General features: G+C 44.3%; 2 protein-coding genes across 2 annotated transcripts; one reads left to right on the top strand and one right to left on the bottom strand.

Moving 5' to 3' along the window:
- Positions 1-4,293: 4,293 nt before the first annotated feature.
- On the top strand, positions 4,294-29,222 carry RNF20 (ring finger protein 20). The gene is made up of 21 exons (XM_074994637.1): positions 4,294-4,381; positions 5,945-5,996; positions 8,416-8,576; positions 8,771-8,938; positions 9,044-9,191; positions 9,371-9,553; positions 10,427-10,545; positions 11,522-11,668; positions 11,927-12,004; positions 12,299-12,418; positions 14,493-14,672; positions 14,899-15,034; positions 18,539-18,660; positions 19,066-19,454; positions 20,292-20,409; positions 23,305-23,454; positions 24,615-24,827; positions 25,911-26,036; positions 27,109-27,249; positions 27,686-27,787; positions 28,048-29,222. Exons 3-21 carry the CDS (start codon positions 8,448-8,450, stop codon positions 28,222-28,224), a joined length of 2,946 nt encoding a protein of 981 aa, XP_074850738.1. The 5' UTR covers positions 4,294-4,381; positions 5,945-5,996; positions 8,416-8,447; the 3' UTR covers positions 28,225-29,222.
- An 8,799-nt stretch (positions 29,223-38,021) lies between these two features.
- Positions 38,022-113,953, bottom strand: GRIN3A (glutamate ionotropic receptor NMDA type subunit 3A). The gene is made up of 9 exons (XM_074994030.1): positions 113,201-113,953; positions 87,674-88,275; positions 82,205-83,252; positions 63,724-63,869; positions 61,724-61,839; positions 57,207-57,358; positions 47,498-47,662; positions 45,316-45,389; positions 38,022-38,358 (listed from the first exon to the last, which is right to left on the bottom strand). Exons 1-9 carry the CDS (start codon positions 113,951-113,953, stop codon positions 38,022-38,024), a joined length of 3,393 nt encoding a protein of 1,130 aa, XP_074850131.1.
- Between the last annotated feature and the right edge of the window lie 129,840 nt (positions 113,954-243,793).

The raw sequence follows: 243,793 nt of genomic DNA, 5'->3' as shown, positions 1-243,793 counted from the left end.
TGAGTACAATGATTACGTTTTGGTTCCTGTAGAGAACTGTTCCCCCCAGGAAATGGTAAGGTCACCTGTGGGAATTCACAGTGTGCCCAGATGTCTGCTGTCTTGTTATTTTTCGCATAGAAACCCCAGGAAAGACAATACAAAAGAAACCAATAGAAAAAAGGTTACCTCCTCCCTCCATAGTATTTAGTGATATGGCTCCAATTTTGGATATCACATTTAGATTTCCACATAGATGCTCAGATCGCCCAGTATTGGGAAGATAAAGTACTAGAACAGAACAGAGGGGCAGGACTCCAGATAAAAGTAACTAACATGGAACGCTGAGTTGAATATTCCTTGGCGTTCCTAGTAGTGTACCTTGAGAAACACTTTTTGAAGCATCAGAGCGGTAGCCGAGTTAGATAGACAAGATATTTTGGAGCATAAGCTTTTGTGGGCAAAGACCCGTTTAGTGAGATGTATCTCATGAAGCGGGTCTTTGCCCATGAAAGTTTATACTCCAAAATGTCTGTTAGTCTATACGGTGCCACAGGACTTTTTGTTGTTTTTGAAGCATGTTATTTTTGAGAGCGGAGGTGTGAGTTTCCCTTTTAACAACTCTGAGTAAGACAAAATGGTGATCACTGCCCTTACTCTTGAATGAGCACCTTAATTGGTAGAAGTTCAAGGATTTAGGGACTTTAGACATGGACAGGGCTAGAAGGCAGCTAAATGGAGGTTTTGACAATCTAAATTTTGGAGTATGGTATCTAACATGGCAGTTAGGCACCTAAATCCATTTGTGGTTTTAGCTCCAAGAGCCTAAGGCTCTCAGGGATTGTAAACCAAAGTCTGTGACACCCGAAAGTGATTTAAGAGGTTTGCGAGCTTCATTCCATGCTGCATGGCTTGCACAATCCTTGATGAGACTCTCCATTCTTACAAATTGCAGAGAAAGTAAGTGCTATTGATTTCACTGCGGTTTAGCAATTATTTAAACATAGATGAAGCTTAAAATGGATTCTAACGCATGCCACATTTCTCATTGCCCAATGAGGAAATCATTAGGATGGGTGGTGGAACAAAACTCCTGTGTTGGGACAGCTTGTTTAAATTAGGGTGAAGCCTCAGATGCTAATTTCAGATATATATTTGAATCCTAACTTCTTCAAAGTTCAGAGGATTTGGTTTGATGTGCTGTTTGTTAGCTTCCTTGCTTCAGAGGGAATAGGGAAATATTCATAAATATTAGCTAGAAATGTCTGCCTAGACAGTGCTGTGAAAATGTCTGAGTTTGCCAATTAGGGAATGTTGTGCAACTGAATTACACAAGTTAGACGCTCCCTATTTTACTGTATATAGATCCTTATGGTGTCCACATCACTGCAGTATCTCAGCACCTTCCCATAGAGCATTAGGACTTAAGAGATATAACAAACATCTAACCCATGTGGATCATTCTCTGTCTCTCATGCTCTCCACTGGAGGAGAATTGTCTGTGCAATGTAGTTTTATTTTGATTTTGGATTTTTTTTTTGTTATTTTGGATTTTGGGTGTGTATGTGTGCATTGTTTATTTTAATCTGCATGCTGTTCTATGTTTATAGTAGGGAAAGCAGGTTGAAGAACATCTCATAGTTGGAGTGGAAGGCTCGGAGATTTGTTTTGGCCTTTTGTTCCTATGGATATTAACGCAACAGCCTCAGACCCAATCCGAAGAAAGTTTTCTCCTCCACAGGAATAATCACATTTTCTCCTTAGTTGATTGCTTCAGTGGGAGCTGAGAATTCTTAGTACCAGTATCTCATGAAATGGCAGAAAGTAAGGATCAGAATGAGATTTGGGAGGCAGGAGAATAAATTGGAATTTCGCTAGCATGTAAGTATTAACATCTTTATTCTAACATAAAGTATCACATGGTCGTAAATTAAAAAAGATGTGTTGTCTTCTGAATGTAATACAAACTTTATTATAATCACATTATATTAAATAATACTACTCTCTCCTGAGAAGTGTTAGGTTTAGCTCTCTGTAAGGAAGGCATATAACTCAGATTTAAGAGGTCCAGAGAATGTCAATGAAGATGGGTTAGTGGGACTTTCACATGAGGCACTGCAAAAGCTAGGATTACTTAGCTTTGACATAAGAGAGCTAGAGAGCATCACTGAAATATTTCTGATTATGAAAGATACAGTAAAAAAACTGATGAGCCCCCTCATTCTGATATATTGTAATCTCATAATAAGGAAAAAAGGCTTGGTTCTTAGTGAAGTTAGTGGCAAAACAGTTTATATGTCATATGACCAGCCAATGGAATTTGCCAGTGTAAAGAAATCATGGAATGAAATTGTTGTCACTGGATTTTAACAAGGCTGGATAATGTTATGCCTATTAATCATACGCATCTAAAAATAAGGATAATCAAAATTCAAACTCCAGAGGCTAGGTGAGCTGTGTGAACTGGGGTTTGTCTTCTCTGAAATAATAACAAGGAGTCTTGTGGCACCTTAAACACTAACAGATTTATTTGGGCATAAGCTTTTGTGAGTATAATCCACTTTGTAAGATGCCTCAGTTGCATCTGATGAAGTGGTCTTTACGTGTGAAAGCTTGTGCCCAAATAAATCTGTTAGTCTTCAAGGTGCCACAGGATTTCTCGCTGTTTTTGCACATACAGACTAACATGGCTCCCTCTTTCAGACTTAACAAACAAGCAGTCATGTAGCATCGTAAAGACAAACAAAATAATTTATGAGGTGATGAGCTTTTGCAGGGCAGACCCACTTCTTCAGATCTGAAGATCTTATCACCTCATAAATTATTTTGTTAGTCTTTAAGGTGCTACATGGCTGCTTGTTTGTTTTGTTAGAATACAGACTAACATGGCTACCTCTCTTTTACCGTTCTCTGAGCCTTGTCTAAAATAATTGGTATAGGCCAGAAAGAGATGGGAACTAAAGGTGTGGGATATTTTTTTTTAAATAAGAACTAGTTTTCTGTGTAAAATCTTGTATCAGAATAATTGGATAATTACTTGGAGTAATGTCATCAGCACTTTCATGTTCAATTCCCTACACAAGATTGATTAATCCTTCCAACAATCATGTCTTAGTTATTAGTGCATTGCACGTTGGATGTGGGAAACTAAGGCACAGAGAGGTGAACTGAGTTGGTGACAGCAACCAAACTAGTTCAGTCTAATCTTATGTTTCTTACTGTTGCTCTCTGCTCCCTTTCTTCATGAATTGTCAACATGCAAATTGGAGTTCTGATCTGAAAGGTCACAATTCTAGATATGCAGTGCCTGCTAACCTCATCCTGGCCTATTGCTTCAGTACTGACTGAGGGAAGTCTGCCACCTCCTGAATTATATTGCACAATGCAATTTTTAAAATTAACAGTAGAATAAATGTGCTGCTATCTAATTATGTATCTACAGTCTTTCAGTTACTCCCACTCGCTCCTCACTTGCGTGTGTCTCCCTTCATCTTGGCTTGGCTGTTCTGCTACCACCAAGCTACAGGGGCCAGTGAACATGCAGGGCTATGGAACAGGAGGAACTGGAACAAGATCCTCCAAGGAAAAGAGGGGTCTAAATGCATTAGAGGACCTATGCCAGGGGGTCAAACATCAACCTGTTCTTCCTATATTCTGCTTTAGGTCCTCTCTTTTACCCCATTCTTGCCCCTCAGATCAGCCATTCCCCCCTGACAAGGGGCAGGGCTCTCACTACCATTTAAACAGAGGGCTTCTGACTTCAACCACATAGAAATCAATGAGACATGACAGCCATGGCAACTATGGGCAGTAACAGAGAGAAAGCCGTGCTAGTTTATATACTATCAAAACAAAAAAGCAGTCAAGTAGCACTTTAAAGACTAACAAAATAATTTATTAGGTGATGAGCTTTCGTGGGACAGACCCACTTCTTCAGACATAGCCATACCAGAACAGACTCAGTACTTAAGGCTATGATCTGAAGAAGTGGGTCTGTCCCACGAAAGCTCATCACCTAATAAATTATTTTGTTAGTCTTGAAAGTGCAACTTGGGCCAGAGTGACTGCCTAGCTTGGCAAGCAAAGGGTGATGACAGCCATGTTGAGAAAGGGCAGAATGGCTTCGTAGCCAATGGAAGACAATGAACGATGGCCGCCATGTTGAGAAAGGGCAGAGTGGCTTCCTAGCGTATGGAAAGCAAATGCCCGTGGCTGCCATGTTGAGTAGGGGCAGAATGGCTTCCTAGTCTATAGACGGCAAAGGGCGATGGCAGCCATGTTTATTAAGGGCACGTCCCTTTACGTGGGACGCCGGTGAGGATTGGCTGAGCTCCTGTCACTGGCCGCTTCCTGCGGGTCAGGGGTGGGAGGCCGGAGGTGAGGCCCGCTGGCCGGGCCATGGGTGAGTATCAGGGCCGGGGGTGTGTGTGCCTGGCTGAGGTAGCACTTCAGCGGCGCTAGTGTGAGGGGCGCCGCGCGGCGCCGCGCTGCGGGGAACTCCCCAGCCGGGCTGGGGGGGGCCTGGCCCTGGGTGTGGGTGTGTGTCGGGGGAGGGGCTTGGCCCCTGGACGGAGGTGCGGGGTGTTGAGGGCTCGGCACCCGAGCAGCGATTGCCTTGTGGGGGGTGGAATCCTGTCGGGGGTAGGGGGCCTTGGCTCCGGGGTGAAGGTGTGTCGAGGGAGGGGGCTTGGCCGCTGGGTGCAAGTATGAGGGGGATGAGGGTCTTGCCCCCTGAGCTGGGATTGGGACGTGTCGGGGAAGCGGGGTCTTGGCCCCGGGGTGGGGGTAAGTGGGGGGAGGGGTCTGTCGGGTGGAGGTGGGGGTTGGCCCGGGAGCGGGGGGTGTCAGATGCGGGAGTGTCCAGGGTCTTGGCCCCGGGGCGGAGGTGTGTGTGGGGAGGGGTCTGTCTGGTGGAGGTGAGCTTGGGCTAGGGGCGGGGGTGTATTGGGTGGGGGAGTTCGGTCCCAGGGTGACGGTGGGTCAGGTGGGAGAGTGTCAGGGAGAAGGAGCAGGAGGCTTGGTCCCTGGGTGAAGGTATGCGGACAGTGGAATGGCTTGGCCCCTATGCAGGGATTGTGCGGCTTGGCCCCTAGATAGAAGTATGTGGAGCTAGGGGGGAGTTAAGGGGGAGTTGGCCCCTGGGTTGGGTAGGAGAGAGGAGCAGAGGCTCAGGCTTGTGTGTGTAGGATGGACAAGTGTCAGGGGGAGGAGGGCACTTGGTCTCTGGAGTTTGTGAGTGAGTATGGGGGGTGCGGGGAAGGAGCAGGACTTGACCCTAGGTCGGGGTAGAAGCATGAATATGTAGACTGTTAGGCTATGGAAGGTCAGACTATGGTCTGTGCATGCTGGGGGGTGAGTATCACCTCTCTACCTGATCTGGGTAGGAGAGGTGAGTTGATTAGTGGGATTTGTTGGTGTGTGTGTGTGGTGATGGGATTACCCTCTGAGGGTGAGAGAGCATAGATAGATATTTTCTGGATGGTATTTTCCCTGTCAGCTGGTTGGTTCTTGTTGTTTCTTGTTAATAACACTCTCTGTGGAAAAATAATTACACAAATAACAAAAGTATGTTCTACTGAAAGAGTGAAATGTTTAAACGTGATCCTTCAATCACATTTTAGAGGGTGGGAGAGGGAGAGACTTGAAGTCTTAGCTGTTGGACCGTTCAAGGCTTTTTATAAGAATATTTGAAGGATGTTGTGGATTTGCTGTAAAAAGCCTATGTGACAGTGGTTTTAAAACCTGAAGCATTTGAAAGGGTCCCTGTCAAATTAAAATAGCATATTGCAAAATAAGTTTCCGATGACGGAAAGTCACATTTTGAATTGCTTTACTCACATCTGCATATATAGAATCTAATTTCTTAGCTGTATTAGAAATACACCTTTAAATGATTAAAATGTAAAGAAGTTTAATATCTACTTTTTTATGCTGGGTGTTTTATTTACTTTTGCTTTTTGTTCAGTTTGTAGGTAGAGAGACACCTTCAGCTCATGAATGGGCTCAGCACCAGAGAGGTCAGTGAAACTGTACCCATTTATACCATCTGACATAATGGCCCTGACAAATGACTAGTCTGTTTCATGCAGGCTCTCCTGCACTAACAAGGTGCTTCGATGTTTAGCTTAAACATGCTTCCTGGAAATCTTTTTAAATTCCAGTGAAGGAAGATATCCTGTAATAGAAAAGGTGGTCTTGAGTTTTGAAGATCATTATTTTAAATTATTTTGGGGCCCAATTAAAATGGAGTGTGTCCCTTTAAACACATTGTTAAAAAACCTGTGGCAAAATTCTTCCTAAGATGGACAAACTGTAAAACCTGCTCATAGAATCCCCTTTTAGCTCAGTAGAACCTGTCTTTACATCAAATAGCCAGCACTCTCAATCCCTGTTGACTTCATTGGGCACTGGAACTGATTATGGTGAGAGAAATTTGGTCCTCAAGAATTGTTGGTGGTACTTTCCTGATGTAACCTCACAGGCTCATCCACCAGTTCTCTTAAATATTCAACTGAGGGTCACTGCCTGTTGTTTTTTGGATCTGAATATGGTCTCTCTAGCTCAGAGATCAGGGACAGTGTAGAGAAACATCCTGCTGCTTTCTTCATGGACTGGAGGATTTCAGTCTTCATGATCATCATTCTAGTGCCTTTCACTAGCTCTCCGTTCACATGGCCCCCCTCCCATTCACTTCCTCTCCTATTCATTTGCACATCATTTAAAATATTAAAATACAGGGAAATTCTGCAGTTACACATGCTGCTTCCACCAAGTTATGGTGTTTTTGCTGCACAAATTCTCCCCTTCTTCCTTTCTCAATATGTAGGTCAAGGAATATTAATATTAGTAGTAATATCAATATGTAGATCAAAGAATATATAATGTTGTTAAAAGCAGCAGGTTTCAGTTGAATTAAAGTGCACATTCCAATACTTCTTGCCTATATTTTCCTATATATCACCTTAACTTGTTGACAGATATGAAAAGATCTGCTGCTGAGCTTTGCAGGGCACTTGGGTCCTGAGCAACACCATTTTCATCTAGCACCGTTGTAATGGAGTCAGACTTTGTGGTAGACATATGGGATATAATGAGGTGTCTTACAAACCCTTTAGTCCTGAGGCCAGTTAGAATTAAAATGTAAGAATTCTCATGGGGACCATCACCATACCAATTTCCTGCCTCATCTGAGAACCTTTTTGTATCTTTTGTAAGCCATCAGATGGTACAGTTCTGTCCCTGTACGTGTCGTCTGTTTTTATTTTTTATGATTGATCTTAAATAAAAGACATAACAATGTTCCAGTTAAAGTAAAAATGCAAAGAAACAAGTAATTTATATATTTAAATAATAAAAACATATATTTATATATGACTTAATATTTAATATATATATATATATAAATATATATATATATATATATATATATATATAAATGAGAAATTAACATTTAAATATCTATATTGCAGTAGGCCGTTCAAAATAGGAGTCCCATTATGGTAAGAACTGCACAAATGTGTAAGATACGCTCTTTGCCCAATGATCTTATAAAAGATATTCAGGTCTTGACAGTGCTCTCAGCCCCTGTTCTAAAGAACTTATAGTTAAAATAAAAAGTGAATAGTTTGTAGCTCTTGCATATCATTTTTGAGTCATAGACATGCAAGCGTTTTAAAAGTATTCTTAGACTTTTTTTTTTTTGTGTAGACAGATCAAAGTTTGATAACATTATCCACTTGCAAAGCTCTAACATACTTCTAATGTTCTAGGATATTCTGACCAGGAGCCTGACCCAAAGACCATTGGATTCAATAGGAGTTTTTCTTTACTGCACTAATAGGACTTGAGAATTTGTTCTGAACTTGTTGGAGTACAGGTTGAACCTCTCTCTAGTCTGGCAACATCCATAATCTGGCATGCTTTTAGTTAGTCGGAGCACCACGTATCAGGGATGTGGCCAAGTTTTCTGTGGTCCCATAAAGTTTGTTTACAGCCTCTACTCCTGGTCTTCAGTGTTCGGTGCTGTTATTTAGCTATAATTTAACTCTAAATGTCTTCTAAGAGCTCCGTAAGCAGTGGAAGTGTTGATAATGCTGTTAGATGATATTGACCTCCTGTGGGTCCAGTAAATTCTCTTGTATCGGCACTGGTGAGATCCAGGGGTGCTGGCCTAGAGAGGTTCAACCTTTATTCTATATCTCTTTGTGCATTGTTCTGGTATTCATAATAGTAGCCTGGCCACTGTATTATAATGTTTACTTTAAATCCTGACCTTCTAAATCCTTCAAGGGATATATTTCTGGTGTAAGCAGTCTGCTGTGTTTTTTGAATTCCTAGGATGCATAGGGCATTCAGATGCTGTGGTGATAGTCTTGTTAGGAATCTCTAAAAATGGAACTGGTTAGACATTTTTTAAAGTTCTTCTTTGTGTTTCAGAAAGAGCTGGAAATCTAGACAACTTACCCGCAATGTCTGGGGTTGGCAACAAGCGGGCGGCAGCAGAGCCTGGCCCCTCTGTGCCCCCGGAGAAAAAGGCAGGGGTTGAAGATTCAGGAACCACAGTAGAGACCATTAAATTAGGCGGAGTTTCATCGACGGTATGTATATGTGTGGCTCAGTCTCTTTGATCCCAGCCGTATCCTGCAGGTAGTACAACCAAACTCCAGCACATTGTTTTTGTTTTCATTCTCACCCAAACCCAAAGATCTTGCTCAAAGGCTCTTTTATAGAAAGGGGTAGAATAAGACTGTGCTGCACTAAGTGCCCAGATGTGACTCTCACCTCTGCACAGGAGGAGCTGGACATCCGGACACTGCAGACCAAGAACCGAAAGCTGGCGGAGATGCTGGACCAGCGGCAGGCCATTGAGGATGAGCTGCGGGAGCATATTGAAAAGTTGGAGCGGCGGCAGGCCACCGATGATGCCTCTCTGCTGATTGTCAACCGTTACTGGAGTCAGGTACATAGCATGCTCATTTGAACCGTTATGTTTTCTCTGTCGTCTTGTCTCATTCACTCTGATGTCATGCGAATTATGTATCCTCTCATTTGTCCTTTCTTCCAGTTTGATGAAAATATCCGCATCATTCTTAAGCGCTATGATCTGGAGCAAGGTCTTGGAGACCTTCTGTCTGAACGAAAAGCCCTGGTGGTACCAGAACCAGAACCGGACTCAGACAGCAATCAAGAACGTAAGGATGAGAGGGATCGAGGTGAGACCTTGTGCCATGTAGTGTGCTGTCTTTCACAGGTTGGGAAGATGGACCTAATTGGGGGTGAAGTGTTGGTGGTCAGGGCACTCTGGGAAAACGAACGATATGCGGATACTAGTGACTGCTTCTCTCACTACACGCGAACTTTTTCATCCGTTTCCTTCTCTGCTGTCTTCCAGGAGAAGGGCCTGAGCCTGCATTCTCCTTCCTGGCCACCCTGGCCAGCAGTACAAGTGAGGAGATGGAGTCTCAGCTGCAAGAGCGTGTGGAGTCCTCCCGCCGAGCGGTTGCTCAAATTGTGACCAAGTATGACAAGCTTCAGGAAAAGATGGACATGCTGTCCCATAAGTTAAATAGTGGAGGTATGATGGGCCTGTTTGACTGTGAGGGCTTAGGCTTGCAAATTCCAGCTTTCTTAACACATCGAGTCAGGGACGAGCTACTTCCTGCTATGTCAGTAGTAAGGGTCAAATTTTTCCTCTCAGATGTCAGCCTCAAAATGAAGTGATCATGTTTTTCAAATACTCAGGGCCCATCAGCTCCTATTTGAGAACAGTGGGATCTCTCTTGGCTGCTGAGCATGTTGAAAAGTCCATGGCAAAGTCCATCTGCAGATAGTTAAATTATTTGAATACTGAGAAGTGTGCCTTGGTTTTGGTGTCTAGATGGAGGGCACATCCAATGCTGACTCACTTGTTTATCCATTTGGAAATACTTAAGTCCCAGTGGAACCTTGTAACCCTGACATAATGTGCCACTACACAGAAGATGGTAGCAACATAGCAGAGGGAAGATTGAAAAGTCCATACTGAACAGTGGGGCTCATTCACTTCGTGTCAGGCTCAAATGAACTCAAGAAAAAACTCTGTAAAAGCAGCTGAGATTTGCATGTCTTTCACCTCAGAATAATAATGATCTGAAGTTCACTTAAGTCCCAGGCTCAGTTTCTTGAAAAGTCTGCAAAGCTGGTCTGTGTTTTGAGCTTGTATGTTTAGGAAAGCCCTACTCAGCTCTGTGCAACAGACAGTAAATTTGTGCTCTGCCCCTAATCTTCCTGACTGCCAATTATAGTAGCATAATAAATAAGAGCTATGGGAAGAGCAACCCTCCCCCTTTCTCTTTCCTCCTTCCTAAAGAGGTTTGTTGTGTTGTTTCGTCTTCCCTTTTGTTTGCTGATTACTGAATTGAAGATGTTCATCCATGACTCCACTTTCGTGTCCTTTTTCCCTTCTCAGATGCATCACTGGTGGACGAAGCGGTCCAGGAGTTAAATTCCTACCTTGCGCATGAAAATGGTCGGCTACAGGAACTTGCTGACCTACTGCAGGAAAAGCACCGAATCATGTCTCAAGAGGTACAAGAAAGAAAAATGGAGTCTGCCTGTGTATTTGTGCTTATTTGATCCCTGCCAGGAATACTGAGCAGTTCTGGTTTCTGTAGTATAGGAAGCATGTTATTGCCCCAGAGAGGGCAAACTGTAGAGCACCAGGGATGATTAAGTCTGAAGAATTCAAATTCTGAGCCAAGATTAAAGGAGCAGTAATTTAGCTTTGGAGAACTGTAATGCCCGTTGTACTTCTGTGAGATTCTGGAAAAGAATCGCATTGTAAAGTGCCTGGTAAACTTTAATTGGGCAATGGACTGATGCACTGAATCCAGGTGTTAAAAGAACACCTGAATTTATTGCTAGAGGGAATGTAGAACTGAGGGCATAGCTGGGGAGAGTGGGGAAAAAAGTAAGGAGGAGCGATTAAGACACTATTGAAACAGCTGTCAGGTTGGAGCTGACATGCCTTTTCTGTTCTGGTGGTTATTTGAGGTGTAAGAGCTTTCATTACAAAAAGATTTTAGTTCTCCAGGGCTATGATCTACTCGACAGTTTTTCCTTCTGAAATTTCATCTCTTGGAGTTCCAGTTCTTAACCATTTAGAAAGCAGGCTTTCTTTACACCACGTCAGCTGAACACTCAAGGGATGTGTGTAAGAAACAATTACAAATATTTAAATACCAAATTCAGCGCTCCAAGTGTAATGCATTTAGGGAGCTGCCACTTAACTCCACCAAAAACGCAAGCTTCTTGAGCTTCTTCACTTTCCATTTTTCTTTCACTGCCCTGCATTGGAATTTGCTCATCCAAAATTTTGGTAACCTAAGAGTGACAGCCTGCACCTTTTTGCAAAGTGACCCCTGAGCAAATTGTAAAAGACTAAAAGTAAAAGGGTTGAGGCAAGACTGAATGAGTGAAGTTAATGCTGAGCAATCCTGGAAGGCTGTGAATCAAACACTGCTTATTATCTTATCTGATGCTCTCCTTTCTCCCTGGACTGCAGTTCTCCAAGTTGCAGGAGAAAGTTGAGATGGCAGAGTCGCGGGTGTGTGTGCTGGAGACAATGATCGATGACCTTCAATGGGATATTGACAAGATCCGCAAGAGAGAGCAGCGGCTCAACCGACATCTTGCAGATGTGCTGGAACGGGTAATCACCAAGCCCTTTGAAAGGCGAGCTAGAGCAGTTCAGAGCTCAGCAGCACCTGTTAACCTCTTCCTAGAGAAAGAAAGTGGACTCTTATGGGAGCCTTCCTCTACCTTACTAACTTGCTGCTAATTGGAGTGGTATAATACATGTGAACTAAGCATGGAGTGACTGTCTTCTGGTTGTGGGAATGGTTTAGGGAGTAGGGTAGGGTTGAAGCACTATGTGTGTTTTGTTACAAACTCTTCATCCTCCTTGCAGGTGAATTCAAAAGGTTACAAGGTATATGGAGCTGGAAGCAGCCTCTATGGGGGTACAATCACCATCAATGCTCGCAAGGTAAAACCTGAGGCTGTGGGTGGGGCGAGGGGAAGCTTTGGTTTGTGAGAGAGTGAAAGGGATGGTTCAGTGACTACCCTGTGAGTTGAGTCCCTCCTATGCCACAAACTTCCTGTGTGGCCTCAGGCAACTTACTTAGCCCCTGCCCTGTGTGAGAGTTATGACAATAAAAACATTAAAGACAACGAGTTGCTCTGATTCTATAGTAATTAGGGCCATGTGAACTGTAGCTAGATGCAGAATGTTTTTTTCCCCAATATATTAAAAAGAAATCTTTTTGTGTTTTTCCTTCAGTTTGAGGAAATGAATGCTGAGCTGGAAGAGAACAAGGAGCTGGCTGGCAACCGCCTCAGCGAACTGGAAAAATTGCGCCAGGATCTTGAGGAGGTGACAACACAGAATGAGAAACTGAAGGTAGGAGCAAAATTCTCTGGGAGTGTGAAGGTGGATGGATTTAACTGGAGTCTCTCTCTCACGCTGTTGAATATATGTATAACTTCTTTAGTCCCTTCTGTGAAACTAGAAGTTTTGATCAATATGTATCTTTGTTTCAGGCTCATTCTCTATGCTTGGATGATATTTTACATGCAGTAGTCTGGAGTGTTAATAGGAGGCTGAGGTTTTGCTGTGACAGACATTCCTGATACAGCAACGAAGGGTCCTTTGGCACCTTATAGACTAACAGAAAAGTTTTGAGCATGAGCTTTCATGAGCACAGACTCACTTCATCAGATGCTGGTCTTGGAAATCTGCAGGGCCAGGTATAAATAAGCCAGAGCAAGGGTGGGGATAACAAGGTTAGCTCAGTCAGCAAGGGTGAGGCTTACTACCAGCAGTTGATCTGGAGGTGTGAACACCAAGGGAGGGGAAGCTGCTTCTGTATTTAGCCAGCCATTCGCAGTCTTTGTTTAAGCCTGAGCTGAGGGCGTCGAATTTGCAGATGAATTGTAGCTCAGAAATTTCTCTTTGGAGTCCAGTCCTGAAATTTCTTTGCTGTAGGATAGCTACTTTTAAGTCTGCTACTGTGTGGCCTGGGAGATTGAAGTGCTCTCCTACGGGTTTTTGTATATTGCCATTTCTGATATGTGATTTATGTGTGTTTACTCTTTTAGGTAGAGACTGTCCAGTTTGTCCGATGTATATAGCAGAGGGGCATTGCTGGCACATGATGGCATAAATTATATTGGTAGATGTGCAGCTGAATGAACCCATGATGGTGTGGCTGAAATGGTTAGGTCCTGTAACGGTGTTGCTGGCGTAGATATGTGGGCAGAGCTGGCAACGAGGTTTGTTGCATGGATGGGTCCCTGAATTAGAGTGACTGTGGTGCGGTGTATAGTTTAGTGTATAGGGAATCATAGCTATCCCTGTTTCCTGTTCTGTCCCTTTCTCCTATTCACAACATCTTCAGTGACCATCCATACTAATTACTGCCCAGGAGGGCAGGGGTTGTCTTCTCTCTCTCCCTCCCTCCCCCTCCTCCACCCCCTGCACTCATAGCTTTGTTTGTGGGGAATAAATGTAGGGTTCAGTGATCAATAACCAATCCAATTATCTGTCAGTTATCTGAAAGAGGGAGACTGTTGAATGGAATTGAGACAGGAGATAAGGGCTTAGAGTTTCCACAGTCGGTAGAAGAAATTGATTCATAAAATTGATCAATTTTGATACTATTTTTTGTTTGTTTTTCAGACTTATTTTTTATGATGTCTTCAAAATTGCTTTCTCTGCTACCCCTGTGAAATCAGTTGTTGATTTCAGTCTGGTTCTTGGTTGTCCACATGCTGACACCTTGGGTGACAGTAAGATTTGAGAAGGTCTGGAAAATGATGTTTGTCCAGGTTCAGGGACAGGCATGCTAGCTGTGTAGTGAAGGGAAGTTTATCATGCTGCTCTGTGTGGTATCATTGGGATCCAGGCTGTTACTCCAGTTTCTTTCATCAGTTCTGAACTAATACAGGTTGAACGTCTTTAATCCAGAATTCTAGTTTGGCAATATCCATAATCCAGCATGATTTTAGTTAGCCGGATGCCCACTTATCATGGTTGTGGCCCAGTTTCCCATGGTCCCATAAACTTTGTTTACAGCCATCAGTCCTGGCTCTGTGTTCAGTGCTTTTTATTTAGCTGTAATTTACCCCAAAAGTCTTCCAAGAGGCCGGTTAGCAGTGGAAGTGTTGGTAATGTGCTGGAAAATATTGATGTCCCGTGGTCTGGCAAATTATCTTGTTTGGTACCAGTCTGGTCCCGAGGGTGCCAGAAAAGAGGCTTAACCTGTATAGGTTAAAAACTCCTGCATTGGGTAGTTCACAAAACCATTACCTTGCCTTATGGAAATTCTGTTTCATCAAAGGAGTGAAGTGGATGTGGAGGAAGAATGGGCTTTGGAGTGCTGTTATTTCTCACTGTTCGGCCTCCAGTATAAGGTAACATTTCTTTCCTCTCCAATTTCCTCTTTTTCTTCTTGGGATTGTGTTTCTCTTCTCAGTTGGAGTTGCGGAGGGCAGTGGAGGAGGCTGTGAAGGAGACGCCGGAGTATCGCTGCATGCAGTCCCAGTTTTCAGTCCTGTATAATGAGAGCCTCCAGCTGAAGGCACATCTGGATGAGGCTCGCACTCTGCTTCACGGCACTCGCAGCACACACCAGCGCCAGGTGGAACTCATTGAGGTAATCGCCTCATTCCTCCATCTCCTCTGAGATCTCCTGCTCTGTGCTAGCCCTCTGACTGGCACTGGAGAGGACTGAATACTGCAGTGGCCTTTACAGTCTCTGTTGTTGTTTTTCTGGTTTTTAGGAGGGTGATAATATTCTTCCCTTCTGTAAAACAGGTTGAGGAGGAAATACGAGACATCTGGATCCTAGCACTAATCTCTGTGTCCTCTTTGCTCTCCAGCGGGACGAGGTCAGTCTGCACAAGAAGCTGCGCACAGAGGTGATCCAGCTAGAGGACACTCTGGCACAGGTCCGCAAGGAGTATGAAATGCTGAGGATAGAATTTGAACAGACACTTGCTGCCAATGAACAAGCAGGTACCAAATCTTTTCCTGTTTGTTAACTTCTGTTTCTAAACAGAGGTTGCATTTCATACAGCTAAGGTACAAAATAATGATACTAGCAATGGGCATAAGAAACAATAAGAGGAGCTGCTAAAAATACATGAGAAGTAAGAGAAAAATGAAGGAAAGTTTTTTGCTATGCTACTTAATGGGGAAAGAGAGCCAGTGAGGGGTGACACAGAGAAGGCTGAAATACGTACTTACCAGTCTTCACTTGAACTGTGACTGTTTGCTTAACATCATTAGTATTTGCAAAGTGGTAAAGATCTCAGGTCAGGATGGGCAAAAGACAAATTAAAGAATTCATAGACAGTTTAGGTCAGGGGTTCTCAAGTTTTGTTTTTGTTTTTTGTTTTGTTTTGTTTTTTACATGGACCACTTGAAAATTGCTGAGATCTTTGACAGGCCACTGAATGAGACTAGCTATTGTGAAGCGCTTTGGATAAAAGTGCTATATAAAATAATGCCTTAATAACATTCTATTGTTCTACAAGTAAAAGCACACCACTCCTGTTTTAATATTGGTATAGGTCTCTTTCCTGACACAGAGCTGAAGCAGGGAAGGAGAGCCATCTTTCCCTGGCGGTTGCAGCCCTGGAAATGGGGAAATTTGCTTTTTATGGGCTCCGCAACCCTGCACCCCTCTTACCTCCTATTTTCCTCAGCTCATGCCACTGCACCCTTCCACTAACCTCCTATTCTTCCCCATTCTCCAAAGTTACCACCTCACTGTATTTGTGACTCTTCTCTGGGGTCCAGGCACCTAAATAGTGGAACCATTAGTTGGGTGGCCCTTCACTCTTGTATGAAGCCACCCAGGTACATGCCTAAGTGGGAACTATCCATGGACCACCTGAATAGAGCTTATGAACCACTGGTGGTCCATATATCACCATATGAGAGCCTCAGTTTTGGTTGTATTTTAGCTGTATTGTAGCCAGGCTTGGTTAAATTCGCCCTTGTGTATTTAATCTGTGAACATTCAGTGTTTAAGAGCTCCTAGAGAATGGCTGAGGTCCCAGAGATGTGGAGAAGAACAAACATAGTGTCTGCCTTCAGAAAAGGGAACAAGGAACATCTGGGGAATTACAGACTAATCACCCAAACTTTGATATTGGGAAAGATGCTTAAATTATTAAACTATGTTCAAAACTGTTGGATAATGTGATAAGTAATAGACAATGTGGATTTGTTAAGAATAAATCATGCCAAACCAATCTAATTTCCTCTTTTGATAGAGTAGTGATGGCGAGGGGAGGAAAGTAGTAGATGTGATGCACATCTATAGGTGGACTTCAGTAAGGCTTTTGGTGTTTGTCTCACATGACATTCTCATAAGTGAACTAAAGAAAAATTATCTAAATGAAATTACTGTAAGGTGGGTGCACAAGTGATTGAAAGACCTCACTCAGTGTAGTTATTAGTAAGGTTACAGATGGTTTGTGAAATGGTCTTTGAATTTGTAAAAGATTGTTATAAAGAGAAACATGATCAGTTGTTCACATCTATTGAGGGTAGAACAAGAAGCAATTGACATAATTTGCAGCAAGGGAGATTCATTTTAGATATTAGGAAAAACTTTCTTAGTTAAGTAGTGGGATAGGTTACCAAGGGAGATTGTGGTATCTCTGTTTAATGGAGGCTTTAAGAACAGGTTGGTGTGATGACATGCTCAGTTCAGCCAGAATTGTGAGCCACTGTGTTATCAGTCTGCCTTACCAAGACTAAGTACCTTGCTGTTGCTACATTGTGTGTTAGTTGCAAGACGCGCTACCAAAAGCTTGTCTTCCAGTTAACAATCTGTGAAGTTCTGTTCCCCACCAGATGTCTCCCAGTAGTGTCCAGTCCCTGTCACTGGACGCTCAGAGCAGTTAAGTTCACTGCCTCCAAACAGGCAGATGGCACACATCAATATGTTAGGTTAGCTGAGGACTCACACTTCACTTTTGCACCACAATGAGCTGGTTTTCTTACTAAAACAAAAGTAAGTTTATTAACAAAGAGCAGAGATTAAAGTTATATGAAGCAAGAATAAAAGGCGTATATTGTTACAATTAAAAGACAACACGCCTTCTGGTGACTGAAACTTAATTTTAGCAAGTCATGATCTTTACCTAAGCAGTTTTCTTACATGCATCAAGTTGCATTATCCCTAAGTCTCCAGGCTCGGGGGATCCAACTTTCACAGGCTTGAAGGATGCTGTACTCCATGTCCCCTCAGTGACAGATAACTTTTTGCTCCCCTTTCATTACCCAGAGTTCATTATCTGTGATTCAAGATCCAGGAAGTCTTCCTGGGATGCAAGTTCTGTTCCCCCCCTCCCCGCCCGGTATGATTGTTACATGGTTTTCTCCCCTGTTTGTTTAGCTTGATCGCTTTATTTACCTTACATGCATTGTCCTCTGCCTGTAACCAAGTTCGTCCGACAAGTGAATACACATTTCTATGTCTAGAGCAATCTGGGTTTGTGTGATGCCTCCCAAATGCATATTTTCCATGCACCTCTTTGTACACAACCTGTACGTACATCACACAGTGATTTTTGGGATCAGCATGTCACCAGTTTACATCTGACACCTTTGAGAGATGGGGCAATGAGTGAGTCAGGCCTAATGTGGTTTACAGTATGTGGGGACCCTCTAGTACTATGCATTAAGCAGCTCCCAGACTCACAGTAATTAACACTTGTCAGGGTACTTCAGCAGATGGGGATGGACAAGATGACTTTGTGAGGCCTCCTCCAGTCTGACATCACTATGATTTCCGCAGTGTGCCTCTTTGGAGCTTTCTCTGCTTTCGTGCAATACTTGTTGGCACTGTTCTGTCTCAGGAAAATCACTCTTTAGGCACATAAAATGCGCATGCATCAAGGTATTTTCCATCTTTCTGGCTGTGGCCAGATGTTCTTATGAGGGTTTTCGGTGTGTCTGGGAATTGGTTGGCTATTGACAATGCAGAGATTGTGAAGGGAGAATATAATATAATACTTTTTTACACTATTGGAAGTTCTTTTCCTGAAAAGAGATGTTTTTAGGAAGTTGAGCTTACATAGCAGAAAACTGTAATATTTAACTCCCACCAGAAGGGGGCAAAATGTACGTTTTTATCATAGCATTGGAATAAGACCCTTCTGATGGGGTAGCACTGCCTTTCTATACTGAGATTCTCAATGGGAAGAAGAAATCAGTGAAGCAGTAATGCTGACAGAGACCTAGGATGGTGAGTTGCAAGAAGATATGATGGCGGACAGCACTAGTACAGTTGTCCAAGCCATCATGTCATGGAGCAGGGAGGCAAGTCTTTCTCTGTGACTAAGCCTGTCCCTGGAACATTTCTTTTATTTCTGGATGCCTCGTTACCAGAGAGCTATCACTACAGTGGAAGGATTTTTCCAAAGCACAACACACATACTTTGCACTCTGCAAGGGAGAGCTGAGTATGGCCTGTGGTAACTTAACTGTGTATGTTCTTTGTAGGGCCAATAAATCGGGAGATGCGTCACCTCATCAGCAGCCTCCAGAATCACAACCACCAGCTGAAGGGGGAAGTGCTGAGGTACAAGCGCAAGCTGAGGGAGGCCCAATCTGACCTGAGCAAGGTACCAGAGCTGGAGATGCTGGGAGGGAACAGGGGAAGTGGCGAGGGAGGGGAAGCTGTGCTAGAGCAGAGCATAGGCTGCATGCTTGTCTCACAGTTTGTCATTTAATTTGTCTGTGTAAATGTGTCTCTGATACCACAGGCTTTGAGAAAAGCATTGCAGTCCCAGAGCAAACTGCAGAGTGTTCCCTTGGGTGCTATGCAGCAGCCTGCTCTTGCATTCCCAGCTCCCACAGAGCAGACCTTCCTCCATGACTGTGTTCTGCTGTGCAGTAAGATTGATATTAGCATGTGTGAGAGAGCCAGGCAGCAGCAATCCCAGGAGGGTGGCAGTGAGGACTGTTCTGGCTGAGAACTTCCATTCACTTGGTTTCTTTCCCTTTGTGTTCCCACAATGCTCCCCCAGACTCGCTCCCGCAGTGGGAGTGCCCTGCTGCAGTCCCAGTCTAGCACTGAAGAGACCAAGGAGGAACCACCAGAGGTCAAACAGGAGCCTGATGATTCCTCTGCCCAGGCGTCTGTGCCCAAGGCTGCCACCGAGGATCCTGGGGAAGCCAAGGCCAAGCGGGATGAAGAGGAGAGGGAGCGCGAGAGACGGGAGAAGGAAAGGGAGCGTGAGAGGGAGAAAGAGAAGGAGAGAGAGCGGGAGAAGGAGAAGGAAAAAGAACGGGAGCGGGAGAAGCAGAAGCAGAAGGAGTCGGAGAAGGAGAGAGAGTCCACCAAGGAGAAAGGGAAGCATGAGGATGGGAGGAAGAAAGAGGCTGAAGTGATCAAGCAGCTGAAGGCTGATCTCAAGTAAGTACTGCTGAACCTCCTGCTCCTCTTTGCCAGATCATGCCCTAATCCGGCTGTCCAGGGAACATAGCTAGGAACCCTGGATTTCCAGAATTGAGACTCTTGCTCTTGCAATTAATGGTAACTCTGTTTCTTTGGGTCTCTGGTGACATGACTGTGTCCAAGGGACACATAGTGGAGGTGGTATTTAGAGCCCTCCTCCTCAATCCTCAAATCTTACTGGTTGCAGATATTTGAAGGGGGTTGGGGTTTGTGAGGTGCAGATTTCCAAAGGCCATGCTCCTCCGTGTCTTAAATCATGACCTGAGAAAGTCCATAGTTTACTACCAAAGTGCCTCTACTTCTGTCTTGCCTTCCTAGGGTATGTCTACACTTCCTGGAGGGTTGATCTTCTGGGGTTCAATTTAGCACACCTCGGGGGGACACACTAAGTCAAACCATTGGGGCTCTATAGTCAGCCCTGGTACTACTTATTGTCATGAGGAATAAAGGAGGTCTGCAGGGGAGTTTCTCTCATTGACTTCCAGCTGCATGGACAGCCGGAGAAATAGATCTAGGTATGCTGATTCCAGCTACTCAATTGTTGTACCTGGAATTGCATATCTGAGAGATTTTGCAGCCTAGTGTAGACCTGGCTCCAGTATGAGTCCACTTTAGCATGCCTCTGTATGTTTCTGCATTGTTCTTTGTAGAGTATATGGATGTCCCCAAATGTAACCCAGAAGCCTGGAGAGGAGAATGCTAAGAGAATGTTATTCTAGCTTTCTGGCAGATGGCATCACATCAGAGCGTTTCTCCCAAGTATTCAACAAGGTGGTTTTTCTTTCATGTTGCTAGGAAAGCCCAGGAGAGCCAGAAGGAAATGAAGCTTCTGTTAGACATGTACAGGTCTGCCCCAAAGGAGCAGAGAGACAAAGTGCAGCTCATGGCAGCTGAGAAGAAGGCCAAGGCTGAGGTAACAGTGTCCCATTTCTGTCCTCCTTTTTCTCTTGCCTCTCATGACCTAGTGCTGGGGTCTGCCAGCCCACAGAAGAATCATTTGGGAGCCCACGTGCAAGGGAGAAGCACTCAACTTGGGGTGCTCATAGGCACTGGACGGTGGGAGGTGGGGCAGGACACCTGGGCTTTGAAACTTGCCTTGGGACTGGAGCGCGAGCAATGTCTTGCCCTGCTGCAGGGGGAAGCCCCGAGTCTCATTCCAGGCCTATTCAAAATAAGACGGAGTCTTAATCCAGCCCACAGACTATAGGTTCCCCACCCCTGATTTTACAGCTGTTTTGGAAATTAATCACTCCAGAATGTCACTCCCCTTCTTCCCTCTGTCAGACAGGGGAAGGTTGGAATAGACTGGGAGTCCATGTGTAATTGCCAACAAGCGGACTCGAACGTGGGACCTTTGGAGTTTAGTGCTTAAGCTGCTAGTCCTGGAGCTAAAAGCCAGCTGCCTGTTGGCTAAGGATGGAGAGGAGACTCATTCTTTCTCCGTGTAAGCGGTCTAAGAGCTACTACGTGGGACAATGAGCCACATCCCTAGGTGTGCGGGTTACGTACTTCCCCTAACTGAGCAAGCATGTCCCAAGCTTGAGAGCCTCAGTTGAAATCCTGGATGAGCCCCCCCACTTGTAACTGCTGACAGGTGGACTCCAACCAGGGCTCTCTGGAGCTTAGTGCATGAGCCTCTACCCCTTACGCTAAAAGCCTGCTAGTAATTAGCTAAGGCTGTAGATGGAGACTCATTCTTTCTTTCTGTAAGTGATCTAAATGTCACTACATGGGCCACTGAACCACACCCTGAAGTGCATGGGTTACAAAGGCAGATGACTGGCTTTGGAATGGTCCTTCCTTACTGAGGTGTCTGTTTGGCTTATGGTTCATTTGGCTACGTGTTTGCAAAGGAAGGTTGCTTTCCAGCATCTTGTTGGCTTTCTGGTATGTGTTACAGTAATAGTGTTTTTTGAACAGCAAAGGGAAAAAGAAACTGTTCATAGCTCCCTGCAGGTGTAGAACTGGGAGTTGTGAGGTGAAAATTCAGCATGAATGATCGGGGAGGTTATTATTATAGCGCAGTCTGCCTGTGGAATAGTAATCTCCAAAGGAAAAAGGTACAAGCACCAGCTCTTGAGTTATTTTAAATTAAATAATGTGACAAAGATTTGTGATTTGGAAGTAAAGATAGTGTATCCAAATGACACAGCAGTGGAAATTTAGATAGGCAGAGTGTAAATGTTTGTATATGTCTTTGGCAAGGAAATTAGGAGATATACTTACATTTATTTAAAAAAAAAGTGGCAGGGAATCTTCAGTAGTGATGGTGGTCAAGAATTCAGTTTATATCTCATCCTACAGATGACATTTTTGCCTACAGATGGAATAAATGTGCTCAAAGAGTTAAAGGTGTTAACATGACCCTGTCACTTCTCAACAACACACAGTAGAAAAAAAAAAAAGGATTGGAATCTAGAGACCTCAGCCTGCCTAAGACCATGGCAAACACAGCAATTTTGTTTTAACTTTAATAGAAGATGCAGAAAAGAGAGAGCATGTGTAATTTAAAGCCTTAAGACTTTTAACATAGTGTGTTCTCTTTCCCCATAGCTAGAGAGATTTTAGAAGGAAACCCTCTATTTGGCAGTCTTTTAGATGGTATTAAACACAGCTGTAACTGTTCTTTTTGGGGAAAAGAAAAGTTTTTGAGGTGAGCTGGAGATGTTGTTAAAATTCCATCCATTTGCTAAAAGACGAACAAGTCACACAAAGGAGTGGCAAGAACAGCAATGACAGAAGATACAGCTTCTGTTTTTGGCATTGTTTTACTTCAGTCTTGATCCTGGAGAAACACAGGCACAACACACGGTCTCATCAGGTGCAAGGGGATCCAGCAGATTGGTTCTAGGACCAGGGTGTTTAGGGAATTGCTTTTAGTTGCCTCTCTGGTCACAGGCTTGCAGCAGTGTTGCAAAATGTGCAGTCTTGGCTGGCTAAGCCAGACTCTTGTGAGGTAGAAGGAAAAAGGAGAAGGGTAGAAAAAGAAAAGAAATAAGGAAAGGAAATGTGTGATAGACACAGTTTCATATCCCAGCTGGTGGTTGGGTTTTAGTCCGCAACAGTGGAGGTGGCAGTGTCATCTGCATTCCTTTCATGTACTGGTCTGGTCAGAACTTCTTTCAGAGTTGGGACAGTTCAGGCCTCGTGTTATTCCAGTAGATCCTGTTGTCCCAGGAGAGGGGAGGGGGGGTAGCCGTAATGGTGAAACTTGCTCCATCTTCTTTCATTTAATAATTGTCCCACTTTGCAAACATTTACTCCCAAAGCGTTTTTGAGGATCCCAAATGGAGGGATGGGTGCAACTGCTCATCCCCTCACTGTTTTTCCCCTAGTTTGGCCTGATTTCCAACACACCTATTTTGGACCTTAATTTCCAGTCCAAAACCTTACTTGTTTACCAGGCATGATTTTAACTCAGTCCTTGAATTAGATCAGTGGGCCTTTTTGCTTGGATTAATTTATTCTGTTTCTCTTTAGCCCCTTTTCCGACAGCATTGATTATTACAGATTAGTGTGATACCTTACAAACTCTCACTCCTCACAGAGTGGGAGTGAATTTGTGGGCCAGTTATTATAGCAGCACAGCCAGTAGTATGTTACTTCCTAATATCATGCTGGGGAACTGGACAAAATGAGCAAATGGGTCTTTTTTTTTTTTTTTTAAACTAAAGGACTTTTCCATGGTTTTAGGGAACTGTGGGGGAGGACAATTCCTAAGCAGTGTGCTCCTTGCTATTCTATTGCTTGCCTAGCGTTGGAGATCATTTCCTCTCACACAGTCTCATTCCTTTTCTCCTTGCTGTAGCTGGATGAGCTGAGGCAGAGGGTGAAAGACCTGGAGGACAAGGAGAAAAAAGAGAGTAAGAAAATGGCAGATGAGGATGCCCTGCGCAAGATCCGTGCAGTGGAGGAGCAGATTGAGTATCTGCAGAAGAAACTAGCCATGGCCAAGCAGGTGAGGGGAGCTTATGTAAATATCCTCTTGTGGGGCAAACCTTGTTAGGAAACAGCTGGAATTATTCAAGAGAGAGCACTCATACCCTGCTCCCACCACCTCCAGCAGATGATATTTCAACTCTGCTCATGACCCTTTTAAGGCAATATCATCCTGGTGGAACCTGGACAGAGTGAGGTCGGAGTAAATTTCTCAGTATACACGTTGGGCTAGAGAAATGCTGCTGAGGTGAGTAATGCATGGGGCGAGTACAGACACGGCAGGGTCAGTTTGCAGTGAGGTCAGACTGTTTCTTTTTTAAAATACACTGGATATACATCTTGTGTGGCCAGGAAAAATAATTCAAATTAATTGAAGTTGTGAATGCATAGTGGATTACTTAGTAACTGCATTAAACCCTTGTGTGAACACTGTCTTGTTCAGAATAAGATCAGCTGCATGAAGGCCACTTTAATTCGCTTTGGAATTAAGACCACATATGATACAATTCAGAAACTGCAACAATGGGAGTAGGGCATATAATACAAGTACCAAAGTCTAAGGAACGGGTATGTTGGCTGATGGGATTACTCCTGCGTTATTAAAGCAGGATTGCGTGAGAGTGAATAGAGCAAAGTACTTGGGGCATGTCCCTGTGCCATGTCAGTTCGTAGCAGAGATCTTTGAGCCCACCTTGCCTGGGTTCTTCTGTGAACTGTAAGGTAGAGTTTGTCATGGGGGGCTGAGAGGGTTTAGTGGCGTAATAATAAGCTCATGATTTTTAGATTCATTGATTCAAATTCAGCCCAAAGCTGTCACAGTCTGATGGATATTCACCAGCTCACTTCAGATTGGTCACTGTTTTGTGTCTAATTCCCAGTGGAGAGATGGCCATGTAACAGAGCCAATCTTCATCTTTCTTTGTTGTTTTTGCTAGCCCAGAGGTCAAGGACTGAATGTCCGTGGAAGCTGAACTGCCATCTTTCCCCTAGTGTAGCATCCTCCAGTTCAGTGTTGTTGCCTGTTATTTGGTCAAAGGGAAGTTGTCGGTCTCCAGGGTGTTGATCTGCATCTTTCATCAACACTAAATTTTGTTCCTTAGAAAAAAGGCAGGGGTTCTTAGCGCTTTGGTGGAGGGGAAGAGAGATTGCAATTACAGAGTGTTTCTGTTTCTGTTCTAGGAAGAAGAAGCCCTCCTTTCAGAAATGGATGTCACTGGACAAGCCTTCGAGGATATGCAAGAGCAGAACATTCGCCTTATGCAGCAGCTGCGGGAAAAGGATGATGCCAATTTCAAGTTGATGTCTGAACGCATCAAGTCAAACCAGATTCACAAATTGCTGAAGGAGGAGAAGGAAGAGCTGGCAGACCAGGTCTTGACCCTGAAGACACAGGTAACCAGAAGAGGGGTGGTGGGAGGACAAGATGGGTGATGAGGTTCCCCATTAGACCAGGGCATATTGCTACTTAGGCCTGTTTTAAATGTCTTCAGTGGTGCAGCTTCAGCTCCTGGGGTAGGTGGGAAGAAGGGCTGAGGGATCTGCGGCTGGGCTTAGGTCTGGAGCCAGAAGTGGGGCTGGAAATGGAGCTGAAGAAGCAGGTGTAGAGCCACAACTGAGAGTTGAGATGAGGCAGAGGATGGGGCCAGGCATGGACCTGGGGCTGCAGCTGGGGATGGGGCCAGGGCAGAGCTGGGAAAGGGTGAGGCTGAGCTGGAGGTGCTCTTTCCCTGACCCCCCCCAGGGGCTGGCACAGGTCTTACCATACCCTCTGGTTGTTCCTCTGTCTCCCTCCTTCTCTGTCCTTCAGGGTACACCCCACCCTTGGGGACCTCTGAGCTAATCAATCAGAGACTGTATATGTGAAGTATCTTAGAGCAGGTCTTTGCCCATAAAAGCTTATGCTCGAAAATATCTGTTAGTTTGTAAGGTGCCACAGGACTTCTTGTTGTTTTTGAAGATACAGACTAACTTGGCTACCTTTCTGATACTTATCTTAGAGGGAGTTCACATAGGTCTGGGAGAAGGAAAAGGTGAGGGATCTTTGAATCATATGAGAAAAGCTGTTCCTACATCAATGTTTTTCCCCCTCCCCCAGCCCTCTCTTGAGAGTCCAAGTAGAAATGTCCATTGCGTTTGAATGATTCCAGTAAGTGCTCTTCCAGAGGCGAGGGATAGATGTGTTTAACAATCCAGTGTAGGTATTTGATAGCTGTGTTTATGAAGGTTCACCTTGGAGCTGTGGGAAATTGTCCCCTTGGTTAACTGTATATTTTGATCTGCACTGTTTGTCCATGTGTCTGTATCCTGCAATAGAGAAGTGGTGCTGCAGAAGTGGGAGGAGAGAAGACGACAGTGATGAGGAGTTTGCCCCCAAGGGAGCAGTGACTGGGAAAGGAGAAAAAAATTCAGACACAATGCCAGCAGCACATGTTCATATGTTTCTCTCTTTCTCCTGTCCCCCTTCTCTTTTGGAAGGTGGATGCTCAGTTACAGGTTGTGCGAAAGCTGGAGGAAAAGGAACACCTGCTACAGAGCAATATTGGCACTGGAGAGAAAGAGCTCGGTCTCCGAACCCAGGCGCTGGAGATGAACAAACGCAAGGTGAGCATGAGCCCTTGGTTCACCAGGTTGAGTTTTCTTCATCTCATGGAAGCTGCTAGAACTGAATTTCTCCAGTATTCCATGTCATGATACCATTGTGGTAGGAGGCAGAGGAAAACCAAATAACATTCTAATCAAGGCACAATAGACTGATAAAGAATGCAAGGAACAGGAGCAATCAGAGTGGCTTCTTGAAAGACTGAGAAGAGAAGTGAGGATAAAAGGAAAACTGGACTGCAAATGGGGAAAAAAAGAGGAGGCAGCCAAATGAATATAATCCGGGTTTGGTCAGGCCTGCAGAGAAAAGATAAAGGTAGAAAAAAAAATCTGAGGAACGAGAGAGGTTTTAACTAATAAGTTAACGGGGCAATGAAAAGAGCAGGGCTGTTAAAGAGGAGAGAAATGAGACTGTCTGGTATTGCTGGTTCTACCCTCCTCTTTAAATGTCCTGTCAGGAAATACATTGGGAAGAATCTGAACAGCTGTTAAGTGAGGCAAATAAAAATATCTTTGTAACCAATGTTCAGCTCTTCTGGATGTGATGTCCTGTAGTATGAAGGAAATTCAGCTGGATGATTTACTGAAACACTGATTTTTTTAAAAATCATGGGCAGTTTGTGGGGTGATGGAAGAGTAGAAGAAATAAAATGGAGTTCCTGACCTTCGTAAAAGGAGAGTGTGATGGTGGTAGTGCTCTGGTTTAAGTAAGGGAACAGTTACAAAATACCTGCAAGGTATTTGGATCAGGAGCAACAAGTCCATGGAGAAATAAGGTTCTTTGAAGGGTATAAACACTGAGGAGGGGCATCAGTCCTACTCAATATATCTCACTAGAGAATTACACTAAGGAAAGTTTCGGCTGAATGTTGGGAATTTATTACCAATGAGATCTTGGGTTGTTGAGCAGGTGCTCAAGGGAAATAGTCTACATCACTTTTCTTGGATCTTCCAAAACTAGGTGGGATGGGGAGGGAATCTTAAAAGTACTGTAGGGCACAGTCTTGGTGGGCAGGGATTGGGACTGAAAGACTTTTGTAGGTGACTGTGATCCTATGCCCTTCTCCTTCAATAGGCAATGGATGCAGCCCAGCTTGCAGATGATCTCAAAGCACAGTTAGAGCTGGCTCAGAAGAAGCTGCATGACTTTCAGGATGAGATTGTGGAAAACAGTGTGACTAAAGAGAAGGACATGTTCAACTTCAAACGGGCTCAGGTATGGGCCATATACCGCAGTCCTTTGCTGTCCATCTCCAGTCAGTCTGCCTCTGCCTGCCAGAGTGAAACTCCATATCCTGCTGTCCTCTATCACACTCTGCTATCCAGGGTTTTTCAACTTCATTTGGTTTCCAGCTCCATCCATAAGACATTTGGTCCTGCCTGTGATTTTTTTTCACTTCCCCTGCCTTCTGCACCCAGCCCCTCTGGCTTGGACCCATTTTAGATCTTGATTATGGGCACCTGACATTCCGGTACAGATCGCTTTTCTAATTGTCTGGAGTGCCTTGGGAAGAGAGGAGGGGAGGGAAGGAAGCGCATCATAGGCATGTTGTACCACGCACTTTAAGGGTCCCATTGTGTATCTTTGAAGCAGAGGCTTTGTGCAGAAATAGCTGCAATAATTTTTTTGTTGGGCTCTTATCCTTCTGCAGGAGGACATCTCCAGGTTGCGTAGGAAGCTGGAGACCACAAAGAAACCTGACCTAGTGCCCAACTGTGATGAGATCTTGATGGAGGAGATCAAGGATTACAAGGCGAGAAACTTTGTCACTCTCTTCTGTTAACTTCCCTGGCCAAAGGGTTTAGTTTTCCTATCCATTCAATACGGGCCTTCTCTAGCTAAGCTCTGTCAGTACAGACCAGCTATGTGCTGGAGCAACCCCCTTCTCATGGAGCAGAAAGTAAAGTCTGGTTCCCATGATGGGTTATTTTCCAGTTGGGGCTCCTGCAATCTCTGTAAAGGTCTGTCCTGGGTAGTAGCTTAGAGACTCACTGCAGCATTTCCCTCCTGCAGGCACGCCTTACCTGTCCATGCTGCAACATGCGCAAGAAGGATGCTGTACTCACCAAGTGCTTTCACGTCTTCTGCTTTGAGTGTGTGAAGACGCGCTATGACACCCGGCAGCGCAAGTGCCCCAAGTGTAACGCTGCCTTTGGTGCCAATGACTTTCATCGGATCTACATTGGCTGAGTCTTGCCCTGGAGAGACAGAGGCACCTCGTCTGCTGACCACCCGGCTCCTTTCTCTGATTGTTTGTCACCAGCAGGGCAGTCACTGCTTCTCAACCAACCCACATCCTCTTCTAGAACCCTGGGTTAGAGAGGTGGGGAGAGGCACATTCAGGATCTCTGCTCATCTTCCCTTCTTATCTGCCTTTCCCCTTAATTTGTATGCACGCACAGGGGTCATTCCCACCAATCCCCTCCACACTGCTAAGTCGGGATTGTTGCAGTGCAGTGATAAAGCCTAAATGAACTCTCACCCCAGGGGTGATGGGAATTACCCAGGACAGAATAGAGATGAGCCTGAGGCCTTGAATTCGCACGTTAAATGGACCGTGTTTGGGTAATTTTTTCTATTAAAATTTTTTCCCTTGCTTACAACAAACCCCTTTGAAGGTGGGAAACTTGTGTCCTTCCTAGAAATGCCCCCTCTATGTGCTTGTGTGCTGCTGATTTTCTTTGTGGAGGGCGCTTGTGAGAGCGGGATAGCACACCTAGCTTCTCTTATTTTTGTAGGGCTGTTCAGTGGCAATAGCTGACCAGTTCAAGGCCCTGATTCAGGAGGGAACTTCAGCACAAGTATTTTTGACTTGAGTGGAAAGAGGTGCATGCTTCAGATTGGGCACATGGTTAAGTACCTTTCTGATTCAGGGCCAGAGTCTGCAAGGAGAGCCATAGAAAAAGCTGGAGGCAGCTGAGATGAGATGATGTCTCCTCCCCCACTCAAAGGCATGCATACACCTTAACATCAGGAAGGAGACAGAAGTATAGGAGAACCCTCAAAATAGCATTCTGTTAATCATCCGCATTTGGGCTGGATGAGGGATACTTTTCTGCCCCCTCCCACCTGGCTGGGACCTCACTAGCATTGTCCTCATTTTCCAGAAGATGATTTGTAGTGGTTACGTTGGTACAGCTTTACTAATCTTGTGCTACACAAACTCCAATAAAAACCGTGGTTCCATTTGTTTTGCTGATTTTCTTGCCTGGGAGCAATCTTAATGCTTGCTGCCGCAGGCAGATGAACTGTAAAAAGCCCTGATCCAGTCACTGAAACCACTTCTCCTTTTAAAGGTCTCTTGGCTTTCACAGCTAAAAGAGCGGTTGTTTTTCTTCTGTGGCTAGTGCCCCTTCACTCCTATCTTGTTACCCTGGAGATTCCTTCAGCAGGAATAGTTTGTTGAGCAAACCCATGTGGTAACTTTGCTGTGTTTGTCATTGATCCTCAAAGTTAGCATTCAAATCCCATGTCTTTTGGAAGTGATAGCAAGCTTCCTTAATTCACCTCATTTAATGTAGTTAGTGAGGAGATGTAAACCCCACACTGGTAGTGAAAGCTGTATGGGTGCCTGAGAGCTCAATTATCCTCTTGCTGGCACCTGGAGAGGGGTTAAATGTCATTTGTGAGGTCCACCTGGAAAGGAATTGGGTTTCTGTACAGAGATTGAGAAAGCTCAGCTGGGAGGGGCCCAGCAGAGAGGAGGCTGGGAGTTCCTGCTTTTGTTACTGGGCTGATTGAAATGAGGGGAGAGAAGTACTGGGAAAAGTTACAAGAAGAGGGGATTTAGCTCCTCTGGTGGTTTTCAAAATAGGGACAAGACTATGGGGTGGCAGCTCTGGGGTTTAGCTGTGGGGCAGAGTGTTTGGGAAGACTTGTGCAGGGCTGAAGTTCTGGCCTGGGGAGGGCAGACGTGATTTAAGTTCATATTTTTGGTTTGGGATTTGTTGGAAAATTCCAGAGAGGAATCCTACCATGCACGGCCCTGCAGGCAGCCTGAGAGGACTCTATATTCACAGTGAAGCCAGAAAAGGGCATGGCGAGGAAACCTGCAGGTGACCCAGATAGGAAGCAAGGGTCTGAGTAACCAGACTTTGCTTAATACAGGGTCCCTGCTCTGAAACCCAGAGAGAAGTCTAGCTGGGTTCTACTAGCCCACAGCAGAGGCCCCCATGGCCAGGACTGGAAGGACTGGAAAGTCAGGAGTCCTGCCAAAGACTTGGCTTGAGACTGTTGCATTTCCCTTTACCTTGGGACTTCAGTGATGCAACCAAAGGGTTGAAGCATAGGAAGAAGCAGCCTGCAGAACAGGTGCAGCTGCCAGCAAGTGATACTAGAGAAGGAACCTCCTGCACCATGGCCAGACACTGGGGGCATTCTAGTGGTGAGTGCTTTTCTACAAGCTAATAAGTATTTGGTGGCTTTAACCTTGAGAGGTGTAGGAGTTGACAGCCAGAGAATCCGTTATCCTCTGTGTGTTCATAGGCTCGTTAAATGGTTAGCTAGGGCAGTGTATTCAGCTTTTACTTCTCCATTGTATTTCAATCTTGATGTATGGATTCTTAATACACCTTTTTGTTCCTGTAAGGTTATCCATCTCAAGGCACTTGCAAACATCAAGGAATGAAATCTCCTTAATCTTCATTAGGAGGGAAGAAAAGCTTACTGAGTTTTAACAAATGGGGAAACTGAGGCATTAAAAGCCTGTGACTTGCTTAAGTTCTCTGTCTGTGGTAGCGATGAAAGAAGCTGTTGTGCTTCAAACCACAAGTGGGTTGTTCGCATTACCATTGCAGGGAGGAGATGCACTCGTGGCCCCATTGTGCTAGATGCTGTACATCAGAACAAAGAGATGGTCTGGCTCCAGGCACTTTAATTTTAAGTCCAACCACCCTTCTTTCCTTCTACCATCCTCTACCTATAAAATGCCTGGCTTTTTTGCAGAGATTTGCAGAAGAGGGGGTGTTTAGGAGTTCTGAAAGTCTCTTGTGATGCAGACACCCTGCCTGCAGTCACCAATAAAATACGGACTATCTCTGCAACAAACTTATTGTCGCAACCAGGGGAGACAGATTTGAACTGACAACGCAGAGCTGCAAAGCAACGTCCCATATCCAATCTCCTGAGCCATGTCCTCTTTTAAGACACCTATTTTGATGTTAAAAATCATTGTTCAGGAGTTGATGGGTGTACTGGCAGCTTCTGGCTTTGATGATAAAAGCAAAGCAGGTTATTTAAAACCATCAGGGTTTGTTTCACTCTAAAGGCTTGGAAACTCTTTTACTCTTTCCCTCGAGGAAACTGACATTTTCAAAGTGAGATTGAAAAAAAAATGTGCCTGTGAAGTAGAGTTCTGAGGCTGAGTTTTGAAGCAAATAAAAGTGTTTGGAATTACACTGGCGTTATGGATGGTAGTTACTGAAAAATGCCTAGTGGGGGGAGGTGGGCATAGAGCGTGGTCAGTGTTTATCCCTGTTTTTGTGGCTTCTGAGTCAATTGATGATCTTTCTAAGACACATCAATACAAAGTCAATCTGGGAACTGACCTCTGAACTGTGGTTTTATTTTATATCAACACAAACATATTTGCAGGCAGAACTTAGATATGGCATGAGATACAGTAGGTGCCTTCTCCTTGTTTGTGTTAACAGAAGTAAAGAAAGAATATATGGCCCAGAGACACAAAGGGAACATACATGTTGTTTTGGTGCAGTCTTTTTTTCAACCATCCCCCACTCCTCCTTTAACCAAGATTAAAGAACTATACTCTAGTGAGCAAGAAGGTGCTCTCTCTCTGGGAGACAAAAGGGTTTGCCCCACATCAGCTGGCAGTGCCCCAGGTCTCCCAAGTTGCAGGCCTGTGCTCTGTCCACTAGACCACACTGCCTCCTTTTAAAGGCAACTGTGTCAGTAAGTAGTGCATACACATGCTGGGAGAGGAGGAGGAGGGTGTGGTCACGACATCTGTAAAGCTTGAAAAATAGCCTTTTTTTGGTCGTAAGTTTTGAAAAATGGTTTTTAAAAGTGAGACATAATTGGCATTTTCCAACAATCTTTAATAACTGTTTAAACATTCACCCTCTTTTCTCTAGTTCCTGCCTTTTGTTAGGATCGTGCTTTCTTAGCTAGTGAAAAAATAGACCAGGGCTGTCTCCGGAACACTAATATGCAACCCCCCCATTACCACAGTGTCCAAGCACTCTTTTTAATATACTCGTGCTCTGGCCCACTATGTGAAGTAGGGCTGTTTTGCTTTGCAGGTGGGCAGCTCAGGGCCAGGCACACTAATTGACTTGCTCAAGGTCACGTGGGAAGTCGGAGTAGAGACTTGAATGTTGATCTCCTGAGTCCCACGCTAACACCTTGACCACTAGGTCATTCTGCTTCTCCTGCCGCTACCCTCTCCTTGCCAAGCTAAGCGGCTGTTTTGGTGTTGAATAATTCTGTACTGCAGCTGTCTGTCTCTGCAAAGGGTGGAGAAGAGCAGACTTAGTTCTGCAGAATCCAGCCAATGGATAGAAGGCCAATTCACAGATAAAGATTCTCTTTTTTGTTTTAAAACTGGATCCTGGAGCCAACAATTTTGCACCCAGATCTCCCTTTCCCTGTTTTTCTCTGCTGGCCTGCATGGAACATCCATTGCTAACAGCAGGAGCTGTCCATGCAGGGAGAGCAGCATATCGGCTTCCAAAGAGCTGAAAAGAGGCTTATGTTCTGCTGCTGGCACCTCCGGAAACACAAGTCTTACATGCTGAAATAAATCCTGGTTTGTGCAGACTCTGACTTTCATAGCTTCTGCACCCTGAGGCAAAGAGCTTACTGGGATTTAAAAGAAAATAATAACAAATTTCTAGCTATGAATAATAATAGCAAGAGGTAGATCCCACCTTGGATAACTTGGTATGTGCTAACATCTCTGATGCTTCAGGGCACTGTGCTGATCACCAAGCTGGAGCCCAAAGAATCCTGTTCCCAACTCCCAGAAGAAAAATATAATCATGCACAATGAGAGCTTTTAGTTAAAACCCTTTATGAAGAAACCAGTACTGTCCATTGAAAGAGGCTGGGTCCTAGGTTAAGTGCACTACTGGTCTGTACTCTGATGGCAAGCCCTCAGTTTGTGCATTTGTTAGGTAGTGCAATATGCTTAGACAAGGCTTCTCTCCATTTCTGTTGTGATCTTTTAATGAACGCACTGTGCAATGAGGAACAGTTTGATTTTTTTCAGTGGGGAGCGTTCTAGAACCAAGCTTCATGGCAGATACTGAAACTGCATGGAGTGCTCTGTAGGTCCATGTTGTATTAAGCATGTTAATGACTTACGTATTGCCACGAACCACAGACTATGTGCAACAAAAGGAGGAACAACCCCCTCAACCAATCATTTGGGGGTGATTAAAGTGAATCACTTAGGTCATAAACAACTCTAGGGAAGTACTGTCTCCTGGGGAGGCATTTGGTGTGAAAAGGCTGGAATTAAACTGAATCAAGGCCTACCTTCCGATCCAATGACTGCCAGGGCCTTCTATGCAAGGGGTGGGAGCCCAAACCCTTAGTGAGTGGTTGGAAAGACTCTGGCCTATTAAAACCCTGCAAGACAATTTCTGGCATATGCACTTTTTTTCCCTGTAATGCTTTTACCTTCAGAATAAATGTGCTTGCTCAGAAAAAGCTGTGGCACTTTGCAGGTGCTGGCAATCCACTGCTTGTAGACCTTGGAGAGAAGATAAAGCACAGTGCTGGCCTTTTAGGCAGATTGGCTTGCTGCAAGTGGTACAGGACGGAGCAGGCCAGCTTTATTACATTGATCAGGAAAGAGATGGAAGCTGGGAGCCTGGACCTTGAACTGGGTGCCCTCAAAGGACTAAAGAGAGGCAATACAGATTCAGTTAACTTAGAATTGTGATGCCTCCTAACCAGAGCTTGAATTGTCTGCTCCTTATACTTCCTTACTGCTCTGATGGATTAGAATAAAATGCTTCCAGCCTTTCATGTCTCTTTTTCCCCAAGTGCTCCTGTCTGCATTTGAAACACAGGTCCCAGCAAAGGGGTCATCATTCTGGCAGCATCTTGTCTGTGCACCCAGCAGGGCTGACATTTTGAAACCCGGGCTATGCTATGCCATGCTGTCTAGTCCTAGCTATGCTTCAGGCAGCTGTTTCTATCACTTCAGGCATCAGTCAGCTGCCTGGGATCATTGGGGCTGGGATGGAGGAAAATACCCTGAGATGAAATCCCCAGGGCAGGGGTGGCCAACCAGTTAGAGACGAAGAGCCAAACTAGCTGTGGATAGAGAGTAAAGAGCCATGTATTAGATATATATTTATCTATAGATATAGATATTGTATCTATTTATAGATAGATAAAAATATATAACTCGGCTCAATGCTGTTGCCCCCCTGCTCCCCCAGAGCCAGGCACTTCCAGCTCCCGCCTCTCTAACCCCATGCCCATTGTGCCTGGGACTCACTGGAGCCACCACCATGAGCTTCTTCTTCCAGGGGGTGGGGTCCATGCATAGAGGCAGTAAGTATTACCGGTGCATGGCTCCAAGTAGCAGCTGCATGATTCAAAGATCCGCATGGGGCTCAAGAGTTGCTCAGCCCTGTCTTACAGAGATCACTGCAGGATCAGGATCAGTGGGCCTGATTCTCTATAAATGTTTTTTTTATAAAGTACCCTTTCCAAAACAAAATTGAGTACCCCCAGACTTCTCTCACGTACCCTTTAGGGTATGTATACCACTGGTTGAAACATGTGGTCCTAAAGTAATCTGAGGTTTTGAAACAAGTGCCATTCAACCGGATTACTGTACCCTTTTCAACAGTCATTTCCTTTGCATACCACTTAGTTATATCTCACTTAAAAGCTACTTATCAAAATATCACAGTAGACTACTACTGAGAACTTGCTGACTTTCTACTATCTTATTATCAAAAAATGAATTGGCATAGAAATGTATTAACTTTTCAGCATAAGGCGTATGAAGCAACAGGAAAGTCATTGTCTGAATGAACTTTTAGATTGTAATAACTTGACTTTTTTTTAAATGTAGCTTGTTGTAAAACTAGGCAAATATCTACATGAGTTGATGTATCCCCTGGAAGATCTTGGTGTACACCCCAGGGTACTGGTACCACTGGTGGAGAAACTCTGCTCTATAGCATTGCACTTTGGGAGAAGGGCATGTGAGCGTTGCAAATGTGAATTGATGGCAGCTGACTGCACTGCAGGAAACCAAGCCTAACAAGTGTTGAATAACATCATCAGCCTCTGGCTTTACTGACTGTAGGCCCATCAACCTGGGTGCAACCTCCCAACACAGCACCTTAATCAAGGACCTTTGCCCTCCCTGTGCCTCCCAGAATATCAGTCAGTCAAAGAATGGCTTCGAAAAGCCTACTTGGATTAACAGCACTCCCAGCTATCTCCGAGACACCACTGACTTCCTGAGAAAACTGCAATACATTGATGACCTACCAGAAAACGCTATCCTAGCCACCATGGATGTAGAGGCTCTCTATACCAACATCCTACACAAAGATGGAATAAATGCTGTCCGGAACAGTATCCCTGATGATGCTGCAGCACATCTGATGGCTGAGCTCTGTAACTTTATCCTCACACACAACTATTTCAGATTTGGCGACAATATATACCTTCAAATCAGTGGCACAGCTATGGGTACCCGCATGGCCCCTCAATATGCCAATATTTTCATGGCTGACCTGGAACAGCGCTTCCTTAGCTCTCGTCCACTAACACCCCATCTCTACTTACGCTACATTGATATCTTCATCATCTGAACTCATGGGAAGGAGACTCTGGAGGAATTCCACCGGGACTTCAACAACTTTCACCCCAACATCAACCTCAGCCTGGAACAGTCCACACAGGAGATCCACTCCCTGCACACCACGGTGCTAATACACGATGGCCACATCAATACCACCCTGTACCATAAACCCACTGACCGCTACGCCTACCTTCATGCCTCCAGCTTCCATCCCAAACACACCACACGATCCATTGTCTACAGCCAAGCACTAACATATAACCACATTTGCTCCAACCCCTCCGACAGAGACAAACACCTACAGGATCTCTACCAAGCATTCTTGAAACTGCAATACCCACCTGAGGAAGTGAAAAAACGGATGAACAGAGCCAGACTTGTGCCATGAAGCCTCTTACTACAGGACAAGCCCAAGAGAGAAACCAACAGAACACCACTAGCGATCACCTACAGTCCTCAGCTAAAACCTCTACAGCACATCATCAGGGATTTACAACCCATCCTGGACAATGATCCCCCACTTTCACAGGCCTTGGGAGGCAGACCAGTCCTTTCCCACAGACAACCTGTCAACCTGAAGCAAATCCTAACCAGCAACTATACACCGCACCACAGTCACTCTAACTCAGGGCCCCAGCCATGCAACAAACCTCGTTGCCAGCTCTGCCCACATATCTACACCAGCAACACCATTACAGGACCTAACCAGATCAGCCACACCATCGTGGGTTCATTCAGCTGCACATCTACCAATATAATTTATGCCATCATGTGCCAGTAATGCCCCTCTGCTATATACATCGGACAAACTGGACAGTCTCTACGTAAAAGAATAAATGCACACAGATCAGATATCAGAAATGGCAATATACAAAAACCCGTCACTTCACTCTCCCAGGCCACACAGTAGCAGACTTAAAAGTAGCTATCCTACAGCAAAGAAATTTCAGGACCAGACTCCAAAGGGAAATTTCTGAGCTACAATTCATCTGCAAATTCGATGCCCTCAGCTCAGGCTTAAACAAAGACTGTGAATGGCTGGCTAAATACAAAAGCAGCTTCCCCTCCGTTGGTGTTCACACCTCCAGATCAACTGCTGGTTGCAAGCCTCACCCTTGTTGACTGAGCTAACCTTGTTATCCCCATCCTTGCTCTGGCTTATTTATACCTGGCTCTGCAGATTTCCAAGACCAGCATCTGATGAAGTGAGTCTGTGCTCACGAAAGCTCATGCTCAAAACTTTTCTGTTAGTCTATAAGGTGCCACAGGACCCTTCATTGCTGTTACAGATCCAGACTAACACAGCTACCCCTCCGATACTTAGATTAAGATCTCTAATTTCAGCTTACTCTGTTGTAAATAGATTGAGTGCCTGCCAGGTACGAGATGATTAGAGTCCTTCCACTTCTGGATGTGCTGTGCACAGAGTAATAATTCATTGGTTCTGGGGATGCCATGGCCTGTATTAAATAAGACATTTAAAACATTGTCTACATGGCACAGGTTGCAGTCCCAGAGGAGGAAGCATCAAGCATTGTTCCAAAGTTAATAGAAATCTCATTTAGAAAAAGATGATTTGGCTGATGTCCTATTCATTTAGCTGCTGAATGGCTTAAATGTCTCTACCTCTCCTCTCCCCAGCTGCAAAATCCAGGCAGTAATTGATTTCAGAGAGATTCCTTCTTAATAAATTCCCTTAAAATGACAGTTCTAATCCTCTCTTAGGTTAGGGTCTCCTGACTCTGCTTGGGTACTCCCCATAGAGGACTTATTTATAAATGGGCACCCAGTCCTTTGTCACTCAACAAACACCTCCCTCCCCAACAAGAGACACCAACTGCTGATGGTTTGTTTTTTTTTTTTTTTGTTTTAATTAATGCACAGAAAGGGCTAAAAAGAGGAAATTCCATGTTAGTGCCAAGTGAAGGAAACAGGAGTGGTGCGGTCTCGTGGTTCGCAGCAGTTTCAGTCTGAAGTGATCCTTTAGATGCTCATGAAGAGTGAGAGGTTCATTCTTATGAAAGAACCAGAATCCTTCTAGGAACCAGGAGTTAGTTGTCTGCCGCTGCAGTTTCTGTTCTGTGGGGTGGAGGCTTTATGAATAGCCTATTGCTCGTTTCAGTCCCTGGCCTCTTTTCTGGCATTACAAAATTGCATTGGAAATTGTACATGGGGGCTGTGGTGTGCTGGCCTAGGGCTCTGCAGTCCTGTTTGTTCTCTGATACTCCTCCAGCTCATTTTTTCGCTTCATGACTAACTGCAGCTCCTGCCTGATTGCTTGAATCTGCTTCTCTAAGTCCGTGAGCTCTTGGATCACTGAGGTCCTAGCCATATTCAGGGGGTCTGTTTTCCCATTCGTTGTCAGGGGTGCTGGAGTCTCCCCCATCAGCTGGGGCAGAGGTATTTCTTGGTGCTGTCTGAGGGGCACTTGGTTTTGCTCCTCCTCACTGCATAGATATTTCCGCCGGTGACAGTTGCCTGGCTTGGCAGTATTCCACACTGCATGCTGGCTGTTGCCCAGGTAGGACCTGCACAAAGAATCGCTCTTTAAAATGAATCAGTAACAACTGCAGAGGGGGCTTTTCATTAAGTCCTGCCCAATATCTCCGGACTGTGCAATATCCTCCATTAACTGAGCTGCATTTTGGGATTTCCCCTCCCGCATTTCAACTTATTACCCCCAAAGGCTATGTCTACACTACAGCGATCTATTGACAGAAATTACTGTCCGGAGATATCTACCGACCAAACCTCTTGAGAGGTTGTGGCCCCACATGAAAGCAGATCGCTCTGTTGACCTAGTCTATCAACAGAGAGTGGCTGGACTGCCCAGCCACGCTCTTGAAAGAATGGCTAGCCAGAAGCACAGCAGACAGGGCTGCCTGGTGACCCAGAAGCCCTGTCTGCTGACAGAGGGCCCCCCGGAGCATCCAAGTGGCTTTTTTGTCTACAGAATCTGTCGAGGAAGGCGTTCTACTTCATGGGGGAGGGCAGAAGGCTGTCAACAAAAGTACCGAGTTCTGCCAACAGTATGGCGACAGTGCATTTTTAGTGTGGACGCTCCGTGGGTTTTGTCAACAAACCGCTCTAGTGTAGACGTAGCCACTATTTTTTTACGGAAGTGCTGTGACTCCAAAAAGCTCAGGTAACCTGCCTGAATGTTAAGTAACCTGGCTGGCACAAATCGTTTTGGCAGCAGAGGAAGAACCTGAGCATACAGTATTTTATACAGAAGTTTTCACCTTCAAAAGACTTTAGAACAATTACTGACTGATCCTCCTTTGGCTGTGGTGAAGTAGGTAAATTCCATCGTGTTCCTTTTACAGATGATGAAGAGGTTCATTTGCCCAAGGCAATAGTGAATGTCAGAGCAATGACTAGATCTCAGAAAGTCCAGGTGCTCAAAGCCCTTCTGAGATCACTGAACCACATACCATGCCTCTGAGGTGAAACTGATTCCTAAGCTGCTAAATGGACAAATAAGGAATTTTTATGTATTGTGGCTCCCGCTGGCAGAGCTGGGAGAAATTTACAGTGGCCCTGCATCTTGGATGCTGTCACAGGGCATCATAAAAGATCAGACAAAGCTCATCTGCCAGACTTTCTAAGTGCCTGGAAGCCATGGTGGCACAAATACCAGAGAACTTCAGTGATTCAGTCTGGAATGTTTCCACGCTACCAAAGATGCCTGCTGTGAAACACACTGATTTGCTAAATGAAATCTGCCTGTGCACCCAAGTGACGTACCCTAACAGGAGAAATGAGAGGGTGAATCATTCTGAAACTGAAATCAAACTGAAATCCAAGATTCCTCAAATCTCCAAACATCGTGAGTTCCTTGATCCAAATCCTGATCTAGATCTGACTTTTATAGCTGGCTCCTAATTCTGATAACAGAAAGAACCAAACCTCTGTGTCTGAGCACCCCCTGGCCTTTGAGGCATTAGAAATCTGGAGCCTGTCTGCAGTTGGGTGATTCTGAGCTAACCTTTAATCTTAATAAAACAGCCGGTGAATATCTGGAACATGGAAAGAGCAGAGTACGTCACGCTGCCCTGTGACAAGATCAACACTGAGAAGGGCTAACAGGGATGGTCCTAACTTGCCAGCTTTGAAAAGGAAAACTGGCCAGGGACTGGATAGCAAATGGTGTGAAAAGTGAAAGGCATTTAATAAATTTCATTTCTTTCCTTTTGTCAGTTCATTTAAACATGCTCCTCCCAATGCTCTTAAGCTTTCCTGCCAATGCTAACCGTCCCTCCCCCCACCAGGAGGAGCCAAGAACAGGGGGAGCTGCATGTGGAGTAACTTGGAGGTGACAAACCTCAGGCTGCGAGGAATGAACAGGAAAAACCAGGCCTACAATGGTGGACGTGTCACTGATGGCAACCTGCCTCCAGTGTGCTCCCTATCCAGCCAAGAACTTTTCCCAGTGCGCTTTACTTTTACCCTCTTGCCGCAGTATCATAGAATCATAGAATACTAGGACAGGAAGGGACCTTGAGAGGTCATTGAGTCCAGGCCCCTGCCCTCATGGCAGGATTAAGCACTGTGTAGACCATCCCTGATAGATGTTTATCTAACCTGTTCTTAAATATCTCCAGAGATGGAGATTCCACAACCTCCCTAGGCAATTTATTCCAGTGTTTGACCACCCTGACAGTTAGGAACTTTTTCCTAATGTCCAACCTAAACCTCCCTTGCTGCAGTTTAAGCCCATTGCTTCTTGTCCTATCCTCAGAGGCCAAGGAGAACAAGTTTTCTCCCTCCTCCTCATGACACCCTTTCAGATGCCTGAAAACCGCTATCATGTCCCCCCTCAATCTTTTCTTTTCCAAACTAAACAAGCCCAGTTCTTTCAGCCTTCCTTCATAGGTCATGTTCTCTCGACCTTTGATCATTCTTGTTGCTCTTTTCTGGACCCTCTCTAATTTCTCCACATCTTTCTTGAAATGCGGTGCCCAGAACTGGACACAATACTCCAACTGGGGCCTAACCAGCGCAGAGTAGAGCGGAAGAATGACTTCTTGTGTCTTGCTCACAACACGCCTAGTAATGCATCCCAGAATCATGTTTGCCTTTTTTTTTTTTTTTTGGAAGGGAAGGGAAGTGGTCCTGACCCATTTCAGGCTCTAAAACACAGTGTGAAGCCATCGTTGCTGATTACACCCAGGCATAAGTGGATAGGTGACTACTGTGCACTCCACTTCAACATCCCAAAAGCAGCTGGGAGCCTTGTCCTGCATGGTAGGTGTGTTTAGGAATAGTACTCACAAGTGACTGCCTCTTGCAACCTGGCACAAAAAGAGCCTTCCCGGGGCTCACTTGCTGCTGCTGGCAATGGTGGGGAGTGTGAGGATGGGATGACAGTAGTCGCCTGTTATGAGCTCCCCCATTTAGAGCTGGAGGTTAGTGGGTGCAGTGCCAGAGTCCAGCGTATGATGTTCACAGGTCAGGGCCTACATCAATAAGAGGCACCTCTTCCAGCTCAGGGGTGGGGGAATTGAGCAGGTCAGCAGGCAGTGTTCAAAGAGCCCTTCTGAAAGCAATGGCTGAAGGACATATCCCACAACCCTCCAGGGAAATACCACCACCACAATGTGAGGTATTTCCAGCACTTCTCATCATTTCTAAGACAACAGCCTCCTGGAGGAATAAGCAAGTGTTCTCATCGAATTAATCAGGGAGCACAGCACCGCCCCTTCCAACATCAGGACTCATTACAGCTGTGCTCCAGGTTACTGGGAGACCAGGGTTCTGTCCACAGTGCAGCTGAAGCCACCATGAGCACAAGCAGTTTTCAGATGGCTTCTTGCTAGCAGGGTTTTAAATAGAGTTGACAAAAGTGCTTTTATGAAAAATAAATAAATAAATATGTCCTTTTTGTGAGTTTCTTCCCCCTTAACCATCCTGCGTGGGCATCACAGCCTTGGCTGTGGAAGAAGATGGTTAATTTGCACCAGTTGGCTTCTGCAAGCAGCTTTTGCCTCTGAATGACGTGCTGTGGAATTTATGAAGCTTCTGTGGAGTCAAACTACACTTGTTAGGGGGAGATGATGGAAGCGTGTGGCCAGCAGAGAGATACTGTGCATTTACTTACTTGTATAGACACACACTGAGGTCCCTGTGGCTAGGCCCTTTCAGAGACAGGAGACACCCCTTTTCAATTAGCCCCACCTGGGGCTTGAAAGGAGAAAATCCCAACAGAATGTGGTGATGGCTGCAGAGTAGAGGAAATGAGTGGAGACAGGCTAGTGGAGAGCACCAGGTGGGCAGAGGCCTGTGGAAAGCTGTGGGCAGGAAGACCTGGGAGGGGACTCTTGAGGAAGGAACAGAAAAGAATCCCAAGGCTTCCAGGGGGGACTGAAGAGAATCAGGAGAAGAGCAAAAGCTGAGCCTGGGGGCTGGGCAGAAGAATGCTTGAAATTAGAGGGGAGAAGGCAGCCCCAGAACAGGAGATGCTGGGCCCAGGTAGAGAAAGCTTTGTGTTTGGTTTGCATTTCCATGAAGGAATGGATTTTTTTTGTTTCTGGCTTATACGGGGGTCACATGATGTCTACAGCATATCTATCTGCCTAAGCAGCCGGAAAGGCACAAGTGGCTGGGCTGAGTCTTGGAAGCTCAAAGGCAAACCGAGTCAAGGTGGCTGCGATGGTCCGTTAATTTGTGAGGAGCAGCTCTGAGACTTTGAGTTCTGCAACTTTGTGCCTCTGTGCTAAACTGCCCAATCACAGGCTGGCTGGAGCTCTCAGGGAAGTCAGGCAACCTGGCCTGAGATGGATCAGGTAACTCTGCAGCTGGTCCTCATCAGATGGCTGGAGTCTACAGACATGCCTGAGAAAGAGTTGATTGAATTTTATAATAGATTGGGAGGTTCCTCTAGGAAGGAAAGTACAGCAGGAGACCACTCCTGTGGCAGACGCTAGAGAGTGGCTAACCCCGGGCAACAGAGGGGGACTATCGACCCATTCTGTGGGAGTGGAGGAAGGACTCCAAAGAGGAAGCCCTGAAGCTCAGTAGCTTGGCTAGGAGCTGGGCCTCCAAGGATAGAATATGGAGAGTCATTGCTGTATGAGAGAGAAGGGTAGCCCAGGAAAGGCAAAGGACATTTGTGGTCGATTTCATTTCGGGTTTGTTAGTTTGTTGCTCAAGGCCAGCCTGCCTGCATGGGAGGGTGCTGAGGGGCCAGACACAGCATATTGTGGAGGCTGACCTTCCCTCATCTCTCAGTCAACCTGTTATTTTATTCTTGGTGTCCTTTCAGTGGCCCCCAAATGTAAAAAGCCACATGCATGCATAAGCACATTGATCGTGGTCACACAGAGGCTCTCTCCAGGACACTCTTTGTGGAGATTTTGCATGTAAGGGGCAACAGCCCTATCGTGACCTCTGTCTACATCTGCACTTCTCTGCAGGAAAGCAACCTTGGCATGTCAATCTCCTTCCCTAGCACTACCACATCAAAAAGATGGTATTATGATTTCTGTCATTAGATGGTGCTGTTGCCCTAAGGCGATAGTCTATAGTACAGATAACGGTGTGAATGTAACACAGGTAGACAGACTTATGCTTGCTAGCTTTAATCTGAGCGATGAAATAGTGGCATGGGCTAGTCACATCCATATGAGCTCACTAGAGCCACTAGGCTGCTGTCCATGGCAGGGTGTATTCTGCTACATCTTCACTGCTATTGTTACTTGTGCTAACTAGATTAAATCTAGTGCACATGTGCCTGATGTTACAATCCCAGGTTAGGTCCATAGATGGCTATTAGCAAGGGGTAAGGTATGGTGCCTAGCCTTTTGTTGAAGGCGGGAGATGGATGGCAGGAGACAAATCGCTTGATCATTGTCTTTGGTTCACCTCCTCTGGGGCACCAGGCATTGGCTACTGTCGGCAGACAGGATACTGGGCTAGATAGACCTTTAGTATGACCCAGTATGGCCATTCTTACGTTCTTATGTTCTTATCTTCACTTGCAGCCTACATGTACCCATAGTCTTTCAAATTCTTCATCTTAGTGTAGGAGCAAGTGCTTAGGAAGATGTGCTGTCTATGGGTATGCAAGCTTCCATGTAGGCACAGCTTCGGCAGCCATGCAGCTGTGCAAACAGGAGGGGAATCTACTCTGAGCTGGTCCCTAGTTAGAATCAATGCCTTAGGCAGCATCGTTCCCTGTGAGCTGGGCTGAGCTGAGATTCCTGAGAGAAGTGATTGCTACTATTTGACCATTCATTTCAGGACTGGTATATATCTGTACACATAAGACTATGTGTGGCAACATAGGCTAGTGAGTGGGTCACATAAGTGGCCATCCATCTCAGTGGGCCACCACAAGATTGTCGTAACCAAGACAGTCTTGTGGGATAGGGAAGTTTGTGCTAGCAGCGCTTGCGTACCTGGAATTTGCAGAGTGTGCCAATTCCACTGGAACAGCACCTTGATTGGACGCAGAGGGAGCACATGGCTCTCGCAATGTGTGCAATCAGCCTGCAGCTCAAAGCAAGGGTACGTGAAGTAAGTGTGTGTCACTTTTGTAATATCAGTAGGAAGAAAACCAATGTGGCTGAAAACCAGTGGAATCTGGCAACCTTAAGTGAGGGCAATGGTAAACCACCTGTCTGGCGGGCCACACACAGAATCCCAATGGGCTACATGTTGCCTACCACTGATGTAAGGCAATCCCTGGTGCTCGTTCTCTACGCCAATCAAGCAAGAGCTTATAACTGGTATCTGTTACCTCCCGTGTTGGTTCAACGCTGTTAAGCGATCCTGAAGTACCTCTCTAGGCGTGAGCCTGGGCAATTTTTTTGGGACCCTGGGCTGCCCAGATGGCAGTGTCCCCCTCTCGGCTTTACCGATATAGTCCAAAGGAGAGGATAACCTCTACGTCTGGTACCAGCTCAGCTGCAGGTGTTGCTGGGTCAATGCCAGAAGTTGGCACAGAACCGCCTTAGCACTCTCCTCCGGATTTTCTGTCAGAGTTTACTCCCTTAGCCTTGCTCCTTCCCAGGATAACCCACAAGGCAGACATATCTAGATTCCTAACCATTGATTCCTTCTTAATGGGGAACCCAACCTGTAAGGTCCCAGAAACCTGTTATGGTGTGCAGGGGGAAGCACTCTTGTCATAACAGGACATTGCTAACGGAAGAAGAGGCAGTGGTATTTATGAAAGCTCACAACCAACAATAAGCAGGAGGTCTGATACTGAGTTTTAGAGGTCTGATTGCAGGGTGCATAAAATATTAGGACATGTATGTAGTTGTGTATTAAACTAATAAATATCAGCTTTCTGCTTCTTTTTGGGTATCCACAAAATTGCAGCCACTGGCAATATCCTTGACTGATAGTCCAAGTACCACTTTTCTGCTTGGTTTATCTTGATCGCTAGGAGACATTTAAATTCACAGTCAGATATCCAGTCCCAACAGATCTAGTTCCAAAATAGGCCCCTTTTAATAATAGCACATGCAACCTCTTACCTCTTTTCTACTCGTTTTGTTGTGGGCTGGTGTTTTTCCTCAGTGAATGAACTGTTTAAAGCACGATGCAACCTCTAGAAAAAGTGGAACAGGAGAAATTAAACATAAGAGAGAAGAACCCTACATATGGGGACAAACAACTGTTTTTGTGGGAGATCCACCTGAAGGTGGCGTTTTATTATGCACATACAGGGCTACAAACATAATGTCCAGCTCATAGTGATTGTCATAAAGTCTCCTATTTCTGGAGCAAGAGTAGATGATTTCCTGATGTACACTTTTTCGACTTTTTACCGCCAAGTAATGTATCTGTTAGATAAGATAAATATATTTCTCCTACTTTATTACAAACACAATGCCAAAGGAGGTGAACCCACATTTTTATACATGGATAGACAGCTTGGGAACCAACTTACTGATAAAGAGGCTATTCCTTAGAATTTGTACTTGTTTGTAGCATATTAACATTCAAACTGTCCCAAAGCTTGAGGGGTTTTGGTTCAGGCTCTTTACACAAACGAGTTGGGTTTTTTTTTTTAAACTACACATACTGAAAATCAACAACCCCCCTTTCATAGTTTAAGCATGACAACAGTTCATCTATAAATACTAATTTGGACCTTCCAATAGTGACTCTCAGTCCTAAGGCATCCAGATGAGGTCTTTGCTGAAATGCTTTCACCTGACTGGTGACCTGTAAGAAATGCTCACAGCCATTCTCCTTTTACAGCTTGTTCTGTGCTGTTGGCAAAATTCAACTTATTGCAGCGCTACGGCTCTCTCTGGACTTCTAGCAGTTCACCGTAGGCCCAAGCCTCAGTAGGTGTCAGATGAGGTAGCTCAGTTAAGGTCTCTGCTAGTGCAGTGGAGGATCTGACAGAACAGAGAGAGGCAACCTCTGTGCTCCAGCAGCAGCTTCCTTCTCTCAATTGCATGCGGCAATAGAGCCTAGGATGGCTCTGTGATCACTACTGGAATATTGTCGGCCTAGAGATGCCCTGTTCCTCTGGCATATGGAAAAATAAGATCTAAATGCTTGCTGGGAGGGGGTGGAGGGAACACTAGAACCCGGCTTGGGAATGACAGTCTCACAATGCAGCTAGCCAGAGAGGTAACTGCTCAGTGCACAAGTTATGAAACAGCTGCAATTGAGAAGCAAAAAGAAGGGGGAGGGGGTGTAGTTTTACACCAAGTACTACATAACTGAGATTTCTTTGCATCCCCTCTGATGCTTGTCTTTTTCAGTGTTAAGTAATCTTGATTTAAAACTCTGTGGAGTCCCCAGCATATTTCTAACCACCTGTGACCTTCCCTGCACTTCTTCGGTAACTTGGATGGTGACAGGACCAAATTAAACACAAACGTCACATAAAATTGTATCATTATTTAACCTCTGTGGGTAGTGGTATTGAGCAGTTTTCCTACAGTTTTCTATCCCAGTTTTAGCCAAGCATGCTGGTCAAGGGACTGTATCTCAGGCCTCTTTACACTACTAAGGGGCCATAATGTAAATAGAAATAGGGTCTCCCATTTCCAGCCCTGCTGTATATTGACCAGCATATGGGGAAGTCTGGACTTCGCTTGCCAATGCGCATCAATACATCTGTGGACCACCAAGCCCAGATGGAGGGTAATTGAAAAACTTCTGCTGTGTCATTCATAAATGTTCCCAGGCAAGTGTCTACGTCCTCCTGCAGATTGTTGGAGAGCAGGTCCCTGGTCTGCCAAATAATGCTGATGTATATATAATTGGTTCTCCTTGACATGCGGTAATAGAAGGGATGCTACAGACCACCTGCTTTGACTGGAGTCATTGGTAAAATTTGCATTGATGGCAACTTCCAGAGTTCCCTCTTACGTTTTGCATCCATGGGCAGAATAAATTTTATGTGCACCAAGGCATGTGTGGATGTGCACCACAAATAGAAACACATGCTGCCCGCTGTGGGCGCTCTGCTAATCAGCTGGCTGGCATCTGAATATCTCCTGGGCGACCCCTGAGCACTTAGCTTACAGGGGACACAGGCAACTGCAACAGGTTCAATTAAAATAGCAAAGTAATCTAGGCCGGAGTCCATACCCATTGCAACCAATGGTAATCTTTCCATTGACTCTTCCAGCTTCTACTGAACAGCTCTGGACGCACACGAGGGACTTACCAGTGAGCTTCTCGAATACGTACCTGGCTTGTATGCAGCCAGTATTTCAGCTTGGATTTCTTTTTGATGCGTGGCAGGACCAATCTGTGCACGATATGTTCCCCAATGGTGGTGAGAATGGACAAGGCAAATCCAATGCACAACATCACAAAGAGGCCGGAGAAATGCTTAATGCCCATTTGCAGAGTCTGTGCGAAATAAAAATAGGATGCCCTGTTGGTGTGTTCTTACAGACAGCATATATGTTACGTTTTCCAATGTGAAAATATCTCCGTCAGTGAGCAGGCCTTAACCAAATCCTAATGGGCATGTAATGGACTGAGGCACACTTACACAGTGCGGCCAGCTGACTCTGTGGGCCCTGGAGCAAGATGGGAGGTGAGACCTGGCTCCATGACCTTGGAGGGGGTGGGGCCAAAGTCAGAAAGGGTGGGGCTTAGGGCAGTTAACCTTTAGCGCAGCTCAGACTGCTATGCTCCCCCCTCCCTTATAGCTGCGTGGAGTGGCGCAGTAGTGGTTCTGTGACACTTCAAAGGCTGAGGGCAACTGCCCCTTCTGCCCCCATGTTGGCAGCCCTGCATCCACACCACAGCCCTTTGGAGCAGCCTGGACACTTGAATGTCCATTGCATTGTCAGAGTGCTGAAGAGGGGCCTTGGTGTAAGTGAGCATCAGGACCAGTGATGTGGTTTTTGTTTCCTCCCTGGGGAAACTAGATTCGTAGCCCACAGCAGAATACCGGTGGTAGCTGTGTTATGTTAATCTGGAACTGCCAGCACTGCTGGGCAGAACATCATCCCAGGATTGAGGACCAAGGCTGTAGTCAGCAGTGAGTCAACTGTGATTAGTGGCGTGTGTGTTTGTTTTGAGGCAATGGTAACGATTTTCCATTCATGCTGAAGTCCAAAGGAGGGGTGTAATCCAGGGCGGATTGCAAAAGAGACAGCTCATTCTGACAGCCTCTTCTCTATATGTTACTTAAGCTACATAACTATCCTCATTTCACAGCCTTGAAAGTTGAAAGCACTTAAGGAAAATGAGAACAACTTTCTCCCCACCCTGTAGTTTCAGGACTGGGTAGAACTCCTTTAAACAGTTCTTGAGCCCTCAAGTGGTGTGTACAATGTTCTAAATGATAGAAACCCAGCAAAGCATCTGTGTATGGGGAAGGGGCGGAAGAGGGCTAGGCCTTGCATATTGTATATATTTAGTATTTCTTGGCTGTGTACATACACAGCTATCTGCACCATACGGGGCCCATGGGGAGAGGAATATTGCCTCGTCTTTAATCACTGTCCCCAAACCACCAGGGCTATATCTACACTAGCCCCTTCCTCTTGGAAGAGGCATGGTAATGAGTGAGATGGGAAGATGCCATGAATATGCAGCGCCTCATTAGCATAATGGCAGCCATGTGCGATATGAAAGCTCCAGTTTTGAATTGTACGCTGCCTGGGTAGATGGTGGGCCTTTTGAAAGGACCTTCCGAAAGGACCAAAACCTATTTGGTTTTAGGAAGAAGGGGCTTTCAAAGACTGGTGGGTTCTTTTTAAAAGACCCCCATCTACACGGGTGGTGCGCTTATAAGAACCCAGTGCTTTTGAATTGTGTACAGCCACCATTGTGCTAATGAGCTGCTGCATATTCATGGAAGTGCCTCGTTAGCATCTTCCCAACTCACTCATTACCATGCCCTTTCCGAAAGGTGGGTGCTAGTGTAGACGCGGCCCAGAGGAATATTTCCAAGAATACAAATCAGCATCCATCCATTAAAAACCAATTCTTTATGGCTAGAAATAGAAGAGCTGAATGTACAGGTTAGATAACTCTGGATTTCTACTTGAGAGGTAGGACTGTGTCTCTTTCATTCCCATTCTTTTGGGGATATTCCTGGCCTGGAGTGTTAGGCCCTGTGTAGGCTGGGGTGTTTTTACACTGTAACTACATCATAGTGCAAATTTCCCTGCTCTGGACAAGTCCTTAGATTAATATTTGGATATGTTTTTAAGTCCTGGCTTGACAAGGTCCTGGCTGAGATGACTTAGTGGTGGTTGATCCTGCTTGAAGCAGGGGGCTGGACTAGATGACCTCCTGAGGTCCCTTCCAGTCCTATGATTCTACGTTCTTAGGGTGTTTTTTGGGTTACAATGAGAACTCCAAACAGTAGTAAGTGCCAAATCAATTGACATTAGTCTGGAGGAGTCTCACTGTATTTTTGTTTCAGAAGTTTAATGGTGTCTTTCCTTTTTCTGTGTTTTGAAACACAATGATACAAGGTCAGCAATGCCTCAGATAGGCAACACATCCTAGGCAATCTGGTTCTGCATGTCTGGAGTGTTTTGCAAATGCGGCACGTCATTGATACAAGAGCACATGACCAGTGCTATCCCACATTGGCAATGATCTACGCTTTGGAGTTTTCTTCCCAAAGCTACTTACTTGCTTAACGTGTTGCTGGGCAGAGTTTCTAGGCACAACCTGACTCTGCTAACGAATTAGGTGATCTACGTGATGTAACAGATAAACAATTCTTCTACAGAAAATAATGGTAATACAGGAAGGCTCATAAAATACTAAGTGATGTCTTTGGGGGCAGTTGAAAAGCTGCACACTTTCACCCCAGGCCTTTAGCATCCTGAGATGTCCTGTCTTGGCCAGGGAGAGGGTTCCAGAAGACCTTGCCATCACTACTAGCTCCAGCTGAATCCCAGATACCACCAAGGAGGAAAGGGGATTGGAATTTAACAATGACCCCAGCCCATCTCGATTAACTTTTTCCTTTTTCCCCATATTTGATGCCATCTAAGAGACCATCAAACAAGGGGCAGGACATTCCAAAAAGCCTCTTCTGCTCCAGGGAAAAGGAATATGCTTCTTTTTCATGGTCTTATGTGAAGTGGCGTAGGTGTCCGTGGCCATCTAGGAGGTGGTGTAGCAGACAGTAGGCAGGAGAGATCCTTCTGATCCTCGATCTGCCAGCTTTTGTGGTTGCTTCATGCTGCAAATCATCCACGTCGCACCTCAGAATCAGGATTCACAAAATAGAATAACAGCAAACAAAGTCCAAAACTGTGAATGAATCATAGTCCTATCAGTTGCGCCAGACAACTGAAAGGTCCAAAATGTTCATCCTTGATCTTGTTCTATCTCAACACCCCTGAGACAAAGATGCAACAAAAATATATTGGACCAGATCCTGAGGTGGTATATGTTGGTGTAGGTCTGTTGTCTTCAGTAGATGCTGCTGAGTTTCTGACTCAATACTCTGTCAACCCTACTGAACTCATATGCAGCTCAGTCTAAAGTATTTCAACCCTGGCCTCTCCAATGAATTATTTGTTATTTATGGATCTTTAAATCACCTCTAACAAGACTTCATTTTCTATTAGCTCATGAAATGCCAAAGCAAGCATGGAAAATACTTAATCTGGCAATAAAAAGAAGATAAACACATTGAAGCAGCAACCCACCAAAGGTCACACTTCAGAGAGAAATTCCAGGACTAAGTTGGACAGGCTGAGTAGGAGGGAATGAAGATAATTACCACCTTATGTCTCGGAGAGTATGAAATGATTCAATGCAATAACAGGTGTGTGAACCATTACAAATAGCTAATTTTCTAAACTGTTTATACTGCACAACAAACTAATCAAGAGAAGGGAGATACAGCCCATCTCATTTCTATGTTGCTTTTACATCACTGCTCTGATCCTTAGCAGAAGGCCAAGCTGCTCTGGTCATTTTGTAGAATGCATCAGTGTTTGGCTGTGTTTTCAGACAGAATTTAAATGGGCTGCTCCCTACCACAGCTGTCTTCTGACCGCGACTGAATGGTACAACTGTGTGTCGTGGATCCTATACTGCCAGCAGATGTTTATATTTGCATTTGTATCCTGTTTGTATTACAGTAGCCCCTTGCCCACCTACATCATTTAAGCTTTCAAAATGAACAAGGGGAGGTTTAATGACTGCAGTGTCTTAGACATCTGTCCATCAGTCTGTGAGAGCTGGATTGCCATCAGAATGCTAGTGGACTCAGATGATATTCAATTCACTTTTATAAAGAGAGCTGGCTGTGCCCCATGTAGCGCAAGGTCAGAGCAGCCCCATGGGCTGCCTGTAAATGCAGATGTGTGGGTGAAAGAGAAAAGGAGAAGGCACGTTGCCAGCTGGTGAACCTGTAAGTCTATAATGGGAAGCAGATGAGAGAGAGAGCGAGATGGAGGCAGACAGAGGTTAGGCGGTCACTCAGTTCATCCATTTGCTTGTCATTGTAACTAGGGGAGAGGCTAACAAACATATTGCTGAAACCCGAGATTCTCTGCTCTATGGGGAGTTCCAGACTCAGGCTGCTTGGTACTACATCACAAAATCCCCGTTGCTAACAGCCGCAGAACTGCAGCTTTCCATGATTTAATCTCCTAGTCAGAAACTCTAAAATACAGTTAAATGAAGCTCCCTTATTACTATCCCATGCTCAATGCAGTCCCACACTGGGGGTGAAAGCAAACATTGCTTGGCTTTCATATTAAACCTGTCAAAGGGTTGTTTGAAAAGAGACCTGTCAAATATATTTTGAGACTTGATTGATCTCTCTAAAATGCAAAAGCTTAACAAGCCAATTGAATGTTTAGTGGGAAAGCACTCAAAAGTCTGAGTTTGTTCCTGGCAGATGGACAAGGGTTTTCAGTTTTAAAGCCACTTGAACTAATTAACTGCCAGGGCCTACTGGCAATCTTGATTAGGTTTAATTCAAGAGACTTGTTTTTAAATGTAAAATAACAGGAGGGTTTCAGAATTAACAGGCTGTCAAGATTAGATATGTTGCATTAAAAACTGTCCCCCTCCAACCCAAGAACATTTCCCTGGCAATATTAGTATAGGCTACAGGGAAACAGGATAAAAAATTGCCAGAAATAAGCTTCTGCCTGCCCCCAAAATTTTATTTTCCTGGAATTAGGCTGAGTATTAGAGTGACAAAAGTATGATAGGTTTTATTGAAAGAACATTCCATTTTTCTCAATTAAAAAAATGTTAATTAGGTTCACATTGACATTAATGAAAATAATAAATGCTGATGCAAGCTGCAAAATGCAGATACAGAGTCAGATCTACACTCCTCCAAGTTTGAGGATATCTGTTTTTTGACTGTTTGTTTGGACCAGTCTCTGGAACATGTTGTAAACAATTAGTGATGAATAAACCTCCAGGCTACCTTTTATTCAGTTAGACCAAAACATTTAGATGCTACTCTGATTTATTTGGGCCTACAAAACTGGAGAAATGGAAATCCCAGACAATCAGGCTCTTTTATGTATTCATTTTGATCACTCTACCAGATCCTAGGTTTAGCTGGGGTTGATCCTGTTTGGAGTAGGGGACTGCACTAGGTGACCTCTTGAGGCTTCTTCCAACTCAAAGCTTCTAGGGTCCCCAGGTAACATTGAGTGCTGGGGGTAGGGCTGGACTCAATGAGATGAGACAGCAACAATGGTTCTGTTGAGTAGGAATATATGGCTCGTGTCAGGGAACAGCACTTTGGAACAAAATGTGCAAAATAAACATAAAAGACCTTGTAGCTCATAAGTTATGTTTAGGTTCCTCAAGATGGATTTTTTTTTTAAATCACGTTGTAATCTTTTCACCCTTAGATTCTCTCAAGGAAGTTACTCTTCTTATTCATATCACAAGTCTTTTTATTCTACAATGGACCTGTAATGGGATGGACAAGACTCTGAGGCCCCCTCCTGGAGGCCTGGTGGTCGTGCCACACCTAACTCTAGAAGAGGACAATAGAGAGGTCCTCTTCAGCTGCCTAAAGCAGCTGTGTGGGACGCAGCCAATCAGGGCCCAGCAACCTAATAAAAGAAGAGCTGCACAGCAAGAGAGAGTGCAAGTGCACACACTCATGAAAGGGGAGTGCATCCTATTACACAGATACCAGAAGTGGGGATTATTTGGATTGGCCCCTGCAAACAGTGGCCTATGGAAGAGCTGAGAAGAGCTCTAGGCCAGTAGCAGCAGGCAGTCCAGCAATAACAAAACCCCCTAGGGGCTTCAACAGCAACAACTTCAGGATCTCCAGTCTCAGGCCTGGCAGGGAGCTTGGCATGATGACAGCATCCTCCCAGGCCCAGATGCTGCAAAGGAAAGAGTCTACTGTGGAGCTGCAGGTACAAAGGTCAAGTGGGGCAGCTGAGATAGGTTTACCCTGACATTGGCCATGGTTGTAAGGCCAGACTGGTTGCCTTGAGTGCCATCAAGACCAGGGTAACCTGATTGTAAGGCCAGGTTGGCCAACATACAGAATGCCTGAGGCCCAGGCTGTAGAGAAGGCAGAACAAAGGGACGTCAAGATGCAGTTTGGGGCTTGGAAGGCTGCTCCAGAGACAATTTGTTTCCCTTGTGGAGACATGGGCCACATAAGAAGGAATTACCCTGAGCAAATCTCTAACTGGGGAAGGCAGTACTGGTGCTATAGTAGACCCAGGCCTTCTCCAAGTTGACAAACCTGGGCTAGAGAAGAAAGGTAGGACTGAGGCCTATGCAATAGAAATGGGAAAGCACTCATGGGGCTTGAGCAACTCTTGCTGAAGACAAGATCCAGCCTGCAGCTGCTGTCCTGAGGGGAATGAACATGGGGAATGTCCTTAATATGTCACAGAAACTGAGGCAGGTTCAGGCCCCTGAGAGGAACCCTGTGGAGAAGAGCAAAATGTGAATCTCAGAGGGACAGTAGCACTCTCTGATGGGAGTATCAGAGGCAGAGGGCTTCTATTTCACAGGGCCTAAGTTCAGAGAATGACTGTTGGCTGGGACTTCTGATGGGGCACCCAGGCACCCCTACAACCGTCAGAACCAGAGCAAGGCTCTCTGGTATGAATTAAATAGCAGATTGAAGGCTTCAGAGACCCAGCTCCAGGGAACAGAATGGAGGTGGTTTCAAGCTGTAAAAGAGATGACTGAGCAGCTGGGACAGACCAAGCAAAAGGCAACTGACCCTGAGAAGGCAATGCTGGTGGCTAAACGTAAAGAGTTGGCCAAGGAAAGCAAAATGCATTCACTTAGCAAGCAAATCACTGGGCTCAAAAATATGGTGCCCAGGAACTCTGAAAGAGGTCAGCTGAACCAAGACATAGAGTAAGACGTCTCAAGCTTAAAAGACAGACTGAGGAAGCTAGGTCATCTGTTCTGAGGAAATACTCCCCCCACTATAGAGAGAGTGAGAATGTACAAGAAAGAGTAACTCTATCCCTGAAGGAAAATCCACAAAGGAGATGGATGAAGATAAAGTCTAGCAGATCTTAGAAAAGCTGCTCACCACACTAAGATAAGAGTTAGATTATGACCAAATAAATTGTCTCTGCCTCTGTAGGTGTGAAAGACTGAGGTGTTTCTGGAAACCCATGTGAAGACGGTGAGAAAGAAAGAGAGTACCAGGAGATGTTTTGGTTACCAATGGGGTGTCTGATGGGCTAGACCTCCAGGAAGACTTTGTGAAAGGAGTGGGTAGCAGTCAAATAAGGAAGTGGTTGTCCCGTGGCACAAACAATGAGATCTCAGGCACAACAGCAATTATAATTGTGGCAGTCACCCCCCTCAGCACACAGCAGACCTGTATGGTAAGGGACTGGGTTGAGCTAGAAGAGAAGGCTGCTACTGCTAACTGGAACCGGGTGGAAATCCTGGAACTACAGGTGCAGTTACTCAATATGAGCAGGAGGTGAAAGAGCTTTGCTCTTCACAGGTCAGGATCGTAGTACAAGCAGTAAAACAGAAGCAAGGTCTGACCTGACTCAGAGAAGAGAAGAAGGGAGGGTGGGGGGAAAAACTCTGTGCTTTCTGCTGGAAATTGAGCTGACTAAAGCTCCAGAACCTGCTCAGGATTCAGCAAAGGTCACAGTCTAACTTGGCAAAGAAGAAAGACCTGGACTTAGGCCACTACAGAAAAGAAAATGGTCTCAGAAGGAGCTACAGTTGTCTGTTGATGGAGAGAGATGCCCAGCCATGGCTTTAAAACCCTGGAATCTTGATGATGTGGCAGAAGAGTAAGGCCGTAATAGGAGCTCTGCTTAAAAAAATAAAAAATAAAAGAGCTTTTCCTTGAAGAAAAAGGAACCTAAGTGATCCTAAGCTGCTGAATGTCACCTGCATGATATCGTGAGGTATGGAGAGCACAAAAGTGGGTGTTGCTAGGCCAGGTATTGAAAGCAGTAGGCAAAACCATACAGTCTCTGGAAGCCCTGGAAGGGATCTGAACCTGGATAGAGAGATCCTTAACTCTCTCAGGTGTACTTAGAGATGTATCCGAAAGGACTCCCCTGCAGATCAGGAGGCCACAATAAAAATCTTTATTTCTGTGGAAAAACCTGGATGGTTAACATAGTACACAGGAGGTAAAAGGCTTTGATCTGAACATCCTGCATGTGGTAAATTACAACATACCACTATGTACAGCATATGGGCTGCCAATAAAAAGAGAGATCCTGAGCTGTGATCACTTCCTAGCTCTTAGAAGAAAATAGAAGAATTGCCAAAAAACTTGTGGACTTCCTAATGTCAGCCAAAGAAAAAAAAAGCTCCCCCTTGACTAAAGAACATGGCCGAAGGGTAACTTTGGTTGAGCCCACCCTTGAGATAGGTTGGCTCTGAATGGAGGAGCTCCCGGGGACCTGAACCTAAAAACCTCTCCAAACAGAGCTCTGAGAGGAAACCAGACTAACTGAGGCAAGAGATTGCCAGAAGTTCTCCAAGTGGAGAGTGGTCTAGGAAAGAAACCCTCAGAAAATGGGCAGCAATCACCACTACCAGCTCATCCTGTTGAAAGGCCTGAGAGGGAGTTGGAATTAAAAGGGGACGAGGATTATAAAAGCTCTCCAGGTAGAAAGGCCTTGGAGAGAGGCCTTGGAGAGAGGTATCCTGAGGAAGCAGGGCAAAGATTATAAAAGCTTTTCAGGTAAATAGGCCTGGAAGGGAGAACCTTGAGCAACCAAGACAAAGTGAACATCTCTCCAGACAAAGAGGACTGGGAGAGAGTTCTTTCGTAGAGTTGGGGATGGGGGAGAGGAGGCTCAAGGTGTGTGTAGGGAGGAGGGAAGAGGCGGGGGGTGGTCTCTGCACTCCTGGAAGGGGCACCCCTCAGAGCCACCTGCATCATGCTCTCCCATCCACACAGCCTTTCGCACCACTCGGACCACACCATATGAGGCTCCAGTGGGGCAGTAGCAGATGGGTGCCCCAAGCCCCCTTGAATCACCAGGTCCCCACAGTCAGCAGACCTGACTGGAGGAGAACAGCTGAGATGCCACCCGGACAAGGCCCTGAGATAAGGGTGAAGAATGTTTTGGGGTCATGGGGAAGAGGCCTAGGCAAATATCACAGCATATCAATGCAATTATTTAATGGCCATTGCAGACAGCTGCTGTCTACAGGGTCTCTGAGGTGGAATCCAGAGTAGAAGATGGGTGGCCACCACTTCCCAAAGCTGCCATTGGCTGGGACCAGCCAAGCATGGCTACTGGGAGCTGCAGGGGGTGGGGCATCAAGCCTGCAGATGCTGAATGTAAATAAACTGTTGCATGGCTGGTCAGGCTGTGTGCCGAAACTTGCTGACCCCTGTCTTAGGCAGTAACCTCTTCCAGCCAGGGACTCTCCTCTGTTTGTGTCATGAACCTCCCAGTCAGATCAAACCCCAGACCATATCATTTCTGTGACCCCTAAATGCATGGCTTACCTCAGTGACTGCAAAACTTCTTTTCCCACATGGCACAACCTTGTACCACTTGTCATGCAGCACGTCCATGAAGCCATGGGACTTGTATTGACTTATCAGCTCAGATATATTTGAAGTCAGTGGAGAATTTGGGGGAAGGCCGATGCCGTATCCTAGGAGAAAACACAATAGAATGCTTTTTGGCTGGTTTTGGTTGCTTATGAGTAGTTGGTATCAATACAACCTCTTCAGAAATCTGGGTCGCACAACTAGTTGCTGTGCTTGGCTATAAGGTTAAGAAAACAGGTCCCATGGGGTGTGTTGGCTCAGCTATAGTCTGACAGGGCCCAAACCCAAATGAGATTTTGCAAAGCAAAATAGTGTAGTGTGCGCAAACATCAGTATTTGCACACACAAGATCACTCCTGCAGATGACAAGGTCTACCGAAACAAGTGTGCAAAGCCAAAGCAGTTCAACACAGTAATACGGCAACGTGAATATGAATGTTTTCTAAATGCTTCATTTTAGAAAAACAGCCTCTTATGCATTTGCTGAAGGCCTCTGTCTCCTTTATACCAGGACTCCTTATGTCACCCTGGCAATGTAAAATGGCTCTAGAGTGGGGAAAAAGTCTAGTTGCGGATGGCATATTACTTACCAAAAGTGTTTTTTTCCAGGTAAACTCATGGTTTTTGCCATCCAGAGAGAAGTCAGTCAGTCCCAATTTATAGCATTTGCTTCTTAAAAACTGTTTTTTGTTAATGCACATCACATTACACTTTGTTTTACTTCGATATTCAAGTTATCATTCCATCTGGTAAGACTAATTTAGGGTTGTGCCAATAAAAAGCAAAACTGCAGTGTGTGTAACGCTAATATACGTAATTATAATATTAAACATTGTAATATCAGTGAACGCTTTTGGTTTGGTGCTTTCTCCAGGGAACCACCACTTTCTTGACTCAAATTTCAGTTTTTGCTATTATGAACAAAAGTAAGAGCAATGTTGTAGGCTTGTAGCATAGAGCAATAAGAAGCACACGAGTTGCAGCCTAGACCATGTGGCCATGCAGTGCTCTCTAGCAAAGGTCATTTTCAATGGCATGGACAGACTGAATCTGTTCTTAATGTCTGACCAGAGGTAGCTGAAGTTTGAAAAGGCTTGTTCGGTGCTTGCTGGACTTGATGGACACCGATGCAATTATTTTTCCAGGTTTAAACTAAGTTTAAAGCAGTATTTCTCACTGCTCTGTCCTAAACTAGTTTATCTCAGGAAATTGCCACCCCAGACTTCAATCATTTTGGGACCGCTTTACACCCAGAGCAGCACAAGGTGTCCTTAGCATTAATTTGTAATCAGGCTTTCTGTATTCCTTGGTTAGAAGGCCTATGTGATAGGGACGTGTATTTGAATTCTGCAGTGGGCAACCACATAATGTTTACTGAATTATTTCAAAATAAATATTAAGAGAGATGGAGATTTTATTGTTACACCTCCGAGTAGCTCAATAGCCAGCGGGCCAGATTCTCATTCATAGACAGTACTGTGCTCAGAGCTGGGAGGAATGATTGGCAGCTTGGACAGAGAAACACGACTGCCTACCTGTATACCCATCCACCCAAACTGGGAATTCCACATCCCAGTGTAAACAGGCTTCAAATGGGCACCTCTGTATTTTATATCCATATGAAGGTCCCAGGTCACTTTCAAAGTGCTCTAAAAATCCTTAGTGCAAATGAGACACTCAATCATTCTAATTAGTGAATGCCAGGCTTCAGAAAAAACAACCCTGTTATTTAATTTTTTACATAGCCTAATTTGTGCACACGGAACATGCAATTGTATACATTAACAAATAAATGCATGTGCACCTTGGAACTTTCCAACAGGAAATTACCTGTGACCTGTACACCTCTCCTTTCGACAGTCATATGCAGCTCTACGGTGTGCATCTTAGGCGCACACTTCGTAAAATGTAGCCCCATCTCTCAAATGCCGTACCAAAAATGTTTTGTGAAAACAGCTGGAGATACAAACTGAACACCCTCGAGATGTCTGCAGGTGTGTGACTTGCTATGTAATGAAGCGGCGTAGCATTTGTATGGGTATTTAGCTGTGCGTTGCACTTTACATTTCTAAAAAGGTTAGTGCGTAAATGATAGAGCCCAGTTCTGGGACTCAAAAGACCTAGGTTCTATTCTTGGCTGTACCACTAGCCTAGTAGGTGACCTTCGACAAATCACTTTGGCTACCCATGCCTCAGTTTCCCCATCTTTAAAATGACAGTGATAACTGCATTCCAGTTGTAATGTGCTTTGAGACCTAAAGAGGAAAGGTATTCTATAAGAGGTGCATATTCTTGTTTTTATTTTACTTTCTCAAAGCCTCTGCAGCCTCTTATAACTACCTGCACAGAGGAGACATTTGCATGGCTCCAAGATGGAAAATACTGCATTCCTTTGATCTTTGGCCTTCTTTAATTTAAAAGTCGTTCGAACTGCATGTATATGATGGCTTTGTGTGTGGAAAAACACGAAGGACAGCACCAAATAATGAGCACAATCTGTGTTGTAAATATGTGGCAATTCGATGCTAGAAGATGTGGGACTAGAGTTTATTATTTTTTACTGTTCCTGACTGTCATGTATTCAAAGTTTAGTGATTTTGTAGCCCTCTCCATAAAGCTAGCCCTTCTCACCTGTACACTTCATGAGGTATAACTCTGACTGCTGACAGACAGACAGATTTATGATGAGTGTTACCCCTGCTGGGAAATAAAAATGTATTGCTTTTTAATGTCCCAGTGTGCTAGAAAAAGACCGCAACTGAGTGTCAAAGGGGGATTTGTTATACGGCTGGCATCTTTGGGGCCTACAGATTGAATGATTAAACTCCTTGGCTTCCATCATCTTCATTTCCTGTTGCGGTGTGGGAGAGGTCACTGCCTTGTGATGGTTCCATTGGCTTGATTGCTCTTGGAAGGAGAGGATGGGGGAATAATTTCCATTGATCATACATCACAAAAATGAAACCTGACATGTAATAGCTGCTAGTGTGCTGGAGCCCTACAAGATGTGCTTGCAGGCTGCACTGTGCAGCTGTCGGTGTGCCACTCTTCATAGACTGGCAGTTTAAGAGGTCAGGTAATTGGAAATGGTGAATTAGTTATTCTAAAGAAATCTCCAAACCCAGCTGAATAACCAAGCATGACTGTTTGAAAGGGAGATTATGGGAAATCCTTTTTTTGTTTTTGTTTTTTTTTGAATTTGCGTGTTTATTGGCAGAGGTGGAAAAAGTACCCAAAAAGTGACTTGACTAAAAGTACAGCTGTTTGAGCGGGTGGGTTGGGGGTGACTGTACTGAAGGACAAGTCACTGGAGTTCCTCTTGAAAAATACTTGAGTAAAAGTGACCATGCACAAACACATGCATCACAACTTTCGTGTACTCAAGTACCCAGAAGTGAAAGCAAGTGCACTTTTACTCAAGTAGCTTTGGGAGACTTTTCTCATCTCTGATTATTGGTGAAAAGTCTTTCATAGAGCTGCATTACTCCATCCTGAATTGTGAAAATGAGTCTTCCCTATCTGACAGCAGTTTAGGTGTCATTAGATATGACTATTTCAAAGTATAGGGTCAATTTCTGCTCCAGGCAAGAAGACAGTATGCGCAGGATTGGCGTAAGGTGATCCTCTGTGGATGTGGTACAAATACTTCCTGCAAGCGCTTATCACAGCGTTAAGGGTGTGAAAGACCCATTGGCCATATTCTCCTTCACTGAAGAACTATTGACAATCAAACTACAGACCTCCCCCCGCAATAATGCAAAAATAGTCCTTGGGGAAACCCCAGCTGCATGGGCAAGACACCAATATCCCATCTGCACCAATCTGCCAGCATCTTGCCTCCTGAGCACAGCCAGAGTGGGCAGATTCTGATGCCTTCATGGCTTTGTATTCTCACAAAGGAGCAGGCAGAACTAGTCACAAATAATCCCTGTGGGGATGCTGTCCTTAGGAAGAAGTTCCATCCCATTCTATGTCCTTAGCCTAAACCACTTACCATAGAATTACTTGAATATTTGGAGAAATTACTGTATGTCCAAACACTTTGTTTTACCAGGGTCTCTCCCCTTATCACTGAGTTCCCTTCCAACAGGCTTTAGTCTCCTATTAGTCACTGTAGGGCTAGCCTGAGATTAAATATTTAGATGACAAGCTCTTTGAGACAGGACTGTATTTTGTTCTCCGTGGGTACAGTGAGTAACATAATGTGGTTCCCTGAGTGAAGCTTGTAGGTCCTACCACAAGAATAAACTGCTGCACAGTCACTGTTCCACTGCTAGCTAATATGCAAGTTATTTGAAATCTGAAAAGAGGAAGGAGAAATATTTTGGCTTTATGAAAGTCTATGGGAGCTCTGCTAGGACACTTCAAGGTGGCCAGGATCTTGCCCATAGTCTTGAATTCTGTCTGTGTTCATTATATGCAATGCTAGCAGGGAGAATGTACCAGGAGAAAGATACAGTCTGAAATACCTTCAATGGCAAATGGTTTCCCCACTGTCAAGAGTTTGCAGTCAGCATCTATTGACACTTCATAATCTAGGAGTGCTTTGTCCATGATGAAGGCATCTAGTTTCTCCGGATCATGCCTGTGTTCAAGATCAAAGTGAGAAATCAGAATCAATATGAGAAGCTTTACAGCTTTACAGCTGGAAACCAGGAATATATTTGTTCTAGTTCTCAGGAAGCTTCTGATGTAAATCTGACACAAAAGCTAGCCCAAACTTAATTAAGCTTATACATGAGGAGGCTCATGGGTTATCAATATCAATACAGAACTGAGTTAAATATCAAAGATGGAAGGGCTAAAGTGCAGAGAGATTGATCTGGATGGCAGAATATCAGCATAAGAACCAGTTCTGTTCATTTGACATATCCTTGGCTTGGAAGAAGGAAAATGCCACAGGATAAAACTCAAAATGAGTTCCGTGCACTGTAGCAAGAAAGACCAACGGGGAGGGAACCAAACATCTCTAAGTCTGTCACTCAGGCTCAGTTTCTTGGTGCTTCTTCTAAGTTTTAGGATGGGGTGGTCAATCTTTGAGCTGAGCAAACCCTTCGAAAGGTTTTCCTTGAATACTTGCTGCCGTTTTAAAACATATATCCTTCATCCAGGCTTACTTTTCTCTTGTATTCACTTTCCATGAACATTTGCAGGATTGAGTTTCACTGGTGTGAATGTTTTATGGAAAGCAAATTTAAGGTGCTGATAGCATGTGTGGAAATGAGCATCCTGTGTCCCCAGCTGGCAGACTTGTGAGAGACCCCCCTGACTACAATGGAACTAGATTGAATTGCACCCACTGAAAACGTCTGGGGTGTTAAAATGGGGTACCATAAACTATTAAACAACATAATTACAAGCAATTATGTGCAGTGATCCCCATGGAATCTAAACTGTGGGTCATTATTGTGACCATGATTACAGCTTCCTGTCTTGTTATAATTGCAGAACATTGAGAGGGATGTGTTTTTGAAACCACACTCCTTGCTGGAAGCATGAGGACTGAGGTTATAACTTTCTGCCGATCTTGTGTCACTGCTGTTCTTATTTATAATTTTTCAAAGGACTCCCTATTTGGGGCACAATTGCTGTTGTGTGGGAGACGCTGAGATTTTGAATGTTTGATTTTATCAGCATGGCGCTCCTGGACACCATGCCTGCTGCCCAATGAATATCTTTCAAGCACAGATCCCTGCCTGGCATTTATCTTGCTGCCTGTTAGCAGTAGAAGGGTTGTCATGTCACTGTACAGGCTTTCTTTGCCTGTGAACAGCCTCCGTGTGCTCTCCATGCTGTGACTGTTACTCCTTGCTCCTTTCTAATGGAGAATGAACTTGTGCTTTCTTTACTGTCTCCACCCTGCTGTCCTCCATGCCAAAGCGTTGCAGCTGATGCTTTTGAAAGTGGAAAGTCAAACATGGTCTCTAGGCAATAAAAGTTTGCTGTCCTTTTAAAAAACACACAGGTTGAACCTCTCTAGCCCAGCAGTCTCTGACCTGGCAACATTTGTGGTCTGGCGTGATTTTAGTTAGCCAGGTGTCCGCTTATCAAGGATGTGGCCAAGTTTCCTGCAGTCCCATAAAGTTTGTTTATAGCCACCAGTCCTGGCTTTCAGTGTTCTGTGCTGTTATTTAGCTCTAATTTACCCCTAAATGTTTCCTAGGGGCACACTAAGCAGTGGAAGTGATGGTAATGTGTTAAACAATATTGACCTCCCGTGGTTTGGCAAATTCTCTGCTTCAACACTGGTCAGATCCCAAGGGTGTTGGACTAATGAGGTTCAATCTGTATCCGTAAAGAAGATGAATCTAGAAAGCATGTACAGAGGACACTTAGAATAACTAAGATCCGCTGAAGTAATTGGAACAAGGTCCATTGGCTTCAAGGAGCTTTGGACCACAGCCTTAGGGGACAGTGGAATTAACTGCTCTTTGATCAGTCTGTCATCCCATGAAATGGAGAGACTCACTTCAGGTGCTCCACTCCATCTGGAGTTGCAGGCACGTTGTACCGTCTCATGTACTCATGCATCTCTGGGAAGCTCTGCCTGACGTAATCTTCAGCACTGCTTTCTCGCACGGTTCCAAAGCGAAATCCCTGGGAAGGGTGGTGGAGCTAAGAAATAGGAAGAGACAGACCACAGTAATTAGTCTCACGTGCTTTGAGTAACCCCTGTTTCAAGCCCTTTCTTTGGTGCTCTAAAGAAAGCTACACAGATTTTACAGATTTTTTTTAAAATGGGATCATAGACCTCATTGCAGAGATGCATGCTATCTTCAGGACCAGTTAATATTAGGCTAACCAGTTATGTGCTCTTAGGATTTGCTCGAGAGTTGTAAAAAAATATTCCCCTGAGCCCATGACCAGCCTGAATCCAGGTGAAGTTCAGTTTTGTTCTCTTTGGGAATCCCAGCCCAGGTTTGAGGAAGAGGTTGTGACCTTAATTTGTAGCAAAGGTTGAGAAGTGAATAGATTACTGTGAATGAAGTGGACAGGGAAACAGAGAACTGTGCGGGAGGGGGATTTTGGAAGAGGGATGTTTATAGAGATTTTTAGTTTTCAGAGTAAGAAAGGACCATTGTGTTGGACTTCCTATGTAAAACCAGGCCCTAATGTTTCTCAGAACTATTCCTAGAGCAGAGCTTTTAGAAAAACATCCAGTCCTCGTTTTGAAATTGACAATCCACTACGAGTCTCAGTAACTTGTACTAGTAGCTCATTACCCTCTCTGCTTAAAATTTTAGCCTGCGCAGGCCCCATCCTGAGGATCAATGAGACGTCATTGGTGCATAGCTCTTGTGCTGATTTGGTACGGGGTGAATTTCATCCCATGAGAATAGAACTTTTCTGTACCTTTTTGTCTGGGGCTAATGCTCAAATGTCTATGGAAGTCAAGTGGTGGGTGCATTCAGGGAGTCAGGGGAGGGACTCTCCTCCTGTTTCTTCAGGCACTCCCTGGCTCTAGCAAGAGTGTGCAATCCAGGTCCCGTTTACCCCTTCCTTACAGTCTGCATTCTTCAGCGGTTTAAGGGAGAGGATGCTGCTAACTCTGAATGAAGAGCCAACAGCGGCTTTGTTGCCATTAGTAGTAAACAACCTTTTGTGAGGCCTTGGAAAAGTACAGCTGTGAATTCCTCGCAGAAGAACGTGCAAGGGAAACATTATTATACTAGTGCATGAGACACTGAGTGCAGCTGCCTCAGCAGAACCACACCGTACAAAGCGCTGTCACGTACACAAAATTAGCTTGGATAAAAACAGAGACTTTTGTTTTCCAGTCTCCTTCAGGCACCATAGTAACAGAGAGGGAGCCATGCTAGTCTATATACTATCAAAACAAAAAGCAGTCAAGTAGCACTTTAAAGACTAGCAAAATAATTGATGAGGTGAGCTTTCGTGGGACAGACCCACTTCTAAGAAGTGAGTCTGTCCCACGAAAGCTCACCTCATCAATTATTTTGCTAGTCTTTAAAGTGCTACTTGACTGCTTTTTCTTCAGGCACAAGAATGTTAAGGGTTCTGTGCCTTGAAACTAGCAGTGAGAGTTGCAAAACTTGGATGAAAATGCATGTTTTAAGTTGATGGTATTCTTTAACATTTACTTTTGGCTGCCATTTGAGAGAACTCTGCCACCCTCAAATCTGCTTTAGATTTCTCCCAAGCCTAGGGTGACCATATGGGGGGAAGGCAGCTCCACCAAGCCCCAAGGATCTGGGAAGGAGGTGGCATCCTCCAGCCCTCCCTGAGCTCTTGTCCACAACAGCCCCCAGCGCTACCAGGAGCCCCAAGAATGGGGCAGCCACAGCCCTTCCCTGAGCCCCGAAGAAGCTGCAGAGACAGGGCAGCCGTGGCGTTTCCCCGCTGTTCCCTGAGCCTCAGCCACAGGGATGGGGCAGCTGTGGCTTCCGGTGGAAAATAAGGGACAATTGGTCCCTTTTGTAAAATAAGTAGCGATGCCTTTTTGGCATCCCAAATATGGGACCATCCCACCAAAAACAGGACAGATGGTCACCGTAACCAAGCCAGTGTTGCAAACTCTTTATTATGGCTCTCACAAACTTTAAGAAACTCAACTAAGTCCTAGCTGCTGGAGTCATGTGATGAGAGGATCTCAGCTTTCATTTAAAAAAAAAATTATAGCATGGATGGTTTCAGAGAGGGACTAAAAAACATGAACCTTAAAGACTCAAGCAGATGGCAGATAAAAAAACTCCAAAAGTAGTGGTTTAAAAAAAAACAACTTCAAGATATTTGAAGGCCGATTCATCATTTTTGAATCTTTTGGTGTTTGCAAGAGTGCATTCTACAGCTGATTTATCTAAAGGAAATTTCTACAGGGAGCTCACACATGTGTATTGCTGGTGGAACTGAAGAATCTACTATTCCACTTTATTTTTAATTTGTAGTCTCATCAAACTGGAAGGTGAGTAATTAGCCAGGGGAGCTCTGGTCGTTCTCAGTACTTAGTCTCTGCTATTTAGTACCAGAGAGGTAGCTGTGTTAGTCTGTGTTCTAACAAAACAAACCAGCGGTCATGTAGCAGATCTCCAGACCTGAGGAAGTGGGTCTGCCCCATGAAAACTCATCCCATAATAAATTATTTGCTTTTAGTCTTTTAAGTGCTGTGTGACTGCTGGTTTGTTCTGTGCTGTATAGTCACAGAACCTTGAAGACTAAGCGAGGAAAACGTCTACAGCAGACTGGCCTTCAATGATTCAAGTCTGATTAAATGAACTAAAGCACGGCAGATACGTCTTCTGGCCAAAGTGTAGTTGGGGATAATAAGCCTCCTATCCTGTTAGATGCATTATTGCCCCACGCTGTAAGACATTGAAGGGAATGAGGAGTTGTACGAGGCTAGAAACAATCTTTGAGGTACTAACACGTCAGCAGGCACAGAAATCCCTGAGCAGCAATTTTCTAAATAAGCTACAAGAATAGCTACAGGAGGGTATGAAACAGATGAGTATTTCCAGGTATGGGTAGAGTATTGCCCTGGTTTACTCATCTCAGAAGCTGTTTGTCTTTGCTTTGAAGGCATGGGGGAAGAGGTCATTCATGATGGCAAAGAGATACTCGCCGCTTAGTAAAATACCAGTTCAGTTAGCACAGGATATTGCTTCATATTGTGTCCTCTGCAAGAGCTTCCCACCACATGTACCCAGGGGATGCTGTGGGAAGGGGGCTCCTTAAGTATGGGGAATACCAAAGAGAGCAGTTTGACTGGCAGCCAGCCCAGGTAGACATTTTGAGTAGGCAGTTTCCATTTGAACAATTTCTCCCTGCTGAAGGGCTGAAGCGGAGCATGTATCTCAAGCGCCAAAGAGGGGCCCCACAGCTCAAAGCTAATTAGTCAATCAGCAAAATGGAATGAACAAAAAAACCAAAACAGCTGTGGACATCAGGCAGGTAATTCCCATAGGGAGCCACACATCTCTTTAAAACCGAGCCAGATCCCGAGGGGTCCATGCCATGACTTCCAAAGACACCTAGGAGGTTTTATTTGTAATTTTTAAACTGATAGTTAGCATTCCTGAGGCCTAACGGTAGACACAGCCCTGCAAAATGCTGTGGTTTGGCCTGACACTTAATAACAACACCTATGCTGGCGAGATACCAGTCAGGAATGTATAATGTAATGGCTACTGTGTGTACATGCATGAATCCTGGACAGCCTGTCGGTTCTTCTCATGCGTTTTATGCAGCCTTTGCCCTCTGGTTTCCCCAAAGGAAGGAGGAAAGGAAGTTCTAAGACCAAGAGTTAGCAACAATTTTCTTCCTGCTCCAATGTTACAGGCCTTTGTATTTTTCAGTGAAAAGCTCCGAATTCCATTCCTGAGCTCATTCAGCGCTAGGACATGGTTTAAAACAGGGTTGGGGAACCTTTTTGGGTCAGTGCCACTGACCCCCAGAAAAGTGTGAACCAAAGAAGAAAGAAAAATTCAACCCCCTCATCCAGCCCTCACTGATCTGGCCCCCTAATGAGAAGGAAAAAAAAACCCTCACAGATTGTGGCCTCCAGCTGAGAAGCAGGAAAAAAAGACACCCTCCTCAAGCTGCAGTCCAGTGAGGGAGAGGTGCCGAGGCTCAGGGCTTACCCTCAGGGCTGGATTAACTCTTTTGGGGACCTGGGGTTAGTAGATTTTGTGGGAACCCCAAGGCTCTAGCATGAGGGATTCAATGTGTAGGAGGGGACTGCTGAGGAGAAGGCTGGGGGTGAGGGTTGGGCTCTGGGTGGTAAGTAGGGTGCAGGCGCAGACTGGGCGTCGGTGGATGGGATCTGGGTGGGAGGTAGGGCACAGGTGTGGGCTGGAGGTGGATATACAGTGTATGAATGGGAAGGAGGGTGCAGCAGTGGGTTGGGGGTGCAGGGTATGGGCAGGATGGGGCCAGAGATGTGGACACCTACCAGAGGCAGCTGTGGTGGGGGAGGAGGGGCACAGGTGACTCCAGCATTGCAGGAAAGCACTTCCTGCTGGCGCCACCCCACCACAGTTCCCATTGGCTGTGATTCCTGGCCAATGGGAGGGGTGGGGTGGTGACCTCAGGGAGCGCTTCCCTGCAGCATACAAAGCCTCTTCCCACCTGTACTCTACCTCTCACCCAGATCCCATACACCCACGCCCAGACTGCTCCTGCACCCTACTTACCACCCAGAGCCCAACCCTCTTCCTCCCTGCAACCAGGCAGAGCCCATGGGCCGAATCCAGCCTGTGGCCTGCTTTGACTGGGCCTGTAAGGCTCAGGGCTCACCCCCTCCATCGCTCCCCATAGTGGCATGAGCTGGCTGGCGCTGCCACTCCACCCAGGGTGCCCCCCACCTGTTGGAGCACCAGGGGGAGCTGGATTTGGCGTGTGGGCCATAGTTTCCCCACCCCTGGTTGAAATGATGACTGCTTTGTTTAGGCAGCCACAGAGCTATTAACAGTCCATGCACAGCTTTGGGGGGGGGTCCATGCAGCGTTTGCCTCAGACACTGAGCTTGTGTATCTTCCATAGGCTCTCGCCCTGTCACTTTATTCCAGGAATAGCAAAGTCTGGCCTCTAGATGAGGACTGGCATCTCGCAGTTCTTCTCAGAGGCAAGTACAGCAAACACCCGTGTCCCCTTGGCGCCAAGCCTCACTTTTCAATTTCTGCCTCTTCCGCATGTTCATAAAACACTCACTGGCCGTGTCTACACTAGCCCCAAACTTTGAAATGGCCACGCAAATGGCCATTTCAAAGTTTACGAATGAAGCGCCGAAATGCATATTCAGCTCTTCATTAGCATGCAGGCGGCCACGGCACTTCGAAATTGACGCGCCTCGCCGCCGCGTGGCTCGTCCCGACGGGGCTCTTTTTTGAAAGGACCCCGCCTACTTCGAAGTCCCCTTATTCCCATCAGCTCATGGGAATAAGGGGACTTCGAAGTAGGCGGGATCCTTTCGAAAAGGAGCCCCGTTGGGACGAGCCGCTCAGCGGTGAGGCGCGTCAATGTCAAAGTGCCGCGGCTGCCCGCATGCTAATGAAGCGCTGAATATGCATTTCAGCGCTTCATTAGTAAACTTTGAAATGGCCATTTGCGTGGCCATTTTGAAGTTTGGGGCTAGTGTAGACGTAGCCACTGAGTGGCAAAGAGGCTTTAGGGTTTGCAGATTGGGAAGAAGGGATATCATCTTAGTGGTTGGTGGGAAGAATGGGAGGCTCAGGGGCATGGCAAAATGCACACGAACACAAACTGAGCTCTCCACACTAATTCAAAGGTAGGAATAAGTGTAACTGAGGCATGCTGCTATCTGTCCCTAATGCAAACCAGACCGAACTTCCTGGGTATGTATTCAGGGGGCCTAGTTAAAGACACCGCTGTGGTCCACGCTACTGAGGCTACGCTACTATTTTTAGATGAGATCTAACGTGAGTATTTCTAAAAGAGCTGGGAATCACACCCCCAATTTGTCCTACAGAGGTCACCTAAATGTGGCAAGGAATTAAGTTGCCCATAAATCCTACAATGAGAGCTCAGTGAGGATTTGTGTCATGTGTCTGGCACATCAAATGCCATCAGCCTGGCTGAGGACATGTAGACTCAGATTTTTAACAGCCATACGGATTTAGAAGTGCATGGGTCTGACGTGTGCACGCACAAGTGGGAATATGGCCTTGCGCTCGTGCGTCCGGTGTTGCACAAGAGTGAATTTGGCAAAAGCAAAATTGTGTGTTCAGTTTGCAAAAAAGTCAAATTCCTATTCTGATTAGTGATTTGGGACTTTCTGATTATCTTGTGAACTCTACGCCTATTATGCTGAATAGCAATTGAGGGGAAAAATAAAACACAGACATCCAGTGACATGGGGGAATAAGAAGACATTTTCTGGTAGAACCTCCATGGGGAAAGGCCTTCACTGGCTGCATGGGGAGTGAACCTAGTACCCTCTGGTGGACCCTTCAGGTATCTAACAGGGAATAGGTAGGGAGGGATATGGAGTCTGGCAAGACTTTGAGAATCTCGAGTAAGAAACTGCATACAATTTTGTTCATGATGTAATAGCTTAATAAAAGCACATCACTGAAACCTGAGGTTCCCTGTCGCCCCATGCTCATTGCAAGCATGGTTCATAAAGGACTTGGCCAGCCAGGGGCCAGGCTGGTTGATCTGCTGCATCCTGGTTTTAAAATACAGACATTGTGTTTGTTGTCTTTTGACCACAGCCTTTTTAAATCCAGAGGAAAGTTAGTCTGTCAAGGACTCAGCTGGGCTATAATCAATTGCTTAAATGTAAATTATAGTTAATTATAAAGAAATGAGAGCAACCTACTCTTTAGCTATTTAAATTTAGCAAGTGCTTCAGTGATATTTGATTAATCAGATGCACTATCTGCCTCACTGATTCTGGATAGGATACTGTGCATCTTATTATTTTTTTCAAAGCCATATTTTTAGCACTGCGTGGCTTTTAATCTGCTGCTAAAACTATGCAAATGATTTCACAATCCTTTCCCCCACTCCAAAGAATGCTGAACCATTAGACAAGGGCCAAAATAAGGTATATAAAAAAGTGCTATCTACAGTGTTCCCGCTCATCTTTTTGATCCAGTGAAGAATAAATTTTATGTGCACCGAGGCATGTGCAGATGTGCACCACAAATAGAATACAGGCTGCCGGCTCTGGCTGGCTGTGAGTGCTCTGCCGATCAGCTGGGCAGCACCTGAATCTCTCCTGGGTGGCCACCCAAGCACCCAGCTTACAGGGAACACTGGTTACCTGCCATATAGGCAAGCAGGGGTCCTCAACCGTTCTTTCTGAGGCCTGTCCTGTCCCCCACCAGTGTTACAAAAGCTACTTGGCCCACCTTGTCACAATTGTTTATCTCCATATGCTGTAGATTAAAAGGAATGGCAGGGGGCAGGCCCACCAATGGAAAGGCAAAGGGGGCAGTTGATCCCTGGCCCCTTTGAAATGCTGCGGAGCACTGAGTTGTCACTTCATGTGTGGCTCTGAGGGAACGTGTGGGGGGAGGGCTGACTGCCTTAAGCCCTGCCCCCTTCTGGCATTGGCTCCACCCCTTCTAGGGGCAGTGAGCCATACACCCCACCCACTTAGCCCCCCAGGCCCATGGTGGCTGTCAGCTCCACTGGCAGGGAGCTAGCAAGCTAGGCTATTACCCTGCAAAGCCAAGTTGCATAGGGTTTGATTTCAGCCCCCGAGGGCTGATTTTCTGGAGATTTTCCAGAACAGCTTATTTGGAAATAATGCTGCTACGCACAAAATGCATATCGAAATAGCGCTCTGCTATTTCAAACTAGAGCATCCGGACAGAATAGGACCTATTCAGAGTAGAGCCCTTGCACACACTTTGGTTTATTTAGAAATAGCCCCATTCTCTGTCTACCCAGCCCCTATTCTGAAATCTCTGTTTCGGAATGGGTGCTATTCCTCATAGAATGGGGGTTACAGAATTTGAAATGAACCATCCTCTATTTTGAAGTTATTTTGAAATAGCGGTTGTGTGGAGGGGACGCTCATAAAGTTATTTCAGAGAAGCTGACGTTATTCCGAAATCACTTTGCTGTGGCATCTGTGAGTGTTTTTCTTATTTCAAATAGTCTGGATTGTGGTGATCCGCTTCTTATAATTATTTTATGCAACTTCTAAAACTCTGGCATACTCCTCAATGACAAGCATAAATGCAAGGTCTCTGCTTTAAGGATTTTTCAATCTAAAGCCCTGATTTTTTCAGAGATGATCATTTGACTTCCATTGGATGACTCCTGTGCGTAAAGTTATGCATGTGTTTGCTATAAGCGCACTGCTGGATCAGGGTTTGACATGGCAATCTCTTTAGGACCAGGAGGAAAGAAAAGACTTAAAAGCACCCTTAACTTTGAGCATGTGGCTAATCAATGGGACTGCTCATGCATTTAAAGTTAAGCAGCTGCTTCAGAGCTTTGCTGGAGAGCAGCCTAAATCACAGCCATTCTACAGATGCACTTCCGTAAAACTACACTGAAAACTAGACAAGGAAGGAAACATTCTGAGATGTCTGGGCCTAGAAAATATTTTTGAAATGCTACTAAGTACACAAGTTTATTACTTTTCTCTTAAAAGCACTGTCATGTCGGCGCCTGGGGACTTGACAAAGTATGTTTCCTATTTATCTTCACACTGTTCTATCTTCTCTTGCTCTTGTTGGTTCCCTCATGCCTACAGTCTCTGGAAAATGGTTGTCATCCATGGCAGAGCACTGATGTTTGGGAGAGTGGTTTATTTAAGTCTTAACTGAGAAGAGTGTTACGGCCAAGGAACAGGTGCGGCATTCTGGGTGGACAGATTGGGGCTTGCATTGCTCCATGTAAAAAACAGCTGTGTAGATGCTGCAGCTTAGACTGGGATGGGGCGGGCTGAGTCTTCAGAGTATGAGGGGCAAAGTAAGCCACAATTGCAAAGTGTTGTCTTCTCAGCTATGTTAGACAAGCCCCATCTATTGACCTGGAGTGGGAGGCTTGATGCTATGGCCTTTGCAGGCATAGATTATGAAGATTAAGAGCACTCAAACTTCCCAGCTAGAGAACATTTAATATGATCTTATGGCTAGGTCTACACTAGCACCCCCCTTTTGAAAGGGGGATGCTAATGAGACATATAGGGATATGCTAATGAGGTGCTGCAATGAATATGCAGTGCCTCATTAGCATGATGGCAGCTGTGGCACTTCAAAAGTGCTGCTTTTGATCACACGCAGCTCATCTACATGGGGTCCTTTTCGAAAGGACTCCACAGATGTCGAAATCCCTTTATTCCTATTTGGTTATGGGAGGTGCTAGTGTAGACACAGTCTATTTCTTATTCAGGTCAGTAGCACTTCTTTAGGGTAGGGGTAGCTCAGTAGTTAGAGCACTGGCCTGCTAAATCTAGGGTTGTGAGCTCAATCCTTGAGAAGCCCATTTAGGGATCAGGGCAAATAGATATCAGGGATGGTGCTTCGTCCTTCTTAAGAGGACGGGTGACTGGTCTCAGTGACCTCCCAGGGGTCCCTTCCAGCTCTATGAGACACATAGGCTATGTCTACACTAGCCCCAAACTTTGAAATGGCCATTTTGAAGTTTACTAATGAAGCGCTGAAATGCACATTCAGCGCTTCATTAGCATGCGGGCGGCCACAGCAGTTCAAAATTGACGCGCCTCGCTGCCATGGGGCTCCTTTTCAGCTCATGGGAATAAGGGGACTTCGAAGTAGGCGGGGTCCTTTTGAAAAGGAGCCCCGTTGGGATGAGCTGCGCGGCAGCGAGGCACGTCAATTTCAAAGTGCCGTGGCCACGCGCATGCATTTCAGCACTTCATTAATAAACTTCAAAATGGTCATTTGCGTGGCCATTTCGAAGTTTGGGGCTAGTGTAGACACGGCCATATACTTACATTTCTCTCCCAGTTTGAAATCACCAACAGAGAAACAATGATTCTGAGTGATTGCTTGGGAGGAAACAAAGAGACTGAGGACTGTGTGCAGTTACAGCCATAAAACAAAAGACCAGCATTGTGGAAGATACTGTCCTCTTTTGTCCCAGCCATCCAGGGCCAGGCTTTTCAAAAGAACCCAGCGTGCAACAGCTGCCATTAGGACACCCAAAGAGGGGCCCAGATTTTCAGTGTAGGCACATCAATACTTTCTAATGACCGGAGCTGTGCAGAGCACAGCAGTTCTATTTCATGAAGGAGGATTTTTTTTTTTTAAATTTGTCTTCATCCCAAACTGAAAGAAACTCCTCAAATTTTAGATTAAGGAAAATTCCATTTGGGGTTTGCCTTCCGCCTTTTTTTTTTTTTGTTCTGAATTGCTCTTAAATATCTCTGTGTATCACGAACCCTTATATGTATACACTTTAAACAATTTAAAACAAAAGTCACTTGTACGCTGTGGTTTTTTTTGGCATAAGGGACCATCTATCCCCAGTGCAGGATTCCCTGCGTATCAAGATAGATTAGAGCACCTAAGGGGACCATGTGGCTATGTCTACATGGCAGAGCTATTTTTGAGTAGCTTCACATCTTTGAAATGTGCTCGTTGGTATATGTTTAGACAGCGCCAAATGCTGAAATAGCCTATTTTGAAATAAACTCGAAATCAGATACAGTATGCAATTTGTGTAGCACAAATTGCGTATCTTATTCCCATGCAGACATAGCCTTTGCGACTCCATGTTAAGGCCTGAGGTGTTTCTATTTAGTTGATGGAAGCATAGAAGTCACAGCTAGTTTGGACTTTGTGTTCTGTTTCTTAGCAGTCTTCCCTGAAGCTGGTACTTGTGCTCCTGACCTACTGGTAATGTTTTCCCAGTCCTCTTCCAAAACCAAATTCCAGAAAAGCCATCTCAGTTTCACCGAGCATTACAGTTTTGAACAGAAGTGCATATTCCAGTGGGATAGGTTTCTATTTAAATTTCTCTGGCCAGTTCTCCTGTGGTTAGCCTCCTGATTTAGGTCTATTCATGCTACGCATGGTGAAGATTGTGTTTGCATGTGTGCTGCCATCATAAGCATAAACTAATATAATTTGCATGTCTCTAACAAAAAAGGGCCACCAGAGACATTAACTGGTGCCCACAAACGTCTGGGATTCAGAGGAGCAGGGAGGGAGGGAGGATTAAGTTTGATCCAAGTGAACTATGAAACGTACTCATCCTTCCCTATATGAGCACAAATGGTTCCCAGCTTTCTGCTTGTAGGTGAAAACTCATAAGAGGGACACTAAATTCCCATTCAAATGCATGTGAAAGTCGCTGATTTGTTCCAAGTGCTCATGATTCGGTGAAGGAGTGGCTGCATGTGATACTGCTTGTGAAAGTTGGGTTTGGAGGGGGCTGGGGAGCGTTAAAGACTAAGGGCGGTTGGGAGCCATGAGCAGGAAGAAGAGTTAAAACCTGGTGGCAGGTTGGGTCTGTGGGGTGGGCAGGAGTGTTAAAGATGTCATGCGTTGGTTCTGTGGGGAGGGCAGGTTGCTAAGGCTGCAGTGGGTTGGGTCTGTGGGGCGGGTGGGGAGGGGTTTCAGGCTGCTGCAGGTTGGGTCCATGGGGCGGGTTGGGGGGTTAAGGTTGCAACAGATTGGGTCTGCGGGACTGGCAGGGTTTCAGGCTGTGGCGGGTTGGGTCTGCAGGGCTTGCGGGGTGGGGTGGGGACAGGCTGTGGTGGGTTAGGTCTGCGGGGCCGGTGGGGTTTCAGGCTGAGGCTGGTTGGGTCTATGGGATGAGGGGTCAGGCTCATATTAGCCAGGGGGAGTTCACTCGTCTAGTGAACAAAGGTATGTGTCCCTCGTTTTAGTGAGTACTCATAAGTAAAGTACTTGTTTAATGAGGGATTCGTGTATTTTCCTCTTAATTTTCTCACATCAGTAAACAAGCACCTTTGCTGTTAAGTGTAGAGCTCTCTGACTGAGGAAATGACAGGCTGCCTCTTTTCTTGTTGGTGTTTTATGCAAATTGCATATTGATTTTCTGCAAATGCTTCAAGTAGCATTAAGGTTTGTTGTCTATCTGTTCAAGATCAGACAACAGCCTGAACGCACTTTATTTTTCCGGCAAGCTGTGATAAGTCTACATCAGGGAAGGGTTTGGATTCACAGATGCAGGAACACACAGGAATAACAAGGCTGGGAGTTATGGGCTGTATTTGCTTGTAGCAGAATATAATTCTCATAAATAATGATCCCTTTTTTAATGTTGCTGGGGTTTATTACCAATCCCGGGAGATTGTTCTAGCCCTGTATGCTCGCAATATTTGCTATTTCACTATAGTACTTACCTACCAACAATCTGTTTTTCATTTTAAAAGCTGCTGGAAAGAAACGTTATTTAAACAATGGACATAGCGTGTGTTTCACTCTCTTTTCAGATTCTTAGGAACTCCTTTTCTGTAGTTCCTAGTAGGACTTTTAAATTTGTGACTAGCTTTAGCTCTGTATTAGCTTTTGGCACAGTGCTGGTGACAAAAAACAGGGAGAGCTGCCTGCTTTAAGGAGGAGTACCGAGTGCTCCTTTCATGTGTTGTCATCTGTCTGAAGGAAGAAGGCCTGATGTTTTTCACTTGGGGAACCAAAATGGAGGCACATGGAATTAATAAATTCAAAATTTTGGGTAAGGGTATGTCTTCACCACATGGAAGATTGACCCGGTCAAGGTTGATTTTCCAGGGTTTGATTTCATATGCCTAGTAGGGACCCGCAAAATCGAACTATCTTGGGTCAACATTCAACCACTGTACTCCGCAATACCTTGAGGAGTAAGGAAGGGCAATGGGAGAAACTTTCCCATTGATCTCCCTCAGTCAGGATGACCACGTAAGTCGACTCTAGATAAGTCGATTCTAGCTATGCAATTGCGGTGGCTAGGATTGTGTATCTACAATTGATTTTAATGTCTGATGTAGACCTGGCTGTAGGGACTAGCCAAGGCTAAGACATTGGCTAAGGTCCTAATCCTGCAAACAATTACACACGTGAACATTTATTCTGTATATTTTTGTGTTCACTACACGAGGGCCTACGTCTGAAAGAGAAGACCAGTCTCCCTACTCCTTGAACCTGAGCTCTAATCATTAGCTCACTCTGCCTTATTTGCTAACTTTAATCTCACCAAGAGGCTGATTTTGTCCGTTATTTCTGCTCCCACTGCTTTTAAGATGTTTAAAGTCTTAATTAAGACAGATTTCTAATTCTTTGTTGCACTTCATTTCATGACAAGGAATTGCACGCTAGAGCTGAGTGAGTCATTGTTCTGTCTGGTTCAATGGTGGAACGGAAGGAGCAAGGAAAAATCATTTTGGGTTGAACAAAACAGTTAGTTTGAGCTAAAACTAAGTATGCAGAGTTGTTTTCAGGTTACTTTTAATTACACCTCACAAATTTCAAAGTGAAATATTATTTCAATATAAAAAGTTTAAAATGTTTGGTTTTGAAAATGTCAAAATGTTTCCTTTAACTCTCCTTTTCTATAACCACTCCCATTTTGTCTTGTTGAAACTGTTTGCTTTTTTTTGTTGAGCCTCCAATTGTATTCTTCAACAAATAAACTAATACCGCTCACCTAATAAATTATTTCGTTAGTTTTTAAAGTGCTACTTTACTGCTTTTTTGTTTTGATAGTACATAGACTATCACGGCTTTCTCTCTGTTACGTTTTAAACAATTCACCCACAGTTTCACCCGACAATAGTTGTACCAGTATTCATTATCTTGTGCAATTTCGTGGATGGTTTGTGCTAAGTACAGAAATGAATTCCTGCACAGCTTCACAAGGTGGCTCCATGCATCCCCTTTCTGATCAGCATATAAAATGGCAAAGATCTCATTAAACCCCACTATGACAACAACATAAATCTTTATGGAAAGGCAGTTGCGTTATTTATTTAACTTTATATCTGATGTCCTGGGGGCAGAGGCGTTCTTTGGTAGGATTGACTTTGAATGTTAAAGTGTTTAATGTCCTCAGAGCAGTCTCTTTAATTTTTCAATATTTGATGTGTACTTGCTTGATATCTCTGAGGGGATCTAGATTCTGTGGCAGATCTGCCTGCTTCTATCACAGAAATGATAGTTGTCTTCCACCACCATGAAGAGGTTGACAAATAATAAGCAGTCCTGTAGCATCTAGATAAGAACTGGGTCTTACCCATGAAAGCTCATGACTTAATAAATTTGTTAGTTTCTAAGGTGCTACAAGACCGCTTGTTGTGTGTGAAGCTACAGACTAACACAGCAAACGACCTCTCTGAGACTTGAAAAGGTTGGTTTTCTGTAAATGTTTCAAAAACATAGTGCTCCAGTGCCATTATCAACTGATGAGGAGGTGAAAGTCTTTGTAAATAAACATTAACTCATTCACCACCTATTGGAAATGATTATTTTGACTCCAAAAATAAAAGGCTTGCACCAAAAAAGGCCTTTCTGATAACCTCTTCAAATCATAAAAGTGCCTGCGTCATTGCAGAAAAGCATGTGTCTGACACAGTCTGAACCCAATTGCATGCAGAGAACTTGACAAGGGTGGCAGCTGGATCACCATGGCTGGGGCAACGGCCTCCTTTGCCTCCCTGCTTGTGGGCTTGCATGAAAGATACGGCAGAACACGGGGAAAACAGAGCAGAAGACATACAGTTCTTCCCCGAGGAGTTCAGTCTCAAATGTAATTGACGTATTAACTTTAATGAGCATCACAGGCATGCAAGCATGTCCTTTGGAATAGAGGCTGAAGCGTAAAGTCATATGAAGGTTAACTCTATCTGGAATATAAATATTTTGCAATGCTGGCTACAAACACAACAGGCAAATACCTGTTCTCATTTTCTGGTTATATTGTAAGTTATAAGTGGGCAGTATTATCTTCTGCATATGTAAACAACCTTATTTGTCTGAGTGATTGGCTGAACAAGAAGTAGTACTAAGTGGACTTGTAGGCTCTAAGGTTTTACATTTTGTTTCTGAGTGCAGTTGCTGAACAAAAATAACCTCTGCATTTGTAAGTTGCAATTTCACAATAAGGAGACTAGTCCTATGAGTTGAATTGAAAAATAATATTTCTGTATCACTTTTACAGGACAAATACTTCTTAAAACTATAGTGTGAACACTATACACCTTGTTTTCTGTTTTCCAATGAATATCAACACATTTGAAAATGTAGAAAAAACATCCAAAATATTTAGTAAATTTCAATTCTATTTTTAACAATGAGATTAAAACTGCAATTAACTCAAACGATTAATCATCTGAATTAAACTGTGTTTTATTGACAGCTCTAAGGTGGGCCTGGGGAAGTTGAGGATGAACTATTGCGAAGTCAATAAAATGCTCATTTTACACCTTCATAATAGATTCTGACCAATTTAGGGTTTCTAAAAAAATGATTTTAGAATATATTTTATTTCATCAAGTTCTGGAACTTATTTTGCCCACTGACTTCCCAGTGAATAATAAACTACAGAACATCCATTAGCTGAAGAGAACTCATTAGCAAAGCAGCACATATCAACATACCGCTAATGACTTACCTCTTGTCTAAGGCACACACCAAGATTAATGGGGTTTATTACAAAGATGTTCCAAGACCCAGAGCAGAATCTATCATACTCTGTGTTAAAAATATTTCTAATGATTGAAAAACTAAGCCATTTAGTGTGGTTAGTCAGAGATTATCTGCACACTACTGTCACTGATAGCTAACCCTAAATAACTGTTAGACATGTTTCAGTCACTATTATATTTTTTTGTGTTAATTAAGACCGATTGGTGTGAATGTAGAAATAGTGCTGAGCCAAAACTCAAGCACCCAACTTATCTGAACTTCAGGGTAAGTTCAGATTAGCATCTAGCACCTTTATAGATGGTGGCCTATGGTGTGACAGCAAAGTTTTAATGAGTGGGCGGGGAGCATAGGAGATGTCCCCTGCTGATGTCAGAGAAAGGCAAGTATTGGGACGAAGACCCAGTCTGTTAAAAATGAAGGTTGAGACATTGAAACTGCAAACATTTACACATGCTTAACTTCATTGCCATGAGCAACGCCCATGAGAGGTGACTTCTCTTGGACCCACCCCTTCCACACTTGGCCCTGACCCTTCCAGGATGTGGAGCCAGGCCCCAACACCTACCTAGCCCTGGGGCCTGCAGTGGCTACCATGATTCATAGTAAATTTAAGCCTCTGTTTTTGAAAAATCAGGATCACAATTATTTAGATATGAGCCAAAGATAGAACCTTAGATCCAAATGTGCTTTGCCCCCCATGAGATAAGCCAAAAAATCTAGGATTCAAACATTCTTCGACAGTGTGATCTTTGAAATCTAGTTTGGAATTTTAATGGTTGGGATATTCTCAAATACACTTCCTTAAAAGCCTGAACTTTTTGGGTCTGCTACAGATCTCTCAGAGGTAGTCAGGTACACCAGCAACACCAACAGAATGAACAGCATATGGTAACCCCAAAACAAACACAGGAACTTAAGTAGATCAAAATAGCCAAACCACATCTTGGATCTTCTCCCTTCAGAAGCAAAACTGCCCAATTGGAGTTGGCATAAAGAGGCGATAATTTAATGTCAGCTGCTTTGGGAATCCAGAAACAAGATCTATACAGGACAAGGAACCAAAATATGGGCTAGTCTGATGGTCTTGATGTTGGCTTCTTCCTCCTTGCTTTGGTATAGCAGGAGATGGACCTGGCATCTCCAGCCCTGGGCAAAGTGCATTGGTGGAGCACAATGGGGAAACTTGCAGGGTGCAAGTGAGACAAGAAACCCAGGTATGATGTATTGGTTTTGACACTCTGGGTATTTAGTCAGTGTTGGATGAATTGGGGAGATACTGGGTCCCCCACCCTGCCCCTTGCCACACACACATACCTGCACTTTTAGAAGATAACATGGACACTTCTGCTTTTTAAATCTTTCCTGTGCCTCCCAAAGAGGATTGGGAAATTAGGGGTAGCTGTGGTGTTGGTTCATGTCTACCCATGCTTTACCTTAATTAATTCCCATGAAGGACAGTGTGTCTACTCTACTCACTACAGTTGGAGTGGCTGATGCAAAGAGAAGGTAGAATGGATTTGATGTAACCACTTAATACAGAGCATGACGGCCACACAAAGCCTCTGTAGTTAATCAAACAAAACTAAAAGAGCTTTAATCTGAGAGGCAGTTTTCTAGCATCCCATGCAAATAGCTGGCTCACAACCCAATTGTCTAGCCTCTTACAAAAATATCAAGAACACAAAATAAAACCCTTCAATGGTAAGCAGTGTTCCTCTCTTCATGGTACGCCTGTCTACTGAGCCGGAAACAGAGTAAAGGAACAAATGTGCAAGTTCACCTCAGATGTTCCCAAATAAAACCCATAGATCTGAACTTCCCATATGTTGACAGGCATTCAAAATCCAGATCCAGATCAGAATTCCCTGTCCTTATCAAAGCACCAGAGCCAAAGATCTTGAGTGCTGGGGGTGGGAAAAAGTATTTGAGATCTGGGTCTGAATTCTGTGGATTTGGCCCAAGTTGTAGTTTAAACACAGTCTCTGTTCATGTGACTGCTGTCCTATGTTAGCCAGCAGGGCTAATGTGACAGGGAGAAACAGCCAGCCTACGCTGGAATACAATCTTTAGCATGCTGCTGGCAACTTGGTCATGTTAGTCAATAACACGATCGTGGTTTTAACTTGAGCTGAGCAAATAATTCATTGAATGACATTAGCTTATTTTTCCATTTCAAATTGTCCATAAGTGCTTCACAATGTTCTTTAATATAGTTATTTTAAACTATTCGCCTTGTAATTTCCATGAATATTTCTTGGTCTTTAGATTATTCACAAGCATGGCTGATCAGGAGTAGTAGCAGTGGTGGTGGCTGGAGTTTCAGGCCCCTTTGAATTGCTGTGGAAGTGCAGCTCCAGCTTTGCACAGCTAGGAGGGAACTGGGGCACCTGGTACCACAGTCCCAGTGGCTTTGAGGGCCAAATGCCCTCGGCCTGACCCCTTCTGCCTTTGACCCACTCCTTCCAGAGTGCAGAGCTGGGATCCACTCCCACCTTGCCCAGGGCCCTGCAGTGACTCTTAACAGCGCTGGGTGTGACCCTATTCAGAGTGCCTCAGTTTATGGCTAGCCTAATGGAGACGGACCTGAAGCAAAACCTCAGATCTATCCAAATATCTCCAACTGAAGTGTGTTAGAAATTCAGCTCTGAGTATTGCAAATTGCTTCAACCTTTACAAAGCATAAATCCAAGCTGTGGTGCATAGAACTCCAAACACTGACCAGTTTGCAATCTGGATATGAACATAATGGTTTAAATTTCTCTCTCTTCAGCTTTGCTCCTGGACCTATGTCAGGAGATAATTGACTGTAATGTGATGGTTAGAACCCATATGTCATGTAAAAGTTAATGGGCACTGGGAAGAGACAAAGACTGAGTTAACAGAAGTTTCATACTTCACCTTGGGGTCATGTATTCCAGAAAGCTCCTCGTAGATTTTCTCGCCTACCATGACAGCAGCCAGGTTTGCTGTGTACGTCGAGAGACAAAACAAACAAAAGATGGCCCAGAGATTCATTAAAAACCTTCCAGTCCAGCATTTAGGGGGTTTGATGGCAGCCGTTCTGCCAAATAAGATGGCATAGCAGACATTCAGGGCAGAGGAGAAAGAGAAAACTTTATTCCTGTTTCTTCCCTTGGGGGTCATCCCAAAGGGGCTTTTCCACTCGTACAGGGTGAGAAATATTGCTGTGATGTGGAGGGCAACAAATATTCCCAGCCACATAGTCCAGTGGAGTGGCCACATAAAGGCTCCAATCGGAGCTGCTGTATCTTTGGTCCTCACTAAGATGCCCAAGCTGGTTGAAAAGAAAGGGCTGGTGAAATCAATCACTTGGCTACGGGCTGTGTTGATACTGAATGAGGTCACTGCCATGTGGGCTGTCCCAGCCAGTAGGTCACCCACAAGGCCCGTCCAGTGGCCATTTTTCCAAGCTCCGTACTTCCCATCACCAACGATGTACAGGTCAAAATCAAAGTTCATATCCTCGGATAGCTTTTCCAGCAGGTCGATGCAGTAGCCGTAGCAGCACTTTTTGAACTCAATGGGCACGGTGTCATTGCCCCCTTGAAGGGTTTCAAAGAGGCTGTCCAACATGGCTGAATCATTGGTCAGGGGATCCAAGCAGAGTTGTCCTGCTGGGCACAGCCCTTCCTCATCCACTTTTCTCGTGAAGACAAAAGGGTGTTCAATGAGCGTCACTACTCTTAGGTGAAGCCGGGGAGGGTGCAGGATGTGGTTCTTGTGCCTCTGGGCCTGCTCTGGCCAAATCCCACGGTCCATGATGATCTTTCCTTCTTGCCAGCTCCCCAGTCGAGTCCACATTGGGTTCCCTACAGGATCATGCTGCAGATTCCAAATGAAGAAGTTGTTTTCTGAGCTGATGATGGAAGAGCCTTTCACTTTAATGTGGCCACTCAGACCATCGAAGGTCGTGTTGGCTAAAAACCTGTTGGGAGAAGAAAGGTAAAAAAACAGAGCCAGCCCTCCAGAAGACTGAAGTCTAACTCTACTTCAGAAGAACAATGCAATTTTATTGAAAACACTGTTCTGAGACTCAGGATAGCTGTTTCCTGTTTCCATGTATTTTCTGTTTGACCTTGGGCAAATCACGTAACCCTCTCATGCATCACTTCCTTTCTCTTGAGCTTTGTCTATTTAGATTGTAAATTCTTCAGGAACAGCCTGTTTGTAGCTGTTCTGATTGACAGCTGTGTCTGTCGACACCTATTCTGTTCAGCCTTATTAGAAATTTAATAATCATATCGTGTGGAATAATAATTATGCTAAAACCATATTAAGTTTGAGAAATCTAATACTCAAAATGTATCAAAAGCTACAGGGCCAAATCCTCATCTTGTGCAAATCAACATAGCTCAAGGATCTGGCCCAAGATTTATCCCGTAATGTAATTGAGGCATATGTAAGCCCTGCTTGTTTTAGGGTATAGCTTAACTACCACAGAATAGTGCATTAAGCTATTTATTCAACACAAGAATCCAAAACAGTATTAAAGGCCAGATGCACTCATTGGGTTTTCTAGTTTACCCTCGCAGAATCTAGACTGTGAGCCATTGGTGGTGTAAACAACAGCCCTCTCAACCCTCAGGAGTGAATCAGTCCAACATCCCCGTGACTACTTCCTTATGTAAACGTTCAGTGCTCTACTACTGCAGGGTAATAGGGCATTGGTTTACCTTAGTCCTGCCTGTGGAACAATAGCATTGGCTCCTGAGGGCTGTCATGTTTTGGTTTCATTCTGACTGCTGGGTTTAGTATGTAGGTGGTGACCTCTGATATCCAGGAAGTCAGTCGAGGTCAGGGGTGTCCAACTGGTGGCTGACAGGCCAGAAGCTGGCCCGTGGAGCCTTTTTTTCTGGCCCATGGGGCTGGCTGCTGCAGGGCCCTGGTGGCTGGGGTGGGGAGCTGCTGCCAGCCCTGGGAGCAGACCCTCGGCTGGGACATGAGGCCAGCAGCAGAGCAGTTTGCGGCTGTGAGGGGAGTTAAGCCTGGAGGTGGGTAGAGGATAACTTGGGGCTGCACTGGGTTTAAGGCTGGGGTTGGGGCTGGGGGTGTTAAGCTTGGGGGGTTGGCAGGCGATAGTTTGGGGCTGGGGGGTTTTAAGGCAGGTGGCAGGGGGCGGCTTGGGGCTGCAAGGGGTCTAAGCCTGGGGGTGGTGAGAGGTTTGGCACTGCAAGAGGTTTAAGCGGCAGAGGGGGTTGGGGCTGCTTTGTGTTCAGGTCCCTTGGAACATGTAAAAAATTGCTTTGTGGCCCCCGACAAAGAAAGTTTGGATGGACACCCATGTTCTAGAGGAGCTGGTAACCCCTTCCAGCTATAAACCCTGCGTTTCCTTGATTCGAGCGATTTCACGGTATTTAAATGTTTGATTTTGTGGTCTCCTCAAGCAAATGTGTTTTTCTGCCCCTGATTTCTCTGATCGATATTTGTTGTCAGTGGTGGTGGCACGTTAATCCAAACATCCAAAGGGAGACATGAGTAAATCACTTTTAACACTGTGTGGTTTTACACGGAGGTCTCTATGGCCATTAATCATTGCTTATACTGCATGCAACATAAATGAAGCTCAAAGTCAAGGACATTCGTGGACATGGAAAAACTGCCTGAGTCAGAAACCTTTAGGAAATGCTAGAGAAGTTCATCTAGTTTAGGGCTCCGGTTAGCAAGGTCTCCTGTGAGGGACCAAGCAAAGTCCATGGGAGTTAAGTAGGCAGGACCTTGTGAGCACCTTGCTGCCTTTGGCATATAAAAAGCTGTTCTATTTAAACAGACTGTTACCCACAACAGTCCAGTAGCAGCTTCTGAAGGACATGTATAGAAAGTGGGAAGGTTTGTGGGCAAAAATGGTCCTGTCCTCAGATGGGTGTAAATCAACACAAGCTCCATTCATTTTAATGGGATTATAACAATTTGCTCTACCTGAGGATTTGGCCTTACACTTAAGCTATATGAACTGTATGAAGGGTTGGTTATGGTCTGTGATGCTGACAGAACAGGTGTCAGCTCATGCCAATTGTCCTAGGCCTCAGCTGAACTCTGGCTAATATACTTCTGAATTAGTCTGGCTCCCTTATGTGTTAGCATTATTTATGTAGACCCTCAGATGAAAGTTTAGCATTTATGAAATACTAGTGAGATGCCATGTGTACAATCTCACTGATAACGCCTGTACCCAATGTTGTATTGTTTACATTCTCTGTAACTGTAAGTTACCAAACAGCAACGTTTCCTTAATTTATGTAAAATGCTGGATTCCTACAGAAGGTATTAGGTCACCAACAAGACCCATTAAAACCAAATAGGCCACTGCAGAACATCAAAGAACAAAGACTTTAAGTGCATTCCGCCTCCCACCCCAGGAAGAAGAGAGAGAACTGTGAACTCGGTTGGAAATCTGGGAAAATGGGAAATAAAAATCCCTAACAAGAAGAAACTGTATCTCTTTTGGTGTCTGCCAGACAAGGATCACAATGCATACGTAAAAGATCCCCAGCACTAGTGCTTGGCCTGGACCTGTCCCAGGGCTTGCTGCAAGCATTGCCTTCTGTGTGAGATCTAAAATGCAATTGACTGGGGGTAAGTGACTTGTCCTTTGTGATGGTGAGTAACCTTAATGATGGACTTTTTTAGCATCAGGGATCATCTATCTCCGATGCATTGTTACTCGGGTATCAAGATAGAGCAGAGTACCTAAAGGTACTGTCCACATTAAGGCAATTATAGTGCCTGAGGAGTTTATACAGGTTGAACCTCTGTAATACAGCACCCTTGGAATTTGACTGAAGCTGAATGAGATAATTTGCTGAAGCAGGGAAGGTCAATGTTTTCTAGCACATTGCTACCACATTCACTGCTAAATGGGCTCTTAGAAGTCATTTGGGGTAAAGAGAGTTAAATGATGGCACAGCACACTAGGAACCAGGATTAGTGGCTGTAAACCAACTTTATGGGACCACAGGAAGCTTAGCCACATCCATGATAAGTGGTTGTCCAGCTAACTAAAATCATGCTGGATTACAGATATTGCCAGATGAGAGAGTTCCAGATTAAAGAGGTTCAACCTGCACTTGGCAGGTAAAATCCAAGTATAGAACTCACAGCTGATTTGGACTTTGTGTTCTTAGCAGTCTGCTCTGAAGCTGGTATTTATGCTCTTGAGCTACTACCGGACAGCTAAACCCTGCCATTCCCTTGTGGGGATTTAGTGTCAATTTAAGGGCTCAAGATTCTAGTTGCCACGTGGCTTTCAGGACCCCCAGGCCCTTTGGAATCATTGGGCCTCCTTTGCCCCACTTGGTAGTGGGCCTGGTAAGAGTCTATCTCAGAGGGTCATACAATAAAGAGATACTGTAGGCAGAGAACACTACAGCAAATATTGACCATTTTGACAGACCATATTATCCATTGGCTGCCTGTCTTTTTCCTTGCACTGTCCACTCACTTGCCAAGTGACTGAGATGTGTTTCGAGGGTAGAATTTTGGCACAATGGTTGCACAGTGTGCAGCATTTTACAAGGCTGGCCTCAAGCACATGAGGAAGATGACAGATTGCTTGCCTTGGAGGCGGAGGCTCTGCATTTTGGAAAGTCTGCAGAGTTTCATCAACACTCAGCCGAATCCCTCTCTGATCTGCACCAGAAAGAGGGTGGCACTCAAAATGCATTTCTCTCTGTCTCATTCCCCCATACACATGTACATCCCCAGCAGTGGGACTGAAGGGGGAAACCTTTTCCCCCTACCCGCAAGCCAGTGTTCCTTTTAATTTTTTCCATCCATGAGTGGAATGCATTTTATGTGCACTGAGGCATGTTTGGATGGGCACCACCAGTGGCAACACATGTTACTGGCTGTGTGCACTCAACTAGTCATTTGCACAGCACCTGAATCACCCCTGAAGCCACCAAGCACTTAGCTTACAGGGAACACTGCCTCAGACTCTTTCTGGCTTTGGGAATATTCTTGACTTGATATATCTTGCCTGCTCTAGCATCCTGGATCCCCTCCAATATGAGGCTGGCCCTGACATTTATCCATCACACATGGCTGTAAATCTGAAGTCCTATCAAAACTTGGCTTATGTGTAAGACTCTTTACTCACACTGAATGGTGTCTTACTCCATAGGTTGTCCCAATCACTTCAGAGTACTACTCATGAGGCAAGCTGCTACTCATCCTGAGTAAGGATATCACAATCTAGCAATGGATTAAGCACAATGAAATATCAACTATCAAATATAAAAGTAAGACAAAGCCGTAGTGTTGGGTTAACTCAATGGTTCAAAGATGGGGAAACAAAATGGAGATTTCATTTTGTACAATTCCAAGCCTTCTGTGGAAGGAAAAACTTACTTTGATAAATATTGCCCCGAAGTGAGATTTGTTTCCTCCATGTCCATGCAATTTGTCGTACTTGGAATAAGCGCTAGCTCCGGTTGGATCAATGTAGCCGTTGCCACAGCTCTTGCTACCAGCTCCATCGCATCCTGGACATAATGCTCAAAAACGGACTCTGTTGTTTTGCCGTGGGCAATGAGACCCAAAGGTAAACCCTCTGTCCTCAGTTCTTCCACATTCTGTGAATCCCCAAGAATCCAGTGAAGTTCAGGAGGCATCACGCCAAACTGGGTGGTTATCTCAAAAACCCTCCTTGTGTTTTCCATGTCACAGCCAAACATAACTATGGTCGATACTGTGTCTTTAATGCTCTCTAGGTGAGCCTGCAGGTAGTTCAGAAGGTCACTAGTGAAAGTGAGATTGGTGGTGATATTTATAATGGAACCCAGGTGGAACTTGGAACTCTGTTGAGTGAGGAAGAGAAAATCTGTGATATTCCACTCTTCGCATAACATCAAGCTGAAATTGTACCAATTGTTCATTGCCAGGATGGAGAAAGTGACATCGGCATCCGAGCTTAACGAATTTTCTAAACTCAGTTGTAGGTGAAGAGGATTCTGTATTTAAGGATATGAAAGATATCAGTTAGGAAAGGTGGACCAGAGACTTACTGTGTTTCTTCCTCTATTAAATATACACATTCTAAATCCATGTAGAATCTGCAGTATATCTTTGATTAGAAAAATACACAAAACAAAAAAAAAATGAATGAGTTTGTGGACCATGGTCACATGATTTAATTTGATCCAAATGTTGTATATTGAAAAATAAGGGAAAGACCCCACGTTACTGCTTTCCACAATACACACCAGATCCTTGGCTATTAGTCTCAGCAGAGGATCTGGCATAAATCATTTAAGCTACACTGAAGTTAATGCAAAGTCATGCGTTAGTTTTAAAGAATATCACAATTAAAAATGTTTTCAGCTCTTCTTTCTATTATCTCTTGGTTTTGGTATTCACAGCCTCTTTTACCCAGACATGGGAATAAGCTAATTAATGAGATAATGACACACAATCAATACTCATCTTGTACTACCAATAGGATATTCTATGACTCACTGGTAAAGGACAAATTCCCAAATGAACAAGAATCTGACAATGAATCCCACGCCACAAAGAGGTGGTCTATTGCTCATAAGGTTTTTTGATTAACCTGCAAAGTAAAAATATTGTGTAATGATTTGGGATAGGTGAACTGGTTCTGATAAAGCTTGAAACATAAGCTCAGACTGAATGAAAGAAAAATATTTTCTGAGACTCTGAAATGACTGGACAAGTGTTTTTTTTTTCAGCTCCAGTTTCTGCATTGCTTTGAAAAGGTAGGGCCAGGATCCCATGAGAAAACAGCTATTCTTGGATTACGTTCATCCAGGATCAAAAGTGGTGGTGCCAGAAATTCCACAATACAGTCTGTTCTCATGAGCTTTTCAGATAGATTTTGCAGACTGGAAGTTTTAGCGATGCATCGATAGTTATCTAAGCCATATGTTTCCTGTGAACTTTTCAAGAAATTCACCATTTAAAATTAATAATAAATGAAAAATCTACTTTTATAAATACTGCCGCAGTGCATGCATTGTACTGGAAATATAGCATGCCTTATGGACAGCTGGTAGCATAAAGCTGAAACCCAAGCACTATAGTTATTACAGGTTGAACCTCTCTAGTCTGACAACCTCAGGACCTGACTGGTGCTGAACGAGAGAATTTCTAAACCATGGGAGGTCAATATTGTCTAGGAGCACTACCAACCCTTCCACTGCTTACTGGGCTCTTAGCAGACATTTAGGGGTAAATTACAGCTGAACAACAGCACAGAACACTGAGAGCCAGGACTGGTGACTCTAAAACTTTATGGGATCACAGGAAACTTGGCCACACAGATGATAAATGGTCATCCAGCTAACTAAAATCATGCTGGGTTACAGATGTTGCCAAAGGAAAGAGTCCTGGATTAGAGAGGTTCAACCTGTACAGTATAGTAAACCCTGTGGCTTAACTCACAGTCAAAACCACCTCCACACCCCTTCCAGTACCCAGCTCCCCTGGCTGGGGAGCCCGCTGTGCAGATAGCTGCTTGTGGAACAGTTTCTCCCAAGCAGCTGTGTGCTCCCCAGCTAGGAGAAGATGTGGGCCATGAGGGTGCCCCCCCGATCCCCAGCCAGGGAAATTCTGGGGCTATCCCCAACCTCCTCCCACCCCCCTGCTAGTTGAGCAAAATTTGATTTATGCAGAGGTTGGCCAGACAGAACCCCTGCGTAAATCAAGGGATCAGTGTATATACACAGATTTATATTTATATTGTATTTATATACAATGAAGTTATTAGTATATTAAATGCTAAACATAGACAGAAACATGCACCCAACTTGGAGTTTGAGCCTGCTCCCAGTGAAGGGTTTATATGAAAGGATTACATCTACACTTCCCAGACGATTGTCACGGTGGTGATTGGTGTTTCAGGGTTTAATTTAGTGACCCTAGTGAGGCTGGGCTAAATTGAACCACCAGAGCTCCGCATTCGACCCTGGTACTCCTTGCTGTCATGAGGAGTAAGGGAGGTGGTCAGGACAATTTCTCCCTTCAACCTTCTGCAGTGGGGACAGCGGGAAATATCAATTTCAGATACATCAGCTCCAGCTATGTATTTTGCATAGCTGGAATTACGTATTTTAAATTGATTTTTGCCGTAGTGTACAGCTGGCTCGAGTTTCTCCTATGGTTGCCTCCGAATGCATGTCTGTGATAGCAGGATGTGCTCATTTGGTCCTACTGAGATTTGCCAGTGAGTTTTGTGTGAGCATTGCCAGTGAAATCGGAGAGAGCTGATCACAGAATCAATCTGAGACCATCGTTTGAACATAAAAAGTCAGGTGTGTTCTCTCCACTGGCTCCAGCAGTGCTGAAACCTTGACTCACTACATTTTTATTAAAAAAAAAAAACAGTAGTCATCTTCACACAGACGGCAGCCCCTTTCATGTATTAATTCCTTGCTATAATTAAATGGCTTTAAACAGTGGAAGTTGGAGAGGGAGTCCCTGTCAAATCAAGAGTCTGAAAATTCAGCCGGTTTTTGTACCCAATATATTCAAAAGAGACACAGAAATCACACAGGCTGCTCTTATACAGAACCCCTACTTTACAATTTGCAGTGTGAAATATCTTAGCTCTTCTTCTCTTGAAGACTTCAGGCACACACCGGGGTAGGCTCCTATATCCAAAACGTGGACTGGAACATACATATGAGTTTTTGCCTGCTAAAAGTTGTTTTACTGACAAATCCTCTTAATGGTCTTGATTGAGTAAAGGATTTTAGCACTTGCTTAGCTGCCTTAACATGGAGAAACTGGAGATAATCCAGAGAAGAGCAAATAAAATGATTAAAGGTCTAGAAAATGACCTATGAGAGAAAAATGGAAGAACTGGGTTTGTTTAGTTTTGGAAAAGAGAAGGCTGAGAGGTGACATGATAGCAGATTTCAGGTGCCTAAAAAGGTGGTACAAGGAAGAGGAAGAAAAAATGTTTTCGTTAGTCTCTGATGATTGGACAAGAAGCAATGGGCTTAAATTGCAGCAAGGGGGGTTTAGGTTGGATATTGGGAAAAATTTCCTAATGGTCAGAGTGGTTAAGTACTGGAATAAATCGCTTGGGGTAGTTGTAGAATCTTCATCATAGGAGATATTTAAGAGCAGGTTGGCTAAATATCTAACAGGGGTGATATAGAGGGTGTTTGGTCTTGCCATAAGGGCAGAGGGCTGGATTTGATGACCTCTTGAGGTCCCTTTGAATTTTAGGATTCTATGATTATAGTGGTTCGGATCCAACTGACTTCAGTGGAACTGGCACTTGGGTTTAAAATAAAGCACTTGCTGAGGTGCTTTGCTGAGTCAGGGCCAATAACCATGGTAAGATAGATATAGCAATTGAATATTCCTGGGCATGAAGCTGAAGAAAATTATTAAATAGTTGACCCTAAATGGGAGGCTTTAGTACTGGTTCTTTGCCTGCTATTCTTTTTAATAAGCATGAACAAAAATAATTTTGAGGGGAACTTATTGTCATCTTTATTCCAAATTTTTACTGGAACAATGATTCACATGACATTCCATCCATGTGATTTATACCAGTTTTGGCTAACTCAGCCCTGCCCATAAATACCATCTTGGACTTCAAGCAGTTACAAAAGGCATTGTTTTACCAGCAATCCACCATGGCCCTAGGGTGGAAACTTTTTATTTTATTTGGGATAATTGATTACCAGCTCTTTTTTGGGGCTGTCAGTCATCAGAGAAGAATCTTCTCTCTTCATCTTCTTCTTAAGGGAGGGCTAACTCAGTGATTTGAGCATTGCCCTGTTAAACCAAAGGTTGTAAGTTCAATCCCTGAGGGGGCCATTTAGGGATCTGGGGCAAATAAAAAAAAAACAGGGGGTGCTTGGTCAAGTGAAGAAGGCAGGGGACTAGACTCAATGACCTCCCAAGGTCCCTTCCAGTGCAATGAGATGTGTATCCCCCTTTACTATATCACCTTCTGTATTGCCTCACCTAGGGGTGTTCATCAGAACCTTCCTTGCTCCAGAGTCTGTGGCACTTTGTGACCACATTGCAGATGTTTGAAGGTTGCTTCCAAGTTTTCTCACAGGACTTAATTTTTCATTCCCAGCTGAAGGCCCAGCTGGACCATATGGGTCCTGAAAAGCTTGCTTCTTATAGGAGGCATTGGTCATGGTTTGGGATATTTATCACATTTTTCAGTCAGTGCTTTGTAGACTCATCACTCTTTGAAATGATGAATTGTCCAATTATTGCTTGGAACGCAAGAACTTTTGAGAAAGAATCACTTATTTAGTGATTGCTTTTGAGGCAGCATAATTTCAAGACAAAGCTTTTTGCCAAATTAAATAATATTTCTCTCTCTCTCCCTCTCCCTCTCTCTCTCGCACATATGGTATCAGTGCTCAGAAGATTTATTAAATTACTGGAGTGCATTGAGCTACGTTCAAGCTTTCATTCTAAAAGTTCTCAAGGAAAACCCTTCCATATTCTTCTCAAATTGGAAATTAGTAAAAAAGTGATTTATCCAGTTTAATGGGCTAGTCTATGAATTAAAATGTGTACGCGCACTCAAGTGCTCCATCCTAGTTTAGCTTGAAACCATAATTAAAGATCATATAACTCACCCCACATCTTGTTTTATTGCACAAAAAAAAATCAAACTTCAGCTCTACATATGCTAATTATTTGCTATGTCTTAAAAAAACACTCACATCTTTATGGAGCCTGATGATTAACAATGTTTTAAAATATTTTTATTAGCACTTTTTCATCAAATTCCATTAGTTGTTGTTTTTGTTGGACATGGAGAGACAGATCCACAGCAGGGGTAAAGTTGCATAAATCCAGTGACTTGATCGTATAGCAGTTGGCAATCTGACCCAGAATTTTAAAGTTCTTTATAAAAGGGGCCTGGTCTCAAGGCCATTAAAATCTGTAGGACTCTTCCTATTCTCTTCAGTGGTCTGTGAGTACATCCTTGATTCTGATGAATTATGAACTTGCATAGGGTTTGTGTTGCCTTTGTTTCCTGTATCAGAGAGCATATTTTTGGCAAGAGTTATTTTTTTTATCACTGAACTTCTCACAACATGCCCAGTGTTCCTGGATTGTACTCATTGCCTTGCAACTTGTGATCAGGACTGTTGGTTCATTTAACAGATGAAACACTATTTGCATATAATTAAAATCAGGCTACGTGACATTTGCTGAGTCTCCATTTCAGTTTTCTTCTAGGCCAGATCCTCAGCTGATCAAACTATTCCAATGAGTTCCACGGAGCAAGGTCTGCTTACATGATCTGAGGATCCGGCCCTTTAATTTCTTCCACAAAGCCAGCCATCCTGATGAGGCATTGTTACTGAGGCATTTTATGTGACATTATTACAGTTTTATTAGTATAATTAAAAGTACATATGCTAAGACTCTTTCGCTAAGTAGGTGTACAAGTAAGTGATGCACAGCAACTATTACTTTCTTTAGATTCTCTGGGTCTCAGGCACAACTCAAATCTGCATTTGCTTAGGGGTAACATTTTTATAAATGGACATTAGTCAGAGTTTCACACTGAGTGGAGTGGCGGAGAAGGGATAAATCTTCTACCTTTCAGGGCACCTCCAAAATGACTCCAAAATGGCAGTTGTGAGCAAGGCGAGACCGTTGTTTCCACAACTTGAGAAGTTTTGTATTTGGTAGCTGAATATACAAAGTTAAAGCCACATTACCTGAAGGTTAATGGCCCACAGTGCTATATGGTCTTTATTTTCTTTAGTGGGACCAGTTGGGTTTTGAAATTTCCCTTTGAATAATGTAAGTAGTAGAGTTGGTCAATCAAATTCTGGTGAAAGTCATTCACTGGAAGGTACCAATTTGTTGGAAGTCAAACATGTTGCAGTGCTGGTTTGATTTTGGCCAACTGGCAATGGAACACAAGCAAGGTTTTCATTGTGAACCTGCCTGGTTTTCTGCCAGATATCTCATATGGCTCCTTGGTGGCTCATCTGGTGAGCTGTTGAAGCACCTGGACTTCAGGGCTTGTAGCTTCAAAGCAGTTCCTAGGGATTCCAGGTCAGCTCATCAAGCAGGTGGCCCAGAGCCAGGGCTTCATTCTCCTTCTCGCCAGATTAGAAATGTATAGAACTCAAAATCCTCCACAGAATGGAATGACCTTTCTCCACCCAACTCTAGCAGCAAGGAATGTGCATGATTGTGGTACCAAAGCAAATCTATTTGCAAAATGGTTGCATCCAAACAGAACCCTTCTGCGGAGAGTTTTATGAATCTGGAATCTTTGCAAGGCTTCTTCTCCAGTTTTCTTCAGGCATTTCTCTGAGAAGAAGGGTGGGAGGTAGGTCTTCAAACAGGGAAGGGGATGTACCGCCTTCCATGAGACATAGAATATGCCGGGTAGGATTCTCAATGTTACTCTTTGCATAGTCTTCCATTTACCAGCAAGTCTTCTCCAGGATCTGTGTTGCAGGTGGTCAAGCACCTGCACAAACTCTCCTCTCCGATGTGTGGGTTGGGCTGGGGTCTGAGCTAATTTTGCTTTTGGGCCCAATCCAATTTCCATTGAAAGTCATCAAAAGAATCCCATTGACGTCGGGACCTTTTCCAGCTCCATTCAAATAGCATTAAGGCCCCACTCCAGCAAAGCACTGAAGTAGTGTTTAACTTCAAGCTACATTATATTGATGTTCTTTTGCTAAGTTGGTGCAAATGATGTACAGCAAATATTCTCTTTTGGTTCTCTGGGGCAGAATTCTCAGAAGAGAGACCACTGGGCTTACTCATATGCTGAATTACATCCTTTGCTCAATGAGGCCATGTGCTGTGATACTTTCCACTTAAGAAGCAGGGATAATAGCCACTCCGTTTGCTGATATATGCTCAAGTGACTAAGAACATAAAATAGTTTAACATGTGGAACATTCAAGACTGCAAAATGAATTGTTGAAATATTTGTTAAAGGTGATTTTTTAAAGCTTCTGGGAGAAGATATTTTAGACTAGCTAAAGTTCACATAGTCTTTACGTCAAAAAGAGTTTGGGAATTGGCCAAACACCACATGTAAGCAAATCTGAACAAGGCATCTATTGTTTGTTTAAAGAAAATTCACAACGATCTCTCACCTTGGAGTAATTTAGGACTAATCTGAATTCATCTAGAAAACGATTTCACTTTGCCCTAGATTGTTGTCGTGTCTGAGGGATGCTTTGCATTTCTAAAGACTACATACAAATGCACCAAACTCATTGGAATATGTAAAGCATGCAGAATCAACCAACCTGCCACAAATATGAATAATCAGCCATTTTAGGGAAGTTAGCTTCATTATTCAGCCACATTGCCACTTACAGATTATAATAACTAATGTCACTTCCAAAACTTGCAGGTGTTTGTTTAGGAAAGAATTTTGAAGGTCAATGACAGGGGGAAATTTCATAAAGATACCAGGAGACATGATACCCATTTTTCTCCAGTATATGCCATTACAGTTAACGAATGGTAGATTTACTTTTAAAATGTGTTTTAAATCTGCCTTGCACATAGGGACTCGTGTGGAAAGCGAGTGCCAAGGGGTACGGTAGTAGAATGGCAATACTTTGCACTCACCTTGCACAGCAAGTGAAAGGCTGAGGAGAATTAAACTGTTTGTATTTATGTTTCAAGCAATTATTTATCTGTAGCAAACACACTGTGGAGGTGTTAAAACAGGGACTTGGGCATCAGAATTATTGCAGTCAGTTCCCAGTCTGTTCTGCTGCATTTGATCATGAGAAGGGCCCTACCAAACTCATGACCCTGAAATTTGGTCTCCCGCCACACGTGAAATCTGGTCTTTTGTGTTCTTTCACTCTATACCGGGGTGCCAAGACCAGCATGTGAGCCAATTTTCATTGGCACATGAGGAAGGAGCTGTGCCCTGCCCCTCCTCCCCCATGCAGGCAACAGCTTGCTCAAAGCCAGGCTGCCTGCGGATTACAAAGGACCAGCTAATGCTACCAGCCACCACCTAACGGGTGAAGCTCTGCACCTTAACTTATTTATTAAAGAAGCTGTTGTAGGACTATTAGTAACTTTAAAAAGTATCACTGGCACTTGGACCATACATAGAGGTCAAAAGGTCAAATTTGGGCACTCTGCCTCAAAAGGTTTCTGACTCTTGCCCTATACTATACAGCTTTCACAGGAGAGACCAGTGTTTCTCAAACTGGGGGGTCTTCATCCAAAAGGAAGTTGCAGGGGGGGTCACAAGGTTATTTTTTGAAGGCTGCAATATTGCCACCTTTACTTCTGTGCTGCCTTCAGAACTGGGCAACCGGAAGGTGTCAGTTGCTGTCTGAAGGCCTAGCACACCATACCATGCCCTTATCTTTGCGCTGCTGGTGGTGATGGCTCTGCCTTCAGAGCTGGGCTCCCAGGCATCAGCCTCCGCTCTGCAGCCACCCGGTTCTTAAGGCAGCACTGTTATCAGCAGCAGGGCAGAAGTAAGTGTAAAGTCCTGCAACCCCCTTCTACAGTAATATGACAAATCCCCCAACTCTGTTTTGGGTCAGAACCCCTCTAATCAGAACACCATGACATTTCAGATTTAAACAGCTGAAGTCATGAGATTTCTGATTTTTTAAAAAACCCTGTGACTTGTGAAACTGACTAAAATAGACTGTGAGTTTGGTAAGGCCCTTTTCATAGCCAAACAGCTTTATCTCACTGTAGCAAACATTGCTTTGAAGCCATTCCACCCTGTGCTGATTCGGAAGGATCGAACGAGGTCACTAGAGTTAGGGACACTTAGGCATTTTGGTTCAGTGTACCCCTTAAGCTGTATGTTTGGGTGGCCATCCAAGGAGAGATGCAGGTGCCACTCAGCTGATTAACAGAGCATCCACAGTGCCCACAGCCAGCAGCTTGTGTTTCTATTGGTGGTGCACCCCTGCACATGCCTCTGTGCACATAATAAAATGTATTCTGTCCATGGATGGAAAAAATTAGGGGGAACATTGGTAGTTTTAGAATGATGTTGGGGTCACCGCACAGGCAGGCCCTGCCTCTGGCATCATCTTTCACTTGAGATGTAAACCTAAAGCCCTAACCTCATGAACTCATCAGAAATCCCAAGGCAACCTCTATGAAAGTTGAGGTGCTGCTGACCTCAGTGTCTTGGCCAAGATTCCAAACTGGATTCAACCGAACAACCTGATATCAAAGGATCTGACACTCAGTTTCTAGCGCTAAAGCAGTGCAGTATATTACTCTGTCCAGTTAAACACAGTGTTGGCTGCACTCCAATGGTGACTGAAATGATCGCTGTATGGTGGTTCAGAAGAAATGATTTTCCACTATAAATGGCTTCTGTTAGACCTTCCACACCACCTGACTCCTAAGTCCTTTGTTCTAATGGCATTCTAGGGGCATGCCATACTGCGTGAATTTTACCTTCAGATGCATTTCATTCCATCTTTTTGAGGTAGGGCATTTAAATCATGAGAATAAGGTTGCCACTCTGGATCGCTGACGTAAAACCAGAAATAGCCATTAAAATCCTAGCTGGAGGTTTTCAATTTAAGACACTGATGATATAATTAGAGCAGGGTTGGGCTCTCAGTTTGATGAGGGGCCACTGCAAGAATTTGGTGCGTGATTAGGGGCTGTGCTTCTCTATGACATTAATGGAGGAGGTGCAGGACCTGGGATGGAGGCTGGATACAGAAGGGAGCTTGGAGCAGAGGATTGGTGTGCAACAGTGGGTGTGGGATCTGGGAGGGAGTTCGGATGAAGGAGGGAGTTGTGACCTGGACCAGGGAGAAGCAGGGAGCGAGTGGAGTGCCAGTTGCAGGCTCTAGCTGGGTGGTGCCCCTATCAGCAGCCCGGTGGGATCCTTGGGAAGGTTCCCGTGCCTGGCAAGCCCACCTCCCCGCACCACTGCTCAAAGCTGCCAGCTGCTGAGGCCAATGTGTGCATCTCTGTGTGGGGACTGCGAGGACTGCGCTGGAGCAGGAACCTGTCTGAAGGTTCCACTAGGCTTGAAGACACTGGTGGCCCAGAGTATCATCATAGGCCTGATCCCAAAGTTTGGCAGGTTGGATCCAGCCCATGGGCTGTATTTTGCCATCCCTGAAATAGAGGGTAAGGAAACTAGAAACAAATTACAATTGGCAGGGGATGAAAAATCAACTGCTTCAAACGTCTTTAAAAGCCAAGTGTGCTGGCTTTTAATATTGAATGGCTCAAGAACTGTCTGTAGGGATACCCCAGCAGTTAATCCACACTCATCTCCCTCATAAACCACTTTTGCGTCTTGTATAGGTACAAAGCACAAGTACAATTGTGAGTCTAACAGGGGCAAAATAAGCACCTGTCTGGAAAAAAAAAATCTGGGGCATCACCTGGGCCAAGACTGAGTAACTGTGCTATGTGATGACGAAAAAGAATGATCTATTCCAGGGAACAGAGTGACTATGGAGATGCTCTATGTTTGTTACTGAAACTCGCTCATAAGGGCAGAATTTCACCCCTTTCTCCACTGTTACCTCCCTGACGTGTTATGCCATTCAACCAAGAAGCAGCATGGCTGGCCTCCAGCCTGAAAACCAGAAAATAAAGGATCTTGGCAGAAATGATGCAACAAATATCAACTTTCATTTTTCTTTCACAAATACGTGTTCTGTGACCTCCCCCGCAAATGATATGAAGCTGCACGGAGATGTTAATGTTATTTAATAAGTCAATTCATACGCTGAGCTCCGTCTGCTGACTCTAGCACTGACATTTCGTTTTGATGGGCCATTAGATGGCACTCTGTACTTGCTTCAAAGAAACACGAGGATGGTACCAACGGCTCAGCTCCACTCGCCTCCTGATACACATGTACTCAACTCCTGGATGTGTCTTTAACGTTCTCTTTTACACTATTCAAATTCTTCCATTTCAGTTAAGCCCAAACTTATTTTGACAGCAGGATTTATTAAAACGGAATCCTATTTCTTACTCAATTTCCACAGTCCCACTCCTCCAACTTTGACTCATTTAAGCATTTCTTTTTGATAGAAATAATCCTGTCAGCTACAAGGGAACTACTTTCTGGAGTTTGAGATTGCTCGCCTGAGGAAAGTTTGCAGGATCTGTTGCTTAGAATACAGCTAAGTACTTCAGGGTGGAAAATAATTACCACCAGTCTCTCCGAGTAATTTGAGAAATCAGGTACCTGGCTATTTGTATGTCTTTTTGCATTTGCTAGCTGTGTGGCCTTGGATTTATAACCTATAAATCAACTCCTCAAGCATAAGCCTTTAAAAATGTTAATGCAGATTGGTAACTTATAGTCTCTTTATTTTTTAATCACTGCTCATAGGTTTTTTCTTATAAAGGCCCAAATTAATTCACTATATTACAGAAGTGTAAGGAGATGTAGTATCAGTACATTCAAATGTTTGTTATTTAAATTTTAGGAAAGTTTGGGACTTGTTTTGGGGTTTGGGAATATCAGACACGCAATCAGGGCATGGGAGATTTGCCTCTATCAAGGAAACAGGTCTGGAGCCCTAAGTGTGTTACAAGGGCACCGTCTCCTATAAGTGTGCACTGAAAACTGGGCTCAGCAGCATTGTAATCGTAATGCTCTAGGACTGCACATATATGTATGAGAGAGAAAGAATGGTTCAGGGATGAGGGATTAATGTAACATCTGGGGTTTAGATTCAAATCCCTGTTTTGTCACAGGTTTACTGAAGAAGTGAGTCACCTAGCCTCTCTGTGGCCCAGTTCTCCAAGCTTCAGGGAACCATAGGAATGCACAGCAATAAGGGACCTTGAGAAGTGGTTAAATCCAGCCCCCTGTACTGAAGGAGGAGTTGGAAAGCCAAAAGCACCCCAACAGGTGTTTGCCTGTCCTTTTGTGATGGCGCTGTTACAGTCGCCCTTGGAAACTTGCTCGTATTCCACCCTGGATGTGCAAAATCCAGGTTTACTTTAATTGGGGTCTTGACCAGAGAACAAAGATAGCCTTATGGTAGCAGGAAGGATTTTACTCACTGCTACTTCTTCTGCCACATTAAAATATGTAATAATGCTTCCCTTCCTTGCAATGGTTATGTGACGATAAGTAGATAAAAGATTGTGAAGCACTTTGCGATCTTCTGAGGAAAAGCAGTAGTTAAGAAATAGGTAGTAGTAGTAATGAACAACACAAATGTTATTGGCATACCGGTTGAACCTCTCTAATACGGCACTCTCTTGTCTGAGAACATCCATAATCCAGCATCATTTTAGTTCGCCGGATGTCCACTTATGGTGTGGCCAAGTTTCCTGTGGTCCCATAAAGTTTGTGTCCAGCCACCAGTCCTGGCTTTGAGTTTGCTGTGCTGTTATTTGCTGTAATTTAACTCTAACTGTCTTCTAAGAGCCCAGCAAGCAATAGAAGTGTTGGCTATGTGCTAGACAAGTTCGACCTCCCGTGATTTGACAAATTCTCTCATTTGGCACTGGTCAAGTCCTGAGGATTCAGCTTCAGATACCCTAAAAAGGGGCTGATTATCAGAAATTGCTGAGCACCTGCTTGCTGAGAGTCAGGACTTTTCAGGAATCTCAAATAAGACTCCCCCAACTCCTAGTCACTTATTCCAATTTAGGCAGTAGTCCTTGTCCCAAGAGATTAATCTTCCTGTAGAAGATTTTCAAAAATGAAACTGCTGCCTCTAAATGATAGTCTTTCTATCTTCAGTACTTATGCTCTCAGTATTATAGTATCTGAGCAGCACCTCACGATAATGGATTTTTTTTTCTCCTGGGAAACAGGCCACTGCTGTTATCTGCATTTGTATGCCTAGGGAACTGAGGCACAGAGGGATTAAGATGTTTGTCCAAGGTCGTCGAGAAAGTCTGTTGCAGACAAAAAAGTTGACTGCAGGTGTCCCAAAAGTTATCTGTCACTCTAATCAATAGATTATTTTTGTCTCCCTGTTGGTCCACTCATTTCTCCGTTCTTTTAGATCTATCAAATTTGTTTGTACTGAGTTTCTTCTTCAAGTTCTCAGTAGTATTCTTTACCACCTTGAATTTTTCATTTCTGCTTCCCCCCAAGCATCTTTACTCAAGTTCTTTGTTAGTTAAATAGTCATTAAATATTTAATGTGTGATTATAACTGTTATTGCTTAATCTGCAAAAAAGATACTTATAACAATTTTAATTGCCTTGAATTTAATTAAGTGAATAAAAGGATTAGAATCAAAACATGTGAAATGGACAAAGATGTCGTGGCTATTTTTAACAGAGCAATTGTGTTCAAATTGTTTTGACTTTAAAGTAGAGAAAATGGTAGAGGATGCTTAAAATTTAAGCCTAAGGTTGAAGAATATATTATAATGTTGTTACTTTTATTTATTTATTTGAAAAGTAATATCTTCCAGACCCAACTGCACTAACAGCTGTAAATACATTAAATTATCTGCCCCTACAAGATTTACAGTTTCAACACATATTGATTTATTCTGACAAACACATTGAAAATCAAACAGCAAACGTTTATTGGAATGTTTAAATGGATTCACTTCAGCCATGCATGTACTGTTTCTTCTTTGCTTTCATAAACATCTTAGCAATCAAGTTTTACAGGGAAAGATGTGCAGAGAAAGTGAACTTGAAAACAGTGTGTGTGTTAATAACATTAAATCTGAGATGACTGTTTCCCCAAAGTCCTTGCACTCATCCAATCAAAGCCCAGAACTATGTGCTGTGACTTATTTAACCAACCATATAATCAACACATCTCAACTAGGGCCCCAGTGTAAACTCATTGAAGTGGATGGAAAGAATCCTGTGGTCTGCAGTGGATTATGGATGTATTCTTGCAGAGAACTGTTTGTGATCAGTCCATAAAGTGAAATTGTTACATTCTTTCAAATATTTTGCAAGCAGAAAATGTGATACAATTACTGGCTAAGTTATGCATTGTGGTTTCCTTGCTTACTCTGCTCTTCACATGGTGCTGGAAAGGACCACAGCTCTGGCCAATTCATTAACAATCCACATGTTTTCATGAGAGGCACCCCCTTTGCCTGGGTTACACCACAGATATTAATCTGAATGTTGATCTTCTAGTAAGCAAAATTCCACAGATGGTAAATGCCTTCCCCAAATGACACATTCCTTGCAAACAACTACAAATTCTTTATATAGGAATTGCTCTGACTTTGGAGGAGGATGTGACCTTCTGTCTCACTGGTAGTAAAATTTGGTAATAAAAATCTTTACAACCAATGGAATTTTTCTCACTGGAAGAGCCAAGTACAAATTAAAATCTGTAGTACAAAACCAATACAACCAATACAAAATCAGAGCTGGTGGTAAAATTGTGCTTCTTTTAGTGCCTGAATGCTTTTCCTGAAAAGCTGACCTCAATTATGGGCATTAAGTCCCTTTAAAAATCAGATCTATGCTAATGATTATATAAATTTGACAGTAGTGCCCAGCGGCCTTTGAGAAGTGTGATCTGTTGTACCAGGCACTGTATAAACATGAAGATAAAGACTGTTCCTATGATGGAGACTTTATATTCTGAACTGTAACAAATGGAATGAGTATGACAACACAAGGGGAAAGAGGAATTATGAAATAAGGCAGTGAATGTCCATCTCCTGATGATCCCAATGCTTGCTTTAATGCCCTATACAGCTGTATTTAGGGATCAAATCCTTTCCCATTAGCAGCTCAGACTGACATATTTAATACTTGTACAATTAAAGATAACTCAGAATAAAGTTCAGCATGGTGAGAATGTAATAAATATTGTGTGAAGGATTACATTCACTAAAGAGATCTTATGGGCATAATTGGATGAAAGCACATTAATTACTTCAGCAGACATGTATGTACCAAATCCCAAGCAAAGAATTCACACCGATAAGTGGTCCCAGACATGACTGAATAAATGGCAGTTTTGACTTCATTGGGGTTGCTGCCACAGCAAGGTCTTTGATCAGAGGATATCAGCATACATTATAAAGTGTGAGAGGCTGTTTGTGGGACTAGTACATAGCTCTGTATTGTATCAAGGCAATTAATGAATGGATTAGTTAAAAGAGGATTTTTTGTTGACCATTAATCTCCGAGGAACAAACAGAAGTGCTTGTTTTGACTTTTAAGTTTTACTTTGAAAAAAATGTGAACGGCTTAAATTTCAAGCACTCAGGAGCCTGCCGAAATGGTCTTATTTAAAGACTAATCTTTTTTCCTCTCTTAGGTTTGGAAGCCAACTGTTTAGCTGGCACATACTACATAGCTTGCTTTGGCCTTGGTCTTGCATCTCTTATTCAGACAAAAGATACGAATTGATATGCCCTATCAGACTAGCAGCCTGCCTAGGTCCGTACCCCCAGTCCCTCAAGGGCTACTAGTGATAGAAGCTTTAAATGAGAGTGCTGGAAAGCTGAAGTAGGCAATTTCATTATGTCAGCGGGAGTTTTGCATGAGTACAGACTGCATGTTCTGTTTCTCCAGATGACTGGAAGCTCACTCAGCACAGTGACAGATCATTATCTGCACAGGAGATTACACAAGTACAAGGTGAACCTCTCTAATCCTGAACCCGCTCCTCTGGCAACATCTGTAATCCAGCACAATTTTAGTTAGCCAGAGGATAATTTATCGTGGATGTGGCCATGTTTCCCATGGTCCCATAGTTTGTTTACAGCCACCAGTTCTGGCTCTCAGTGTTCTGTGCTACTATTTAGCTCTAATTTATTACTAAATATCTTCTAAGGGACAAGTAAGCAAAGGAAGTGTTGGTATTATTAGATAATATTAGATAATATTGATTTCCTGTTGTCCAGTGAATTTTCTTGTCCAGCACTGGTCATGTCCTGAGGGTGCTGGGTTATAGAGGTTCAACCTGTAGTTTCACAAAACAGAAGGGAACACATCTTGGGATCATAGTCAGACCATCATTTATGATGTCAGCTTACCATTGAAAGTGGGAATTCCACATATGGACTGCAGGCAAGTTATCATCTTTACTGTCACTGGGGAATAGCTCAGAGGTTTGACCATTGGCTTGCTAAATTCAGAAGTGTGAGCTCAATCCTTGAGGAGGATGTTTGGGGCAAAGAGATTTGAAAATAAAAAAGAAAAGAAGAATGGGGCTTGATTCTGCCCAGAGGGAAGGGAGCTGGACTCAATGACCTCCTGAGGTCCCATCCAGCTTTATGAGATGTGTATCTCCATATATATATATATATATAAAAGCCATATGGTGCATTTTGTGTGTGATTTGTGTAATGACTGGGAAAATAGAGTTTATGTTAAAAACTTTCCCAGAGCAAAGCAGATTCCCTCCAGGGAAGAACAGTAAATTACTGGGTATACTTGCCTGTCAGGCATACCATTGTGCAGTGGCACTTTCAGTTTTAAGAGTCTGGCATTAAAAATGCATGTGTTTTTGTCATGTATTTGCTTTTCCTTATGACGGTTAATGGTGTATACTAATTCACTTGTAAAATCTTCATTTTAATATAATCGTCACTATTGTAAGCCATTTAAAAAGCTTTGTTTCATTTTAGTTCCCTTCCAATGTGGTAGTAATATTAACTTCTCATTATTAATGGAAAAAGAAAAGGTAAATTATACCTAAGATAACGGAAATATAAATTTTAAAGAGGGTGATATTTAGCTGAAAAAGTCAAAGTTTATGTTTATCCTATATAATGAGGCTTCCATACTCAGTAAAGGAAAGATCCTAATAAGCACTTGGTTTCCTGTGGTGAGCTTTTTGATTAATAAATACTAGTAAATGTCACAAGCTCTGAAGAGATGATCCCATAGTTTATGCCTGTAAAATGGAAAATGAGCAAACATTTAACTGAGCCAAAACAATAGTGATTTTTTCACATCAGATGAAAAATCTCTGAATAAATAGGCTACTAAAATGGGGAGCTGGAACTCATGACTGAAAGGGTCTGAGTGCAAAAGCTAGCTGGTCCCTCAGGCTGTTAATTGCTACATCCTGTAGTCTTATCTTCATATTACAAATGAGATGCGACTCAAATAGAAACACTTGTTTACCCTTGAACGTCTTTATTGTTTTTGAGTCAGAATTGAGATACAAAGCCAAGGGTGACGATGTCTTTCTCTCTCTTAAATGAGTGAAGACCAGCCTAGTCAGCCTTTAGGGAAATGTGAAGCATTTTAAATGTGCTTGTACAGCATATTCAGGCCCTGTATAATGCATCCCAAATATTTGTCAAGTCGTACAAGCAGCTTTGGAGGCTATCACCACAGACGAGAGTGGGTAAGAGAAACCAGCAATAAAAACACATTGGCGAGAAAAGGGAAGCGATGCCCACTTTTGAATGTTCCAACATTTGATTTATCTGCTATAATGATGTTCCCAGTAATTTCCCTGTTTACTCCTCACTAGCGATGGCTGATGGCGCACCTGTGCATTTCTCCCCAACTCCCCATTTGCTGACTGCAGCCATTCAGAATCAGGTGACTGAAACCTTTTAGATAGAAGTTAATTAGCCAGCAAGCTGCAGATCAAATCTTTCCAAGGCAATGCTAAATGGAAGCCCTCCAGGCAGCTGCTGGAAGCATTCTCTGCTCACCGTCTCCCTCAATGCTTGAAAGCTGGGTAATTCGTTTCAAGTGAGAGTCAATGAAGCAAATATCCGGGAACAAATCAAAAAGTTCCCCATCATTGTGCAACCTCCTGGAATATGTACTTGCATATTTTGCTCAGATATGTGTAGTTAGCAATATACTGCGTACATACATAATTAGATGGCTAGACTCCAAAACCAGTGTGATCATTTAGTTTGACCCCCTGCATAATACAGACCATAGAACATACCCCAAATAGTTCCTAAAACACTGGTGAGGAATCCACCATGGCCTCTGCAAATTGTTCCAAGAGCTAATTAGTCTCACTGTTAAAACTTTGTGCTTTATTTCCATTCTGAACTTGGCCATCTTTAGCTTCCAGCCATGGCACCATGCTGTGCCTTTCTCTGCTAGATTGAAGAACGTTTTATGAAATATTCTCAGAAGACATATGCTCCACCCAGAGTAGAAGCATTTAAGTCAAGTAAGTCAGGTAGACACTAAAATGATGATCAAATCTTCCCTTAATCTTCTCTTTGTTAAGCTAAATAGGTAGATTCCAGGAGCCCAATCACTATAAGGTGCGTTTTCCTAATCTGTTCATCTGCTTTGTGGCCCATCTCTGAAAATGCTCAAATTTATCAACATCCTTCCTGAGACGTTTTCAGCAGAACTGGACACTGTATTCTAGCAGCAGTTGAAGTCAAGATTTTACCCCTACTCACAGTTCCCCTGTTTATGCACTCACAGATCATGTTATCCCTCATGGCAAAAGTGCTACTCTGGGAGATCTTGTTCAGTGAAATATCACCATGAACCCCAAATCTTTACCCAGAATTGAGTCCCCCATTGGGTAAGTATGGACTGTGTTCTTTGCTCTTTGATTACAAATTTACATTTAGCCACATTAAAAGGTCTGTGGTTTGCTTGAGCCCTGCTTGCCATTGTATTCAGATTGCAGTGGAGCCAGGAGCCACCGCAGGCTCCAGCAAGGTCAGGGCGAGGCCTGGCTCAGTGCCCCTGGAAGGTGTGGGGCCAAGGGTGAAAGGGGCAGGCCCAAGGGCCGTGAACCCTTAGTGCTGCTTGCTGACTCCTCCTTCCTCAGTTCCACGCTGCCACAGCACTTCAAAGGGACCAGGTAGAAACTGTCCCTTTGCCTCCTGTTGGCAGGTCTGCCAGATTGCTGTGTATAAGTGACCTGTCTTCTTCATTATCTACCACTCCTCCAATTTGTGTGTCATCTGCAAACTTTAGTAGGGATAATTTTAAGCTTTTTTCTAGGGCAGTGTTAAAAATGTTAAGTAGGATAGGGCCAACAATGGATCCCTGAGGACCCCACTAAACCTGTTTGCTGATTGTTCCCAGCTTTGAAGTTAATTTTTGAGACTTATCAATTCCCAGTCGTCTAACGTGCCATCTTAATATTATGTGTGCAGTGGTTTGGTAGCCATGTTGGTCCTAAGATATTAGAGAGAGAAGGTGGGTGAGACCATATTTTTTTATTGGTCCAACTTCTGCGAGTGAGAAAGACAAGCTTTCAAGTTTACATGGAGCTTTTTGTGTAACCTCAGAAGCTTGTCTCTCTCTTTCTCTCGCCAACAGAAGTAGGTCCAATAAAACATGTTAACTTTCTATCACTCTACTTTTTAATCCCAATGTTGAGCATAAAGTCAAATGCATTACTGAAATCTGCCTGCATGACATCAACACTATTTTCTTTGTCAGTCAGATACATGTGGTCAGGAATAAGTTATGTTATTTGCCTTTACTTCTTTATTAATCAAGTCCCCTATCCACCTATCATAGGGCGGCAGGTCTCTGTTAACAGGTAGGATCAGCCCAGCATCTCTGGACTGGAGCAGGTAGCCTAATCCAAAAAGAGGGTGGGGTTATAAAGGGCCTATATAGGGCTGCTGAGAAACAGCTGGTGGGAAAGGACTCAGGCATATGGAACCCTGGCAGGAAAGAGTGAATCCTGGTCAGCAGAGGCCACACTGGAGTAGGGCAAACTGATCCAATGAGTCCCTGGAGCAAGGCATCATGAGACTAAAGGAAGCAATCCCCTTGCTGTGACTCTAAGAAGGGAGCAGAGTTGGAGGAGGCAAGGGGACCATCAGGAGCTGGAGAGCCGGAGATCCCTGGTAGGAGAGACCCTGAAGCTGAAGGACAGGTATTGACTTGAAACTGTTAAACTTTATTATAAAAGTATAAACCACCTTGACTGCGACTGGGTGAGCTAGTGACTGCTTCGAGATGGGGTGCAGCAGTGGTCTCCTTGTGACACTACCACTCCATTATTTTGCCCACGATTGATGTCAGACTGAAAGTTCTATTATTTCCTGAGTCATCCTGTTTACCGCTTTAAAATACTGGTACACCATGAACTTTCTCCCAGCCTTCTGGAATTTCCTCAGTCTTCCAAGCATTTAAGCATTTATAGTACAGTGGGTGCCTCAGTCACCTCTTTAAAAATGCTGAATGGGCATGCTGATTTCATGGGGTATGCTGATTTAACATGTCTGACTTTAGTTACTGCTATTTCTTACTATCTTAGGATTCTAGTGGAAAGGAAAGTGTGTTCTCATCATATTCAAGGCCCTTATGCTTAGAGGTGGGTATATTATTTTTCAATGAATAGTTCATTTGACAAAGGAACATATTTTGGGGTGATTTTGGGTCAAACATCAAATAATTTGAGCAAATAAAATCTGGGGGGTATTAAGTTAGTGATTTGACTTTTCATTTTGAAATATTCATTTAGAAATTTAGATACAGTACTTGTTGATTCTGAAAAAAAAAGATTTTCTTTGATCTGGATCAACTGAAGACCTCCTAGACCACACCCAGAAATAATATAATATTTTGCACTGATTAGCCAATTCTTCTACAAGTACAAAACCTCTTGACACGGGGACTATGATGAGTCAAGCCACCATATGGCAGAGCCAGTCTGAAATGCCAAAAGCCTTAAATAGGCTCTGTGAATCTGATAATCTGTAGGTCACACTGCGAGGAGGTGATTTTCAGTTAGATGAGGTGTGTAATAATGTAGAAAATTACGCTTGGAGCCAATGCATTAAACGAGGAAACTAAAGAACTCAAAACATAGAAGGAACAGATGATATTTCGCAAACTGCAACGAAGGGTTCTGTGGCACCTTATAGACTAACAGAAAAGTTTTGAGCATGAGCTTTCGTGAGCACAGACTCACTTCATCAGATGCACGCATGCATCTGATGAAGTGAGTCTGTGCTCACGAAAGCTCATGCTCAGAACTTTTCTGTTAGTCTATAAGGTGCCACAGGACCCTTTGTTGCTGTTACAGATCCAGACTAACATGGCTACCCCTCCGATACTATTTCCCAAACTGACACCAATATTGGCTTCCCAGATTCTAAGCAAGGGCTGTCCAATCACTCCTGAAAACCCATTATACAAACCAGGACACCTTTCCATTGTATGCCCCTTCCCTTATGTACGCCAAGGTTATAGACAGATTGCCACAGTCCCCTGCACTGCCAATTCAACCAGTTCTATTGCTGGCAGTGCACAAATCCCTATGGAAAATATGCACATTCTCGAAACAAGAATCACACTGTTTCTGGGGAACACTCACACACACAGTGTGGAACCAAAATGACAGGGGGCTAATTCTCAGTTTCTCAGGAGGTTTTGATTCTGAAATTGGTTAAGATAGGACAGCAAGCACACATTACTGCTTTTAATGGCAGACAGCAGAACAACTAGGAGCTTTCACCTTATGCAAGAAAGATATAAAACAATAGTTGTGGTACCAAAATGCCTCTGGTGCCTTCAGAATGCAGATTCGGAAAGCATTACCAATTCCTGGGTGGCTTTCCACACAAGGCATGATTCTTGGTTGCTTTAAGGCCCTTGATGCAGGTCTGGAAGCCCCCTATTCCTAGCAGGCTGTGTGTACAGTAGCCCCTCCTTTCAGAAGGGGCATGGTAATAAGGGAGGTCATCAGGTGCTAAGGAGGTGCTGTCATGAATATGCAGTGCCTCATTAGCATACTAGCAGCTGTGTGCTATTCGAAAGTGCTGCTTTCAGAATGCATGCTGCCTGTGTAGATAGGGGCCTTTTGAAAGGCCCCCCCGGACTTTGAAAGCCCCTTCTTCCCAAAACCAAATGGGAAGAAGGGGCTTTTGAAATCAGGGGGTCCTTTTGAAAGGCGTGTGTTTAGAAAGTGGCATGGGTGGCGTGTGTTTTGAAAGTGGGATGTTCAAAACACATGTAGCCACTATTATGCTAATGAGGTGCTGCATATTCCGATTAGCATATGCAGAACTCCCTCATTACCATGCCCCTTCCAAAAGGAGAGGGCTAGTGTAGATGTGGCCATATGGTACATATAGGAAATATCCCTGAAACAGAATAACTCAGCAGGAGTTGGGAAACGGAACCAAACAAAACCAAGAATCAACTGAATACCCCTTTGCCTGGAAAGCTGGAGGTTCCACAAGCCACCTTTTAAAGAGGTTCCTGGCAGAGTCTCTGTTATGCCTTCAACTGTGTGGGATGGGGAAAACTGCACATGAAAGCCAATGAAACACAATAAGCTTTGTATGGTATTGAGAGATCCTTTATCAGCTTATGAATTTGTCTCCAATCAAATTTAGGATGATGTAGTTCTAAAACTACAGTCAAATATTGCAACTAAGCATTACTACTTTGCAAACAAAATCAGTTCCCTCCTTAATTATTATATTTGACTGAAGCCTGCCTTCTCCCTATGCCCATTTGCCAAAATGCACAGACTATGCACAAGTGCCCAGACTTACTTGGGACAAGTGGGTCAATATTACTTCTGGAGAAACCACACGCTTAGTAAACTTATATCATTTGGCTCTCAGGATTGTCTGGCATTACAAAGCCCTTTCTAGTAGTAAGCTAGATTTTGCAAGCAAACACAAATTAGATGTCAAAAGTCCTACGTTTTCCATTTCATCTGGGATTCTCCCTGTACTCTAAAAATGGATCTTCATTTTTCTGGGTAATGCCCCAAAGCTACTATCAGCTGATTTCCGCTGACCAGTGGTGCCCCAAAATGTCCCATGACTTGGTGTCAGCTACTAGAGAAATCTGCTGGGGCACAAAACCAGCATATATGATGAATAATTTGAACAAGCAGAAAAGCATCTTGTTCCACCCCTCCTGGTATTTCCATCTCTGGGTATCATCCCCACATTGAACTGGCTTTGAAGATCTTTAGCTGTTTATTATTTTACTGCATTGCAAGGTGTTGTGAAATTTCTTTTTAAGAATAAAGCTCAGTAAAACTACACAGCTGATGCTTCATTTGTAATTCTCCATTCAAATATCTGTTTTCAGTCTCAAAACTCAAAGAATATTGACATAAAAATACTGTCTCCCCACATACTTCAATCAACACTGCCAATAATATTCATACTTTCTCCTTACCACTGACTCTGTTTTGTCGTAGGAAGAGTGATTTTGTTTTCTACCGTATATCTATCACTCATCCCCCTGGCAAAGGTTGTAAATGGCAATCTGAAGTTTTAGAGAAGTAGCTGTATTAGTCTGTATCTTTGAGAACAACAAGAAGTCCTGTGGCACCTTATAGACTGACTGTATCTGTTAGTCTATAGGGCACTATCCCATCTGTGTATGGATACATTCCTTGGGATAGTGAATAGAAGAATGCTAAGGCTGTCTCTGCTCCTTGCTGTCATTGGTCATAAACGTCTGCCTCCAAATTAATGACCTGTCAAAAGTTCAGTGCAATTTGTATTGACGCTAAAATGAAAGAAATCCTGACATCTTTTGCCCAATGATTGATGTAATTACTCCATTTTTATTAAGATTACTTGATATTTGATTACTATTTGAGGAGCAAACTTCAAGAAATATACTGTTTTCCTTGGTAATTGCAATGTTTAGATTTGTCAGTATACATTAATAATTAGATTTTGTATAGAGAATAGGAAATAGGATGAGAATGGCATGTTTTACTCTCATAGCGCTGTGTGCGTGTGTGTGGTGGGAGGATAATTCTATGTTTGCAATCTAAACGACTCTTTCTGATGCAATGAATGGGGTACCATCGTCTGTTGTTTGATATTAGGTTCAGGACTGTATAATTTGGAAAAAGGACAGATTTCTAAAGGTATTAGGCTCCAAATATGCAGCTAGAGGCACATGGTGAGATTTTCCAAAGCTCTGTTAGATGAATCCCAGGACATCACAGAGCAATGTACATCGGACAGTACACAGAAGGTGTACTGTCCATGACTGCTGCCTTGATACTTCTGGGGCCAAGATTTATGATTTACCCGTTCATTCTGGAGCACCTTCTCCCTTTTCACTCTGAGCTACTTGACTTTAACTCTTTGCTCTCCTCTGTTGGTTCTTGATGTGATAAGATTCACTAGAAGGGCACCACAAGCTACTTTCGTTGCAGTTCAAGTCTGCTTGCCTACGGTTGTGTTGTTAGTTGGGCATGCAGCAACAATACAAAGCCGTGCATCTATCCCCCTCCCCCCCGCGCCTTGAGGTGGAAAATAAGGCGGTTTTAGAACTTGTTTTAAGCATTTGTCTGTCCAGTTCATTGCTACCACCCCCCACAGCTAGAGACAAAGAATCCAAACACTGAAATCTGGCAAATCGACAAATTGATCAATTAACCAATCTAAGAAATCTGAGGGTCTCGTATATTTCAGAGGGTCAGCCCCCCCCTTTTGATGCAACAGAGCAATGGCTATGTGCTTAAGGAACAAATTGAATAGAAAGAGCGTTCTGTTGCCTGAAGGAAGTCTAGGGCGCTAGAAAAGTATTAGGCAACTTTAATCTCGGGCTGGCTGGTGTGTCACCTCTAGCATGTACACAAGAGTGGGGCTGAATGAGAGACAGACTCCTGCTGCACATTCTGCCATTGGCAAAGCTGCACGGTCCCTTCCCGGCCGAAAGCAAAGGAAGACCCCAACTCTGAAGATCTGGGAAAGGGTCTTGTACAAAGTTGGGCGCACGGGCTGAGCGGCCCTGGCCTGCCCAGGGGTGTTTACGGCTCAGGACTCTGCTTCAGCACCTTGGCCAGCGCCAGCAAGGGAGACGCGTGGCTGTCCATGGTGCTGAACTGCAGGGGCACTGGGCGAGCTCGCGCCAGACACCCGTCCGGATCCGCACGCCCGGGGGGCGGCCCGGCTGCTCTGTGGGACAGGCGCGGGGCTCAAGCGTTGGGTGGTTAGAGTTTGCACGGCGCAGGGCGCTCCACCGCCTAACCCCGTCCATTCCCAGGGGAGCAGCCCCGCGCCACTCCCCGCCCCCCCCACCTGCGCCGCTGGGGCCCTTACCTGGCTCTGCCTCGGGAGCTCACTGCGCACGAGGCTGACGACCGGCAGGTGCAGAGCGGAGGAGACGAACTCCAGCTCCAGCAGCTCGCCCACGCTCTGCGGGAAGGCGAGGACCGCGGAGACTCCCTGCACCACCACGGTGTGGCAGAGGCTCTGCAGGAAGGAGAGCGGGTCGCTGCTCCGGGAGGCGCTGGGGGAAGAGAAAGGCAAGAGAGGTAGATCGCCCAGCCCGGCCTCCATGGCCATCACCACCTCCAGGGACAGGTTGTAGGGCAGCAGCCCGCTCACCCGGTTGAGGTTCTCCACTGCCCAGAGCAGCGCCTCCCTGGGCGCCAGCAGCTCCGGGGCTCCGTTCTCGTAGCCAATAAGGTTCCCAGTGCCCAGCTGCGCCTTGCTTCGCAGGCTGGTCCCGATCCTTTGCCGCCGCAGCCCGGCGCCCTTCCAGCCGGCAGCCCCGGGACTTCGGGCTGTGTCGTGCGCCCCTGGCGCCTCGGGGCTCCCCCTGCTCCCTTCCTCCTTGTCCGCGGGAGCCGGGTCCGGCGCTGCTCCAAGCGGGGCCTCATGGCTGTGGGTGGCCGCCCAGGGCTGCAGGTGAGCGGCTCCGATCCTCACCGTGTGCCCGATCCGCTTGAGGATCTGGCAGGGCTGCGGGTGGGAGGAGGAGCCGGGCACCCCGGCGAGCACCAGGGCGCAGGGCGGCAGCAGCAGCAGGCAGACCCGGCTCAGGAGCCACCACACGCCCAGCCTGGACATCACTGAAGCCGGGAGAAGTCACCAGCCCCCTCCTCCTCCTCCTCCTCCGCTCCCGGCCGCTGCGCTCACCGCCGGGCAGCCACGGCCGGCGAGCTTCATGGATCTCTTCCCCCCACCTCCCCGCGGGGCTTCCCGGGCGGGGGCGGGCCGCAGAGCCCCGGCCGCCGGGCGGAGAAGCGGGGAAGGCGAGCCACTGAGGCAGCCCCGCCAGGCGGCCCGGTCATCGCTCCTCGGGGGCTAGGCGGAGCCCGCAAGTGGGGGCGCCCCGTCTCTCATCTCGGCTCCGGGCGTTGCCCAGCCTCGGTCCTTCCTTCGGCCGCTCTCCCCTGCCCGCCTTCCCACGCGGCTCCCCAGGCCGGCCGGCCACGCGGGGGGCTCGCTCCGAGGCCACCGAGTTGCCCAGAGGTGGCTGCGCTCCGCTCCCACCTCGAGGCCGCCTCCCAGCGCCGGGCTCCGGAGCGCGCTGAGCCGCCCCCGGGGGCCTCTGGCAGCAGCGCGGGGCACTAAACAAGGGCGGAGGCTCCGAGGTGCAGCCAAAGGCTGCAGCAGCCCCATGCGCCTGTGGGCAGAAGGCTCCTTTTGTGGACAGCCGGATTTCGCCCTCCCAGCCCGGGCAGCTTCGGGGCCACACGCCGCAGCTCCCGGCAGGGGTCGCCAAACCGGGCCCCAGAGGAAGCGACTAGCGCGTCATGCCCCGCAGTGGCACACGGGGGCGGGTTGTAACCTTCGGGCTCCCCGGCTGCTGTGGGTGGAAGTTGGGAATTTCTTGGCCGCAGTTCCTTGGGCCACAGGGCTAAGGCGTGAGTAGCCGGAGAGAGCTGCAGGGCGCAGCCTTCCCAGGGGTTTCCTAACTGCCCTAAGACAGGAGGATAAGGTGTGGGCTTTTGTCGCTGCCTTAGAGCAGTGGATCTCCAACTTTTGCGGATCACCGCAAACCTTTCTGTTGAGCACCAGCCAGCCACCCATGATAACAACATGCATTGGGTTATCTCTAAATACCTTAAATTATTCATGCTGGAGCATTAAAAAGGTAGATACGGGTTGTAGCCTATGGGGGGCAGATATTAAGGAGGACTCCCCATTGGGTGTGGGCAAGTCTTGAACCCAGAGCCACCTGCCAGATGGATGTGGCCCACTAATGCCCTCAACACTTTGGGAACTACAAGTCAAACCTCTCTAGTCAGGCCTTACTTGTGGGGAACAAGAGAATTTGCTGGACCACAGGAGGTTGATATAGCCGAACAGCCTTATCAACACTTCCATGAGTTACTGGGCTCTTAGAAGACATTTAGGGGTAAATTAGAACTAAAGAACTGCACAGAACCCTGAGAGCCAGGACTGGTGGCTGCAAACAAACTTTATGGGCCATGGGAAGCTTGGCCACACCTACGATAAGTGGTTGTCCAACTAACTAAAATCATGCCGGATTATGGATGTTGCCAGATGAGAGAATGCCGGAGTACAGAGTTTCAAACCGTACTGCCCTAGAGCATGATCTGTACACTTTCCTTCAAGTCAATAACATTGTTTCCAGAGAGGAAGGACAGGAGCACTAGGCCCTGAACTTATACAGTATCAAATTTCTCCCCTCTGCGCCACTCGCTTCTGAGAATCCATTACAGCTCTGTGTGACATTTCCCTTCAGCTGCTGCTTCAAATCTAATAAGGCTTCAACACGTGGGATGTGCAATCACAGGTCAGCAAACCATCAACATTGGTTAGGACTGCTATTTGAAGAAAGCTCATCTGTGCAGAGAAAGGGAGCAAGAAAGAAATAGGCCGGGGGCGGGGCGGGGGAAGAGGAGAGACACGAGAGAGTGTGGCAATCTTCATTCATAAAGAATAAACTACGTGTCATCAAGTCACAAGCAGTAAGACTATCCCATGTTGTGGGTGGGAACAGGTGTCGTAGGTCAGGACTGAGGTGAATTTGCAAAGTTATAGGCTATGTCTACACTAGCCCCTTCCTTTTGGAAGGGGTATGGTAATGAGTGAGTTGGGAAGATGCTAATGAGGCACTTCCATGAATATGCATAATCACACGCCACCTGTGTAGGCGGGGCCCTTTTGAAAGGACCCTCGGACTTCGAAAGCCCTTTCTTCCTAAAACCAAATAGGAAGAACGGGCTTTTGATGTCTTGGGGAGGGTCCTTTCAAAAGGCCCCATCTACATGGGTGGTGTGCCATTCGAAAGCAGTGCTTTCGAATTGTGCACAGCTATCATTATGCCAATGAGGTGCTGCATATTCACAGAAGCACCTCATTAGCATCTTCCCAGCTTGCTCATTACCATATGCCTTCTGAAAGGAGAGGGCTAGTGTAGACACAGTCATAAAGAAAGATGTTTCAGCATCTAGTTGTATTAGATCTGCTACAAATGCATCCATTTCACTTGTCTTTTACTTCTCTTTCCTCCATTCTTTTCTTTTAAAAATCATTTCTATTTACTTTCCACTCTCATCCCCTCTCCTGATACTTTTATCCTTTGCATTTTTTTCCCTTTCTACATTTTTTTTCCTTTGAGGAAGGCATCCCACTACATGACAAGAAATGGCTTTGAAGGTTCCTGACTTCTTTGGTTGGGAGAGACGTTTTGAATATGGAAAAGAACCAATCCAACCTATAGAAAAATGAGCCGTTCTAGAACAGAAAAGGTGGAGGAAATAGCTGTGATAATATAGGAACCCACTCAGACCTTAGCTCACAATGACAATGAGCTGGACTCGCATCCTTTCCTGAGGTGTGGGAAAAATTTCTAATTTCACTTTTCATTTTGTGTACCTTAGCAACTCTTGGTTTCCAGCTGGGACTTCAAGGAGAAATCTCGCTTTGTTGTGAGAAGGATATTTATGTGGCATTTCTCACCCAGTTGGAACTAGGACTTAGTAGAAAACTTAGAAGAAAAATAATATTCATATGATTTCCAGTTCAGTTTCCAGGATAAGATGCTTTATAAAGTTTACAAAAACTCCAGGCTTCTAAACCAAGATGTTTTGAAGTTTGACTTTTATTAGTTAGTATCCCAGATGCATGAAACTTGTAAAGAAACTACCCTAGTTATGCAAACCTGGGATTTAAGAGTCAACTGCAAATTATCATGCAAGATGTAACTTTTTGTTCCACATTTACTAGAACTTCTCCTGAACAATGGACCTCCATTTGTTCCTTGTTTGAAGATTTTCATTATAGTGAAAAACAGAAGTTTCATGACAATTAAGTAATATTATTACTTTAAGAGTTACATAGTAGAAAGCATAGTAGAAAAACAGGGTAAAAATCATGGTAAATAATTTATTCAATACTTTTTCCTGTTCTTCCACTTGTGAAATGACAATGAGCAAATCATAATTTTTATTTCTCTTCTTTATTCTTTAACACAATTCGCAAAATGATTTCTACTTATAGCTCTTGGTCCAAAGCTCATTCATGAGCAGTTCATTGCCAATCGTAAATATAAGACTTTGAGCTATTTTGATTGCACACAGAGCTGAGATGAAATGTTTCTGTGTACTGACTGGTGGAGGGCAACTACTAAAGGCAGCATTCTGAGCTGAATAATCCTAGACATGAAATCCAGATGTGCTTTCTACAGATATTCTGAAATACATGTTTATAATTTGCTGTTTCTGAAAATATTCTTGCCAGCAAAGTTTTTCGTAATGGTTCTGATTGAACAAAACTTTTAAGCATGTGCTTAATTTTAAGTGAATAAGTAATCCGATATAATTCAACAGGACTTGAGCTGTGCTTAAAATTAAGCATGCACTTTTCCTGGCTCAAGAGCTAAATGGGGGACATGATCCTCAAATGAAAACTAAGTGAATATGTTTAAACAGTTTGAATAGTCCTGGACATATTTTTCACCTATATTTGCCCAGACATAAAAAGTCATGGGAAAATTTGTTCTGTTAGCTAAGGGAAATGTGTGTCAGTAATGAGCTAGTTCTCTTATAAAGTCACATTCTCATTGCGAAGGTTGTCAGCAGAATAAATTACCAGCCTTGGTAAATCCTCGACACTTTCAACTTTTATCTTAATGACAAGCTGTGATTCCCCAGGCACTGGAAGTTTATTCAATGAGCCACATACAAGACCCTGGCACTGTGAAACACACCAGTGTTCTCATTATAGTTCTAGGGCAACGTATGTGTAATTGCAAAGTGTAACCCACTTTGTTAGATGTGGTCTTTGCCCACGAAAGCTTACGCTCATACATTTCTGTTAGTCTATAAGGTGCCACAGGACCCCTCATTGCTTTTGCAGATCCAGACTAACATGGCCACCCCTCTGATACTTGATATCTGTAATTGTGCCTTAGACTCTGAGCTTGTATAGAAATGGGGAAACAACTAAACAAATCAATGATCACATTAAAGAGCTGAGAATACAGTTGTGCTGCTGTAATGGAAGGGATGTTAAGGAATGAGGACAGGATGTGTTGAGCATTGGTAATGGGTTTAGGCCTGAAATCTCGAGGGTTTTAAGGGCATCTAAATCTCAGTGATTGATGAATGGGACTGAGGTGCCTAAATTCCTTTGAAGATGTGAGCCTTAGTTCCAAATTATCCCCTCACATGAGAAAAGCCCATGGGAGAGGAATATTTTAGTAAGGAAAGATGATGAGCTTCTTCACCCAGATTGTTCTAACCAGCATTCCCATGGAGAAGAGGGATTCTTGGGCACAGAGGTGATTGTTCCGGTCCCTAGCTTGGCGCATGTGGAAGGCTTACCCCATTGTGCAGTTGAAGAGCTATCATGCTGCCATTGTCTTCCCATTTGTATCAGTCCTACTGTATTCCCCTCATTCTGAAGGACAAATCTTATGGGAATACCAAATGGCAATGTTATTCAGAATGGCCCTTTTCCAGTTCTTCCTTTGGCTTCTTTTATGTTCTGATACCCTACAAGGCACCAAAGGAGCCACAATTGTGCAATGCAAAGTCTGGAATTCAAAGGAAGAGAGGGATGAGGTAACACCAGGTCTGCTCCTCTCTGTTCGAACATAGGCAGTGCCCTCTGGATCTGTGCAGTTCAGAGGTTCACTGGCTATGCACCTAGCTTTCTTCAGCCCACACAAACAAACTCTTCCTATGCAATCATGGAGTGGGTTTCTCCTGAATTTGGTTTTAGGATGCTATGTTAGAGTGTATACTCCACAACGGCAGTGGCAGGATGAAGGGGACCTGGAGATACCAAACATCCCATCCTTTGGAACCTGGTGGGAAGATAGGTAATGAAGATTAGATCTAGGGGGGCTATTTCTATAAAGAAAGTCCTGCAGGGCAGTTGACCAAGAAGACCTAAGAGAGAAATAGCTGGGAAGGTGTCTTTACCTGCTACTGTTCCTGGCTGGAAAGGGCAGCTGGGGAAAAGTAGTCCTAAAGCAGGCCTGGGACAAAGGAAGCAACAGGGATGAAGGTGTAGGAGTCCTTATTATATCAGGAGTTGGTCCAACAAGGAGAAAGCTCTGGGAGGCCGTGTTCTGTAACAGAGCAAGGAAGTGCTCTGCAGAGACTGAGGAAAGAGCAAGGAACCTGTGAGGAAATGAGCCTGGACATGGTGCAAGAGTTTTTATTCTGTTGAGTTTGGACATGTTTACCATGGAAGAAGTGGGCTTCTTCACGTCACCTGACCTGAGAACCAAACTACAGCACCCACCATTGATGTCCAGAGAAGGAAGGTGAGGCAGAGCGGCTGTAACTTTATGTCTTGCTCCAAGGAAGTGCTCTGAACTGGCGAGTCAGTGATAGGTGCATAGAAAATGAAGGGATCTGAGTATGTGAGTCTCTGTTATCCCAAAGTCTGGCTCCCAGAGAGCAGAGTGATAAATTTCACTGCAGTCTGCCTCATACAACCATCTGAGTCAAGCAAGGTGTGAGCAGCATCAGGCCTGTCCCTCTGTGTCTTATTTCCAGCAGGGTCATGTTCATTATAATGAAATTAGAAAAAACAATACAGAGAGATCTAGTAATGAAACTACAGAGACTTTTGTTTAAAACAATCCTGGTAGAAATTTCAGATCGTTCTATTAGATGAGTTTTTTATTGCTCTTATGATGATGAGTACTGTGTGTCCTGATGTTAGTTATGCACCACAAAGATGTCCATGATGGGAGGGCAGCAGAGGAAGTGTTATAAAAGGACAAGAAATGAAGACACTGTAACAAATTATTAGATCGCACCTAAGTGTCACAGGTGAAATAGGTGGTCTTGTAGGGTGTTATGAAGTATTTATTGGTACTTGTTTGGAAAGAGAGGCAAAATGCAGCCACCCCATACATGACCCTAAAAATGTTAATAGTGCACCCTGCACTAGCATTTACCTGTTGATTCACATTTACATCAAGGTCATTTAAAGGCCCTTTATGTGGCCAGAATGAGGGAAAGAGAGTGTCAAGTTATGCCCACTCTAAGGATGCTTCATGTTGCCTAAGCATTGGAATGGGGGTTTAAATGAGAATCAGATCCCCATTATTTCTATATATGTAGGCATGTAGCCATAGCCTGCAATCCTGAGGTTACCCTCTGCTCCAGTGAGGAAGGCACCTAGTATCAATACATCCAGGAGGAAGTTGGCTCTGTCCTCTTACTCTGTATGAGCCTGTGAAAGTACTTCTGTGGGTGCTCCTTACAGACTGAGTGGTTGGGATGCTCCTTCATTGCTTCTTTCTCTTATCGTCTGTGTGGGGATATTGGTTGTAAATCAGTGTTCCGCTAGATTCTCTCTGGCACGGGGAGATCAAAATTTGGCCCAATCAGTAGCACTTGCTCTGTTTCTCAGCTCCATGTGTCAAACCCTGCATCCAATAGCATCTAGCCCTTCGTCCTTGTTCTGACAAAATTCCCATGGACTTCTTGGGGGAAAAAATGGGCTCTAATGAAGACAACATTGGGTCTGCAGAGGGAAAAGAATGATTTACTTTATTATATATACCTCCCGTACTCTGTCCCCACAAATGCTATAAAATAACACTTTTCTGGATTTCAATAATTTCAGCTTTCTAATATTATGGCTCAGTTTCCAGAACTGACAATAGAATTTGGTCCTATTGTTTGCCATTGGACATGGTTCTTTTCCATGCTGGCTACCTGGGTTCAGAGAAAAGCTCTAGGAATGAAACCCCAGCCTCATTGAAGTCAATGGGAAAACTCCCATTTCCTTCAACAGAACCAGGATTTCACTCTATATGTTTGCATTTTGGGCCTGAAATGAAACATCCAGTTACTATGGTGAATATTAGGTTTGAGAAGAGGATGATGGGACACGACCTTCCTTCAGTGTTGTTATCTCCACTGCTGATCTACTGCCAGACACTCAACTTGAAGCCAAAGTCAGAGTCAAAATGGCTCCCCTTTTATTTCTATAGGCCTAGACTGTACAACCCTTGCTCACTTTGGTGAGCACTTACACAAGTGCTATATCTGAAGTCAAGTGTTTACCAAAGTGTGCAGGAAAGGTCTTTGTCTGTAAATTCCACCCAGTTGCAAGAATGTCAGGATGTGAATGAACAGGTTAATGGAAAGAGAAGAAAGCAAGACTGCTCCTTCACTGTCAGATGCTTCCCTACATTTGCAGGCATGAGGGAGGAGAGAGGACAGGACAAGAGAGGCTTCATGAGAAAGAGGGAAGCTCAACTGCTGTGGGCAATTAATCAGCCAAATTATAGTCACCCAAGGAGGGAAGGACATGCAAAGTATGTGGAGCCAAGAAATGCAAAATGTGGAAAGGTCACAACAGAACACTGCAAGAGAATAATTCGCTGCATACGTCAAGCTTAACAAACCTGTCAACATTTTAACAAGAGCTGAAGATGGAAAATATCCATGGTGTTGAAAGAGGCACGTGTACAGGATGGAATTAACTCTCTGTGTTCATTTTATAGGGCTTAAACTCTTACTCCACAACAGCTGTGTCTAGACTAGCCCCCAGCTTCGAAGGGAGCATGGTAAGCAGGGTGTTGGGAGATTACTAATGAAGTGCTGTGGTGCATATGCAACAATTCATTAGGCTAAATCTCCCCCGTGGCAACTTTGAAGTGTGAAACTTCAAAGTGCCGGCATGCGTGTAGCTGTGGGTCAGCCATCGAAGTGCCCGCGCTACTCCAAAGTCCCTTTACTCCTCAAATGACCTCCTGATTTAAAAAGTCCCTTCTTTCCATTTGGTTTTGGCTGTGTGTGTGTATAAACATCCATCCATCTGTCCGTCCGTCCGTCTCCCCAGCCCTGTCCCTTTCCATCTCTCTCTCCCAAAACCAAATGGGAAGAAGGGGCTTTCGAAATCAGGGTGTCTCTTTGAAAGGGCCCTGGCTACACAGGTGGTGTGCATTTCAAAAGCAGCACTTTCAAAGCATGCGTGGCCACCATTATGCAGAAGCCTGTACAGACAAGGTAATTATAAGGTCTGTTGTGGCCCCCCCATCTTCTGCACTCAGAGTATCAGACTGGATGACAGCTATGGCAGCGAGTCAGAAGGATTACAGGCTTCAGTAAAAATTGCTGATGCCAGCAAGGAAAAGTTACCTAGCCACCTTCAGTCATCATAACTACATATAGCATAACCAGCAATGCACCAGAATTAGCTCCAGAGGATGCTGTCCCTTCAGAGGTCTCTCTCCAAAGCACAATTGCTCCCTTGCTTCCTTCAGAGGGAAAAGATTACAGAGGGTCTACAAAACTGAGCTCCAAAACTGTCCTCTTGCCCTCGGTGTGGTCATGTCTGTGGATCCCTCCTCAAGGACTATTGACATCTAATGAGGTAGCTTAGGCTTCCTCCCTCAGCTGCCTTGTCTGGTGTTGGCTCCTCAGCATCTTTTCTGGCAAATATGTTTTAACAGCCTGCTCTTGCAGGTGTTTTACTGATGTCCCTGTCTCTGTATGGCATTGCTGGAATAAAAGGTGGGCTCGATTGTCCTTTAGACCCAATGCTGAGCAAATGGCCCCAGCTAGCACCATGTTTCAGACGTGCTTTGGAGCAGAGTGCCCACAGCCAGCCACAATCAACAGTAGGTGTTTCTATTTGTGGTGCACATAACAAAATTTATTCCACCCATGGGTAGAAAAAAATTAGAGGGAACACTGCATTGGAGTCCTAATTTCATCCCTGCTTCCTCCTGGCTCCAGTGTGGAAGTACTTGCTGGGTGCTGGTTATTCTGTGCACTTGTCTTGCTGACTCATGCTCTGCCAATGAGCAAAGGGGGAAAATGACAGTACCCATTCTTGGTGGCTGGCCTCTTTAAGGAGAGTCAGGTTCTAGTTTACCTGTGATGGGCTTTAAGGAGAATGAGTCCACCTCAGACCACCTGGAAGTAATTAACTGCCTATCTGGGTGGCCTGTAGCTAATTAGCGTATGGGTTTGTCAAAAAGATTTGACCTTTGTTGGCTGGGCCTCATTCTGCAAGAGAAAGGAGTTTAGGAAAGGTCCTTCCAAAATGGCTCCCAGTCTGGTGGGGAACTGGTGGGGACTGCCAGTCATCAGCCACAAACTGGTAGGAAGTGGTGCAAGCTGCTAGATCCTCCAGGGAGAAAGAGCTGAAAGACTTGCTCCACCAAAGGTATGAGGAGGGGATCTGGTGATGGGATCAGATTTCAGGAGGAACCTAGGTTAGCTCTGGAGTGCACTGGAGAATTTAAACAACTACTCATGGGGAAAACAACTCCAGTGGCATGAGGCTTGTTTTAAAGCTCAACTGCTTAAGCTCTTCACAGAGCTACCAACCAGCAACACCCTCGTTACATTACTGGTGTTAAGCAAGCATCCTGAGCACAAAGAAGAAGGATGGCTAAAGGGGTGGCTTGGAGTGTGGGAGTTCTGGCTTCACTGCCCATCTCTGCTACAGCTTCCCTTTATTCCTTCACTCTCTCTGTGCCTCTGCTTCCCACCTGTAAAACAGGGATGTAACACCTGCCCACAGCACTCTCTAAAGATTGTGAGCAGCTCAGATACTCCCGTAAGGGGGCATATAAGTACTCAGAGACTGACCATCACTTCAGTGCAGGAGGGTCCTGGCAGCATGCTTCACGAGGAGACTTGCTTTGGATTTGAATGTCTATAGGGTACACCCCTGACAAGGGAGGGTGAAGTCTCTGCTCTGCAGCCCTGGCTACTAGCCAGCTGGCTTTTAGCTCATGTGGTGCCTCTTCTGAGGATTGATATCAGGCCTTTCAGGTTATGAGACTGATGTGCACTAAAGATGCTTAGCTCATCTGGTAGAGCACAGTGCTTTAGCCCCTGTGGTCACAGGTTCATTCCCTTCTGCCAATGACCCAGGTGTGTCAGACTTGCATACAGAAGAAGGGTCTGGTTTTGCAGTAGGTCCACTCACCTTAGTTAAGTTATCCACTGGCTTTGAGTCTTTCCAATCTCCAGAGTATACTCAGGAGGTTTGTGTAGCTGTGTGTGTTGCCCTAAGGCCAGGTCTGTGCTTTAAAGTTAGCTTGGCACAGCTGTGTTGCTCAGGGGTCTGAAAAATCTGCAACCTCTGGGGAATGCAGGTTGCCCTAGGTTGAAGGGAGAATTCTTCTGTGTGCCTAATAATTATCTCTGCAGGAGGTTGTTTAAGTAGTGTCAGGAAAACCCATGTTGCCATGTTTCTAGTGAAGGAATTCCCTACGTTCATTCGGTCTGCAACCGATCAGTCTGTAAACTCAGCCAATGGCCTTATTTCAGCTATGTCTTAGGCCAGGGTGAACAAACTTCTTATATTGGGTCATATTAGTGGCCTCTCCTCACCCTGTCTAATGTAATTCAAACTGATGGAAATATTGGTCATGTTCGTATGAAACCACTTCAGGCACGTGTAAGAAAAGAAGTGTGTAGACAGTAAAAACTTTATTAATGAGTACATAAAAGTGAATACACAAATATAAAACCAGTAACCCTTTTCAACCTTTGTAGTGAGATGGATGAGCCTGGGATCCAGCAGCCAATCATGCTGTGCCCCACTGGTGAAATTTCATGCTCCACCCCCCTCCCCACTTTGTGCCCACCTTCTTAGACAACTGGAGTGCTGCTTTAGCTGATGGTGCCTTTTCTATATTATATCTGGCTCATGCTGCAAATTGGTATTTCAATAATTTTATCATCGAGGTATTTGTATTTTTTCGAAGTAGCAAAAGATGGACAATTACCTTTTTCTGTGCCTCCGGGCAGGGCAGTAAGGAAGTCAGGAGACCCTTTCAACCCTCTGTAAGGTATCTTTACTGGTGGGTTTGCCTCTCCCCTGCTGTTCTCTGTTCTCCAGCCAACATGCCATGTAGCACAGCTGAGCTGATGCAGTTGTGGATGTCATTTTTCACTCATGCAGACCCGCGTGGTGGGAGGGAAATCATGGCTTGAATTATGACTGAGTTAGAACTCACTTCTCATCTGCTTCTGGAGCAACACAACAGTGTTAACCCTCATTCAGATCCTACTGGAGAGTCAAAATCCAAACCAATGTTTAGTGTTAAGTAGTTAGGGGACAGATTCTACCACCCTTGTTTATACTGAATACGGTAAAACCTTTGCTATCCAGCACTTTAATATCCAGAACACTGGATTAATAGTGTCCACCATAGTTGACAATGCAATTCCCCCTTCAGTTAACTGGAGAAATTCTGACCGCTATCCAGTATCATTTTCCAGTGTTGATGGAAGGTGTGTTTGTTTGCCCCTGAGGCAGCAGAGAGCATTAAACTACAGTACTGTGTACTGTAATAGTGTTAAAAGGTGTAGTGTTCAGTAAGGTTATTTCATTTCTTAGACGTTTCTTGAGTCTGCTGAAAAAACTTGGGTAACTGGCAACCCCCATTTCCCAGGCAGGCTGGATAACAAAGCTTTTACTGCAGTACTTTACTTTAAAGCCAATCGGACTTTTTTTGCAATGGGAGCTTTCCTAGGGTAAGGCAGCCTTCATAGGGTAAAGTAGCCTTCAATGTATCTGAGGGTGTTGGAATCTCCACTGCTAGACATTTCCTCATGGGACAAGTAATATGGCAACTAGCGCATGCCTCTAAGCCTGGGAGACAGTTAAGTGAGAGACGCATGAGCTCCTGTGCTAAAAATAGCTGGGCAGATGCTGTGAGCTAGGCAGGGGCTTGGGCTTTCAAGGCCTGCATCCCCTGGGCCTGAGCTCTGCTGGCTAGCCCAAGTGTCTGCTAGAGCAGTGATGTCCACATGGTTAGCAAGCCCTGCTAACACGTCTGTATGCTGGGGCAGAGGAACTGTCCCCGACGTGCTCTTGCTACTTCCCTTTTGGAGGGTGGCCTCCTGGAGCCTGCTTCTGCTTGTGGAGCCTAGTTGTCATGAGATATATCCCAGGGCACTTGCTTGCTAGTGTCCTGCCACTCTTGGCTATGCTGCTGCTCTTCAGCCTAGAGGCAATGCATAGGGTGTCACATGTTTCCCCCACCTTTAAACTGTGCCCTCCCAATCAATAGTTATGCATCATCTTTGCCCTAACTCATCCCTTTGTATAGGGAATAGGCCCCAATTTAGGTAGACCTAGAATCCTTCTAAGCCCAGTAGTAGTGAGAGTTCTTGATAGTTCCTAGAGTAATGGTAAACACGGGAGGAGTCAGGTAGATCCTCCACTGCAGTCTGCTGTTGTAGCTGACTTCAAAGGCGCTGTGACAATGGATGGGAGCTGAGCATCTGCCCCATGTAATTGGAACCTGAGAAGCACTAAATTGAGTGTCATGCAGTGAGCTGCATAGTGATATGTGTAGACAGGGAGCGTTGCTGGCGCTATTGACACGAAAGCCAAATCCAGCTAACAATCCTGTAGTATAATGATAGAAAATGAACTACCGTTTTGTAGCAAAAAGTTGACAAATACATTCATGGAGGAACTGAGCCACTGTGAATAATCCAACATACAGGTGAAAAATGTGTACAATTAGTGAGCAACCCAGAGTCTGAATGAGTTAACGGTGCTTTAAATAACAATCTTTTTGTGTGTGACAGAGGGTAGTGGTATAATTAATCATTGCTAGTACGTGAACTGGATGTTCATGTTATCTCACAGCCCGTCTCAGGAATTCCTGCAGAATGACATAGAAAATTGGTTTGAACCATCCCATTAGAGATCAGTAGTAAATTGCATGCTTCCTAAAGGCTTTCAGAAGTGCAAACATGGTACAACATATACAGAATAATGATGGTGGTATTGAAAAAGGTAAGGCATTTCTAGTCAGCTCTTTGAGACAAGAACAGGGTAACATTCAGTGAATTGAAAAGCAGTGAATATTTTTCCATTGGCCTTTAGAACTCATTGCCACAGGATCTCACTGAGCACATGAACTTAACAAGATTTTAAAAAAGGAATTGGGTATTTACATGGATAATTGAAGTCAACAGGAAATCTTCACTGACTTTATCTGGGACCATCGTGAATAACCTAAGTTATCATAGAACAGAATCATAGAATCATAGGGCTGGGATGGACCTCAGGAGGTCATCTAGTCCAGCCCCCTGCTTCAAGCAGGATCAACCCCCACTAAGTCATCCCAGCCAGGACCTTGTCAAGCCAGGACTTAAAAACCTCAAAGGATGGAGAATCCACCACCTCTCCAGGTAACACATTCCAGTGCTTCACCACCCACCTGGTGAAGTAGTTTTTCTTAATATCCAACCTACATCTCTCCCTCTGTAACTTGAGGCCATTGCTCCTTGTTCGGCCATCTGACACCACTAAGAACAGTTTCTCACCCTCTTCTTTAGAGCTCCCCTTCAGGAAGTTGAAGGCTGCTATTGAATCAACCCTAAGTGTTCTCTTCTGTAAACTAAACAAGCACAAATCCCTCAGCCTGTCCTCATAGTCTTGTGCTTCAGCCCCTTAATCATTTTTGTTGCCCTCTGCTGAACCTGCTCCAGCACATCCACATCCTTTTTCTACTGGGGGGCCCAAAACTGGACACAATATTCCAGATGTGGCCTCATCAGTGCTGAGTAGAATGAAACAGCTACTTCTCTAGATCTGCTTGAAATGCACCTGAGTATGCTGTTAGCCTTCTTGGCTACTAGGACACACTGTTTACTCATACACAGCCTTTCATCCACCATAACCTCTAGGTCCTTTTCTGCTGCACTGCTGCTTAGCCAGTTGGTCCCCAGCCTATAACAATGCTTGGGATTCTTCTGTCCCAGGTGCAGGACTCTACACTTTTCCTTGTTGAACCGCATCAGATTTCTTTGGCCCAAGTTATAATAGTAAAGATTTAAAAAAACCAAAGCAAGACCCAAACAGCTGTGGAAGGGGTATACCTCCTTCCTATTGTAGGGCTAAGATCACCTTGAATAGGGGGGTTAGAAGGAAACTTTGCTTGGCGGTAAGTTATTCTCTCAGGATGTGTCTATCCAGCTGTTATTTCAAAATAACTCTCCTAGGCTACGTCTACACTAGCCAAAAACTTCGAAATGGCCATTTGCATGGCCATTTCGAAGTTTACTAATGAAGTGCTGAAATACATATTCAGCGCCTCATTAGCATGCGGGCGGCCGCAGCGCTTCGAAATTGACGCGGCTCGTCGCCGCACGGCTTGTCCTGACGGGGCTCCTTTTCGAAAGGACCCTGCCTACTTCGAAGTCCCCTTATTCCTATGAGCAGATGGGAATAAGGGGACTTCGAAGTAGGCGAGGTCCTTTTGAAAAGGAGCCCCGTCTGGACGAGCCGTGAGGCGACGAGCCACGTCAATTTCGAAGCGCTGCGGCCGCCCGCATGCTAATGAGGCGCTGAATATGTATTTCAGCACTTCATTAGTAAACTTTGAAATTTTGAAGTTTTTGGCTAGTGTAGACACGGCCTGATTGTTTACACATTGCAACCACTATTTTGATATTTCAAAATAGTGGTTGGCTTATTTAAAAATTGGCTAAACCTCATTCCATAAGGAAAAGTGTGTGTTTCAAAATAGTGATTTCTTACTAGGTGCTGTACAGACAGGGAATTGCCTATTTCAAAATAAGCCATAGTGTGTTCAATGGTTCTATTTTGAAATAAGTTCTATGTGAGTTGATGCTGTATTTTGAAATAGCTGTGTTTGGTGAACAACATAGAAACTAACAAAAGTATCTGAGTGCCAAGGAAACTTGTTCTTTGCTATAGTCTTGAAATGTATTTTTTGTGTGTAACAGTGTTATTTCAAAATTAGCTATTGTGGAATAGCTCTTCGGCTATGTCTACACTTGCATTTTTCTTTTGAAAGAGGCATGCAAGTGAGGGAAATAAAAACGCAAATGAAACACATATTTGCATATCTGACACCTCATTTGCATATTATTTCAAAATAGCTTCTTTTGAAGGAAGACGACCAGTGCAGACACTGCTCTTTTGAAAGTAAACCCTATCTTCAAAAGAATCCTTCTTCCCTCTTTTTATGGGGAAGACACAGCCTTCCAGAATAGCTTATTTTGAAATAAGGCTGCTGTGTAAACATACCCTAACTACCTCCTTATACCTCCTGTTGATGCTAACAGCTGTTTGAGACAGATAATGGACTGAGTGGATCTTTAGTCTGACTCAGTCAGGCACTTCCTATGGTTCATACAACCTAAAGAAAAATCTGTTACAATTCTATAGGTTTTAGAGTTTTTAGAATAGAAATTTATTTCCTCTTTCAACCCTTTTGGCTTTATCCATATTCAATTCAATGTGACTTCCTATATCAATGAAAAAACATGACTGTTCTTTGACATGTATGCTTCCATGGGCTTCAGACAGAGACTCAGCGGATGATTATTTTATCCTGTACTGCTCAAGTCTTTCAAGTCTTCTTTGATCCTGACAGGCAGGCTTTGGACTTTGATGATGACTGTTGGGTTGGTGTTAAAAGAAAGTTTGAAAAGTCCAGTAAATTTATACGATCGGGAACTTCTCAGTCTAGGTCCATTTGAGATTTTTGATGAGTTCACTAACATCATGCTAGCTAAGAACAAGTTTCTTTGGCACTTAGATACATTTATCCATGGAGATTTAGTCTCTACGTTATTCTCCAAACTCTTCATGAATTTGCCTCCCTTGAGCTCAAGCTTCTTCCTCCACTGAATCTGTTCCTTGTGCTTGTACAGGTTGAACTGCTCCAGTCTGGAACTCATCTGGCAACATCTGTCATCCAGCATGATTTTAGTTAGCTGGATGATCACTTATCATGGGTATGGCCAAGTTTCTCATGGTCCCATGAAGTTTGTTTACAATCACCAGTCCTGGCTGTCAGTGTTCTGTGCTGTTGTTTAGCTGTAATTTATCTCTAAATGTCTTCTAAGAGCCTACTAAGCAGTGGAAGTGTTGGTAATGCTGCTAGACAATATCATCCTCCCAAGGTCCAGTAGATTCTCTTGTCTGGCACCAGTCAGGTCCCGAGAGTGCTGGGTTAGATAGGTTCAACCTGTACTGGCTCTTTTCGATATGTACATAGTTCACTGCTTGTGTAATGCTCTCCTACAACTTCTGCTATTTAGAATAGCCTTCCTGTATCTTTGCCTCAACAAATCTGTCCATAGTTATAACTTAGCTGGAAATACAGGCTTTCTCTCCTGCCTGCAATCCTGGATTTCTCTCTCCTCCTTTTGCTACTTATTATGCAAATTCTCAATCCTGAAAACACTTATGCACGTACTTACTTTTAAGCACGTGAGTGGTCCCATTGAAGCAATGGGCATGACTCATTTAGGTAAAGTCAGGGCTCTCCTTACTCATGTGTAGAATTTATAACTGTGTAGGGTGCCTGAAAAAGTGGGGCAGCACAAGGTCTTGATATCCACCCGCCCACTGCTTCTATCTCTGTGGCTCTGCTTCCTCCAGAGAGGATCTAATTAACTGAAAAGTGAAAAGCCCTGCCAGAGCTATTAGTAGAACCTGTGCCATGCAAGTGGTAATGAAACCATTTAACAGGCATTTGCCCTGCCTGGCTGTTTACTGTCTCTTTCTGAATTTACTGTCACAGAGAGGTAGCCCTGTTAGACTGTATCTGCATGAAACAAAAAAGCAGTCATGTAGCACTTTAAAACTAGTCTTCAAAGAGCCACAAGACTGCTTTTTTGTTTCATGAATTTATGCGTTAGTCGACAGGACCTTAGTTTAAAATTTGCTTTAAAATATTTCATTTGTGTGCTTCTGAAGATTATAAAATTACATGCCTAAAAATATTGCCCTCCACTTGACCGGCACCAGTTTAACAGTCCTGCATTGGCCCCCATAAATCCTAAGCATGGCCCAGAATAAGCATTAGCAGCAGAGCCTATCTTTGTAATGACAGTGTATGATTTAACAAATGTATCATGGTAATTGTTTTTATGAAGGATACCATGCACAATAAAAGTGTTTTGGGTTAACGTACGGTGTTTAAAAATGCAAGACACTTGAATGAGATGGTTTCTAAGCCTGTCGATTTCCCAGTTGTACTTATTTATGAATCTTAATATATTCAAAAGCCATTCTATGCTTGCCTAAGCATTTTCCCCTTCTGGAAACTGGTGCCCACAGCTTTTCTAGGGTTTTAAAAATCTTCCCTTTTTCCCTTGCCCCAACCCACCGACCTAGTTGCGGGCTGCATTTCCCTATCTTAATAGTCTCCAAATCATTGCAAGCTTTCCTCCAAGAGAAGGGAGTTGCCTTTGCTTCCCCTGGTACTGCTATTCCAAAGGGGCTGAGGGTAGCCCATAGGTAGGAAGTTCAGCCCTTCTCAGATCAGAGATAAGCAACTAAGTTGCATTTCTTCATAACAGTGCTAATGCCATCTCCAGCCCAGTTCTTTTTTTAGCTGCCTGGTTTTACAAGGACTTTACTATATCAGTGCAAGTATACCATAAGAGTGAGAAATGCATATGGATTTTTAGCACGTTTATCATTATGATCAGACCAGCAGTTCCCCTTGTAGGAAGTTTGGTTTATAGGGATAATGTTTTAGTGACAATAAAATCATTAAAATTTGCATTGATCTACATACAGCACTTATCCCACACCTTCAGGGTTCGTCATAAAAGCTATGAAGTTCCAAGTTAGAGATTACAATCAACCTTTCCAATCCTGGATGACTGAAGATAAGGTACTTAAATCCAGCTTCAGGCATCTCTGTGAAAGTACTGATTCTTGCATCTGCTGAGCACCCATAACCACCACTGAAATTAATGGACCCTCTACCAAAACCACTTCTTTAGTATTTAGCAGTCGAAATGGGCTTAGGAACTGAACTTCAGAGGATTTGAACACTTTGGCCAGCAAGTCTGGAGTTTCATAATGGTCCAAATTCTTAAATATCACATGCTAAAATTTGTTGATAAGGATGGTGTGGTATTTTCCCATTCACAATGTCTACTTTCCAGTATTATTTCCTCTGCTTTATTAGTGGTGCCATTACCAACTTTTTTTTTCCCACTTGTGCAACTTTAAAAGTCACAAACCTTCAACTTTTGTCTTTTCAAGTGACTTGCAAGTCTTTTTATATTGCAGTCTCTCAGCTGTAGCAATGTTCTTTGATTGCATGCAGGAGTTAAGCTACTACAAGTTGAACCTCTCTGGTCTGGCACCTCAGGACCTCACTGGTGCTGAATGAGAGAATTTGCTGGACTATGGAAGATCAGTGTTGGCTAGCAGCATTACCAACACTTCCACTGCTTACTGGGCTCTTAGAATACTTTTAGGGATAAATTAGAGGTAAACTGCATAAAACACTGAGAGCCAGGACTGTTGGCTATAAACAAACTTTACTGGACTGTGGGAAACTTGGCCAGGCCCAGATAACTAAAATCATGACTGGAGAGTGCCAGACTAAAGAGTTTCAACCTGTAGTAATTCTACACAGTATTTTATTGCAGGGCTGAAGCTGGATGGTGATAGAAATCTAGAGCTGATCATGGTAATACCTTATAGTCAAGAGAAAAAAGGGGTGGGAACAAGAATCCCCAGTCCTTTCTGTTTTGAGATTTGCATTAAAACTAAACTGAGTTTATTCAGTTGTGCAGAGCTGTGGTACATCCAACAGCATAGGGCAATCATTCAAATTGTCCTCCTGGAGCCTGTTTTTCTGAGAGATGAGTTTGGCAGTTGATGGCTTGAGAGAGGTTTGTTTTTTTTTTTTTTTTCTTTTTCCAAGTCCTTGACTCTATGAATGTAAATAGTCTCAAAGTTCTTGACTCATTTCTAACCATAAACTTGAGCTGGCTCCAAATAACTTTGGTTCCAAATAGCCCATCTCTAAGAAATGTTGATTCTAGAGCTAGAACTGTGGCCCTCAGGCCTGTTTTGAAGTTAAAAAATTAAGCTCTACCCCGGTATTGATGCAGCTGTCAGACTCCGGAGGAAAACGTTCGTTCTTATTTGAAAGTGGCAGATACTACTACAAATCTAAGATGCTCTTATTGAGGGTGGTCAAAGGATTACTGTTACTGTGGAACTGCTTCTTTGGAAGCTCCTGCCTCAGTCAGGCTTTCATTATATTGGAACTAGAAACATGTTACATTTCTCAACTGCCAAGTTAGATCAGTTTTGACTTTAGGAGGTGGGATATTTTGTCTGTTGTTCAAATACAGTAGGCTTTTGGCTTAAACATTTGAATAGTGTCTCACATAATGGGGCCTTGCCTGCTACACATCACTGAAAGAACAGCAGAAGTCCCATGAAAAACAATTTACTTGGTTATCCCCAGGTTCCTTAATCATGCACATGACTTAAAGCACATGGGCAGTTCCACTGATTTTCAATACAGTTGGTCACATGCTTAAAGTTATATGCATAGATCAGGAGTGTTGGTGACAATGTAGGGTTCAGCCTCTTATTTTTGTCCGAGAGAGGATTTTGGGTCCTTGCCCATTTGATTTTTAATACACTTGTGTCCTTTGCTAATATGTGTGAACAAAGAATGAGGACACTATGTGCTTTTTTTCATAACGAGGTGGATTCACTAGTATACCAGGAACAGATAAGAATGACCAAAAAGCCTTGCTGGGCATCGTGGGAGTATAATATCTGAGTGGACACTGGAACACTGCCTCAATGCCCACTTCTAGGTAAGGTTAAGCAACTATTCGTGGGGGGAAGAGGGATGTAGGGGAGTAAGGTAGAAGAAACACTAAGGACAAAGAAATGCCTACTCTTGACTGTAGCACAGCCTCACTCCTTGCTGTTTCCAAGGGTTACAAAAGAGGAGGAATGAAGATTCCAGTCCCCGCAAAATGAAACATGGCCATAATTTTTAAGGGGTGGGACTGCCCTTTACAGAGGGGGAAAGGGAAACTGGGAATAAGGCTCTGCAGTGTTAGTTATATTACACATGTTGCTTGCGCTTTGAACTCCTGGTCTTCTGCCCCCTGCCTGTGTGACAAGAACCAGGGAGGTGGGGAAGGGAAAAACTTCTAATAATGTATTTCAGTACCTGGTTGAATTGAAGCCTGAGAGGAATGAGCCAGTGGCCTGAGCACAAGTTAGAGAATTGGGGAATATGGGTTTCTAATCCAAGTTCTGTCATTTTGCGACCTTGGAAAAGACACTTCACCTCTGGGGTATGTCTACACTAGAAGGGCTTTGTCAAAAACATAAGGACAAAACTCAGGGAGCATCCAGATTCCCAAGGCATTCTGCTGACAGTAAATTGACAGAATGCAGCAATTTTTGTGGACAGCCTTATCCTGCTCCTCACAAGGCTTAGTGCCTCTGACAGAAGCCAGTCTAGATGTTCCAGGGGGGCCCTCTGTCGACACACAGGACTTCCAGGACACTGGGCAGCTCTGTCTGTTGAGCTTCTGTTTGGCTGCGTTGTCTATCTGCTTGGCAATTCATCCATGATTTGTCAACAGAAGTTTTGTCAGAAGATACATTCCAACAAAAAACGTCTGTCGACAAATTTCTGTAATCTAGACATAACCTGAGTGCTTTAGTTGTCTCCATCTGTGAAATGGATGCAGGTCTGTCAATGGGGTAGGGGGGGAAAGGGGGCAGTGGCCCCCGAGCCTGGTGATTCAAAAGCGCCTGGGGTCTACCAACAGATGCCACAGCTACTGCAGCAGCAGGAGCCCTGGGCCCTTTATATTGCCACTGGAGCCGCAGGCAGCATGCTTCGGATCGCACTAAGGGCTGGCTGGTGTGTATGTTGGGGAGGAAGTGCTAAAGGCTGTCTGTCCTCACCCCACCCTCTTATTTTATTATTTGTTTTGACGTAGAGCCTGGAAGACAGTATTGGTTGCTAGCTGGTTTCTCTGAACACCACGATGTCTTTGAGACAGCACAGCATAAATGATTTTGAACAGAATTTTTTTCTGTAAATAAACACTTAAGGGTGAGACTTTGTATACTTTGGTCTGAGCCAGCTAGTTCTTGTAGAATAATCAAACTCATTTTAAAAGCAAAGAATAATCAGGGGAGTATTGCAGCATGGTTTGCTGCTGTTATTTGATTTTGAGTGCCTGATTTCCAGTGTCCCCCACCAAGGCTTTCTCATTTGGTTTTACTGTACATAAGAAATAGTTCTACACATCCACTATTTTATTTCTACTGTTCCTCAAGTGCCTTGATGGAGGGGTACTGTTAATATAAAACTTATGAAATCCTTAATAAGGAGAGAAAATAAAAAAAATCTTGGTGCTAATTATGAGTTATTGGTTCCTCTGAGGATGCTGTGACTGTATTTTAATAATAGACTTTGTCAAGTAAAATTAATCTTGGCCTATCTGATTTTTAAATTGCAAATGGATATTTCTTGGGAGTCTACCTTCCCTGTTAATTTCTGAGGGAAAGTAGGTGTAACACCTAGTGGTCTAAGCATCACTGGGAGAGAGGAAAGAGCCTGTCTCCTCTCCAGCCTGAGCGAATAGGCAGCCAACTTTTAGCTCAAGCTGTAGAGGCTCCAGCAGTTATAGGTTCAAGTCCACCTGTCCTGGGTTATGAGAGTCCCGCATGAGTGCCCACTTGGGACAGTGAACTACAGCCAATAGGTGTGTGGGTTACATACCTTTCCTAGAGCAGGAAGCACACCGTAGCAAAACTCTTCTTGTCTTTATTTTAGTAAGGATTGCAGTGTCAGGGCTCAGAAAGGAAATGCTCAGCTATGAAATGCTCTGGGGATATCTTTATAAGGGGCTTGTCTATACTCATTACATTTATGGGATGTGTGGTCAAACTCCATGTTCTTTATGACAATATGCTTATGATATGGCTATGACATAAGAGATCCTTTTGGCAAGATGGCTCATGTAAGATGTACTTGGAAACATTAGAATTTAATGACAGTTTGTATGCCTGTATCATTGCTGTGTCTGAAGCTAGGAATATTGACCCTGTATCTGTATTTAAAATGTGCTAATTTGGGTGCTGCGCACAACTTGTCCTTTGGGTGCAAATGTGAAAAAGCCAGACCACGCTGGCGGCCTGTTAGCCCAGACAATGAACTGTGAAATGATGATGTGCCAGACAGCCTGCAAGAAATGGCTGCCTACCCTGTATGGGCTGCACCTCTGTTGTCTGCCACTGTTGAGACCTCACAGGTCCCAAACAAGAGAATTTGCTGGACAAGGGGAGGTCCAGGGCATCTGCCTACAGACAACCCTGCACTCCTGGGACTGCTGCTGCCCCAGCCATCAGCTTCCCTCCCCTTGGGCTCTGGCCCCAATCCAGGTTTTTGGGGGTTCCCATGGAGCTCCACCAACTGCCCCCAGCCGGCTGCCATGGGCCAGTCAGGGAACTCTAGCTTTGTCCCTGGCTTCACAAGGTAGGTAGGTGGAGGCTCCTGCTCCTTTCTGATTGCCACGGCGTAGACAGGGGCTCTGGCTCCCAGCCCCAGCCTGGTACTGTCTCATCCTGGAACATCCACGATGCTGCTGGACCAGAGAGTACCAGATCTGAGAGGCGCCTCCTGCCCCTTTTGGAATGCCATTGTTTTTCCACTGGAGACAACGGTTTTCTGCCTTACACAACAGCTGTATAAAGCAGAGGAGTGACATCACTGTGATTTCATCAGGATTCTCTTCTGTTTTCCTACCCAAAGAGACAATGAACTTGCAGGGGGAGGGTGAGTTGGGCCCTAGCTGGAGCGGTGTCTACCTCATAAGCAATCATACATGAAGTCTCAAACTTCAGGCCAGGGCAGCTGCCTTTCAAGATTATCTGTAATCTGCCTGTGACTGCAGTTGTAACTTATATTTTTAACTGAATCAAACTTAATTTGTATGTTTTCTTTTATTTGCTTTATTTAATCTGCTTTGTTCTGTTTGGCTATGTCTACACTAGCCCCAAACTTCAAAATGGCCACGCAAATGGCCATTTCGAAGTTTACTAATGAAGCGCTGAAATGCATATTCAGCACTTCATTAGCATGTGGGCGGCTAATGAGCTCATGGGAATAAGGGGATTTTGAAGTAGGCGGGGTCCTTTCGAAAAGGAGTCCCATCAGGACGAAATGCATGGCAGCCAGGCGCGTCAATTTCGAAGTGCCGCGGCCGCCCGCATGCTAGTGAAGCACTGAATATGCATTTCAGCGCTTCATTAGTAAACTTTGTAAACATTAGTAAAAGTTTGGGGCTCGTGTAGACATGGCCTTTGTTACCCATTATGCAATTAAATTCACCCTTTGTAATTGATAAATGTATTTCTTGTTTATAACACAACCTACATTGTACAATTCATGCTCGGGTGGGGAAGGACTGTAAATATTTTCCACAGTGAGGGAGGGGTCAAATTTGAACCACACTCCATGGGACATGAGCACTTAAATGCTTGGGCAAGTCCCATTTATGGAGTCTTCCCAGAGCTGATCTCAGTGTCTGTCTTTTTGCAGCTGGCATCTTAAAAAGGGGTAACCCATCACAGGATGCACGTAAAATAGGCCCAGCTTTTAAAACCTTATTTATCTGAAGCTGAATGGAAATGCCTTGGGATTCTTCAGTGGCTACTCTTATCTACAGTCCAGCCCCTTTCATCAAACTGATAAAGTAACCAATATTCCCTTCCACTTACACAGATGCATCAGTTTCTCTAAATGTTCCCGGCTCACCAGTTTACTCAGTTTTATCCTTGTATTTTAGGTTGAAAGCCCATTTCATTATGTGCATGGGCATTGATTACGGGCTTGACTGGCCAACTATTTTGTGCCTGGCAAACTGGAGGGTAACTGTCCACTGTGCTGAACTCCAAGTGGTCGTGCAGACCCTGCTGATACTAACAATGAGGTGGGGAATGCCCCTGCTTTGAAATAGAGGGTTTCTTTCTCTGCTAACTGTGGATTAGAGGTCTAAATGTCGTTAATTTCAGCAGATTGTTGCTAGTTAGTCTAAGAGGTGCCTGTCTCAGAGGTGGTTATTGCTCTTCGTTTTCATATTTATTTTGATTCATACTGCAGGGACTCCATTCTATGAATTTATCTGGAGACAATTTAATAAAGGAAACATAACTCTCCATTTTCCAAAAGGTTCACCTTGTGACGCTGGGTGTTTCCATTTGTGAATCCCCAACTTCTGATGCCTACAAGGGGATGATAACCAGAGGGTTGGTACCAAACACTTCTTGAAAGCCAGGTCCCTTTAAGATGGCCTGTTTTGGGAACCCTGGAAATGAGGCACCCTGAGTCATTAGTTGTTGTGGAAAAACGAGGTCATCCTGTAGAAATTTGGGTCTCTCCATAAGGATAGAATCCAAATAGCAACCTCTCTTCACCTATCAGCTGGGATCTCCTGAGATGATAGGTTCTGTGGAGCAAATAATATATGTGGCAGCCCTTCGGTGGGGACACCAGACCAGCAGCTCACAGGCAAGCAAAAAAATGACACCATTGAAGTGCTGACACTTATGTTTGTTACACATTGCTGTGGCGAGGGTATTCACTGCCAGCCCTTGTCTTTTGCTAGCAGCCAAACCACCTGGACTCTAGCATAATTCAAGTTGTGACACACATCCCGTTACATGCTCAAGTCTCTGCAGGATATCTCCAGGGTCCCCTGCTTCCAGAGTAGTATGGAGGTGAAAGGAACGAGGGAAGATGCACAGCACTCCTCTAAGTGGTCAACAAACTTGTTCCCTACATGAGACTTCACTCAGGCGCCTGCTGCATAGAGGATGATTCTGTAGCATAATGGTAACTTAAATGTCTGCACTGTTGGCGGTGGGTTGAACTATGTAGAAAAGAAGAGAGGGCGATTTGTATTATAAAGAACGACACAATCTGCTCTGTGTAGGATCTGATCGCTCCCTCCAGAGTGGAAGGCACTTAAGCAGTGAATGGAGCTAAAGAAAACCCCATCACTAGTGTTCCTGGTAAGCCGAGCACTTGGGTGACCACCCAGGAAGATGCAGGTGCCATCCAGTGGTTAGCAGAGTGCTCACAGTGGGAAGCTTGTCTTTGTACTGGTGGTGCACATCAACTCATGTTGGTGAACATAACAAAATTTATTCTGTCCCAAATGTAAAACATTATAAGGAACGCTGTCCACCACTTATATTTTTTCCCATTCTGACCCTTTATTTCATCTGTGGGCTGAATCATCATTGTACTATCAGTAGAGGTTTTGAAAAGCTCTGAGCAAGACTTGTAGACCAGAATTCTAGATTATGTCAGTGTAGACCCTTTTTAATTTGGAACTGAGCTGACAATGTTAGAATGGCTTCTACAGTCATTACGTGATTTTAAAATTCTCTAAGAATATCTGGCTGCATGTTTTACTCTCGTGATATGACCTTAATGGCTGGTAAAATGTTTAAGGTTGTCACAGATAAAAAGAAGGCAGAAAGCACAAAGCTGGTTAACATACCTTCATTATAGACCATGTCTGTCATTTATCTGCAATTTTCTGTACACTGAATGCATTTAAAGCAATTTCATGGCCATTAGAAAATTTAGTGTTGACATAGCTACTGACAGTTTTTGTCTGTTTCTTTTTGGGATAGCTGCATTAGTTGTTTTGTCTTTGCATACATCATAATAAACATAATCCTATCAAATCATGTGTGAGCAAGGCAATGTCATGCATGCAAAATAGTAAGGAGAAGTTTTTTTGCATTGAATGACTGAATCATGAAGTCAGGGCTATACTCTTATTTCTTAAATATGCCCTGGAATTGGGTCCAAACTAATGTGAGAGTCGGATGATGGTAATACTTCTATGTATCAGTCTGTTTGTCAGCAGACTGCTGTGTTAAAATGACTGAAACAGAGCAGAGCAGAAGAGTGGAGAATTTTCTTTCTTCGAGGTTGTTTTTCCACTGGGGGAGCCAAGCATTGCACTGAATTTTCATCAACATAGAATGTGAGCAGACGCATCAGGATGGTAGGCAGGAAGGAAAGAACAACACACAGATGATATAGGACTCTTTTTCAGGGTCAGAAGATTACAGATACCAAGGATTTGGCCAATAATTTTGATGGGTGAATTTTTAATGCATGCCTCAGTTTCCCCATTTGTGGCACTCCTACAGGAAGTTGTGTTTTTCCTTCTGAAACTAACAGTAGGAAACTGCATCTGTATGCTATTCCCAGGCAGAGTTACTGCAAAGACTTAGGAATTGTTTAGTTGGGTGTGTGTGTGTGTGTGTGTATGAGAGAGAGAGAGAGCAATCGATTGATCACAGGAAAGTTAAATGTCTTTTGAACATTAATTCACTTCCCCTTAGTGATAGACAAATGCATAGATAGATATTTAGAAGGAGGGTGACAAAGGGGGACTTCTAAATAGTGTTTTGTGCCTTTGAATGTAGGTCACTGAAAGAGATTTCTAATTTTTTTTCTACTTTTTTCCCTCAAAGGTCAGCCAAGGGAATACGTGTTTGTTATGGTGCCTGTGTGATATTTATTTTTAGCCATAGCCACATTTCCTTGTAAAGACAAAACTCTGCTCTTTCACCTGCATTCAGTAGTTTACAAGACATTGATTCATAGGTCACATTTAGGCTGTGAACTCATTCCAGGGTTGTTATCAGCTTCAGCTTGAACACTAGCATTCCAGAAAAGGGCTTTTAACACAAACCTTCTGTGGTGTGTGTTTAAAGATATATAGGGCCATTCTTGGATTATTTACAATACAGTGGCACGTACACTTATTTATACCATTTGGGGGCAGGGTAGAATACATTCTTCTTTTCAGTCAGGCATCCTCTTTTAAAAATCAGCATGAAGAATTTCTAGACAGGGTAAAAATTGTAATAGAAACTATTTTATGAGGGTTCCCCATAATTTATCATGAGCAGGAGGGAGAACAAAGTCAGTAAAAATAAGTGTAACGCCTTAGGTTAGCTATACACTAAGCCTTTCAATTTGCTTTTTCTCCCTAAAGATAGAATTCAAGATTCAGTACATTTTTATGATCTAATAAAGCTTGTAGATTAGCATATTTTATTTGTATTGCAGTAGCGCATCAGATGTTTCATGAAATGGGAGCTTCTGCTTGCTGGGCACTGTATATAGCTGGGCACTGTATATAGCTCTATTACTAAATAGTCCCCATTTCAAGTGCCAAACAGACAAAATAAGGGGTGGGCAAAAGGAAATATTACTTCCATTTTACAGATGGCTAACCTGAGGCAGGGAAGATTAAATGACTTTGCCCAGGGTAAAATAGGAAATCAGTGACAGAGTGAGGATTGAATCAAGGCCTAAAGTCCCACCCAGTGCCTTAACCACAAAGCCACTCTTCAATTTAATGATTGTAAATTAAGTACAATGCACTCTAACAGAATGTGTAAACAACCTGGATTTCCTTTTTCTTTAGTTACATCTACTCTGTGGGCATTATAGGAGCATACCTTTGGCACTGTAGCTTTGCTCTGTACTTGCACAGTGGAGATGCAGTCTACAACAATAAAAAGGGGTTTGTCCATTGTTATAGGATCTTCAGTTCCCCAAGCAAAGGGAGTTGAACAGAAGCATTCTTATATGGTTCCAACTGCATCTACATGTACATCAGGCCTTAGCCTGGGGGTAGTTGTTCAACTCACAGCAAAAGAGTCAGACCTCGGCTTTCTTTAAATTTGGGGAAATCTCACCACATTTGCTGCCTCTTAGGAATTTACCTGGTACTGACAGTGAGAGCATCTGGGTACAAAAACAACCCTTTCCGATGGGCTCTCTTTCGACCAACTCTACTGGACAGTTTCCAGGTAATTTCTTGATGTTAGAATTACCCTGGATTTAGGCTAGTGTCAGAGAGAGAGAGAGAAATCAATCTTCTGTTGGCTAAATGAGTCTGCAGCTGGTTATATGCTCTCCTAAAAATAGGTATTTTGGTGCCCGCTCCCCATTTAAAAATGGAAACAGCTCAAGTCACTGAAGGACGTGTCTCCAGGTCACACTGTGCATTGACAAATAAACACAGATCAGCACATGGGACCTTCTCACCCTTTCCAGGAGCAAACTGGGGTTAGTAGAAGCCTGGAGAATATAGCCGAAGAGAGCAATGGTGTGCCCAGTCTTGGCTCCCCCTCCCAGCTGAGCTTCTTCTGTGGTCTCCAAGAAGCGGACGATAGAGACAGCTGATAGACGATCAGCAGGAAGCAGGTCCTCTCCATATGTGAATCAGGATGGGGGTGGAGAAGGGACATGAACCAAAGAGTGGCTATTGATAACCTCCATAGTTATGCATGCTAAGATGAATAATCAAATTTCATCATTCAGGGCATTAAAGGATTGCAAAAACAAAAACAAACCCTCACCTAGAGCACCGCACTGGTAGTGTGAGGTGTGGTGATTAGTTTTCAAAAGCCTGGCATGGATGTTTGTACATAGCTGATGTGCTAGCTCAGGCTGAAGTCCATATTGTGCTGTCTTCATGGTTCCTGTTACCCATGCCAGCTGGAGACCCCAAGCTCAAGTGAGCTAGCCTGTGTGCAGCTACTGTTGTGTAGATATATCTGAAAGGGCAGCATGAGCCAGTGGCTGGATGTAGTCTGGTGAAACCCCGTTGAAGTTTGAGAAGTGGAAAACAAAGCAGTCCAGCAGCAGAAAAATAAAGATATGAAATGGTCTTTTGGACAGGCACCAGCTAAGCAATGTCAAAGCCAGGCAAAAGAAGCTATATTATTCAGTGTTTATAGCACTTAATGGGATAATAGGAAACCTTAATTTCTACTCCCTGCTCTGTCATTGGTTCACCTGGATAAAGTATTTGGGAGATTTATAGCTGTAAAGCATTAGCCAATTGCTGTATATTATTAGAACTCACAAGAAGATAGAAAACTTCATTGACTAGACTGGAATAGTATCTGATTACACCAGATCTATGTTTCTTTCATAAGTCTTTTGGAAACAGTGTGAGCCTGAAAGAGTGCATGTGAATTGAGTCTCCCAACTATTTTAAAGGAATTATTTTACAACCTCATCCCTGATCATAAATCCTTCCTTTCCAGGTCTGTAATGAATTTAAATTGGCATATGGATTGGATGAAGATGTCAAAAGAGCCAGGACTGCAAACTCCTGGAGCACACAGGTATAAATAACATTTAATAGTCTGTTTGATATATCGAATCAAATGTGATCAAAAATAGAATAACATCTTGCAGAGATACCCTCAATGGAACTACCAGCAGAAATACCACCACCTTATACATATTTCATTACTTACTTTTATCCACTGGGCTCATTGTTTCTTAACAAGTGGATTTTTTAAAATCCATTGTTAACAAAGAAAAATGAGCGGCAAAATGTTACAAAAGGGTGTAACAAAACTGGGTGATGGGACAACCAAACGGCCGATGAAAGTCAGTGCTAATAAATGCAAAGTAACACGGATTGGAAAATATAATCCCAGCTGTACATGAAAAATGATGGAGTCCAAATTAGTTGTTACTGTTTGAAAGATTGTGGAGTTATTTTGGACATTATGAAAGAGATGGATGATAACACAGTAAATGTCATAAGGCCACTATATAAATCTATGCTACTCCCACAAGTTGAACACTGTGTGGACATCTCCCCTTAAAAAGATATATTAACAAACAAAAACGGTACAGAGAAGGGTCACAAAAATGATTAAGGCTATGGAACAGCATCCAGGTGAGGAGGGCTTGACAAGTCTGCGACTCTTCAGTTTGGAAAAGAGGCGACTAAGGGGAGATATAGGGATTTCTGAAATCATGAAAGGTTTGGAGAAAGTGAATAAGGAAGTGGTATTTAGCCTTTTACATGACACAAGAACCAGTGGTCACCAAATGAAATGAATAGGCAGCAGGTTTAAAGCAAACACAAGGAAGTACTTCTTGACACAAAGCACAGTCAACCTGTGGAACTCATTGCCAGGGTATGTTCTGAAGGCCCAAAGTAGGGCTGGATTTAAAAAAGTTAAGTAATTCATGCAGGAGACGATCATCAATGGTGACTAGCCAAGATGGTCAAAGATGCAACTGTGTACCCCGCATGTCTCTAAACCTCAAACATCCAGAAACTGGGACTGTGTAAGAGGGAACGGATCACTCAATCGTTGTCTGGTTCTGTTCATTCCTTTTGAAGCATGAGGTACTGTCCACTGTTAGAACACGGGATGCTGGGTTAGATGAATCACTGGTCTGACCCAGTGTGGCCATTCTGGATGTTCTTATCCTGCCTTTTCTTAATGGTTGCTTTGATTACATCAGAACCCCCACTGTACCTCATTGAGGAGACCGAACTTTTTCTAAAAATTGCCTTTGCTTCCAGGAGAACGTAACAGCCATAAATTTTATAATGGCAAAGTGATGAGAAGTGCTGGATTTTGTCTAATCTTCAAAGGAATAAAGCACAGTGGCAATGACTGGGAAATTCTCTGACAAATTTGCACGGCCGTCTCGTCTGCCAACTGTTTGAAACACCGGTACTCAAGACTGCATCAATTACTGATGACAAGCTGCTTTGTACACTGTGATGGGTTCAGTCACAGAGAGCCCCTTGAGACTGTCACCTGATGGGCTGATCATACCACTGAGCCCTCTTACCTGCCCTCTGGGTTGTCCCAGCACCCTATCCTGCTAAGGCAGAAGCGCTGGTCTCCCCAGCAAAGAGACAGAGTTGGGGTCACAGTCCACAGAAGAGTAATACAGACACTGAGAGCAGCTCAGCTCGGGGAAGGCTCTGTCATAGGGACTCGACACAGCCCCAGTGGGACCAGAACCCCAGGTAAATAAGTTTTATATAGATCAAGATAATAAGTTGTTGGCTGATGTTATGAATGAAAGAGATATGCAGCTGTTGTCCCGCCCCCATCCCCGATAAAAACTATTTACAGTGGATTTATTAATAAAAGTGGGTTATTTAAATACAAAGTAGCAATTAAGTTGTTGCAAGCAAGAGATCAGGGTGAGTTATGCAGCAAAATACAGGTTCCACTCTGGTCTGGCAACATCTGTGGTACAGCGGGACCACGGATGACGTAGGATCAAAGAACCCTGGGCTATGAGGAAATTTGTAGTGGAGTCCAGCTGGGCTTTACTTGGGCAGTGCCCAAGGGGTGGAGCTGTGCCTGCAAGCTGGCCAGCGCTCCTATCAACCACAGCAGGATTGGGCCAACTGTCTGTGATGTTGCACCACCGTATTCTTGATTAAAATGTTTTTGAATATGAAGAGGCCTAACTTGAATATCCTTTATGAAAAATGAGGCATGTAATTTGCCATTGAAACGCCTGTAATCTGCGAAATGGGTACATTGTATTTGTGTGTATGAATCATACCAATATTTGAAGTTATACTTATGAAGTATAAACTGGTTTATATATCTAGCTGTGTTAATGAAGGCCATGAGTAGTACTCAAGGAACTTATTGACAATGATCTATGAATATAGTGCTGTCAGGTCATCCAGTCTTGATTTGAAGACTCCTGGAGAATCCATAACTTCCATTGTTTGAATACTTAACTCCTACTGTTAAAAATGTGTGCCTTATTTCTAGTTTAAAGGTGTTTGGTTTTAAATCCCAGCTACTAGTTCTTGTTTTGTTTTTGTGGTCAGGCTTCTTTATTTTCAGGGTCCAGAAAAAGCGCCTGCCTCTTTTAATCTAAGGCATGCATACAAAGCTGATGGTGAGATGATGCATGTTTCTTTGTCATGATTTTTTTTCTTCCTTGACATTGTTGATACAGTCAATTGGTTGACCACTCTTTCAGTATGAAATATGTTTTAAGAGTCCAAAATAGCCATCAGGAGTCAGGTTTATTGCTAAACTTCAATAGTATTCAGTAGCATACAGGAAAAAAAGTTCAGTATGATACCGGTTTGTGGGGAAAAAGTGTCATGCACGTGGTTAAATCCACCTTAAATTCACATGGTTAAATAGAGTGCTCTGAGAGTTACGCATTGCAACTACGAGTATTTATAGGAGGATTGTACAAGCTACAAAACTCTTCATGCACTACTAGAATCCAACTCATCAGTTCATCCCAATATCTAATTTGTTGTTCTGTACCTTTCCTTATCTGCTAGCATTCCAGATACCGCTTTGTGACAATATCTCCCCAGCTTGCACCATGACATGGAGCAAATGTTTCCGCTCATGCCAAATGCCAAGTTGCAGTGTAATATGGGATGTAGCATAGCATGAGAGAACAGAGATGAGAAAAACATAGCCCAGTTCAGCTTGTGCAACAGCCAAGCATTTAGATAACATGGAGTGTACTAACCTCACTAATGTTCTGGATAGCAAAAGGGATGTAACATTGAAGACCGAGGTCCACATTTCTGAGGGAAGGAGATGGTGAAGCAATTATTTCTATTACATTCCAGCAAACAATGTTAAACAGCTGGACCACTTCTGCAAACTAAAAGTATGGAATTGCACAAGGAAAAAATGATTTTACCTTTACCAGTGAAGTCAGTTGATGCATATTTTGAATATGCAAGGAATGCAGGATCAAGACATTGATATTAACAACCCAGAAAACCATTATTCAATATCCAGACACAAGGCATAAGAAAAAATAATTTTCTATATTCAGTGAACAAAAGCAAAAACGTTTGGTCAGTTAGAGTCCAATGTTGCAGGACTGTTGTACATGGAATTCAAGTCACAAAATGTCTGTCCTTGGGGGACGTCCAAAATCAGATCCTTAGCATGTTTGAAAAGTAGGTTCCTTTGGCTAAATAACTAAATTTAAAAAAAAACCCAAACAAACCACAATCAAACTGCAATAACAACTGGCTATCTCTCACGTATAAAGAGTAATGCAAGCTGACAACTATAATCATACTTCTTTGGAACAAAAGAGCCAATTGATCTTTTTTTCTAAAAACACACGCACTCTCTCTTAATTCCACTGATGAAGATAAGGTTAAAATGGGACTAATTCTTCCCTTGTGTAACTGTGCTGACTGAACTCAATGGATCTCAAGAATGAGATTGGATCATTAGGTTTAATATCACTTACGAGTGCACAAGTCATTAGTTATATTTTTTTGTTACACTTACGTCCAGAAGCCCCAACTGAGATCAGTGCTTGCTATGGTAACTTATTTGGAGGGTAAACTCTTTCATAGTGACATTCTATCATCCAGAACTCTCAAATAACTGGCATTGTAACCATAAGTAAATTTTTAGTTACACTTCCATAAGTACAATATAGCAAAAGTAAAAACAAATACAATATAATTTTAGTAGTAGTAGGCATCCTTCAGTCTACGTAGGCTAAGGATCACAATTTAATTTTACAGTGTACAATACTACTTACTGTTGTTGGTAAACAAAATACTCTGTACACATTTGTGTAATATTTAATCTTGGGTATACGTCTGTTGTTCAGAATATTTGAATATCGAGCAACCTCCTGGTCCTGGGGCTGCTGGCTATGAGAGGCTACGTCTACGCTAGAAGCATCTGTCTACAGATGTTACTGTCGGAAGAGATGTGACACAACTTCTGTCAGCAGATCCTGTCTACTCATAAAAGCAGGTCAATCTTTTGATCCTCTATGTTGACAAGAGGGCCCCCTGGAGGGTCTACACAGTTTCTGTAGACAAAACGTATTTTGTGTGTAAACACTCTGCATATTTTCTCTACAAAAACTTTCTAGTGTAGACGTGCCCAAAGAGTTTACTGTATATGCTAAATGCTGTACCAGCACATAGTGAGATGTGGCCCCTGACATAAAGGGGTTATCATCCTGCTCCAGGGGCTATAAGCTTCTAAAATTCAGGCACCTACACAAAAGTGGCCTAAAATTAAGTGCATTCTTAATTTTAGGTACCAAAAATCAAACATGTTAGTTGAAGGGGAACTTTGCTGTTCCAAGTCTTATACTACAATTATCTTTCACTCTCACTTAAAAGCTAAGATTACTTGGAATCTTTTCAAACTTTTTGTCATCATAAAGCTGTACCGGTATCATCTCTGATGCCATGCGGTGCTGAGGCAGAGAAAAGGCCAAAGGCAAAGCTCCCCATCATACCAGTAGGATTATAATCAGTTTATACAGATGAGCCAATCTTAATTTATTATTAGACAAGAAATGCCTGATAAAATGGCAGGTCACTCAATATTGTGAGGAGGGCGGGGGAACAGACACTGAATGATTCATACACTTCTTCTGAGGAGAGTCACTATCATTATAGATCACAACAGAGACAGAGTGTGATCTCAGATACTCCACATGCACATCAGTGCAGCTCAGGTATTGTCAATGGGAGTAAGAGTAGAGCATCTGAGAACAGAATATCACCAACGTCCCAGTTAGGCACTCGAAATGTTTTTACCACCATTGGCGTATCTGAATTTGTCCAGTGAGGACCGTGCTACCTATTCTACCCAATCAAAATAAAGAGCATTTATTTGGAAGATGCAAAACAGCATTAGCAAAGGAATTGAACAAGGAGGAAGGGGAAGGTCTTGATGATCTATAAAAATCACCTCTACCCACTGGAAACAAAGAGCTCAGCTCATATAACAAGAGAGAAAGATGATAAGGCAGCATTCATGCAAAGGATCAAGGACAACAGTAATAACCAAAAGTTTTAGGGGTATCAAATCTCATCCTACAGGGAATAAATCGGCTGCCAACTATGGGAGATGAGCAGGTAACTTCCTCTTTGGGCGAGTTATCTCATCTGCTGTCTACAATGATTTTTCCCTCTTCTGAGACAATTGGCGCTGCCTTTGTCAGAGTTTGGATGCTGGCCTAGATGGACCTGGGATCCAATCCAGTCTGACAATCCCCTGTGTTTCCACAGGTCTGTAAAAAGAAGTGGACCATCATCCCTGAGGGGTTACTCTTGCGAGAGCCGCTTAGGCTAAGGAGATAAGATTGAGCTTCTCAGAGCTGACAGAAGGGCAGGGGGAAATGTTGGCACACTCCTGGGCTCTTTAATTTAGCAGAGAAAGTCACAGCTATTGTTTTCTAAGTGACCCAATAATGAAACTGGTCTTGCAGGATCAGAGAATCAGGAGATTTTTTTCAAAGGCTCGCTTTCTGTATAATACGCACTTGTGTCCTATCAGGTATAATGAGTCCTGGAGTTCATATAATTACTGGTGGAATTCCATTAGGAGTCTAGAGGTTTTTTCCTGTTTTCAAGTGTAAAAATTGCCAGTGTAATTTACAGAATGAAGCAAAAGCCTTATTCACACTGTTGCCTCATTTGCCTCATCAGGTCTTGGCATGGGTCAGTTTCATCCCTGATGTAACTATGTTTGCTGCGTGTTTAGGGCTCTGAAGGCTCCCCGGGGAGACACAATGCAGTAGCAGCAGCTCCTGTAGAATGATTGGTCCACCAAGTGTCACAGTGGGTTCTGCTGAGTGGTCTGTACAGACCTGGGCTCCGACCTCAGAAGTAATAGGAACAAGCGGGGTTTGCTCAGCATGGGCTTTAAACAAGCCATTGCAGCAGGTTCTACAGGATAACCCTCCACCCCTGCTTGTAGATCACCTCCTGCTCCTGCAGTCACCTTCCTTGCATCAGCTAGGAGATCCACCATGCTTACCTTTTCTCTCTGTGGGATGGCTGACCTCTTCCCGCAAACACACGCTCCCATCTGTGTCTGAGTTGCCTCTCAGTGACTCCTTGTGGGGCTTCTGGGGTGCTGTTTGCATGCCTATTGTATTCTTTGGGTGGCTACCCTCTAAGACAGCAATATAGAGAAATCATCACTGCACTTCACTTTAGCTGGTTTGTTAGTGGGAAACGAGGGGTACTATAACTTTCAGAAAAGAGGACACCCCTGAGAGGGAGTGTATTTGTATCAGCTTCTCACACGTTGCACTAGGGTATGTGTGTGAATTTTACATGTATATAAAATAGACTTCGGATAATCCGGAACCTTTGGGATCGAGGTGGTGCCAGATTATCGGATATGACAGACTATCAGGAGATAGTATAAATTGGTTTTATTTATACTGTATATAAAGCGTTTCTAGCCCTTTTTTATTGTACATACTGTATACAGTAATGTTAGTTTTTTACAATTTCCCTCAGTTCAGCTGCTGCCTTGTAACTCATTTTATACCGAAGCTCACTCACTAGGCTCTTGCCATTTTGGTGCCAGACTATTGGGAGTGCCATACAACTAGATGCTGGACTATTGGAGTTTTACTGTAGTACAGTAATACAATGTGAGTGGGTAGATACTGATGCAGAAACACTCAAAAAAGAGTACACTCCAGAGAGGGAAAGTCCAAATATGGTAACCCTATGGGAAACTCCTATGAGCCCTACATTCACTCTCCAGTTTTAATCCCTTTTTGGTGGCTTGCCTGCTCATCCTTTCTGCACTAAATGGGCTTGGCCAGGAGCAGTACCATGCATAAGGAGCTAAGCAAAGATTGCATTAAGACTAGCGGAGAGGGTGTTTTCAGGTGCGGTGAGTTGAGGTGGAACAATATATTGCTTTTTCCTCTTTTGGCACAGTGTGCTGGGGAGAATCGCCTTCTTCTGTGCTTTTCTCTGCTGGCTCGTCTGTTTGAAAATCGTGTTACCTCACCTCTTGTATGTTGTGCTTAATTGGCACCAGGGGCAGTAACCTCTCCTGTCAGTGCCTGCCATGATAGATTTACTGCTCCCGGAAGAACTGACAATGAAAAGCATGAGATTAGTGCAACCGGGGTAGATATGACAAATGGGAGAGGATTCAAACATCTGTGGTGACAAATCTGTAGCCACCTAGTTTACTTTTTTTGTCTGGGCTAGATTTAGTCCTCACTTTAAATATGCTCCAAGTTTAGATGTGGAGAGGAGATTTCTAGACCCAGGAGTTTGGGTGAAGTCGAATGTATTTTAGAAAAGCTTTTGAACTTGTAGAGCAAAGTATATCTATTAAAGATTTAGTTGCTTTGAGAAGGAGTTTGTGCATTGGTCTTTGACGCTAAAGAAATGCGGACCAGAACTTTTTCTACTGCTTTTAATTCAGTGTACCGGCCTCATTCTGTGAGACACTTCCACAGATAATGCATTCCACCTGCACTTAACCTTTATTCATAATCCACATGCACCTAAATCCTATAATTATGCATAAACTTTTTTGCTTCATTCCTGATGCATTGGCATGTCTCATACAAGAGCTCCCAGATCCACTACAGTCCAGTCACATTTGTTACTTCAGTTTTGTGCCTGACCCCTGGGCAGCCTTGTAGCAAAAGGAGAAAGGTAGGGATGAGGCCATTAAACCTGTTAAATTGAGTCCCATCACTTCAGTGCAGAGAGCTGCATACACTGCAGTTGGGGGAGGGAGTAGGAAGGCTGGGGGGGAGCCAGGCAGCCGCACTGAGGAGGAGATGGTGGCTCGGGAAAGGTGCAGCAGGAGTCAGCAGCACCCAGAGCTCCTGTGTAAGGTATCTTAATTCTGGGTTTGGGGCTGAGAGGGGTTAAGCCTGGGGGTGGGGGTACAGTGGTTTTGGCTGAGAGGGGTTAAGCTGGGGCTGTGGGGGCAGAAGTGGGGCTATTTTGTTTGGCCTCTGGAACATGTAAAAAATTGCCATGGGGCCCCCAATGAAAAAAAGGTGGGCCACCCCTGCACTTGGATACAAAGTCCAGGGGCTGGAGATTGGAATGAGAGGAAACATGGGGGCAGATAGGCATGAAAAGCCAGGGGACGGGGGAGCAAGATGAGGACAAGAAACTTGGCAGTGGTCAGATAGGGGATGGCAGCCGTGGGGCTAGAGAGAATTTGCATAGCCACAAATGTTGTGCAAATCGTGTAAATTATTCTGAGCTAGACATGCAGTCTAGACTTAGCCTTTGAGGACCACTCCTGCAAGCTTCTCTCAGTGTATGAGACTGTGGACCTAGAAAATGAGGCACCTGTAAAATTTTTGGCTTAGATTTGCCCAGCATCACACAGATGAGCTATGGCCAAAGTAGGATTAGAGTCCCAGGAGCTAAGGTGAGTCACTGATTTTACTAATAAAAACAAAAAGCAGTCAAGTAGCACTTTAAAGACCAGCAAAATAGTTTATTAGGTGAGCTGTCATGGGACAGACCCACTTCTTCAGACCATAGCCAGACCAGAACAGACTCAATATTTAAGACACAGAGAACCAAAAACAGTAAGCAAGGAGGACAAATCAGAAAAAGATAATCAAGGTGAGCAATCAGAGAGTGGAGGGGTGGGGGGAAGGTCAAGAATTAGATTGAGCCAAGTATGCAGATGAGCTCCTATAGTGACTCAAAGTTCCCATCACAATTTAAACCATGTGTTAATGTGCTGAATTTGAATATAAAAGCCAGCTCGGCTGCTTCTCTTTCCAGAACGGTGAGATAATTCTTCTTCTTCAGTAACACACATACCTTTAGGTCATTGACAGAATGCCCCATTGCATTAAAATGTTGACTAACTGGTTTGTGGATCTGGAGTGTTTTGATGTCTGTTTTGTGCCCATTGACCCTTTGTCTAAGGGAGTTAGAAGTCTGTCCAATATACAAAGCATCTGGGCATTGTTGGCACATGATGGCATATATGATGTTAGTAGAGGAGCATGAGAAAGTGCCTGTGATTCTGTGAGTAACCTGGTTAGGTCCAGTGATGGTATTTCCAGAGAAGATATGTGGACAAAGCTGGCAGTAGGCTTTGTTGCAGGTAAAGGTTCCAGGACTGGTGTTCCTGGGGTATAGACTGTGGCTGTTAGTAAGGATCCTCATGAGGCTGAGAGGTTGTCTGTAGGAGAGAACAGGCATGTCACCGCGGGCCTTCTGGAGTGTAGCATCCTGATTAAGGATATGTTTTTACTAATGAGACTGTCCTTTTCCTTTCTGTAATCCCCTGCCTCATTCGGTACACACATCTCTGGCAGATGAGGCATGGCCTTAGTTTGCCAACCCTCAGCATGGACTTGCTTCTACCTGCGTTAGGGAAGCCCTCACTTTGGACAGTCTTACTCTTCCTGCTGGATGTTCAGGGCACTCAGATCTTTTTAGAACCCAGTTTAGCCACCTTCTTTCTATCTCCTGATAATATGTCCTAGCAGAGCCCTACAGGCTTGTTGAGTACACAATGCAGATTCATTCCCAGAGCACCACCCATTCTGTGCACTACCTGGGGCATGGATCCTCTTGAAAAGCAAAATGTCTGACATGTAATTAAGAATTGCCTCATAATGTTTTCAAATAGTGGTGGTAAGGAATTAAGATTTCCAAAGCAACTGTAAGCTTGGTAGTTCATACCTTCCAAGTGTAACCACCGCCAGACGCATGAACTTCTACAGTCTGAGCTAACAGCTAGCTGGATCTCAGCTAAGGCTGTACAAGAAACTCATTCTTTTTCTGTTGTAAGTGGTCTAGGTGTCACCACATGGGACAGTGGACTACACCCCGGTGTGTGTGTTACACAAGCATTTGATTATTGTAACCTTTAATGGTCTCTTAACATGGGGGAGACAAAGGTTAGTTATGTAAATAGCATGAACCCTACCAGTGTTCAAAGCAGCTGTAGCCATTTATTACTCATGGCTGATCAAATGGAAGGAGGATTGAGGGTGTCAAAAGAAATATGAGTACACAGCCCACAAATTTCTTTCAACATTGGCAAAGTTTAATCAGCAAGAATAATAACATTTGGCTAAGAAAAACCAAGGGTAAAACAAGAGTTCTCTTCTAAAAGTTTTGAGTCCTTTTTATCGTGTACAGCTTTATAGGCCTACTCTAAGTTGCATAAATTCACAGGAAGGGGAAACATGAAGGTTAAGAATAAAACTAGAGGAAAATTAGTATGAAACTTTGCAAGAGTCATGGGAGGTGTCAGACTCCGCAAGGGACCTCGTAGAGCCATGTAAATAATGGATGTTTGGTTTGTAGCAATTGTGAAAATCAAGGTCTGTGGCTGTAAACTTTGGCCAAAAAAGCCTTTTTATTTTCATATGACGTGTTTACTTTTTGACAGTGTTGAAGCTGAATACATTTGAAGCACATTTTAAAAATGCAAAGCTATTTCAACCCAAGTCAAAAATGTCTTGAAAAATATCAGAATGAAATGCTTTGGTTTTCAGAATGACATGAGCAATTCATTAACATGAACAATCATCAAATATTTTAGTCCTGTGGATGGGCCATTTCTTGGAAGACAAAAAAGAAAAAAAAAAAATTTGATCCTCATTTCACTTGCTCCTCCATCAGCTCTTTCTTCTTTAGGTACTTATGTATGACATTTTTTACCCAAGTGGCATTAGGTGGCGAGGTAGGCCAAAGGGAAGTAGATTAGCTTGAGAGTTGACAATTTGGCTGCTATTCATTGAAAAGGTGTGGCGTTACAGGAATTGTTTTCCCTGTTCAGGTAAACAAACATTACCCTCATTAAACTGCAGTATTAACTGTGTCATAACAAAGTGGCTTCTTTGAACCAGTAGCAGAAAGTGGAACACAATATAATCCGTTATGGATGGAAGGTTGTGTTAAGATCATCCGCTGGCAGATGTGCTTCTCCATCAGTATAGCGTATGAAGTGTCTATACAAAGCAACTGCACGTACATATAAGAAAAACTGTGGCTTTGAAGAGATGCCAGAAACGTTCAAACTGTCACATGGCTGCCTACTCCATTTTGCAAGCCATTTCATAAGATAAGCTGAAATGTTGCACTGCAGTGATAATCTATGAAGACTCATCCAGAGGGGGAAGGTAAAAGTACCTAAGGTTTAATAAAGTCACTGAAAAATGAACTTAGGCAAAACTACAGTGGAGTTCTATGGCTGGTCAGAGTTGACATACCACCAAACCTGAAGGAGCATTCATTTTCTATTATACAGAACATTTTAACAATTCTCTTTTCTACCTAAAATGGTAAGTAGCCAGTATTTACTTCTCAATAAGCAATGGTAAGTTGCACAATGTTTGTAGCAATAGCTGTAGTTTGAGGAGATGGGGCAGATTAAGGAACTCATTCAGCATGTTCCTTGCAAAGTGAGGTCAAACTAAGATAAGTCTTTAAAAAGTCAGTAGATAGTCTTATACACAAAAATATTGTATGGCGACGGTATTATTTGCTAACCTTTCCTGATGTAACTTAAAAGTTTCCTGGAGAGAGTTTTTCTTGGAGATGTGCAGTTATAGTTCTTGCACCACGGTGGTTTTGATCAGTGTAGTTTTAAGTTACATGCAACTTTTTGGGGCACAATTTTATGCAGCCACCCATAATGTGAGTAATTCCTTATGTTGATCAGTATTTTAAATGTGCTAACACTTCCTTTTGCTTCATTCAAACTGTTCCTTTTTAAATGCACTCGATCTATGGAAAGTCCATTTTAAAGGGAGACCTGTTCCCTAGTTTTTCACATCAGCAATCTCCCCACACCCACTTCCAACACTGTGCCTTGAATGTTTACTTGTGCTAGTATACATCTTTCTACAAGAAGACCTCTTATGTAACCTTCCTGGCTAGTTTTGCATAGTTGTCCTCCATTTGGAGGATGTTGTTATAGTGAGAAGGGGAGATTAGACCATGAAGATTCCATAAGGGGGAACCAAATGGAGGACACATTCCATAAGGGGGACAACTACGTGTGAAAACTCTTAATCTGACCCAGATGCAAAGATTGCTACTGAACACAAAAGAAACTGTTGTTCAGTGTCTTGGTTCAGATTTAAAAAGCTTGCCAGCTACATCTTTATGTAGTATCTCATCCTTGCAGACCCCCAGCTATAGTAATAGGAAATGAAGCACGTGGTAGCAATATATAAACTCAGTCCTCAATTGTCTCCCACCCTAAGCCTTTGGACCTGAATATCTCTAAATCAGGTCTCACGAGAGACTCATTTCAGAATGCATAACGTGTTTATTTTGTATAATGTTTGATTCGTAGCAGTGGCATAAGGGAAACAATAGGTTCTGCTCAAACATAGGCAAGGCATCATGCGTGATATGTTACAGAGGAGCCAGACCTAATCCTAGTTTGTTTTTACATTTCAGTAGATTGACACCTGATGTCAACTTGTTCCGTAAGGGCTGGAAGTGTGAAAGCCTGTGTTTGCACTGTGTCTAAAACTTGGCTTTTTATATTGGCTAAAAAAAGCTGTGTGAGTTTGTTCTTTTGTCAGAGATTTGAGAAATTGCAGCAATCAATTTCTCACCCTTGACATTTTGGGGATTAGGGTTACAAGCTGGAATTTGCTTTGAGCTGAGACTAAACAATCATGTACTAGGCTTGATCTCAGCCTGTGATTGCAGGCAGCAGTATAAAAGCCAACACTAGATTGAAGGATGCAGACAAAAGAAATCACAGTATTTCAGAACACTAAGGAGTTAAGCCTCTTCAGCTGTTTGAATGTCAGGTTTTGGCAAGATAAAGACAATGGATTTACAACACTCTCTGTAGGATGTCAAAGATAGGTCCAGTCTTCAGCCTATAGGTCAGTCATGTCCTTTACAAGAAGCTGACAGCAGCAAAATTCAGAGTGCCTGGTGTCCTCCTTTGCCAAGGGAAATCTAAGCTTGTCTAGTCCTTCGCTTTATTGCCCACTGCAGCATCCCCAGATGGAGCAAAGGGGTCCACAATCCATGTGTGGGGAAGGTTATGCACTATATAGTCCAGCAGTTCCTCCAGCGCCTCCTGTGCTTTGGTCACCTTCTCTTGACTCTGGGAGAAAATCCTGTTGGAGAGGTCCTGGAAGGGAGCAGTGGTAGAGAAGGAAGCATGGAGGTCTTCTAAACTACCTTGGAACTGCTGGCCCTGTTCCTGCATATTAGCCAGCAGGCCCTGGCTCATCGACACCAGGGTAAGAGAAATGTTTTCCAAGCACTGGCTGAGGCCATGAGACACAGACAGTGTCTGAGACTCCATCAGCTGTGAAAAAGCAAGAAAACAATTAATGGAAGACATGTACAATATTTGTAATGTATAATATGTAGTATATATGGATAATATTTTACATTCTAATTAGCATTGAATTGCATGACAAATTCAAGGATAGCATTCTGATTGCTAGTGTTTTAAACACTAGGTGATGTTTCTACTTTAAAGGTCCCTTCAGTAAGTCAGATACTTCTGGCTGTGCAGAGACTGTCCTTAATTCCTCCCAGTGTCCGAAGCATCCAAGCTATGGATATTCATAAGGTGTGGTGGAGGAAAGTCCACAAGGTCCTATTTCTCCCCCCTTCTCCCTCTTCTCCCCATCAAAAAAAAAAAAGGCTGAGGACCAAAATATATAATATATTCACCCTGTCCCAGGGATATCTAAATTGTCATGCCTCCCCTTACCTAGTCCACCCTCCACTCCTGGAAGCCCAGATAGGAGCAAAAGTTCATGGCCTACAGTGGGGCTGCAGCCAGGAGTAGAATGGCAGCTGGAACAGGACCAGACCATAGCAGGGCTGTGTAGCACCCCAAGTGTTCCTCTGTAACCCTAAGAAGTATGCTCCTCAGTTTGGGGACCCCTGCCCTAGGCTGTGGAAGGGCTTCCCAGGGAGTAGACCAGCCCTGCCTGTAGCAGAGGAAGAGTGCTTGAGATAAAACCTCAAATTGTCCCTGACCCCTGCTCTCCTGAATATGCCACCCAGAGCAGATAGCATGTTCTGGGCTCCGCAGTTGGGCTCCAGATTGCTAGGCAGCTCTTACCATGGGCTCTCTTCTGGCTGGGGCAAGGCCTTGGGGAGGAAAAAGGGGTAAGAGAAAAGGGACCTGGGTGGGAGCATTCCCCCCTCATGGATCTAGGTGGCCTTGAGTCACTGAGGAAGCAATGCTTTTCCAGACAGCTGTGTGGAGAAGCAGGCTGCTCCACCACAAAGGTGCCTTACGCAGCCAAGCGCAGCTATTATAAGCAGAAGAAACAGGTGTCCTACAGAAAGCTGAGAAACACACTGTATTTCATATGTAGGATTCATCTCTGCAGCTCCATGAGAATGCTTTTAGAGGAGGTTGCACCCTACCAAATCAATGGATTGCTGGAGCTGGAAGTTGGCCACCATTGTGCTTTGTCCAATTTGTTTCACCTTGTCCAGTGAGAGCTGGTAGGCTTGTTGACGGAGTTTGGATGAACGGGAACCCAAATGAAAATAGCAACGCTTCTGTCTCTGCTGCTTGAGTGAAGCCACTTGAAACTTCTAGAGATGTTGCAAGCTTAACTGAAAGGAATGAAAACAAGATTAAGTTCCAGCCAGCACTGAGAGACAGATGAAGTACCATTGTGACAAGAGGCTAGAGGTTATAACTCTGATTGGTTTGTCATCAACCTAAGATGCTAAGGCTACGTCTACACGTGCACGCTACATCGAAATAGCTTATTTCGATGTAGCGACATCGAAATAGTCTAATTTGATGAATAACGTCTACATGTCCTCCAGGGCTGGCAATGTCGACGTTCAACTTCGACTTTGGGCAGCACCACATCGAAATAGGCGCTGCGAGGGAACGTCTACAAGCCAAAGTAGCACACATCGAAATAAGGGTGCCAGGAACAGCTGCAGACAGGGTCACAGGGCGGACTCGATGGCAAGCTGCTCCCTTAAAGGGCCCCTCCCAGACACAGTTGCACTAAACAACACAGGATCCACAGAGCCGACAACTTGTTGCAGACCCTGTGCATGCAGCATGGATCCCCAGCTGCAGCAGCAGCAGCCAGAAGCCCTGGGCTAAGGGCTGCTGCATACGGTGACCATAGAGCCCCACAGGGGCTGGAGAGAGAGCGTCTCTCAACCCCTCAGCTGATGGCCGCCATGGCGGACCCCGCTATTTCGATGTTGCGGGACGCGGATTGTCTACATGTGCCCTACTTCGATGTTCAACTTCGAAGTAGGGTGCTATTCCCATTCCCTCATGGGGTTAACGACTTCGACGTCTCGCCACCTAACGTCGATTTCAACTTCAAAATAGCGCCCAACACGTGTAGCCGTGACGGGCGCTATTTCGAAGTTGGTGCCCCTACTTCGAAGTAGCGTGCACGTGTAGATGCGGCCTAAGAATCCTTTTTCCCCCCATTATTGCTCGAACAGCAAAACAGATACTTCATTAACTCACGTTACCCAAAGGGTTCGTTGCTGCAGACGATACAGTACAGGAAGCCATGACAAATCAACCCTATTGTATGAGCCAGAAGCTCAAAGATTTTGTCAGGTAGCCTCAGCAAGGGCATGTTTGTTAGCACCTTGAGAATTGGGATATAGCTACCGTCTTGTAGAACAAGGGTTGGAATAGAGAATCAGAATTACAACACCCTCCTGCAGTTGTCCCTTCCATAAACCATGCACTAGGGCAGTACGGGAGAAGTTGATGTGTTGAAGATACCATAAGCAGTAGATAGCACTTTAATAGACCTATATCATAACAGAGAATTTTTCTAGGAAGTCAGGGAAATGTTTCCTTGAGTTAGTGTACTGGGAAGCATTAGTACTCCAGGTGAGCTGACCTAATTCATCTGTTACTGCGAGGTAGTGGTCCACCAGTTCATCTGATTTCTCCAGCAATGCATCACTGCTGCTCACAACTTTCTGTCCCATGCTTGATTTCATGACAGCACTGATGCCACTAGTCATTACAGATCTGGTGGCATCCATACCAGCTGCAACAACTCTTTAGTTATGCCCATTGCTCCAGTTACTGCATCCTTTGCTTCTGTGACAGCACTAAGAAGTGCATCCTTGGCTCCCATTACTGTGGAAGACACTAGCTCCTTGGTATTTTGAGATCACCTAGGAACAGAACGGAGTCATGGACAGATCAAGAATAGGTAGAAGAGCAGGTTTAGTAAGGACACACTGCATACCATGTCCACATAGGTTTTTAGCCTCAGGATTCAGCACCAAGTTAGCTTCCTTATATTCACTTATTTCATTCATCATAACATTCATTTGGAGCCATTCAACATCCTCTGTTTCAAGGCAGCCATGTGGTTTGGCCAAGGTCTGAAGACCAAGGATTACTTTCATGACTATGGAATCAGTGCCCACTTAGATTAGAATAATCCAAACAAGACTGCTGCATTCTTCTCATCAGCAGTCCTGTTGGCGAAAAAGTTACCTTATCAGCTGGCTGTTGAAGAACTGGCAGTTTCTCCTCCAGTTTGTCCAGTCTTCTGCAGGCACATTCATTTATTGCTGCAACTGTAAACAGCCAACATTAGCCCTTCAGGAGCTTTTCCAATTTTAGCAGAGTTGCATACATTATCAGAGAGAGCTTGGAATTGGGACAACTCTTTTGGAAACAGGAGGGACAAATTACAATGTTTATAGTGCCTGGAATCCAGATCCCATTTGTCTATTTTGTGATGACAGTAAGGTGCTCTCATAGTATAAATAGATTCTGGGTGGGAAGTTGGCTTGCCATTCCTCCAGGAAAAGCCTGTCAGTGACTGTTTAGTTTACAGGTAGTTTGGAAAAAGTGTTGTTTTTGAATTATGAATTAGTAAGGTCCTACTTAACTTTTGATGTTATGGATTCTGCAGTATTAGGCTTCCCTTGCCATTTGGCAGTGGAAGCTCCTGCTGACAGCAGAAGAGTAATGGACTTCATTCCTGCCATAAAGTCCATTACTACTTTGCTCTAATTGTGTAAGACTCAGACGCAATTTTGACAATCTTGCAATTCAGGTAGGGATTTTCAAATTAGTGTATTTTCCTACAACAATCGACCTTGCTGTTTTGTAATATGACTATGATTTCCCTTAGAATCTAAAAACTTCCATCTTGCTGTCCAATAAGTCACATGAAGGTATCAAGACCAGCATCCTCAAGTTAAAGGCATATGAATAAGGGCTATATTTAATGACATGTATCACAAATAGCTAGCTCCAGGCAAAAGCACAACTCAGTTTAAACTACTTAGGATTTCTGCTGTACTTGAGCAGATTAACACAATTTCTGTAGGCTAGCACTGTAGAATTTAAGCTTATGCATTAGCTGGTTAAGTTGTCAGCCAATAAACTACAGGTTAACACCTGACCAGATTGACAGCTTAGTCGATAAGCTTCCTGTAGGTTTCACAGATTTTATGTTCAAGTTGTCCAATATCTGTGTGTATTTTTTAAAAACCAAAGACAAAATTTGAGGTCAGTTTTGATGACGAAAGTTGATAAAGGTAGCAACAAAGCCCAGTTGTTAGAAGGAGGAGAGACTTGTTTCAGTAGTTTTCCCCACCATGCCTCTATCTGCATGTTTATTTACATGATGGGCTTTTCAGAACACAGCCTGTCTTCAATGTCCATCTTACCTACAGTCTGGGATGCTATTCAAGAACGATTCTCTTATTCTAGAGAAACCTGCATTATTTCACATTGTAAGGGTACTTCACCTTCTGGAGCCCCTTCTCAATTAGGTTTTTTTTAAAGTGCTCCTGTAACTCATGCACATTGTTACGCTGATGTTCAGGCGTGGTCAGTTGGTTGTATGCCAACAACCGCAGCAGTGGCAATCACCTTTGCTCCTGTCTCTGCAATGTCACAGACTGCTTTGATGACTAGATGCTCTTCTTTAGTTGCAGTGTAAGTAGTAGAAACCTTGTCATAGGTAGAGCTGACCACTGGAAGACTGGCCACCCTACTTACTACACTTGAAGGGAAGAAATAATCCAGCTAGTTAAATAGATTTTCAGCAACACTTGACCAGAGTAGATTTCACTCCTGACAATATTATGGCTGTTGAATCTAACTCATAATTATTAAAGGACTCCCAGTAGAGGTTAGTGTCCTCTTCAGATACCTCCTTATGGTGGTTATAGTGTCCAGAAGTGTTTTGATGAGAGGCTGTGCCATTTAGCAAAATCTAATCCATTGTTTGCTATTAGTTTTGCAAGTCTGTTCTTGGGATATAATGAGAGTGCTTTCAGTCTGAAGAGAACAACCTAGGAAGAGATTTATGTCTGTTGGGCTGTCCCAGCCACCTGGCTCTACTGGCCTGTAATGTTCAGGAAAGCCATGTTATTCAGATTCATTCAAGGTGTTACTACTTATACCTGTTGGCAGTGTTGAAGCTTGCTAATTGCATAAAGTACAAGTTTCATTGGTGTGTTCCATTAGCTCCAATCACATACCAAGTTAGGACTTCTCCTATAGAAGAGTAGGACTGGAAGGGACCTCGAGAGGCCATCGAGTCCAGCCCCCTGCCCTCATGGCAGGACCAAGCACTTTCTAGACCATCCCTGAAAGCCATCTATCTAACCTCTTCTTAAATATCTCTAGTGATGGAGATTCTACTACCTCCCTTGGTAATTCGTTCCAGTGTTTGATCACCCTGACAGTTAGGAACTTTTTCCTAATGTCCAACCTGAACCTCCCCTGCTGCAATTTAAGTCCATTGCCTCTTGTTCTATCCTCAGAGGCAAGGAAGAACAAGTTCCCTCCCTCCGCCTTATGACACCCTTTTAGATACCTGAAAACTGCTATAATGTCCCCCCTCAATCTTCTCTTTTCCAAACTAAACAAGCCCAATTCTTTCAGTCTTTCTTCATAGGTCATGTTCTCTAGACCTTTGATCATTCTCGTTGTTCTCCTCCGGACCCTCTCCAATTTCTCCACATCCTTCCTGAACAGCGGTGCCCAGAACTGGACACACTACTCCAGCTGAGGCCTAACTAGCGCAGAGTAGAGCGGGATAATGACTTCTCGTGTCTTGTTCACAACACACCTGTTAATGCATCCTAGAATCATGTTTGCTTTCTTTGCAACAGCATAACACTGTTGACTCATATTTAACTTGTGGTCCACTATAACACCTAGATCCCTCTCTGCTGTACTCATTCCTAGGCAGTCCTTTCCCATTCTGTGTGTGTGACACTGATTGTTCCTTCCTAAGTGGAGCACTTTGCATTTGTCCTTATTAAACTTCATCCTGTTTACCTCAGCCCATTTCTCCAGTTTATCCAGATCCTTTTGAATTATGACCCTATCCTCCAAAGAAATTGCAACCCCTCCCAGCTTGGTATCATCTGCAAACTTAATAAGTGTGCTTTCTGTGTCAATATCTAAATCGTTAATGAAGATATTGAACAGAATCAGTCCTAAAACAGACTCCTGTGCAACCCCACTAGTTATACTTTTCCAGCAGGATTGAAAACCATTAATAACTACTCTCTGGGTACGGTTATCCAGCCAGTTGTTCACCCACCTTATAGTAGCCCCATCTAAGTTGTATTTGGGTAGTTTATTGATAAGTATATTATGTGAGACCGTGTCAAATGCTTTACTGAAGTCTAGGTATACCACCTCCACCGCTTCTCCCTTATCCACAAGGCTTGTTATTCTATCAAAGAAAGCTATTAGATTGGTTTGACACGATCTGTTTTTAGCAAAACCATGCTGACTGTTCCCTATCACCTTACCACCTTCCAAATGCTTGCAGATGATTTCTTTAATTACCTGCTCCATTATCTTTCCTGGCACAGAAGTTAAGCTGACTGGCCTGTAGTTTCCTGGGTTATTCTTGTTCCCCTTTTTATAAATGGGTACTATATTTGCCCTTTTCCAGTCTTCTGGAATCTCTCCCGTCTCCCATGATTTTCCAAAAATGATTGCTAAAGGCTCAGATACCTCTTCTATCAGCTCCTTGAGGATTCTAGGATGCATTTCATCAGGCCCTGGTGATTTGCAGACATCTAATTTTTCTAAGTAAATTTTTAGCTTGTTCTTTTCTTATTTCAACTTCTAAACCTACCCCTTTTTCACTAGCATTCTCTATGTCAGGCATTCCTTCAGATTTCTCAGTGAAGACCGAAACAAAGAAATCATTAAACATCTCTGCCGTTTCCAAATTTCCTGTTACTGTTTCTCCCTCCTCACTGACCAATGGCCCTACCCTCTCCTTGGTTTTCCTCTTGTTACCAATGTATTTGTAAAAAGCCTTCTTGTTTCCCTTTATGCCTGTAGCTAGTTTGAGCTCATTTTGTGCCTCAGCCTTTCTAATCTTGCTCCTGCATGCTCGTGTTGTTTGCCTATATTCGTCCTTTGTAATTTGTCCTAGTTTCCATTTCTTATACGATTCCTTTTTTATTTTGAAATCCATGCAAGATCTCCAGGTTAAGCCAAGGCAGTCTTTTGCCATGTTTTCTATCTTTCCTACGCAGCAGGATAGCTTGCTTTTGGGCCCTTAATAATGTCCCTTTGAAAAACTGCCAACTCTCCTCAGCCATTTTTCCCCTCAGTTTAGCTTCCCATGGGACCTTACCTATCAGCTGTCTGAGTTTATCAAAATCTGCCTTCCTGAAATCCATTATCTCTATTGTACTGTTTTCTCTTCTACCCTTCCTTAGAATTGTGACCTCTGTGATTCCATGATCACTTTTACCCAAGCATCCTTCCATTTTCAAATTCTCAATAATTTCCTCCCTATTTGTCAAAATTAAATCTAGAACAGCTTCCCCCCGGTAGCTTTTTCAACCTTTTGGAATAAAAAGTTGTCTGCAATGCAATCCAAGAATTTATTGGACAGTCTGTCCCCTGCTGTATTAGTTTCCCAATGTGTACCTGGATAGTTGAAGTCCCCATCACCACCAAATTCTGGGCCCTGGATGATTTTGTTAGCTGTTTAAAGACAGCCTCATCCACCTCTTCCACCTGGCTAGGGGGCCTGTAGTAGACTCCTAGTAGGACCTCATCCTTGTTTTTTACTCCTTTGAGTCTAACCCAGAGACTTTCAACGCGTCCATCTCCTACATCCATCTCCACCTCTGTCCAAGTGTGTACATTTTTAATATACAAGGCAACACCTCCTCCCTTCTTTCCCTGTCTGTCCTTCCTTAGCAGGCTGTACCCTTCAATACCAACATTCCAATCATGAGTATTATCCCACCAAGTTTCTGTGGTGCCAATGATATCCTAGCTGTATGCATTTATTAGTACTTTCAATTCTTCTTGTTTGTTTCCCATACTTCTTGCATTTGTATATAGGCATCTCAGACATTGATTTGGTCTTGCCTCCCAGTTTTGCCCTGGCCCTCTTTTTACTCTCCCAGTGTAGCCCATACTCCCTCCCATTTCAAGTTCATCACCCAGGTATCCATGCTCTCCACTTACCTGCAGGCTTTGCTCCCCTGCCCCCGTCGAACCTAGTTTAAAGCCCAAGAAAGTTTCAGATAATAGATAAAAATGGGATGCAAGTGAAAGCTTTGGTGACCATATCAGCTAATCTTGTTGAGCTTAGCTTGCAGTTAAATCAGGCTCTGCCAGACCAAAAGGGAACATGGTCCAGAATAGATTGCTTCATGTTGGACACTGATGTAATCTCATTCTGAGTTCATTATAGCAGTGGTTGTGTTGTCACTTCTAGCTTAACACCTATTCATTAGTTTAAAGTCAAGAAGGGATCAGTGTGATCTAGTTTGTTTTTTCCTCCTGCAGTTGACAAACTGTAGATTGTCAGCCAGTAGTTTCCTCTTGTCACTTGTAGCTGTTAGTCCAGTATTGTTTAAAAAGACTCAGATTGTCTTGATAGACTAGTGTACAAGCTTGGTTTAACTCTACATATCCAGCAACCAACAATGTACCTACCTGGTGCTCCTGGTCAGGACTCCCTGGAACAGCAGTATTCATTTTCTCATCTGAAGACAAGATGAAATCAGATACCTCTGAAAAGAATGAGAAGGGGAAGTTTATCCTGAACCGTATCAAGCTCTGAGTCCAACAAGCTAACAATTGCCACCTACTCCTTTCTCCTTACAGAAGGTTTGAAAGAAGGGACGTTAGATAGTAGCAAGTGCTATTCCAGTTGCAGAGGGGAAAGAAGGAGTTCTCATTTAAGAAGAATGACGTTGTCATCAGGAGAATTCTAGAGGGGAAAATTTGAGTAGGTGACAGGACACTAGCTATGACGAACAGACATGCCCAACTCTTCTTCAGCTATCTAGAAGTATTACAGTCATTTAAGAGGTGCTGTTTTCTTCAATTCTGTTCAAAAAGTCCGTCTCAACTTTTTAATTAAAAATTAGTTTAAAATTCTGTAAGTTGGGTCAGGGACAGTCACTTGCAGAGCTGGCCCAATCTGAGTGTTTACTGACCACCAGAGGGCCAGCCTTTGGTGTGTCCAATTAGAGGGCTCCTCCTGACAGGTAATTAGGGCTAAGTAATTTTTTTTAAAGTTTATGTAGTGGGCAAACTCCAAAATAGTACTTTTATTTATCCAAAAGAAGTGAGAATCTTTAGTCCGTCTCTTCAGATGCAGACAAATACTCAAGCCAAAAAAGGAATCTCAAGGATTACAGCTGAATTGTGTCTAAGACAACTATTGTATCACATCCAGAGATCTGTCTCGGCTGGAAAAGAGTTTTCCAGAAATTAAATTCATGTGGCATTCCTAGTCCAACTTTCAAGGTCACCCATTGCCCATTTGAATGGGAGGAGGCATCGCCTCTGATTTTGTCAGTCTCAAAATAAGACAAGACATCAAGTTTGGAAGTTTAGGTCTCCTCAAATAGAGACAGTGTGCCCTGTAAACATTCCACAAAATGCCCAATATACTGCCTCTAGCAATGGCTAGCATCAGGTGTAGTGCTCTGAAGTAACCTGCTTATGGGATGATGAGGTTCTTAACTCATTCACTGATAGCAGTGGCAGGTTCTAAAGAATGAATCTAGCCATCCTTAGTTTCCATCATGATTGTATGCAAGTCTAACTTTTTTAGCGTTATTCAGCTCTTTCCCAATGTGATTACTGTTCCATGGATTGGAAATACATTGTATGAGACATACATGGTTTTATGAATTTTAAATGAGTTCTTGCAGAGCTTTCTTCTCCCCTGACCCCAAACGACCCACTGTGCTTCAATCATACCACTTTAAAACTTGATGCACTTGATATTATTAATGTATTCATACAAAAGTCTGCAGGGCTCAAATCATGTGACAGCTGCCTGATTCTCAGTTTCCTCCTAACCGGTTTATAATTCTTGAGAGACCTTTACTTCTCACTGCGTTTTGTTTATTTTTCTTAAATAGCATTGTGAAGCTCTATCAAGAGTCTTCTGAAAACCCTAAATAAATTATCTTCTACTTCTCCTTTAGCCACTGGGCTCTCAAAAAATTAATAGAGCTCCAAGGGTAATTTCCCAGTACAAAAGTCAGGCATGGTACATGGTTTATTTAGATTTTAAACTTTGCATTAGTTTCACCAGTACATTTCTACTGGTCTGAATTCCTGTGATGGTTTGATAGCACATTTTTAGGAATTATGCCAGTTACCAGCTATTTGTACATTTCAAAGTTAAATTTCACAACCGTTGTTTATTCAGCCACTTTATTTGCCTGTTGCTTTAAAGCTTGTGGTGAAATATTACCTTGTCTGTAGGCATTGTAATGTCAGACTTTTGCCAGATTAAGAGAATTAATCCCCAGTGGTTTCTCAAGTCACACTGGTCTTCAATGAAACTGTTTGAAAGCTGTACCAGCTACACCCACTGATTTTGAGGGTGGGGGAGGGCTGGGGAAATAGGGCAGTTGCCCCCAGGCCCGTTGTTTCAGAGGCCCACTGCCACTTCGGCAGCTGCAGTGGCCAAAGCTCTGGGACCCTTTGAAATGCCATGGTGTGCTCTGCCACCACTCAGTATATGGCTCTGAGGGAGTGTCTACCCTAAGCCCCACCCCTTCTGTCCTTAGTCCTGCCTCTTCTGGAGCACAGAGCTGGGACCCTCCCCTTGGCCCGAGGTGGCTGTCATCGCTACTGGCACCAGCTGTCACTGCACTATTTAGATATATATGGTATAACAGTTTTTCTGTATAACCAGTTTTCCCCTCAAGCTTCCATTTCCGGGAGTATAGGGTTAGTACTGACTATCTGAATAGTTAGATTTAACTACAGTTAGGATTACAGTCAGTGGACTTGGAAGCTCCTGGGCCATACTACAACATGGGCAATTAGCAGGGTAAGATTATTACTTTGCTGAAACAAGATCCACATTTGTGACCAAATCCTACTGGACTAGGAAGAACTAGATGGGCCTAAGGCTCAATTACCTCTTGAATGAGCCAGTTAGTAGAAGGTTTTGAATCTCCATAACTGCTCTTGTTGGATCTCTGTATAAGAGACAGTTGTCATCCTTTAACTGTTGTTTAGAGCTAGTGGGTTTTTAGCTAAAATGCTTTAGTCAGATCAGAGACACCTTTTGTACCAGCACAGAAAACATTATAGTACAAAGCTCAGAACAAATCCTGAGTTGCCAAAATCCCTCTGATTTTTGGCTTAAGGCCAAAACATTTATTGAGAAGGTTTAGAGCTATAGGTTTAGTTTAAATATTAACTATTAACAATTTACGTCTCATCTGCAGCTAGCTTTGTTGGTAGCAGATAAGCAGCCAGGTTTCATAACCTACATATCACATAGAAATGAGTTTATAACATACAGGCTACATCTACACTAGCCCAAAACTTTGAAACAGCCATGCAAATGGACATTTCAAAGTTTACTAATGAAGCGCCGAAATACATATTCAGCACTTCATTAGCACGCCAGCAGCCGCGGCACTTCGAAATTGCTGTGGCTCACTGCCGTGTGGCTCGTCCACACGGGGCTCCTTTTCTAAAGGGCCCCGGCAACTTTGAAATCCCCTTATACCTAACAGCAGATAGGAATAAGGGGATTTCGAAGTTCCGGGGGTCCTTTTGAAAAGCACCCCCGTATGGATGAGCCGCGCGGTGGCAGGCCGCAGCAATTTTGAAGTGCCACAGCTGCTGGCGTGCTGAGGAGGTGCTGAATATGTATTTCAGCACTTCATTGGTAAACTTTGAAATGGCCATTTGCATGGCCATTTCAAAATTTTGGGCTAGTGTAGACACAGCTACATACTTTTAGATCACTATAGGAAAATACTCCTTAATACCAGCATTCAAAAAGCATCAAACTAGTTTTAAACAGCTACATTTCTTTATGCAAACCAACACTCAGCTAGCCTCTTCTTAACTGTCTCACACCATGCCCTAGAGGAACACTCCCTGCTCAGTTTTTACATGAGACTAGTGATGTCATCAAAGCGTGCGTCAAACTGGCCAGCTGGGCAGGCAATCAGAAAACGGCAGTCTGCACTCTCTGACCAATGAGGGCTGGAACCTGTGGTGCACCCAACAATTGTTCTCCCTTGCTTGTTCCAGCTTCTGCTCCACTCAGGCCACACGTGGGCCAGGTTCTCCTGACCATTCTGATCACTTCCTGCATGTCATTTCCAGCCTAGGGAGGGCCAAGGGATTCAGGAGCTTGAAGGCAGAGAGAGAAAAAGAGGCTCAAGGAAAGAAGTCAGAGCAATATAATCTCCGATCTCTACACACTGGCCCATGAAGGATATTGTTTTCCCAGACCCCTGGGTAAAGTGGCATTACTGCAATAAGGTTGCTAGCTGTAGCACGTTGGCCTAGCTTTCCAGTGGGCAGGCAATAACAGGGACGGGGAGAGGGATGGAAGGTTTTTGATCGCCAGGAAGGCTCAGATGTGCAGGACTGACCCAGTGCCCTGGGAGAAGGGGCAGGAGGGATCTGGAACCTTGGTTAAAGGGGGCAGGAGGAATGGGGGACCTGTCTCTCCCACTTACTGCTCAGCATGTACCTGGGACACACAGGCTGCAGGGCACACCCATTGGGCATAGGAGGAGCCCATGAGAGCCTGACCACCTCCCACCCCTCCCAAACCATTTTAGGGTCTACTAGTCTGGCCACATCCTCCTCCCGCTGGCATGAAGTGCACTGCTGCCCCAGTTTCTAGCCCTAGAGCTAGCTCTGCCCAGACTTTCTGCCATGGGGCTAGCACTGGGGCTGGAGGTGGGACAGCAGTAGAGCTGTTTGGTCAGCCTGCTGGACACCTATCTGTAGTCAGGAGTTCAAGCCTGTGGATCTGGGGGGCTCCAGTCCTGGTTTGGGTAGGCCTGGATGCTAAGTGGGTAAGCTATGGCCCACTCAGACTCACCCATAGCCTCTGCCCCTGTTTGCTAGAGTGAAAGAAAGCAACATGGCCTGAAGGTGACTGAAGATCCTGCAGAAGAGTAGTACTGGTGCATATTTATGGTTAAGGTGCAGTCTCATGGTTCATCTCAAAATGGGTCCATTTTAGAGAAGGAGAGATGGATTCTTCCTCCCCCCCACAAGCCAACTCCTTAGATGTTGGTAGGAAAGGTCCTCTGTGTGCTTTTCCTGATGTGCTTTACCTTATGTAGGGACAGTTAATGGAGTTTGGTTAAAAGGGAACTCTAACACATCACGCTTTAAGGACTGTCCAATTGCATAGAGAGTATTGGGCTGATGCAGCCCTGCACATTCAGCATCTGGGGTGCTGGAAGCCAGTTTTGCAATTAGGATGAGAAATCAGCAGAGAATTGGAATTTTATTGGTGCTAACTTCAGAATCATAACGAAGCAGCTGTGCTTGGGGTTTCTAGTCTGTGCACCTGTAAAGGGTTACGTGTCAGTCTGGTATAAAGGAAACTACAGATATGGGGAATGGAGTCACTCAAGAAGATTTATAACACTCATTTCAGGGGAGCTGCTTTGCAGTCATCGAGGATCAGGAAGGAAAGGGTGAAAAAGTGGGGGAGCTCAGCCAGTCAATACTCATCAGCCAAGAAGAATGACCTGTCTTTTAAACTAGACTGAGTGCTAGGCACTGATGGGAACAGTGACCTTAGGCCAGGAGGAGAATGAGCTGGTTCAGATTAAGAATGGGTTTGCTGAGTTTGACTGGCTTTTGCCCCGTAAAGAGGGAAGTGTTTTCAGTTTTGATTGGCTTTACCATTACAAATATAAGGCAGTGTAGAATTTTATTGGGAGCACCTATGATTTTTGTCTGTTTTGAATCTCATAATATCCAGTGCTCTTTTTTTATATTGTTCTCATCTCCTCAGCTCTTGCAGTGATGTGACCATCTGACAATTGCTTTTGCCTTGCTTTTTTCAAATAAGATAAAGCCTTCAGCCCTCTTAGTTTAGGGAAGTTTGGAAAAAATGTGACTCTTCCAACCTCAGAAATCTTCAGACAGATTTAAAAATAATGAGTTTTACTTAAAATGTGATTTTTTTTTTTTTTTTTTTTGCAGGGGTAGTGTGATTCCTCAGAATTTTAGAGTGTTAGAAATAGTGAGTTTTGTCGCATTTTAATTTGACTAAAAGTACTTTTGATAATTAAACAGGCTGGAATTGATGGCGTTGGCATTTCAGAAAAAGGTCTCAGAGAAGCTAATACTGGCTCAGAAGGAATAATAAAGTTAGATCTCTGAGCTGAAGGGATTTTCCATCTCAGATCCTGAACTCATCAAATTCAGAGCCCTTCTATGAACTGTGTGGAAATAGCATGGATGCATAATTTGTTTATCAATGTATAACTATCAGGCAACTAAACAGACTCCTTCTAGTGGTCTTACTCAAGTGCCAGGGGTTTCTCTTGTTTGTTTTTGGCCCAAGTCTCTTTTTATTTGTATTAATTGGGATGACTCAAGACTTATATCAGTGTAAGAAACAGGAAAACTGGGCTTCTGAACTGGGCCTTATGGCTGAGCTATGGAGTACTCAATCTGTGAGTGTGTTGATAGGTTAAGTGGATACACATCCCATTGTGATGTTGTATCATTTGAGTTTTTGGTAAAAGCAGTAGAGAAGTAGAGCTGTTAATTCCCCAGCTTTTGCTGGGACTCTACCTGAATCACATCCTATCTCCCACAGGCTTCCGCAGTGAAGCCGGGAGATTTTGGGCGCTATCAGTTTGGCATGGCAGTGGAGTGAAAGCCGGATGTGGAGTCTTCAGGGGACTCAGTCCTCAGTCTTTTGATTTGCTTTTACTGTCTTGGCATCACCAGCTTTCTGATCAACTCTTAGGTGTAATTTTCTGTGCTTCTGGCAACCCCTAGAGCTCTGGACAGCTGTGCTCTCTGCAGGAAAACAGGGCAAGGACCTGCAAACTAAAAGAAATCCTGCTGTGGTGAAAGGCAGCCCAAGAAGTACTGGGGTGGGTGAGGGGGGAATGGTTTTTGTGTGCTGGGGAGGTGGGCATGACCTCCTCAGAAGAGGGAGAAGATTGATTTTTAGGACAGGCTTGTTGGGGTGGTGGAGGGGGGAGGTTTGATTCCTTAGGCAAGAATCTGACTGTGCTGAGAGAGGAGTTGAATTTTTTTGGTGGGGGGGAGGCTCATTTTTCTGTGAGAGAGAGCGCAAACGGAATGCAGCTTGGGGTACTTGCATTTCAGGTACGGGATGCATGGGAAGGAAGCAAGTTGCGTATTGGCTTGTGGGAACCATTCAGTAATTCAGAAAAGTCTCTTTCTTCCAGGGGTGTGAATGCAAAAGTTTGTTCAACATGGGGAGGAAGAAACCGTTGTGTAGGCAGCAGTGTGAGAATGGGGGAAAAGACCAAAGACAGATATGGGATGACAGACAGCAGTGAGTGTCGAACACGCAAATATTAAGTCTTAAGCTCTATGACTGGCCAAAACAGGCAGGTGGACTTCCCCCTCTGGGCATCAGTAGCTTGTCAGGAGGAAGCAGGCACCTATAGGTCTCATGTTGGAGGACAAGGGACTCACTGGGAGACTGCTCTGCCCATAAAACTGAGCGCCCCTTTGTTCTGTGGGATGTGCCAGTCCGTCCTCTTGCCTTGTAGAGCTCCTCAGTTCTCAGAAGCGTCTTTATTGTGCAGAGATCAATGGCAATAGGTACATCAGCCTGGTCCCAGCTAGGTGGCAGAACCAGACCTCTCAGACACTGGCAACATGGGAATGCCCTACCTCCCTGAAGCACCTGTCAGTTCCCTTCTGCCAACACGGCAGCTGGCAGGCTCAGCCACACTGCCCTGCTGTGTGAGGAAGACCCCAAGGCATCACTTCAGCTCAGTGAATAATTTGGCTCTGAAATTCCAGCCATTTCTGAGGGCTGCGTTCTGGGGGAGTTTTGTGGGCTGGCGGTGGTGGAAATTGGTTTGTCCCCTTCAAGTCTGTCGTGTGCAGTAAACTCTTTCATATTCGGTGTTCTAGCATCCAGACCTCTCAAATAACTGGCATTTTAACCATAAGTACATCTTAGTTAAGTTTTCCTTAAATATAGTAAAGTAAATACAAATACATACAGCAAATGCAGTATGGCTATGTCTACACTACAGCAATCTGTCGACAGATGTCACTGTTGGAAGAGATCTACTGGCAAAACTTCTGTTGACAGATTGCACCTACACATAAAAGCAGATCGAAGGAGCAATCCACTCTGTCAACAGAGAGTAGCTATACTGCCCTGTCCTCTCTTAACAGAATGGCTGATGGGGAAACTCTGCAAACAGGACTGCCCGGCGAGTTGGAAGCCCTATATGTTGACAAAAGGGCCCCGAGCGTCTACACTTGTCAACAGAAGTCTGTTGACAGAAGTGTTACTCCTCAACACGGAGAGGGATAATGCTGTTGGGGAAAGTGCTCTGTTTTGTCGAGACTCTGTCGACAAAATGCCTTTTGTGTTTAGACGCTCCCTGAGTCTTGTCAACAAAAGCCCAGTTTTGTTGACAAAACTCTGTAGTGTAGACACAGCCTATAAGTTTACAGTGTACAATACTACTGTTGGTGGCAAAAAAAGGACTCTGCACACATTTTTGGTTGTTTCTTAATATCTACTCTTGTTTTAACTTAGCTTTATGCATTGCTAGATATACCTCTGTGTTGCCCAGAATATTTAATGTGAGGTAACCTCCTGGTCCCGGGGCTGCTGGATATGAAAGCATTTACTGTAGTTCCACATCCCTATCTCTGATGCTGTTGTGGTTGCTGTCCATGAGCGCTGCAGGGAGAAAGCTAGGCCAAAACAAAAAAGAGGCCTGTATTTGATGCTCCCTCTCTCAAGTGAAAGTCTCCTTTGCAACTGGGAGGCTGTGTTTTAACCCTCAAGGGTGTGAAAGAGGCAAGGGTCATTGTGGCATACTCCCCAGGCCAGAAAAGGAAACCAACAGTACTGAAAAAACCTTCAGGCTTGCCTGATGGGGGCCGCCACTCCTGACTGCTACTGGCTCCCCACCCCCAGGCTGTCTGGGGGGGGGGGGTTCCTGTCCTGGAGGGGCTTCCTGCCACTGAGTTGCCAGGGGGCTCCTCACCCCAGCCTGGCTTTACTGCCATAGGGCTGCCAACAGGGATCCCTGGCCTCAGTTAGGTTTTTCACTGTGGGGCTGCTGTCCTGGGGGGCACTGCCTTTGTAGGATGCCCTAGTAGGGCTCCCCTCAGGACTCCTCACCTCACCCAGCTCTCTACCACTGCAGGTCTTCTGGAGGGTCTCTCTGTCCCTCCCTGCTTCTGCAAGGCTGCTTCAAGGGATCCCTGGCCCCAGAGTGGCTCCCCACAGTGGGGTGTCTCACCCCAGCTGGGCTCCCTACCACTATGGGGGTCCCCACAGCAGAGCTGTCTGGGGCTCTCTGCCACAGACTCTGGGCACATAAGACTGGCTCTGGGCGGCTGAGGTGCTCTGATCCAGGCGCTCTCTGGTCCAGCAGCATCCATGGTCATTCAGTACTATGGATGTTGCCAGAGAAGAGAGTTTCAACATGTACCAAAAAAACGCCCAGAATTTATTCAGTAAAAATGTAACAACTCCACTATTCACTTCTTGTATGGGATCCCACCACAGTACAACAGTGTGGCTGTAATGCTACCATTCCATTCACAAGAATATTCTTTGATTTTTGTTGCAAAACTACACACTGGGAAAGTCAATTTCATTTCTAAAGTAGAAAGTCAAGTGCATGAGTAACATAAATAATATGCCTGATGAAAGAGAACAGCTGAGACAAGAACATGTTGCTTTGCTGACAGTCTGTGCTTTCAGCTTTGAAGGTTTTGCAGAAAATTACTGTATTTTGTAGGGTGAGATGTTGATGCCTTGTCTTCAGTATGAACCATTCCTTTATATTCTCCTTTAGAAACAGAGGTACTTGTTGGTAATGTGTACGCCCATTTAAGGTTCATAATTCAATTACTTGCTTGCTAATGGGATGTTGATCGTTGTGCTTGACCTAAAATTGCAGCTTAAAATCAGGCACTCATAAATTGGAGGAAACTCTAGCTAATAGATTTAATTTAGCACATGTGTTAAGCAGGATGAATTTGAGAGTTTGTTAGGGTCACATTTCTGTTTCCATTACTGTAAACTTCTGACCTAGAGTTCATCAGTCCATAACTAATTCATATGCCAATCAAAAATTACTCATAACAACATAACCTTCTGTCTTTCCAAATGAGAAAAATAATTAAACAATTCCTTCCCAATCACACTCTAGCAGAGACATCTAGTCTCCAGAAGTAAAATACACAAGCCACCTTCCCAAGATTAAAATATGAACAAATGGAAAACTACCAGCTGTTTCAAAACCAAGGAGCTTGTAGGTATTGGAAAAAGTCATTTAGACACTAAATTTAGGGACAATATTCTACATATCTTGTAATTTTCATGTGAGAAAAGCTGAGAAAAGACATTGATTTATCTACAGAATGAAACCTTGAGGAGGTAAACACACAGAGTAAAATATTTGACCTGACCCCACACAAAGTTAAGAAATACCAAAGTTAAGCAGATTTATTTTTGTCCCCTTTGGTATATTTATTACATGCATGATTGTTGCTGGTGTCCCCACTGTAATGTTCTTTCATTTCAGTTTTTTTGTATGGGATTTACAGGGTTTATTGGGTTTCACTGAGGAAGATGCCATGAAGAGTAAATAGAAAAAAGGACCTTCACTCTTTGGGACTTAAAAACCTTTCTGAATTGCAAAAATGGTAACAACGGGTGGAACTATTGGTTAGACATCATGGGAATGCCCTGTCCCATGGACTTAAGAAGGTCCATCAGCATGAACTCTTCCCTTGCAAAACAGAGGAGCTATATAGCTCAGAAGCTGTGTCAGAGCAGAGGCTCCACTCCTACCCACCTTCCAAAATCTGTAAGAGCCTCATTCTACTCACAACACAAAGCATTACACTCTTTTTTGCAATGTAGCTCAGTTAGCTTTGCAATGGATTATTATTTTTCCTTTCATATTATTCAGTCTTATTCTTTCTTCTGCATTTTAGCTTCCTAGAAGAATAACTACATATGCATGCTCAAAAAAATTATAGTTATATACTTTAGGAGAAAAATATCCATAGTGAAATATTGGTGTATTATTTTCAAAGGCTTGTAAGTGATTCAATTCAAAAACATTTTTTTCTATTATAAGCAAAGGCACTTATCCCAAGTAAAAGCAATTCCATGCCATAATTAGACATTCAGCCCCCTGCTAATTTGGCTATCAAGCTGCTGACAAAATCAATCCGACATGAGGAGAAGGCTGTATTTCTCTCTTCTCTTTTCTTGCTTGTAAAGTGGTTGAATTCTGCAACTGAGTCTCCAATGAAGTGATCAGACAGCAGAGTGCTGGATGTTGTCGTCGAAATCTGGTAAAATGAGATGGACCTGGCATAGAACTAGGCTCACTGACAATCAGTGGACTGCTGCTGTTGCTGAGTGGTATCCACAGGAACTGAAATGACCACATGGCCAAAGTCCAAAGAGATGGGACTATTTTTACCTTTGAAAGGCATGACTGCACATGGAGAAGGAGGGCCAGGAGAATTAAAACTGGAAGAGCGATTGTGATCTTTGCAATCTATACAAGGGCCGAAGGACTGATCAGTTAAGGTGATGTGTGATTGAAATACTTTTGCCCAAAGTGATTAAAAAATACCAGTAAACGCTGAGCATGGGAAACTTTAGTTAAAGAGGTAAGAAATTCACAAGTACGTATAAGATTGAAGATGGGAAGGTAGGGGGAAGAGGTTAGAATAGAATTAATTATACAACCTTATCTCAAAACTCACTGTTGCTATTTTTATTTTAAATTCAAATACACTTAAATCTTAATTATTCTGCTATGTATTATTCTGGAGTTATTGCCTCAGGAGCTCCCCAGGATGTGAAACACACTGAGGTTAGGGGTGCTGTTATGAAAATGTAACAGGCTGGGCATAGGATGTACTCATCCATTCCAAGCAAAGTAGAGATAATGAAAAGCCCAGTCATATTTTACTAGTTGTTTAGAAATTATTTGCCCCAGGCAAGCAGAACTGCGCAAAGCAGTTGAATCTTATTTATTGCTCTTTCAGGCTGCACAAACTAATTGCAGCACAAAGGTTTTTGGCTAAAAAGCAGAATGAGTAATAGAATAACTTATTTATATATTTTGCAGGAAGTGCACACTTTTCTCCTGTTCTGAAGCTGATTTTTTTGTAATTCCCTGAAAACACTGTCTCCTTTTACTTAATAGGCTGAAAGAGATTTTTATACAACCATACATCTTGAACTCAATGTTAAGACAAAGTAATTACGTCAAGTGGAAATGATATGGCAATCCGTGCTCAGCTGCAGTGTAGAGGATTGAAATCCACGAAAATGAAGAAGTATGTAATTTTGGATTCAGGACAGCTCTAGCTGTGACTATATTTCCATAGACAGCCCAGCTGAGGCAGCCTATAGTTGGTGTCTGTATAACTCCTGCAGTCCAAGATGAAGGATGTGAAAAACAGAAGTAAATCATTCTCTGCTGAGGGTCTTCAGCTGTGGCTCAAGTAACCGGAGGAAGCTGGCCTACTGACAGGAACCTGCAAGACTCTGATCTCCTCATTTTAAAGTGTATGAAAATATTAGGGAAGGAGGGGATGGGATAGAGTGAGACGGCAAGTGGTGGTGGTTATGGAGGAGGAAAACAAACACAGCTCTTTGTGGTTGCTTACATTCTAAGACCTACTCTACCTCCTGTAGCCAGGAAGGAAGGAGGGCAGAGGGACTTCATAAAGTCATCCAGAAACTTAACCACACTGCTCAAATTTAACTGGGAAGATACTACAATAAGGGGTGCTACAGAAACAACTAAGAGATGAGACCAAATCTTCCTGATTCTACAATGAGGTGGAGTTCTCTCAGAGACAATTCTACCAGAGATCACATGGTGAATAGGGGCTATTGCAGTTTGTCTGGTAAACCCAAGTGCCACAGTGATGGGTGCCCAAAATTTGGAAAGTAGTAGTGCTCATTAGATCTGTAATTTGGGGAGTAAAGGGGAGACTCCCCAAAACGATGGCCTCAGATTATATCAACCAGCTCAGTCCTTTTACCAAAAATTCCAGCTGTATTAATTTCTTCCTTGAAATAGCTTCAGCTCTAGGTGTCAGCCCTGATCTCGGATTTCTATAGTATATAATTCATTGCTCTACAGGACGAAAGTCACTTTACTGTCTGTCTTTTTTCCCTTGGTAGGCCAGCTGTGGTGCTTCCCGTGCTGTGACATTATAACCCCCATTCTGCTAAAGATGTCCTTGTTTCCCACAGCACACCTGCTGTAGTCAGTGGGCCACTGAAAAGTGGGGTGTCAGTGCACCACACCCCTTTTTGTAGCATTCTGCTGCCCACAGAGGAGAAGTTGCTAGATGTTTAGTGGCTCCCCTGCAGCCATGCCAGGGGGGCAGTAGTGTCCTTCATGAGTACTCACGTCTCCCTTCTCCCTCTGAGGGTACTGCAGGGGCAGGTTGCTATTTAGACCAGACTGCATAAGCATCAGGGAGTAGAGTGGAAGTTGCATGGGCAAAATGAACACGGCAAGTTCCTGATGCTGGGTGATTTCTTGTGCAACCGTAACAGATTGACATGTTCTTTCAACATAGGTTTTTTTCCACATGGGAGTTGTTAGGAATTTTAGAATAATTTACGATGTTGCTGAGTGGATCTCTTTCCATTCCTCATTTTTATCACGTGAAGACTTGTTGTGATTCCTTCTAGAGATTCCCTGTTTTCAGAGGAGTAGATCTCAAAGTACATGTGAGAAAAGAATGTTTGAATATGTCCAGTTCATTCTTATCTCTCCCAAAGGTGTTGTGTCTCTTGCATTAGTCTCATATACCGCGGACTTCTGAGACCTGTGTTGATCTGATGAACACTGAAAATCCTTTTGTTGATGAACCAGAGTCATTTGGCAATGGTCTCAACTTGCAGTTGGGGAGAACTAGGTTGGATAGTAGGAAAAACTATTTCACAGGGTGGGCGGTGAAGCACTGGAATGGGTGGCCTACAAAGGTGATGGAGTCTCCCTCCTTAGAGGTTTTTAAGGTGAGGCTTGACAAAGCTCTGGTTGGAATGATTCAATTCATGTTGGTCCTGCTTTGAGCAGGGGATTGGACTAAATGACCTCCTGAGGTCTCTTCCTACCCTAATCTTCTATAATTCTTTAGTTTTGTAAGGAACTTCATTGTCATTTAGGTGAGTGTATTTAAAGTGCTTTAATTCAAATCTCATTAAGTCTCTGTCTCATGAACTTGAAGCTACACATTAATATTCTAGCTCTTCTCATCTCATAGGTATGTTCTCCAAATTCACAGCATTTTTAGTGAATCAGGTTCACTGCGCTCTGAACTCTTTAATTCACTGCTATATGGACAATTAAAAGAACCAATGAATTCATCCCTCTGCTCCCTGGCTTTATATGCTAGATAAAGAAAAGAAGAGTTACTCTTAACTTGGACATATCTCCTTGCTCAGGTCAGCCCAGCTAGATCTTGGGTAGTGGATTTGAATTTGGGAGAATTTGTGCGAGTTAAAGCATTTGTTCATATCCATGTTTAATATAGTCACTTGTCATATCATCTGAGAGATGTCCATTGATTACCAAGTTCACTAGTGGTGTGTGGTTTGGATGTCAGTAATCTGGACCATACCTAAAATTCAGGAAGCTTAAAGAATCAGAGACAAGCATTCTGAAGTGTGTATTTGGAATGACATTCCCTTTTCTTTCTCACCAGCGGTATAGACCTGTCTCTTTAGCTCCTTGCAGACTGTTGGAACCTAGCGGCTTCTATATTTTCCTAGCTAACTTTGTGCACCCCAAAACACACACTACTTTTTAAAGCAGAAGGCCCAATTATGCTATTTTTATTCATTTTGATGAACATTTTCCCCCACTAGAGAAATTTTGGTAGGATTACACAAAAGTAAATGCTGATCAGCATGAGCCTGGATTGCAAAACTGTGTACAAAAAGACAAAAATCTGCCTTTGTCCACCATCTGAATTGGTAGAAGTATGTTGTGTCCCCGCTTCCGTACCTCTGGTGGACCACTGAGGCCTCCTTATCAGTAGATCCCTCTACAGAGGTTGTTTTGAGGATGAGATAAGCACAGAAGATCCTTTCTTTGCTTCACTGGCCAAAACCCTCACAGGGGAGAATTGCAGAAACTGTGGCTGTCACTGCACTATCTGGGCACAAAAGGGGCTGCTAAGAAGTTCTGGTGTCCTGTATTTAAAAAAAAAAAAAAAGGCGGAACATTCTGTGCTAAGCAAGCCCGGTTACTTCAGCTTGGTGTGTGGGTTAATGCTCTAGCCCAAATTAGACAGCTCTATATTATCTAATGTCCACATTGGGGGGCACAGATTCAGTCTGCATGAGTGAACACAATTTCTGGGTCTTCCTTTTGTGACATTTTTAATGAACATACTCTGTTTTGTCACAAAACTGGGCAAAATTTGCCTGGTTGGAATATTTAGGGAGCATTGTAAGAGTAGCTTCTGGATTTCAACAGCAATTGCATCAAGTTTTTATAGAGTGACATCCAGCTGTATTTGAATGACTGATATTATGTAAATTGACAGATTTGGATATCTATTTAGCTCTCTATAAAGTGGAAGAGTGATTTTTTTTTTTTCTCCCTCCAGCATCAATTTTCCTTCACTTCATCCTGACTGGGGAAAGAGTAGGCCAATCTTGTCTAATTTCTTGTGCTGATTGTTTTGGTGCTTATTTTTTATTGTGTTAGCTAGTTCTTTTGTATTTTAAAATAGAAAATGACTCATGCTTATGGAACAGCTGGATAGATTATATTTTTAACCAGAATAGGAAGCAACAACCTTAGGGCAAGGGTTTTTCAATGCATGAAGGCAGATGAAGGGAAAATGCCAGTGTGCAAGCTGTTTGAACCATGGATTGAACTGCAGTTGCGGAAAGGGTGCTACGTATCTGCTCATGCAGACTGCCCCTGGAATAGCTGGGTGGGGTGTGAACAGTGCCTTCAGAGCTGTCTGCCACTGAGTGGCATTCAGGTGCACAAAGAAGGCACTAGCTTGTTTATGATATGAACCGGTGGCCAATTATTTGTCCAGCAGAATAAAGAGGGAATGATTGCTCCCCAAGCCACAACACTTTCTTGGAAGGCTTATTGAATTGTATTGTCCTCATGATGGGCTGTGCCAATGTGGCCCTTGGTTTCCTTTCTGTGTCTCTGGCTCATACATGAGTGAATTTATCAGTCCTTATTTATTTGCTTTTTCCAGCTAATAACCATCTGAGTGTTACTAGGGAGGGGAACAACTTCCATCTCCTCTGCTCTCACGCACCATGCTCCTTCACGGTGCTCCATGAGTTTGAAGAGTCATGTGGCAGATCTCTGGATAGTGACAGGACCAGTAATATTTTCAGTCACTTTGGACAAAGATGGGGGTAGAAGGATTACAAATCTCAGAGTACATCTTCACTATGCAGAAGTTTGACCCAGTCAGGGTCCATCTTCTGGAGTTCAATTTTGTGCACCTAGGACATGTGAAATTGAACTATCTGGGGTGAACAGTCAACCCCTTTACTTCTCGAGGAGTAAGGAATGTCAGCAGGAGAGTTCCTCTGTGAGGACAGCCAGGTAAGTCAATTGTAGATAAGTCAATTCTATGCACGCAGTTGCCGTAGTTAGAATTGTATATCTACAATTGACTTTAATGCCTAGTGTAGACGTGGCCTCAGGCTTTGGAACATAGACTAAATGACTATATGGGTCAGGAAAGTATCTCTTTTTATTCACATAGCACAAATGGGTTAGGTGGATTATAGGGTTGTGTATATGTTGTTTCATCAGTTTTTGATCCCTGTCAGTAGGCAGGATACCAGTTTAGTTGAGTCAAGATCAGCTGCCAGGTGGCAATATTTATCTTACCTGACTTCCAGTATTCATACAGTTTGTGACTGAAAAGAGCAGAGTGACAACTTCTATGCTTGTTATGATGAGTCAAACAAGCAAGAATCTGAACTCCAAAGTGATGCAGCTCATGAAATGGGAGCGATAGCTTGGTGGTTTAAGCATCTGCTCACTAACCACAAAGTTGTAAGTTCAAACCCTATTGAGGCATATGGGGCAACTAGATTTAAAAAAAAAGTCAGTCAGGGATGGTGCTTGGTGCTGCAAAGAGGGCAGGGGAGTGGACTCAATGATCTCCCAGATGTCTTCTACCTCTGAGATGCATAGTTACGTATGTTTATTTAATTTATATAATAATTTCCTGCATCAGTGTCATTGTTATGTCTGACCTACAATAAACTATGATACACAATTAGTTTTAGGTTAAAATGCCCTTGTGAATCAATGCATGAAATATAACATTAGTTGTGCCCAGTATTTTCCTGAGCTTCTCACACAATTCCTCCTTAAATAGCCAAAATAGGGGCAGGAGAGGGAAGCTAATTTGTCCTATTGTATGGCCATCTAAGCCCATTAATGAATGTAGTGATTTACTGGGTTCATTAATGTTAACAGAAGCAAAGTTAACACACTTTTTGCTGGGTGGCAAAATGCTTTCCATGCTCAGTAAGACGTAACAGAAAGAGGGTTGTGAGATTTTCATGTTTGGCACAAACTCCTGGATCAAGTATTTAGAGCATCTATTGGCCTTTTACCCATAATCCCACCTGTGGAAGAGGCTTTGTGGCATCAATGGCGGCCTGTCTTCCATTTTGAACTATGGATTTATTTCTGGTGCAAGGCACAGTCAAAGTAAGTTTCTTATTATGTACCTAAAAATATTCAAAACAAAACCAAAATAACTGGAGGGGAAAGGTGGTTAACTGGGGCAGTGTACGCATCTGCTGTCTTCCTCCAGATGAGGAAGTGTTGGGAGGGAAATGGGAATTTGGTACAGCAGTAGGAAATCTGGGAACAATTCTGACATAGAAAGGTGGTGGATTCTCCATCCCTAGAGGGTTTTAAGTCCTGGCTTGACAAGGTCCTGGCTGGGATGACTTAGTTGGGGTTGATCCTGCTTGAAGCAGGGGGCTGGACTAGATGACCTCCTAAGGTCCCTTTCCAGCCCTATGATTCTATTATATAGATTTTGGAGTCAAGGGGGAGATGGAGTCTGAGTATGAGGTTGTGCATAGAAAAAGATTTAGACTCTCTGAATATGGGTAACTTGAAAACAAGAGACCACTCACCCTCCTAATATGGTGAAATGGAAATAGATTATTTTCCTGTTGCTTAAGGGTTTCTAAGTCTCTTCAGCCTATTTTTATCAAATATCATCTTTAATCAGGTCTTGTCAGAGCAAGTAACAGCTGAAGGTTAAAGTCACTGAATACACAGGTGGGAATGGAATATTTTGCTGCCAGTAAGACATGTCCTGCTCATGGTTGCTGATGGCTGCTGTGTAAAACATTTGGGGATGTTCCCTCTGCCTGTGAATAAACAACTTTCCTGAACAATTCATTGTCTTCAGTGTCACCCATAATAAAATTACATTTTTATATATGTGCCATAAAACTCATCTTAGCTGGTGATACTGAGTTTCTGAGTCCAAGAATTAATTTATTGAAGGTTTTTTGAATTTCATATTTGCAGGGAAACTCAGTTGCTGAGAGATTCAGTTTGGAAACATCTCCATGTATCCCACACATCTGCTGGGCGTGATTCGATGTCTTAAGTAGTGGTGCTTAGACCACTTCCAGAGAGAAAGCATGAGTCTCTTCTACAGGTGTAGTTGAGGGGAAGCTGACTTTTAGCTTACTTGGTAGAGGCTCATGGGCTGAGCTCCAGAGATCTCAGGCTCGAGTCCCCTTGTTAGCAACTACATTTATGCGCCAGAATATAACAACCCTCTCTTCCATTCTCTTTTTAGTTTCTGCTTTCTCTCTTTCCCTTTCTTAGGTTTCCCCATCCTGTTTTACTGCTGTAGACCCAGGACTCTTAGCCTCGCTTTTATTTTTTCTGGGTGCATATCAATTGAATTGTATCTGTGATCAGTGATTCATTTTTCTGAGTAAATGCAGTCTGGTGCTACCTTCTCTCCCCTGTTTTTTTTTCTGTTCCTCTCTCTATCTTCAGTTGCTTCCCTCTTTCTTTACTCCGGTCCCTCTAATTTCACACCCCCTTGTCCCTGCTGTTAAAGTTGTTGTCACCGGTGCAGTGGAACAGCCATATCTAACCAGAGAGCTTCCAATCACTATGGCAACAGATAGCTTGCTTCTTGCAGAGGCAAGGTTGGGAAAGCTGCCTTCCTAAGGAAGGAAAATGGGAGCTGACCTCAATGGAGAGGGGAGGAAGAGAGAGGAATCCCTCCCTTGAGATGTATAGGCCTGTCAGAGATGGGGAAAAAAGGTGGTGATGATACTACCTGCACTGATTTTTATAGGCACAGCAGTGCAGCAGGAGAAAGAAAAGCTAGTCATGACTTAGTAATTAATATTCACCAGGAAGTTAACTCCTGCTTTGGTAAGCAAATTGTTTGCCATCCAATCTTGTCTTTCCTCCGCTTTCCAAATTTATTCACTACTTGAATAGTTTAGGCAGATAGTGTTCTGACTATATGCTGCTTCCCCCCAACCTCCATTGGCCCTTCCTGTAGTGTGATTGGTTGCTTAGTCGTGGTGTTGTTTCTGAATGCAGATTGGACAACTGGAAAGTTTCAGGCAGGACATTAATGGTAAGTGAAAACTGCAACTCCCAAGTAGAGCTTTGCTTGAATAATCAGTTGTGCTGGGAAAATGTGAATGTACAGGATTTGTGAATACTTTAATGGCCCTCTCCAACAACTATCTGTGAATGACTTTTCTCCTTATTTAAAGCACACCAAGCTTGGCAAAAATAGAAAATATCCGAGCCTTGCGTAGAATTATATATAAAGTCTTGTAACCAGATCTATTAAAATCTTAGGTATGATCTATTCTAGGATATTAGGTCAGTATAACTAAATTGCTCAGGGCAGTGTCCCCTGAAAGCTACGTTCTTGTGCATTCGTTCATTCAGGAGAGATTCAGATACCACCCACCTGATTATCTGAGCTCTCACAGCTTCATTTTTTTTGTTTCTTCTTGTGGCGCACATTCATACATGCCTTGTTGCACATAAAATTATTCTGCACATGATGGACAACATCTGCACATAGATAGGAAAGATTAGAGGGAACATTGCTTAGAGGGTGAGAAAAATCCAGATAATGTGATCTGAACCCTGTTATATTCAGCTCAAAGGTGATGAATGAATTCTTCCTTTGACTCAGCTAATGTCCCTTGGAGAGAGAGATTATACGTGCAGATGGGAGAACCCCTGTGGTTGGTATAGGTAGTATTTTCACTGAAGTTGCAATGATGGTGATATAGACATTTGTATAGACAAGCACTTAGGGTTGCATTCCCATCATAGCCTAAACAAGTTAGGTGAGCAAAGGAATTTGGATATCTAGTTCCTTTAGGTACCTTTGGAAATCACAGCTTTAAACTTGAGTTCTTTGTGGGTGAAATTAAGGGGCCTGTATTAAGACTGGGACCAACACCACTCATGGGGATCTCAGGCTCAATTGTCCAGTTGTGAGATATGAAATTGTATGACGTCTTTTGCATGTGCCCTCAGTCCAGGGGTGAATTTCTTTCTTGAAGACCCATTTCAGTGGAAGGTTGGGTCTTATTTCTAGCAGCATTCATGTGGATTGCTGGTTAATGTGAATTCCACAATATTCATGTGGGGAAACATTTGTTTTCACATTCTAGCTTACAGTTTAGATTGAGATTAGTTCAGCCTTACAGGTAGAAAACAAACACGATGATGGCTATGTATGTAAACTACATCAATTTCAGGAGACAAGATGTTGACTTTTGTTTTTTAACTAATCTGAAAATCATAAGAGCCAATGCTGCTTCTATTAAAACATAAATACTATCAGATGAAAAATTAGCAGTTGGTACTGAACGATGGAGTTTGGCTTCCTCTAAATTTTAATATCCTTGCCAGAGACTTCCAGTGGAATGGTCATGAAATTTTTAGGTGAGTTGAAACTTGGGAGATGCTAGACATGTCAGACTCACGAAAGGAACACAGCAGTCAGGGGCCATTGAAAGCCACTGCTCTAATACCATATAGGCACACACAGAACCATCCGGACAGCACACACACTTCCTAAATTCAAGGTATTACCTGTATGAATCTATTTGTAAATCGATGTTGGAGCTCTATATGCATGTATGCGTGTGTGTAGACCTCCAATATAAGAAATGCATATAACATTGGTTAAAACTCCGTAGTCGAGTCTTGGGACCTAACTGGTGCCGAGCCAGAGAATTTGCTGAGCCACAGGAGGTCAATATCATCTAGCTGAATTACCAGCACTCACCCTGCTTTACAGGGGTAAGTTACAGCTACATAACAGCACAGCACACTGAGAGCCAGGACGAGGGGCTGTAAACAAACCTTATGGGACTGTGGGAAACTTGGCCCCACCCATGAAAAGTGGTCATCCAGCTAACTGAAATCATGCCAGACCATGGATGCTGCTGGATCAGAGAGCCCAATTAGAGAGGTTCACCCTGGAGATGACATTTAGTACAAAATTGGAGCTGAGATGATGATGGTATGTGGCTATTTTCCAAAGAAGCCTACACGGCTTAATTACTCAGATGTTATCAAAACAAAAAGCAGTGAAGTAGCACTTTAAAGACTAGCAAAATAATTTATTAGGTGAGCTTTCGTGGGACAGACCCACTTCTTCAGACCATAGCCAGACCAGAACAGACTCAATATTTAAGGCACAGAGAACAAGATAATACCAGAACATAAAACCAGAACATAATCAGATGTTATGAGTTAGGTGCCTGACTTTTCTTTATGCTCCTTTGGAAATACCAGTGATGTATAAGCTCTCGGTTCCACCTTTGTGCCAAATTTTGTCCGGACGGCACTTCAGAACTGCTGGCTAGACTGAGATGCATGGATGTAATTTGTCTATTTGGGCTCAATCTGATAAGAGAGAAACTGGCAGACTGTAAATCTGAACAAATAAGGCTTGCAGTAACATTGCCAAGTACCAGTGGGAAAGTCAACTCTTAGTGAAACATCATTAGGTGATTGGAATCTATATCAGTCTATAAATCGAATCTATCTTTCCAGGAAGTGATGCTAGATTCTTCATTAATTAAAGACACCTTTTGGATGCCATTAAGCCTCAGTATTAGAGCTGGCAGTATTGTCACCATTCATATGCTTTGCAGTAATGGATGATAACATTATTCAACTGATTATAAATTAATTTAGCTTGGAAAATGGTTGGCTTCAATCAGCCAGTAATAGTCAAGGATGGTGACTCAAAGCTCATATAATTTGAGTCAGCATCAGCGTCTACATTTTTATCCATGATTTATGATAATGTATATGACAGAGCTTCCCCCCACCCCGTTTTGTAGCTTCATCGTAGACCTGTACAATGAGAGAAATGAAAACCAGAGCTTCAATTTTACTAAGGTGCATCAGCGCCTCCATGCAAAAGTGAACACTTTTATTCAATTTAGATATCCAAGAGCTTGTATTACTCACTTGTTGGCATAGTCTTGAGTAAAAGACAAATCGAGAAAAATGGGCCATGAAAGTTCTCAATCAGAAAGATTGACACAAAAGCATTGGTGCCTTTGTCCTCCATGGAAAGAAAGGTATCCATGAGGAAATATCACTTTTTTTCCCCCCCTAAAAGAAAGAAGCCAATACATGGAACACAAAGTAGTTGTAAGCACCTCAAATGTTCTTATTTATGGCCATTAATGACTTTAAATAAAAGATGCTGTGATATAATTACTACACACAGTGGGGAGGATTGCAATGTTGACTCCTCGTAAGTGCCTTGTAAAGAGAGGCATTTGCATTTAACTGTGCACCAATTTATCATTTAAAACCAGTTGAAGTCAGGCTATTCAGAATCTCCTTCTTAAAAGGTTCATTTTATGTAGGGTGCCTGGACATGAGTACTGCTAAAGGCACCATTACATGTCACAAAAATTAAGTACCTCTTCAATCAGCGCACCTTGGAATGCTATTTTTATTTGTAGAGCTTTGCATTCAGCAAATACCAGGTTAGAAACAGCACTGCAGTCACATATTATTTTATTGGGGGAGGTGCTGGTTTTGTGTTGCCTTACCGTATTGCAGATTCTGGGGAAAAGGAGTATGTTTATTCATTTTTCATGTGCACGTGCACACACAGAGCATTTCTTCATACCTTTCTCATATTTGTGCTTGGTCAGCTTCAATGAAAAAGAAAACGGGCAAGCTTCTATGCAGTGCACTGAATACATTATAATATATAGTTCAAATTCAATTCAGTCACTATACATGGAGTTGAAGGCACCTATCAAAGCACAGAGATCTATTCTACAATTAATATATAGCTGCAAAGATCAGCTCTCCCAAAACTGCATCTCCGTTAACGGCTGAATCCTCTGCAGCATTTTTATTTTTCTTCTCCAATCAGAAGAGAGGAGGGAAGACCTATGCTGTCGCTGGCATGATCCTGCAGCTACTGCACTGGCAAAAATGCCCATTTATAATGGCCATTTTTGGGCTGCCAAGTTACACAGTGCCAGCTTCTGCTAACCTTATTGAGTAGTGTTTTAACTTCAGTACAAGCTGAACCTCTGAAAACGAAGATTTTCTGATCTGGCAATATCCATGTTCCTGGACCAGAGATCCCTGGTAGCCATGAGTCGAGTGACAGGAGGGCCTGGAGCTGGGTCCCAGCAGCAACAAGCCTGGCTGGCCAGGAGTCTGTTCTGAGCTAGTGGTGGCAGGACAGACTGACCAGGAATCTTGGTGGGGCTGGGAGACCCACTGGGGCCAGCAACAATGAGACTGGGTGTTTGACTGGGAGTCAAGCCAGCAGTGGTGGAGTTTTGTAGAGCATTGGCAGGCCTGGCATCATAGCTGGGCCTTGCACCACCCGGGTGGGCAGCCAATGGGGGCGGCAACTCTGAGCCTGTCTGGGGCAGAAAGTGGAGATGGTTGAGTGGGGCAGGGGCATCAGCCTGGGGCAAGGAGCAAAGCCAGGTAGGGAGCCAGTAGCCAGGGCTAGTGGGGGAGACAATGGCGGCTGGAGCTGGGAGTGGAGCCAGGCAGGGGTCCGCACTAGGGGCCCTAGTCTAGCAAACTCCCTCTTTCAGAACTGGTCATGCTCGGAGTATGCCAGACCAGGGAGGTCCAAGCTGTAGGACTATTTGAGGAGCAGGACCAAACCATGAAATTCCTACTGGGGCCTTACTCCTATTACTGGGCAGAAATGATACAGTGAGCATGTACCAGATCTCTGCTGGGTCCAGGACTGAGTTCCCATGCACTTCCTGTTATCACTGTTTACCTTTCACTGGTCAGTGCCTGGCTCCACAGGTTGCTCTGCGCAGAACCAGGACCTATCAAAGAGCCACTGGAATTAGGCACGTGGTACTCAGGTCAAATCCAGTATGTTGGGAGAAAAACATACAAAGTCATGAAGTGTTCTGCTTTGTCATATTGTCTCTAGTTAAGTATTATTTTCTGCAGTAACTTTAGGGCCATATTTGAGTGGTATGCAGGAGTGGGGCGAGGCAGGGAGCCAGCCTGAGAAACCTACTGTCTGGGAACTTCCCAGGTAAGCACCTCCCAGCAAGAATCTACTTCTGGCACCCACCCCACTCTAAACCAACCCTTTGTCCCTGCTCCTCTACCCACACCCCACATAACCTAGCCCCCTGGGCCTCTGCTCCTGCACCCATACCCCTCTCACACCCTGTACCCCAAGACCCTGCCCAAGATCATGACCTCCTCCTTCACCCAAACTCCCTCCTGGACTCCACATGCTTTCCTGCACCCCAGTACCATACCCTGAACTCCCTTTTGCACCCAACCACCATCCCTCTATTAGTATCTTGGAAGAGTGCAGCCCTCCACCATTTACCAAATTATTGGCATCTTCTCTCCATCAAAAATTATTGCCCACTCCTGCTTCAGGATTTTGCTATCATATGTTTAATTTTTCATCAAATCTACAATAGGTAGGGACATGTTCTGCTCTCCAGCTGCATAAGTGTAAATCTAGAGAAATGCCACTGATTCGAGTGGAGCTGGTCCATGTTTGCCAGCATATCCATGGAGTAGAAAACTCTGCAGATTAATTAACACTGAGACGGGAGGAAAAGTAACCCAAGACTATAGCGCAATCTATACTGAAAGACTCATTGACTTTGTAGAACTTTGTATTAGGCCCATTAGGGGCAAACGGGGTGTCCAGGGACGGGTAGCACCGCTGGTGTGGGGAGTTGTCGTGTCTCTTTGGGGGCACTTTGTGCACCTTTGGTCCCCACCTGGCACCCAGCTCTCACCTGTGGCTCCAAGAAGCTGTAGCATGCAGCGGCCACACCCTGATAAACCGCTTCAACAAGTGGGCTAAACCAGGTGAGGGTAGCCAGCAGGTCGGAAACCTGTGGTGAGATAGGGAATTGCCCTGGCAGATTGGACGAATGAGATCAACAGCAAGATCCAATGATCAGGAAGGCAGTTCTGCAATGCTCTGTGGAGAGTGAAGGGCATGACAAGGCACCAAAGACAGCATGGCCATCCCCTGCAGCCTAAGAAGTCCCAACCGTGATGTCTTTTTGTACCACTGGAACCAGGCTTCTGAGGTCAAGAGAGTGGAACTGCCCCTGTGCAATGGCTTTTCCACTTTAAACATTCTCCCGCACAGGTTCTTTGCACAGTCTCATCACTTCTGTCTACCTCAAATTCCTGTGGCAATGGCAGAGGGGTAAAGCAACAGGTGGAGGTGACCACTGGGAGTCGTAGCTCCCAACCTGAATGTAGGCAGCCTGTGGACTTTGGTCGCTCGACTCTGACCCTGGGACGACAGAGGAGTTCGGCAGCCTCCCAGGCGACTGAGCAGGCCTTTCTAAGAACAGCACCGCTCACCTTCAAAATGAGGGAGGGGACTAGAAAAAGTGTCCCAAAAATTGCTTGTACAAACCAAAATGGCCAGCATGCCGCAGCTGGCAGTTTAACCCTCACAGCAGTTGAAAAACAGTGAAAAGAAAGATGATATTTGTAGGTGGAATGTTCGCACCCTCTTGGACAGGGAGAATGCTATGAGTCCTGAGAGAAGAATGACCCTCATAGCAAGAGAACTGGCACATTATAACATTGACATAGCCACCCTGAGCAAGACGAGACTGGCAGAGGAAGGATCCACACGCGGACCAAAAGGAGGTTATACCTTCTTCTGGAAAGGCAGGCCAGAAAATGAAGACAGAATCCACAAAGTGGGACTTGCCATCAAGACATCACTTCTGCACTAGCTTCCTGACCTACCAACTTGCATCAGTGAGCATTTGATCAAGCTCCACTTCCCCCTCAACACCTCTTGCCACATGACAGTCATCAGTACTTACGCCCCCACACTGACTAGCAGCGACAAAGCAAAAGAAAGTTTCTATAAGGACCTTGACCATCCTGTGAAAGCAACTCCTCCTAGTGACAAGCTTCCCCTGTTTGGGTGACTTCAGTGCCAGGGTTGATAAGGACTGTAGGACCTTGAAAGGGGTGCTGGGGTATCATGGTGTTGGTCACATGAATGCCAATGGCCGCCTTCTGCTGAGCTTGTGTGCAGAAAATGACCTGACAATTACCAACACTTTCTTCAGGCAAGCCGATAAATACAAGACCACATGGATGCACCCGAGATCAAAACAGTGGCACCTGAATGACTATGTCATCAGTCGCAGGCGGGACATTCGAGATGTTAAGATCACCAGGGCCATGAGGGGAGCTGAGTGCTGGACTGATCATAGACTCGTCAGATCAGTCCTTACGCTGCACATCACACCACTGCACCGCAAGAAGCTCAAGGTTGTCAGATCCTCCTTCAACATTGGGAAGCTGCAACATACTGGTCATTGTGAGAAATTTGCAGCCTGCCTTCATGAAGTAGTGACATCCCATGGACCTCTGACTGGAGACCCAACACAAAAGTGGGACCAGTTCAAAACCCTGGTGATGGAGTCAGCCAAGCCAACACTAGGACTGAAATAGAGAGTTCACCAAGACTGGTTTGATGAAAATGATGAGGCCATCATGAAGATCTTAGAGGAAAAACAGAACACATTTCTGCTATGGCAAAACAATCAGTCGTCAATCTCCAAATGTGATCGTTTGAAACACCTACAGAGTCAGGCGTAAACGACCCTTTGCTAAATGCAAGATGAGTGGTGGGAGAGTAAAGCTGATGAAGTCCAATGCTATGCTGACACCAAGAACTCCAAGATGTTCTTCAGTGCTATCAAAGCTGTATATGGACCTTCAAAGCCAATTACTACACCTCTCCTGTCTGCAGATGGCATGACCCTTCTGAGGGAGAAGAGCAGCATCAACAATAGGTGGAGAGAGCACTTCAGCAACCTTCTCAACAGGCCCTCCATTGTCGAACCTGCAGCCCTAGACCAGATCCGTCAGAAACCCACAACAGACAGTCTTGACCTGCCCCCTACAATGGATGAGGTCAGAAAGGCAATCAGCCAGACCAGCTCTGGCAAAGCCCCTGGGATGGACGGTATCCCTGCTGAAATTTTCAAAGTGGCAGGACCAGTGTCACTTGAAGCCTTTCACAACATCTTGATCAGCATCTGGGAAGAAGAAGACATGCCCAAAGACTTTAGGGATGCCACAATCATCTCGCTCTTCAAGAACAAGGGCAACAAAGCTGACTGTGGAAATTACCGGGGCTTCTCCCATTTCTATACTGTTGGGAAGATCTTGGCTTGAGTCATCCTCAACTGTCTGATCACCAGCCTCTCAGAGGAGGACCTCCCAGAGGCACAGTGTGGTTTTCACCCAGGCCACAGCACCATTGACATAATCTTTGCTGTTCGTCAGGTCCAGGAAAAGTGCATAGAGCAGAATTTGGATCTGTATGCTGTCTTTATAGACCTGACCAAGGAGTTTGACACCGTCAACAGAGAAGCCCTGTGGATTATCCTGTCAAAACTTGGCTGCCCAAGAAGATTCGTTTACCTCATGCGCCTGTTTCATGATGACATGACTGGCTTTGTTCTTTCAAATGCCGAGTCCTCAGATCCATTTGAGATATCCAATGGTGTGAAGCAAGGGTGTGTGCTGGCCCCAATGTTATTCAACCTCTTTTTCACGTGCATCCTCAGCCACGCAGTTAGCGACCTGAACCATGGAGTCTACACAAAATACAGACTTGATGGGTCACTTTTCGACCTTTGTTGTCTGAATGCTAAAACCAAGACACTCGAGAGGCTCATCCTTGAAGCCCTTTCTGCTGACGGCTGTGCACTTATGGCACACAAGGAATCTGATCCCCAGCTCATCGTCAACAAGTTTGCTGATGCCACTTGCCTCTTTGGTTTGACCATCAGCCTAGGAAAGACCGAGGTACTGTTTCAACCTGCTCCAGGATCTGCTGCTCTCCCTGCTTCAATCTTTATTGAAGGAAAAGAGTTAAAAACAGTAGAGGAGTTTGATAGCCAATGATGGCTCCCTTGACAAAGAAATCAATGCCAGAATCTGCCAGGCCAGCCGGGCACTAGGACATCTGAGAGCATGAGTGTTGAATCAGCACAATATCCGCCAGCCCACTAAATTGAAAGTGTACAAGGCTGTGGTCCTGACCAGTCTCCTGCATGGCTGTGAAACCTGGACCTTGTACAGAAAACACATAAAACTGCTGGAGCGCTTCCACACACACAGCCTGAGGTCAATACTGCACATTCGATGGTATGACAGTTGCGAACCTGGGAGTCCTGGACAGAGCAGGAACCACGAGCATTGAAGCCATGATTCTGAAAGCCCAGCTTCACTGGACAGGGCATGTCATATGAATGGAGGAGTCAAGAATCCCTAAGCAACTCCTCTGTGGTGAACTCTCCCAGGGTAAAGGAATCAAGGTAGGCCTTGCAAGAGATATAAAGACTGTGTGAAGGCCAACATTGCTCATGCTGGTTTAAAACCAGATCAGCTAGAGCAGCAAGCAAACGACTGAACAGGCTGGTGTGCTCATGTACAGCATGCGTACGACAACTTTGACGAGCAGCGATGTGTATGCCTTATTGAGCCTCGTGAGAGGAAGAAAGCAACAGCAGCACCAATGGAGCCAGGACAATTCCCTTGCCCCCACTGTGAACACCCATGCCGTTCAGAGCTTGGACTCCCCAGCCACGTGCAAGTTCACAACAGAAGAGCCTGTGCAAGCTCAAGATGTCATTGTCAGACTACCTACAAACTGCTCATGCCCTACTGCAAAGTTTAGTGCTGGCCCAGGTGGTGTTCCTTAGAAGCCCAGGCCCTCTCTGCCAGATAGGAGATATACGTCTGCCCCTCTGCTATATACATCGGACAAACTGGACAGTCTCTACGTAAAAACAAAAACAAAAAAAAATAAAATAAAAACAGATCAACAGAGCCAGACTTGTGCCATGAAGCCTCTTACTACAGGACAAGCCCAAGAGAGAAACCAACAGAACACCACTAGCCATCACCTACAGTCCTCAGCTAAAACCTCTACAGCTCATCATCAGGGATTTACAACCCATACTGGACAATGATCCCCCACTTTCACAGGCCTTGGGAGGCAGACGAGTCCTTTCCCACAGACAACCTGCCAGCCTGAAGCAAATCCTAACCAGCAACTATACACCGCACCACAGTCACTCTAACTCAGGGACCCATCCATGCAACAAACCTCGTTGCCAGCTCTGCCCACATATCTACACCAGTAACACATTACAGGACCTACCCAGATGAGCCACACCATTGTGGGTTCATTCAGCTGCACATCTACCAATATAATTTATGCCATCATGTGCCAGCAATGCCCCTCTGCTATACGCATCGGACAAACTGGACAGTCTCTACGTAAAAGAATAAATGCACACAAATCAGATATCAGAAATGGCAATGTACAAAAACCCGTAGGAGAGCACTTCAATCTCCCAGGCCACACAGTAGCAGACTTAAAAGTAGCTATCCTACAGCAAAGACATTTCAGGACCAGACTCCAAAGAGAAATTTCTGAGCTACAATTCATCTGTAAATTCGACGCCCTCAGCTCTGGCTTAAACAAAGACTGCGAATGGCTGGCTAAATACAGAAGCAGCTTCCCTTCCCTTGGTGTTCACACCTCCAGATCAACTGCTGGTAGTAAGCCTCACCCTTGCTGACTGAGCTAACCTTGTTATCCCCACCCTTGCTCTGGCTTATTTATACCTGGCCCTGCAGATTTCCAAGACCAGCATCTGATGAAGTGAGTCTGTGCTCACGAAAGCTCGTGCTCAAAACTTTTCTGTTAGTCTATAAGGTGCCACAGGACCCTTTGTTGCTATTAATGACTAGGTTACTCATTACAGAAACTGTAGTTTAACTTGCTGCGTAGGAGATGGTGTGCAACTTGGATCTAATTACAGTGTGCCGACATCCTTAAAAACCAGACAATGACCCATGCCAAATGATTTGGGCTCTCAGGGCTGGGGCTAAGGGACTGTTTAATTGTGGTGCAGATATTTGGCTCTGGGTCCCTTCCACTCTGCAGGATCCTAAAGCTCGAGCTCTGGCCCAATCCTGAATGTGGGTGATTGTGCATCCCTATTCTCCAAGAGCCCTTGCCAATGCCATGGTGTGGTGTGATAGGCCATACAAACCCCATACTGAGACAGAAAGCATTAAGTAGCAGTTCTGGACCCAAAGTAGCCTCCCACCAGCAAAGCTGCTCCAACTAGAAGAGGAGTTTAAAAGATCCAAACAGCTCAGAAGGGGGGTGACAGAAGCTACAAAGGGCACTACACTTTAATGTGTAAAATAAACACTTTTCCAAAGCTACCCGGAGGAATCTTGGATCACAAATTTTCCCAGCTGTGAATTCAGTACTGATTGGACTGTTTTCTAGTGCTCTGCTCAGATACACCCTTTGGACTCTTATTAGAAATTTTCAGATTTACCAGTGATTTATCTCCTCTAACTGATTTCGTAAACTAAACCTAGTTGCCATCTTCATTGACAATTAATATTATTGCAGGTTTCTCTCATGCTCATATTTCAACTTTTAGTCCTTTCACTTCTTCTCAAATTTGTGATGCAGATTGAAACTCCCAGTACTGGGACATAGGCTGTTAGATCTAGAGATTAGCGCAAGAATCTGTCATCCGGCCGAATCAGGTTCAGAGTCTGAGACTGGACAGAGGGTGAACTCAGGCTTGGTCTGCACTAGGCAGTTGGCAATTGCATAGCTAGAATCAATTTATTTGCAATCAACTTACCTGGCCATCCTCACTAAAGACTAGCAAGGAGTACAGGTGTTGACTGCTGATCCCTGATAGGTCAATTTCACGTGCTCCTACCAGGTGTGTGAAATCGAAGCCTGGAAGAGAGACCCTGAGCGGATAATAGTGTAGACCTGGCCTAAGAGTCAGACAACAGGAAGCAGGCAGGGCCAGGTCACTTTCTGATCAGGGTTGAGTACCACATTACGGACAGCAATCTAATAGCAAATCCGAAGACAAGCCAATGTCAGAGTGTATTGGAAGCAGGTCTAGATCAGAGGGAGATAGGCAGTTCCTTTATATACTGGTATTGGCTGGATGATATTTCCTTCTGAACCCAGTCCCCCAAAGTCCTTCAGAAGAGCTCAACCTACACCTCTTGGGGCAATGCAGAGGTGTTAGCAGCCCAGCCCTTCATGCTCCCATTCCTGAAGGTTCTAACAAACTTTTAATGATGGCTGAAAGTAACGCCATAGCTGTACAAACCTATGGGCACTTTTGAACATAAAAATGAATTCTCCATTAAAGATTCTTGTGACTTATTTATTTAAAGAAGCAGGGGAAAAGTCCATGGTCTCGAGAAATGTCTTTTCTTCCATTAAATCCCCTTCTTGTTCTGGTGGATTATAAATTAGGTCACCTTTCCACTTCTATTGCTTGCATTCCTCAGGAAGATATCTGTAACACAAACATTTTAAAGTATTAGAGCTAAACAGCCAACAAAGCGGCAAAAGCAGCATACACTGTACTGGGGGACTGGGAGACCAAGTAGAGCAACAGGGGTAGGGATGCAGATACGCCATATTCCTCAACAAACACCAACCTCTAGGCCCGCAGTTCAACAAATAGCTGCAATATGCCATCCCATCACTACCTCCTTCTGCCAACTAACAGGCTTAATCTTGGTTTTTGAGTGCTATGGGTGCCTATACTGCATTCTTGATAGATCAGGGTTTAAATCCAGCTGTGAAGTTTGTTATAGTTGAACATAACAGAATTTGTACTTTCAGAAAAACTATGCTAGAGAAAGGTATGTAATTTCCTAAGTTGGTAGAAGAGGTATTTAGATTGCAAAGATAAGCCCTTGAAAGTCAGGAAATAGCAGCAATTTGGTCTCCTGTACAACTCCCTTTGCCTGTGCATAATGTCTTAATTATACAGTCACATTATTTTTTCCCAAAGACCCCTCTTGCTCGCTCAGAACGCAGGATGGATGAATAAGGGGACAGAATAAAGGTTACACAGCCAACTTTAAATACGGCACTTGCTAGCTTTCAACGACTTGGCTTTGCAACCTATGCACCTTTCTTTAAACTTAAAGTATGGCTTCTCAGTAACTGGGAGATGTGGTTCTCAGTATAGGTAGACATACGCGTAGAGGTCATGATTGCCATTTTTAGCATGCTAGTTCAGTGTGGCTGTGGCAGCGTGGATGGTGTGGTCGCACAGCCCAGTTCAAACTGGAACCTAAATCTAGCAATTGTATATATCTAGCCACTTACGGTCTTATGTCTTCTAGCTCTTGGGCTGACATAATAGCCCATAGAATACTATGTATAGTCAATGACTTCGGCTGGAGATGAAGATAGTCCAGTTACTTTTGAACATTTCATACACGTGGACCTGATATTTCATTTACAGACTGCTATATATCACTCTAGCAATATAAAGGGGGCCTTCACATAACAGAGAATCAGTCTCTATATATTGCATGGAACTTTGCCAGTCAACTCCGAGTCTCCGTTTCTGTATTTCTTAGGCCAGGTCTACACTAGACCTGAAAGTCGATGTCAGATATGCAATTCTCTCTACGGCAATGGCGTAGCTAGAAACGATGTGTCAGAAATTGACCTATGTGACTGTCTTTACTAAGCAAGGTAGATAAGATTGTTTCTCCCACTGACCTCCCTTACTCCTTGCAATAGAGTGGAGTATGGGGGTCGACTGCCGACCCCAGAGAGATTGATTTTTGCGCGTCTTTACCAGATGTGCAAAATCAAACTCTGGAAGATCAACCCTGTTCAGATTGATCGTCCCAGAAGTGTAGACAAGCCCATAGTTGCGAGTTCCTAATTTCTACAGTTGCCAGAGATCCCCTTTTTTGATAACCACAGGAAAACTTTGGGTGGGGGTAAAGAAAATGCATATTACTAATTGCTGCTGCCCTACTATTTAGATTAAACATAACAATAGGCCAACATGCCATTCATTGTACCATGGAATTGTTTATGCTAAATTTAAATGCACAATGAATGCTAAAGGCCAATTTATACTATACTTGACAAGGGATTTTGAATGGAAATTATGACACATCCTGAACATGGTGAGGCGAATGGTGCCAGTTTAATCGTGGAATGTTGAAGCAAAACAAAAAGAATGGGCCATAATTAACAGAGGGATGTTGGTTTTAATCGTCTTTGCTCTGGGTTAACAAAAGACTGTACAGTTTCACTGGTGGTAAAATGCAACCTTTATTGTTTGTCAATTAGGACTATTGAGCTCAGTGACGGCGTGAGACAAAGAAGTTAATCAGAAATTGATGTACTAATAGAGGGCTTTGTGACAGATCACAATGTCAATAGTGAAGTTCATTTCTGTGTATAAAGAGGAGCTCCAGGTAACAAGTGTACAGGGATTTCTGTGCTGGAAAATAGCCACTGAGAACTGATCTCCCTAGATTCAATTTCTAAAAAGGTTACTTCAGTAGGAGATACGAAACATTCTTTTAAAGTCTTTCTTTAAAAGAACTCACAACTTCTCAGAATAGGAGGATGGATAACTGATGTCAAAAAAGGCTTGTTCAGCGTAAGAGCCCAGCAGCTTCAATATGACCAGACTGTCGTTGCTAGCACTGCATGTAAAGATTAAATCAATTAATGTTTAACTAATTTCTTCAAGCTCCTATTCTTTTCTTGGCACTTTAAAAGAGAGGGGAAGAAGGTCTGAGGTTTTTAAAATTGTCCACACTACTGATGGAGGCTTATATTAAATTGCACTGCAGTACTGAGGGTATTTTTGTGATCTATATTTTTTATGTCGTGCTGAAAACAGATGGGTGGGCAGGTGCCCTTCTTAGCATATGCATCAATCTAAATAAATAAAAATAAGTTGTGTGAGAAGAGGAAGAAATGACATAATTTAATCTGGTAGATTCTCCCCGCCCTCACCACTTGAAAATGTCCATAGAAGTGAAAGCTTTCCACAAGTATTTCAAAATTGAAAATGTTCCCAAAAATTTGCAGATGGTTATGATTTTCCTGCCAACACCTCCACTATGTTACAGGGTTTCTAGCCTCGCTCACATCCCAACTTGGAGAAAGCGGTTTACAGCTGGAGAAACTTGAAAGCCGTACTGGTAAAAGAGCCAAACCTACTACACATACACAGGAGTCTTTTTTTTGTATGGATAGTTCTTACCAGTCTTCCATGTAAGCTGAGAGCATGTGCAGCTGCTTTGGAGCGATTCAGGTGCCAGTCAGATGATTAGGAGGGTGCCCACAGTGGGCAGCATGTGTTTCTATTGGTGGTGGGCATCTGCACATGCCTTGGTGCACATAACAAAATTTATTCTGCCCATGGATGGAAAAAATTGAGGGAACACTGGTTATTATTGGTTCCAGTCCAATTTTACATATAGGGATTATCTCTGAAACACATGCTTTTTAAGATGAAATTTCAGTTTTAAAAATTAAGCATATAGTTAGAGCTAGCTATTCCTCTGTCCCCTTTCTGGTCTCTCTGGCTGTGTCTACACAGCAAAGTTATTTTGGAATAACAGCCACTATTCTGAAATAACTGGGGACATCTACACAGCAAAGCTGCTATTTTGCATTCATTTTGAAATAGAGGACAGAGTATTTCGAATTTTGTAAACCTCATTATACAAGGAATGTCTCCTAATCTGAAATAGGTATTTCAGAATAGGATCTTTATAGACTGGGAATAGGTGCTAGTTTGAAATGTGTAGACATATCCTATTTCAGATTACAGCCCCTGGAAGCAGTGCGGAATACTTTGGAATAAGTTTTGCTTATGCTGGGCCCCCCTATAGTGTAGATGCTTTATTCTGGACTAGATTATTTTGGAATAATAACTCTGGAATAAGATAGTCCAAAATAACTCTGTGGTATAAACAGTGTTCCTCTGAGTGCCCTCTTCTCAGGTTTTAGACTTCTAGCTTCAACCTAGACTCATGGGATTCTTCTGCTCTTAAGCCATATCTACATTATGGGCAATGCAAGAGCTCAGCTACAGCTCTGCAGCCAGCGCTGTCAACTTGGGAATGTTTCAAAACTAGACAATCCAGCAGGAATGCAGAACTTCCTTTTTTCCCCTCTCACCACCCCCGCTGCCTGGCTTGGGAAGGACTTGTCTGCATAGCCAGGGCAGCGAATTGCGCATGCCTGTTGCAGGTAGGAGGTGGCCCTAACTAAAGGCTGGCATGGGTGATGACCTGGAGCCTCTTCCACCTACAATAACCAGACTTTGGGTGTCCAATCTGTAGATCTAACCAGACACTGTCACGTCCCCTCTTCAGCCAGACTTTGGCTGACAACGGAATATCTGGCCAGTCTGTCTATAGCTGTACTGCTACTGAATACACATTTCTTATAGGGTTGGAAGGGGTGTTATAGTCCTGTAGTTAATTCACCTCTCCAAGTAGTGGTAGCTTGGTCAACAGAATAAATGGAAGATACTCTACACTCTGGTGCTTCAATGAGTGCATCTCACTTGATTTTTCTTCCCACTGCCCTCCTGGCTCCTATGCAAGACATCTTCCGACATCAGTATTACTCTTCCAGTGATTGTTTCAGGCTGCATTCTCAGCTGGAGTGAATCAGTTCAGCTACATCAAAGTCAATGGAGCTGTGCCAGTTCCCACCAGTTGTAGAATGGCCTGTCATTTTTAATATCGGTATCTGCTGTTCACACAAGGAACACAAGAATGCCAGAGGGTTAATTACAACATTATTCTTTCATAGTGAATGGATATATATGTGTATTCGATGTATTTTAAAAATGAATTAAATTACACAAGTAATATAGTGATATATGCAGTCTATTTGAAATTATGAAGAAAATGTACTGCCTGAGGCATAAGTACTCTGAGAAAACTGGCCATTTCAAGGTAAAAGGCAGTGGGCAACAGTTCATTCATGGCCAGCTCCACACTGAACAAGAACATACATGTGTCATACAGAACATTTTAGCGATTATTTAGGGTTTGATTGTTCACCCATTAAATGGTACCATTTTTCCCCAATGGGTACAAATTCAGGCCATTTTACAGCACTAAAAGCCGGCACTTGTGAGCAGAGCAAGGGCAGCTGACTATAATAATTTGGAGCTGGGTGAATAGTTTTCTGCTTCCTGAATAAACTGCCAGAGACTGCTGCCACATGGGGAGGCAGGCACCTGAAGGTAATTATGAGCTTTCTTGCAGCACCAGACTAATCAGAGACCTGCTACCAATTAAGGCCTGTTGGGCTACCTTAAAAGATTTCCACTTAGGGAAGGAACTGAGAAGGAGAAGAGTGAAGGACTGAGAAGAGAAAGTACGTTGCTGGAAAGCTGAGGGAAGAGTTCCTGTGCTGAGGAGGGAAATATTCACTCAGGTATCAGAAAAAAGCATTTGGGAAAGTGGCCCAGAGGAAAGGCTGCTGTATTGGAGCTAGGGGAAAACCCCCATCAGTTGCTGTCACCTTGAGTCCCTGGGCCAGAAACCTGGAGTATAGGGCAGGCTTGAGTTTCTCCTTAACCCTTCTTATACCACAAAAATACTACTCCTTAAAAAGGGGTTGGGGGCTGGATTATGGAAGGGTTTCACCTCAATCATTTGATCACGCCAATGATGAGTATATAATCCTGGAATCCAATGACTGGAAGAGACCTCAGGAGGTCATTGAGTCCAGCCCCCTGACTAAAGCAGGATCAACCCTAAATAAATCATCCCAACCAGGACTTTGTCAAGATGGGATTTAAAAACTTCTAGGGATAGTGATTCCACCACCTCTCTACATAGCACATCCCAATGCTTCACCATTCTCCTGTTGAAATAGTTTTTCCTAACATCCAACCTACATCCCCCACCTCTGTGACTTGCAACCATTGTTCCTTGTTCTGCCAGCCTTTGCTACTGAGAACAGCCTCTCTCCATCCTCCCTCATGAAATTGAAGGCTGCTATCAAATCACTCACTCTTCTTTTCTGCAAACTAAATAAGCCCAAATCCCTCAGCCTCTCTCATAGGTCATCATTTTTATCATTTTAATCATTTTTGTTGCCCTCCGCTGGACCCACTCCACTGCACCCATATCCCTTCTATACTGGGGGAGGGCAGTGAATTCTATACTGGGGGGGCCAGAACTGGATGATGTACTCCAGATGTGGCCTCACTAGTGCCAAATAGAGGGGAATAATAACTTCTCTAGATCTGCTGGAAATGTTCCTCCTGATGCACTCCAACATGCTGTTAACATTCTTGACTACAGGGCCATACTGTTGACCCATATCTAGCCTCTCACCCACTGCAATCCTCAGGTCCTTTTCTGCGGCACTGCTACTTAGCTAGTTGTCACCTAGCCTGCAACAATGCTTGTGATTCTTTCATCCCAAGTGCAGGACTCTGCACTTATCACTGCTGAACATCAGATTTCTTTTGGCTCAATCCTCCAATTTAGCTAGGTCACTCTGGACCCTTTCCCTATCCTCTTATCTATCTATCTATCTATCTGTCCCCCATTCCCCTAGCTTGGTGTCACCCACAAATTTGTTGAGGGTGCCATCCATTTTCCCTAATCATCTTCATTTGCAAATGCTTCCCACATGCAGGAATAATCAGAATTTTCCAAAGGTTTTGAAGCCTTCCATTTTTCCAAATCATCCTGACCATAAACAGTAACATTTTTCACTTTCAAAAATCATTGTGACTATTTCTACTGTATCTTAGGAAAATTATATATTCAGTGGATATGGCTTTTTCTTCAATATTTGTTTTCACTCAGTCTTAATAGACTGCTCAATAGTACAGCATCATCCTGTTTCATACAACTAGATTTTTCGTAAGTATGGCTTATATTATGGCATTCAAAACACACGGAAGAGATCTTGCAAGATCCTGTCTTGCTAGAGCCCATTTACAATCGCATGATGCTATAAGAAAGGCAAATGACTCAATGAAGATGAAGCAATTTGCCAAAGCACTCAAACGTTATGGTGAATTTGACTCTCTGTTCTTCCTGACTGCACATGCAATTATTTGTAATAGTATATAATAGACATAATTCTTCTGCTTACTACTTGTAGGACAAACTACTGAACCAGACAGTGTTTATGTACATGTTGAACCTCTCTAACCCAGCACCCTCAGGACGTGATCGGTGCTGGGCAAGGGAATTTGCCAGACCATGGAAGGTCGATATTGTCTAGCAGCATTACCAACACTTGCATTGCTTATTGGGCTTTTAAAAGACATTTAAGGCAAATTACAGCTAAATAACAGCATTGAGAGCCAGGACTGGTGGGTGTAAACAAACTTTATGGGACCACAGGAAACTTGGTCACGCCGATAGTAAATCATTATTTGGCTAACTAAAAAGCATGCTGGATTATGGATGTTGCCAGATGAGAGTTCCAGATTACAGAAGTTCAACCTGTACTCTTGAAAGATTGCTCATACTCAGTGTTCATGTATTTAAGGGGTTTGGTTGCATTTTTCCCATCTGCCTAATGGAGAGAGAGGTTTTTGATCTAAATTACATGTCTTCTGGCTGATGGTGCTAATAGAAGTTTCCCTTCAATTTAAGATTCAGGTTTCTAAGATCACAGGATAAAACAGAATATGAAAAAAAACAAAAACAAAAAAACATTCCATTGTTATCCATACTACTTCTTACAGTGGTGCTACTTAACATAGGCTATTGTTTATTTTCTTGTAATATTTATTTGAAAAGGTGATGGTTCCTGCCTATCATGTCTCATTAATTTTGCAGCTCTAGTATTAGCAACACATGGTTGTAGATGCTGCCTATAAGGTGTATCGATAATTCAGGACTTGAAACACTGCAGTCTATTATAATCCTATACAAAAGGAGAGGGAGGGTTTTTTTGTTTTTGCTTTTGTTTTGTTTCAAAGAAATACAGGACAGGGATGCTGAGTTTCCATTGACAGTCGATGAATGTTGAATGCCCAGCTACCCATTGACTCTGAAAATCTCACCCTCAGATAATTGATAAAGGATACGGAAAGGCTGTGAGGACCTAATCCTTATCAACCTCCTATTATATACTGGCCTGATCCAAAGCCCATTGTAATGAATTAAAAGATGTCTACAAACTTTAAGATACTTAAATCTAGGTTACCCAATGGATGGCCTTATCTTACTGTCCACCATGTGTACAGTTTAAGTATTTCTGTGGTTGAAATTACTGAATTTGAAAGACTAATTTGGGAAATCACACTGCAAAATGATGCACTGACTGATTACTTGGGAATGAAGATTGGGAAACAGGCAAAGCAGTATCTGCTGGGCCTGATTCTTTCATCCTTATTTACGCTGAATTGTACTCTTCATTGGGACAGATTTTTTTTTTGAAGGAGGATGGGTTACTTTTGTTTCCCTGCAATTACCCCTTCTCTCCTTCCCTGTTTTTGCTACTGGAAAGGAAAACGACAATCCAAAACAAAATAGAAAACATCTCAGGGTTCTGTTTTTTGGCAATAATTCACAAATGTTGATAAAATATCTTTTCAGTCCAAAATTTTCCATGAAAGTCTCTTACCATTTTGATAAGCTCTGAACTGGTTTATAAGCCCTAGTTTTTATATTAATAGCTGCGTCTACACGTGCACGCTACTTCGAAGTAGCGGCACTAACTTCGAAATAGCGCCCATCACGTCTACACGCGTCGGGCGCTATTTCGAAGTTAACTTCGACGTTAGGCGGCGAGACGTCGAAGTCGCTAACCTCATGAGGAGATAGGAATAGCGCCCTACTTCGACGTTCAACGTCGAAGTAGGGACAGTGTAGACGATCCGCGTCCCGCAACGTCGAAATTGCTGGGTCCTCCATGGCGGCCATCAGCTGGGGGGTTGAGAGACGCTCTCTCCAGCCCCGCAGCTCACTGGTGGCCGTGTGGAGGGGCCCCTTAAAGGTCCCCTCCCCCGCCCTGACTGCAGGAGGCTGAGGCAACGTGCAGGCTCCTGCCTGCACACGCGGCGGCGAGCCTGCACAGCACTCAGCCCCTGACAGCAGCCATGGCTGCCCAGCAGCCCCCCCAGCACCCCCAGGGGACCCCCCCCAAGAGGAGCCACAGCAGCCAGGGCAGCCAGAGGGCCACGCAGTCTGGGAAGCGGCAGCGGGGCCCCTCTTGGATGGAGGCCGAGATGCGGGACCTGCTGGGGCTCTGGAGCGAGGAGGAAGTGCTCCAGGTAATGGGGAGCAAGAGGCGGAACGCGGATGCGTTCGCTCGGCTGGCCGATGGCCTGGCTGCCCGGGGTCACCCTGCCCGCACTCCGGACCATGTCCGGAGTAAGGTCAAGGAGCTGCGGCAGGGTTATGCCCGGGCCTGGGATGTGGCCAGCCAATCTGGGGCCGCCCCCGTCACTTGCCCCTTTTACAGGGAGCTCAGGGACATCCTGGGCTCCCGGCACACCTCCTCCCCTCCGGCCACCCTTGACACCTCGGCTGACGAGCCCGAGCAGGCCCTGAAGCTGGGCTCCGCCCCGGAGGTAAGCCCCGCACCCCGGGGGCCCCCCCCCCGGAGGCCATCCCCGGGACATCGCGGCAGGAGGAGGAGGAGGAGGGGGGCTCCTCCTCCACCGATTCCAGCCTGCAGATCCTCCTCCTGCCATCCCGGAGCAGCAGCAGGGCCTCCGACCCCTGGGGATCTCCGGACCGTGGGAGCGGACCCACAGGTAGGTACCCCTCTCTGGTGGACACCCCGGGGCTTGAGGGGCGGGGGGAACAGAGAAGTGTCCAGGGCCCCCCACACGCTCACATGGCCATGGCCCCAAGGACACCAGGGCCATGGCCCTCACAGCACTGCAGCCATCAGCCCCTGCCCCCCGCCACCCTGCATGACAGTGCCATGCCCCATCCCCGGGCCAGGGGGGAGCAGAACCTCGAGGGGCCCCCGGGCGGAGGGGGTCGGACACCCCGCAGCAGCAGCATGCATTAGAGTGGGGGGAGTGCCAAAGGGAGACTCAGGCTACATATGAGCCACCCGAGCCGAGGAGCTCCCAGGGCCAAAGGAGGATCCTGGCGCTACAGCTGGCAGGTGACACCTCTGCCCTGAACAAACAGGAGGGAGGAGCCGAGCTGGCTTGGAATTGGGGGGCGAGGGCGGGGGCCACAGGTAGAGGCTAGGGGAAGGGAGAGCTGGTAGGTAGCCAGCCAGAGGAGGGGGAAAGCTGCATCCCAGAGGGGCCCCCCTTGGGGTCTTCTCCCCACGACGGCTTGGAAGGACTGTCTCTTCCGACAGCTGGTGCTGTCACTCCTGCCAGAAACTGGCCATCTGTGGCCTAAGAAACCTCTCCTGCTCTCAGACCCTGCAGGGTGAAGTGAGAGTCGCTCCCACCAGGGGACGGGGTGCAGGGCAGGGGGACCCCTGAACCCCATCCATCACAGCAGCATCTTCCGGGGACGGGGATGGGGAACCTGCAGCACAGGGCGGGGGGGACAAAGGCCACGGCTCGGGGCCCACACTAACGCCTGTCTCCATTCTTCTTTCCCCACTCCTCTCCTGTGTCCTGCACCTGCACCATCCGAAGGACTGGAAGAGAGCGCCGGCGAGGCATCGGTCGTCCCGGAGACCCCTCCGGGACCCTCGCTCCAGGGCAGCCCCTCGGCTGAGGAACGACCGGCCCTGTGGAGGGCCAGACGGCGGACCCCGTGCCTGCTACCGGCAGTGGCCACAGACCCCCAGCTGCTGGCCATCCACCGCTGGCAGCTGGAGGTGTCGGAGCAGCACCTCCGGCTGCAGGAGCAGGCGCTGGCCTGGCGCAGAGAGGCATGGGGGGCCTTTCTGGATACCATCAATCGGCTGATTGATTCCCTGGCCCCCCATGCCGCGCCGGCTGCGCCACAGCCCGCCATGCCCGCTCCTGCAGCCCCACCACCGGCTGCTCCAGCCGTCGCCGGGCCGTCCGCCGTCGCCCCACCACCTCCCCGCGAGGGCCACCGCGCCGAGGGACCCCTGGAGCCACCCGCGACTCGCCGGCGCCGCTACCTTCCGGTGGAGCCCGCTCCCACCCAGCCGCGCACCAGACTGCAGGCCCAGCGGAGCTCCCGGCCGGGCACGCCCACTGCTGGGCTGTAGGGGCGAGGGGCCCGGGACGTGGCCCCCCCCCTTGTTGGACAGACTTTGGGGACTGGGTGGGTGGTGTGGGTGTTTCCCCTGTTTGCCCCGTCCCCCCCTGTACATAGTTCTCCCCGTTCTCCTCCCTGCTTTTTGTTTTTCTTTTGATGGCGCACAGTGCTTTCATTTTTATTGTTGTACATAGTTTTATTTGTGCCCATCTTGGTTTTGTTGAATGTTTGTCCCTCCTTTTTGGTTTCTGTCTCACATATATATATTTTTTTATTTAAAAAAAAAAAAAAATTCGTGAGGACAAAAAAAACATTTACGTTCACCCACAAGTTCGTGCTGTCATTTCTCCTGGACAAGTAGGGGGCGGGGCGGTGGGGTGCTCCATGGTGTGGGCGTTGGGGCAGGAGTGTGGGGGAGGAAGGGGCGGGCAGTAGGGGGCCTGGGCAGAGTTCACCCCGCGGCCTGGTCGTCGAAGTGGGCCCGCAGGGCCTCCCGGACCCGGGTCCCCTCTGGGTCCACCTGCCGACTGGGGGCAGCAGGTGGCTGCACGTGTGCCCTGCCGGCCTCGGCGGCCCAGCCCTGAAGAAAGCTCTCCCCCTTGCTCTCCACGAGGTTGTGCAGGGCGCAGCAGGCACCCACAATCTGGGGGATGTTGTTGGGGCTGGCATCCAGGCGGGTGAGGAGACATCGCCATCGTCCCTTGAGGTGGCCAAATGAGCGCTCCACCACCTGGCGCGCACGGTTCAGGCGCTGGTTGAAGCGCTCCTGGCTGGCGGAGAGGTGGCCCGTGTAGGGGCGCATGAGCCACGGCCGGAGGGGGTAGGCCGCATCCGCGATGATGCAGAAGGGCATGGTGGTGTCCCCCAGAGGGATCTCCTGCTGGGGGATGTAGGTCCCCGCCTCCAGCCGGCGGCACAGGCCCGAGTTCCGGAACACCCGGGCGTCGTGGGTGCTGCCAGGCCAGCCCACGTAAATGTCCTGGAACCGTCCCCGGCTGTCCACCAAGGCCTGCAGGACGACTGAATGGTAGCCCTTCCGGTTGAGGTATCGGCCTCCACTGTGGTCCGGGGCGCGGATGGGGATGTGAGTCCCATCCAGAGCCCCGAAGCAGTTGGGGAAGCCCAGGGTGGCAAAGGCGGCGACAGTGGCACGTGGGTCCCCCAGCCTCACGAGCCTGTGCAGGAGCATGGAGTTGATGGCACGCACGACCTGCAGAGAAAGCGCATGGGACAGCCCCAATGAGGGGTGAGCAGGGTGTGCATGGCCCTGCCCTGCCCTGGCCCCCCTGCCCTGCCCTGCCCTGCCCTGGCTCCCCTACCCTCCCCTGCCCTGCCCTGGTCCCCCTGGCCTGCTCTGCCCTGCCCTGGCTCCCCTACCCTGCCCTGGCCCCGCTGCCCTGCTCTGCCCTGCCCTGCCCTGCCCTGCCCTGGCCCCCCTGCTCTGCCCTGGCCCCCCTCTGTGGGTTCTCTTACCTCCATGAAGACAGCCCCGACGGTGGCCTTTCCGACGCCAAACTGCTGCCCCACGGATCGGTAGCTGTCCGGAGTGGCCAGCTTCCAGACAGCGATGCCGACCCGTTTCTCCACAGGGAGGGCACGCCGCATGGCAGTGTCCCGGTGCCTGAGTGCGGGGCTGAGCCACTGGCACAGCTCCAGGAATGTCTGTCGGGTCATCCTGAAGTGGCGGACCCAGTGCTCGTCGTCCCACTCCCCAAGCACCAGCCGCTCCCACCAGTCGGTGCTGGTGGGGTAGCTCCACAGCCGCCGGCGTGTGAGGCCGGGGGTGGAGCGGGGTGCTGCAAGGGTAGGGGCTGAGCCCTGCTGCCCTGGGGGCATGTCCTCCCCTGGGGCAAGAAGATGCTCAGCTGCCCCCAACATGACAAGAGCCAGGGCAAGCCCTGCTCCTGCCGGGAGGGCTGGGTGGACCTCTAGCTGCTGCTGCTGCTGCTGCTGCTGGGGGTCCATGACTGCGGCGCTCGGGGTCTGTGTGCCTATATGGCTCATCAGACCGCGTGCTGTGCAGGCTGAGTGTATGTGGGAGGGGCCCTTTAAGGGAGCGGCTAGCTGTTGCCCCGGATGCGCTAGTCCGCCCGTTGACCCTGTCTGCAGCTGTGCCTGGCATCCCTATTTCGATGTGTGCTACTTTGACGTGTAGACGTTCCCTCGCTGCGCCTATTTCGATGTCGGGCTGCGCAACGTCGAAGTTGAACATCGACGTTGCCGGCCCTGGAGGACGTGTAGACGTTATTCATCGAAATAGCCTATTTCGATGTCGCAACATCAAAATAAGCTACTTCGATGTAGGGTGCACGTGTAGACGTAGCCAATGTGTTATAGAAGTAATAAACTGCTTACGGCTGTCAGAAATGGTGCTTGCATGCTGTATTCTTCCCTGTAACTTTCATATTTCAAAGGAAAATATCCTTCACACATGAGACTTCATACCACCCTCCCAGCTCCCAGCGTCACAGATGCAGGGCTCTGGACAACCCCCACATGCTGCAATCCTTTCCCTGCTCTGCCCCATCCTGATCCCTATCCCCCTCCCCAACCAGCCTGGCTGGGGATTACGGAAGGAAGGGGGTGGGCTGTAGATAGCAGCAGCAGCTGCAGGAGGCCACTCCCTTGGACTCCCAAACCAGCCTCCCAGCTGCCTGTAGAGAAGTGGGGCTCAGCAGGCTGGGAGGGTGCAGTGAAGCACCACATGGTGAGTGCCGGGGGGGTGGGGATCAGGACTAAGGGAGGAGACCACCTGCGGAGAACCACCTAAGTGTTCCTTCCCCTACAGCCCATAGGGTGTGTGGGGAGGCTGCAGTAGGGCTCCCAAAAGCATGGAGCATGGGGCAGCCACCCCACCTTGTCCTGTGGCCAGGACAGCTCTATTCACAATGATCATCATGACTGGAGCATAGAACTTGACTATATATATACATATACATATATGTATATCCTGACTTAGAATTTGGCCCTTGACAAAAACGGGCCCCCCCTTCCTCTAGCTCTTGTAACAAGATGAAACAGCTGGAAATTGAAACTAGACGTATTCAGATGGGAAAGAAATCTCATATGTTTAACAGTGAAGATAATTAACTACTGGATAACTTACCAGATGTTGTGGTGGATTCTCTGTCAGTGGAAATCTTTAAATCAAAGTTGGAGGCTTTCACATGACTTGACATTGTTCAAACAGATGGGAAGTCCTATGGCCTGTATTACACAGGCTGCAGGAGATGATTACAGCCATCTCTTCTGGCTTTCTAAACCTGAATCTTCCAAAGTAACTAAGGCACTGATGAGCACATATTCAAAGATGTTCTGGTTTCAATGGGATTTGGGTGCTTAACCTGCTGAAGCTACTTCCAAAAATCCCACTAGGTGCCTAAATGCATGTGAAAACATAGCTCTTAGTGCCTAAATCACTTTTGAAAAAGGGCCTTGGGTGTCGGAGTCACTCGAAAACAACATCTTATAGACTATAGACTAACAGATATTTTGGAGCATAAGCTTTTGTGGACAAAGACCTGCTTTGTCAGACGCATGAGTCATTTAAATACTTTTGAAAACATTACACGTAGTTTTTAGATCTGTTTATTTTGCTGTTGCAACTAATTTCTCTTCTTTAGGTAGATCATACCTTGACATTTAGTATTCTTTTACACAATGCAAACCCAAAGATTAAATGATTTGACTCCCTGGCAACTGGAATGCACAGCTGTGGGTCATACAGATTGTAGTCCATACATTTTTCTTGTTCTAGATTTTGCTTACCATTAGTAAACCCAGTGTAGGTCAAGTTCATGAGGCAGAGAAGATCACAAAAAGTGAGATTTCAGGTGAGAAATGCAGGGAGTCCAGCTTTACCCTGGTCTCGTTTTCCCCTTTTTCTGGCTCAAATCTTCCATGAATGTTGATTGTAGAAATTCTTGCTCAATTAGGGTGTAATGGATCAAAACAGTCTTGCCTGGAACAACTGAAATCAGAGGACCTTAGGTTACTGGTTGGCCTACCCAGACGGGTCAGTAGAAATAACTTTGATTCTTTCCATTGTGATAATTCTCCGTTACTACACGATCTCCTCCCTTCTAGAGTCTAATACTTAGTGAATATCAATGAGTATAATTGCCTCCATGTCACTCATCCCAGTTTAGACTCTGGTCACTAGTGTTCCATAGAGCCACCATATTTCTGCAAGAGAGTTTGCTACTCCTTTTACAGCATACACCCAGGAAACCCACTGTCTTTCATGACACAATCTGACCTTGAGTAATATTAAAACACCTCTAGCAAAAGCTGTTGATTGCACCGTGCAACATGACTCATGGCTGAGCTCAGTTCAGAGTTGCTTTTTAAACCTGTGTTTGTGTAATGAGGTTCACAGTGCATTGTCTTATTAATGTGAATGAAAACCCAGGACCAACTTCCCGAAACATCCATTTCTGAAAATCACTGCCCTGGTTATTTCAAAACCTATTGCCAGCATGTTTATTCTCTTCCTCTCCCTGTGGTTAAATAACCATTCAATTGGAAGGAAAAAGCACTCTAGTTAGTTTATTGCAGGAAGATTAGCATAAGCCCTCTTTAAATAATAATTTCCTCATACTTTGTAATCTAACTGGTTGTTCCTTGGTGCCAAGTAACTTCAAAACCTGCAGTTTCGTAGGCTGCAACTTTTTGATCTGACCTCAGCAACAGGCACATGACACTAGGATTACTGGATGGCTTAATTACAGTCACAGTTTCTTCTAATTAATGGCACTTCATAGTTATGAATAATAATGGATGGGTACCTGCTGCAGTATATTTAGACATTAGAGTAAATTGATAATTACTAGAGGGTGTGCTGAGTCTAGATGTAGTGGGAGGGGGCAGATCAGTGGCCATTCTGGCTTGTGATTTGAACAAAATAGACTCTTGCATAGGAATGCTATCTGGAAGCTAAAATTATTCAAATCAAGGGCAGTTCCCATCCCCATCATCCATTTCCATTAATGCCTCCTTTGAACCTCACACTTAAGCGTGTTAATAAGAACTCTCAGGTGGTACCGTGGTCTTCAAAGACACAAGGGGAAGTGAGTGGCTGTGTCCCTCTGACTTTCACGGTCCTCCAGGCCTCTGAGAACATGGTCATTTGCTTGCAGTTATGTGCAGAGAGATATGCCCATTACACTGAGCCCTGTGGCTTTCTCCTCCACTTCCACAGAGGCAGAGTGACCAGACATCCCATTTTTAAAGGTACAGTCCTGTATTCCAGCCTACCTGGAAGTGTTCCAAGTTTTCTTCAACATGAGCAAATTGTCCTGTATTCTCTGTCCCCCCCAACATTAGTACCGGTGGGTCCTGCTGCTGGCCAGAGCCTTGCTGATCAGCTGTCCTCCCACCAGCAGGATATGGGAGTGCAATCCAGATGTGAGGTGCATGGTGCAGGTACTTTTTCTCAACTAGTTTTCCCAAGGGACACTGGTGACTTGTACATAAGTATATCCCTCCCCAGCAGTTTTAGTTTTGCTCAGGTAACTTTTGGGGCACGTTTTCCATCTTTGGGCTATTCCCATGTGTTGCCTCAGGAAGATGTGACTACAGGTGCCCGGATAAGTGAATAAATCCTAGTGGTCCAGTCAGGCAAGGAGAGAGGAGAGCACCAGGCAGGAAAGGTGAGGTTAATCGGTCACCCCAGCCCTGTGAGAGAGGTGTATGGGGTGTGTGTGTGTCCCTCTCCCTGGGTGAACCCTAAAGCCTTAAAGATAAGAAGGGAAACAAAAATAATCCATTATCAGAGAGGTAGCCATGTTAGTCTGTATCTTCGAGAACAACAAGAAGTCTTGTGGCACCTTATAAACTAACAAATATTTTGGAGCATAAGCTTTCGCGGGCAAAGACCCGCTTCAGCTACACGGTATTTGTGATTAACAGGGGCTCCGTCAACTAGATGTTAGTTTGAACATTATCAGAGGGGTAGCCGTGTGGGTCTGTATCTGCAAAAACAACGTAAAGACCTGTGGCACTTCATAGACTAACCGATATTTTGGACATAAGCTTTCATGGGTCTTTGCCACAGGAAAGTTTGAACATGTGTACTATACCATTCTGAGTGATTGAATATGAGTAATTTTAGCAGGTGTGCCATCTCCAGCGTGAGGAAATATGGTCGCTGTGCCTATCGCGAGCAGCAGTGGTAGATGAGGGAAGTTTCTGCAACTTTTGCCATCATCGTTCATGCAGCTCTGATATTTGGTCCTCTAGATAATTTGTTCAATGTTTGCTCTGCTGCAGCTGGGTTGGCAGCCACTGCAGGCCTCTGGGCAATTTTTGGGGGGTCAGAAGGGGTGGCTTCTAGGTCAGAAGGGGCAGGGCTGAGGGCAGTCAGCTGTTAGCACCACCCGGGGGGGGGCCCCCTGAACCCTTGCAGCTGCATGGAGTGGAGCTTCCAAGGCATTTCAGAGGGGTCCAGGGATCTGGCTGCCCTAGTGGGGTGGTGGTTGGGAGCTCTGGGCTCTTTAAAACACCAAGTCCCTGTGCATTTGTCCCCACTGTTTCCTCCATGGGTTGGCCTGCTCTGTTGCTACTGGCATTTCACGCTTGATTCCCTCTCCACAGACTTCGTGCTGCTTAGTTGTGCTTTCCTCACCGGTTATGCTGCCTCTCAGAAATGATGATTGGCAAAGGTTGGGAGTTAGGAGAGAGGTAAAAATTGTGATTCCTGGAGCACCACCACACATGATGAATTTCTCCAGCCACACACTGGGAGTCTGAATAGAAATGCCTTGGGAATCTTGCCCCTGTCGAGGTTGTGGGTTAGTAAGCGAGTCGGTGCTAAATGACCTGGAACTTCTTGAGTAACAAACATCTGCTAAACATTACCAAATGCATCACTTTTATGAAGTGCGTGTGAGCACTGCTGCATTCGCTCATGGTTTATTTATTGGCAAAGTAAATATTTGCATAAAATCAGCTCACACTCGCGGGGACCGAAGATCGATTGTGCATGCTAGGGATTCTTTTTTAAAAAGGGAATAAATAAAATGCCACCCCTGAATATTTACATACAGCACCCAGTGAGTTCTGAAACAATACATGCCTCTTGGAGTCCTCTGCTGTTTTGAGAAGATGGACACAGTTTTGTAAGGGAGGACACAGGTGAGGTGACAGAGCAAAGACAGTCTGCAAACTAATTCCTTCTCCTGCTCAGGGTAAGTGGAGAAGGGCTTTTTATCCTCCTCCCCCAAGCTAAAGAAAGGTGTGTACCTCTGTAAGTCATCACCAGGGAGCAGCATTTCATTGTTTAGCGCATGGCATGGAACCTTGCTCAAAGTGATGAGTACAAACTGTGGCATGGTAACTTTTTATTCTTTCCGTCAGCAGTATTTTTGGTTATTCTGTTTCTCCAAATTGGGCTTCTTTGGTTTTATAATGTCTCTCCCCCCGCACCCCTTTACCTCCCACCCCAAAACTTTTGCTAGTCCACTATGGGAAATGGGACCCAAGATGCTCTTTTTGAGGTCAGCTACTTTCCCTTACAAAGTGGATGCTAGCTGAGTCACTGCACAGATAAGTCACTATTGGCTTTATAAAATGACTAGTGTCATGAGAGGTGGGAAACATCCTGATGTTCTGGGATGGGGGAAAGAGCTGGCGTATAGCTTCTCTCTTACACTTGAATGTTACCAGCTCTGTGGGGTGTTCTAAGACTTAGTCCTTGCAAGTTCCTTCAGATGAAAGGTGTAAGCACTGTAATCATCTCCAGCTAGGGCTTGTTCTGTGAGTCCCATTCTCAATCCAAAAAGACCGAGGGATCAGACTGGGAGGCAGGACCTAGTTCTTGGTTCGCTCATTGGTGCTGGCTCAAGTCAGCTTGCCTTGGTGCCTCTGTTTCCCAGTACTGTCCATTATCTGTCCAGACTGTACATGTCCTGGAGCAGAGACGGTGATTTACTGAGTGCATGCTGTGCCCTGTTGGACAGAGCTCTGATCATGAGTGGATCTCTTGGGTGCTGCTGCGATGTGGCTACATGCTTATAAACCAACTGGTAAAAAACACTGTGACCGCAGCGAGCGGCTTTGGAATGGGCCGCGAGGGCCTTACCTCAGAGCAGGGAAATACTCCCAGCTCCCATCAGCTTCACCTGGCCAGCTGAGTTCTCTGCACCTCTGAAAAACTGACCCTCAAATTATATTTTTCTATCTGGAAAGAAAAGCTAAGCTACCAACAGAAAGACCATCACATTTAATGGAAAGAAACCCGTTACTTAGCTTATAAATTCTGTGGGAAGAGTCCATATTTTGTTCTGTCTTTCTGCAGTACCCAGCCCAATAGGGACCCTGGGTGCCATCACAATAATACTAATGTTTGACTCCCAAGGATTTTATATATAAAGCTTCACTGTCCCCCTCAAAGCCACAGGTAAGATAAATTCTTTAAATGAGACTTCCTATTTGGGGAGGGGCTTGTGAGCTCACAGGGCTATCCATAAATGCCTTTACAAATCCCCAGTAAAGCACTAAGCCTTTCATTTCCAAAGGCCACTTCAAAAGAAAACCTAGCAAAAAGGAAGGGGGTGATAAGCAACTGCATTATAGATGCTGAACAACTGTGATCTTTTTAATTCTTGTGGCTTCCACCTTCTTATTGCACTGCTAATAATTTGTGCCAATCAATAAGGAACTCAGTGAGGAAATCCCTCTTAAACAGCTACTCCAGTGAACAGCCTGCTTACTGTGGCATTGCATATTTTATCGCTCTCTCTTCCAAGGTACCTTGAAAATAGATTGAGGGAGCTAAAACTTTTCAGGTTTCCTTGCTAAAGATTCAAGTGGTGGAATCCTTCTCTCTATATTCCTTGGACTAATTTTTTTTTTCCAGTTTGGAGCCCAGCTCAAAGGAATACCTCAAAAGCCATTTTCCAGGAGAATCATTTTTGACTGGAGGTGGCATAGTATTTTCTTTAGCTTTTCATTAACGGATTGAGAGGTGTCCTTCAGAAAGGGACGACTGTGTGTGGACAAATTGGCAGACAAAAGTTGGGTCTAGTGGAAGAATTAAATATACTGGTTTATTATGGGGAGCAAATTTCTCATTTCTTCATGGGTCTCTAGAAGGCATTGTATAGACTATATCATTAAGTTTGCGGCAATTTTTGGCCAAGTACCCTATACTCTAGCCAAAAGAGAAATGGAAGAAAAAAAAAAGAAAACCTCTACTTGTCTGCAACTCTTACTTTCTACTTATTTGTATGTCTGTCATCCTTAGATATTCCAACCAAGATGAGGGTCCCTGTGTACCTACGTCTACAGTTACAAAAACCTTCAAAATGGCCACACTAATGACCAAATCGAGGAACACTAATGAGGCGCTGAAATTAATATTCAGTGCCTCATTAGTATTCTTCAATTTGGCCATTAGTATGGCCATTTCAAAGTTTTTGTAAGTGTAGACACAGCCTCTATGTAGTGAAAAATGACCCTACCTCCAATATAAATAGATGGGAGAGTTCTTTATCATCCCCATTTTAAGGATGAAGGGTAAAATCCTGGTCCCACTGGTAAAAGGCAAAGCTCCCATTCACTTCACCAAGGCTGTGATTTCATCCTATGTGATTTGCCTGTGATTGGTCTGTGGCCCCACTGGGAGTTTGCACCTAAGTTTCATGAGTCACGGTGTAATGTCTGAATAGTTTTTACTCTCACCCTTGCACTGAGAGCAACAACTAACATTGCTGTAACCTGCCCTGCTGATGGGCGGCAGAGAGAGCCGTTGCTCTGGTCCCTGCATTTTAACGGAGCCTGGAGCTTCACCCACTGCTCCTGAGGGAATGTGGGAGGGCCCGAGGAAGACTATTATAAACCCCGCCTCTTCTGCCCCTGGCCCCGCCCCTTCCAGCGTGGAGAGTTTGGCTCCACTCCCACCTTGCCCTTCGGCCTATGGTAGTAGACTTGCTCTAAGCCCTGCCGCAGTTTTCCCCGTGGTGCAAGTGGGCCTTCCCTGAGGGGTGGGCGAGAAAACACACTTGCATAAAGAAGGTGGGTTTGGAAAACTGGGATTTGGCTGAGGGACTCATTTCAGATTCTACACGAGCCCCTGCTTTTAATCGTTTCTTTAAACGGACTTTCAGGAGCTGCACAGGACACCTCCCCTTCAGATGGCTGGCACAATCCTCCCCAAGTAAATGTGATGCAGCTGGGAGCGACTCATCTAAACAGAGTTGTTGGACGTGGGGAAGTAAGTGGGATGATGAACCTCTCCCCACCTATACTGATCCCCTTGGCCTGCCCCAGCAGCAATCATGGCCTCATGGATGAGCTTACATTAACCCAGAGGTAGTAAGGGATGGGGCCACTGAAGTGCCTTTTCCCTCTCCCTCCAGCCTGCCAGTCAGGGCATGGCAGAGACAGTGTATGGCCCTATGCAGTGTGCTCTGGTCTATTTGGGGTGGAAAGCTATAGCAAAGCTGCCAAAGCCTTCAGGGACAGTCTCTCTAGCCTCTAACTCTTCTTATTGATTTTTTAATAAATGATTCTAACATGATTTGCTGTCAGGTACAGTACGGCACACATGGATTTTACCTGTCCAGCTTTCATTTAGAAATCTCTCAAATTCATCCTATGTACTCATCAGTCTCTTTGGAGTTCAGCTAGCTTGATGTCTGACCTCTCTCCTCCCCACCGTAAAACAAACGGCCCAGGTCACCGAATTCTTCTGACATGACACTTCTGGTCATCTTCATTCCTGAGTTGCTGGACACATTGTATGAATGAAGTAATGCTTTGGGGATTGTGGCTAAAGCTGGGTGGCACCACATCTACTAGAAAATGCCACTTTGTCAAATGAAACAAATACTTTCAACAGGCAGGTTTCTTAGGTTTAAGATGGAATTTAAGGGGGACTCAGCCCTGTACCAGAATTGCCCAGGAGCCAGAGTAAGCAACTCGGATGTGGGAAACCTGACCTAGTTCCTGCTCTGGCTGATTTGAAACAGAGACCTCTAAACCTGGGTTTCCCAGGTGGCTGCTCTATTTAGCTGTTCTGAGGGATTTGATAGGAAAATAATACCTAGTTTTCATTCTGCTGTGGAATGAAAACAGACTTCAGACCTTTGCATGATTGGGACATGGAATTGTGTTTTCTGTTCAACTCTAACTGTACTTGTACTCCAACTCTTACTGTGCTTGTACCCAGGAAACTCATGGATTAGGATTGAGAATTGTATAGCAAGCTCTGTTTTAACAGGCATTCTGTCATCCAGAATTCTCAAATACCCGGCATTGAAGTTAAAGCGGTGAAATAAAGTTAAACTTAACTTGAAGTCAATTTTTGTTAAGTTCATATAAGCACAGTACTTGTATAGTGAAAGTGAAAATATATACAGTACAGTAGGGTCTCAAGATTTGTGAACTTAATGTTTGCTAATTCAATTATTTGCTAGTGGCTGAGCAGCTGCTTTCCCCGTGGCTCTGGGGTATGGAGTGCCAGCAGCTGCTGCTCCCCCAGGCTCCAGGCAGGAGCCCCAGCAGTCGCTGCTTCCCTGTGGCTCTGGAGGGGGACTGCCAGCAGCTGCCACTTCCCAGGACTCTGGGGCAGGCTTCCATATTGGCGAAATTCAACATTTGCAAGATTTCTCAACATGGAACCCTCACTAATGTTGAGACCCTACTGTATACAGCATTGTTCAGCTTAAAGATAAAGTAAATTTTAGTTACATTTTCCATAACTAAATACAAATAAATACAGTAGAAGTTTGCAGTGTGTAATACTACTGTTGTTGGTAAAGTACTCCGCATACATTTGTTTGTTAATATCTAATCTTGTTTTTCCATTTGTGTTACGCATGCCAAGTATACCTCTCTATTATCCAGAGTATTTGAACATCTGGCAACCTCCTGGCCCCGGGGATAAGAAAGAGTTTACTGTATTGAGAAAATACAGAAAATTAGCTCATTCCTTTTCTTTTAAAGCTAGAGTTTTTAAAAGAAGCATACAAGCTGATATGCTGGGTATGAGCATCCAAACTTAACACACTCGGAGTCATCTGTTCCATTCTTTTAGAAATATCCAAGCATCCATATGGATATAAGCTGATATAAATTTAACACTGTTCAAAGGCTTCCTATATAATTCTCCTGCTCACTCCTCTCGTCATTACCTCCATACCCCATCCCTGGCATGTCACTACCTCCACACCCCATTCTGTCTGAGATGTAAATCCTGTTGGGTTTCTACTCTGCTTGTCCATAATATCTTGTCCAGTTCTGGGAGGACATGCCATGCAATTTTCTTCTGCTCCACTTCAGATTTTAAACTGCACCCTGGACTTGAGCCAGATCAACTCATGCACCAATTCTCTGCTCATCTCCCTGATTCTTCCACTAATTTAAGCACCACCTTCCTTCAAACCAGACCTACAGTTGCTACCCACTTTCCTCAAGCTAGCCCTCTGGGTGTCACTTCACATCCAGTGTGACAATAGAGCCCTGCAGTTCACACTTGTGCACACTAGCCAGAATTTAGCATGAGATACTGTTTAGGGCTTTCGTGCTGATCATTATTTCAACACGTAAATTATAGATAAATGAAAAAGCACAAACATTCCCAGACCATAAAGGGTTTTCTTTTATACTTCTCTTAAATTAAATTAAAAATAAATTAACCTTCTTGTAGCTGTTCCCCCACCCCCAAACATAAATGAGGGAACTGTATTCACTACACACATGTAACTCTAGTGGCAGAGACTACATTGTAGGGGAGAGTAAGGACTCTGCTCTACAGCTTTTGTTGAAAGCTGTTTAGTCTTTAGTTCATGTTGTAGAGCAGAGAGCTTCAACCCCTTAGGTCAGAAGTTCAGTCCCTTCTGCTGATAACCTGTGTCTGCTGGTCTTACATACAAAATAAACAAGAATCATAACCAATAAGACCTAAAAACATAAACTGACAAAGTACAACTAATTTCTGCTGCACAGATCTATAGCCTATCTGATGCTATGGAAGCAAATCAATCTTTGCACCTGAAATTGCTTTTTTAAGTATTGGATATCTCGTCCTCACTCTTGGATGCTGTTCCCACATGGAATATTGACCTATCAATAAGTCAAACAAGTACCTATATGGGTGTTACTATGAGAAGGGAGAACAAATATTCTCCTTAGCTTCTGAAGATAGGACAAGGAGCAATGGGCTTAAATTGCAGCAATGGAGATTCAGGTTGGACATTAGGAAAAAAATTCCTAACTATCAAGGTGGTTAAACACTGGAATAAATTGCCTACTGAGGCTGTGGGAATCTCCATCATTGGTGATATTGAGCAGGTTAGAGACATCTGTCAGGGATGATCTAGATGGTGCTTGGTCCTGCCATAAGTTCAGCAGCTTTACTTGATGACCTCTTGAGGTCCCTCCCACTTCCAATGCTATGAAACATCTATGCCTCATAGGGAAAATGTGCTGGGAATGTGACTGGTGATTAATTTTACCATTTGTTTGGATTATTTCATGCATTCAAACCTGTGCTTTTACTACAGACAAAATGTGAGAACAATGAGGTTGCTGTGCCTCAGAAAATAGCTCAGACGTGAATCAGGAAGGTACAGAAACAATTGGTACAGGGTCGAAATTAAAGGACACAGGCCATGAAGGAATGTTTTCAAGTGGAAAAATAAAAACAAGGTAGATCCAGGAGGCTCTCCTGGAAGGTAGGAGTTGCAAAAAGATGCTGTAGCCACCACTGCACTCTCCAGTGGAAGCCCAGGACTCTAAATTCTGCCCCTCCTCTGGAGCTGTGTGACCCAAGATCGGTGTGACCTTCCTAGCCAGCACTAGTCTTAGGCTGGACCACTTTGGGGGAGAGGGAGCCTGCTCCACGCTCACCAGAAGCAGCACGGCACTTCCACAGGAAGGGTAGGAGGGGCAGGAAGAGGGCGGGGCAGTACAGAGCAGGGATGAGAGGAGGAGGGGCATGGAAGGTATGGCCATGGGTAGTGCAGAGGTAAGGAGGGGCAGGGCAGGGGCATATTGCTAGCGCCTCCCTTTAATTCCCTGCACTGGTTGCCTGTGCATGGATGCTATCAAGCCGGTATTTTCACACATGCTCACTACTGGTGCAAGTCTGCTAATTAGCTCTCTAGCATAGATGTTCACATTACCTAATGATATTGTTAGACACTTTTAAGCTATGTCTTCTCCTCACCATCTTTCCCTCAAAGACTCAGGTTAATGCAAATACTTGCGAGGTGTGGAAGAGCGCTGCAAAGCTTTGGCATGGGTGAAGTTTAATGTTTGAGAGAAATGCCCTAGAATGGATGCTTCCTCTGGATCAAGTATCAGAGAGGTAGCCCAGTTAGTCTGTATCTTCAAAAACAACAAGAAGTCCTCTGGCACCTTATAGACCAAAAGGTATTTTGGAGCATAAGCTTTCGTGGGCAAAGACCTGCTTCATCAGATGTCTCATGCATCTGATGAAGAGGGTCTTTGCCCACAAAAGCTTATGCTCCAAAATATCTATAAGGAGCCACGGGGCTTCTTGTGTTATGTGGGCTGCATCTACCCAATATTTATGCTGTCTATGTAGCCCGGAAGGTATCACATGCCACAGCTGTGTGCTGATTGGGCTGCAAGCAGCCAATATATTGAGAATCACTGCTGTGGTCCAATGTTCCCTCCAATCTTTTCCACACATGTGAATTTCTTCCATCCATGCGTGGAGTAACTTTTTTTCTTATGTGCACCAAGAGACGTTCATGTGCGCCACCAATGGAAACAGAAAACCTAGCTGCGGGTGCTCTGCAAATCAACCAGGAGGCATTTAAATGTCTCCTAAGTGGCCGCACAAGCACCCAGATAATAGACAATACTGTCCTGCATTATTGTGATGGGGTCTCCAGCCCCATGCCTCTGTTAAGGGGCTACACTCTGCAGTCAGGGTCAGTGGACTAGTTAATACAATAGTCCATGCTCCACCTTCCTTGGGTCATGAGGGTAGGGAAAGGGGGGCCCAGACGTGCTCCGAACCACCAGCTCAGGGGGGAATCCCTCTGCAACATGCCAAGCTCACAGGGTCAGACTCCTAGCTCCCTGCCCTGGGCTCCTTCCTGCCTCAGGCTGGATGCATAGTGCTGCTCAGGCTCTGAGTGCTGCTCCTCAGGCAGCTGCTTCAATGAGTGCTGCTGTTCTGCAGGCTTGCTCCCCAAGCTGCTCTTTCTTTGGCCTTTATACTAGGGCTGCAGCTGCAGCATGCCCATCAGGGCCTTAGGGGAGAGGCCCCCCACCCGCCTGGTCAGCGCAGGGTTGGTACACACCGCCACAATCACCCACACCCACTGAGTATGTAAAAGAGGGCTTAGATCCTGCAATATGAGTTGTGCAGGTGGAACCCTTTTCCCCCGAACACCCTCTGTGAAAGAAGCATAGGACTGAGGAGGAATTTTAGATAGCTAGCCTAGGATTTCTGGTAGGACTTCTGGTATTTCTCTTCTTGGTTACTGGAAATACACCAAGGATAGTACTCTGTGTGTGTGTGTGTGTGCATGCCAAAAACAGTAATCAAGGTTGGCAAATCAGAAAAAATTGCCAACCTTGATTACTATTTTTGGTGTTCTGTGCCTTAAATATTGAGTCTGTTCTGGTATGGCTGTGTCTGAAGACGTGGGTCTGTCCCACAAAAGCTCATCACCTAATAAACTATTTTGTTAGTCTTTAAAGTGCTACTGGACTGCTTTTTTGTTTTGATAGTGTATAGACCAACAGAGCTATCTCTCTGTTACTATGGAATGCGGAAGTAGAGCTACTCGGCTAATGAGCACGTTTGGGATTGAAATGATGGAAGAAGCCAACTGCTCTCACAATTTCATTTAGCATTATTATACACCTTTTTAAATAGAAATAAATATAGAAATAAATCCAAGTCCTCTTACATTAACCTAACAATACACAATTGTTATGAAACAAAGACCCTGTCCTTAAACTGCTTCTGAAGCGTGGATTTGCATGAAACCAAACCAAGACCACGTGGATCCATGCAGTGATTTTCAAAGGGACTACAATGCAAACCAGCCATTCAGGGCCCTCATGCTAATTCTATTCTAGCATATTGGTCTCAAATGCCTGAACTGAATTTATTCTTGATACAGCCTTTAACTATATTTCTCTAAAGAAAGGCAAGGGATTTAAACTTGGGGAGGTGGGGAGCAAGAGGTTTTTTCCTTTCGCTACAATATTTCTTTCTCCATTTAGATTTCATTCATTTCAGTTGCACAGATCTACAACTCAAAAGGTGCTGTTGAGGATTGTGAAAATTGCCTGGGTTGAGCTTTTTGTGTGCAAAACAGAAATATTACTTTGCCAATATTGCTGCGAGGTGGGATTTTATCACAGAGACATATTTGTGGGAGTTGCAGCAATGTGACCAGATGAAGCACACTTGATAAATATCAGGGGCGCTGGTTATAAATGCAATCAATCAGTAATGCCAGTTTCGTTTAGAAAATGGCCCAGGCATTTAAAGTCTACTCAAATGTTATTTCCTAGCTTTACAGTGCTATTAAATAATTCTCCTAATGCAGTATGAAAGTCACTGCAAACTTCAGTCAGAATATAATGACTAAAGAGAGAGAGAACAATTTTCAGGTCTCTGGTCCTTCACCTTTGTGCAGTGATCCTTCATCACTGAGGGAAGATGGAGGGATTCCCAAACCAGAGCCAGCAGTAGGAAAAGAGGATACAAGAGGTTGTCATAAGTTTTGAATCACTCTGCCCCCATATGTTCCCTCTGAGTTAGTAGTAGGCCTGGCCGGAAGTAGAGCTTGATCCAAAGCTCTTGAGGGCCAATCCTTGTAACTTTAGGCCCACGTAAAATGTATCCTGACTATTTATTGTCACTAATGATTTACTGGCTCTTTTTGTAAGAGAAGGGTTGTTGTCCGTGGAGCTCTGGCCAATTTCCAACCTAGACTACATGCATTCGACCTTTTTAAGGTTCCCCAGCCACCTTCAGCAGTTTCAAGTGGATACAGTATTCCTTCGATTCTCTCAAACTCTATTCTATACTGTTTCGCCTCACAGAGAGGCTGATTTGGTCTGATTCAGGCCCACCAATGGATGGGAAGGGGGGCGGAGACAAAGGGGACAATTGCCTTGGGGCCCTGTAATTTTAAGGGCTCCCAGCCACTGCCACTGCTACTATATCAGCGATGGTGGATGGAACACTGGGCCCCTTTGAAGCATCATGTTGGGTGCTCTGCATGGTTCTGGGGGGTGGAGTGGGGGAAATGTGCCCTAGCTCCACCCCTTCCACCTGAGGCTCCACCCCCACTGCATATCCTGCATTGGGGCCTGCGGTGGCTGTTGGCTTTGCTAAGCTTGTATGTAGTGCATTCCTGTCTGTTGTATCCAGGCACAGCTGGCTGCTATTTAGCAGCAAGTGTCAGTGATTCCTGAATGTCACATACCATTTTAAGTAAATATAAGTATATAAAGTGTGCAGTCCACAGTGACTTCTGGGTGTACACAAACCAGCAGCACCTGTACCCAAGCAGCTGATGAAGGGACATGTAACATCCTCCTACTCCTCTGCATGGGCTACTGAGGTAGAGTGTGACAGAGCTACAACATACCGGTGACAATAACTGGGGGTGGAGATTTCTCCTTGCTCCATGCCCTTGCTCAGGTGTTACACTTTTGACAATTTACAGATCTGTTTTCTAGTCCGGCAACATGAGTGATCCAGCATGATTTTAGTTAGCTGTATGACCACTTATCATGGATGTGGCTAAGTTTCTCTGGTGCCATAAAGTTGTTTACCAACAGCAATCCTGGTTCTCAGCGTCCTGTGCTGTTATTTAGCTCTAAGTTACCTCTACGTGTCTTCTAAGAAACCAGTAAGCAGTAGAAGTTCTGGCTGTAACTGGGGCTTTGCTTCCAGCCCTAGAGCACTGGGCCTGGAAGTTCTGAGAACCCCCAGCACAAGCCAGGGCTTTTGGGCCTTCCTAACCTCCTGATGCAGAACCAAGAGCCTGCAAGTCGTGGGATGGGCTCTCAGGGTCTCCAGGTATGGAACAACCTTGGGTCAGAAACCTCAGCATTTCCAGACTTCTAGGCTTATTGACAACTTTCCCATTTGCATTCCAGGAAGGAAAGCTGGGTCTGATGATGGCATAGTGATTTTCCAGCTCTGGGGTTTCATGGGTGAAATAACCTTGCATTACTCAGACATTTTAGAGGTGCAGCTTTCCTGCCACCTATACAGTTTGAGCCTTTGAATATTGGTGTCCCAGCAACTCAGTCATTCTTCCAATGGATTGATTCCCCTAAGCTTTTATGAAGGATCAGGCCCATGAAAACTAAATTTCCATCCCTCTCTATATTGAACTTCACCTATTAATGAGACTGTGCATTTTTTCCTTCTCCTTTTCATGCTTAGCTCCTACCAGGAGGAAGTAGAATGCAGCAGGCATTGTGATTCTCCTGTGGGAGAGCGGGTGGTGAAGGGGAAAGGAATGACAGATGAGCTTTCTCTCTAACTCTTCACGCTTATCCATGTGTCTCCCTTCGTTCCACTATGTGTCTTCCTATTTTTCATCAACTTAAACCTTTCCAGTCTCCAGGTGCATGTAGTGGGCACTGCTCCCCACATCTGTCTCCCTTTGGAAGATTCCTCTTGCTCCACTGCTGTTCTCAAGCTTTCTTCTTAGTCCACTTCCTTTTCCTGCTGCCCCAAAGCTCCAGCATGGTTGGCTTTGGGGAACTTTAAGGCTGAACCAGTTCTCTTGGCACCACAGAGTGGCTGGTTCTCATGATTAAAAGAATGGGGATTCTCGACTGTTTCCCTTGAACCTAACCCTATTCATCTGCTGTCTTTTGAGGTCACTCAGAGAAAAAAAATCCAGCCAAGCCAACTCCCACTCAACAGTTCAGGTATTACTTCTAAGTGGGTCCCTCAAGTTGTTGTACCTGGCTAACCTATGAAGGCTTTTGTATGTGAAAATGTGGATCAGATTCATTATCACAGGTCTGGAAGAGACCTTGACAGGTCAAGTCCAGTTTCCTGCACTCATGGCAGGACCAAGCACCATCCAGGCCATCATTGACAAATGTTTGTCTAACCTGCTCTTAACTCCAATGATGGAGATTCCCCAACCTCCCTAGGCAATTTATTCCAGTTCTTAACAACCCAGACAGTTAAGAATCTTTTCCTAATGTCTAACCTAAACCTCCCTTGCTGCAATTTAAGCCTATTGCTTCTTGCCCTATCCTCAGAGTTTCAGGAGAATATTTTTTCCCTCCTCCTTGTAACAACCTTTTAGATACTTGAAAGCTGTATGTCTGCTCTGTCTTCTCTGTTCCAGATTAAACAAACCCACTTCTTTCAGCATTCCCTTGTAGGTGGTTTTCTGGACCTTCAGTCATTTTTGTTCCTCTTCTCTGGATTTTTTTTCTTTGGCAGGTGTCACACTGTTGACTCATATTTAGTTTATGGTTCACTGTGACCTCCAGGTCCCTTTCTGCAGTACTCCTCCTTAGGCTGTCATTTCTCATTTTGTATGTGTACATCTGAGTGTTCCTTCCGAAGTAGACTACTTTGCATTTGTCTGTATTGAATTTATATCCTATTTATCTCACACTATTTCTCCAGTTTGTCCAGATCATTTTGATTCATAATCCTATTCTCCAAACTAGTCAGAATCCCTCCCAGCTTCATATCATCTGGAAACTTTATAAGCTTATTTACTGTACTATGGTCTAAATGACTGATGAAAATCCTGATATTGATCACTATGCCACTCATTTGCCCTTCCAGCATGTCTGTGTCTTATTGATACTTACTCTCTGATAACTGTTATCTGATCAGTTATGCACTCAGGATATACGAGCTCCCTCTAGGTTGTGTTTCCTTGCTTTGTTAATGAGAAGGTCAAGTGAGACTATATCAAAAGGTTTACTAAACTCAAGGTATAGCGCATCTACCACTCTCCACACTCCCACCATCCACTGTTAAAACTATCAGGTTGGTTTGAGACTATTTGTTATTGAAAAATACCACAGGTTGAACCTCTCTAACCTGGCACACTATTGTCCAGCAAAATCCATGGTCAGCCGTGATTTTAGTTAGCTGGATGTCTGCTCATCATGGGTGTGGCCAATTTTTATGTGGTTCCATAAAATTTATTTACAGCCACCAGTCCTCTCTCAGTGTTCTGTGCTGTTATTTAGCTCTAATTTACCCTTAAATGTCTTCTAAGAGCTCAGTAAGCAGTGGACTTGTTGGTAATGTGCCAGACAATATTAACCTTCCCTGGTCTGGCAAATTCTCTCATTCAGCACCGGTCAGGTCCTGAGAGTGCCGGACTCGGGGAGGTGGAGGGGGGGTGTTCAACCTGTATTACTTATCACCATATTCTCGTCTAGAAGTTTGCAAATTGATTATTTGCTCCATTATCCTTCCTGGCACAGAAGTCAAGCTGACTGGTTTGTTGTTCCCTGGGTTGTTCTTATTTTCCTTTTTATAGAAGTGCACTATATTTGCCCTTTTCCAGTCTTCTGGAATCTCTCTCATCTCCCCTGGCCATATACAGACCACTCATGAGTTCTGGTGTCCATGTTTTTCATGTCCTTGCAATAGGATTCTTGCAGTAGACCCACTGAGCTGACAGCTTCCTGAAGTGGAGCGATACCAGGGTGACAGAGTGTGACAGACTGTATGAGGAAGCAGAATGAAATAAGCAATAGAGACGATTCATCTTTCTTGGTCTAGCTCTCCTCTGTGCATCAAACTGATTCATGCTCTGTTTTTAAAACTGAGAAATGAAGAAAATGATTATTTTGAAGTTACCCTTAGTTACAGTTTTTTTCCCATGCCCCTAGATTATGGTGTATATTTGAGTCTTTGGATGCAGAAACAGAGACTGCCAGTTACAGATGCACAATTTGGTATGTTCCAAATTGTTTCTAGGGATAGCAGAATCACCAGACTGGATCAGCGCTGAGGTCCAGCTAGCTCAGTATCCTGTTTCCAACAGTGGGCACTACTGGATGGTTCAGCTGAAGTTGTAAGAAGCATACATGTATGCATATGTGGTGTAATCAGCTCCTCATGCATGTCTCATTGCAATCCCTAATGGTTGCAGATTGTTTTAAAACATGACCTCTTTATCCCTTCTAAAACATCTAGCATGAGCTGTTCTAACTTGGACACTCTCAGCCATGCAAATGTTGAATTCCTGAAAGATGCTGTGTGTATTGGCAGTAGGTTTCACTGTGTAGTGGGTGAAAGAGTTTCCTTTTGCTGCTTCTGAATATACCATCTTTCTGCTTCGTTCTCTTATGGACTGACCACCAGAGTCAAAAGGGGCTCTACCCCCCCAGGGTCAGAACGGGTGATAGAATGAGGCAAATGATGCCAAAATATTCCAGTTAATATTTTCTTTAAGTTAATGCTGAAAAGTGTTATCCTTATTAGGTACAGCTCTGAGTAACAAGTCACGCATAAGCTATATTACTGTAGGAGCAGCCCAGCGAGATAGTGTGTCAACACTCCATACACATTTCCTTTCCTTGCTCTCAGGGTGTGTTGGGGGAGGAGGAGGTGTCACAATTTACTTCTCACTGACTGAATCATTGGGAGTAATAAGGTATTTAAAGAACTTTTAGAACCCTGCTGAATTAGGGTCTATTTAGCTGAAGATCAGAATATTTTTGTTCTTTGCCTTTTTCCTTCTCCAAATTTGTGAAGAAGCAAAATACACAGTAAATATGATTTGCAAGTGTTGTCAGCACATAGGTTATCTGGTTCATAAAACTGTTTGAGCTCCATAGCCCGTATATAGTTTCCTGTTTAATTTTCTAAACACAGGGTATTTCTTACTTCACTTCTGCATGCGTGCCCTTCTCAAGCACTAGGTCTTCTACAGTCTTCCTCTTCAAACTTTTCAAAAAGATTGAGTGGTGATTTGACAGGTTGCCTTGTACTGGGTAAATACTTTCACAAGGAGAAAATACTCAAACTAAACAGTTCTTTAATCTAGTGAGGAAAGGCATGACAAGAACTATTGTCTGGAAGCTAAACCTGGACAAATATTTGAAATTGGCACATGGCTTTAAGAGTGCAGGTAATTAACCAGTGGTACAAATGACCAAGAGAAGTTCTTAAGGTCATCAGATCAAGACCAGATGCTTTTCTGTAAGATTCCAAGCACAAGCTATTGGGCTCAATACAGGAGTGAGCGAAATTCCATGGCCTCCATTATTGATGATGATCTAATAATGTTCTCTTCTGGCTTTAACATCCGTGAATCTAAGAAAGCTGTAGCAGTCCAGTCAAGAGGTTCTTGTGGAAACTTGGTACATTGAGAGACTCCCATATTAATTAACATATTATAATCTTCCAAAAAAGTCTGCTTGTAATAGGGAACTTTAGATACCTGTAATTGAATTTATAGTAGCTGTACAGACGTTGAAAACTGTACTGTGTACATACCTGTAAGGTAGTGTACTGAAATGTAAGATGACAAGGCTATGAAATGAAGTGTTTGCATTGTAAATGGCAATAGAAAGGAGTTAAATTAATGCACTGGGGGCTATTTAGTAGGAGTCTGTCCGCAAGGCAGAATACACTAGACCAGACAGAATTGGTGACGGATCACCTAAGCATCATCTGCTTTACTTCTGAGAATATCTGCATTCCAGTGCTTGCACCTGCTGTCCCTTCAGGCAAGAGGAAGAAAATTCATCATCCAAAGTGATTAAAATAGAAATCCATGTCGACCTTGTCCTTATATTTAGGGTACATGCTTTCTGATGTGGTAAAGAAAATGCTTCCCTTTTTGGCCAGAATGCTGCAATCTGATCTTAACGTGCAGGCTCTGATGTCTAGGCAGCTTTCTGTTGCAGTCAGTGGGGCTCTGCAGGGGTACGTGTAACAACCTGTGATAGTCAGGTTGTTAAATTGGTACCATGCACTGACCCTATTTCATTCAGGAAAGAAAAGCACAGCACTGTGGGTGCTAATCAAATACATATCAGTATGGACCAGCATTTACGCAGTGAAACTGTTTTTTTTCAGTGGATGATTGGGTTTTTGACAAAACCCAGCTCTGATATATAGCCTGAGATTGTTCTTTAGTGGATTAAAGGCCCAGTCCAGTGTGTGCTAAAGTTGATGGGAGTCTATCCATTGTTTTGACTGGGATTTGGATCAGGTTCATCGTGGCTTTTAAATAATTTATCTGAATTCTAATCAAATTATGATTGCTTGCAGAAAAGTAGGCATCTTATTGCAATTCCGATTTATTTAGCATAAAAATAAGAAATATCTGATTCAAAATACTTCATGGATAGAAGTTAATATAAGTACATTATGGTGATCATACTGGGTCATAGAATCATAGAATTCTAGGGCTGGAAGGGACCTCAGGAGGTCATCTAGTCTAGCCCCCCTGCCTAAAGCAGGATCAACCCCATCTAAATCTTCTCAGCCATGACTACGTCAAGGTGGGGCTTAAAAACCTCTAGGGATAGAGATTTCACCACCTCCCTTGGTAATGCATTCCAGTGCTCCATCACCCTCCTGGTGAAAAAGTTTTTCCTAATATCCAACCTACACCTCTCCCTCTGTAACTTCAGACATTCCTCCTTGTTCTGTCATCTGTCACCACGGAGAACAGTCTCTCTCCATCCTCTTCAGAGCCCACTTTCAGAACATTGAAGACTGCTGTCAAATTGCCACTCAGTCTCCTTTTTCGCAAACTAAATAAGTCCAAACCCCTCAGCCTCTCCTCATAGGTCATGTGCTCCAGACCACTAATCATTTTCATTGCCTTCTGCTGAACCTCTCCAATGCATCCACATCCTTTCTATATTTGGTGGTGGTGGGGGGGCAGAACTGGACACAATACTACACATGAGGCCTCACCAGAGCTGAGTCGAGGGGAATAATAACTTTTCTAGATCTTCTGGAAATGCTTCTCCTAATGTATCCCAATATGCCATTAGCCTTCTCAGCTACAAGGGCACACTGTTGACTCATATCTCGCCTCTCATACACTGTAATCCCCAGGTCCTTTTCTGCTGCACTGCTACTTAGCCAGTCAGTCCCCAGCCTGTAACAGTGCTTGGGATTCTTCTGTCCCAAGTGCAGGACTCTGCACTTCTCCTTGTGAACCTCATCAGATTTCTTTTGACCCAATCCTCCAATTTGTCTAGGTCACTTGGGACCATATTCCTACCCTACAATGTATCTACCTGACCCCCTAGCTTAGCATCATCTGCAAATTTGCTGAGGGTGCAATCCATCCCCTCATCCAGGTCATTAATAGAGATGTTGAGCAGTACTGAGCCTAGAACTGATCCTTGGGGCACTTCACTTGAAACCGACCATAAACCAGACACTGAGCCATTGACCATTTCTTGTTAGGCCCCTCAGTCAAGCCAGTTTTCTGTCCATCTTACAGTTCATGTATCCAATCCATACTTCCTTAGCTTATGGGCAAGAATATTGTGTGAGACTGTATTAAACGCTTTACTAAAGTCAAGATATATCACATCCATTGATTTCTCCATGTCCACAGAGCCAGTTACCTCATCATAGAAGCTAATCAGATTGGTTGGGCATGACTTGCCCTTGGTGAATCCACGTTGACTACTCTTGATCACTTTCCCCTCTTCCAAATGCTCCAAAATGGATTTCTTGAGGATTCCCTCCATGATTTTTCCAGGGACTGAGGTGAGGCTGACTGGTCTATAGTTCCTTGGATTGCTCTTCTTTCCTTTTTTAAATATGGGCACTATATTTGCCTTTTTCCAGTCATCCAGGATCTCTCCCGATCTCCACGAGCTTCCGAAGAAAATAGCCGACGGCTCTGCAATGATATCTGCCAATTCCCTCAGTACCTTTGAATGCATTAAATCCAGACCTATGGATTTGTGTGTGCCCAGCTTTTTTAAATAGCTCTTAACCTGTTCTTTCCCCACCGAGGGCTTCCAACCCCCTTCCCATAGTGCTTTGCCTAGTGCCGTAGTTGGGGAGCTGACCTTGTCCGTGAAGACTGAGGCAAAAAAAGCATTGAGTACTTCAGCCTTTCCCACATCATCTGTCACCAGGTTACCTCCCTCATCCAGTAATGGCCCCACACCCTCCCTGATAAACCACTTATTGTTAACATATCTGTAGAAGCCCTTCTTGTTACTATTCACATTCCTTACTATCTGCAATTTCAATTGTGCTTTTGCTTTCCTGATTACCCTGGGCATTCTCCAGCCATATATTTATACTCCTCCTTACTCAACTGTCTAAGTTTCCACTACTTATACACATCCTTTTTGAGTTTAAGCTCGCCAAGGATTTCTCTTGTAAGCCAAGCTGGTTGCCTACCATATTTGCTTTTCTTACTGTGCATCAGGATGGTTTGTTTCTGTGCCTTCCATAAAACCTCTTTAAAATACTTCAATTCTCCTGAATTCCTTTCCCCTTTATATTAGCTTTCCAGGGGTTCCTGCCCATCAGTTCTCTCAGAGAATCAGAGTCTGCTCTTCTGAAATCAAGGGTCTGTTTTTCACTGCTCACCTTTCTTCCTTTTGTCAGAATCCTGAAATCTACCATCTTATGATTACTTCAGTCCAGGTTGCCACTCACTTCTATTTTTCCTACTATTTCTTCCCTGTTTGTGAGCAGCAGGTCAAGCTGCGTATGGCTTCTGGTAGGTTCCTTTAGCACGTGTACCAGCAGGTTATCCCCAGCATTCTCCAAAAACTTCCTGGATTGCTTGTGTGCTGTTGTATTGGTCTCCCTACAAATGTCTGAATAATTAAAGTCTCCCATAAGACCCAGGGCCTGTGATTTGGAGGCTTCTCTTAGCTGTCTGAAGAAAATCTTGTTCACCTCATCTACCTGATCTGGTGTACTATAGCAGACGCCAAACACTACATCACCTCTGTTGCTTCCCAAAGACACTTAAGTGTCTCTTCTTCTTCCATAAGCTGGAGCTCTGAACAATCATATTGCTCTCCCACATAAAGCCCAATTCCTCCTCCTTTTCTCCCCCGCCTGTTGTTCCTGAACAGTTTATGCCCTTCCATGACGGTTCTCCAGTTATGTGAGTCATCCCACCAAGTCTCCATTATTCCAGTCACCTCATACTTCCTTGACTGTGCCAGGGCCTTTAAGTCCTCCTGCTTGTTTTCCAGGCTTCTTGCATTTGTATACAAACACCTTAAATAATAAGCTGATTTGCCATCTTTCTCCTTTTGAAAGAGTGGTTCTCCTTTGTTGTACCTTCTCCTTCCCCGCTTACCTCAGGATCTGGGTCACAATCCCCTGATGAACCTAGTTTTAAGTCCTCCTCACTAGGTTTGCAAGCCTGCCCACAAAGATTCTCTTTCCTCTCTTTGTTAGGTGGATCACATTGCTTCCTAGCAATCCTGCTCTCAAAACAGAGCACCACGGTTGAAGAAACCAAATCCCTCTCTCTGACACCACTTGCACAACCACACATTTACTTCTATGATTCAACAATCTCTACTTGGACCCCTTCCTTCAACAGGGAGGATGGATGAGAATACCACTTGTGCTCTGTATTCTTTGACCATCATTCCCAGAGTTACATAATCCTCAATGACCCACTCAAGGTCATTCTTTATGTTTTTGGTTCTTACATGGAGAAATAGGAAGGGGTAATAATCTGCAGGTCTGACGATTTCTGGAAGTCTCTCTCACATCCTAGAGTCAAGCTCCTGGTAAGCAGCACACTTCCCGAGATTCCAGGTCTGGACGGCAGATGGATGACTCACTCTCTCTTAGGAGGGAGTCCCTAACCACCCCCACCCCTCATCTTTTCTTGGGGGTGGTGGTCATAGAGCTGCCATCCCTAGGACTACTCATCCCATGCCTTCCAGCCAGTGGGGTTTTCTTCTGATCCATTCTCTGAGAGGTCTCTGCCACAGCATTCTCGATTATATCACCCATGCAGAGAGCTTGACAGTGGTTGCTTACCTCTACAGAAATTGGAGATAACGGAATTGACTTTCATCTCCTGCAGGATACATGCTTCCAGTTTTCTTCCTTGGTTTCTACTGCCATCATCTGTTGCTCATCCTGCTGGGCCAGCAGTACTAAATGATGCCTTCTATCGAGGAAGTCTCCACCTTCTCTGATGGACTGAAGGGTTGATATTTGTGCCTCAGGTCCTCTAATTTTTTATCCCAAGATGGCGACCAGCTTGCACTTGGTACATATGAAATTCCTTCTATGTTCTGGGAGGAAAACAGACATAACACATGCAGTGGAGGTCACAGCAGCTGATGTCTCAGTAGACTTGTCACTATCCATTTTTTCCCCTTTTTTTCAGAGAAAACAGCATTGTGAAAGGCATCAGCTTCAGAAAGTTACGAACAACTGAGAGAGCGGAAATGCCCAGGTGACCTTAACAGAAGTGGCACTACCACTGTAACTATAATCCATTAATAATAAAACTCAATTAATATCTGATGTTAATCAATGTCTCTATACACGTCAAATTTAAGCTAGGGAACTGTGACTGAGAACTTTGCAGTAACTAGTATTTTTCTGTTGTGCTCAAGTAGAATGTATGTCAAAATGATACAAAGTACAGGTTGAAGCTCTGTGGTCTGGCAAAACCTGTGGTTTGGCATGATTTTAGTTATCCAGATGTCTGTCTATCTTGGGTGTGGCCATGTTCCCTTTGGTACCCGTAAAGTTTGTTTACAGTCACCAGTCCTGATTCTCAGTGTGCTGTGCTGTGCTGTTATTTAGCTCTAATTCGCCCAAAATGTCTTCTAAGGGCTCAGTAAGCAGTGAAAATGTTGGTCATGCTGCTAGATGATACTGACCTCCTGTGGTCTGGAAAATTTTTTGTTTGGCACCGGTCATGTCCTAAGCATGCTGGACTAGAGAGATTCAGTCTGTAATAAAAGACTTCTGATAGCAGCACTTGTGTATTTAAAAGAATATTTGCCAAAGCATCTCTTATTATACTATACAGCTCTCAGGAAATCTTTTCCTGAAGAATTGTAGGAGTTGCTTATTCATACAAAGCTGGCCTTCGCTATCGGTTGCTTTTATAGTTAGATTTTTCACCCAGAGCCAGAGGAAAAAAAAGTGAATTTAAATTCAAAGCCTTATTTATACAAGAAACTCCTTGTTGCTAAACCAATTTGATTTCTGTCACAGGGATCAGCCAAAGTGCTCATTGAATTCTAGCATGGGGGGAAAAAACCCAAACAAATCCGACAGAGAAACATGTGGTAGCACATCTTAGAAAGATTAATTGCCTGTAGCTGTATTTGAATGATAAATACCTACAACAAACAAGCAAAAAGTGGGACACATCATAAAACCTTTTCTGAGCAAGTCCAAATGTTAGAATTCACACACATGGACAAGTTATAAAAGAAACAGATTGTATTTATATTCACCTGGACAGTAGGGGGAAAAATGGCTTGTGTAGCTAATTAAAGGAAAAATTGTTTCTTTCCTCCTCTCTGGCTCTTGTTTGTATGATTAGGTTTTTAATAAACTGCCTGTAATGCTGCTTTGTTCTAGACACAAATAAGTCTAGACATTTTCCTTTGTGATTGTGGATAGCTAGTAAACCCTATTATCTTGCTCTCGTGCCATCTTGTTTCACAGTAATATAAGAACACTGCATTTAAACAAACAATTAATTCTAGAAAAAAGGTACTGCATGTTGGGGCCAGACTGAGTAAACCACATGCTCCCACTGAAGGAGATAAGACTTCATCAAATGCCTAATCCTTTTGATGAATTAGAGATTAAGTAAAGACCACACGGCTGGACATTTGATATTATTTCTCACAAGTTTTCAGACCCAAGCAGGAAAGAGAAATCTGTGAGATTTGGATTTGTAGGAAGCTAATGGCATTGGGGTGCCTCTTTCTTCTCTCCTGCCCCTTGGACACTGGAGAGGGCAACTCACAGGCTGTGTCTACCCTAGCTCCCGACTTCAAAGGGGGCATGGTAAGTAGGGTGTCGGGAGGTATTAATGAAGTGCTGTGGTGCATATGCAGCACTTCATGAAGCTAATTCTCTCCTGCTGCCATTCTGAGGAGTAAAGGAACTTCGGTGTAGCATGGGCACTTTGAAGTACCCACAGCTACACGCATGACGGCACTTTGAAGTTTCACAAACTTGAAGTTTGAAGGGGGGAGATTTAGTCTAAAGAAGTGCTGCATATGCACCCCAGCACTTCATTAGTAATTTCCCATCACCCTAATTACCATCCCCCCTTTGAAGTTGGAGGCTGATCTAGACACAGCCATAGAGTCTTATTATGAAGGGCTCCAACACAGGGCTTTGTCAGCAAGGAGGGGAATATTGGTACATAAAACGCACTTAAGCCTGGCAAAACAAACAAACAAAAGCCACTACAAAAGGAACAATCAGAGCAGTAAGTGTGCAAAAGAACTCATTTCCCAACTCCTGGCTCCTCATGACGGGAGGGAAGTAAGCAGCAGATGTTTGCATGTAACCATTTCCTATAACTCTCTTCCTGCCTCTAAACTTCCTGCCTCAAAACTATTTCCCCGACATTGATGCATCCAGTGGTAGGTGTCTAAGTATAAACTGTCCGTCTCTAACAACATTCAATCAGCGTGAACCGTGCAACCAGCCAACTCTTCATGTGCGCTGTCAGGCACAGCCCTTCAGTTGTCTGCTTGGGCGAGATATCACTGACCCACTGGCTCATGAGAACTTCTAGTTTATGATGTTTGCAGGTGTTAGAAAATACGAATCCAGAGTGAAGTGGTTTTCCTGGTGACTCCTTGTAATTCAAATTCTGAATTTACCTGCTGGTCACTGTTTTATGCTTTGAGTCATTGCGTTGCAGACAAAGCAGACTTGAACTCCCTTTATCAGTAAAGAAGTGCCAAGGCTTTCTCCACTCTAGGATTTGGGGGTGAGAGATGGGGTTAGTGGCCAGTGGAAGCACTTGTGTCTGGTCAGCCTAAGAACTTGTACTGGTATAACTATTTTGGTTAAGGGTTATATTAGTGTGGACACGGTTATATCAGTATAAGAGAATTTGCACTGATTTAACTTTGCTTATTTCCAAATGGGAACCATTAACTTGGATAGATGAATAGTCACAGAGAGGTAGGTGTGTTAGCCTGTTTCTTCACAAAACAAAAAAGCGGTCCTAGAGCACTTTAAAGATTAACAAGATAATTCATTAGGTGATGAGCTTTGGTAGGCCAGACCCACTTCTTCAGATCTGCTTGCCTGTTTTGGATAGCTGAGCAATACAACCTGTGTTTGTAGATAATGAGGTCACCTTGGTTTGTCCTCATTTCTCTGAAAGAGCAGAGGGTTTCTAGAGTCCCAGTGAGGATTCATTGAATCCTTCCCTTGTGCCCATGCAGTGGACTGGGACTGAGGAGCCCTGAAGTCCAGTCTTGCATTTCATCTGCAGGTGATCTTGGACAAATCCTGTCTCCTCTCCATGTCTGAGTTTTTCCAGGTATAAAATAACATTGATCTCCTTCGTAAAACCTGTGGATGAAAAGTTTGAGGTAGGAGCTATACTACGCACCTGTACCTGATCCAGCACTACTGGGATCTGACTGGTCCCAAACAAGAGAATTTGCTAGACCAGGGAGGTACCCACAGCTGCTAGGGACTGCTGCAGGGCTCCAGCCCCATTCCTGTGCTGCCCCCAGCCAGGCTGCTAACTGACTGTCCCTGTCCCTGGCTGGTCCTTCTCTCCTTAGGCTCCTGGGCTTTGTGATCCAGGATCATGCATAGTCCAGCTGGACCAGAGGTGCAACCTGTACATGAAAACTAATCCAGTAAGAGGTATTTGAGATATATGTCTGGTAATAAAATTAAATGTAATTTTTAATGTCACAATAAATAAGGATTCTCATAGCCCCTTCCCCGATTACTAAAGCGTAGTGTGGGGAAAGGCAACAGGCGTGAGTCAGAAGTCCTCCCTACCTCCTTTTCTCTAGTGGTAGGATATTGTTTTGCAAACATGATTGCAAAATGCAACCTGTAGGTCTTTAAAAAGGAGCAGAGTTGCTTCACCAATATCTCCTGTCTCTAATCATCCTTCATCTCAGAGGACAGTCTAGCTGCGTCTACACGTGCACGCTACTTTGAAGTAGCGGCACCAACTTCGAAATAGCGCCCGTCGCGTCTACACGCGTCGGGCGCTATTTCGAAGTTAACTTCGACGTTAGGCGGCGAGACGTCGAAGTCACTAACCTCATGAGGAGATAGGAATAGCGCCCTACTTCGACGTTCAACGTCGAAGTAGGGACCGTGTAGACGATCCGCGTCCCGCAACGTCGAAATTGCTGGGTCCTCCATGGCGGCCATCAGCTGGGGGGTTGAGAGATGCTCTCTCTCCAGCCCCTGCGGGGCTCTATGGTCACCGTGGGCAGCAGCCCTTAGCCCAGGGCTTCTGGCTGCTTCTGCAGCAGCTGGGGATCTATGCTGCAGGCACAGGGTCTGCAACCAGTTGTCAGCTCTGTGTATCTTGTGTTGTTTAGTGCAACTGTGTCTGGGAGGGGCCCTTTAAGGGAGCGGCTTGCTGTTGAGTCAGCCCTGTGACCCTGTCTGCAGCTGTGCCTGGCATCCCTATTTCGATGTGTGCTACTTTGACGTGTAGACGTTCCCTTGCTGCGCCTATTTCGATGTTGGGCTGAGCAACGTCGAAGTTGAACATCGACGTTGCTGGCCCTGGAGGACGTGTAGACGTTATTCATCGAAATAGACTATTTCGATGTCGCAACATCGAAATAAGCTATTTCGATGTTGGCTGCACATGTAGACGTAGCCTCTGTGAGGAATGGCATGCTAATAGTATGGCATTACCTCCTCAACACCAGTCTCAAAATCTTGTAGCGAGTGACAAGGTGACAGGGTTCCAGTGATGGCTCTTTGCCATCTCAGAATGTTTATTAAATATTTATTGGAGATGTCCCCAAATCCTGAGGTTTAACTTTGACCATGGCTTGTAACTGACATTGTCAAAGAACCTATTAAGAAAAGACTCACTTGCAAAACAATGAGAGATCATAACCAGCCGGTCGCCTACAGGTAAGAATTCACCCTTACAGTAAGTATACTCTGTGTCCAGTGCTGCCTGAGTAGAAGAGAGAAGCGTCTAAAGATTAGCTTGGACATGGAGAAAGGCACTTTTAAAAGTCACAAAGCTACATAATTGCAAATAAAACCAACACTAATTTAGTATGTGCATGCCTTTCTGCAACAGCAATTCTAAGCCAAAGTTAGAGCTGGCTGAATAATGTTTGCTGAATAATAAACTCCTTTGGTTTTGTCTCGGTTATAGACTATTTGCAAATAATATTTAATAATAATGAAATAACATTATTTGTCTTGGTTATAGATTATTATCCAGTGACGGGATCCGAACTTTCAAATTTGGTCACTGAAAGCCATGACTCAAAACTCACTGAAGTCCAGGAAGTCTTTCATTTCATGCGTCTGGCCTCGAGCCATTTGTGGCCTTAACACATTGCTGGCCTTAAAAGTGTGTATTTGACTGGCCTATGCAGGTCAGTTTGTCAGGTTTACAAACTCAGGGCTGCTACAGGGTTCAGAGAAAGGGGGTTACACTAAATTAATCCAAGAGAATGCACTTCATAGTCTGTGAATGAAAACATCTTAGAATTTGGTTTTCCTATATTAGTCACCTCTAAACATTACCTCGTAGCCATGGGTGGTGGGTGAAGGCGCAGCTACAGAAAGCAAGACCTAGCCCCAACCCTACCCTCCCAAGGCCCGTTCCTTCCATAACATTCCATCCTCCCTCCCAACCCCCATGGAGCCAAGACAAGCCTGATCCTGGGTCACCTGGGCACTGGCTGCCCCTTCCCAGTCTTGGCCCCCCTGGATGGCTGAGGAACTGGCTGCCCTGCCATGGCTCCAGCCTTCCCTGGTGGCTGGGGTATCAGGCTGCACCACAGCCTTAGGCTATCTGGGCAGCTGCAGAGTGGAGGCAATTTTGGGAAGCTATTGCCTTCCCTTGCATACATTATCCACCAGCCATACTACAGCTGTAGAATTCCATAGGTGTTTTGGAAATAAAATGGTAATATAGGGAATATGCGTGTCTGGGAAACTGTATGATATAACCGATTAGGCTTGGCCCTGACCCACTGTGTGGCCTTGGCTACTCAATGCCTCTTCTTTGCCTATGCTCCTTCACCCCCCGCTCTGTTTTTTCTCCTATTATAGATGTAATCTCTTTGGGGTAGGGCTGCCTGCCACACACTGTAAGTCCATTGTCTATCAAATTGGGCCCCTGACGTTTGTTGGGCCTTCTAGGTGTCACCGTAATAAAAGAAAGTATGCAAACATTGAGACATGGAACATTACAAGTGACAGAACTGGCAAGCTTTGCATGATGGTGTGCTCTGCGTTCTTCCCCTCTAATAACTAATCACTGAGAAAGCAAGAAGAGGGAGATTCCTCCCTGAAGCATTTTCCTAGTGATCGCATTTTCCACTGAACAAAAGAAAAGACATTTTTAATTTGGCACACCTTGGAATCCGTTCCCTGACTGGGTGATGTTTCAGAGGCAGCCTTTGAATTCCCATGACTTTGGTAAAAAACTTGTAGAGAAATTCTCCTGTGAACTTTGCCAATGGTTTCTACACTATACAAAAATGTTCCGCCATAACTAGGTGGGCCATCTGGCTCTAGATTTCACTGGTCTGCAGCTTGAAAGAAAGTTTCAGTTGTTTAGATAAAAATTGGTGAGTTTACATCATTTTGCTATGCTGATTTCAAAAATGGCATCCGTTTTGCTCTATGACATAAGGATTTTTCACAAAGAAAAAAGAAAAAAATGGACATTTGTCATGCCTTTTATTCCACCTTATGCATTAAAAACTTGGTAAATGGTAAGTTATAGTTCTTTTAAAAGGTCTGTTGTAAGTCTTTGTTTAAAGAACAAAGGAGCAAAGTGTGAAATTTAACAACTGAGTAATTTTAAATGATTAGATGCAACTGCATTGTGGCTTTTTTGACAACTTTTTATGCATTTCACCATCAGTTTCTCTTTTCAGGGACCAGCAGTAATCAGCCATCATGTTGACATCCAAGCATCCTTGATATCTCTTTTCCATTGTCTTGATATGCTGATGAAATCTTTCCCCTTGCTCTTCACTGACACTTCCAAGATTTTCAGGAAAATAATCCAGATGCAAGTGCAAAAAATGAACTTTCAAGCTCATGTTGCATCCAAGTCTTTCAAATTTGTTTTGGCATGTTGCCAACAATGTTTTTATAATCAGGATCTTTGTTATTTCCTAAGAAGTTTTGTATGACATTTCTGGAGGCCACCCAAACATTCCTCTTTGTCATTCAGGGTTTCTTCAAAGTTAGTGTCAAGAATCAGTTTCCTGATCGGAGGACCCACAAAGACACCCTGCTTAACTTTTTGATAACTCAAATCTGGGAACTTGCTGCAAATATACTGGAAACAGTCACTGTTCGTGTTTAATGCTTTCACAAATTGTTTAATCATACCTAACTTGATGTGGAGTGGAGGTAGCAGCACCTTGTTGGGCTCAATCAGTTTTTTTGTGACTTATATTGTTGGAGCCAGGAGTCAGACTCTCCCTTGGTGGCCACTGTTTCCTTACACAATGAAGATATCTTGCTCCGATATCCCATTTGCATAAAAAGCATGGCATTTTTGTGTAACCAGCTTGCTGACCAAGCAACATACACAGCACCTTCAGATCTCCACGTTCAGTCCATTCATGGTCTGGATAATGCACCTTTTCAAGGAGAAGCTCAAGATTTTCATAGGTTTCTCTTAAGTGAACAGAATGGGCAATAGGCACAGAGACATATCGATTGCAATTATGAAGTTTAGACTTGTCTTTGAAGAGTCAATAAACAGCTTCCAGTCACCTGGTTGATAAGCTGTCCCCAAGCTTTCTATTAATCCAGCAGTGTTCTTGCAGTATACCAACAGACCATCCATAGACAAATATGGAACAAACTCTTTCTTGTGGTTCCTGTACAAAGCAAAACGTGTCTCAGGGGAAAGCAAATTCTTTGTTTGATGTCTGGATCCCAAAACCTCAGCAGAATCTTTAGGCAGATCCAGTTCTCTCATCAAGTCATTTGTTTTCACTTTGGGTGAAAAGCTGTGGCTCGTTACTGGCATATTCTGGTCCATATGCAGTATCGCCTTCAATATTATCAACATCTGTGTCGGAAGACAACATGAAATTTTCAAGACAATTTGGTGGGTTAGGGATAGGCACATCAGGTTCATGTAGTATTGGCCACATTGTAGAAGGAAGGTCTGGGTAAGAAATACCATTCTTGTTTCTAATGGTATACCATTCTACATTGTCCCCGTGACTCTTGAGCTCATGCCAAACCATAGGAATTCAAAATTGTAGACTTCTCTTTTCCTTGACTCCATTGTCTCAAAGACATCGCACATGATTGACACGCTTTATGAGGGGCCCAAGACTTGTCCTGATCCCCAAGTTTTATGCCAAAGAAGGCATGATATAAGTTTGTAACAAAATCTGTTATGTTCTGTCTTTGCTTCTTTGGAGCAAAACTGCCACAAATGTAACAAAATATGCCTGGATCATTCAGGCCACCTTGAGATGCCATGTTAGGGGATTACCTGAAAAATGCAGAAAATACAGTTGTAAATACTATTCACAACATAAAACAATGAAACCATTCTGTTTTGTTACTCCTATAATATATAATATAATAATGTGGTGATCCTCTTCAACAAAATTAAGCTAGATAACATTCATTTTGACACATTCAATCAACTTGAAGTATTTTTGCGTGCAAGTTCTTGAAAATAAGTTACAGCATGTAATATAACACATTATAATAGCATTTTTTAAAAAAGTAGACTCTAGTTTTCAGAAAATCTGTACGTCATGGGCAAAAATGGATAGAGTTTTTGATCTCAGTACCCCAAAATTAGTTAAGAACAGTTATTTTTTCTCAAACAATGGAACCCACGCA

The sequence above is a fragment of the Carettochelys insculpta genome, chromosome 5 (assembly GCF_033958435.1).
Source record: "Carettochelys insculpta isolate YL-2023 chromosome 5, ASM3395843v1, whole genome shotgun sequence".
Lineage (NCBI taxonomy): Eukaryota > Metazoa > Chordata > Testudines > Carettochelyidae > Carettochelys > Carettochelys insculpta.
Note: the sequence above shows the minus strand (reverse complement) of the source record. Positions and strands in the feature narration are given on the sequence as shown.

What these genes read in the sequence shown, in the direction of transcription:
- RNF20 (XM_074994637.1), top strand. Translation starts at nt 8,448, where the DNA reads ATGTCTGGGGTTGGCAACAAGCGGGCGGCAGCAGAGCCTGGCCCCTCT. An exon ending in CACAGAATGAGAAACTGAAG is followed by an intron (nt 12,419 to 14,492) that starts GTAGGAGCAAAA and finishes TTCTCTTCTCAG; the next exon opens with TTGGAGTTGCGGAGGGCAGT. An exon ending in AGGAGATCAAGGATTACAAG is followed by an intron (nt 27,788 to 28,047) that starts GCGAGAAACTTT and finishes TCCCTCCTGCAG; the next exon opens with GCACGCCTTACCTGTCCATG.
- GRIN3A (XM_074994030.1), bottom strand. Translation starts at nt 113,953, where the DNA reads ATGTCCAGGCTGGGCGTGTGGTGGCTCCTGAGCCGGGTCTGCCTGCTG. An exon ending in TCGGGGCAATATTTATCAAA is followed by an intron (nt 83,253 to 87,673) that starts GTAAGTTTTTCC and finishes TTCTCCCAACAG; the next exon opens with GTTTTTAGCCAACACGACCT. An exon ending in GAAACCATTTGCCATTGAAG is followed by an intron (nt 57,359 to 61,723) that starts GTATTTCAGACT and finishes GTTTTCTCCTAG; the next exon opens with GATACGGCATCGGCCTTCCC.